Here is a 288358-nt window from a genome sequence, read left to right as displayed (position 1 = left end):
TCACCCCTATAATAACAAGAGCTCGGTGGCGAAACCCACCCCCTGTTTTAAAGGGGGCGCTCATAGCAGCCATCCATACATCCGATTTCGCGGGCCCACCCCGCCGTTGCACGCTTCCATTCTGCTCCTATTTTTTGCTTTGGAAATTTTGCCGCCGCCTGTGCGCACGTAGGCAGACACACAGGTGGCGGCAGCAGCGGCAGTCGAACTCGTCCACCGCTGCGGAGGCTTCTTCTCGGCCACCGAGGCACACTACGCGCGCCTTTGGCTGCCCGCTCACGCAGCGAAAGTGATGGTGTGCGGCGCTGCCGATGGTTGCCAGACCCCGCGCTTGCCGCGTGCTGGCAGCATCTCGCTCAGCCAGCGCGTTCCCAAAACACGCGCTCCGCTAACCCGCCTAAGCGAACAGATACATTTCTTTTAGCGAGTTGACGCCGCTTTCCCGTACTGTGTATGTTTTTTAGCCTCTTTCGTAGAATGATTTCGGTGATAGTGCAGCCTAATAACTTGACGGTGCGACGCCTGTTGCATTTCGGACCTTCTCCAGTGAAGCAGCTCGCCGGGCGATATTCGCGAGGTGGTCGGGCGATTGCCAGCTTGTGCCATCGTTTTCCCACACCTAGTAGCGCCGGTACGGGGGCTAGAACCTGCCATCCGTGGTTGCCCACGCACCCCACTGGTCGCCCTGTGAGATTCCCGATATACATTTATACGTATACATATGATATACCTAATAACTAACCAGAGAACATTGGCCGACGGCCGCATTCGAACAGAGCACTCCTAGTACAGCATCACAATGCTCTAACTATTAGGCAACGGGCATATGCATCAAGGCGCAATAAAACATCCGTATGATTTCCCACATGCAAGCCAGCGCATTGACATCCTCGGCGGGGCTCATTGAAAGATCAATTGATTGAACACTCCAAGCGGTTTTTTGCCGTCATCAGTAATGAGACATAAACTTACTGATTCCTCTACTTTTGCTACTTTTTCTGATGAACATTGCTTAAATTAACTATACGATTTCCCTTCACATCAAAATTTGAACGCCTGGCGTTTTCGTGTTCCCATGGCGGAGACTGGTGCACAGAAGAAGCTGTATCCTATCTCAGGTTAGACAGCTTTGCTTGATGGAACAAGCTGTAACCAGGTTATGCAGGATAGGCATACCCGGCCAGCTTATGTCATAGTTTTCCCACACCTAGTAGCGCTGGTAAGGGGGCTAGAACCTGCCATCCGTGGTTGCTTAGTGGCTTTGGGGTTGCGCTGCTAAACAAAAGGCCGCGCGATCAAAATCCGACCACTGCGGCCGCATTTCGGCTAGGGCGAAACGCACAAGCGCCCCTCGAGTGCCTCCACCGTGTACTTGGTGCACGCTAAAGAATCCTAGGTGGTCAAAATTAATGCGGAATCGCCCACTACCGCGTGCCTCATAATCACGTCGGGGTTTTGTCAAGTAACACTTATTATTAGAATATTGCCGGCCGGTGCGGGGTTTCTCCCGCGAAACACCGTGTCCCTCACATCTCGCAAACATGGCCCCGCGTGTTGTCACTTGTCAGCAATCCCGCTCGAGGAGCTCCCGAGAAACGCCAATCGCACAGAAGCAAGGCGGGCCCGTATGCACGCCAAGACCAGTACGTTGGTCTAGATACCGAAACAATGTGCTGCTGCATATGTGGCGCACACTGCAGCTCAACGACGGATATTCCCAGGGGAACAGCAGGCCGAAGCTAGGCTACAACGTCGACAAAACCCTGCAGTTGAAATGTGCGAAGCAGACACACACATGGGGCCCGGCGTGAGCATGCCTCAGTATGGGAACGCGAAGCCGACAACAGGCGACAATGCCGACAAGACCATGTAAATAAAACCGATACTGCTCGCGTTCATCGAGTTATTTCTTTGTTCCATGTGTCTACACACGTTACACCACCTATGTTTACTTAGGTTATATTCCCTGCAATTCATATATTTCCATTACAGCTCCAAGGCTTAAACTGCGGATAACATTCTAACATGTTGTTATCGTATTCACTGCTGCGCCCTTCTGGCGAAACTGTGATTTTTTAAAATAAATTAATCAATAAAATTGTTCAGTGGTAGGATTCGGACAGAGAACCTCTCTAGCACACAAGCCCGATTTTGAAAAAAATACACCATTGATGCTTCCCCCCCCCCCCCCCCCTTCAATGGCGTGCCGCATAAAGACTTTGTAGTATTGGTATCTAAAGACCAGGAAATATTTCGAAATTAATTAAGTCAGCATCATTCATTAAAATGTGGGCCAATCCCGAAAATAGTGCCGTTTAAATGTAAGCCGATGCCGAACATGGTGAAGCGAAAATATTTTTATTCCTACGCTTCTCTTACTTCTGTCACACGAGGAATTAATGACGGGATTGAGTGAGGTGACACCGCCTGTCTGACGCCGAACTCGCTCAGGAAAACGTTGTCCACAAGGCATATGCAGCAATGTTAACAAAGGGCATCTAATAAATGCGTGCAGCCCGGTTAGGTGCAGGCAATGCAGTAGTGAAATATCGAACTTGCAGTCTCTTACCAACGGGTAAAGTCATCTGTCACATTCGCCTTTAGCTTCACCTCCCTGAACATCTGCAGCCTAATATCCTTAGTACCTGTGCACAGTCACTAAAGATGGCGAATGTCCACCGGGAACGCAAGTGCCGGGAACTTAAAACGCGTACGTTGTAGTGTTTCACTTGCAGATCCCCAGGTGCAGCGGGTGTAAGGAGCAGAGCGAACAGCCTCTGCCATTCGCACGACAAAGAAAGATGCATGATGAAGAGCCTGAACGTATGCTCTAGAAATAGCACGCATACGTAAGTAAACCGATGAATGAGGGCAGGACGACGAGCTACGTGCGGTGCCGCCACGGCAACTATACCACTCGAAATTAGTTCAGCCACTGTCAAACCGTGTGCGACATAGAAAGGCACCCAACGTTTCACACCTTCTCTGGAGCACGTCATCACGCCGTTGTCGTCACGTCATAATCACCGTTCCGTTACCGTAATCATGATGTCGTCACTTCGCCATTATCATGCCGCCATTGTCATGCTATCGTCATCATAGAGTGGTCGTCACGTATTCGTAGTGATATACCGTCGTCAAGATGTGGTCGTAGTCGCTCCGTCGTAGTTATTTCAGCTTTACCCTCCGGTTGTTGTCACGCCGTCATCGCCATACAATCGTCATCTCATTGCCGTCATGCCGTCGTCTTCACACTGTCGTCATCATACCTTCATCATTCCTTCTTCGTCGTTTCATCGTCGTTATGCCGTCATGATTGTTAATCGGTCGTCATTTTGTCGTAGTCATTGCAGCATCGCCATACCATCGCCGTTATTGCGCCGTCATGCATTCAGGGTTGTATCGTGGTCTTGAAGCAGCCGTGTTCTTTCCATCATCATAATTTCAGTTTCGTGATCGGATTGTCATCATACCCTTGTCGTTAAGGAATCGTCACCATTCAGACGTCGCCACCGCATTTTCGTCAAGCCGTCGTTGTCATACCGTTGCCGTTGTTTCATCGTCGTCATTCATTTGTCATCCCATCGTCTTCTTGCGTCGTCATACAGTTTTCGTCCTGATGTTGTGTTCACTCAATCATAGTAATTCTGTCGTAGTTATCCCTGCGTCGTCATGCCGTCGTCGTCGTGCCATCGTCGTCATATAGTTGTCGTCGAAGGTCGTCATGGTGGTTTCATCGTCGTGGTTACATCGCCGCATTATATTTCCGTCACTCCTTTTTGTCATGCATACTTATGCATGTCCACATATTGAAGTGCCACAACATTGTTTGAGCTAGGCGTTTACAGTATACTTGCATACGGTCGTTAAACAAGAGTTGTTCGCAAAGACTAATGAAAACTTCGCTTAAACTGATTCCCGCAGCCGTGGGATTTGCAACATTTATTTATTTATTTATTTATTTATTTATTTACAATACATCAAGGATCATGTAGACAAGGTTTCACATGAGAGGTGGGTGAAAACGCAGCTATGGGGCCGTATAACGTGAAACTATTCCAATATGTTTTTATTCCAATCACCTGACGTCAAATTTGTGCAACCGCTGACGCAAGCATCGGGCGGGCACCCGCAGGGTTGTCTGGACAGACCAATCAAACGCTCTCCTCGTTCATAGGAGGTCACTTTTGTTTGCTTGAAAAAACGAATAACATTGCCTACACTGAGCCGCTTGTCTTATCTAATTGGCTGACAAGAGGCGAGAAGCACGCTCAAGTGGAGAGTGATTCGATGGGGATGGGCCACTGCAGTGAAAATCGATAACCAGAAGAAGAGGGTGGTGCCGGCGTCTTTCACTGGTCGGATTTCCCTTGGTTAGCTTGCGGTGGGTCGTCGAAAATCGCGGCGGTATGCAAAGGAAGCTTAAGAATGATGCGAAAACGGATCCTCAACAAAGAAGAGTTGGCAAAACGAGAGCGTAAACGTGCCGAAAGTGCTCGAAAATGTTACACTGCCACGCAATAAGTTTTATTATATGCAAATAAACCCATGCTCTCCTGCAGGTGCGAGCAGCCAGCACCTGAGCTATCGGCGGCAGCCATCTGTTATTCCTTTCGGAATAGGGCAGCCTGCGGCTATTCAGAAGAAATTTCAGTTTTATTCGGCATATTAATGCATCTTTAACGCGTTCACGTCACTTTGACGCGTGAGTTTTTGTGGTTTTCTGACGCTGCGTGACAGGTAGGTGAAGTGGGTGCCACCCGAAAACTTTTGACCAATAGCCGAGGGCTAATGGTGAAAAAGCGTCGAATCAGAAATAATTATTTTTCTTTTGTTCGGTGAAATCATGCATAATCAGTGTGTACACGTCATATCAGATGGGGAGCTATCGCTCTTTTCGTGACGTCGCGTGACAGACAGGTGAAGAGGGGGTGGTCCAAAAAAGTTTTTGACGAATCGCGGAGGGCTGATTGCAGAATTGGAATAGAAAAGTTTGGAATAGTTTTACGTCATAGCGCCCAGGATGGCGTTAAGAAAAAGGTATGCAGATCCCACTCACTGTGAAAATCGATGTTATCCTAAGCATTGTGCATGTAGCTGGTTATCTAGCACCATTTGGGGATCCGTCCTAGTACCGGTGATTGCGGCGTGTTCTTTCCCATTTTACGAACGAAGCACCACGAACGCCTTTTTCCACGTTCGCACTTAGTACAGGAAAAGCCAGTAGATCTAGCGCAATGCCTGAAAGGCAGGGCCAGCCTCGGGTGTGCATCCTCCAGAAAACTAGACCCAGTGACAGCTTAAGAATTCGGCACACGCTCCACCCACAAAACACCCGCCCTCCGCGTCTGCGCTCTCTGAAGCAGCGCCCCCGACGAAGACAGCGCTTGTCTCAACTCCGCCTCTGAAAGACAGCCATGTCAACTGGAATCCGCACATAGCTGATTTCCTTTTGCTCTGCCAATGTAAACGCTAGGCTAATAAAGAAATAAAGGCAGGTTGTTTCTACCTGAAAGACGACTTTTGGCTGAATACTGATATCAGGATCTTCCGTTACATTCGCCAAGATGCTCATTATGTGGTTGTGATGCCACGAGGGTGAGTTTAATTTTCCTTGCAAGTAAACCTCAGGTTCTTGTGGTTTGACTCGCTGCTACAAAAGGAAAGTTAAAATTTGGTATTAGTCAGGATCATGTGTGACAGGGGCCTCAAACTGCAGGGCATCATAACACAGAGTTGAAAGGTGGTTACCATGATGACTTGTTTGTTGCTCTTCAGTGTGGGGTTGGCAGCTGGACGACGAACAGCAGCCACTACTAGCGGAAATAAAACAACGTAGTGATTTTGGCCTCTCTAAGAATTAAAACTTTATGCGTAACCCAACAAGGGTAGATTCGAGCTTGAATTAAATGTTCTTAGTGTTACTGAGATAAAAAGAAATATTCTCGTTTGAAGCAAACTGGTGATCCTGCTAGCGCGCTGTCACTCACACTGGCCTAGCTTGTTTAATTGAGAGCAGCATTCGCGGTTAGTTGGTAATCCATTACTCAAATGATATTGCGCAAAAAAAAAGCGACACGGACGTAAGAAAGGACGACACACCAAGCGCATGCGCTTGGTGTGTCGTTCTTTCTTACTTTTGTGTCGTTTTTTGATGCGCAATATGATTTGAGCAATTGTTTAATTGAACTCCATAACTGTTCGCGTTTAGAAGTGATATAAAAGAAGAAACGGAGATGTATACCTTAAATTGGTGATGTAAAGTGCGCATTACCTTGCTGCTTTTACTTTGTTGTACAGGGATGATAACTTTTGCATGACCAGTGCAAGATTCGCAGAGAATGCCGTAATCATTAATTAGGTTCCGCAATTTTCACAGAGCAAGTATAATGCCAGCGATACATGCACAAAACACCCCAACCACGACCTCGAGCTTAGCAGCTCAGTGCCAAAGCCACTAAGCAATCACGAATGACAGGTTTTAGCCCTCCTACCGGGGCTACTAGGTGTGGGAAAAGGATGGCACGAGCTGGCCGAGTATGCATAGTCTGCATAGGCTGTGTTGTAAGTTGTTCCATCAAGCAAAACTATCTAACCTGAGGTTTTAGAATACAGCTTCTTCTGTGGTCCAGTCTCTGCCATTGGAACACGAAACGACTAGACATATATTCGCAACTTGGCGTTGAAGTTCTGACGCAAAGGAAAATCGTACAGTACATCTGAGGAAGGTTCCTCAGAAAAGGCAGTGTAAACAAAGCAATCAGTATGTTTATGTGTCATTTTGGACGAGTGCAAAAACTCGCTTGGAGCATTCAATTAATTGATACTGCTGCAATAAACCGCGCCAACAAACGCAATGCACTTGCTCGCATGTGGGATATTCGTAAGGATGTTTTATTCAGCCTACTGAGGCACGCGCCCGCGTCGAGTAGTTGGAGCATTGGGGGGCTGTATTTGAATCCTGCCATCGGCCAATTTTATTTGTTTATGTATTATATCTATATCATATGTATACGTATAAATATACATCGGGAACGCCACAGGGCGACCAGCGTGGTCCCTGGGGCACATATCTACCCACTTTCTTATGCTGCACTATTTCCGGGATCGGCTAGAACGCATAGCCGATATGTAAAAGGGATGGAAATGCGCTAAGAAAGGATTTGTGTTTAACCCTTTCAGTCAGGGTCTAAACATTTTTGGACGCGACTTATTTTTGCCATTACTCTGCAGTGGCTACAAGGAATAGACCACGAACCTTGAAGTAAATTGCACATTCTGCTTTCCGAAAGTGGACCTGTTTCACTTCTGTTGTAATCGCACCGATGGCACGAGTTGTTGGGAACTCGGCGCTGACGCCCGTTGTTGCACCTGGGTCGCAAGCCCCAAGGGTAGCGTTGGCCTGGCGGCCTGGGGTACAACTGGAAGCATCCGAAGGTCCCGGCAAAGCATGAGTCGACTGGTAACAACAAAACAACTTGTTTATTCTAACATCGCAAAGAGTTGGCGGTCAGGTTGACCGAAGTAGAGAGACGGGAGTGCACTTTACTCAACAGAAGAAATCGGAGCCCCCTTTTGGCGTCCGGGAGCAGCTGCTTTTATACTCTCGCAGTTGAGGGCAAGAAGGAACCCCTCTATAGACGAGCACGTGACGGTGCCGCTCGGGAACAATGGGATAAGGTGGCGCAGCGTCGTGTCGGCGCCACTCGGACCCCCCCTTTCTTCACAGTTGTTGGGAGCTCCTCTCCACGGCTGCCGCGCTTCGACAAGCGTGGGCACAATGGGAAGAGAAGGAGGAGCAGCCGTCGTGTCGGCGCCGCTCGGACCCCCTTGCTTCACAGTTGTTGGGAGCTCCTCTCCCCGGCTGCCGCGCTTCGACAAGCGTGGGCACAATGGGAAGAGAAGGAGGAGCAGCCGTCGTGTCGGCGCCGCTCGGACCCCCTTGCTTCACAGTTGTTGGGAGCTCCTCTCCCCGGCTGCCGCGCTTCGACAAGCGTGGGCACCAATATGCACATACACTCACACACGCACATGAAGACACGTGGCATCGGAACATGCCTGGACGCGCTTGGCAGGGAGGCGTAGCGGCGGCGCCGAACGGGCCAAAATGTCTGCCGCTTTGAACGAAGCCCTGGCGTCTGTTGTATCCTCGCCGGCTAAACCGCGCGTCGTAGGCGGAACGTAACAGACCGCCCCGCCGGGGGAAGGAGATCCCGATGGACAGGGGACTGCATCCGCTGTCCGGAGGGATGTCGCTCGATGATGCTCATAACCGAAGTCGGGCGTCCCTCGACGTTTCTTGAGCGCAGCGCACAGAGAAGGCCTCGTTCTCTCGTTCAGGTTCGCACGGGACACTGCAAAGTGACTTTGGGAGAGTTCACATTTTTGTTCTCGTTCCCGGCAAGCGTTAGAACTACGCTGAAACTCAACCGCTCAGTCAGCAAGCACGGCACAACCCTCACTAAGCCCTGCCAGGCTCTTTCCCCTTTTATACCCCTGCCTAGTTCCTTACAGTAGTCTAGCATCACTCAGAACGCGTCCACAAATTGGAAAATTGCACTAGAAAGCATATCATCACTTTGAAACACTAAACAAAAGCAATATGTTAAAAAATCCTGCCTCAGGAAGAAAAACATCAGTAACAAACAATTTTGAGGCTGATTCCTACGTTAGGGGCTTCGACTTAAGCCATCGGCGTTACCGTTGAGACTCCCCTTTTTGTAACGCACCTCAAAGGAATATTGTTGCAAAGCCAGGCTCCAGCGCAGGAGGCGGCCATTTTTGGGAGAGATGGTCTGCAGCCATTGGAGAGGGCAGTGATCCGTCTCAATGATAAACCTCGAGCCGGCTAGATAGCATGACAATTTCTGAACGGCCCACACGAGACATGCACACTCTTTCTCGGTGGCGCTATACGCCTGCTCACGACTGGTCAGCTTACGACTAGCATACAGGACGGGGTGTTCTACTTCTCCATTTTCCCGTTGGCACAGTACAACGCCCATGCCTCGCTCACTAGCATCGCACTGAACAATGAACCCTTTTGTATAGTCTGGCGATCGTAGCACAGGCTGGCTTGTTAGGGCGCTCTTTAGGGCGCTAAAAGCTCTTTCCTTTGTCTCGTCCCAGACGACTGTTTGCGGCTCTGTCTTTCTTAGAGCATCCGTCAGGGGAGCCGCGATATCAGAGTACCTGGGGATGTACCTCTGATAGTAGCCGGCGACACCTAAGAACGACCGAATATCGGTCTTCGTGCGCGGTTGCGGGAAGTCTCGCACAGCGGCCACCTTTATTTCAGAGGGGCGGCGACGACCCTGACCAATCACGTGACCGAGGTAGACAACCTCGGCCTGTGCTAACTGGCACTTGGGAGCCTTGACTGTCAAGCCCGCTTCGCGCAGGCGGGTTAGCACTGCCCGCAAGTGTGCCATATGCTCAGACCAGGATGCGGAGAATATCGCTACGTCGTCTAGATACGGTAAAGCGAATTCTTGCTGTCCCCGCAACACTTTATCCATGAGGCTTGAAAAACAGTATGGCGCGTTCTTCAAACCAAAACTCAACACTTTAGGACGGAATGTTCCCATTGGTGAAATGAACGCCGCATACCTACTAGCCTCTTCTGTAAGTGGAACCTGCCAATAACCCCTGACAAGATCTAGGGTGGAAATAAACTGAGCGCTACTAACTTTCTCAAGGCGCTCCTCGATGTTAGGGATCGGATAAATTTGATCCTTAGTGATGGAATTAAGCCTGCGGTAGTCGACGCAAGGACGAGGTTCCTTGCCCGGTACCTCAACTAAAATCAAAGGGGAGGTATAATCACTCTCACCTGCCTCAATAACACCGAGGTGTAGCATTTTCTTTACCTCAGCCTCCATAATATCGCTCTGGCGGGGTGACACCCGGTACGCCTTGGATCGTACTGGCTCTGGGGAGGTAAGTTCTATATCATGAGTAAGGACAGAAGTCCTACCCGGCCTCTCAGAGAACAGACCTTGAAACTCTAGTAATAGCTGGTGTAGTTCGGTTTTCTGCTCACGCGACAGCGATGCTCCACTGACTAAGTCACTAATGACTTGACCGGTGTCTTCCCTGTTCGTCACTGAGCCTAGTACCGGAAGCTCGACCGGAAGCTCTTCAGGAACGTTTACCATCATGCACACCACTGCTTCCCTTTGTCTATAAGGTTTGAGCAGATTACAGTGGTAAACTTGCTGTGCTTTCCGCTTTCCTGGCAGACTTACCACGTAGTTAACGTCCGACAGTTTCTGAACAATTCGTGCTGGGCCCTCCCACTGCACGTCTAGTTTGTTGTTTAGCGATGTGCGCAATATCATGACCTCATCGCCCACCTCAAAACGACGGGCCCTGGCTGTCCGATCATAATAAACCTTGGCCCTCTGCTGGGCCTTTGCCATTGCTTCACCTGACAACTCCTGTGCCCTTCTTAAGCGTTCGAGGAGCTTAAGCACGTACTCCACCACGACTGGGTCGTCGCCCCTGCCTTCCCACGATTCTCGAAGCATGCGAAGCGGAGACCGAAGCGAGCGACCGTACACCAGCTCAGCTGGCGAAAACCCCGTAGCCGCATGCGGCGCGGTCCTTAATGCAAACATCACCCCAGGCAGACACAGCTCCCAGTCAGTTCGATGTTCAAAACACAATGCTCTCAACACGCGCTTCATGACGGAGTGGAGCTTCTCAACGGAACTCGACTGGGGGTGGTACACTGAGCTGTGTAACAGCTTTACAGCTTTACCCCACACCTTTCGAGAAAAGTTGTCGTCAAAGCGCTAGTAAACACTGTGCCCTGATCTGATTGGATTTCCGCAGGAAAACCAACTCGCGCAAATATGGACAGTAGTGCATTGACTCTCTCAACTGAGCTGAGTTCTTTAAGCGGCACTGCTTCAGGGAACTTTGTCGCTGGGCAGATCACAGTCAAAATGTGTCTGTACCCTGTGGCTGTTACCGGCAGAGGTCCCACTGTATCAATAACGAGCCGTCTAAAAGGCTTCGTAATGATAGGTACCAACTTCAACGGCGCCCTCGATTTGTCCCCTGGTTTGCCCACCCGCTGACAGGTGTCACATGACCTCACGAAGTGGTCTGCGTCCCGAAAACACCCTGGCCAATAGTACTCTTGCAAGAGACGGTCCTTAGTTTTCTTAACTCCTAGGTGTCCGGACCACGAACCCCCATGCGACAAGCGCAACAGATCCTGACGATAGCATTGAGGCACGATCAGCTGATCGAACTCCACTCCTCTGCGGTCTAGATACTTCCGGTACAGGACTCCACCTCTTTCCACAAAGCGAGCATTTTTCTTGGCGATACCTTCCTTGACATTGCAGCGCACGTTTTCTAGGCTGCCATCCTTCTTTTGCTCGGCTATCAAAGCCGACCGGCTGACTTTTAGCAACCTATTAAGTCCGTCTGACGTAGGCGCGATGAGCAAATCTGCAGATAGCTCTTCTAACTTTCCCGCATCGGGATTTTCCTCTCCAGTATCTGGTGCCTTTAACGTTACAGACTCAATTTTATTCAGTTCGGGCGTGCTCTGAATATCAGCTTGCTGCGCCTCTGACCCTTTCTCATTGTTCGATAACGTCGGCCCCGCAACTACCGCCTTTGCAGCGAGCTCCCGAACCTTCGATCTGGTTAAGGCCTGAACGCTAGCCTCACCAAACAAAAGCCCCTTCTCGCGCAGGAGGTGATCGGACCTGTTTGAAAATAGGTACGGGTACTGGGGGGGGGGGGCAGCATAGATGACACTGCCGCCTCCGTCTCAAGCGCTCCGAAAGGTCCTTCAATAAGCACTTTTGCTACCGGCAGACACACGCTATGAGCTTCCACGGCTTGCTTGATCCATGCGCACTCGCCCGTGAACATATCGGGTTTTACGTAGGAGGGGTGAACTACATCCATCGTAGCTGCGGAATCGCGAAGCACTCGGCACTCTTTCCCGTTCACGAGGAGGTCTCGCATGTAAGGCTCGAGAAGCTTCATGTTCTCGTCAGTGCTGCATATTGACAAAAACACAACTTTTGTTTTTGTTTCCGGACACTGCGCCGAAAAGTGACCCGGCTTCTGGCACGTATAACAAACGCGCGCTTGCCTCGTCTCGAACCGCTTTCTGTCCGGACACTGCGCCGAAAAGTGACCCGGCTTCTGGCACGTGTAACACACGCGCGCTTGCCTCATCTCGAACCGCTTTCTGCGTTCGGCTTCGGCTGCCGCCGTCTCTTTACGTTTGATCGGACTGCTTTCACTCGCATCCGCACTACGTGTGTTCCCCTTGGCTCTCATGGGTGTGAACTTTGGCCTCTCAAACTTGGAGCCAAATTCACCCTTTTGACCGTCCTTAGCTCCGCGAGCCCGACGCGTCACAAACTCCTCGGCTAGCTCGGCGGCTTTAGCCACTGTACTAACGTCTGGCCTATCCAAGACCCAGTACCGCACGTTCTCAGGTAACCGACTATAAAACTGTTCTAGCCCAAAACACTGCAGAACTTTATCGTGGTCACCGAACGCTTTCTCTTCTTTGAGCCACTCCTGCATGTTTGACATTAGCCTGTACGCAAACTCTGTGTATGACTCACTTCTGCCTTTCTCATCTTCCCGAAACTTCCGACGGAACGCCTCCGCTGACAGCCTGTACTTTTTTAGCAGACTCGATTTCACTTTGTCGAAATCCTCTGCCTCCTCTCTATCCAAGCGAGCGACTACGTCGGCCGCCTCGCCGGGTAACAAAGTGAGCAAGCGCTGTGGCCACGTTTCCCGAGAGAACCCCTGCTTCTCGCACGTTCGCTCAAAGTTAACCAGGAACAAACCAATGTCCTCTCCAAGCTTAAACGGCCGCATTAGGTCAGTCATTTTGAACAATACGCGTTCTCCTGCACCGTGTGCCTGACTTCCATTACGAGCGCGTTCCATCTCTATCTCGAGACGCTTCATTTCCAAAGCGTGTTGACGGTCACGCTCTTCTTTTTTCTCTTGTTGCTCTCGCTCTTTCTGTTCTTTACGTTCACGCTCTTCTTTTTCTTACTGTTCTTTAATTTCGCGCTCCTGTCTTTTTGCCGTCTCCCTTTCCTCAATGGTCTCAAGGCATTCCGACAGCTCGTCATCCTCAGCTTCTAACTCAAGAATAGCCCTTAGCAGTTCTGGTTTTCTGAGTTTGTCCGAGACCTCCAGACCCAACTCTCTTGCAAGCTCCAGCAATTTCGGTTTGCGCAACGACTTCAAATCCATGGCTGCTCTGAATGCTGCTTTCTCTACTGCCTAATATTGTCTTGCCGCAAACTAACCCGGCAGCAACGACAACCACAATTACCAGCTCCGTTTCTGACACTAACAAAAGCCTGGCAAAGCTCAGAAGAAGAAAGTCCCGCACTCACCAAACCTCGCAGCCAAGAATTCAGCGCAGTCGTTCCGCTGCAGGCAACCAGTCATCACACAGGGCTCGTTGCACTGCTCCCGGATGGTCGTTGAGCTGCTCAGCATACAGTCAACTGCATCTCTTCGCTGCTGGCCTTCGTTGTCGCGATCTCACCGCTGGCAGACAGTTGTTGTAATCGCACCGATGGCACGAGTTGTTGGGAACTCGGCGCTGACGCCCGTTGTTGCACCTGGGTCGCAAGCCCCAAGGGTAGCGTTGGCCTGGCGGCCTGGGGTACAACTGGAAGCATCCGAAGGTCCCGGCAAAGCATGAGTCGACTGGTAACAACAAAACAACTTGTTTATTCTAACATCGCAAAGAGTTGGCGGTCAGGTTGACCGAAGTAGAGAGACGGGAGTGCGCTTTACTCAACAGAAGAAATCGGAGCCCCCTTTTGGCGTCCGGGAGCAGCTGCTTTTATACTCTCGCAGTTGAGGGCAAGAAGGAACCCCTCTATAGACGAGCACGTGACGGTGCCGCTCGGAAACAATGGGATAAGGTGGCGCAGCGTCGTGTCGGCGCCACTCGGACCCCCCCTTGCTTCACAGTTGTTGGGAGCTCCTCTCCCCGGCTGCCGCGCTTCGACAAGCGTGGGCACAATGGGAAGAGAAGGAGGAGCAGCCGTCGTGTCGGCGCCGCTCGGACCCCCTTGCTTCACAGTTGTTGGGAGCTCCTCTCCCCGGCTGCCGCGCTTCGACAAGCGTGGGCACACTGGGAAGAGAAGGCGGAGCAGCCGTCGTGTCGGCGCCGCTCGGACCCCCTTGCTTCACAGTTGTTGGGAGCTCCTCTCCCCGGCTGCCGCGCTTCGACAAGCGTGGGCACCAATATGCACATACACTCACACACGCACATGAAGACACGTGGCATCGGAACATGCCTGGACGCGCTTGGCAGGGAGGCGTAGCGGCGGCGCCGAACGGGCCAAAATGTCTGCCGCTTTGAACGAAGCCCTGGCGTCTGTTGTATCCTCGCCGGCTTTACCGCGCGTCGTAGGCGAAACGTAACACTTCTCAGTGAAATGTATCGTTTCAGACTACCATTTTGGTGAATGCACTGCCGTGTGTGACGGGACATATGAAGTGGGGCGTTTCGGTAGCAATTGCGAAATATTCTTTTTTCCTGGTTGCATAGCTTGCACCCAATGTTGGTATTAGTACATGGTACTTAGGAGATAATGTCGCTTTCGGATGATGCTGGCTACTCCTTTTCACATAAAAATTAAAAAAATTTATTAACTTAACGCATTAAAACTAACAGTCAACTCGAAATTGTAAAACACGAAGTCCAGTCACATAAGCACACTAACTCCACCCTAAAACCGAAAGCCAATAGCAAATCATAAGAACACAAAGTCCAGACACACAAGTACACTAATGCCTCACTAATGCTGAAAGTCGACTGGGAAACACCGCAACACAAATCTAGTCACATAAATGCACTAAAGTAAACACAGAATCCGGCTGCATTACTGCAGTAAAATCAGGGCACTTCAGAAATCACGGTTTAGATTCAAATGAAGGCACACACATCCAGGCATTGCATTAGCAAGAGTCAGGTTAAAAAAATCCCATAGGATGACCTTATCCCACTTAAACGCTCTACTCAATAGTTTCTGAGAATATTGCTGGCTTCTGGAAATCTTTGAAAGTCCAGTAACGCTCGTCTTTACAATGAGTATGCTGGGCATGGACCTAAGATTTCGAGGCTGAAGGGCACCTGCTGTCTAAAGTCACTAAATCACGTGCTAAGCGTTGTCTGTGTGTGTCGTGTGCTGGGCATTCTACCACAAGATGCTGTACATCCTCATCCGCGCGGCCAAAAGTGCATTCCGGACTAGCAGCTCTTGAAATTTTATGTAGAAAGGGCTTTGTGTACCGAGGCGAAGACAGTGAATGAGCGTTTGAAAAGCTCTGGTTGTATCTCATGTAGACGGGATTTTAAATTGAAACGATGGGTCAATTCGCTGATTCGCTGATGATATTGCCTTGCTTAGTAACTCAGGGGACCAACTGCAATGCATGGTCACTGACCTGGAGAGGCAAAGCCGAAGGGTGGGTCTAAAAATTAATCTGCAGAAAACTAAAGTAATGTTTAACAGTCTCGGAAGAGAACAGCAGTTTAGGATAGGTAGTGAGGCACTGGAAGTGGTAAAGGAATACATCTACTTAGAACAGGTAGTGACTGCGGATCCGGATCATGAGACGGAAATAATCAGAGGAATAAGAATGGGCTGGGGTGCGTTTGGCAGGCATTCTCAGATCATGAACAGCAGATTGCCATTATCCCTCAAGAGAAAGGTTTATAAGAGCTGTGTCTTACCAGTACTCACGTACGGGGCAGAAACCTGGAGGCTTACGAAAAGGGTTCTACTTAAATTGAGGACGACGCAACGAGCTATGGAAAGAAGAATGATAGGTGTAACGTTAAGGGATAAGAAAAGGACAGATTGGGTGAGGGAACAAACGCGAGTTAATGATATCTTAGTTCAAATCAAGAAAAAGAAATGGGCGTGGGCAGGACACGTAATGAGGAGGGAAGATAACCGATGGTCATTAAGAGTTACCGAATGGATTCCAAGGGAAGGAAAGCGTAGCAGAGGGCGGCAGAAAGTTAGGTGGGCGGATGAGATTAAGAAGTTTGCAGGGAGAACATGGCCACAATTATTACATGACCGGGGTAGTTGGAGAAGTGTGGGAGAGGCCTTTGCCCTGCAGTGGGCGTAACCAGGCTGATGATGGTGATGATGGTGATGATGATGATGATGATGATGGGTCAATGCGAAATAAACCTTTCGAGTTCTGATCAAACCATGTCGCTTTGCAGCCACGGGCTGAGATCGGTCTTAGTATGCGGCGCAATTCGCCTTGTGTTAGAGGGAGACCATGTGCGGAGTTTTTAAGATGCGCTTGTCCAGCTGCCTTGTCTGCTGTAACTTTTCCAGGGATATTGCTGTGGCGAGGTATCCATTGGAACATTAGTGTGCAATTTCCTTCGGTTGCTTTTGTGAGTTCCTTTGTGTCTCGAAAAGTAACGCTATGCTTTGCGAATTGATTGTCACCATGACGTAAAGATAAAGTTACCTGCCAGTCACATAGGCTGACCCATTGTTCGCCTTTCTGCAGTCAATTTGCGTCTATTAACAAAGAAAATATTGCAAAAAGTTCTGCTGTTACTGAAGACGTCATGTGATAAAATTTAAACGTCTGTATTTGGTTCCAGTCTGGAATGACAAACGCAGACGAAGAAGAAATTGTTTGGCAAGAACCGTCTGGTTCTTATAGCTAGGGTATAGCTAGGGTATAGCTAGGGTATAGCTAGGGTATATAGCTAGGGTATCGAAGGTATATGTGATACGACGCTCGTTGCTGCGCTGCTAACATAAACATATCTCGATTGTGAAGAATTGCTTCAACCGAAAGTTCGATGTTTGGAGAGACTAGTCGCCATGGAGGGTAGGAGATATCTGAGAACCAAACATCGTGAGGCACTCGCAAATACTTGTGCACCTGGATTACCGTATTGATATTCGGCCTGTCTTTCTAAATAAGTGCAACTGCTAGTGGGTGCCTTTTGTGCTGCACTGAAATGCGAAAGTAGTGTCGACAGGTTTCAACCGTCCTAAAAGTAAGAAATTTAAGGCGACGCGCGCCAGAAATTTCCAAGGACCTTGTACCCAATAATTAACCTGTGCATGTAATTCGAGCGGATGTTTCAATATTTTAACGAATAAACGGGGTATGACTGACTGTACAGTAAATGAATATCTAATTACTATGTAATCATGATGGGCCGCTGTGAAATGCACAAAGTCATTCTCATCCCACCTTGACTTGCTTTCTATGGAGTCTCGAGCACCATGGCATAACATTATGTAAACTTCACCCACTTATAAACGGTATATGGTAATTCGTTACTGATGGGGCTTTTGCAGACAAAGGTATCTGTTCGCTTAGACGGGGTTGCGGAGCGCGTGTTTTGGGAACGCGCTGGCTCAGCGAGAGGCTGCCAGCACGCGGCAAGCGCGGGGTCTGGCAACCATCGGCAGCGCCGCACACCATCAGTTTCGTTGCGTGAGCGGGCGGCCAAAGGCGCGCGTAGTGCGCCTCGGTGGCCGAGAAGAAGCCTCCGCAGCGGTGGACGAGTTCGGCTGCCGCTGCTGCCGCCGTCTGTGCTTCAGCCTACGTACGCACAGGCGGCGGCAAAATTTCCAAAGCAAAAAATAGGAGCAGAATGGAAGCGCGTTACGGTGGGGTGGACCTAACGACCGCGAAAACGAGTGAAGGCTCAGGCGCCATCATCCGGTCATCGAAAATAGTCTCGCTTTGCTAAGACGAAGACAACCAAGAAGCGAGTTGTTAGAGCATTGCCATTTGGGAGGTGGACGGTCGAGGAAAATAAGTGCAATAAATTGTATTAAGTTTTTGACGAAGAATAAACGCGTGAATAACATTTAGAAATGTGATAAATTACGTAGTACTAGATGAAAGTGTACTCCGGATGAGTAAGTCGCGACTGCGTCTCCTTTGTTTTGTTGACGAATTCTTTTCCGCATTGTATAGTTATACGTGCTGCGGAATTCGAAATACATGGACAGACTAGTGTACCGCTTTCTTACTCCCTCTCTCTTGTTGCCGACAATGAACAGCCGAGATTTAGCTGGAATATATATACATGTGCTCGTTTTAATCACATGACTAGTCTTATTGCCGTTGCATTCACAAATGGCAGCAGTTTTTGTCACATGAAAGCGCTGTGGGACAATTAAATAAAGTTTAGTTATTTATCGCTCTTTGTCAGTCACTCCAGATTAACCTGGTGTCAAAGGGATTGTTGGACAGCAGACGAAGGGCTCGTTGTCTTGCGATGGTAGCGCGGCAATCTTTATGGGAAGTTGGCAGCACACGTGGAGAAGCGAGATAAAAAATAAATAGAAGCCCAAGGAAACTAGCCACTTCTCGCAGCTGACGGTTGAGGCGGAAGGAATCTCTCGCCTGCATTAATAAACTTTCCTGTGAGAACGCGGCGGTCGTGTTCAGCGGCAGCGAAGGCAAGGAATTGGAAGGATCGAGCCATGGCGGCCGAGCAACGACTTCTTCACATCAGCTTGGTCGTCATCTCGTTGCTTGCGTCGATGCTACGCAATAGTATTGACGGCTTGACAGACGCTACTTCGAAACATGCATCAACTTTGTCGCCGGTGCTAAATGTGAGGCTTTGTGTTCGAGGTGTTGTCGATATCGTCTCGCCAAAATGTTTGCTACTTTGTCCCCCTCTACTCAATCCGCCCTGGTTTCTCTATTTGCCGGCCAAATGTGATGGCCAAGAGATGTAGCTAAGGTGGCCGCTCAATCATAAGTAGTAGATGAAAAAAAAGGTTTTGTGAATTCCGCCTCTGCTTTCGCTTGTGGCATCGAGGCCGTGAAGCGTGCGGCTCCACGCGCCACCCGACCTTGCACTCGCCACCAGAATTAAGGGCAATTGCTTGCGCTACTCACTGCTTGGCTGTGTGGTGTGGAATGCGTGTTTGTGCACGCTATACGAAACATCGCGTTGGCTAATAATTCGGAAGTGCTGGCGAGCTTTAGGTCATCCATAAAGGTGTTGCCGTTTACGTAATTGAGGTTATGGAGGCGTGATATGATTTCTGTAAAGTACACGTGGAGGTCATCGCTCGTGCAAGGCCCGAAAGCGTGGCGGAAAGTTCGCATAGCGCTCTCGTATAAACCAACTGCACTCTCAACAAGCTTTTCGAGCTAGGAGGCGCTGCCACGACGGCCTGGGTATTCGATGGGGTTCAGACGCGGCAACCGAATTTCTGACTGCAGAGACCAACCATAATAAGAGAGAATGACGTAACTTTAATGGTTTCGTGTTTGGCCGCAGTAAAAGCGAATAGGGTGTCGGGAAGAAAATGATCGCAATTGGTTTGGGAAGAGTCAACGTACGACGCGAAAGTGCCTGTTAGGGCTGCGACTGGCCAGTTGGATTGGCCCGGTTCACATGACCATTACCTTGCTGGCAATTCACGGTCATGGTTGCTAATAGTATCCCAGAGAACCGTAGAGCAGCATCAAAGTTACGGGCACTTGGGTGCACCATGTCGAGACGAGGGTTCATGGAGCAAATGCTCCACGGCCTGGTGTACGGAATTGTTTAGAACTGCCTCCGACTGCCTCCATTTATTAAAATGGCCCACGGAAACTAGAAAGTACTTGTTGGCAGAGCTCGTTCCTTTTCTTTTCTTTTTGGAAAAGACTCAAGCGGACGATGCGCCCAACTTGGAAAGTGGCACCTTGATAACTAGCATAGGACAAACGTCGTTGATGTACAATCTGGTCCTCTTGCATAATAGCGACCCCGACGCTGTCCTGACTAACTTCGGCAAAATGAGCTGTCTTCTCTGACTCAAAACCGGCATTAAAGAGCGCACAGTCACCTCTCCGACGCGCATGTCATGAACAGCTGACATACGAAATCGTGAAACTTCACCATCACGTCTAACAAAAAGGTTACGAGGTTGTCTTTCAACGGGTATCTGGCCATTGTGGAATCAGTGGCAATGATTACGCCGATAACGCTGTTCGCAGATCACATCAAGAAGAGCACAGCGTTCCAATCCCCCTTTCGAGGACAGAGGCCGCAAGGAAGCTTAGACTCCTGGCACGCAGTCTCTCCCTGACCGAGTGGAACTCGCCTAACTTAAGACTTACACGATTACATCGATTAAACCCCCCACTGCAACTCCGACCTCCATTCGGACTTCCTCGACGTGAAAGCTACGCTTCTCTGTCGCCTTTGGTTAGAAGTTGCCTCCACAAAGGCATACTCCACATTAATTGGTATGACCGACAGTGCAGCGAACGAGGTCTGCGGCACCGAAGAAAATATCGACCACCTGCTGTGCCACTGTCCACGATATGCCCCAGAACGACAAGAACTTGCTAACGCTCACCAAAAACAGGACAATCGGCCGCTTTCCGTGCAGGTGCGGCTGGAACACCGCCCCCATCGCTCGTCGGCCCATAAAGCGGTGAAGGCACTTTTGTGCTTCTTGAGTACGACGGGCTTGCGTAAACGTCTGTGACTATTAGTGCACTTACTATTAGACCACACACCTCAGCAAACTCACCGCTAATTTCCTTCTTTCCTTCCTTCCTCTCTCTACCTGTCATCTTTGTTTTCCACTTCCCCTTACCCCGGTGTAGGGTAGCCAACCGGACGTTATTCTGGTTAACCTCCCTGCCTTCTGCTTTTCTCTTTCCTCCTCCTCGGCACAAGGAAAGCAGAGCCATCAAAATGGTCCAGTGCCGGGTCGTGGCGGTAGCATCGCTCCTTTTAGGTCGACAAAGTTAAAGCTTCGAGTTGTCGAATAATTCAGTCCCGGCGTGGCTATCTGTCATAGACACTTGGTCAGCTTTGATGGTAGAGAAACCGGCTCGCAACCGCGTTGGTTCTGTGTTCTATCCCCGGACAAGGATGAATTTTTCTTGGACTGCGAAAGTTTATTTCTCATAAAGTCGCATGTGCTTGCTTTGTATCTTCGAAGTACTGCTGTGTGGATGATCATTTTTATCATTCGTGAAACTTCCTCAATCTTGCAGATTTCAGCAGAACTGATTTCCCATACGTATAGAGCGTGCGCATATTTAAACAGAAGGTATAGAAAAGGCATGTATCGATACAATATTTTAAGAGCTCTAACGTGACTGTGCTGTGGGAAACAGTCCTCTATACTGACTGCGTCGCACAGCAGTCACGTTGGAGCTGCTCATATATTGACATCCTTACATACAATCTGTCTAGAAACTTGCCTGATGTTTTCTTGCAATTCCTGTACTGTTTAAGCCCCGCAAATCGTTCGATTATACTAGAGTTGGTCGTATCTCACCAGAGAAGAAATTTCCCCGTGAGTGACGGCAGTGCATGGAATCAACGAGTCGTTGATAGAGAGGTCTGCGTTATGGTTGATAATTCACTATGCTGCCGTAGTAGGGTAGCGTAAAAGCTATAGTATGGTGATAAAGCAAGACTAGCTCCGTAAAAAATTAAGCGCGTACTAAGGCACTAGCACGTTAATATATTCTGGAATGTGGCTTTTATCTATCATAAAAGCTAATGATCCCTAAACGCAACGTGTGTTTTCTTTATGGCTCAACCCGCTTCTTTTCGTAAGATCCCTTGCAGCACTCGATGAAAGCCTGCCAGGGCGTCAGGCATCGCAGAAAATACCTTCGTTACGCTCGCAGCCTGCCCTTAGCACCCTTATATATGAACGCAATGACAAGTTTCAACGGTTGCGAACAGCCTTGTGCGTTTAAGAATACCTTTCTTAACTAAGGCTGCAACTTGGACTTATTGGTATGACATAGTGAAGGACTTCAGCGTACAGCACTTCCGACGCAGGATATAAGAGCGACACACAACGCACACATACATGGCGAGATGTCTGTGTTCTGTGTCGCTCTATGAACCGCTGTCGGGTGCTGTAGGCCTAAGGCCTGCGGTGCCTTTCTTAAAGGGCGCACAAAAGCACTCGACATACAGGGTGATTGAAGAGTGCAACAACAGGGGCCGTATAACGTAAAACTATTCCAATATGTTTCTATTCCAATCTCCTGACGTCAAATTTGCGTAACCGCCGACGCAAGTATCGGGCGGTCACCCGCAGGGTTATCTGAACAAACCAATAAAATGGTCCCCTCGTTCATAGGAGGTCACTTTTGTATGCTTGAAAAACGAATAACAGTACCTGCACTGAGCGGCTTGCCTTATCTAATTGTCTCACAAGAGGCGAGGAGCATGCTCAAGTGAAGAGGGATTCGATGGGGCCGAGCCACTTCACTGAATATCGATAACCAGATAAAAAGGGTGGTACCGGCGTCTACGATTGGTCCGCTTTCTCTTGCTTAGCTTGCGGTGGCTCGTCGACAATCGCGGCGGCATGCAACGGAAGCTTAAGAATGACGCTAAAACGGATCCTCAACAAGGAAGAGTTGGCAGAATGAGGTCGTAAACGTGCTGAAAGTTCTCGAAAACGTTACACGGCCACACAAAAAGCTTTATTATACGCACCGTGCACGCTAACGGACGCGCCACTGGTGGCGGCCTTGCGCAGAACACGCGGGATAGGAGCCTGGCGCGCGCCGTAGTTTGTTGTTTCGTTGATCGTGCTTCTCTGTCTTATTCACGTTTTCAGAGCAAGATAGGCAACACCATTCGCACGCGTGGGGTGGCCACAGCTTCAGGGAATGTCGAAGAATTGTTGCAGGATGGGGGGCTCAAATACCGGTGAAAACGTGCCGGCGACACGGTTCTAATCATTCCCGGCAAAGCCTCATAAGCGGGAGCAACGGTAGCAAAAATGGATCGTCGCTTCGAAGGGAAATTTCTTGTTCTCATCCTTTCCTTTGTCTCGTCGGTGTTTTTTGCCACTCCATCATAGTTAGACGCGTGAGCAACGAAGTTCGTCTGCAGTGCAGCATGAGGTTTAAAGGCATTTCGCTAAAGTTCGGAATGCTGTTTGCCGCTTATATTGTTTTCCGCTTCTTTAACGCGTTGCGCTAGCTAGGCAGCACGACTGCACGAGCGCATTGCGTTGTATGTTAAGGCTACTGAAGTTTGCAAGAACTGAAATTGTTGGTTTGATGTGGCGCGGTGAAGCCTCGCACCAGCTGTCGCGCACTTCATGTTTTGTCATCTATTTTATGCGTGGCTTTGCACATGTTTAACTGTTGCTAGTTGCTCCATGCATACCTCTTGTCGATTCTTTTGAGCTGCGAAGTTTTCACCCTGCCTTGTTGTAAACGAAAATATACTGCATACGATTTTCTGGGTGCCGGGTCACACCGGAATAGAGGGTAACCAGAGGGCCGACAGTCTAGCTCGCGAGCTCACATACCGAGTGGGACAGTCAATGGACCCGGATACCACTATGACGGTGGAACCAACGTACGCGGAAATACTAAACCATCACCGAGGCAAAATGATAATATATCCACCACCCCACCCATCTTTAACACAACACGAAGCAGTCGGCTGGCGAATGCTGCAGACAGGAACATTCTCCAATCTACACATCCTACATAATATGTTTCCCAGTCAATACAGGGACACATGCCCATGGTGTGCGGCCATCCCAACACTATATCGCATCATATGGGAGTGCAGAAATAACTTCTCTTTCCACAAAGAAAAAACACCAAGTGTGGAACAGTGGGAGGGCCTGCTCACCAGCGGCGTGCTGACAGTCCAAAAAGGATTGATGCAACACTCTCTCAAAGTGGCCAGGCTCAGCAGTGCTCTGGAAAAGGGGCGCCGACCACTCAAGACTACGGAGACTTCAGTAAAATATGAAGACCTCTGTTAGCCGCTGAAAACTGTAAAGAGAGCATTAAAGTTTTTCCTTCCTTCCTTCCTTCCTTGTAAAGGGTATAAATCACGCTTTGTCGTATCGGAATGATACCAAGGAAGTGCTTCTTTAACAGCTTTATTCTTTTCGCCCGAGGGCATCCTAGATATTGTGGTTTTTTGGGAAATGTGTTTAGAAAATAGGTAGTTCAGGGCGAGAATTGCTAATAGCTGCTGCATATGGCATTTTTGTTCCATTTCTCGCTGAAAAGTTCGCGTCCCGTTTGGGAAGTCATCACACCTCGATGCTGCCTGAGCAAACTTAACACGCCGGGCGGTTTGTTTGTTTCACAACGTAGTCCCTTCTTGCATGTGAGTTTTGTACTCAACTGAATTCTTTCTTATACTTGCGCTGCAGACGACTGAACCGGGCCTTGCCGCCAGCGCTCATCTACTTTGAGTGGCGCTGCTCTTCCTTTAAATATATCATGTGGCACCTCTCTCTAGTAATATAAAAAAGTACTGAAAAGTTAGTCAGTCTTTAGCTTTGTACGTTTCGAAGCAGCTCCCTTGGGGAATTTAAAGTTGCACAAACTGCAGCGGGAACGGTAGTTCATCCGCGTATGCAGCAGAATTGCATCGGCGGTACAGCACTAACACGCGCTTTTATTAACCCGTGTGTTTGATGACTTCGTTGGCTAGTGTACGCGTTTCCATCAATAAATATTGGCAATTACTCTTCTTGAGGCGACTTCGACTGCACTTATTCGGCGATGTCACATGTATTCATCGGCAGAAAAATCACAACGGCATATGCAGAGATTGCACCATGCGGATTTGTTTGATATAAGTCTGCACTAAGGACGGGTGGTTATTATTCAGGTACAGAAGCAGCATTGCGGCAAGGGTAGAATAAAAAAAAACCACCGAGAGATCGCATCACTCAACAAAATTTAACGGCTAGTGAACATGAGCTCCACGTCATGTAAATGGGTTTCATGGCGTTTGTCTGCGGGACACACCTAGCACGTATGTGGACCATGTTCTCCCAAACACCGGTAACATCGTGTTCATACCCGCTCGCACAGAGGTCAGCATCTTTCCTACAGCTGCCACCGCAGAAGAAGCAGCCTGTTGGATCTGGAGGACAATCCCAATTTATGTCCCCCAGATATTTGGACCTTGCCGTTGGATGCGGGAGTTGGCCGAGGTTGAGCAGGACTTTGAGATGAAAACTGGAGGTTTATTTACATTATTTACAGTGAGAGTACAAAGAAATTAACAGTCATAAAGTCATTACAGGCCGGCAGCAACTCGGACGCTGCGGCCCGTGGCCAGAAGCTCGAAAGAGATGAATGAAGGAATGTCCCCTTGCTGCTCCCGGTCTCTGGCTTTTAAGCGCTTCGGTGTCTCGAAGTCAAGTCACGTTCGGCCAATCGACGAGCCCACTCAGGTAACGCCATTTTCGGCCAATCGGCGAGCCCGCTCAGGTGTTGTCATTTTCGGACAATGGTTGGCGCCCGTGCGATCGTGTCACACCCGGCGCCGAGGGTCACTCCTTGGGCCCCAATTGTCCGAGGGCTTACTTCTCTCTGCGGTATTGCCTTCCCGGCTTGCAAGCGCCATCACAATAAGCGGATGGGGGCGACGTTTCAGTGCTACAGAGCAGCTTTGCTCGAGACCTACGTTATCTGGAACCGTGCCAGGCTTCCGCTACACTTTCGGGAAGAGTCAAGCAGTGAATAGCTCCACCTGCGGCGCACGACGTGGACGCCAACAAGTTTGCACGCGTCGCGCCTCGGGAACGGGGCAGATGTGCTTCTGCACTCATTAATTAGCTGTGGCGCGATTCGATGTGGTCTGGGGAACTCGAAGTAGGCTCAGGAAACGGTCCCTTATCTAACAGCTCCTCGTCGCCCCAGAAGTTCGGAATGACCGGTGAAATCAATTCGCTGGCCATGAGGAACGCTGAAAGAACCTGCAGGGTACTGGTGTCGAGCCTCGTTTGACGAACTTCGGGATTCTGGGCCCTGGAGAACGTACGTCAAACAAACAAAACAACACAGCGCTGCACCACGTGTTAGCGCAGGCTCTTCACCCTTGACTCGCCAGGCTATTACTGAGTCAAAATGAACTCTGATCTTTTATTTCCCCAATTTTGACAAAGCAGTTCCAGCCACCATTCCAAACCGCTATGCATTTCTCGCCGAATGCCGACAAGGCCAGAGTGACATTGTTGTTGCAAAACAAAGGCCGTTGTCGTTGCAAACAACAAATGAAAATAGCCGAACATAACTAAAGTGGCCTAACTACACAAACAGCCTGTTCTCACCCTAGCTCAGTGGCGTACTTATCTCACGTACTGTTGCCACTGAACAGTCTGGCCATCTTCACAAGTACGTAATCACAAGCGCGCTAGCTTTGTGGTCCCTATTCCGAACCCGTACTTGCGTGGCAGGCAAACCTTTCATCACGCTTACTTACGTGTCTTTCTCCAGTCCATACAGGACACGTACCTTAAACGAACTACACTTGCGTAACTTACGCACTCCGCAGAACCCTTTAAGAAATGTTTCTCCTAAGAACTCGTTCCACGCATGCTTATTAGAGAAGTCAGAATACGGCTGCCCTCAACACACACGAGCAACCCAGTCATAAACCTTCTGTTTCCTTTCGTACGCACAGGACACGCGCTAATGGAACTAAGAGTTCTTCTCAGTGCAAATTATGCACTTACTGAAAACCTACGTGCTTAACCTTAGAAAATAAAAAACACATTATGGAGCGGGAGTGCACTCGGCCGCTAGCCCAGCAGGGTAAGTCGCCGAGTGGACTTGAGCTCAAAAATAGTTCACCAAATTTCCGTGGTCAAGATGGCTCTATTAAATAGTTCATTTAGTATTTGGCAGTGGAATTGTAGGGGGTTCAATCATAAGAAGGCGTCTCTGCAGCAGTTTGTTAGAACGCATGGTGTCAAGCCTCAAGTTATCATGTTACAGGAAACACTGACGTCTAACGTGACCTTAACGAATTTCAAAGCGGAAGTTAAGGATAATGAACAGGGCAGAGGACTCGCTACTCTCATTAATAGGAGGTTGGCATACATTAGACATGATCTTCACATGGCAGATTGCAAGATTGAATATATTATGGTGGAAGTAATCTTAGGTCGGCAAAGGTCATGTCAGAGGAGCGTTTACCTGCTTAACCTGTACAGTAGCCCCCGGGACACGAAGCAGAGTTTCAAATCTCTCTTGACCAAGGCAACCAATCTGGCTAAGGATGCACCGTTGCTTATTGGAGGGGACTTCAATGCACCATATCATGTGTGGAAGTATGTTTATAGCACTATTAAGGGGGAGAGACTATGGCAGCAGGCACTAGACTTGAATTTAACTCTGATTACAGACCCCTCGTATCCCACCAGATGTGGCACGTCGACATGTAGAGATTCGACACCTGATCTCACTTTTGTTCGGGGGGTGGTGGATTCGTCCTGGTCCAATTCTAATAAAGATTTTGGTAGCGATCATTACATACTTATGATTACTTTGGCAGTGGCTAATAAAAAGGAGCGCACATTCAGGATGGTTGACTGGGATGCATTTAGGAAAAGAAGAGCGCAGAGAATCGATGATGAAGGAAATGAGTTGACCTTGGAACAGTGGACTAGTCAGCTTAAAAGTGACGTTGAGGCGTCCACTAAAGAGGTTCAGACCGATCTTGACACGGAACACATGGATAGTCGCCTGGCACATTTGTTGGAAGCAAAGCAGTCGATGTTAGCGAGATGGAAGGGTCAGAGATTAAATAGAAGGCTTAGAAAGCGTATAGCAGTGGTTAATCAGGAAATTGAAGACCATTGTCGGGTACTGTGCAAGCAGCAATGGGATGAAGTGTGCAATTCTATTGATGGTCGCATTAAGAGGGGAGGCGCATGGAGTTTGCTCAGACATTTACTAGATGAGATAAACACTAAGTCCAATCAGAGGACTGTGATAGGTAAGCTGGTCCATCAGGCGTGTCGGGACTCCACGGAGCAGGAGTTGCTAAAGGATTTGGCTCAGAGATACCTTCCTTTGGAGACCTGGCACGATACACCTGATGTGGTTTTGGAATATAGTGGAGACTAAAATGCAGCTATGGACGCGGAATTTACTGAAAGTGATATCAGGATGGCGCTGCAGAATCTTAATGGTCGATCGGCATCAGGGCCGGATGGCATTACGAATAAATTGCTACGGAATTTAGACGATGGGTCAATTGAGTTCCTTACGCGGCAGATCAATTGCCTATGGAAGGAAGGCTCTTTCCCGGAAGAGTGGAAACTGGCAACTACTGTTCTGATACCCAAACCGGGCAAGGCCATAGGGCTTGAAAATCTCAGACCCATTTCCCTGACGTCGTGTTTGGGAAAAGTCGCTGAGCATGCCATTTTAAATAGGCTAACGCGTTATGTTGAGGGCAATGGGGTCTTTCCGCATTCGATGATAGGATTTCGGCCCGGCCTCTCGACTCAGGATGCTATGATCAGGATTAAGCATCAGATCCTTGACCGGCGAACAAGGGATACTAAGGCACTAATTGGACTTGATGTGGAAAAAGCTTTCGATAAAATCCGACATTCTTTCATTCTACGGGTGCTATCGGACTTGAATATGGGGCAGCGGCTTTTCAATTTTGTCAAGGCTTTCCTTACGGATAGAAAGACATGTCTCAGGTTAGGGGAGATAAAATCGGAAGTCGTTAAATTGGGTTGCTGTGGTACTCCGCAGGGATCCGTACTCTCGCCTATGTTATTCAATCTGGCGATGTCGAAGTTGGCTAATAGACTGGACACTGTCCAGGATATTGGCTATTCTATCTACGCGGATGACATTACTATATGGAGTGTCGGTGGTAGTGATGGAGAGCTAGAGGCTAGGCTGCAGCAGGTGGTAACGCTTACGGAGGAGTACCTGGGTCTCATGGGGCTCAAGTGCTCCACTAAAGAGTCGGAGTTGTTGATCTTCAAATCTAAGAAGCTAGGTCGTAGGCCGAGGGGTTGGGTACCGGAAGTTGAGCCTTGCATTAGAATTCATACTAGGGAAGGGTCGGTGATACCCAAAGTTGAAGCAATCAGGGTCCTGGGTTTTGTACTTGAAGCGAACGGATCGAACATTAGAACCATTCAGCGTATTACCAAGAAAACGGAGGAGGCCATAAGACTTATAAGACGGATCTCTAATAGGCATAGGGGTTTAGGAGAAGAAGGTGCGATGCGCTTAGTTCACGCATTTATTATGTGTCATTTCTCGTATGTGGCAGCTATGCTAAATTGGAATAGGGGGGAGAAAAATAAATTGGAAGCATTAATCAGAAAAGCCATCAAGGCTGCGCTTGGTCTGCCTATGACTACGTCAAACGATATGTTGTTACGACTGGGTTTGCATAATACTTTAGATGAAATTGCTGAGGCTCAACGTACCGCACAGAGGGAGCGGTTGCTAGGTACACCAGCGGGTAGGTATATATTACAGCCAATTGAAGAATCGATGGCTGTGTCGCACGATAGGGCGCCCCTACACGAGTTGAACGTGAACCTTAGGGCAAATATCATGGTTCGTCCATTTCCGCGGAATGTGCACCCCGTGCACAATGTAGGGAGGCGGGTCGCGAGAGCTAGGGCTTTGTTGCGAGAGGCAAAGGATCAGGAGGAGGAGCCTGCGTTTGTTGACGCCGCATGGATTAATGGTAAAAATGCTTATTCGGTGGTGGTAGTAGATGGCAAAGGGAGCGTTAGAAATGCTGCTTCCATTTATACCAAAGACCCGGGGGTTGCTGAACAGGTGGCTATTGCTCTAGCACTACTTGATTCTAGAAGAGTTTTGGTGTTTAGCGACTCGCGATCTGCGATTACAGCCTTCTCGAGAGGACTTGTTGCGGAACCGGCTAACAGACTGCTGCAGGGTAGGGATATCACTTCGCATACCGTTACTTGGTTCCCGGCGCACATGGGGACAGTGGAGGGAGCCCCGCGTAACCTCAACGAGGTGGTGCACAGGGAGGCACGAGGATTAGTGTGCCTTGTACTCCCTGAAGGGGCTGGATCTCCCGCTCCTGAGTACAGGGACCAACTGTTAACCTACAACGAAATCACCAAGCACTATTACTTAGGGCGCAGGGCATTCCCGTTGCCACATCCTAAATTAAGTAGGCCGCAGGCGGTTACATTAAGGCTTCTGCAGACACGGACATACCCTAACCCGGTCATCATGAATAAAATTAATCCGGACTGCGGGGTTTCAGTCTATTGTAGTAAGTGTGGGGGTTTGCTCGATTTACAACACATGCTGTGGCGCTGCTTGGCGTTGGCCGGTGATGGTTCTCGAGGTGAACAGTGGTGGCAGCGAATGCTGCACAGTGAAGTGCTGGCGGACCAACTCAGGGCTGTCCAGAAGGCCCGTGTGATGGCAGAGGGGCTCGGCCTCTCTGTACCGACGTGGGAGCGGCCCGCATCAGTCCCAGACTGATCCCTCAGGACCTAAATAAAGTTCTTCATACCATAAAAAAGAAGGTTAACTAATACACACGCGCGTTACGATAGGCCTCTCCACGATAACCTTGTCACTCAGGTTACACACACACACACACACACACACACACACACACACACACACACACACACACACACACACACACACACACGCGCACACACACACACACACACACACACACACACACACACACACACACACACACACACACACACACACACACACACACACACACACACACACACACACACACACACACACACACACACACACACACACACACAAAAAAAAAAAAAGAAAGAAGCCTATATACTCATTAATGAACACCGCGCGAAACTACATGTTTACATAAAACGCATCTTTCCAATCTCGGAGCTTCTCGAACAAAAACACAAAGCTCGTACCTTATATATTGAAAGAAACTCAATCTCAAATCGCGAAAATTTTCAAATGCTAAAAAACAAAAACACGTTTCACTTCTGGGGAAGCTCTCTTGGCCTCCCGCTCCGAGAATTTTCGACTGACTCATAATTTTGAGCCGTACTCGCGGTGGTCGTGGTTCGAAAGCCACTCTGGTTAACGAGGATCAACAAAAGGGCTGACACACAATCAGCTCCTTCAAGACGTCATAGTCTCTTGCCAATTTGCGTCCTGGCGCCACGCTTTCCTCACGAACTCGACTGACCGCGTCGCGACTCCTCATCACCTCGTCTCGTCCTGCCACCTTGCGCTCCTTCGCACTACACGATGAACTTCGAAAAGAACGATGGACCGACAAGGAACATAACTGGCGCGTGCCCTGTGTCCGCGTCCGTGCAGAACATGCTTCTAGGTCACTTTTTGACCGGCCGCCCAAACGTGCTTGATGCGCACATGTCAACGACGATCGCACCCTTCTTTTCTTCGCGCCCGTCGCCGTTTTTGACTTCGCTACATTAGCCACCGCATTCCGATCTTTACGGCGCTTCTTTCTGCGGCGCTTTCTCTTGGAATTCCCTTTTATGCCGTCCTCTGGCGCCTCGTGCTGGCCGGTACACATCTCGTCGGCCCGGATGGGTCTCTTACCCGCACAATCTGAGCGATTTTCATTTAAATCTACTCTCTCTTTGGCTACCTAGACTGGCGGAGAGCTGCACCGATCCCTGAACAATGCAGTTGTCTTCTCTTGAGCTACGTAGCTCGCAATCCTGAGAGCTGCCCTCAACTGCATCGTCCAGCTGGCACTACACTTCGGCACGCAGATCCGACTCGACAGTTATCTCGACATGGGTGCTCGCGTCTGTCGGGTCAGCGGTACTCTGTGCTTCGTTAACTAACTCGTTAACATTACCTGCGACGCACACGCGTGGTGACTGTGCCAATTCATTCACAGCTGGCCTAGCTGTCTCTACAGTGTTTTGTTGGCACAACACCTCGTCGCTCTCACTGCGGCCTTTAACGGCCTCTGTTGCCACTAAGGCATCGTTAGCAGCTAGCCTTTTACCTTCACCTATGAATGTGCAGCCAATCTCACAGGCACTACTCTTCTCGTCGGCTTTTGGCGAAAATCCGCTAGATACATCCTCATTCTTGTGCTCTGTACTGCCTACAGAATTTTTAGACAGCCGTTGTCTCTGTGCCTTTAACTGCTCACAATATTGTATCTGTTTTATCAATGCTGCCTTCTCTCTCTCGTACTTTTGCTCACGCTCACGCTTACGTTCTTGATACTCACGTTCACGTTCATTCTCACGTTCTTGACGCTCACGCTGACGTTCTTGACGCGCACACCTAAGAGTAAGTTCTTGAAGCTCAGGCTTCCGTTCATTCTCGCGTTCTTGACGCTTACGCTCACCCTTACGTTCACGACGCTCGCACTCACGTTCACGACGCTCACGCTCCCGTGGTTCTTGTATCACCTCCCAAGCAATCTCAATGCTTTTATCATCATTGCCACTATCTTGAATCGCATTTATGACAGCTGGCTTTTTCATCTGTTCGTCCGCCTCAACTCCCAAATCGTCGCATACCAATAACAAGTCTAACCTCGTCAACCTTCTAAGATACATGGTAGCTGCCCCGACTGGTGGTTAAAACTGTTTTCCTTAATTAATTTGTGCAAACACACAATATGCAACAGATTCCCGATTCCTAGAACTATCAAAATAAACACAACATTTGAAGACTGACGAATCAAAAGGAAAAAAAAACCTTACGATCACTTACGGTTGCAGCACTCTGCCATCTGGTTCATTGGTCCACTGTTCCCGGTTCCTCAGGACTCTCTGGGTCGAAGGCTCGCTCTTCTTCGCTGTTCCCAGTTTCTTAGGACTTCTTTCGACGAAGGCTCTCTCTTCTTCGCTGTTCCAAGTTCCTCGGGACTCCTTTTGAACGAAGGCTCTTTTTCGCTGTTCCGGGTTCCTCAGGATTTCTCTCGACGAAGGTTCATCCGTAGCGCTGCCACCAGTTGCATTTGGAGACGATCCCACCGCTGCCACCAGTTGTTGGATCTGGAGGACAATCCCAATAGCTGTCCCCCAGATATTTGGACCTTGCCGTTGGGTGCGGGAGTGGGCCGTGGTTGAGGAGGACTTTGAGACGAAAACTGGAGGTTTATTTACATTATTTACAATGAGAGTACGAAGAAATTAACAGTCATAAAGTCATTACGGGCCGGCAGCAACTCGGACGCTGCGGCCCGTGGCCAGAAGCTCGAAATAGATGAATGAAGGAATGCTCTCTTGCTGCTCCCGGTCTCTGGCTTTTAAGCCCTTCGGTGTCTCGAAGTCACGTCACGTTCGGCCAATCGGCGAGCGCGCTCAGGTGACGCCATTTTCGGCCAATCGGTGAGCCCGATCAGGTGTTGTCATTTTCGGCCAATGGTTGGCGCCCGTGCGATCGTGTCACACCCGGCGCCGAGGGTCACTCCTTGGGCCCCAATTGTCCGAGGGCTTACTTCCCTCTGCGGTATTGCCTTCCCGGCTTGCAAGCGCCATCACAATAAGCGGATGGGGGCGACGTTTCAGTGCTACAGAGCAGCTTTGCTCGAGACCTACGTTATCTGGAACCGTGCCAGGCTCCCGCTACACTTTCGGGAAGAGTCAAGCAGTGAATAGCTCCACCTGCGGCGCACGAGGTGGGGGACGCCAACAAGTTTGCACGAGCGGCGCCTCGGGAACGGGGTAGATGTGCTTCTGCGCTCCTTAATTAGCTGTGGCGCGATTCGATGTGGTCTGGTGAATTCGAAGGAGGCTCAGGAAAAGGTCCCGTATCTAACAAGCCTGGCACCCGAACAAAGGAGAAATCGCAGCCGCGAACTTCAGCCATCCTTGCTGCGAAGGGTTGTCGTCTGCTACTGCTCCCTCGTGTACTGTTAAAAGCGTCCGCTACGTGTCTCTCAGTGGCACCTCTATCGGCGGTGCACGAGGCGTATACACAAATAAACCCAGGCTCTCCGGCAGGTGCGAGTCGCCAGTGCCAGAGCGATCAGCGGCAGCCATCTTTTATTCCTTTCGGAACGGGGTAGCCTGCGGCTATTCGTAAGAAAATTCAGTTTTGTTCGGTATATTAATGCATCTTTAACGCGTACGCGTCACTTTGACACGGTAAGTTTTTGCGGTTTTGTGACGTAGCGTGAGAGGCAGGTGAAGTGGGTGCAGCTCGAGAACTTTTGACCAATAGCCGAGGGCTAATGGCAAAAAGGCGTCGAATCAGAAATAACTATTTCTGTTTCGTTCGGTCCAATCATGCACAATCAGTGTGTACACGTCATATCAGATGGGGAGCTATCGCGGTTTTCGTGACGTCGCGTGACAGACAGGTGAAGGGGGGGGGTGGTCCAAAAATGTTTTTTACCGATCGCGGTGGGCTGATTGCAGAATTGGAATAGAAAAGTTTGGAATAGTTTAACGGCATAGCGCCCCAGGTGTAGAATAAATAGGAAAAAATAAAAACAACCAATGAGGATGATCTCCTTAGTGTGTACGTTATCGTAGGGGCGGGCAACAAGCCAATATACACGTGCAACTGTAAGAAGCGAAGGAGAGCATACGAAATATTGGGTACTGCCTAAAAACACGAGAAAGAGAGGGAGGGAAATAGTATGCGTGCGTGTATGTGTGAGCTTGTTCATTATGGACTTAAACATAAAATAAATCGTAACAACGACAGAGACGTGCTTGTTTTCGCGGCGCGTTCGGCTATTAACTGAAATGTAGGAGGTGCGATACCTACCAGAGGCGATGCCCGTCGCTGTTTCGAACCCTTTTTGCCACCTCGGATAATCCTACCTTAGTGATGTCGCTGATCTGACTAGTTGGTGATTCATCATAGTGAGTGAACAGCGTAACAAGCCAACAGAGACGGATACTCTTCCGCCAGCAAGCCACCCATAGCCTTCGCTAAATTTCCGTTTCTCCAATTTTTATTTATTTATTTATTTATTTTGCGACGGCACCATAGAATGGAGAAAGGTAGGACGATTGTGCGTGTTTCTTTTTTCGCTTTAATTTTTCTGCTCCCTTGCGGTCGCTTGCAATCGCGAATCTTCAATTGGAAGTGAGCGATTGTCTTCGCGTTTATTTCGCCGATGTCTGCATCAATGGGTCATTGCCGCTTTTTCGCTGTTCACTTATTCACTATGGTGGCGTTTCCTAAGCCGCTGATAATTACCAGAGGAACTCCTCATGATATATGGTGAAGTACTAGGTTTGGTAATATATAGATGAATGATAAATCGAATAATCGATTAAATCTTTCCTGCAAAACGATCAGTCGTCATCGAAGTCCACCTTTCACTTAATCGATTTAGTCGATTAGGCCTGTTCGATTAATCGTTTTTAAGACTCCGGCAGGAGTGGTGCAAAAATTTTGAAATCATACTGGAATCGCGGTGCACCAGCAGTGACGGTGCGGCTGTGGTAGAGCGACTGACGACTGTGTTTCCGAGTTCGGAGTGATGCCGAGGCGGGTGCTTTGCCTCTCTTACCCTCTCTCTCCCTCCACCCAGCGCACTCGCCACCTCACCGCCCGAAGCCGGAGGCTTGAAATGCCCTGGCAATCCAAGGCATACTATAGCAACCCAGTCGTTGATCGTTCGTGCCAGTACGAGTCCACTAAAGAGGTGGCAAAGCATACGGCCCAGTTTGGAGCATGCATTTCACATAACGATGGAGTTCATGTCGATTACGGCAAATCCAAAGCGTCCGAGCATCTATTCTCGCATGCTGGTTGTGTGGCCATTTAAAGAAGGTGTCGCTTTTGCAAAAATATCCCAGTCAGTTGACATTTCCTCACTCGGCAGGAAAGAGCACATGGTTGAAAGTCTTAAAACAGTAGTTTCATGCTCCGCGTGTACAGTGCGTTTTCTTGCACACTTCAGTTGGACTACACCTTTCACTTTTGCCATTTTGCTTATTTCTTGTTTAACTGTACTCTACCGGGATTCACTAGTGCCATGTATATGATTTAATTCTGCACGCAGTGCCGTTTCATAACATATATTGTTTAGCTTTGGAAGTGCACTTGTGCCAACTCCATTTAGTGCTTAACAAGTTAAACATTACCCGCCGTGGTGGCTTATAGCGGCTATAGTGGTCTCCTGCTAAGCACGAGGTCGCGGGTGCAAAGCCTGGCCGCGGCGGCTGCATTTCCGACCTTAGCATTTCAATGGGGGTGAAATGGAAGAACCCTCGTGTCCCCTGCAGTGGGGGCACGTTAGAAGTTGCCTGGTGGTCCAACTTCTTCCGGAGTCCCCCACTATGGCGTGCCTCATAATAAAATCGTGGGTTTCGCGCATAAAACTCCATAGTTGAAATCAAGTTAAATTTTATCGTTTATAAAACGCTTATACACTCCTATTTCAAACGTGGTCCCACCTCTCAAACAATAAATAAGGTCCTACAAAAATAAATAACTCTGTTTCAACCTTGTTAAATGTGCCAGGCAAAAATTTCGATTGATCGATGAAGAACACTGCCTCGAAAGCAATTAATCCATTAAAGGCTAAACTGATGAATGAATAATTGTTACCCCGCTAAAAAGATTGATCGGCCAAAGCTATGAAGTACCAAGGACAATTGTGGGAAGATATCCAAGTTATCATAGCCTAGTCGTCTTCTGTACGACGGCATCACATCGTCAGTATTAGGGAAGCCTTCACGGCCCGTATGGAGAGCGGGGACAACGCGATATGGAGTCTCCTGAAGCACCTGCAAAACGCATTAAAATGTCTGGAAATATTATCGTTGCCTTTCTATGTCTCTTGCTCTCGGTCTCTTTGAATGGTTACTGTAGGTTACTGGTAGCCCGGGTCTTGGCTATCTGCTTAGAACGCGAAACACATTTTCCCCGAATTTCTTCCGCGTTCTCCTGCCCCTTCGCCACCTCCCTGGCGGACATGGAATCAAATAATTTGTGGAAGCTGCTTCAATGATAACACATTGAAGCTACCACGTGCATACTTAAGTGCATAGGCAAAATTTTGACTTCACCCGCCGTGGTTGCTCAGTGGCTATGGTGTTGGGCTGCTGAGCACGAGGTCGCGGGATCGAATCCCTGCCACGGCGGCCGCATTTTGATGGGGGCGAAATGCGAAAACACCTGTGTACTTAGATTTAGGTGCACGTTAAAGAAGCCCAGGTGGTCGAAATTTCCGGAGTCCTCCACAACGGCGTGCCTCATAATCAGAAAGTGGTTTTGGCATGTAAAACCCCATAAAAAAAATTTGACTTCGGCCGTTTCCATATTTTACATACAGAGACATGGTGCTCGTAGTTTAACACATGGACTTGAAAAACCTACTTTCCAGTAATTAATTATTTCGTGTCTCCGTACATTGTTGAACCTCATATAACTGCATGAATCTCTATATAACGTATAAAAGTATAGTCGAAAGAGCTGCAACTATGAATGGCTGCAACTCAAGCAACCGCGTCCTCAAATGCAAATTCAGTTGTCGAAACGCACTTGGCACTTGATATACTAACATCCGCTAACACTTTCCTAGTGGACGCCGAAGGCAACGGAAGAGGGTTAGCCGCTGCGTGCTAGTTAGGCGGCTAAGAAATCTAGGAGCGTTGGCTGTTTACAAAGGCCTGAGAGCAACTTCTCTACTCAATAAACTCCTCTACTCTGGACAAGGTGCCATCCTCCCTTGGAGTCATTGTACAGTTCGTAAGGCTGACAGGGATTCTTGTCGGTTTCTTAAGAAATAAAAATGCACACAACGCAGAGTTCTTGTGCGGGGTCGCGGTGATCACTCGGCATCGGTGCTCCTGCTGACACCGCGTTTACATTTCATTGACTAGTTAGGTGTTCAAGTTAATCATACCTTTCATGCTCTTACGCTTGTATGATGCTCTTCATGGAGAGATATACCGTGTGCCAACCGATTGCAACCGTGTGGCAACCTATTGCCTAGCGGAAAGCGGCTAAAAGCAGCAATCTTTCGTCAACTAAAACTCACCCAGCAAGAAATCACATGTAACACTGATCACTAACAAATTAGACGCGGTGCGTGAACGCGTTTCAATATACTTGGGAAATGTACTCATCACTGCAGCTCTTCATTTCAGTGACGCACGGTATAGCCGGCGCGGATGCAACGGACGCCGGGGCTTCAATCAAAGCGGCGGACATTTTGGCCCGTTCAGCGCTGCCGCAACGTCTCCCCGCCAAGCGCGTCCAGGCATGTTTCAATGCCACGTGTATTCGTGTGTTTGCGTGTGTGTGTATGTGCATGTTGGTGCCCACGCTTGTCAAAGCACGGCAGCCGTGGAGAGGAGCTCCCCAAGTGTGAAGCGAGGAGGTCTGAGCGGCGCCGGCCCGGCGGATGCGTCACTACACTCGTCTCAACGTGTCTCTCAGCGTGTCCGTGCCCCGCCGTCACGTGCGCCTCTGACGAGGCGTTCCTTCTTGCCCTCGACTCCGAGAGTATAAAAGCAGCTTCCCCCGGACGCCAAGAGAGAGGCTCCGATTTCTTCTGTCGAGTAACGTGCTCTCCCGTCTCTCCACTTCGGTCGACCTGACCGGCCGCTCTTTTGCGATGCTAGAATAAACAAGTTGTTCTGTTAGCAGTCGACTCATGCTTTGCCAGGACCTTCGGATGCTTCCAGTTGTGCCTCAGGCCGCCAGGCCAACGCTACCCTTGGGGCTTGCGACCCAGATGTAACAACCGGTGCCAGCGCTGGGATTGCAACAACTGTTTGCCAGCGATGAGATCGCGACAACGGAGGCCAGCAGCGAAGATATGCGTTTGACTGTATGCTGAGCAGCACAGTGCAACGAGCCCTGTGTGATGACTGGTTGCCTGCAGCGGAACGACTGCGCTGAATTCTTGGCTGCGAGGTTTGGTGAATGCGGGACTTTCTTCTTCTGAGTTTTGCCAGGCTTTTGTTAGTGTCAGAAACAGAGCTGGTAATTGTGGTTGTCGTTGCTGCCGGGTTAGTTTGCGGCAAGACAATAGTAGGCAGTAGAGAAAGCAGCATTCAGAGCAGCCATGGATTTGAAGTCGTTGCGCAAACCAAAATTGCTGGAGCTTGCAAGAGAGTTTGGTCTGGATGTATCAGACAAACTGAGAAAACCAGAACTGCTGAGGGCTATTCTTGAGTTACAAGCTGAGGATGACGAGCTGTCGGAATGCCTTGAGACCATTGAGGACAGGGCAAAAAGACAGGAGCGCGACCTTAAAGAGCAAAAAGAGAAACAGGAGCGCGAACTTAAAGAACAGGAGCGCGACCGTCAACACGCTTTGGAAATGAAGCGTCTCGAGGTAGAGATGGAACGCGCTCGTAATGGAAGTCAGGCACACGGTGCAGGAGAACGAGTATCGTTCAAAATGACTGACCTGATGCGGCCGTTTAAGCTTGGAGAGGACATTGGTTTGTTCCTGGTTAACTTTGAGCGAACGTGCGAGAAGCAGGGGTTCTCTCGGGTAACGTGGCCACAGCGCTTGCTCACTTTGTTACCCGGCGAGACGGCCGACGTAGTCGCTTGCTTGAAGAGAGAGGAGGCAGAGGATTTCGACAAAGTGAAATCGAGTCTGCTAAAAAAGTACAGGCTGTCAGCGGAGGCGTTCCATCGGAAGTTTCGGGAAAATGAGAAAGGCAGAAGTGAGTCATATACAGAGTTTGCCTACAGGCTAATGTCAAACATGCAGGAGTGGCTCAAAGAAGAGAAAGCGTTTGGTGACCACGAGAAAGTTCTGCAGTGTTTCGGGCTGGAAGAGTTTTATAGTCCGTTACCTGAGAACGTGCGGTACTGGGTCTTGGATAGGCCAGACGTTGGTACGGTGGCTAAAGCCGCCGAGCTAGCCGAGGAGTTTGTGACGCGTCGGGCTCGCGGAGCTAAGGACGGTCAAAAGGGTGAATTTGGCTCCAAGTTTGAGAGGCCAAAGTTCACGCCCATGAGAGCAAGGGGGAACACACGTAGTGCGGATGCGAGTGAAAGTCCGACCGAACGTAAGGAGACGGCGGCAGCCGAAGTCGAACGTAGAAAGCGGCTCGAGACGAGGCAAGTGCGCGTGTGTTATACGTGTCAGAAGCCGGGTCACTTTTCGGCGCAGTGTCCGGAAACAAAAACAAAAGTCATGTTTTTCTCATTATGCAGCACTGACGAGAACATGAAGCTTCTCGAGCCTTACATGCGAGACCTCCTCGTGAACGGGAAAGAGTGCCGAGTGCTTCGCGATTCCGCAGCTACGATGGATGTAGTTCACCCCTCTTACGTAGAACCCGATATGTTCACGGGCGAGTGCGCATGGATCAAGCAAGCCGTGGAAGCTCAGAGCGTGTGTCTGCCCGTAGCAAAAGTGCTTATTGAAGGACCTTTCGGAGCGCTTGAGACGGAGGCCGCAGTGTCATCTATGCTGCCCCCCCAGTACCCGTACCTATTTTCGAACAGGTCCGATCACCTCCTGCGCGAGAAGGGGCTTTTGTTTGGTGAGGCTAGCGTTCAGGCCTTAACCAGATCGAAAGTTCGGGAGCTCGCTGCAAAGGCGGTAGTTGCGGGGCCGACGTTGTCGAACAATGAGAAAGGGTCAGAGGCGCAGCAAGCTGATATTCAGAGCACGTCCGACCTGACTAAAATTGAGCCTGTAGCGTTGAAGGCACCAGATACTGGAGAGGAAATGCCCGACACGGGAAAGTTAGAAGAGCTATCTGCATATTTGCTCATCGCGCCTACGTCAGATGGACTGAATAGGTTGCTAAAAGTCAGCCGGTCGGCTTTGATAGCCGAGCAAAAAAAGGATGGCAGCCTAGAAAACATGCGCTGCAATGTCAAGGAAGGTATCGCCAAGAAAAATGCTCGTTTTGTGGAAAGAGGTGGGGTCCTGTACCGGAAGTATCTAGACCGCAGGGGAGTGGAGTTCGATCAACTGATCGTGCCTCAGTGCTACCGTCAGGATCTGTTGCGCTTGTTGCATGGGGGTTCGTGGTCCGGACACCTAGGAGTTAAGAAAACTAAGGACCGTCTCTTGCAAGAGTATTATTGGCCAGGGTGTTTTCGGGACGCAGACCACTTTGTGAGGACACGTGACACCTGTCAGTGGGTGGGCAAACCAGGGGACAACTCGAGGGCGCCGTTGAAGTTGGTACCTATCATTACGGAGCCTTTTAGACGGCTCGTTATTGATACAGTGGGACCTCTGCCGGTAACAACCACGGGGTACAGACACATTTTGACTGTGATCTGCCCAGCGACAAAATTCCCTGAAGCAGTGCCGCTTAAAGAACTCAGCTCAGTTGAGATAGTCAATGCACTACTGTCCATATTTGCGCGAGTTGGTTTTCCTGCGGAAATCCAGTCAGATCAGGGCACAGTGTTTACTAGCGCTTTGACGACAGCCTTTCTCGAAAGGTGCGGGATGAAGGTGTTACACAGCTCAGCGTACCACCCACAGTCGAATTCCGTTGAGAAGCTCCACTCCGTCATGAAGCGCGTGTTGAGAGCATTGTGGTTTCAACAACAAACTGATAGGGAGCTGTGTCTGCGTGGGGTGATGTTTGCATTGAGGACCGCGCCGCATGAGGCTACGGGGTTTTCGCCAGCTGAGCTGGTGTATGGTCGCTTGCTGCGATCTCCGCTTCGCATGCTTCGAGACGGATCACTGCCCTCTGGAAACCATCACTGCAGATCACTGCAGACCATCTCTTCCACAAATGGCCGCCTCCTGCGCTGGAGCCTCGCTTTGCAACAATATTCCTTTGAGGTGCGTTACAAAAAGGGGAGTCTCAACGGTAACGCCGATGGCTTGAGTCGAGGCCCCTAACGTAGGAATCAGCCTCAAAGTTATTTGTTACTGATGTTTTTCTTCCTGAGGCAGGATTTTTAACATATTGCTTTTGTTTAGTGTTTCAAAGTCATGACGTGCTTTCTAGTGCAATTTTCCAATTTGTGGACGCGTTCTGAGTGCTGCTAGACTACTGTAAGGAACTAGACAGTAGTATAAAAGGGGAAAGAACCTGGCATGGCTTAGTGAGGGTTGTGTCGTGCTTCCTGAGTGAGCGGTTGAGTTTCGGCGTAGTTCTAACGCTTGCTGGGAACGAGAGAAAAATGGCAACTCTCCTGAAGTCACTTTGCAGTGTCCTGTTTGAACCTGAACGTGAGAACGAGGCCTTCTCTGTGCGCTGCGCTCAAGAAGCGCCGAGGGACCACCGACTTCGTTTATGAGCATCATCGAGCGACATCCCTCCGGACAGCGGATGCAGTCCCCTGACCATCGGGATCTCCTTCCCCCGGCGGGGCGGTCTGTTACGTTTCGCCTACGACGCGCGGTATAGCCGGCGCGGATGCAACGGACGCCGGAGCTTCATTCAAAGCGGCGGACATTTTGGCCCGTTCAGCGCTGCCGCAACGCCTCCCCGCCAAGCGCGTCCAGGCATGTTTCAATGCCACGTGTATTCGTGTGTGCGTGTGTGTGTGTGTGCATGTTGGTGCCCACGCTTGTCAAAGCGCGGCAGCCGGGGAGAGGAGCTCCCCAAGTGTGAAGCGAGGAGGTCTGAGCGGCGCCGGCCCGGCGGATGCGTCACTACACTCGTCTCAACGTGTCTCTCAGCGTGTCCGTGCCCCGCCGTCACGTGCGCCTCTGACGAGGCGTTCCTTCTTGCCCTCGACTCCGAGAGTATATATAAAGCAGCTGCTCCCGGACCAGTGATGCCACGGCTGCTGATTTATCAGTAGATCTACTGATTGTTAAAATTTTCTGCTCATTCAATTATAAAGCGCTTGAATCTGCTGATTTTCTTGCTTTTCTACTGAAACGAAAGCGGAATCTGCAACTTTTTCAGTACAGAGAATGAATAGATGGATGGATGGATGGTTATAAAGGTTATATTAATGTGATGCTACCTAGCGAGAGAAAAAAAAACGTGGTTGGCTCCGAGGTTAACATACATTCTTGCGTTTCCAAACTCTCAAACGTGGCGCTAACTCTGTCTTTGAGCAAAGTGGGGAAAAGGCATAGAGTTTCTATGCTCTATGGGAAAAGGTGAGGCGGTCAATTTGTTAAAGTGGGTGCATACCGAACCCCACAACTGTGAAACCACCATTATCATCATCATCATCATGACCAACCTATTTTTATGTGCACTGCAGCACGGAGGCCTCTATGGAGGCCTCTCCCAGCGATCTCCAATTACCCCTGTCTGGAAGATACTATACTCTAAAGCTTTCAGGTACTAACTACCATCTGACGCCTTTGAATAGGCCATCGGAGGGCTTCACTGCTTTTAAATTCGTGCTTGACAATGGCTCTCTGGATCCCCGAGTTTTTCAAAAGTATCGCTAAGAATCTCGGGGTCAATTTTTGTACTATTTCCTGGAAGCTACAATAGTTCAAGAGAGTACTAGTATAAGCGCTGAATTCGTGGGCTCATAAACTGAGTGCAAAAATTGAAATTAAAAAATCTACTGATTTCTACTGATTTTTCGCGAAAAAATCTACTACTATTTTTTAATGTGTCGTGGCAACACTGCCCCGGACGCCAAGAGAGAGGCTCCGATTTCTTCTGTCGAGTAACGTGCTCTCCCGTCTCTCCACTTCGGTCGACCTGACCGGCCGCTCTTTTGCGATGCTAGAATAAACAAGTTGTTCTGTTAGCAGTCGACTCATGCTTTGCCAGGACCTTCGGATGCTTCCAGTTGTGCCCCAGGCCGCCAGGCCAACGCTACCCCTGGGGCTTGCGACCCATTTGCAACAGTATCCCTTGATTCTTTACGATCCATGTACACCGTCGCTTTTTCGAGCTCACCCGCTGCATGTCGCTTTGGGCTGCCGTACCACTGTTACGCATGTTGCTTTTTATTGCGAAAGCAATAGTGCTCGAGGTTTCCGGTCTTGGCCGTCGTCCCGGAGAATCCACCATTGACCTTTAGCGTGACCTATGTGTGACGTCATACCAGCTGTGGAAAAGCGGGGCCCCAAGTCGGCTCATCGCAGTCGTCCCAGCGAATCCTCCACGGTATGTCGGATGATGTGTATAAGGTTAAGCTACAACGATGTGCTGCAGCTAAGAAGCGGCGGCGTGCGGAAGAAACGGATGAAGAGCGGGAACAACGTTTAGCTAAACGGCGTGCATATTATGCAGCCAGGCGAATGCGTTCAACATCTCTTGATCTGGGTGCATCTACAAATATCATGCATGCTCTCAATGCTGACGCGAATTTGGCGACACCTGATCGTTCGACAGCAAGCCTTATGGATGCTTTAAATGGCGATGAGACTGCATCTACACGTTCGATGAGCAGTATGGAACTCTACAACCTGAACAGAAGATTGCTTTCGCAATCCACTAGGCTTAGCCAAGCTAAGCCTCTGCCAATTTTTTTGTTTGCATTTCTATACGTTCCCGCTTAGATTAATGAAAATAGCCGCGTAGAACCAACCTTGGCTTGACATCTTTGTAATATATGTATGGCTTTGTAATGGTCCATCAACATATCACGTCATGCAGTAACGGAAATATAGTTTTCAATACATGAACACATACCTTCTTGAATTTTTCCATCTGATTTTCTCCTGATACCTCTTTGAGCAGGCCTTGTTGATATTGCCGTTCTCCACAGCTGGCGCGGTCTCCAGAGATGGTACAGGTCGCAGGTTTGTGCAGGGAGAAGTAGCTGGTGTACTTTAAAACTTGTAAGTTGGACAGCCCTGTCACAAACGCGTTACTCCTTTTATTCCTCCGCTTCAGCTTGGAGGTACATAGTCCTTTGAGGGCCTTTCCGCCCCGAACGACTCTTTCATGAAATCAGCGAACCACAGAGCGTCCCTTTCATATCCCGTAAGACACGTGTCTATCTCGTTTTGTAGAAGCGTTTGTGATGTGTTCCGTGAAGCGGTGGAACGCGTCCCGTAACTTATTTATTTTATTCGTATGCAGCTATAAGATGCGCGCGCCCGATTTTTTATAAGTTGTTGATATGCGACGCGTCTGACGTGCAGAGTAAGCGGTACCGCTCAGCGTTAAAATGAGTTCCAAAAGAAAAGGCACGATGTGCTTGACTTTGTATAAACGCGACACAGCTCGAGAGTACGATGAGAGATTCTCAGAGGACTTCGGGGACAAACACGTGCCGTAAATTCTTTCTTCAACGTCAGTGGTATAGGAAAATACGCGTGCTCATTTTCTATAAGCAAACTGTTGCTAGGAGCGTTAGGAGCCTAGCAACAATTTACACATGTAAAATGAGCACACGCATCCAGCTGAGTATCGTTTTTGTTGACAATGACGATACATGTGTGTTCTAAGAGCGCAGATGTTTTTAATAAACCTCTTTGGAGTTTGCTACAAGCGTCAATGCAGGACGCAAACGCAGGGGTCCAGAGCCGCTGCGCATCACGAGATTAAATAAGAATTCAATATCTTGGATAAAGTGAATCGTAGAAGCACACTAAGCAGAACGGGTTGGTGCGATTGCATCGTTCAAGCGATTCTTCTAATTCTTGTAGGGCTCTCTCCCACTACAGTCGCACAAAAACAGAGTGAAAAAAATAGAACAAACTGTGTATGAAGCTTGTTCTCTCCCATTCGCCGTCTCTTCTTGACATTTTCTTACTGTGACGCTTAATATTTTTGCTGGTGCAGCGCACTGTTTTAGCAGTCGACAAGGCAGCCATGAGGCAGCCTGCTGTGAACTTGGAGGACCAGTGGGCACAGCTGATGCGAAGTGCCATGCCGCTTGGCCATGCCCATCGCACAAGAAGTGATGGCTCAAGGAACAGTCTCCCCAGCGTGCATATGCAGCCTATTAGTTCTGTACAAGGGCCTGGCGCGCTTCGAGATATGGGCGCTGAAATGTGAGTCGCAGCATGCGTTCACTTTGTTGCGGGTGGGATGTGGAATGGCCGAGGTGACAATTAATGATTTGGCGGTTGACTGATTTGCGCGAAGATATGGATACGCGTTGTATCGGATATGTTGGGACGTCACTGGCGGTCGGGAAAGAATGCAGAGCAAATAAAAAATAGAATGAGTTTGCATCAGCACAGACCCAACCAAAAGTGCGACACGTACAGCAGGACAGAGCGCGAGAAAACGGGATATCACATTGAAGCACTGACCTTTGTTTGCTTGGCTAACATAACGGGAATGCTGATGAAAAAAAAAAGAAACAAAGAACTACCTGAACCGAGTTATGCAACCTGTTTGAGAATGATACATGCAAGATGGCGTCAGATGTATCTCCCTGGGGCCCGGTGAGTCGAAAGACCTATAACTGTTGCAGGGTGTCACCTGGCGCGCCGTCCGTGTCACTTACGTCACGTGCTCTTCGCGCCGCTCGCTCTCAGGGCTCCCTCAGCTGGCGGCTCGCTGTGACATCTGCTAATAGCTGACTACTTGTAAGTGCGCGAGCCCCATCTTAAGACCCGCACGAGTATGGGCAGGGATTCGGAAATTGCCCTGTGGAGTTGCAACAGCGTGCACGTATACAATTTGCGGTAAGCACGCAGTGTTGGAACTCCTCCTAACGGCCTGTGTTGTAAAGTGCGAACATACAGTAATAGTACAGAAATGGTTATTTCACTATACGCCACGCGCAAAAAGTCGACAACGCCGCCCGTCGCCGAGGCTGCGAAACGCAGGCGGGCTCGGGCGAGCACTGTTCCCGTCAGCGCTTATGCGCGTGCTGTCATGTTTGCATTCTTGATCGTAATTTAACGCTTCTGTCAGCATTCAGCGATGTCTTGAAGCAACTGTTGCGTAGTTGGGCGCTTTAACACGTACGAATACTCTTAAGGCGTGCGCTTAGTTTCCCGTGCCGCTTCGCGAGCAAGAGCGACGGCGGCGGTGGATCGCGGCTGTTCGACGGAGAAGCTAAGCAATCGCTTTGTGTACTGCAGTTCTAGAGCGATCACTGTGTTTTTATTTTTCCTTGATGTCGCTGGGCCTTTAGTGATCGCTTCTACGTTTGAACTTTGATTGGATTACTATGTTATGGTGTTTTACGTGCCGAAACCATGATCTGATTATAAGGCACGCCATAGTGGGGGACGCCGGAAATTTGGACCACCTGGGGTTCTTTAACGTGCACCTAAATCGAAGTACGTCGATGTTCTCGCATTTCGCCCCCATCGAAATGCGGCCGCCGTGGCCGGGATTCGATCCCGCGACGTTTTGTGCTTAGCAGCTGGACACCTTAGGCACTAAGCAACCACGGTGGGTCGTTCAAACTTGGCCGCCTCGTCTACAGTCCAGAAGATACGATAAACATTAGGTTGTTGTTACTGACGAGACGCGTTGGCCCGCTTTAAAAAAGAAAAGAAAGATGCGAAAAGCTGCCAGAGAATGCGGAGCGAAGGTGCGAAACGCTCCGTCTGTTTAGACGATTTGAACAAAGTGCTCCGTGTTAAAAAGCAGGTGACGGCACCTTCAGAAAAATGTCACGCGATCACCCATGCGTTGCACGGAATCGGTTGTTGCTCTAGCTATCGATGGCACTGAAATGCGACCTGCGGCGTATAACGTTCGGTGTACGCTCGCCTCAGCTATCTGCATGTTGACTGTACAAACTGGCCGCTGTGAGCATGTTAAAGGCTTTCGAATGGGCATTCAACCTCGTTTTGAGTGCCTCTTAAAATCACTACGCGGTAATAGGAAACGCCTGAACTTCGAAGCCCGGATGTCTGCAACTAATGCATATTAATTTTACCCCAGCTGTGTGACGCGTTATGGTCAATTCTGAAATCTTCATCTTCCTTTTCTTGGTTTTGGTTTTTCTTGCTAGTGGTGATAGTGAGTGCATGCTATCCCCTTTTGCATGAAATGGGCCAATATATGTTCATGTTGCTTCACTTTAGTTGTCTGCTTTGAAAGTGATTTCAATGTAGAACGTGATTTACAAGAATTACTTATTGCCATGCTTTGTAATTGCTTTCAAAGTGTTAATATTGAGTCAACGTACTCCTTTAACTAATTGAAAAGCGCTGCATTGACTATTCAGACTCGAGGCACTACAAAAGGCGATACAACATGTGATTTAATTCTACATTTGGGTGAGAGGGTGATACTAGTAAAAATGATGGTGACACTAAAAAAAATAACATACGGTATAAAAGCAATATGGCTTTGACTGACCAGGGAGGCAAATATTCAGCTATAGCGTATTCCGATATCCCACTCGCGTGCTCCCGTAAACCCATCGAAATGCTCTGCTTCTTTGACGATGGGACATGTCAAATGCATGCTTGCAGACAGTGGTAAGACGCAAGCATAAAAACAATCAACCATTAATAATTGCCGGAGTCCTATATGTGCTATTTTTCGCAAGCTCATCGTGCTGGTTTTCAAGCTTTACCGTCGCTGGCTTCTCACGTGGCCGCACCTCTACGAATCATTCACAGGCGCGATGGTGCTTCCTCAACCTACAATTAAAGAAGAAACATTGCATATAAACTAAGCAAGTGTATGCATAGAGAAAGTTGGTTCTCGGGCCAACAAATGAAACCATTAGCGGCCGGAACGCTATAATGAAAACGGCATACTGGCGATGAGCTCCATTTCGTAGGCAAGCTTGTTGATGCTCATCTGCAGCAGACACTTTGCGCGTAAGGAGACAATGTCGTCCCAGACAGCCGTGAAGTCGGACCCATGTCCACTATTGTACAGTGCGATTTCCTCGCGCACACTGGCAATATCTGGGAGGCACACAAGCGGCAAATCGCACGCACACACTTCAGTCATGCCTGCAGTGGTAGCAGAGGTCTCCGGCACAAGGCCCGCCTGCGGTTCGAACGGCCGCCGCTACGCGGCTTTCAAGGCACATTCACACCGAAAGCGGAGCGTCTACGCGGACAAGCGGATTTTCAAAGCGGCGAGGTGGCGAGCGCCCGCGCCGGTTGAGACTAAAACCCCTTCATTGACGTTTCCGCCGACCAGTTAAGTACCGCCAATCTGCCCTCCTCCTCCACGCTCCTCTCCCAGTCACCCCCTTAGCTTCCGTCGTCAAGCGGAACTTACGTAGCTGCAGCTTCCTGTTCCGAGTGGAAGTGACGCTATGTTTTTTAGCGTTGTTTACTTTCGCGTCGATGGAGAGGCTTTAATTGCACCAGCTGCGGTTGAAACTGTGAATGCGATTCCATCCAAGAACCACCGCCTATTGTAACCAGCGATGTGGTCGTGTTCGCTGCTTCGCGTCAACCTGCGACGGGTTGTGGCACGAGCGACAACGTACAGTGGAATGTAGTGTATGGGCGCTTGGAGACCACTGCCGTTTTTCGTGCATTTGGAAAACAGCGACCGCGAACTACTACTTCGGCGGAATACAACAGCTTGTCCCCTTTGCATTCTTCTCATGGTGACTGCCACAGCTCTGCTAAGCACGCGCGGGCGTCTCACCATCGTCTAACAGCAGTCAAAGCGGAAATTCCCGCAGCGCAACTCCAGGAAGCGGAAACGCCGGAACCGGAAATTTTTAAACCGGAAATGCCAGAACCGGAATTGGTGTGAGGTAAAAAGGCGGCGCACAACAAAGGTTGTCGCTACTTAAGGAAGCGGCGGTGGCGCGTGGATGGAGGGGCATTAGTTGAGACCAGCCGGATTGTCGGGCTTCCCGCGCCGCCGGGAAGGCGGGGCATCTCGCAATTTCTTTAGCATGGATGGATGGATGGAAAGTAGGAGCGTCCGCTTTGAAACGGGGTGACGGCAGTTGCCACCATGCTCAGCTTTTTTATTTTGCCTTTTATTTTTATTTACCTGTGCTGTGTGTTATTAAAATTCTCGATTTTCTTTAAATACGTCTTCCTACCCTTTTAACATTATGTCACCTCTCTGCTTTTGGGGACAATTTGGGGACAAAGCAATTTCAGGGACGTGCCGCCATCTCGCGGCACATTGGGTTTGTACGTGCGCTTTCGAAATTTGTTCGTCTTGGGTTGGCACGCTCCCGTCCGCTATCTACTTTTGCAAAATGATGAGCTCAGACGAAGAAGACGACATCGTTGACATTTTACTCGCCGCTTGTCTAGTCGCTTTTGAAGATTTGTTACAGCGCAACGCAAGACAAGGTCAAAAGAAGGTATAAAGCGACGACACGGCGCCGTGTCATCGTTTTATACCTTTCTTTGTCCTTGTCTTGTGTTGCGCTGTAACAAACCTTACTATGAATCCCAACCAACTGGCCCAACTTGCCGTTTTGACGCTTTTCAAGAACAGAAGCGGAAAGCTCAGAGAAAGACATTTGTTTACATTCGTTCACCAGCGCTTCTGCCATGTCGGGTTCTGATTGGCAGCGGCCAAAGCGGCCAACATGTCCGCGCGGAAAAAATCGGTCCGTGCGCGATCCAGCCAAGCGGCCGCGTATTTTCCGCAAAGCGGAAATTCCGCGGCCGCTTTGCCGGATCCGCTTGTCCACTTGTCCGCTCCGCCTTCGGTGTGAACGTGCCTTCAGTGGCGCCCCTATGCACCGTTTTTTTTTTCATGGGTGCCTCCATGGGATGGATGGATGGATGGATGGATGGATGGATGGATGTTATGAGCGTCCCCTTTTGAACGGGGCGGTGGGTTGCGCCACCAAGCTCTTGCTATTATACTGCCTAATGTCCTACCTAAGTTAAACAATAAAAAATAAAAATAATAAACACTGAACTCCCACACCCACATTTTCTGATCCCCTATTGCTAACTGTGCTTTCGTACGCCTCCGTTTTTTGTTGTTTCCCTGCTTTTCGTCCACCAATCCTCCAATTGCCTCTTACTAATGCCTATTGCCGGACATGTTCACTTTTCCACTGCTCCCGCTGAACCCAAGGGCTTCGGAGGCCAGTGGTGCCTAAATGGACCGCTGGGTAGACGTCTTCACATCCTAATAAAACATGCTCCATAGTTTCTCTTGCTTTACCGCAGCAAGCACCTGCTTCTTCTTCCTTCTTATATCTCGCTTTATAGGTGCGCGTTCTAAGGCATCCCGATCTCGCTTCGAAAAGTAATGAGCTTCCCTTTGAGTTATCGTAAATTGTTTCTTTCCTGATTTCGTTTTTTCCTCTTAAGTAGTTACTAATGGCAGGTTTTTTTTCCATTGCCGCCAACCATGAGATTATTTCAGCCTCTCTGACGTTCCGCTTGACCGTCTTTGTTGCTGTGTTGCCCACCCTAAAGGCCACATACTTGCTCGTAAGCTTCCTAGTTCTTTTCCTCCACTGTGAATCAATGTTTTTCCCGTACAAATACTTGGGAAACACTCTGCCAGCCTATTTACTTTCTTCCATATTCCTCAGCCGTTCTTCATACTCAATTTTACTGCGAGCTTCCCTCACTTCAAAACTGGTCCAGCCCATATCACCCTGCACAGCTTCATTTGTAGTCTTCCCGTGAGCGCCCAATGCGAGGCTACCCGTTGACCTTTGGTTCCCATCGAGCCCTGATTGTACCCCTGATTTAAGGCAAACAACCGCATTCCCAAAAGTAAGCCCTGGAACCATTAGATCTTTCCACATACCTCGGAGGACCTCGCAGCTATTGTATCCCCATAGCACTCTGTGCTTCCATTATGGCTGCATTTCTCTTCCCCTTCACTGTTATTGTTTTTTCCTGTGTTTCCGTATATCTATTGCCCTCGTTTATCCATATACCAAGGTATTCATATCCTGTTACCCGAGGTATTTCCTGGCCTTGTATCTCCACTGTCTGTTCACTGTTTTCTTTGAATACCATAACACCTGATTTTCTAACACTAAATTTAAAACCTAAATTGCTGCCTTCCTGACCACAGATATTAGCCAGACGTTGAAAATCACTTTGCTTGTTAGCTAGCAACACAATGTCATCCGCATAAAATAAACCTGGGAGCTGCTGCTCTACAACTGTACCCGCCTGTTTGTATGAGTGATTAAACCCGATATTCCTTCCTTCTAGTGCCTTCTCCATCCTCACCATGTACATCATAAACAGCAGCGGGAGTAAAGGGCACCCCTGTCTCAGTCCCTTGTTGATATGAACTTTCTTCTCGCTTCTCATACCTTCCCATTCAACGCAAACGGTATTTTCTAGGTAAATCTCTCTCAAAAGCTGTAGACAATCGTCACCTAAGCCTTCCCCTTTCAGAATATCCCACAAAATGTTGCGGTCTACGTTGTCACAGGCTCCTGTAATGTCTAAAAAGGCCACATATAACGGTCTGCTTTCTACTTTTGATATTTCAATACCCTGAGTAAGAACGAATAAGTTATCATCTAAACGCCTACCTATACTGAAGCCATTCTGAAGTTCTCCTAAAATGCCATTATTCTCTGCCCAAGCTTGAAGCTTTAATTTCATTGCCTGCATTGCTAGCCTGTATATTACCAATGTAATGGTCAACGGTCTATACGAGTGAATTCTATCTTTCTCCCCCTTGCCTTTATAAATTAAATTCATTCTAATTTGTCGCCAACTGTCTGGTATTCGTCCATCTTTTAAAATTTGTTCCACTGCTTTCACCAGAGCTTCCTCACTTTTTGGTCCTAGTTCATTAATCAGCCTAACGGGAACCTCGCCTAGCCCTGTGGCTGTGCGCTTCGGAATTTTCTCTTCCCCTTCCTTCCAATTGAAAATTTTCAGCGCGAGCTCCTTTTCCACTTGGGTCTCTTTCATGCTCTTTTTTTCTTCAAATAAAACCTCGTCATTGCCTTGGAAAGATTCGGCTGTTACTTTTTGAATGTAATTTATTTCCGCTTCTCCTTCCAGTCTGTTTTCATCTTCGTCTAGGATACGTTGTTGTATTGTTTTCGACTTCCTGCCTAATAATTTTATGTGATTCCAAAATTTTCAAGGTGCGGCCTTCTTTTTGTCACGTATTTCTGACAACCAATGTTCACTTTCACCTTTTAATTTTGCTTGCACCAGTATTTGAACCATAAACTATTTCTCCAGGTATAATTCCTATTTACTGGTTACTTCATCCTGCGGCAACTGCGCCTTCTTTGCCTGCCTGTGCTCTCGAGAGGCTTTCTGTCGTTCTGCGATCTCTTCTCTTATCTCCCTGTTTCACCAGCTTTTCGGTTTCTTTGTTCCTTTCCAACGAACATGTGTCTCTTTCCGTATTTTTGTCGTTATTACACTTAGAAGCTCACCATATTCCCACTCTTTACTTGGCCATTTGCCAATTTTTTCCTCGACTCTAGTGACTATATTTGCTATTTGTTCAGCCTTGAAATTTCGACTGGCCATTTTGCGTTCCTTGCTCTCTTTCCCAACTACGCATCCCTTTTTCAAAATGATGCGTTTACGGTCACTCCCTATGCTGCTATGCCATTCTTCATCAATGACCATTGCTCTCAACTCATCATGAATTCCTTCTGTCATCAGACAGTAATCAATGGTCGATTGCGGGTTTCCCACTTCCCACGTGATCTGCCCTTCACACTTAGGTCCTCTATTCACGATAACAAGGTTATGTTGCTCACAAAGGTCTAGCATTGACTTCCCGTTGTTGTCGGTATAGCCATCTAAATCTTGTATGTGGGCATTCATGTCACCTAATAGGACAATTTCAGCACCATTCCCGAAACCCGTAATATCAGCGCTTACGCATTCCACTAACTCTTCATTCTTCTCTGTGCAATAATTTCCGGTCCACAAATACGTAACGCCCCGCCAAGTTTTTTCCCACTCGTTGTACCTGATAACCAAAGATGCTCTTGACATTTTGAATTTACTCTTTTCCATTTGGTTCCCTGATGGATGAGCATTCCGACTCCGCCTCCCTTTCTTTCTGACTTAGTTCTGTTGCACCCTTCCCAAACATAATTCTCAATAACTGGCGGCTCTTCTGAGTCTCTAAGGTGCGCTTCTGTAACCGCATACACCCTTATTTGTTCTCTATTTATCTGCTCCTCACTCTGCCCACTTTTCCTTTCTTCTGCCGCCCTGCATGTTTATGTAGCCTATTGCATGGCGAGCTCTCTTTCTTGCTTTCCTCCTTTTCTTGCTATCGACGGCGGTGCTCTTCTGAGGTTCCCCTAGGGGACCTTCTTCATTACTATCTACTCTGACCATCTGAGCGCCCGCGGGCCCCCTAAAAAAGCAACAGCGCGACCACCAATTCGCCAGCCCATTTCTTGTGCCAGCCTGTAATTGAAGTAGATCCCGTGTCGTTTAAAACCACCACACCTTCTCACTTCCCTGTTTACTTCGACCACCTCGAAGCCTTTCTCTCGGCTCATTTTCCATATTGCCTCATTAGCAGCCATTACGGCTCTTTGTACGTGACTGTCACATACAGGCACCTCCGGCACCGTGCACACCACGGTCTGCACTTGAGGGGATAGCTCGCGCAAGTCGTTTACCCCCTTCGCCAAGCGCTGGGCTAGTCCTGTCCCTTTCCTGTTCAGGACGTCATTTAGCCCACCTGCTACTATGACAAGGTTGCGCACGTGGGCATTTTCCGCGAGGTTTTCTTATGCTGGCTCCATGAAAGACCCAGTGTCTACCCTGGAAATGTCCCTACCGCACTCTTTTATCGTCTTTCACCCTCTCCACAATTGCTTTTGAGCAACTAGCCATGTTTGAGCCGCCGGCGATAATCACCCTTTCACTCTCTCCTACCTCTCCTTGCTTCCCTTTGTGCTTTTCCTTGTGATTCGAACTCGACAAGGGGCATTGTCCCCTGGGCTCCTGCTTCTTCCGCGCGGCGGCCTCGAGGTGGCTGCCGCTCTTAGCTAACCCTTCATCACGCTGCACGAATGCCACGTACTCTGGTGACACTTCCTCGCCTGTCGCGTCGGAGGTGTGTGTTCCATTGTCACGCACATTCTCGTTCACAATGGCCGCCCTGTTCAGCTTTTCCTCGGCTGCTTCAAGTCTCTTTTCAACTACCTTCCGTGCATCAAGTTCCCTGTTTAGCTCCTTTTGAGGTCTTGCACCTGTTCGACAAGCTCTTCCTCGAAAGCCTCCATTTTCTGCAGCCTAATATCGACATTACATTGTGTGCCGGTTGGTTCGATGCCCTCTCCATTCTCATCCGTATCCTCATCTGTCTTGAGGGACCCCTCGTGCACTGCCTGCTTTCCCGGCTTTCTCGCCATGTACTATACCATAGTACTATAATAAGTACTAGTACTAGTACTAGTAGTATAATAAGTACTATTATAGTACTATAATACTATAATAATGATACTGCTGATCCAAATACTACAATACTATGCAGAGCACGTGCCTTTTAACAAGAACCGATACGCACAGGATCTAAATCCTCAAGATGTCGCAAAGCAACTCTCAGCACTGTTTCAAAAGCAATCAATGCCGCGGAGACCGAAGGTATGACACGCTCTCGCACGCGCTCAACCACGTTATCATTTTCCTACCAAATACACGCACAGTAAAACCACCTAATAGCTATTAATCTTGCCACCTCCAACCTACCATTTAAAGACTACAAACACTCAACGTCCAAACCGGCTGCACGTGTCGAAGCACGTGGCGCGAAAGGACGCTCTAACAATCCTGCAAAACGAAATGTGTACTAAACACCCGCGCGCCCGAAGTACAAGAGACAAAAAAGAAGAAAGAAAAAGAAAACCACCCAATTACTATTTAAATGCAAAAACCATATTGCTACGCAGTGGCGCCATCTATGGGCAGTCGGCATGCTGGCTTGGGCGAGCGCTCCGTTTTGCATGGCAGGTATACGCTCGGCTGTAGTTTCTGGCGTTTGTATTCGCGCTCGTGCGGTATATTTATATTTATGTGGTGCCTTCTACGTGGAAAACGGTTTTGTGAGACGCACTGAAGTGATTCAAGTCGGCATGGCTGGACTTTCTGCCGGCGTTGAGGCGGACGGAGCACGCTGCGCGATGCGTGCGCGCGTGTTTGAGCCTATACAATCATGCTCGGAGATGAATTGTGTACTTCAGAGAATTACATTCACTAATGTTATCTTATGTGAGTATTCTTTAGTTCTAAACTGCTGCTTAGGAGCAATGAAACATACGAGACGATCATAGCGTGGGTACCGTTCTGCTACGATCGGAGCTGAGCTGTTGTACTTTGACAAGCGTTCGAACTGTTAGCTGCTAATTTATTTATTTATTTGTTTAAAATACTTTCAGGGCCCAAAGGCACTACAGAAAGGAGTGGGGGAGAAAATGGCAAGACGTGCAGCAAACAAAAAAAATTATTACAAGGCGTCTTGAAAAGCGATCTTGAACTTGTGGTCATGAGATATGCTGGCGATTGTGGAGGGAAGGTGGTTCCATGTGACACTTATTCTAGGAACAAAAGAGTCATTACACAATTTTGTGCGACAAGAAGGTAGACCCACCTTGAAGCGATGATCGGTCCTTGAAGATATATAATGAGGAGGATGAAACAGAACGTCCTTCAGCTCGTTATTATAATAATAGATTTTATGAAAAAGGTTAAGGCGAGATGACTTTCGATGCAACGAAAGGTCAGGCAAGTTTAGGGTTTTCTTCATAGATGTGACACTGGAATGACGTGAATAATTCGACAAGATGAAACGTGGTCCGCGATTCTGAATGGCTTCAAGAGTTTGAGTGAGTGTAGTCTGAGTAGGATCCCATATGGCACATGTGTACTCTAATTTAGAACGTATCAAGTTTTTGTAAAGTGTTAACTTCAGGCACTATGGGGCATCAAAAAAGTTTCGACGTAGATAAACAAGCATGCGATTGCCATTGTTCGTTACATATTCGACATGCGTATTCCACGAAAGCTTGGAAGAAATTTGAACACCAAGGTATTTATAGCTGTCAACAGACGGTAATGGAATATTATTGAGGCACTAAGTACGCGGACAATGATTAGTGCTGTGGCGAGAAACTTGCATACTTCTACATTTAGTTGTATTAAATGTCATGAGCCATTGACTGCACCATTCAAATACGCTATCTATATCACGTTGCAGATTGAGATAATCGTCATGGTTAGTAATTTTCTGGTAAACCACGCAGTCATCTGCAAACAGTCGGACAGTTGAGGAAGAAAGGCAATTAGGAAGATCATCAATATAAACCAAGAAGAGCAGAGGGCCCAGAACGGACCCTTGAGGGACACCAAATGTTACGGCAGAATTAGGCGAAGAGAAGTCGTTAGCCGTCACATACTGACTACTGTTAGAGAGAAATTCCTTAATCCATGCATGTACATTGGGGTCTATGTTAAGTTGATTAAGCTTGAAGATAAGTAGATTGTGTGAGACGGAGTCAAATGCTTTAGCAAAATCTAAATATATGCAATTAGTAGCAAAGTAATGATCAGTGTTAATAAACAAGTCGTTAGCAAAACATATCAATTGCGTTTCGCAGGAAACTGCTTTACGAAATACATGCTGATAAATGCTTAAGAAGGAATTGGACTCAAGGAATTCCATGAGGTGAGAGTATATTATATGCTCTAGTATTTTTACTGGAATGGATGGTAATGATATGGGGCGGTAATTATTCGGGGGATGTACATAACCAGGTTTATGCACAGGGACCACCTTCCCTATCTTCCAATCAGAGGGCAGTGTAGACATCTGTATTGACTGTTGAAAAAGCTTTGACAATATCAGTGAAGAATAAACTTGTGTACACTTCAGCATTTTTGATGAGATACAATCTGGACCGGCCGACAAAGACACTTTTAAGTTGAGAATCAGCCTTTCGACACCAACTGCATCAATAGCGATAGAATCCATTTGTAAGAAGTTGGATTTTGGTATATGCGGAAATACTGTGAATATGCTCTTATGAAAATGAGTAACAAAGAGATTATTCAGAACATTGCAGCATTCGTTTTGAACTACTGGAACATTAGATTGGATTAACTGAATGTGCGTCCTTATAGTACAATTAATAATGCTCCTAAATTTACGGGGATTAGAACGAAGTAGCAAAGGAAGAGTTTTATAAAAGCATTTCTTCTTGGCATTTGAAAGCGCAGTACAGAATTCTCTGTTAAATTTTTGATAGCAAGACCAGTGGTATATTTTGGCTGTGAATATTGCGCGTCGAAATATCCGCTTCTTTTCGTTGCGCATGCGCTTTAACGTGTTATTAAACCATGGAGATCGAGTACTTGATGAAACTTTCCTTTTAGGTACAAAACGATCAATAAGAGATAATAGTTTCTTTTTATAAAGCAACCACTTGTGCTCAACCGATCGCTGCTCAAAACCGGCGAAAAACCGATCAGCAAAAACCTGAAATTCCCTATTCATACTAGTTACGTCTGCTTTACCGTAGTATTGGATGACCATAGTTTTTTTCTTGTTGGAAGCCTTTGCCCGTAGAGCGAAGTGAATTATAGAGTGATAGCTAATTCCCAGTGAATGAGATAAGCGAGAAGCTAGGTCTGGTGCAGTGGTGAGTATTAAGTCTAGAATATTAGCGGAAGTGGGAGTTATGCGAGTGGGAAGGTGAACAAGCTGAGTTAAGTTGAAGTCCTGAAAAAAAGTAAACATTCTTTGCTTTCAGCTGAATTGTGTTTTAAGGAAACCGAGTCTCGTTCCCACCTGATGTCAGGAAAATTGAAGTCGCCAAGCAAGAAGAGGGGCGATTTTGGGTATCTGACGAACAGCCGATTGACAACATCGTGCAGTTCATTACAGAAGGACAACGATGCAGTTGGTGGCTGATAACAGACACAAAAAATTATTTCGCGAGAATGAATGAGCACGCGCACACACACAAGCTCAAGCGAGGATACAATTGGAATTACATCGGAAGCAAGACTATCGGCAACTGCCAGCAGAACACCACCACCAGACCGGTAATCACGATCAGATCGGTAAAATTTGTAGCACTTTTCACAGTCCAAAATTTCTTCATTTTTAACTTTTGCAGAAAGCCAAGTCTCCGTCAGACCAAAAATATCAGCACAGCAGGAATCAATAGCGGAAGACAATTCGACGCGTTTATTCGGAATACTCCGTATATTGAAAAGAAAAATCGAGGCGTCTTTTGCGCAGGATCTGGGCGGGCATAGCTATGATACACTGGAAGTGCCAGCACGTACAGTTACAGTGCCAACGCTATCATACGCATCTACTGATCGTGCTGACGCGATTTCGCGTACGCTGTCACTTACTGAGCAGTAAACATACGTTTTCTTATCCATGCTCAGTTTATTCATGCGAAGAGAGTACGGATTCCCGACTACCATTGCAAATTCGGTTAGTTTCTTCCTTGAGTTTCGCGTATCTCTCCAATAAGCTTCTCTGGCTGATATACACCAGTCCCCTTGAGCTTATATTACTGCGCCCAGACTGCATCCCTGACTTTAGACTACGAAAACTTGATTATAATTGGTCGAGCCTTTTTATCGGTGTAGGATCCTAACCTGTGCGCTCGAGAAACTGCCGAGTCGGAAATTCGTATTTTAAGGCGACGAGACAAAACATCTTGAACAAGGTCTTCTGACTGAGCCCATGTCTCAGTCGGGCAGTGCGGTATTCCGAAGAACAATAGGTTGTCTCGTCTCGACCTGTCTTCAAGATCGTCCAGTCGAGAATTGAGTGCTTGGCCTTCCATTCTGAGAGCTTCGGTGATTAGACGTGGTGCATCATTAAGAGCTGCAGAACCGTCGAATGATTCGACGAAGGATTCAACCGCGGATAATGTTACTGTTAGGTTAGCGACGGTCTGTACTAAGGACTCCTGCTTTGTCTTTATGTTGTCGAGAACTTCTGTGAGTTCAACGTGACGGTGGTCAATGTTTTCAGGAAGTTTAGTGATAGCATCAAGTATTTATTTGTTAGTAGGACCAGTGTTTAGTTGAAAGTCACCGCAACACAGTAAGAGCTTTGTTACAAATACGCATTCGCACAAGCACTGAAAGAGCACACTTGGGCAGGGTAGGAGCAGCACGCAGACGTTGCTAGTCCGCTTACAATAGAGAGAGGGGGGTTTACTAACCTGCACGAAAAGCAAGATCGGGTTTTTAGCGATTGCATGGCTGCAGCTCCACCATGCCCACTGAAGGGGCGTAGGATTTCCAGTGCGTTTATATCCTCCTGCGTCGCTGCAGTCGCCCACAGTGTTGTCGACCTGCTGACCATGGAAGGGTTGTCCCCGTTAAAGCAGGGCTGATGACATGAGTACGCATTATTGAAGATCGGGGCCGTCAGCAACACTGGTGATTGACAGCCGGTAATCGCTGGATCCGTAGGGTGTAGCCATGTGCCAGACCGAGCGATAAACTGCACAAAAAGCAAGATCGGGTTTTTGAGCGACTGCATGGCTGCAGCTCCACCGTGCCCACTCTTTATAGATTACCCATAGCAGATTACATTGCGTGACTACTTGGTTCGGTGGATGAGGTTCCACCCATGAATAAAATAGTTTTGGTTAGTAACAACAGCATACCTTAGAGTGTGAATTAAGCTTGTCCAACACAGGGACCGTTTGCGAACTGCGCGAGCGTCTTGGATTGCAGATATTTTTGTTCTGCATAGCGCATGGTTCAAGCATGTGGCGTGACTATGCGAGGTCGTATTGCCGCGTTAGCCTGTTTTCTCTTTCCTTTTCGAGAAAGAGGATAATAACCGATTTCTTTTTTTCGGTTGTGTTCGTTCCGTTCTCTATGACGCGCTCACACATATTACGGAAATTTTGTCCTCAAAAATAGCCATCACATTCTTTTTTATGCGATCCCTATCATATATATGGCTTTACTAAGTAAAACTCTAGCTTGGGCTAGTTGGTTCATGCTTGAAGTAGTATGGCTTTACAGGGCACAAAGATAATATCGAAGCAGATAGCTTATATATGTATCATGCTTGGTCACCAACAGCACTATATCGCTGTGTTGGGCAGCGCCATCGGCCTCATGCAGAAGGCAAGCGTAGACATATAGTGATTTCAAGCCTACTAGAGTTGAAATGCGTGAGAACGATGCCGGTATATCACCATTATTTGAGAGCACCTGCCGCTTAGATGTTTCGTGGTTGCCTTAGGTTAGCCTTACACGAGCATGCGCTCTTATGTTTTATGTTTTAGTCCCTACGCCAAGCAATCAGATAGTGAGCAGATTTACCATTTCATGCTGGTAATACTGAGACAACGGTTCTCTTCGTTGAATTAAAACCGATAGACGCAAAATAGTTCATAACACCCACACACACCGCATCTGATAATGCGCGTCACATGTTTGGGCCCCCAAGAGATATTTCCGCGTACTGTAGTTAACGATGCTCCAAAAGGCTTCCTTGACGACCTTATATGAACGGACATTGCGTAAATTTCATAACATGCGATCTAAAACATCACGAAACCGTTACGCAGCATGCGACAGCAGTAATTTCAAGCAGCGCTGCGCCGGATCGCACAAGCCAGAGAGGAGGACTGGCTCGGCGCGTTCCCCTTTCGCCCTCGCCTGATGAAAATGTATACAGGCGCTGAGCACGGCGCATTGAGAGTGTTTAGGCTTTTGAGCGTGAGGTAAACACAATATTTATTGAGAAATATGATTGCCTGATATTTGAAGCAGACCAAAAGAGTTTCTTGTTGCTCATGTTGGTGCTTAGGCTTGAATTGAAGTAGACCCTCTAAGGACTTCTAGCACTGCAATGTGATCGCGATTTCATTGCCGCATCGCGACAAGCCGTGTACCATTGTTCATGTCAACTGCAGTAAAAGTCATAATTTCAATGCCAAAGGAATTACAATAAGAACAATAACAACTGTGTAAAAGTGCACTGGGACATAAATGGAGGTATGCAGAACAAAGGAACAAAAAAATTACCGACGATTACGTTACTTCCTAATGCGAAATTTGAGCGCAGCAAATAAGCTGTTTCACCTTTTCGATAGATTGAGGCAAAGAAATCGAGCAACACATGTATCCGCTATCACAGAATTTTTTTTTTATTTTTCACACGTATTCCTTTAACAAAGACTCCACTAACAGTTCTTGACAGTCATGAAGGAAGCTTTGTGGTCGGAGAAATAGACTGATATATGTTCGACTTGGTACACCAATGCTTGATTCTCAAAGACGAGATCTATACAAGTGCCTCGCGAGGTTGTCACAGCCGTGGGACGCGTTACGAGCGAGAGGAACGGGATGTTCTCCCGCATAAGTGTTAGGAAATTGCTGTTTGTCTTTATGTCAAGCCGCCACCGATCTGGCTCTCTGATTGCCACCGCACAGGGCGAACGGCAGCGGCAATTTCGGCTCGGGCGGTGCACATATACAGATCCGCCGCCACCGATCTGGCTCTCTGATTGCCACCGCACAGGGGTTGCATTGGAGGAGGAGCGAAGAAAGGAATTAAGTTCGAGCCGGCGCTTTGACATCCGGAGACTCGCAGGAAGAGGGGGAGGGGGGCGGCGTGTACACCCAGCGGCAAACGATGGGGGCAGAAGCGCGCGCAGCAAGCGGACAACACGATAAAGGGAGGAGGGAAGAGATAGCAGCGACTGACTGATGCCGCTGACGCCGATAGTGAGTCAACCCCAGCTGCGGAGTTGGTTTCAGGGACAACGAATAACCGGCGCGTCGGCAACTGAAGAGCACCCTATCCGCCACATAAGAACAGGGGGGGGGGACCCTTTCCTCCTCTTTCTGCATGGCGGCGACGGTGTTCTATGCAGTCACGTTATCTTGACTCTCTAGCGGCGTCAGCGGCATCCAGCGGTATCAGTCGGTCGCTGCTAGCGCTGGGGGGATGAAAGGGGTGCGGAGCTGGTTACGAGGCCGACGACGACGCGAAACCCAGGAACGGACGCCAAAGAGCTGCGCTCTAAAATACGACCTGGGTATTGTAGCAGTTGTATAAAATAATTTATCATTAGCTCTCTTGAACTTTGTAAACCTCCAACGATGCAAGTTGTCCTCAAAGGAAGTAATTAATGCATCCTACACAGCTCACCAGGTTAGTATACGAGCACTTGTCAACAATGTGTACGCAGAGCACGTTAGCGCTGTAATACCATTGCGCATACAGTGTGACGGCGAGGATGAGCCGCTCTTACGATGAACTTTTTGTTTTTGTGGATATTGATTATAAGCATGCACTTTTATACATGCGGATATAACACATCAGAGATTAACGCTGGTCAATGTGAAGAAAATTAAATCTTTGCTGCATGGCTGCTTGTAGATTACCTCACACAGTCATCTTATTGGCCCCGGCGATTTGCGCCACGTTTTTCAAAGTTGCTTATGCGTGAATAAACGAAGGTGCACGGATAAGCAACAGCTAAGAGGACAATCGCGGGCCCTATAAAAGCATGAATTTACCATCCGCAATTAAATGCATACAGAAATGCAAAGCAGATGAGAACCGAAGGCGTCTCTGAAGAAAGTGTGGATTGTTCCGAATGATTCTGCTTCTGGTGAGTCGCGGTCGCTGGTGAGTCGCGGCTTTTGCACACAGGCTCACTAGTTCCTGCGAGAATTAACGCACGGAGTTTGATAACTCCTGCTTCAGCAAAGTGCAATAGTGCATAGCACCGCACTATCAGCATACGTTCAAACGGGAAGTCGAAAACTCGAACGCGTTCCTTCGCTTCCATGCTCGCATGAATTTGTGAGTGACATACTTTAAACGTAAAATTGGGACCTAAATTGGGACCTACTTTAAACGTAAAATTGGGCTACAAAGTCATCACAGGTCGCGTTCTCATGCAATTAGTACCCGGGACGTTGGTGCTCTCATCAGTGATTTTCTGTTCGCCTTTGAGTTTATGCTGGTGGTACAATGCTTTAAAGGGGTGCAAACACGGTGAGATTTTCCAAACAAAACGGTTCGTCTGAGTCAGCAAAACATATTCGTAGTCGCCTAAACGCGGGACAGGCTCATGTACTCTCTGGAAATAATTGAACAAAAGTATTAGCTGCGTCCATGCGTTTGAAATGCTAGTTGTGCCTCGCGCGGCAATCGCGACTCCGCTGCATCCGAACCATTCGCAGTAATCGCCACTTACGTTTCTCTTTCAAACTACAGACTTCAATAAGTCTTGCAGAAACAGATTTGTGCACGTTACATAAAAAAAAGTAACAGATTGCAATTACTTCATTCAATGGTGCATATGATTGCAGTTACAGTTATTGCCCGACGAATGTAATTGACGAGTTACTCAAGAATAGTCGATTACTTCTACGTTACATTACTCCGAACATTTATTAACACTGCACTGATACAGTTAATAGAACGAGCTGACGTGGTACTATCGTTGTGTCCTCTGCAGCGCGTAAGAAATTGCTCATCTTCACAATAATCGCTTTTCAAAATGCTCGTCAGTCATTCGTTTTCTTGTGAAGACATCAGCAGCGACACAGAAAACTCGGTCGACCGAGTTTTCCGTTTGCGCGCTCATGGATCCATGAGCGCGCAAGAGGGAAGTGCGGGCTTGTTCGAATATCTCAGTTTGTGTGTAGCTGAATGCCGCGATGCTCCCCTTTGGAACCTCTATGAAACGAACGCCCTCGCCCAGGAGAGGGACGCCCCACGCCGGCGCCGACACTGTGAGTCTGAAGCAACGTTACTAGACTAGGTCTGAAGCGGGCGGCACGCGCAAAACACAGACGCCAACGGTCATGGGCCCGGACTCGGGCGAGCTCGCTCGAATTTGTGCTCTCGTTGTACTTCTCGGCGCCTTTAATTAGCGTTTACTAGAATACACTCAACGTTAATGTTAGGAAAGTCATTGTTGTTTTGGCTGCGTGACGATTTTCTTTGGCACAGAAGCCAGTCCTAAGAGCAGTCAACTGTATAGATGATCTGAAAGTGACTACATGGGGGCACGTGTGTAAGACCGCGGAAATAGGTGTTCGAACGGCAGTCCACGCCTACAAATCTGTGTCCGCCGTGGTACACGAGACATTCATTTGAGGGATCGCCAGTCGTTTTTGCGCAGGCGCGAGTAAGAGCGGGAGCGAGAAAGAAAATCTGGCGGCTTTTGCTCCTTGAATACATGACTCTGCCTAGGCACTACGGAGGAGGTTTCTTAGCGCGTGTTGCATGCGTTTGTCCTCTAGACATGTCGGCATTGCGGAGTGCTTTACGCTCCGCCTCTGGATGCTCGCGCGGTGAAACAGTGGGCACGGACGCCCCATTTGGTGATCGCTGTGTCTGAAGAGGCAAGGTTCTGACTGGTGTTGTATAAATCGCGGGTTGCTTTTTTCGTCACGATAGATTGGATTTTTTACAAGCACTGGTCCAGGAGGGCACATGTAACCGACAAACGCAGGCTGCAGGAGAGCACCTGAGATAAAAGCAAAGCAGGCGGCGCAGGAGATCCTGCGCCGCCTGCTTTGCTTTTATCTCAGGTGCTCTCCTGCAGCCTGCGTTTGTCGGTTACATGTGCCCTCCTGGACCAGTGCTTGTAAAAAATCCAATCTATCGTCGCGACGAAAAAAGCAACCCGCGATTTATACTAGGGCACCCCAAAGCCTAGCGGGGGGATCAAAGCTGGAAGCAGGGCGGCACATGGGCTGGGGTCGTGGAGGCCGAAGCGTGTCAGGGAGGTGTTCGCATAAAAAATTGCCTGTTCGCGAGAACGGACAGCCGATATTATCCACGCCTGGCACGCGCAGGCCTCGGCAAGCCCCAACCCACCGACCAGTCCTGGTTCTAGCTTTGGTGTCCCCGTTGCCGCTTTGGTTTTCTGGAGGCGCCGCCAATAATGCGAAAAAACGACACTTTGTTGCAATTAGTGAAAAACACGATTGAATAAATATAATTACGTACAGTCGCCAACTTGTGACGCTAAGTTCAACACAACCCCATCCCACGACTTCTGCAACACCTGTCAGAACTTTGCCTCTGAAGGTACGTCGGACAGAATTTGTCGCGCTTGCGGCGCTGGTACTGGGTCAGTCATCGTCACCGGTGGTCTTTCAACCACTTGAGTTCAACCGCTGTTGCTAAGGCGCTCTGCCTTCTAGATTTTCATTGTATGCGGCCCGAGCTCCACTACGGTCGTTACTGCTCCCACAAAACATCTATGATGTTATTTACAAGGAACATCGCCGTAACGCGCGAGAAAGCTACGATCCGCCACAACTTAGCCCGCTGCTTCACCAACTTTACCGCGCCGGCAGCCAGCTCCCGAGCGTAAACAAACTCGACTCCACTCCGCAATACCGGCACGCCTAGGGGCACATGCCCATCGCGCGCTAAGAAACTTCCTTCGCAGTACCTAGACAGGGTCATATTTTCAAGGAGCAAAAGCCCCCAGATTTTCTCTCTCGTGCCCGCTCTTACTCGCGCCTGCGCACCAACGACTGGCGATACCTATAATGAACGTCTCGTCCGTGGTACCATGTAAACGCGGCTGTAAACTCGGTCGTCCTAATACTTTACAAGCCGTACATATGACTGCGGCTTACCAATAACTATTTGGCTCTTTCTGCACTTTCTGTTGTCGGCCGGATAGTGCAACAGAAAATGTTCGTTCAGTCTGTTGGCTCACATTCGCCGATGGTTTATGTACAACTTCTAAAGATTGTAATGCCCAGAACAGTGACGTAGCTAGGTCGTCTGGCCCATAGGTCTTCTGTCACCCCTCCCCCCCCTCCCACAACCGGGTGTAGTCAAGAAGGCGAGGATATCGAACATTTCCGGGTAGGCTATTTTCAATTGCTAGTAGGTACAGCAGGGCGTGGCACTTGCGGAGACGACGGACGTTTGCGCGCATGCGTGAGTAAGAGCGGGTGCCAGGGGAGCATAAGATCGGCTGTCTGCTCTCGCGGACAGCCAATTTTTTATGCGAACACCCCCTGGCACGCTTCGCCCTCCGCGTACCCAACCCACGGGCCGCCCTGCTTCCAGCTTTCATCCCCCCCCCCCGTGACCGCTTGAGTGCCCCGGAGATCCTGCGCCGCCTGCTTTAATATAACCTCAGGTGCTCTCCTGAGGCCTCGGTTTGCCGGTTACATGTGCCCACCGTAGTGCCTAGGCAGAGTCACATATTCAAGGAGCAAGGACCCCCATATTTTCTCTCTCGCACCCGCTCTTACTCGCGCCTGCGCAGAAGCGTCGAGCGCTGTCAAAACCGCGTTGCCCAGCTGTACCTACTAGCAGTTGTAAAAACGCTTCCGGGTACTAAGGGGGGGGGTGATGTTTCAGCATCAGCACAGCCACCTTGGACCCCCCCCCCCCCCTTTGCTTTCGTTTCCAGAGATCGCTAATGTAGCAGGTGTACAGGTGTGTCAGTAACGCCGATCTTCCCACCCTAAAACGCCACCTGCTTGCGTGCTGCGAGTGCGCCAATGCTATGACAGTTACGGCTCTCTTCATTCTGATCCATAGAGCTTTTCTTGATTTGCTGCTTTTGGCAACGTTATCATCTGAGCTGCGGTACCGCCACAAGGTTCGAAACGGAATGGAGCACGCTCCGCGTGGTTTACTGGCGTCACCATGCAAAAAGCGAGAAGGCCGTGGTGAAGCCCGTGCCAACGAAAGCTTGCGTTACTGCTGGTCTGCACTCACAGCTGAGAGGATAGAGAGATCGATGTCACTGGTGCACTATTTCATATTTCTTTTGGTGCTGCCATACTAAGCCGCCCTCAGTGCCAAAGTATTGCAGGCTCTAGGACCCAAGACGATTTTGTTTGGAGAAGTTTTTGTTGAGCTAATAACGGTGACTTCGGGTCCTTAATTTCCGATCTGCAATGTTTTCTCTATGATTCCCAATCAAGCAGTTATTTAATATATCCTTCTTAATTATCTGCCATATTTTGCACGATACCTAGTTCCTAGTGGTCACAAAGATACATACCCTGATGGAATATCGGGATATCCTCACAAAATTCACCTTTCTGTAAAACTCCGTACATCTGAAAGAGCACACTGTATTTGTGACATGAAGTCACGCAACAACAACAACAAGGGGCGGAGGTAAGGGAGGAGCAAAAGAAGGAAGGAAAGGTAGGAAGGTCAACTAGACACACGTCCGGCTTGCTACCCTACACAGGGGAAGGGGTTTAGGGGAAGAAAGGAAAGGAGAGGGAGTGAAGAAGGCACTAGCAGTGTGAATACGTGCGGATGTCCATAACTTCACGCATATAATCGGTCACTGAGGCCAGTCGCTTTTATGAAACGCAGCAGTGCCCGCGTCGCTTTGTAAGCCTGCGACGCGTGGGGTGGTGGTCCGAGAATGTTAGTCTCAGAAAATGGTCTGCTATCTAATCGGTTTAACAACCTCCGAAGAACTCATAGAGATTACAAAAACGCAACACGTGCTTGATCGCCTCTTTGCATTTGCAAGGGTCACAAATCGGTGCGTCGGTCATTCAAGTAAGGAATGAGTAGGCTTTCGTAAAAGCCATCCCTAACCAGAGGCGCCACACTAAAGTTGCATCACGGCGGAAGAAGTTCAATGGAATCTGCAGCTTCAATGTAGGATCGAGCCGGTGGAGACGGCAGTTGGAGAAAATCGGGGTGTTCCACAAAGTTTCAGTCTTGGTTTGAGCAAGTAAACGACCCCTCGAAGCGTCTGTCGTAGATAAGGGTATAGGGAGTGTCAGGGTTTCTTTCTGGACTGACCGGGAGGCATATAATCGGCAAGGTCATTTCCGGCGATACCACAGTGCTCCGGAAGCCATTGGAAGATAATGTCAAGTCCGTTTATGAGGTCTCGGTGGAGAACCTCTCTGTTCTCAAATACCAGTTGTTCACGGGTCCTGCGTCGTAAGGCTGTCTACAGACTCTGAAGGGCTGCGTTGGAGTAAAAAAAAAAAACGGCCCACTTTCGAGGTTTGGCTTGTGCGATGTAATTAACAGCGGCACGTAGAGCGGCAAGTTCTGTGGCCGTAAAGGTCGTTATATGGGACACATTGAAAGTAATTGTGGTCCGCCGTGGTTGCTCAGTGGCTATGGTGTTGGGCTGCTGAGCACGAGGTCGCGAGATCGAATCCCGGCCACGGCGACAGCATTTCGGTGAGGGCGAAATGCGAAAACACCCGTAGTACTTCGATTCAGGTGCACGTTAAAGAACCCCAGGTGGTCAAAATTTCCGGAGTCCTCCACTACGGCGTGCCTCCTAATCAGAAAGTGGTTTTGGCACGTTAAACCCCATAATTAAAAATTAAGTAATTGTAACCTGTAAGGCCGGGATGATAACAGCGCCTGTGGAGCTGGTGGCTGAGACAGATCCATCGGTGTAAATGTGCGTTCTTTGCTCATATGCTTCGTTCACTAATTGCAGTGTGAACTGATGTAGAGCCACTTTTCAATGACGGGTCTTCTTCGTAATTTCCGGAATCGCGAGGCGTACTTGTGGCTGTCGTAGGCACCGGAGGGGTTACAGTGGTCATGCTGCTGGTGTAAAGCCGTCGGAAGGCATCATTGATGTGTCGCAACAAGTTTGGAAAATGTGGCTTGAGGTCTCTGTGCTGGCAAAGCAGCGATGTAGTGAGTGGCTACGCGACACAGATGTCGAATGTGTGCTTTAAGGTTGTCAATCGTTACATATGTTGGAACCAAGTAGTCCCTAGCAATCATGATTGTTGCGTGAGTCGAGGTGCGTAGTGATAATCCAAGACATGTTCGTAGAGCCTTGCCTTGTAACCTTTCGAGGGTACGAATGTTTGCTTTACATGCGTTCACCAAAACAGACAAGATGTACCGTAAGAAAACCAAAAACAACGTGTATGGTACGGTCCATACAGCTGTAGCATGGACCGTACCGGCGTGCCCCAAGTTTTTCCGCACTGGAACCTCATTATATGTGCAATCGAAATTAATCGCCGCTTCAGGTAGATGCAGTAGGGGCTCCATGAGAGGTCCCTGTCAATATTCACACCTTATAAGCGGTGAGACTTCTGGCATTTGCTAGCCTAGCCATTGAGAGAAACAGGGTACGGTGCCATTGGTTTGCGCGTAAACGCAATTCGCGCGCATTTTTTGATGGACACACTAAGGCCTTGTTTGCGGCGATACGAACAAGTTCGGGTGGCTGCCCGCTGAATTCTTCCGCACACTTCAAGACGAGTCACCGCAGAAGACTAAAGACAAATATCATCAGCGTACATGGATAGGTTAATTGTCTTCGGTAATATTTCAGCAAGGCCATCCAGAGTTAGGTTAAAGAAAATAGGGCTCAATACCCTGCCCTGTAGGACGCCACCGGGACAACAACAACAAAATGAGAAAGAGACGGTTAGCAGTGACTAGGAGACAGCGCTTTTATTGAACACTGCGATACTGATACGAAACTAATACTGTAAGCATTTATGCGGAATTCCGTCACATTAAGTTCATCACATCACTCGTCATCACATTAAGTTCGCGATTTTCTTACCATGCGTTCATGAACTAATTTTAGGCTGGGCTTTATTCTCTTGCCGTCAACGTGTAGTCCATATGACCGAGACAGTTTATTGCAGCGGGGGTGCCGATGAGCCACGACTGCGTTTTCTCGCTGGTGCCAATTCTGTACTGCCTCCCGGCCACGAGCAAATCATAACTCTCTCTTCTACGGACATCACCAAGGCGACGTGTTCATCCCTCCTTACGGCCGCTGTCTTGCCGTGGGATTGTCTTCGCTTCTTGCCTGGTGCGGCTCAAAGAAAGCGCTGCATTAATCATCGCTTTGAACAGGACCACTGAGCCAATCCTCCTACCTCAAGGCTCTGCAGTGACCTGTTATGTGGACACCCAACCAGTCTCCCGGCTTCCTCTTGCCGCCTCGTAAGCTCTTCCTCAACAGGGCAAATCTGCTTCATCTGCCCTTGCTTCTGTGATAAGTGCTGTTACGACTTTGAGGTGGTCCCGTAGCGCTCGTCACCCGTTTCGTGACAGAGCGTTGGTAGCGAAGACTCCGAGCCAGGCGTCGATGAGAATAACGAAAGGGATTTTATACATTATATACAGGTCATTGTACAGGACAAGATCGGATCGGCACTGGGGCCGAGAGCTCACAGCAAACGCGACTGTTCTCGCACGGCGACATCCGGCGAAAACGCGTGACACATCTCACTCCAGTCGAGAGCGGCACTCTGCTCCCGGTGGGTCGGCGGATCCGGTTTTCCAGGCGGCGCGCCGCGGCTTATAAGCCCCCAGAAACCATTGTCACTCAAACGGCCCAATACAAAGTGAGCACTCGACGGTCGTCGGAGAGGTCCAACCAGCGACCACGCTGGCCACCCCGTTCAAAGTTGGCGGGCGCGGTGACCTCCAGGCAAGGGGAGGTACGGCGCCGGGCTGTCTGGCACTTGGCGACACGTTTGAACATGTTGCCCGCCGATGCTTCTCCGGAGGACACCACTGCCTGACGGCTCAGCATCTTGACTTGTCAAGGGAGAATTAGGGCGCTGTGCCTTTCGGCGCAGCCCCGGGTTTGTCCAAAGGGCGCTCGCAGGATAAATTCTGCATCTTGCAGATTCGGAATCCGGGCTTGTGGTAATGGCACAACAGCATCCCCGCCCTCAGATAAGGCGCCGGGAAGACGAGCTGCCTCCACGTGGCTCGGATGCCAGGCGCGTACGTTCGTCAGGCTCGTCCAAGTTTACGTCCAGTGTCGGGACGCCAGGTCACTTCACGTGCCCAGGTCCCACTCGCCAGGACAGGAGCTCGGCTCACCGCGTTGTCGCCAAGGCACCTCAACCAGCTCCGCTCGGGTCGTTCCTAAGCCCTTGCTTCTCGCCACTGGTCCCGATTGGTCGTTCTGCAGCTTGCAAAACCGACCGGCAAAAGGCAACACCCAACACGAACAAGTGCCCTCTGTCTCCCGTCAAACACCAGACAAGGCTATAATCCAAATCAACCTAACTGAATTGCTATCCCCCCCTTTTTGCTCCCGCTGCAACAAGAGGCAGGTGTACGATCTAGTATACAAGGCTCAAACAACCATTTTTGAAATGAACAACACACCAAAATATCAGGAAAATTTAATAATCAGTAATAATATTCACAAATGGAATTGTCCCCTTGAAATCACTTGGACCGAAAACATACTACTGAGGAAGCAAATGAGGTCATTCATTTTTCCCGGCGATATTTTCGCGGAATCCGAAGCTGCTTATATTTGCGACCCTGCTTATCCGTGTAGCGGCGGTACAATAAGCCAGATTCCTTGCCAAATGAAACCTTCTTTTTTTTTCACTCCCCATTTGACGCTCTTCCTCAGATCGGCTAGTGAACAGTCTTCCTGTTGCCCGCGAATCAGAGTTTCTCTTTCAACTGCCGCCTGCTCCTGCCAGCTGGCGGAAACCGGAGCGAGTGTGGAGCCGGCGTCGCCTAGTTTAACGTAATGCCTTTCGGCATATGCAATGCTCCCACCACATTTGAAAGAATGATCGACACTGTTCTTCGCAGCCTCAAGTGTTATGTTACCTATGTTACCTCGACGACATCGTCGCGTTTTCTTCGACTTTCACTGACCATTTGCAAATCTTAGATGAAGTGCTTACATGCCTTTCTAATGCCGGACTTCAACTAAACACATGGAAGTGCCGTTTAGCTAGCACAATGATTAAAGTCCTGGGTCATCTCGTTAGCAAAGACGGCATCCAGCCCGATCCGGACAAAACTTCCGCAGTGCTCAACTTTCCACACCCACTTCGTGCAAAAGAACTGCGCAGATTCCTCGGACTCGCCTCATACTTTGGACATTTTATCCGGAACTTCGCCAGCATTACCTCGCCCCTCCACAAGCTCCTTGCTCGTTTCAGTTCCTTCGATTGTAACGATTAATGTGAAGCCGCGTTCCAAGAACTCAAGCGCGCACTAAGATCCCCACGCGTTCTTTGTCATTTTGATGACAAGGCGCCCACATTACTGCATACTGGCGCTAATGGTCAAGGAATTCGTGCCGTACTGCTGCAGCGCGACCACGAATTTTACGAAAAGTTTGTTGCATATGCAAGCCGCCTTCTGACTTCCGCGGAAAAGAAGTACTCGATAACCGAACAAGAGTGGCTGTTGTATGGTCCATTTAGAAATTTCGTCCATGCCTCCACGGTCGACATTGCACGATTGTGAACGACCACCATTCCCTATGTTGGTTGTCGAGAATCAAAAACTTGTCTGTACGCCTTGGCCGCTGGATACTGCGATTACAAGCATATGATTTCCATGTCATATATAAGTCCGGAAGGAAGCACCAAGATGCCGATGCTCTTTCACGATGCCCATTACCACGATCATCGGAGCACATCACATCACCTTTTCAAATTGGCTGCACGGAGGACGCATCGTCTGTTACACCGATTTCCTCCTTGACTCCATCAAACAGCCCTTCAGTGATTTCTTATTGCCGATTATCGCCGTTTCTTATTGCCATGGTACCATCAATCGCCTTAGCGGCGTTTAATCTCCACCCAATGCCAGGCTACGGAAACAGCTCAAACTGTTCAAGTTCGAAGACGACGTGCTCTACGTTACATTTTTCACCCGGAAGGCCGTCGATGGGTTCCCGTACTACCGCGCTCTCTTCGCGCTGCAATTCTGCAGGCCTCACACGATGACCCTACGTCAGGCCACTTGGGTTACCACGAAGCACATGAGCGAATACACAGCCGATTCTTTTGGCCAGGTATTTCCACGAGCATAGCTAGGTATGTTGCCTCGCGCACACTTTGACAACACCGTAAACGACCTACTACTGCTCCAGTCGGGACGCTACAACCACTTCCTTGTCCAGCATAACCCTTCTCTGTCGTCGGCATTGACTTTTTCGGGCCACTTCCAACCACACCAGACGGCAACAGATGGATCGTCACTGCTGTTGACTACTTGACCCGGTACGCTGAAACAGCCTCAGTACGTTCAGGAGCTGCCTCAGAAGTAGCGGCCTTCTTCTTGCAGGCTATCTACTTACGCCACGGCGCGCCTCACGTTCTTTCGAGCGACCGAGGCAAGGCATTTCTTTCAAGCACTCTTAATCAAGTTCTGCAAGCGTCCAACACCGTGCACAAGACAACGTCTAGCTACCACCCTCAAACCAATGACCTAACAGAGCGATTTCGTCGCACGCTGTGCGACATGCTATCCATGTATATTCAACCTGACCATCGTAACTGGGATATGATTCTCCCATTTGTAACATTTGCATACAATACGTCCGTTCAACGGACCTCCGGATACTCTCCATTTTCTTAGTATACGGCCTCCACCCGACCTCATCACTCGACGTTTCTTTCTTCTCTGACCCCGTCAACGCTTCACCATTCATTTGCGACCACTTTGTGTCTCGTCTTGCCCAATGTCGCCGTGACCCCCGTATGAACACTGAAGCAAGCCAAGACGATCACAAACATCGGTACGATGCCTCTTACCACGTCGTTTTCTACCGCCTTCGTGACGATGTGCTCCTATGGACACCTGCACGAACACCCGGTTTATATGAGACGCTTTAGTCTCGATATATTGACCCTTACAAAGTAATAGAGCAGACCTCGCGGGTGAACTATCACGTTACACCTGTTGATACCCCAACTGACCGACGCTGCCGCGGAACAGAGATCGTTCACGTTTCGCGCCTGAAGCCCTTTCATCTCCGTTCCACTGTCTAATGTGCGGCCAGCCTGGCCGCTTCCGTCCACGGGGGAAATTACTGTAAGCATTTATGCGGACTTCATCTTCATCTGTAGAAAGTCATCATCAATCATCTGCTTGTGTCAGTTTTTGCGGCGGCGCCATTTTTCCTTCTTGGAATGAAGTGTCGTCTCGACCGTGGTATTTCGATACAAACGATACAAAACTGATAACTGGAACACTGTTTACATATGGAAGACTCACAAACCATGGTGCGGCATGAGCGCACCGCACGAGCGCGCCGCACATGAAACGTTCCGCTAAGGCGAGTAGTTTAGCGACCACTTGGCGAATGAAATTGTTAAGCCCCCACATTCGTGCAATTATCACGTCGGATGTTGATAAAGCTGCAGCCGACAATTCTGCGGCACCACACATATGGTACATGAGCTCATGTTGCTGGTTACCGGAGCCGCCTCTACCATTTACGCCCAGTCAAGCCGGTGGAAAGAGGGGGGGGCGGGTCTTCAGAACTATGACACCCTCCCTCACCTGGCACCCCCCCCCCCCCGCTCCCGTTGCTACGTCACTGGCCCAGAATATACTGTTTTGCTACTCGCACCTTTCAATTCTAGGTTTTCATACTTGCTCTGGCAAACTGTGTTGCTTTTAACAAAAAATATTTCGTAGAATCCGCCTTTTGCTATGCCGAACTGCGCATGCGCAGCGCTCTAGCGGCTGAGGATTGAAGCAACTTGGCAGGCGCACGGCCGGACTCGACTCTCCTCCGAGTGAGTGGAGTACGGCCGTGGTAGGCGCTGCGCGTGTCAGTGGAAAAGGGCGCCAGCCGTTTCTCTTAGACTCTTACAGACCGGCACATAGCCGTGTCTCACCGTTCTACACCGTTTACCCCGACGTATATTGCGACCACGCCTGCCCGTCCAGCGGGCAGATACCTTCACTCTAGCACGCATGTATGCTCCGGGAGTGCGAGTCGACATACCCCAAATTCGGCAAAGAAGAGTGGGACTCGCGTTTGCTTGGTCCCGCTCTAGGCAAGCAAATCCTGGCTGTCCGGCGTGCCCGTGACCCGGCCGATGGGCTAGACCTGCAAGTCCCGACGTGGGACTCGCCGGGTGCGGGACGAGTTCACGTCCCTCGCCGGACCTCCAATAAAGTTCTTTCACTGACTTGTCAGCCTTGCCATTCTCGCTGCCGCGCGGACGGAACGCTTTTCGAACATTATTGCCATCAAAATTTGGCGCGATGCGAATGTCGTGTGTCGTTTACGGCCGCACCTCCCGTGACCGTCCCAGCAGGGCAATGCGGATTTTCCGATTTCCGTCGGCAAAACGCGATCAACAGCGCCGTGAAGCCTAGATTAGGGCTGCACTTTGTGACAGGTATGCATTGGCATATGCAGTTTACCTCTCTGTGTTTGTCATTACTAACTCATACGAATAATCTCGACGAAGACGCAAATGTATATTTGAGCTAGCGAAACAAACGATTTCTGAGCTCGCGCGACCTGGTTGAGTGAAACGCGAAGTGTTTTTTTTTTTCTTTTTCTATCGTCTCTGTGCGACCGTCGCAAGAAGGCCGCCATTTCGCAACTTCACACCGTGCACACTTGCAGCTTTATAAACGCTCAGCGAATGCTTGTGATGTCGTGAGTTATCTGTGGGAGCCAAGCTCACCTGCACTGCCGGGCTGACGTGGGAAAAAGCGTGCACTATGTAAATGGCAGTAACTGATAGTGCTAGTCAGCAATTGTTGCTTGTTGTCGTTTCGTCATTCTTGTCGGCACCAAGTAATATTTACTTGCAGAAGGCTTTCATGTTCGTTTAGCGAATCGGGATGTAGTACTGTATGTACTAAAGGCTCATTTTCCTGTGCAGCATTTCTGGAGTAGTGTGGCGCGCCGTATTGTGTAACTGACACATTTCAGGGGCACCTTCGCAGCCGGCAAGACATCTGGACTTCATACTGACACGTGTACTTGATTATGTTTTTTTTTAGTGACGGCTTTTCACCGTCAAACAAATGTTATCGCTCAGCGCGGGATGCGCGCGCGCATGTATCGGAAAATTCTCGAATGTTATCGATCGTTCTATCAGCTGTCTGTTGTCGCGGAACCTTGTGTTATTTGATTGCATATATGCGCAACGCCAATGGTGTAGAAATTTCTGGAAAACACGCGGGTACCAGCGATTACTCTGGAACGATCGATAACTCGTGCATAAAAGCTGGCGCGCTTGATCGACCCGCTGATGAGATTTCGACGATCGCCGACTTTGTTCGCTGCTATCGTTGCGCTTTAAGTGTAGCCTGTTTTTGTGGGCACACGTTCGGCCAATGAAAGTTATACTCCTGTCACACGAGAAGATTTAATGTCATTCGAATCGAATGGAATTCGCATATAATCCCACTAATCGGGATTTACACGGGAAAATTTAGTGTAATTCAAATGGAATGACAAATGCCATCGTATGAGCTAGGGGAACACAATCGCATTCGATTTCGAACCGAATGTATACTCTTGACCCCAGATAGACAACAGCGACACGCAACGCGAAAGAATAATGCGTGCATCAGCAAAGACAGAAGATATTTTTAGACTTATAAAGAGGAATAATTATTTTTTCCGCGATGATATTTTCACAACGGGCTGTGCTCAAGCGCATTACTCGTTGCATCAGGAGTCTGTTGCGGCGGTCGGCCATATTGGATGTGTTGATCGCAGTGCTTTAAGTTGTGAATAATTGGAGTCAAAATGTTTTCGTCCGTTTTAAAGTACTCGTAAATGTTCTTAAACGCGTTTAATAGTCACAAACTTTCTTTGAATTTCACAAATTTGTTCCAGATTGTCATTGCTATCATTTGCGAATGCCATTATATTTTACTGTGTAGCACCGCAAGAGACCGAATGGCATTCGATGCATCGAATGCCATTCGATTCGAATGACATTAAATCTTCTCGTGTGACAGGGGTATTAGTTTCATCATTCACAGTATTGCTACTGTGTTCATTGCCGTCACTACCACGTGACAATACCGACGCTGTTTGTGTACAAGCACCAGTTCAAAAACGGACGCGGTCTACCGCTACGTTCGTACCGCGGCGCGTTCTAAGAGGAAGACAGGCGCCTCACAAACAGGAGGTACCACCGATTTTGGTGATTCTGACCATTTTTGGCGCTTTTGTAGATGTATACCCACTTTATGTGGGTAAATAACGTATGCAACTTGGCATTCTGTTGGCCTCCCCATTGCATGTGTATGTATTTACGCCTAGCACTATGGCACACCATAAAACAAGACATGCACTGGTGAAACGTGATATTCGCCCTGAGAACTAATTAAACCTCATGCCCTATTCGAGTCATGTGTTTTTGTGCGTACTCAAACTGTTTTATTACTTATTCACTTTACGCCACAGGTGCAGCGGTTTAAGGCCAAGAAGGAGCTTTTAAAGCGTTGCCGAAGCTCCTCTTCCAGCCGTACGCCACGCTGAAGAAACCTCCGGGTACAAAGCATTCATCAGCGGGGTCGATATGGCTATAGCTGACGATGACAAAATATGACTGTGCGCATGCGTTGTTTCGGTATTGTCTCACACGCTGCTTGTTTGGTCGCGAGTGTCGCGTAGGGCGGCTGTCGCGGTGCGCAGCGGCGCCTGCCAAGTTGTTTCTCGTGGCCAGCGCACGATAGCACTGCATCGCGAAAGGCGGATTCCCAGGAAGTCAGGCACCCTTTATAATTTTGGCTCGGCTTTCTTCCACGCAAAAAGTTATTCACTAGAAGCTCTTTAATAAATCTAGCTAAAAACTACATTGGTTTCTTTGCTAGTTTAGGGCTACTTCTTTTGTGAGACAGCGGCTGTTTGCGGAAGCCTGCGCACTGCGGCGTGGCATTGGTATTGTAGTGAAGAGCTCAGTCATGTGACGCCGAAACACCACCAGATAGTGTCGGGTTCCGCTCATCACGAACAGCGGAACCGACCGATTGCACCCGTAGTATCGTGGAATTCCTGTTACTGATGCGGGTGCCGTTCTAATCGTGCGGGTGCCCTCGCATCAGTGGTGACGTCAGCTGGCGCGCGTTCTCGCTCGCAACAAGCGCGTCAAGGGATTCCAGCTGACAGTATTTCTGGCGCTGTGTCTCCGTGGCTGTGCCAAGCTCACTTGTCAACTTCGCACAACGCCAACAACGCTTTTGCTCGTCCGCTTTGACGGGGGAATGTAGTGTGCAAGACGCGAAATCTCGAGATGATGTATCAGCAGAAGAGATCGCTCCAGAAGATCGCCTCGGAATAAAACTTACCTTTGGCCTGCAAGGTATGCCACCGCGGCTCATGAAGAACATTGCGAACTAAGGCTGGATTTCGCGGCAACGCCCATGCACCGGGAGTCACATAACGCAAGCAGCCCGAACCGAGCACAAACTTTGAAGGGCGTGTTTATGGCGAACGGGCTCGTCGCGGCATCTCGCGGAGGCGGCAGAATGTACGGAGCGCATGAATGTAAATTTCGAAACTTTATGGGTATAAAGTTCTCATGAGCTTTTAATGTGAAAGGTGCATTGTCATTTGCAAAGTTCTCGTTTAGATTGAATTGCAGAACTTTGTGGGTTCAATGTAGTTTTAAACATTTGATGCCAAAGGTGCATTTACTTTTCTAACGTCGTGCATCAGAACATACGAGACAAGCCAAATCAACACACTATCAGATAAGTTGACAAAGCACGCAGTGAAGTGCGATGAGACGAAGCGTTGTGGTGGTTCATTTGTGCCGTCTTGTCGCAAAAGAAATATCAATTTTTTTTTTCCCTTACGCCAAAGCATCAGTGTCAAGACAGTAAAGCCAGCAAAGATAACTACGTTCTTATTTATTGTTTCTATTTCGACTTTTATTCGTGAGGACACATTGAGCCTCTTCAATTCCTTTTTTCTCATTACCCTACCCGTGGGCTGCCAGAGCCAGCCAGAGCGTATGCGTTTTTTCTGCCACCGCGTGGCGCACTTCGGTGCGAGTTCGGTTTTCTCTGGCCGAGTGGATTTTCGCCTGGCAGAGTTTTGGACGCTTTCTGGCTAGCAGACGAGAGAAAAAAAAACAACGGTCGCTCGCCGGCATCACAGTGGGGCTCGACGGATCGCATCGCATTCGCTTGAGGGCAGCCTCTCTGGAAAGTCTTGTCTCGCCCGTGTACGATACAGAGCAGTATGCGTATGGTTTTCGGTAGACCAAGCGTCTCACATTTTCTTCAATATTCCTTCGGTAGCCACACTAGGTGCCCAAAGTAGGCATTCGATTGTGGCCAACCTGCTTTCCTTTGCGTTTTTTTTTTCAATTCCGTGTTCCCGCCCCACAAAAGACAAAAAGACATTGTCGCGGCGCAGCAAATTGCCGCATGGTGAACGTTCGACTTTGCTACTTTTTTGCGGAAAGTGATGGGCCACGGGACGCTTCTGTTACGGGATACTCTTACTATACTATTGCGATAGCAGTTATATGGAACTCCAGGTGCATTCCTGCTGTCGCCGTCGCCCTCACGTTCCGTATAAAGCCCAAGGGCGATCATCACTTAGTCGGAACAGTGTTCCGACTAAGTGCCATAAATGCATATGTTACAAATGACAATCCATTGGCGCAGACAGTTGAAGCTTGTTACGCAGCAGTTATAGAAATGCAATTGTTTAAAATTTTGACCATTCAGTTACGCATGTGCATTACCGTGAAGTTCCACAGGATGGTGAAGGTGCAATGTCCGGAATTCCGGAGTATGACAATGCTACAAGGCACGATAGTATGTTTTTAACGTAACAAAAGGACACGCACATGCTTGTTATTATGTTGTCCAAGGAATAAAATCTGATAATAAAAGTGATCACTTAACAAATAAGCAACCTATTAGTATGTTTTAGGTAGCAAAAATAGACACTATAGTATCTGAAGAGCACTCCTGAAAAAACACCAGAACTGAAACCAAATCTTGAGTTTTGTGTTTCGGCCATCTGGTGGAAGACTGTCGAACTGATTCCTACGTAGCGTTAGAAAGAGAGGTATGACTCATCACGGCATCGAACGTGGAACGATAGGTGCGAGTGATTAAACGACTCAGCCACGGCTTCCAACGCTTTAGCGAGTGATACGCTCGGGTTTTTATAGATGCCACGTGAACTCGCACGACTGCTTCCAAAATCAATTTTGGAAACAGTGTTACGCCATGTGTAGAGAGTCGAGATAGGCATCAATCGAAAGCCGAGTCTCTGGACAACATACGCTGCAGCGGCTTTCACGATAGACGCCGTAATTTTATCACAGGTGCTCTTTTCGTCTCGAACACAAATTGTTGTCGTTTGCATAGGCTTCCATTGCTGAATCTTTAACCACTCTGGGAACAAAATTCTTGCTTGCCACAGCGGGATCACTGCATTTGGCTCGTGTCGATTGTCTTCTAGAACATGTCTGTCAGTTGCCTTTTTCAATAATCGATCTGCAGTTTTTGTTATTCGCGAAAAACCCGCTCGTTCCATTGAATACGTGCTAGCTTCGTGCCGGGGCCGCTTGGAGCGCTAGTTGGCACGCGTCCAGAAAAGCTGGATATGATGTGGCTTCAGTCCCGCCCTAAAATCTTAGGTACGATCGTCCGCTTTTCGAGGCACATCAAATGCGAACTGCTACAGAGGCCCAGACACATTCGAAATTATGCAGTAAACACCTTTACAGCCGGCTTCTTCACAAGACGTTGTTGGAATGACAACTTATGGCGTTTTTCACTGGTCGATCTGGAGCGGCCGCCGAAATCCTCGAGCGAGCGCTCGGGTTTCACAAATCCGAATCGGCCAGTGGAGCGCAAGAACGCTCCGCGGCGGATCACACAGGAAGTCTGCGTACACGTCGCACGAACCGGTTCCGAAAACCATGCCCTGCTTCCGTTCTGTACGTTTCCACGGCAACCAAACTCGCCGTTCCCCGTGTGTAATTTGACCGTGGCAGTTGCATAGTCCGTCATTTTCATGTCGCGCCTGCAAGGATTGTGCATGCACAACGTGCATATAAGGCTTCGTAAAGCACCTGCGTCACTTCGTAATCGCTGTCGTCCGGGCTCTCATCGCTCGCGAGCGCTACAGCAGCACCGAACGCAGCCATTTTGCGAAGCAACACAATGTTGTGCGTACGAAGCGGGTACCGATTTCGCTTGAAGACGGAAGTGACGCGAGCTATTTCCGCCCGAATCCGCGCCTCGGCGGCGGAGCAAGTGAGAGCGATCCGGCGCGGAGCGAGTTGATCCGAAACGACCAGTGGAACGCGCGAACCCGCTCCAGATCGACCAGTGAAATTCGGATTCGTTGCCGCGGAGCAAGAAATACTGCTCCGAATCGACCAGTGAAAAACGCCATTAGTCTGCGAGTGCTATACGTGTATACCTGCTGGCATTTTTTTACAGCTTTCTGGCAGAAAGGACCATAGAATATCAATACGTCCACGGTGAGTGACTAACTAAAATAACCGCAATTTTGTGGCACACACGGGATAAGTTCTATGCATTGCATGTTCACTTATGTCCCGATTTTCTTAATTTCAACGTTAATGTGCGAAAAATACTTTGTTCCGAAACAAAGTGAGAACACAGGTGAGCCTCAAAAATACCGCACAACTCGCAAACTGCGATCTGAATAAAGTACAACAATGTTGACAGCCAAATGATAGTTCGGGAAGCTGGGCGGTCCGGCATTTCAATCATCGCCCCAAAACAGCGCTGGCAGTACAGCGCTCCGAATTTTTTTTCGCTGTTAGCAACATTTGCCGAGATGCTGGCTGCGTGACGCGGCACACTGTTGCTGTTACGACAAAGTCCGAATTCGCGGGTCGAGAGAGTTCCAAGTTTTCCTTGCGCGCAAGGAACTATGCTTCGTAATTTTCCATAGTATGTCGTGTCCGATCGTCCCACGACCTGCACACACACCTCCCAACCACCATTGTCTCAGTTACGGAAATCCACGGGCCTTATTTAAAGCATCTATAGCAAGAGCAATAATGACTGTTGGCGCCATCTCTGACTCGCGGTACTGAACCGATCAATAAGCGATGTGCAAGCATCGCGTTTCATTAGGTGCTGTATAACTTGGGACAACTTTAGTATAAATTACCGAGTCGTTTTACATGCCCTCCGAGACTGCACGTCTGCATCATCGCCGCTCGCCCGCCCGCAAACGAGCGGAACGTAGTCCGCGGGAGCAGCAACTTTGAATGCGGGAAAAAAAACTAATCCCTTCAGCATAATCGAACTCGGTAAGCTCATACAAACGGGTGTTTCGGAGTTGGCTGTTGACTATCCGCTTCTTTGACGCTCCAAGGCAGTGGTAAGAGCGCGATCGGGGACTGCAGGCAATGGTGCATGCCGCGATTTGGAAATTGAGCATTACTGGAATTGACCACGACGCTCCTAATTTTGTACCCTCATTGTCTCCATAGGAAAGCCTGAGCGATCAAATGTCGTGTTGCACACTATTTAAGGTGATGTAATGTTGAACCGTTAAGCACTCCTGTATATAGATGTTTGCTTCTCATTCAGACAGTTTACAAGGCTCTAAAAATTCCATGTACTTGTATCAAGAGGAACATTAACAATCCTTATAAACAAGTGCTGACCCATGTCAGCAATGTGCGAGGACAGTGCCAAAAACATTACCTTTCTTTGCGATATCAAACGTCAGTAATTGTCCGAAGAGTTCCTTGGCTTACCAACAACAACAATAAAAAAAAAACTACAGTAAGAACTTGCAGAATTGAAGCTACTGAACACTTAAGGCGCGCATGTAAATATACGAAAGGAGTAAACCCTAGCCCCACTTTGGCATCAGCCTCCATGGACTTCCGCACGGACCCTTCAATATACAACGCTGTACATACCCGCAAATTGGGGCACGCTTATTTCCGAACTGGTGCTAGGCTCAGGAGCGACGATTACGCCGTAAGCGCTCACCGGTATTGATGCCGCAATCAATAAAGAAAACGTTGACGTCTCGGATAAGATAATTTTGTTAATCATATAATAGGAGATATTGCCATGTGCCTGATGCCTACTACTGTAAATATTATTCTGCAGAAAAAAAAGAACTATTGCAGGTAACCACCAGACTGCAACAAAACAGAATACACCACCGCTATCCGAGATTACATGAGACGATGCGGCGACTGCGCATACCACAAAAACAGGAACGCAGCCCCCAATTAAATATGACACTGAATATAACGGTGCCTTACCAGTTATATTTTGCAGATACTGAACAGCGATTGGATAACGAACTTGTCACTTAAATAATGTTCAATTATATAACGCTCCCTACTACATTCAATGTTTCCGGTTGTCATAAACCCCCTACCCAAACACTCGTGTTCTCGCCGATCGTCCGCCAGCTTCCACTTCCGCTATCCGAGTATCAGCTGGTATTTGTTGTTGGACCGGATTTTTTTCTTCCCAGATTTCACGAAGATCTCTATAGCGTGGAAATAAAGACAGGACATTATACATAGCCGGGAATTAATCATTTATTCGCGCAGAGGAAGCGATAAATTCGTCAGAACTAAAATAAACTGAAATAAAATGCTTACAGCATGCTCTAAATATCGGTCTTGACAACGTCACGCGAATCACGTTTCCGCGTAGCCGTGGCTACCCTGCGCAGAGACCGTCGGAGGAATCCTGTCGGGCGTTTCTTCTCAGGTCCCTTGAGTGGAGACGGTAATCCCTCTTCATGGCTCTGAGAAGACGAGGGCAGAATTCGCATGGCATTAGTTCTCAGAAATGCGGTTTGATAAGTCGTAAAAAAAGAAGGGGTTACTTAAAGCGACCGAAACGGCGACATAGCAATTTGCGGCGGTGCTCGAGGTTACGAACATGCCGAAGGCATGAGTACCGGGGCCGTTCCCTACGATTGCTTCCTTTAGCAGACAGTTATTTCACCTGCATCCATACGATGGTGGACACTCTTCACTCGCGATCAATTTTGTTGACGAGTGGCCACCGAATCACTTTGAAGACCGGAAATGAGGTCTCGTGGGCGTGCTGGAGACCTGCAGTGAATGTGTGATGTCGCTGCGCATCATCATACCTTGCTGGTAAAGCAGCGCACTGACACGGACACAGTGAAGACACACAAGACGACACTCGCAACTATTTTATTTCAGAACACATACTTCATACGTATATACCTGCGCACCCTCAGGCGGCAAAGAAAATCAAAGGCAAGATTAAAGGCATCTTTAACAAAATCATTTGTCCGCGCATACTCGGGCGTCAAAGATAAGGCACCTATCTATGATGGTGTGCGATCCTATCGTATTTGCTGCACCCTTAAATCAGCCTAAAGTTGATTCGTTATGTGCACAATGGCTATCAGAAAGAGCGTAACAGAAATTGTGTCAATACCATACGCACACCGAATGGCGCATAACTTAAAAAACGTAGGTGGCAGATATGGTCTACGAGTAGTTTTTTCAGCGCCTAACAAACTCGGAAAAATATGTGCCGGACTGGATCGTAGAGTTTTAACAAAAACATAAGTAAATGGTTTTAAGGGCACGGTCAAGCATAAGGAAAAATTTGTCGAGTGCAGGTCGTCCGTGGTCTACTGTTTGCCCATATTGTGTGGAAAAGTATACATCGGCCAAACGGGTCGGTGTGTAAACAAGCCTTTTGGAGCAGAAAAAAAACATCACTGGCAGGAAACACTTATTCCCACATTAAAGGGCACTGCTCAGAACATGGGTGCTGGCCGCTTTACAATGACACTACAGTTTTATCGCACCATAAGGATCAGCTGACCAGGGAAATAATCGAAGTCTTTCACATTCACAAGAGTGGAGAGGGTTGTATCAGTCAGCCATCTCTACAGCTAAGCCATGGTGAGGTTGCCTTTTTGGAAGTAAATTAAAGGCAAAGTATTGTGTAAAAAAAAGTTTGTTACGGTTGCAGCAAATGAGATAGGATCGCACACCACGACAGATAGGTGCCATATCTTTGACGCCCGAGTATGCGCGGACAAGTGATTTTGTTAAAAATGCCTTTAAGCTTGCCTTGGTTTTCTTTGACGCCTGAGAGTGCGCAGGTATATACATATGAAGAATGTGTTCTGAAATAAAATAGTTGCGAGGGCAGCGAGTGTCGTCTTGTGTGTGTTTTCTGTGTCCGTGCGCTGCTTCACCAGCAAGGTATGATGATCAATCACGAACTAGCCTAACTTTCCACATCACTGCTCATGCCGCATGTCTCAAAATATTTTCTTTCCCTCAGCGACTGCAGATACATGCGATAATGCATGTTCCGACTCTGTACATTGGGTTTCTACCAGAATGCACACAGAAAGAAGCTGTTCAGTTTAATAAAAGAAAGATCAAAAGGCGGCACTTCGAGACAAGGTCTCGGAACCGCGTCCGCGGCGGGTGCCCAGACCAACTAAAAAGACGCCGGACTCAAATCTTGTTGATTTGAAATAAAAAGGTTACGCTCTCTCTCTCTCTCTCTCTCTCTCTCTCTCTCAAAAGGCGGCAGAGCGGGTACGGAGATCAAAAAAAGCATGCAACTACTAAATGCCATCAGAAATTGTACTCAGCCGCCAACAACGTAAAAGACATTACACTCTGCCGTCTATAATAGAGGAGTAATTGCATTAGAAACCCGTACAAAATAACTTCGCATATTAAATGCAAATGAATGCGCATTGCACGTTACCGAAATTGGCATGGCACACTACATGCGCTGCTTGAGACTTTTCTTGCCACGGGTGGTGCGTTTTGTTATTGCACCCACTGTGTATCACGCATATTATATAATAAGCGTAATATTGATGGCCCCTACAAATAAGAGAAGGCCCCAACCTCTGATTAGCGCCAACTTCCACTGCGCACTGAAATTACATTAGACGGAATTGCTCAACTCTTGTCATTACGTCCAACGCGTCAAAAGCAGACTGAGCCCAGGAAGTCTACATCTGGAGTGCCTTAAATCGACGACGGTACTACAGTGGGTAATCCGCGAAATCTATAAATGCTGTGCCGTTTACTGAGACAAACGTACGGTTCGAAAGGCAATTTTTACACTGCTCGGAGCTTTAGAAGCACAATGCTGTCATTTACACAGACGCAGGTCGGCGCTTAAAAGGTGTATACAATTGTCCGCTGTGAAGTGAATGAAATCTAATTGAAGTACCAATGAGGCTATTCAACTCAGAAAGGACGGTTCTGTAAATACAAATGCGTACGAAAAGGAGGCTGTCAACAGAGAGGGAAGTGCCCCAAATGAGATGCCGTAAGTAGGACTGCATGATCAGCTTTTTATTTCTCCGCACTTTTGGGTAGAAAAGATACCTATGCGTAATTCTACGACATTCGGCCAACACGGGCTGCGAGCGCTAACCACGTGCACGCACGAACACCCTGAACAGGTCACCTTGTTCAGATTGGCGTATTCGCATAGAATGGTACAAGATACCACAGAAAAAGGTACGTAGCAAGTGCAGCACTCGTCCTGCCGACTTGCATTGTGGAGGAGGGCAAGTCCTTGAGACACTTTATTAATGATGTGTTCGAACTCTTCGTCGTGTGAGGACACGACGAAGAGTTCAACTAGGTTCACCCAACACTGACGGAATCGCCATGAAAGCTAAGAAACACTGCAATTTCGAGAATGTGCACGAAGATATGAAGTACACTAGTTCGCGTTTTCGACGTTGCGGAGTTTTTAGACCATCTAAATTAAGGCGGTACGACAAATTACGAGAGATAGAATATGTGGAAAGGCCGGCAGGTTAACCAGAGGTATTTTGGTTGGTTACCCGGCACAGTTGGGAAGGGTCAGATGAAGATGAAAGAAATATGCGAGCTCAACAGCGCTCAACCATACCACCGAACAAGGGCTGGAGGAGTTGGCGACACCCGCGAGGAAGGAGGCGAACTCGCCACTGCCGTCGTCTTTCGAAGGATCCTTGTGTTTCTGATGAAAAACCTTCCCCAGGAGTCGTTGCCAGCCTTGCTTTTTCTTGAAACCTGTTGCCGAAACATGACCCCGGTGCGGTGAACCAGCGTCCCACTGCTCGGACAGTGTGAAGCGTTCGTTGGGATCGCATTTCTGCTGGTTCGAGGGCTGCGACGAGTTCTGGCAAGAGAGAAAGTTGACGTTAGCTGAAGACACGAAATATTAGGAGGAATTGAATAGGAAAGTAAAAACTACAGGGGCTCACCGTGTCACTAAAAGACACAGCCAACTTAATTAGGGCTCCGTAGTGCTGTTTCAGCGTTACAACATCATTGCGAGTACATTTCAAGAACCCTGGAAGTCCCAGAGAAGTGAGTACAAGTAATATTAGAGTAAGAATGACTTCTCATCTGCACTAGGTATGAAAGAGCACCGTATGAGACTGACTCGCCGTGTGTAGGCATGAGCATTTTTGCAACTAGCCTGGGTATACCATCAGAAATATATTGAAAGGAGCGGCATCAACTAAAGCAAGGTAACTACCAATAAACCCTGGTATTCTGGAATATATTAGGAAGCTGTCGCAGCATCTAACCGACCGAACGAGCACAGCGCGCGATGAAAGACGAGCATACCGAAAAGAGTGCGAGGAGGAAAGCGCAGGAGGAGGATGCAGCGGAAGCACAAGGAAGAAAACGGAGGAGGATAATATGGTGATAGCGTGAGAAAAGCGTATTGGCGCGCAGGCGGGTTTTGCGGCGACGATGGCTATGAGATGGCGCCAGAGTAGCCTGCGTCGTCTGCAGAGAAACAAAGCGTTGCATGAGCGGCGGATCCTGTGAATCGCACCCACGCGTCCTGATTAGCGAGGCAGTCACACCACACCTCGCTCCGTGGGCAACGTGCCGCATGGGACCTTGTCAGTGCCAGCCATTATCCTGCGAAATGAACACGTATACAGCGGCGCTCAAATCTCGCGTTATTAAGTTTCGTAATCATCAGTGAACTTTTTTGTGTATGCGTAGGCCTATGCGACCATCGACTGTCAGTTGCTGGTCAGGACGTCCTGAAAAGGTGCGACGATACACAAGGGCCACCAAGGACGCATAATTCTGCCCAAGTATTCGCCGCATCACCGCTTCGTCCGGAAAGGCCCACCTTTCCCGCCAGCGCACCGCACCGGCCTAGATAACAGCAAACGCTGAAGGCTCCCAGGCTTTTTCATCGACGTAGGTTGCACATACAAGGGGACTGCGTGCATTCGTAGTTAACTATTAGTCATGAAGTGCTGTGAAAATAAGTACCCGTAACATGGAGAGAGAGAGACCGCGATAAAAACGTATTCTCTAATTAGGAGCGACCTTTATTACGGTTGCTGTTCACAAATCGGCCCTGCAAAACCCTGTTCACCCTTTCCATTGTTACAGTACTTTTGAAGCTAAACTGTTGATAGTGAAGCTTCATTTAATTTTGTGCTGCGTGATGCCTTGCCGAGAATACAGCAACTTCGGCGACTGGGTTTCCGCAAGCTGGCATGTTCAAATGGGCATGGGAGCATTATTGAATCATATCGCCGTATGTAGGTGATGGGTGAACAGGTGGCCGAATACACGAGTAGAACTATACGCAACAGGTGAAGTCGGCAAAGAAAGCACCTTGGTGCAGAGAAAAGTAGAAGTGAATGAAATGGGACCACAACGTGCATTGAGTGAAGGACGGTGAGCTACACAGAAGTAATTCCATTTCAAGAAACATGAAATATCGTTCGCCAATTCACCGATTTGAACAGACGCGTGGGATCCTCCATATTTGTTATAATTTCTAAAAGCATCTTTCTTTTCGACCAGCGAGCGTCATTGAGCATGTCTGCAATGTCGAAGAGGGAAATTAACGGGAAAGGAAAGAAAAAAGTCCAGGCGCAAGAGGTATTGCGTAATTCACTGACCAAAAGTAGGGATAATTGCGTAGTGAAGGAGCCGACTAAAGTTACCGGCCTGCAGGTGCATTCCGCTGTGAGCTTTTAGTGCAGATAAATTTGATGCAAAGACTCGCCTCATTGGCGGCTGTAGCACGAGAACAAGTTGGTGGCAGGGGTTTCCTCAGGGAGTAGAGCGAAGGTGGGGGCGTGGCAAGTCCAGTCCCAGAGAGCTCCAGGTGAGAATGGAAGGAGCCGGACGACAGAGACCGACTGGGAAGTGAATACTTGGCCTGAATTTCGTCCCAGGGCACAGACTCCTTGGTTACCCAGTAAGGCTGCTCGCGCTGTGAAGGTGCAGGAAAAAAAAAAGCGTTCACTGTGCTCGCGACTGGGAATAATGAAAATAAGCCGTCACATTGTAGTTGCCACGTGTTATCGTAGATGCAGAGGGTATTTCAGAAAATACAATTGAAGTTACAAAAGTTATGAAATAGGCCATTTACTCCGATATTGTGAACTTTTATCAGTAGGTTTCTTTTTTCGGCGATATTTAAAAAAAAATCTAGACTACAATCATAGTACCTGTACACTTTTAGTGAGCCTAACCATATAGCAATTACGTTCAGTAACAGGAAGCGAGTGCATTCAACGTGTCCGACAAGGAAGACCGCGGCTGCACAGATAGCTCGCTCATGTTTCCGTGGCGCGTCAAGACGAAAACTGACATGGACGACTACCAAGAGCAGGCCAGTTGCACTTTTAAGCCTAACTTGCCTAATTAGCGCCTCGAAAATCACCAGCTTTAGCTTTTTGCAAGGCTGGATACGAGTACGAACACTTTGTATCTCGAGAATTGAAGGGAGTCTTCAAATCAATCGCTGAATGCTTTAAGTTGAAAAGATCGTACGTAAGAAATAAACTATACAAACTCGATCAATATTAAAATGTATGTTGCGGTGGCAAAAGGAAGTAAAAGTTGTCCGAAACACTTTGTAAATTTTAGACTAACGTGCTGCTAGATTAAGTACCCTGAAGAAAGCGAACGCATTCAGAGAGTAGACAGCACATGGGCGAAGTTTTTAAATCAAGCACAATGCGTCTATGCTACTTTAAGTACCGAAGCCACAAAGTACCTAAATATTGAGCACGCTTTTGAGAATACAGCAGAGCGTGAAACTCTTCCTTGGTATAGCGCTAGTGGCAATAGAGTAGGCTGATCAAGATTGACAAAGGCTTGTTTACCTCCCTCCGAACTCCTGCTCTCGTTCTCCCGGAAGTGCAGAGCTACAGAGCGGAATCGCTGACAGATCAGTCGCTTTTGTAGACAGCAGATTGCTGCAAGCTAACTGAAGGAAGAGCTCATGGCAATGAGCTGACAGCAACGGACCAATTCCACTATCGAATCTCAACAAAATACAAGCGCGAAGGGAATAAGTCTGCATAAACAATACCTAGAAACTCGAGTAAATGTAGGAAAGCCAAGAATACTACGAACAAGAAAAAAAAAATGATTGCGCAGCGCAAAAATGCAGTAGGCAGTCGAGTGCTATACAATGCAAGTGCGAGTGTTCGGCCCAATGTGGTATACAAGTACCCGACGGCTGGTTACACGGACGAGCCAGAAATAAACAAATACGTTGTCTGCAGACATTTGCTCACAAGGGCACATCACACATTAAGAGCAGCACCGGTGCTCGTGAACAGCATCATCGTCGATTATTGTTTTCGAAACATCCTCAAGAATCACTTATTCGTGAGGAACGGTCACACTTATCATAAAGCGCCCTTGTGGTTACGTGGATGCAAAGACAAAGAAAGAAATCAAAGGTAATTAGTATTACGCTGAGCGAGAACTTACCACACCAGCTGATGGAATCGATACTCGAAGTACCTCATGAAAGCTGCACGGAGCCACTATCGACGACCGTTATATGAAACAATAGACGAAAAGATGTGCCAGAACATTTTCACCAACGCACCGATTCCATGAGTCATCATTAAGATACCCGGCAGACATTCTGCACTTTGAATGAGACTTCCCGGATATATACCGCCTGTAAAGCAATCGTATTTGAACCAGGTTGATGGTGGAATGGAAGCCATCACACACAGCTGTACACCAGCAAAAGTTTATACCGTTCGGGTTGCATTTTGCCCCCAAACAACAATCATGACCTGTCTTCCCCACATTTCCTTTCTTTAGCGCTGCGAGCCCGGTACTGCCTAGTCACAAATGGCTTGCGCGTTATCGGCTTTACACAGCATTCTCTACAGGAAGGTAGCGAGCGCCGAGTTTTCAAGAGAGGAAACGCAAGCAAGGCAGATGACTATTATCGTCGTGGGACAAGACAAGCCCCAAAAGGGGTAAACTTTTTTTAGAGAGCAAACTATATATAGCGACGCCCAATGATTATAAATGAAGTTCGCATCTTCGATATTCATCCTCAATGGTGATCGACTATCGAGTACACGATACTTATGCGCACGTACCCTCATCTGCTGCACATACTCCCAAAGACGCAACTTCTCGGTGGTGGCGATCGTCTTTCCCCTGCGTTCTGCGAGCTTGTCGATCTGGTCGAAGGAGAACTCGAGGAGCTCCTCCATGTCGACTTCCTCGTCTGCAGACAAGTGAACAGATGGACTGAGTGAAAACAATTATTGTATTTACATACACCTTGCAGGCCGCAACAGAAGCATTGTGCAAGGGGCGGGGGTGGGTCAAATACAAGTCTATAAAAATTAAGTTAACAGCAAAAATAGATAACCGCAAGTACAGTAACATAACGGAAAATTATAGCTTCCGTCAATCCTGTCCAGAATACTGACGCAAAGAAGCGGCATTATCACAACGGCTGCCGTGTTACAGGTGCAATCATGCGAATTGCGATTGTACCCGATTGATGATTGTACCAGCCTGTCCCGTCTTTGCCCCGTGCATTGGGGGCACGTTAAGGATCTCCTCCCCTGATAGTCAAAATTGATCCGGAGTCCCACCACTAAAGCGTGCCTCATAATTAGGTCATGGTTTTGGCACAGAATACCTCAGAATTCAATGGAACCAGCATATACCGGGTGTCGCAGATAACTTGGACCAAGATTTTTTAAAAACCAAAAGCGCTAAAGAAATCGTACCAACTGCATATTAGCAGCAGTCGTGTGTACTGAGCAGTATTGTTTTAGTCACAGAACGTTGTTTTTAATTATCTGGTCTACTGTCATTATTGCTGGAATCTAACATGTCAATTCTAAAATTGTAGAGCGCATCAGATAACCGCAGATGCATGCATGGCCTGCTTGCTAAAACTTGTCCGGTTGTCTTTGCCAATAAAAACGAAATCCCACAAAATATGAAAAAATTCGGCTCCGATCCACGCTGCAGTGAAAGTGGTTGGCAAGCGAAGCTGTGGTAGGTGGTAGTTTTAGAATTGCGGCCCCAAGAAGACAGCGAGCCCCAGCTTAACATGCGCAGAACGCAAGGCAGCCTTGGGACATTGCGTTCGCGTCAACCCAAAGAACATAAAACTCTCGAGGGTCCCCAATCCGCCTTCGGGGGCTCGAGTGGGCGACGAGCAGACGTGTGATAGCCAAGAAAAGCAAACGAGCCTGTTACGGTCGGCCAGCGGGGGTGGTGACCTACTGCCCTCTCCGGCCCCGCCGCGACGAAGAGTTTCGTGAAGACAACAATACGCCCTCTTCGGACAGCTCTACGACGACAGTAAGGCTAGACACGTTTGGCAGACCGAGTATTGTTAGCTGGTTCACTGTCGCCTTCACGGACCAATTGGAGGAGGAAGACTCCCGGAAAAGGGTGTCCTACGGCGCTCCCCCTTGGACTCCGGTCGTTTGGACATACGCGCCAGCTTGAGTCAAGCGTGATAACCCCTGTCCACGAGGCCCCACTCCGTTCGGTGTTTTTAGTGAAGCAAGTGCGGAAGTGAGCCCTCACACTCAAAGGCGGATCTTTCGGTGACTGAACGCTCCGATTCGACGAAGGTTGGACGGCACAGAGGAAAGAGGGTTTAAGCAGCCGTTTTCGGCTCTTCGGTGTGCTTCGTTTTCAGTCATGCTAGACTGATGAAATGTAACGCTCTCCAACCTTTATGTAGATATTGTAAATGAATCCCGCGCCCCTAGTTCTCGATAATAACATGTTCTCTTCAACAACGTCCTTAGCGGGGGTGAGTCGGACGACTGCATGACTGCATTATATGCCCGACCCGAACTCTTAGAAGCCGCAGCTACAGAAACCTTGTATGGCTCAGTCAAGTTGGTTGCAGAGAAAACTGGCCATGTTCAGGGTGAAATTCGGGCATTTGAGGAAAAAGACTCAGGCCAACGCAAGACGCTAGCTGCACTCTGGTCAGCATCCTCTGACTGCCCCCCACCCCCACACCTTCCCGTATTGGCTTAAAAGCAGAAACAAGTCGCACTGCTCTTCTGTCGTGCTAATTGTGCGTGGCTTTTGCGAAGCGCTATATCAGAACACAAAAAAAGCAGTTGCTAGGCGGGTTTTTACATAAGAAATTGTTGTGATGTCATTCCCTGCTTCGTAGGCTAGAGTTGTTGCTTTCCGGCAATGCTAGCTTATGCACCCATAATATTGACACGTGTACTTATCTTTATCGGGCGACCACGTTTCGCCGCCTAACAAATGTTATCTAACAGCCTTGACAATATGACGTGACAATATTTACCGGGAAACGCTTGCGGCGAACGACAGCGCGCCTTTGGAGGAAGTTTCGTTTTCTTTTACAGCGAAGCTGTATACCTCTACTGTCGAAGGAAATTTTCATGTTGGCGTGGTAAGGAAAAAACTCCCCATACGTGGCCCGATCCCGAAGAAAGGGCAATGCCGGGTCGACCCGCGGCGGAGGTGCAGTTCGCCATTAAGGGGCCCCCCATACAGAGCTTCGGTGGGCATCCTTCACAGAGTGGAAGGGCACAGAGTTTTTTTTTTAAATGCGAAAGCATTATATGGGACCTGTGAAGCGGAAAATCTGGCGAGCGTGCGGCGTTAACATCCGATGGTACCGATTGATTGAAAACTTTATTGTTCCACCGAGCTGGGGTGCCCGCCTCAACCTACACGTAGGTAGGAGGGGAGGACGAAGCAGTCCCCGCGCATTGAGGACGGCGAGTCTGCACGTCCTCAACGGCCAGGCGGATTGCTCGACGCTGGTCGTCTTCAGCCTCGCTCTGGAGCAAGGCCTCCCAGGCTTTTCCTACTTTCAATGTTTTCCTTGGGCCCCCTGGGGAGCCAGCACACTCCCATATTATATGGTCTAGCGTACCTTTTTGCTTAAAAATTTTGCAGAGGGCGTCGTTATAGTCCCTCGTCTGTGTTAAGCAGATCCAATGTGGTGACCCACGTGACGAAGAGACGACGGCACATCCCTGGCGATGGATCTGCTACTGCTAGAACTGCGAAATCCACGGCGAATTAGAGGGAAATAAAGTTAAAGTTAAAGTAAGTTGACTGAAGGTGGAGTAACATGAATTAAGGTGAAATAAAGTGGATTAATGTTGTGCAAATTAGAGCAAGATGAATTAATGTGGATCAAAATAGAGGTGTGAAGGACACGTGACAATGACGTCACGTATCATGGACGTAACGAAGTAGACAGGTAACGATGCTTTCGCATTCAAATCATGCAATACGCAATGACAATTTTTTCTTTCCCTCAGGCCAGCGCCACCGCTAACGCGGAAGAATGGATGGAAGTTTGAAGTGTCCACTTTATAACAGGGCGGTGGGTTGCGCCACCAAGTTCTTGCTGCTATACTACCCAATGACCCAACTAGGTAAAAAAAAACCACGATGAATTCCCATAACCAAGTTTTTTGACCCCCCATTGTGAACTTTGTCTTTGCGCGTCTCCGTTTTTGTTGTTTCCGTTACTTTTCTTCCGCCAATTTACCAATCGCCTCTTACGAATCTCTATTGCGGACATGTTTACTTTCCCCCTGCTCTGGCTTAACACAATACCTTCAAGGAGTCCAGTGGTGCCTAAATCGACCGCTTGGCAAATATCGTCACATTCCAATAAAACATGTGCCATCGTTTCCCTAGCTTTACCGCAGCAAGCACATGCTTCCTTCTTATGTCTCGCTTTATAGGTCCGCGTTCTACGGCATCTTAATATCGCTTCGAAAACTAATGAGCTTCCCATTGAGTTATAAATGGTTTCTTTCCCGATTTAGTCATTTCTTAAGTAGTTACTCATGGCAGGTCGTTTTTCAACCGCGGCCACCCATGAGATTATTTAAGCCTCTCCGACTTCCCGCTTAACGTTCTTTGTTGCCGTGTTACTCGCCCTACAGGCCGCACACTTGCTGGCAAGCTTCCTATTTATTTTCCTCCACTGTGAATCAATGGGTTTCCTGTACAAATACCTGAACACTCCCAGCCCATTTACTTTCTTCCATATTTCTCAGTCGTTCATTATCAATTTTACTGTGCGCTTCCCTCCCTTCAAAACTTCTCCGGCCCATATCACCCTGCACAGCTTCATTTGTAGTCTTCCCGTGAGCGCCCACTGCGAGGCGTCCCACTTAACTTTGGTTGCGATCGAGTCCAGATTGTACGCCTCATTTCAAACAAACAACCGCATTACCAAAAGCAAGTCCTGGAACCAGTACACCTTTCTGCTTACCCCGGAGCACCTCGTACCTAGGATATCCCCATGGTGCTCTGCGCTTCCATTATGGCAGCATTTCTCTTCCCCTTTACTGTTCTATACCTTTGTTTCCATATGTTTATTGCCTTCGTTTGTCCATATGCCAATATACTTATATTCTTTTACCCGAGGTATTCCCTGGCCCTGTAATGCCACTGTCTGTTTACCGTTTTCATTGAACACCATAACACCCGATTTTGTAACCCTAAATTTCAAACCGAAATTCTCGCCTTCCTGTCCACAGATCAGCGAGACGCTGCAAACGACTTTGCTTGTTAGCTAGCAACACAATGTCGTAAGCATAAAATAAACCTGGATGCTGCTGCTCTACTAATGTACCCGCCTGTTTTTCTATAAAAAATGAAACCCGATATTACTTCCCTCTCGCGACCTCTCCATCCTCACCATGTGCATCATTAACAGCAGTGAGGATAACGGGCACCCCTGCCTCAGTCCGCGGAGGCGACGTCATCCAGCGCTACTCCACTTGTACTCTTGCACTTTTAAAAAATCTTGGTCCAAGTTATCTGTGACTCCCGGTATACACCTTGTGCTGAGGCTTTCCGCAGTTGAAAGTATATAGCACCCGAACAGCTTAGCGAACGAGGGGTGGGGGAGAAACAAAATGGAAGGGATGAGTTAATTAGACGTCTTACACCTCCGATCGCGTTTCAAAAGGCTACAGGGGCGGATCTGAAAAAGTTGAAGTACGCGGGTTTCGCATGAGACGGCATGCTCGCGATCAAGACGCAGAAGCGCGAACAAGCCGAACTCCAAAATGCCCGGTGCGCAACATCCACCGGAATGAGAAAGCATGCGTGTCGTGGGTTATAAATGAGTCACTTTTTGTTTCGCTTGTGGCCAGCGTCGACGACACTTGGGTAATAAACGAAAGGGTCGCAGCATCCTCTGGACGGTCGAAGGTGCCAACGGCGCAGCGCCGATGCCACGTGAGGCAGTTCGAAATTCTCCGCTGGCGTGGTCGTCTGCTGAAGTTCCTGCCAGAGCCCTGCACGGCACCAGGCTTGCCATAAACGTGGCAGCTTCATGTGGCCCGGTATCAGCGCACTCCTTCGTGAAGTACCTTCTCCGAGCTTAGAAAGGCAAGTACGAGACATTTAGCGAGTCCAACACTGCGCGTTTACGCGGAACGTGTCGAACACGACATGAAATTAACGCACACGCAGTAATTGTACGATCAAACACGACACTCTCAGTCTAAAGGCGAACAGTAAAAGGTCGTCGTTAAACGCTAAAGTGATATGCGCCAGCCATACAGATGTCAAGTCCTATAGCTTATACGTCAGAGTTTTGCACACATTGAACAAAACTCATCGTCGCAAAAGCACAGACGCAAATATCTACGGGATCCCAAATGCGTACTTCACCTTGTCAAGTTAAGAAAATTGGTAAGGTGCACAACAAAGTTAAACGGAATTGCACTTGAAAGACAAAAAGTCGTCAGCCATTCCACACTAAAGACGGATTCCCAACGAAACTGTTTAACGCGCGACACAAGTGACCCAGAACATGGAACAACGGTGCGAACATATTTATTGTCCTAATCTGTGGTTATCGTGGCTGTACAAGTATGCACACACATTCGCGTAACACTTATTAAATGTGACCGCCACGGAAGACACTGAATGGCTCATACCTCCTTAGGGAAACGCTCATACCACCGTAAACGTGGCCTCGCCATTACGACGACAAAATAGAAGCGAAATTTCACGCTGGAATTATGAGCGGCAACAGAGCCACCTCTGGCAGACGTGGCGCTAGCGCGGTAGGTGCCGATAATTTTTGCGAGTCCTTTTTTGAAGAAGTTGTACGAAACATTTTTTCTAAGTCATCGGTTCCTACCCTTGTGCTTGGGATTTCTTTGGGTCCCACGTGTGAGAAGTGTAGTTCAAGGGCGCGTTACAGGTCCCTGAGCGCCACAGGGGCATATGTCATTGTGCTTAGACCCCTTCTGCACTATCGGGGTCGTACCACATGGTTTGTTTTTGTCAATTCGGACACATGTTTCTCCAGAACGTAGCAATATACAACTGCGCTGTAAAAGGCATCGTGAGCACCAGGAAGGACAGCGCTAAATATGCACGCGACGCACGTGCTCTTTAACGCTTCCTCATTTCTTTGGCCGTGAGACACTTGAGATATCCACCAACAAGACACAACTACCATGCCCGGGGATAATAACATATTGCCACATCCTATATGGTCGCCGCGGGTATGTGCCAGGCGATGAGAACGACGCTGAAGTAGCGCACGAGTGGAAAAACAGACGACAACGACGTCGCGTTGACTGCTCTCAAAAGTGCTTTTACACGTCCTCTACGCCGGCCTTCCCGTCTCCTACTAGGCTGCGACAATATACCTTCCTTCGAAATAAATCCACCGCGTGCAAGGCAGTAGATGGAAGTTAATACTAAATGTGAGCACAATTGAGCTTAATTGGCACCTTGAACATTAACTATCGCAAGATAAAGACACAACGGGGAGAAATGGTGTATACCGGATGTCCTGTGGGCCGACCCTGGTGATAGTCTCAACACAGCCAAGGACCATAATTAGACGACTACCACGAGAAAAACTCCACCCATTGTTCCGCGCCTATCCCGAAGTGAACGCAGCGTTTACACCGACGGGTCCAGAAAATGCCTACGGATACCTGTAGCTGACAGCCTGAACAAATGGTGAAAAGGGTCATGGTCGAATGCTACCGTGGAACGGCTTCGTCCTCGGATTCCCAAAGTGTTGCGCGCTGGCTAAATATGCCTCCGCATAATTAGCACCATAGGAGGCGGAGTGCGGCTGAACGATGCGATGTCATGCGCGGGATATTGCGACCGATTGGACGACTGCGATTGTCCGGGATACATGCCACCAGATTTTCTCGTCTAGTCACCTAGCAAACTCGACGGTATTAAAAGCGGACACCTTTCTTGCAGCGAGGAGGGCAACCGTGGCCTGATGTGAACTCTGACGTTTAGTATTCTCGTAGAAGTGGGCTTGCTAATCCGGAGCCAGTGTAAGTCAACCATTTTTCCTGCAATCCTACGCTGCACGTACTCGTCGATGGGCTCGGTGGATGCCTGGCCGAAACGAGACCTCGAGCCGCAACAGAGTCAAGCGCGTCGGATTTTACATACGACGCGAGTGTTCCAGCGTAATCGCTGGTGCCCGCGCGCGTTCCAGTAAGTACTACACAATGCGTGGCGCTCATACAATCTGATGACAAAGTTCGGTGAGAACATAAAATCGACTACAACATTCGAGTAAGTTGCAATCGTGCGGGCGGGTCTCCCGCTGAGCGGTAACTTTAATTTGTTAGCCGGGGAAATGCAATCCACGAGGAAAGGATAGATAAGTACAAGTGGCAATATGCGTAATATGTCACGCTGTTTGTATCCTGAAGATTTGCGTAGTCCTGGTTTCGAAAACGTGGTACATTAACATATGTAGAATAAGATTTCATCTGCGATGCGCAGCTCAGTTTAAATGCGAAGCATCGTTCTAGTCCAGGCACTTTATGACGGGCGAGCCTAGTGATGTTTTGGTGAGCCGATCCCGGTGATAGTGCAGTCTGAAATTATGAGCCACAGTAGCGACTAGGTATGTGCCACTGGGCTTGAGTTTGCTTGCAATGTTCTGTTGGGATTGCAAACATTCCGTATTATAAACATAAATACAGCCTATTATCTTTGCATAACAATTGCCTACAGAACAGTTACATTAGGCATATACAACACTTCTCCACAAATAATGAATGCTTCGAATTATGTAAATGGCAACCACAGTTCAGCCTACCGTTTGATTTTCTGCGTACCATTAAAACATGCTCATGCACGAAAAAAAATGAATGAAAAAGGGGAATTAGCACACGCGAGGTATTGTAAATGAGGCAGAGGCGACGATTGCGAATACGAGAAGCTGCGTGGCTTCGCTAGTCGTGGCAGTGCGCGATGGGGATTCTCACAATACAAAGGCACGGCGCTAGCACTCGTGAAGCGAACAGCGTAGCAGACGGCAGTAAACCGGGTAAAACCTTTGGTCGATGATGTGTATATACACACCACGACGGGACCAGAAAAACGAGGCATGTTACTGTGCCGAGATCGCGGTGCACCAGTCATGGACTATAGTGAGAAATAACAGTGTTCATTAAGTAGAAACGCATTACAATGCCCATTACTATTTCTCTGGATTGATAAGTTGACAAATATCAAACGAAGGCATGCGTACAAAGGGATGCTCCGGCCCGTCCAAAGAAGCGGCGAAACGTTGATAATCCGCGAGAAGCGATAGCCGAAAACGTGAAAGCAACCGGAGAATCCGCGAAACGTGACTGTGCTTGAGCGCTGTACGAGACGGCGCAACGGCAACAGAAAGCCATGCGTTCATCTGTTCATAAATGCAGTGCTATACACGGGACATCACCTGCCTGGGAATCTTGGTGGCTACGGGTTTCAGCTGCTGGGAACGAAGTCGTGGATTCGATTACGAGCCGCATTCTGATGGGGCGGAGTGAAGGAAGGCTCTTGCCAAGGGGGCACGTTAATAAAAGTCTTGGAGGGAAAATAAAATGCAATCCCGTTCTTGCGAACATCCACAAGTAACGCAGCGCCATGTCTCGAAGACGGTAATTGCACTTGTCAGAAGCAGATAAGAATGCAGTTGCGTACGCGCTCGTAGATATCGAGTTCGTCCCCAGACGTGCTGTTGGGAAGCTTATGTCACGCGCCCACGTTGGCGCATTATTGCTTTACACTGTACTAGTCGACGCAGAGCAGCAACACTTATCCTACGACCTTCACTCTGTTGGCATGTAAGCATGAAATGATACCTGTTAACAGGTACTAACAGGCAACAGTAACGACTACGACACAATCTGGTAAATACGTGTATATTACCGGAACATGCGCAGGCATTTTGTTGACTTCACAGGAAGATGGTACGAACACACTAAAAGCCAGCAGAATTCTTTTCGCGATTCTAACTTGCTTTGCCAACTTCGCCTTAGCCTTTGCGCCCGAAAACTGCACAGTTTGTTACGAGAGACGCCGCTGTGCAAGATACCGAATTAATATTGGCACCTAGCGGATCTTTACTGAACACCTAAACCTTAGTTCGAGTGCTCTTCCCTACATGCGGCTGCCGAAGTTACGAAGCCCCAGCATATCCACTTTGCACGCTATTTACCTATCTTCAGGACAACATTCATTTGGGCTAGATGGTGCATACTTGAATTACGAAGGAACAGCGCCAACGAAGACGATCACAAGTGGGGAGAACGACACAGGACAAGCGCCATGTGTCAGACAAGCGCACAGGACAAGGACAAGACACAGGACAGGACACAGGACAAGACACAGGACAAGCGCCACATGGCGCTTGTCCTGTGTCGTTCTCCCTACTTGTGATCGTCTTCGTTGGCGCTGTTCCTTCGTAATTACCTATCTTCTTCCCTCATTTTAAGCTCGTCGTGAGGGTGTAATATTAAGCCCGAAAGGGTAAGAAAAGTCACAGTAAACTCGTTTACCCGCCCAGGTAATCAATAGACAACTTCTACAATTTGCTTGCCTTCCAGAATTTCGATTTCGGTAGCAAGGACAAGACGGCACGCTATCACGGAAAGCCCCTTGTTACGCTTACCCCATAGCACCTCCAGGACGTTCTCGTCGACGCTGTAACACGACAAAGACCGAACCGAATCGGCGCGGGCAGGGGCGTTCCTGTCCTTTGGCTCCGATGAGGCGTGCACCGATGATTCCATACCTATGCGCGTGACCGCCTTTAGTCAATTGCCTTAGTCAAACTGCGTGGGAACGCGAGAGCGCGTGAATTTAAATACATTTTGCGCAGCTGCAGTACTGCAGCGCGTGCGCATTACATGACTCGCGAAAGTTGGTTCAAAGCGCATCTCTTACGTCACCGGTGCGCTTCTGCCTAGTCAGCTGTACGCTTTTCATGCTTCTTTTTCTCTATTACATGCAAACAAAGAGAGTGCAATGGTAAGTTGAGTGGTTGCAAGTACTGATGATAACCACTCTGCTTATGAAGAGCGTGAAAGCTTAAACGGTGCACAATGACGGATATCATTTTACTTTATGTTTTGTTGTACGAAGCAACGAAGGCTGTGTGCTACCTCAATTCCGAGAGCAAGGTGTGAATATGTTCGTGGCGGTAACGATTTAGGAGCAGCTTCAAGGATGCATTATGGCGATAGTATACCGGAAGACAAAAGCTGGATGGTTATTGCGCTTTCTCAGCAAGGGTACACGTGACACGCCATCGCTGGTCTCGTTATGCGGCTGTTGAAGGCAGTCAAGTGCATATATCTAGCGTTCTGAGGCAAACGTCGTGGGCACGATGCCCTACGCGGTGTTACAGCCAACGCGCGACGACGAGGACCTTCCCATAAAACTAGGGTTTCGAACCGAACCCGAACTGAATCGACAACCGGGGCTTAACCGTTCTGTTCAGCCGAACGTTAATCAAACCGAACCGTTATGATTTCCGCGATCTTAGATCCGAACACAAAACGGAACTTTTTGGAGGAACCATTCCGTATCAGTTCGACCACATATTAAGCCGAGGGTTTGTTTTTTTGCTAAAATTCTAGGACCATGCAGAACGATGAGCAAAGCGAGAACTAGGTGAAAGCAAGAGCTATCGTTTCGACAAGTGGACTTGTTGAAACGTTGACTCCTGCTTTCACCTTGTTCTCGTTTTGCTCATCGTCTTGAATTTCCATCTCCCGCCTTTCAGCAATTCAGACTTCAAATACCGTCACTGCAAATGCCGTCACTGCAACGCGGATACTTACGGCACCCATCATTCTAAACTTGCTCTGTACCTTTGGCGGCAGAGTATATGGAGCTTCGCCGCGACTCTCAGACGCGCGAGCGGAAGGAGAGGCCGAGGAGGAGAGGTACCAAGCACTGCCGAGTGGCTTTCGTTCGCCTTTTCTTTTATTTATTTTAATGTCATTTATTTTTACTCAGTATGCATCGGCTCGAACTTCATCTTTATTCGCTTTCGTTTTTCAATGTGATGCTTAGGTGGGATATCATATTATCAACCATTTGAGTCGTTTTCATCTTTACGTGTTAACGAGTATTTTTGTCCATCATTTGTCACTCATAGTGCCTTAGTCCCTATATATATATATATATATATATATATATATATATATATATATATATATATATATATATATATATAGGTCGCGGGATCGAATCCCGGCCACGGCCGCCGCATTTCGATGGGGGCGAAATGCGAAAACACCCGTGTACTTAGATTTAGGTGCACGTTAAAGAACCCCAGGTGTTCGAAATTGCCGGAGTCCTCCACTACGACGTGCCTCATAATCAGAAAATGTTTTTGGCACGTAAAACCCCATAATTTAATTTTTTTTAAGGCTTTCTACCCTTCGCCGTCTCGGCAGAATAAAGTGGTGCACGAGTTTGTGGGCTCGTATTAACTTCGAAACTCCGCAAAGAAAAGGGGGAAGGTGCTCATTAATGGATATAACTTATATGTGTAACTTTCGTCCTTGCATACGCTTTGGTTACAAATTAATTACAGGTTCCACTGTGATGGTTGCGGTTGACAGCCAACGGTACCAGATTGTCATAAAGTCGTAGGACCAGTCTCACTGCATATAGAGATGCAAGCGTCATGACGAAACGACGAGAATAGAAGCTCCGCGTTGATAGCGCAATAAAACTGTTGCTGGAGTGTCAGAATATGTTCACGAAGCGTTGGATAGCATTCAAGAGCGCGTGCTCCAAATAGCTGAGCGAGATGCGGCCTCCACGCGGATACGCGAGCTGGTCTGCGAACAATGCGCGGTACCGCGCACCATTAATTTTGTTGCGTGAGCAAGTGGCCAAAGGCGAGAGCAGATGCGTCGATGAGCGAGAAGAAGACTCCGCTGCGGTGGGTGTGTTGGTTGACACCTACTGCTGCTGCTGCGCGCCCGCACCGACTAAGTTGTTCACGGGCGGCAGCAAAATCTCCAAAGCCAAAAAATAGTCAGAGCATAATAAATCGTTATCCATTCCACTCTGTCAAGGTCAATGACCATCGAAGCTGTTTAGCACACGACACAGAGGCGACATAGAATTTTGAACAACTGTACAATCTCGTTTGCCGTGATTTTTCTCTACATTCGCGTGCACAACGTCACCGCAGCCCCAAGGAGGCGGAGGAAACTAGACACACGGGACGTTTCGAAGGGACCGCCACCACAGCACAGCGGAAGGACAGGGAAGTAGATACGCAAGCGCTTGGAACGACGACGAAGAGAGGGCGGTGCGAACGTACAGATGGCTGATGCGGGTCAAAGTTTAGTATCTGTTCTTATCAGCTTAATATCTCATAGTGGTTTTATTTGGACCCAAGATGCTAAGGTCATTTTTGCAAGTTGGCGGAGTTCTTGAATCCTGCTTCACCTCCGCCGCGGGTCGGCTCGTTATTGCACCCTCTCCGGGATCGGCCGATGGTTTTTGCACCCGCAGAAAAAAAAAAAAAAAAATGCACGCTACCGTAGCCATAAGCATGCTTCACTGTAAGAATTTGGCGGACTGTGGGAATCGAGGTAAGCTAAGCTTTGTATGCTGTTTGCTTTGATTAACGTGGCACAAATGTTAAACGTTACTTGAATTATCGGGCTGTACGTAAATAAATTAATTTTATAATTGTATGTACACATTTTATATATACATTCGCAAACTGCAACACGTTTCGCTGCGTAGCGAACAGGCTCCGGCTCCGCGCGACGCTTCTGTCGGGCCTGGGTGTCCTCGACACTGAATGCACATTATGTAGCCATTTTTCTGGCGCGTTTTTACGTGCTCCTTCTGCACATGTGGCCAGCACGCTGCTCAGAAGCCAGCTCCAAGCGCTGTTCAGGCTGTGGACGATTGTAATGTTCACACTATGACGCCGCAGCAAGCGACCTCCACAGTCCGGCATCTGCATTTTTGTCGCATAGGTAAGCAAGCACGTGCCATACGCGAAAGCTACGAAAAACTACCGCGGCGGCACCGGCCTGGGTGGATGGATGGCTGTTATCAACGTCCCCTTTGGAACTGGGGGGTGGGTTGCGCCACCGCGCTCTTGTTAATATATTGCCTAATGCCCTACCTATATTAAATAGCAAATATATGAAAGAAAAAGATTCACGATGAATTCCCATAACCAAAGTTTCTGAACCCCTATTGTGAACTTTGTTATTGTACGCTTCCGTTGTTTGTAGTCTCCCCACTTTTCTTCCACCAATCTTGCAATCGCATCTTACTAATGTCAATTGCGGACATGTTTACTTTCCCCCTGCTCTCGCTGAACCCAGTGACTTCAAGGAGACCAGTGGTGCCTAAATCGACCACTGGGCAGATATCTTCGCATTCTAATAAACAAAGCTCCATCGTTTCCCCAGCTTTACCGAAGGAAGCAGATGCTTCTTCTTCCTTCTAATATCTCGCTTTATAAGTGCGTGTTCTGAGGCATCCTTATCTTGCTTCGAAGAGTAACCAGTCGGTCGCCCCGCCAGCTTTATCTGGTGGTGATTAAAGAAACCCATCGACGTGTGCGAGAAAGACCGCAGCAGCAGCGCCCATAAAGACGGGAAAAGAGGCAAAGAAAGCTTCGCTGTAAAACAACACGCACCACTTGACCAATGGCCAGCATCTTCTCCTGTGCGACTAGTTACAGCGCAAGAACTATTTTTATGAACGCGGATTATGGATCCCTGTTCTTGGGGCTGCCGAATGTCGAAGAGTGGAGCAAAGTATTTTAGCGAGATGCTAATAACGTGGAACCTTCGCAAAGCTATGCAGTTCACAGAGACGGGCGCAGTCGCAGCTGTGGCGCGCCGTGGGAACATCTTCGAGTTTAGTATCTCAACGACGGTAGCCGAAGCCCATGTGCTGTGCTAAAGACACCTCAAGTGCCTGGGTTGAGGGCCAATTTACGCTCGAGCGCCCGCGTGCGATCGCGCGAAAAAGTGTGCATGTTTCACAATGGGGCACAAATGCCGGTTTACACTGGACCCGTACATGCAGTGTAAACCGAAATCTGTGCACCAGTATGCGACATCTGCAGTTTTTCGCATGACCGCACGCCTGCGGGGGATGCGAGCGGTATACGACGTGCGACTCCACTACAAGTCAGCCTCAAGCGGCGTAATCATTATCCTCGGCTGTGTCCGGCTTTTGGACGATGTCTAAAATTAACGATAAGAAGTCACAAAGCCTTACGAAACAGCTTCCGTTCGTGGCAGAAACTGACGAGTTATCGTTCATGTAAGCTGGCCGAAGGCCTGTATACTCAAGAAGCAACTCGTATGCTAGCGCGGGTCCTAAAAACAAATGCCTATTAATTGCGACAGCGAACATATCTTTAGCGGAGGCTGCCAGTCAGCGATGTACATATATTACAAAAGAAAATCTTTGAGGCTTCGGCCTCGGGCGGAATGTAATGTTGGTCCAGACTTCATTCTATCTCTCCAAATCTTGCTTGTCCAGTCAGTTTTTGTCACCTCTGAAACTTGATACCTGTAAGGCTGGGTGATACGATATATATAGCTTTGGGATAAGTTAGAAAGGTTGGAAGCAAGTGACTACCCCCACTACATTTTACTCCCTGCCTTTCTTATCTAAGATCTCATTATATATATATATATATATATATATATATATATATATATATATATATATATATATATATATATATATATATATATATATATATATAGTAGGTAAAGAGGAATTCCTCAGTCTACCTTTCAAACGTAAAGAACTTGAGCGGTGCTACAAGGTAAACAGAAGAAGTATTTAATTTCAACAGTTTCGATCGGTGGACCGATCTTCATCAGGGTGTACAAAAAAATGGCAGTTCGGCCCTGATAGTGAAGACACCAGACCGGATGCCCGGTCGTTCTCAGATACATCAAACCGAGAGGGACAGTTGTGACAGTGATTGACTTTCTGTCGGCAACCCGCCGTGGTTGCTCAGTGGCTATGGTGTTGGGCTGCTGAGCACGAGGTCGCGGGATCGAATCCCGGCCACGGCGGCCGCATTTCGATGGTGTTTGAATCCCACCGATGGCAACGGTCGTTGTGGTCGCACCACTGGTACGACCTGTTGGGAACTCGGCGCTGACGCCCGTGGTTGTACCTGGGTCGCAAGCCCCAAGGGTAGCGTTGGCCTGGCGGCCTGGGGTACAACTGGAAGCATCCGAAGGTCCCGGCAAAGCATGAGTCGACTGGTAACAACAAAACAACTTGTTTATTTTAACATCGCAAAGAGTTGGCGGTCAGGTCGACCGAAGTAGAGAGACGGGAGAGCACTTTACTCAACAGAAGAAATCGGAGCCCTCCTTTTGGCGTCCGGGGGCAGCTGTTTTTATACTCTCGCAGATGAGGGCAAGAAGGAACCCCTCAATAGACGAGCACGTGATTGTACAATGGGATAAGGTGACGCATACTGTCGTAGCGCCGCCGGTCGGGCACAAAGACTGGGAGGAGAAGGTGACTCCTACTGTCGTATCGCCTCCGGTCGGGCACAATGGCTGGGAGGAGAAGGTAACTCCTACTGTCGTATCGCCTCCGGACGGGCACAATGACTGGGAGGAGAAGGTGACCCCTGCTGTCGTATCGCCGCCGGTCGGGCACAATGGCACATACACTCACACACGCACATGAAGACACGTGGCATCGGAACATGCCTGGACGCGCTTTGCGGGGAGCGTAGCGGCGACGCCGAACGGGCCAAAATGTCTGCCGCTTTGTTGCAGTCGCGCCGGCTAAACCGCGCGTCGTAGGCGAAACGTAACAGACCGCCCCGCCGGGGGAAGGAGATCCCGATGGACAGGGGACTGCATCCGCTGTCCGGAGGGATGTCGCTCGATGATGCTCATAACCGAAGTCGGGCGTCCCTCGACGTTTCTTGAGCGCAGCGCACAGAGAAGGCCTCGTTCTCTCGTTCAGGTTCGCACAGGACACTGCAAAGTGACTTCGGGAGGGTTCACATTCTTGTTCTCGTTCCCGGCAAGCGTTAGAACTACGCTGAAACTCAACCGCTCAGTCAGCAAGCACGGCACAACCCTCACTAAGCCCTGCCAGGCTCTTTCCCCTTTTATACCACTGCCTAGTTCCTTACAGTAGTCTAGCATCACTCAGAACGCGTCCACAAATTGGAAAATTGCACTAGAAAGCATATCATCACTTTGAAACACTAAACAAAAGCAATATGTTAAAAAAAATCCTGCCTCAGGAAGAAAAACATCAGTAACAAACAATTTTGAGGCTGATTCCTACGTTAGGGGCTTCAACTTAAGCCATCGGCGTTACCGTTGAGACTCCCCTTTTTGTAACGCACCTCAAAGGAATATTGTTGCAAAGCGAGGCTCCAGCGCAGGAGGCGGCCATTTTTGGGAGAGATGGTCTGCAGCCATTGGAGAGGGCAGTGATCCGTCTCAATGATAAACCTCGAGCCGGCTAGATAGCATGACAATTTCTTAACGGCCCACACGAGACATGCACACTCTTTCTCGGTGGCGCTGTACGCCTGCTCACGACTGGTCAGCTTACGACTAGCATACAGGACGGGGTGTTCTACTTCTCCATTTTCCCGTTGGCACAGTACAACGCCCATGCCTCGCTCACTAGCATCGCACTGAACAACGAACCCTTTTGTATAGTCTGGCGATCGTAGCACAGGCTGGCTTGTTAGGGCACTCTTTAGGGCGCTAAAAGCTCTTTCCTTTGTCTTGTCCCAGACGACTGTTTGGGGCTCTGTTTTTCTTAGAGCATCCGTCAGGGGAGCGGCGATATCAGAGTACCTGGGGATGTACCTCTGATAGTAGCCGGCGACACCTAAGAACGACCGAATATCGGTCTTCGTGCGCGGTTGCGGGAAGTCTCGCACAGCGGCCACTTTTATTTCAGAGGGGCGGCGACGACCCTGACCAATCACGTGACCGAGGTAGACAACCTCGGCTTGTGCTAACTGGCACTTAGGAGCCTTTACTGTCAAGCCCGCTTCGCGCAGGCGGGTTAGCACTGCCCGCAAGTGTGCCATATGCTCAGACCAGCATGCGGAGAATATCGCTACGTCGTCTAGATACGGTAAAGCGAATTCTTGCTGTCCCCGCAACACTTTATCCATGAGGCTTGAAAAACAGTATGGCGCGTTCTTCAAACCAAAACTCAACACTTTAGGACGGAATGTTCCCATTGGTGAAATGAACGCCGCATACCTACTAGCCTCTTCTGTAAGTGGAACCTGCCAATAACCCCTGACAAGATCTAGGGTGGAAATAAACTGAGCGCTACTAACTTTCTCAAGGCGCTCCTCGATGTTAGGGATCGGATAAATTTGATCCTTAGTGATGGAATTAAGCCTGCGGTAGTCGATGCAAGGACGAGGTTCCTTGCCCGGTACCTCAACTAAAATCAAAGGGGAGGTATAATCACTCTCACCTGCCTCAATAACACCGAGCTGTAGCATTTTCTTTACCTCAGCCTCCATAATATCGCTCTGGCGGGGTGACACCCGATACGCCTTGGATCGTACTGGCTCTGGGGAGGTAAGTTCTATATCATGAGTAAGGACAGAAGTCCTACCAGGCCTCTCAGAGAACAGACCTTGAAACTCTTGTAATAGCTGGTGTAGTTCGGTTTTCTGCTCAGGCGACAGCGGTGCTTTACTGATAAGGTCACTAATGACTTGATCGGTGTCTTTCCTGTTCGTCACTGAGCCTAGTCCCGGAAGCTCGACCGGAAGCTCTTCAGGAACGTTTACCATCATGCACACCACTGCTTCCCTTTGTCTATAAGGTTTGAGCAGATTACAGTGGTAAACTTGCTGTGCTTTCCGCTTTCCTGGCAGACTTACCACGTAGTTAACGTCCGACAGTTTCTGAACAATTCGTGCTGGGCCCTCCCACTGCACGTCTAGTTTGTTGTTTAGCGATGTGCGCAATATCATGACCTCATCGCCCACCTCAAAACGACCGGCCCTGGCGGTCCGATCATAATAAACCTTGGCCCTCTGCTGGGCCTTTGCCATTGCTTCACCTGACAACTCCTGTGCCCTTCTTAAGCGTTCGAGGAGCTTAAGCACGTACTCCACCACGACTGGGTCGTCGCCCCTGCCTTCCCACGATTCTCGAAGCTTGCGAAGCGGAGACCGAAGCGAGCGACCGTACACCAGCTCAGCTGGCGAAAACCCCGTAGCTGCATGCGGCGCGGTCCTTAATGCAAACATCACCCCAGGCAGACACAGCTCCCAGTCAGTTTGGTGTTCAAAACACAATGCTCTCAACACGCGCTTCATGACGGAGTGGAGCTTCTCAACGGAATTCGACTGTGGGTGGTACACTGAGCTGTGTAACAGCTTTACCCCACACCTTTCGAGAAAAGTTGTCGTCAAAGCGCTAGTAAACACTGTGCCCTGATCTGATTGGATTTCCGCAGGAAAACCAACTCGCGCAAATATGGACAGTAGTGCATTGACTATCTCAACTGAGCTGAGTTCTTTAAGCGGCACTGCTTCAGGGAACTTTGTCGCTGGGTAGATCACAGTCAAAATGTGTTTGTACCCCGTGGCTGTTACCGGCAGAGGTCCCACTGTATCAATAACGAGCCGTCTAAAAGGCTCCGTAATGATAGGTACCACTCTCAACGGCGCCCTCGATTTGTCCCCTGGTTTGCCCACCCGCTGACAGGTGTCACATGACCTCACGAAGTGGTCTGCGTCCCGAAAACACCCTGGCCAATAGTACTCTTGCAAGAGACGGTCCTTAGTTTTCTTAACTCCTAGGTGTCCGGACCACGAACCCCCGTGTGACAAGCGCAACAGATCCTGACGATAGTATTGAGGCACGATCAGCTGATCGAACTCCACTCCTCTGCGGTCTAGATACTTCCGGTACAGGACTCCACCTCTTTCCACAAAACGCGCAGTTTTCCTGGCGATACCTTCCTTGACATTGCAGCGTATGTTTTCTAGGCTGCCATCCTTTTTTTGCTCGGCTATTAAAGCCGACCGGCTGACTTTTAGCAACCTATTAAGTCCGTCTGACGTAGGCGCGATGAGCAAATCTCCAGATAGCTCTTCTAACTTTCCCGCATCGGCAATTTCCTCTCCGGTATCTGGTGCCTTTAACGTTACAGACTCAATTTTATTCAGTTCAGGCGTGCTCTGAATATCGGCTTGCTGCGCCTCTGACCCTTTCTCATTGTTTGATAACGTCGGCCCCGCAACTACCGCCTTTGCAGCGAGCTCCCGAACCTTCGACCTGGTTAAGGCCTGAACGCTAGCCTCACCAAACAAAAGCCCCTTCTCGCGCAGGAGGTGATCGGACCTGTTTGAAAATAGGTACGGGTACTGGGGGGCAGCATAGATGACACGGCCGCCTCCGTCTCAAGCGCTCCGAAAGGTCCTTCAATAAGCACCTTTGCTACTGGCAGACACACGCTATGAGCTTCCACGGCTTGCTTGATCCATGCGCACTCGCCCGTGAACATATGGGGTTCTACGTAAGACGGGTGAACTACATCCATCGTAGCTGCGGAATCGCGAAGCACTCGGCACTCTTTCCCGTTCACGAGGAGGTCTCGCATGTAAGGCTCGAGAAGCTTCATGTTCTCGTCAGTGCTGCATAATGAAAAAAACACAACTTTTGGTGTTGTTTCCGGACACTGCGCCGAAAAGTGACCCGGCTTCTGGCACGTATAACAAACGCGCGCTTGCCTCATCTCGAACCGCTTTCTGCGTTCGGCTTCGGCTGCCGCCGTCTCTTTACGTTTGGTCGGACTGCTTTCACTCGCATCCTCACTACGCGTGTTCCCCTTTGCTCTCATGGGTGTGAACTTCGGCCTCTCAAACTTCGAGCCAAATTCACCCTTTTGACCGTCCTTAGCTCCGCGAGCCCGACGCGTTACAAACTCCTCGGCTAGCTCAGAGGCTTTAGCCACCGTACAAACGTCTGGCCTATCCAAGACCCAGTACCGCACGTTCTCAGGTAACCGACTATAAAACTGTTCCAGCCCGAAGCACTGCAGAACTTTATCGTGGTCACCAAACGCTTTCTCTTCTTTGAGCCACTCCTGCATGTTTGACATAAGCCTGTACGCAAACTCTGTGTATGACTCACTTCTGCCTTTCTCATTTTCCCGAAACTTCCGACGGAACGCCTCCGCAGACAGCCGGTACTTTTTTAGCAGACTCGATTTCACTTTGTCGAAATCCTCTGCCTCCTCTCTATCCAAGCGAGCGACTACGTCGGCCGCCTCGCCGGGTAACAAACTGAGCAAGCGCTGTGGCCACGTTTCCCGAGAGAACCCCTGCTTCTCGCACGTTCGCTCAAAGTTAACCAGGAACAAACCAATGTCCTCTCCAAGCTTAAACGGCCGCATCAGGTCAGTCATTTTGAACAATACGCGTTCTCCTGCACCGTGTGCCTGACTTCCATTACGAGCGCGTTCCATCTCTACCTCGAGACGCTTCATTTCCAAAGCGTGTTCGCGCTCTTCTTTTTCTTTCTGCTCTTTAAGTTCGCGCTCCTGTTTCTCTTTTTGCTCTTTAAGTTCGCGCTCCTGTCTTTTTGACCTCTCCTCAATAGTCTCAAGGCATTCCGACAGCTCGTCATCCTCAGCCTCTAACTCAAGAATAGCCTTTAGCAGTTCTGGTTTTCTGAGTTTGTCCGAGACATCCAGACCCAACTCTCTTGCAAGCTCCAACAATTTCGGTTTGCGCAACGACTTCAAATCCATGGCTGCTCTGAATGCTGCTTTCTCTACTGCCTAATATTGTCTTGCCGCAAACTAACCCGGCAGCAACGACAACCACAATTACCAGCTCTGTTTCTGACACTAACAAAAGCCTGGCAGAGCTCAGAAGAAGAAAGTCCCGCAGTCACCAAACCTCGCAGGCAGGAATTCAGCGCAGTCGTTCCGCTGCAGGCAACCAGTCATCACACAGGGCTCGTTGCACTGCTCCCGGAGCGTCGTTGAGCTGCTCAGCATACAGTCAACTGCATATCTTCGCTGCTGGCCTCCGTTGTCGCGATCTCACCGCTGGCAGACAGTTGTTTGAATCCCACCGATGGCAACGGTTGTTGTGGTCGCACCACTGGTACGACCTGTTGGGAACTCGGCGCTGACGCCCGTGGTTGTACCTGGGTCGCAAGCCCCAAGGGAAGCGTTGGCCTGGCGGCCTGGGGTACAACTGGAAGCATCCGAAGGTCCCGGCAAAGCATGAGTCGACTGGTAACAACAAAACAACTTGTTTATTTTAACATCGCAAAGAGTTGGCGGTCAGGTCGACCGAAGTAGAGAGACGGGAGAGCACTTTACTCAACAGAAGAAATCGGAGCCCTCCTTTTGGCGTCCGGGGGCAGCTGTTTTTATACTCTCGCAGATGAGGGCAAGAAGGAACCCCTCAATAAACGAGCACGTGATTGTACAATGGGATAAGGTGACGCATACTGTCGTAGCGCCGCCGGTCGGGCACAAAGACTGGGAGGAGAAGGTGACTCCTACTGTCGTATCGCCTCCGGTCGGGCACAATGGCTGGGAGGAGAAGGTAACTCCTACTGTCGTATCGCCTCCGGACGGGCACAATGACTGGGAGGAGAAGGTAACTCCTACTGTCGTATCGCCTCCGGACGGGCACAATGACTGGGAGGAGAAGGTGACCCCTGCTGTCGTATCGCCGCCGGTCGGGCACAATGGCACATACACTCACACACGCACATGAAGACACGTGGCATCGGAACATGCCTGGACGCGCTTTGCGGGGAGCGTAGCGGCGACGCCGAACGGGCCAAAATGTCTGCCGCTTTGTTGCAGTCGCGCCGGCTAAACCGCGCGTCGTAGGCGAAACGTAACAATGGGGGCGAAATGCGAAAACACCCGTGTGCTTAGATTTAGGTGCACGTTAAAGAACCCCAGGTGGTCAAAATTTCCGGTGTCCTCCACTACGGCGTGCCTCATAATCAGAAAGTGGTTTTGGCACGTAAAACCTCAAGTATTATTATTTCTGTCGGCGCTTTGGCAGATTTACAGCTGCCTTTGGCAACTATGCAGGGCAGAAGGAAGGCGGAGTCCCATATATGTAGAGCAAGGAGGTCAGTGAGAGAAAAAAAAATAAAAGAAAAGAAAGCACACAGGAGGAGGTAGACATAAGTCGGAGAGTGAAGGGGGCGGGAAGTAGCGGCAGCTATAGGTTCCCGGTGACACGAGACAAGGAGGGAGAAAACGGTCGCTGCAAGCACCAGTACGCATGCTGCCGTTGTAGCGGGAGAGAGGGCAAGCTCAATCGGGCGGCGGGGGGCACAATAGAGAAGGGCCCCAGAAGGAAGAAAGAAGAGCGGCAACTTGTAGAAAGAAACACCGTGTTACAGTACTCATATACAAGTCACGGCCCGTTCCGGCAACTCTGTGGTCCAGCTACGGTGCGAAAAAAATACGGTCCAAATAAAACCACTATGAGATATTATGCTGATAAGAACAGATACTAAACTTTGACCCGCGTCAACCATCTGTACGTTCGCACCGCCCTCTCTTCGTCGTCGTTCCAAGCGCTTGCGTATCTACTTCCCTGTCCTTCCGCTGTGCTGTGGTGGCGGTCCCTTCGAAACGTCCCGTGTGTCTAGTTTCCTCCGGCTCCTTGGGGCTGCGGTGACGTTGTGCACGCGAATGTAGAGAAAAATCACGGCAAACGAGATTGTACACTTGTTCAAAATTCTATGTCGCCTCTGTGTCGTGTGCTAAACAGCTTCGATGGTCATTGACCTTGACAGAGTGGAATGGATTACGATTTATTATGCTCTGACTATTTTTTGGCTTCGGAGATTTTGCTGCCGCCCGTGAACAACTTAGTCGGTGCGGGCGCGCAGCAGCAGCAGTAGGTGTCAACCAACACACCCACCGCTGCGGAGTCTTCTTCTCACTCATCGACGCATCTGCTCTCGCCTTTGGCCACTTGCTCACGCAACAAAATTAATGGTGTGCGGTACCGCGCATTGTTCGCAGACTCCCTCGCGTATCCGCGTGGTGGCCGCATCACGATCAGCTATTTGGAGCACGCCCTCTTGAATGCTATCCAACGCTTCGTGAACATATTCTGACACTCCAGCAACAGTTTTATCAACGCGGAGCTTCTATTCTCGTCGTTTCATCATGACGCTTGCATCTCCATATGCAGTGAGACTGGTCCTACGACTTTATGACAATCTGATACCGTTGGCTGTCAACCGCAACCATCACAGAGGAACGTGTAATTAATTTGTAACCAAAGCGTATGCAAGGACGAAAGTTACACATATAAATGATATCCATTAATGAGCACCTTCCCCATTTTCTTTGCGGAGTTTCGAAGTTAATACGAGCCCACAAACTCGTGCACCACTTTATTCTGCCGAGACGGCGAAGGGTAGAAAGCCTTAAAAAAATTAAATTATGGGGTTTTACGTGCCAAAAACATGTTTATGAGGCACGCCGTAGTGGAGGACTCCGGAAATTTCGAACACCTGGGGTTCTTTAACGTGCACCTAAATCTAAGTACACGGGTGTTTTCGCATTTCGCCCCCATCGAAATGCGGCCGCCGTGGCCGGGATTCGATCCCGCGACCTCGTGCTCAGCAGCCCAACACCATAGCCACTGAGCAACCACGGCGGGTGGTAGAAACCCTACTCACAATAGTCAGAATCATTTACACTTGGTATATTGAACAGCTTGTGCTCGCGCAAAATATATTTGCAGCGCCTAACAAAAGCATGAACTGACAAAGCTACGCACACTGAGTGGTACAACAATGTACAACGCGTGTTGCGTTTTTACCACGATATACGACAGCACACAGCCTACGCAATCTACAGCTTCATAAACGCGGTGACGATGGCACAAGGAGGAAAAAAGAACCTGAACGAACACCGAGAATAGCACCAGTGCATAAGCTTATACCCATGCCTGAGCTCCACACCCCGTGAACAAAGAAAAAAATCCCGCAGAAACTCTTCTGGGCGTTGTCTAATTATGTGTAAGCGTTGTGCCACTTGCCCATCTCCACGAAGCCTGGTATCATTATCAATGTTATGAAACTTCATCCGGCCAGTACAAACGACAGCGCTGCAGCGACACGAACTGGTGTGGATAGCGGCGCAAGGAGCATTGATGACGCAAGCAGACTACTGCAGGTGGCGGTGCCAGGCGTGCTGATAGCGTTCCGATCATTACAGGCCGTTATCGCTCTTTAGCGCCTTATCCATCCGCGTCCAAACATTATGAACCGTGAGCAAAGCTACTCAGGTTGTGGCTTCGTAGCCACCGCCGCGCGGACCGTACTGGCTTGAAAGCGATCTGCAATGCCGAAGAAGAGTGCGAACAACTGTTAGCTTCGCGCGCTGTGTTCTTGCCGCTTAACGTTGAAGAGAGACGCTCGGGCGCGTATCATGAAAGCGATTACGAAAGTGTCCGACTGCGGCGTGTGCTGAGAGCTCCGTGAGCGCTCTGTTCTCGCTGCTTCGTTGGCGTCGAAGCGAGAGTCAGCACGAAGGTGAATTCGCCTGTTGCTGCGGGCGCTATCTTGAAAGCGGTCGCTCTGCCGGGCTGACGGACGGACGGCTTTCTCGTTGGGTAAGCATAAAAATGCCTACGCATTTAAATAGCTGCTTTCGTGCACCGTTTGCATCTTCAGTACCCTTAAGATGAATCCCTAACATAAAAGAAAACAGAAACATAGTTCTTTACTGACACGGGTAGCCCCAAAACTTAGCCAAAACCTGTGAAATCTCTTGCTAAGGCCTGTCCGCGGCAAGTCGAAGGCCAACTGTCATGTCTGTCAAAGCGGCGAGTGCGCCGACACGCGTAAAAGAAGAAAAACAGAGTAAAGGGCGCGAAATATACCACGTGACTGCGCTGAACCAATGTGGAGGCACAGATCTTCTCTCCTGCCTCCTATCATGCTCCTCGCCGAAGCAGCGGCGACAAGATGAAAGTATGTCGCACCCTTTAGTTTTATTCAGGGGTCTTACGCATCCCGGCCGGCACCGCCGCGGTAGCGTTTCGCAGTTTGTGTCTAGGGCCCGTGCTACGCTTGCCTTCCTATGCGACGAAAATGCAGGTGCTGGGCTGTGGAGGTCACGTGCTGGGCTGTGATAGTGTAAACATTACAATCGTCCATAGCCTGAAGAGAGCACTAGGAGCTGGCGTCTCAACAGCGGGCTGGTCACGTGTGCAGAAAGATCTCGTAAACGCGCCCGCAAAATGGCTCCAAAGCACGCGTTCAATGTCGAGGACACTGAAGCCCGAAAGAAGCATCGCGCGGAGCAGGGTCGTCTTCGGTACGCAGCGAAACATGGTGCAGATCGCAAAGATATGTAGTTCGTTTCCGACAGTGCATGGAATCCGCCGATTTTTTAGTTCTCGCAATATTTTTTTGGCTTTGGAAGTTTTGCTGCCGCCCGTCTGAAGTTGGCTAACGCGGGCGAGCAGCAGCACCAGCGGGCGGCCGCAAAGACACCCACCGCTGCGGGATCTGCTCTCGTCTCGTGTGTCTAGTTTCCTCCGGCTGCTCGGGGTGGCAGTGACATCGTCCACGCGAATGTAGAGAAAAATCACAGTAAGCGAGTTCGTGCCTTTGTTCGAAATTCTGTGCCGCCTCTGTGTCGTGTGCTAAACAGCTTCGCTGGTCATTGCCCTTTCCAGAGTGGAATGGTTTACGACTTTGAAGCCCTGACTTTTTTGGGGGGATTGGAAATTTTGCTGCCGCCCGTGAGCAATTTAGTTGGTGTGGGCGCGCAGCAACAGCAGTGGTGGTTGTCAACAAACACACCCACCGCTGCGGAGTCTTCTTGCTCTTCGACGCATCTGTCCTCGCCTTTGGCCACTTGCTCACGCAAAAAAAAAATTGATGGTGTGCGGCACCGCCCATTGTTCGCAGACCTCGCGCGGGCAGCGTGGTGGCCGCATCTCGCTCAGCTATTTGGAGCAAGCGCTCTGCTACGCTGTCGAACAATTCGTGAACAGATTCTGACACTCGCGCAACAGTTTGAGAGAGGCGATGAAGTCATTTTTATATGTGCTGCGGAGATGGGAGCGCCTTACGTATAAGGAAACAAACGCTTGTCTGGCTTTAGGGAAATATCGAAATGTCAACGAATTAGACCAGTGACGATAACGAGACAGATGTGGGGCAGCCGCCACAACGACAGTCAAATTCCTGCGATCAACGTTAAATGCAGTCACTTTAGCGCGGATACGTACGGCACCCAGCATTCTAAACCTGCTCTGGACCTTTCCTGGCAGAGTATTTTGAGCTCCGGCAAAGCTATCACACGCGATAGCGAAAGCAGAGGGCAAGGAGAAGAGCCACCAACGGCTCTCGAGGGCTTTCATTAGCTTTAGTTTTTATTTATTTCTATTTCATTTCATTTATGTTTACTTTGTACTGAGTATGCATGCGTTTTCGAAGTTTGACATTATTCGCTATTTCTTTTTCTTACGATTGGAACTATATGGACACTGGAGGTGCATTTCAGCCGTCGCCGTGAGGTTCCGTATAAAGTCCCAGTGCGATAAAAACGTCGCCGCGCGCAGTTCGCTGCATGTGCGAGTGAAAGTTTGCAAGGGTGAGCCGGCGAGCGGAGTTCAGTCTCGGGTGCGCGAGCGAGGAACGCGGGCCAGAAGCGTGCCCTCTCCTGTCACCCGCGAGGCAGGCGTGTCCGGCCGGCGAGCAAGCACGTACGCAGGTTTCTTTTCGGAGGGGGGGGGGGGGCAACCCAAGGTAAATTTTCAGGGCAAATAAGGCAAGGGGGGGAGGAGGGGTACGTTTACTAGTGTAAATGTGAATGCTGCCCACCGTTCGCCATAAAAACGCGCAATCCCGCAAAAGAGAAATAAAAGAAGGTGTATCTCACAGGTATACGCCTGTGAGATATAATTCTCCTTTCCTTGACGAACAAGGAACCACATGAAATGGACTCGCGCAGGAAAGAAGCGCAGGAAGAACACTACCGAGAACAAGTCCAAGCAGGTCCTAGAAAAACGGCTCATGCAAACGCCAACTGCATGTCACTGCTATAACCAAATATGGTATACCCAAGATTGGCTACCCACACAACGTTAATCCTTGCCGTCCGGAAACTCTGAAGTGAGAAAGAAATAGAAGATAGGACAGACGAAAAGACGAGATAGAAAGATAGATTAAAGAGGAGGACAAGAAAAGGCGACTGCCGGTTTCCTCCAGGTGTTCAGCCTGGGGCTGCCGTCTATATGAAGCAGAGGCCGAAGAGGTGTGGTGCTTCCGCCCGGTGGCCTGAAAGGTTAAAACAGCCGAAATCAGCTCAACCCCAGGATCCTCTTTCCCCAGACACGGATAAGCCGCGCACGGCTACACGCGGGAAGGTCCCACCCTCATGTGCTCGGGCACATGGTGTCGCAACACACTAAACGCCTGCTGACGGAAGCGACACTTAGGACTGCTTACGTGAGGGAATGTGAAAGCATTGTAGTCGCTTTGGAGAAATGTTTTCGCTTAAGTATGCATCCGTATGTCGTCGTGTACGTTGTAAACTTGCACGGCATTCCCTTTTGTTGTTCCCTTGCTTTGTCTTCGGCGGCGTGCTTCCGTGAGCGACCACGTTTCACAGATGCCACTGAGGTAGATGCTTCGGAGTGCATCGCAGTAGACGCAGCACCGACGAAATCCGAAGAGCATGCGAAACATGGGAGGCAGTGACGTGATGTACGCAATCACGCACACGCACTAGACAACTTTAGTCAACTATAACCGCAGAGATGATGCCCTTTGTGTTTGCTACGTGAAATATCCGGCAATAAAGAAAAAAAAAGCCACCGTGGCGTCGGGGAAGCGTACTCGTCTCGTGCCCGTGAGGCTCGGGTTCGATTCCCAGCCAGACAGAAATGTACAAAATCTTTGTAATTCTATTAATTGACTTTGCTCGGATTGCCGTGAGATCTGTCAGGCTGCGAGCATTTGACGTATTTTTACTTTTCGCGCCGTCGGCCATTTTTGGCACCATCCTTTGGTCGCGCCGGCGACCAGAATGCCAGATTGTCGCATGATGGGGCGTATAATGCTGTCGCATTAAAACGAGTCAACACTAGCCCCACTTTTGCAACAGCCTCCACGCACTTCCTCGCAGACCAATATACAAAACTCGCAGACTGTACAAAACTGCCAATTTATTTCGTGGCAGCTTGCGACACGCCTATCTCTTAACTGCTGCGAGGCTCAGAACCGATGATCACGCCTTAAGCGCCCACCTGCATGGATCACTCAACCAAATAAAACAAAAGCGTTGACGCCAATTAAGTTAGTTTTTGTGAAATTTCTAAAGGCGATTATTATCATGTACCGGATGCCTACTACTGCAAATCATGTTCTGCCCCCCCCCCCTCCCCAAACAGCAAGGGAAACTCTGTTCCCTTCGCCTCTGAAGGATGGCCAGCGAAAAGCTGTGTATGGGCCCCTTAATGCCGAACTGCACCTCCCCCGCGGGTCGCGACCCATCACTGCACTATCTCCGGGATCGGCCCACGTATAGGGAGCGCTTAACGCCTGCTTCACCTCTACCGCGCGCCATCCCGGTATTGCACTATATCCGGGATCGGCCCACGTATGTAAAATGATCTGTATACGCGCAGACGCGATCCGGGAGATTATCCATATACAGCTTTGCTGTAAAAAACTATAGCCGGGAATTACCAGCCTGTAATAAAAAAGAATACACCATCTGGTAGTTCAATGCACCATCTGAGCTTCCATAAGACGATCCCGAGAACGAGCGCATACCACTGTTTATAAAACAGCGCCGTAGCACAAAAACTGGAACACAGTCCGCATTAAAAATTGACGCGGAAAATCCGTAAGCTAAGGCACCGTTATAGCCTGCAGATCACAAACAGCAGTTCCGCACAAACCCATCACCTAAACAAAGTTGAATGACATAACGCTCGATATCACATTCAAAGTTGCCAGTTTTCATAAACCCCTACCCAAACATTATGCCGATTATGCGCTTGCATCCAGCACTATGTCATAGGGCGGACTTTTATTGCGAAAGCAATACAGCTCGAGGTTTCCGCTCTTGGCCGTCGTCCCGGAGAATCCACCATTGACCTTTAGCGTGACCTATGTGTGACATCATGCCAGCTGTGGCTCGTCGCAGTCGTACCAGCCAATCCTCCACGGTATGTCGGATGATGTGTATAAGGTGAAGCTGTAACGATGTGCTGCAGCTGAGAAGCCGCGGCGTGTGGAAGGAACGGATGAAGTGCGGGAACAACGTTTAAATAAACGGCGTGCATATTATTCAGCCAGGCGAATGCGTTCAACATCTCTTGATATGGGTACATCTACAAGTATCATGCATGCTCTCAATGCTGACGCGACTTTGGCGGCACCTGATCGTTCGACAGCAAGCCTTATGGACGCTTTAAATGGCGACGAGACTGCATCTACACGTTCGATGAGCAGTATGGAACTCTACAACCTGAACAGAAGATTGCTTTTGCAATCCACTAGGCTTAGCCAAGCTAAGCCTCTGCCAATTTTTTTCTTCCCAGATCTGACGAAGGTCTCTAGCATGGAAATAAAGACAGGGCATTATACATAGTGGGGGAATTAATCATTTATTCGCGCAGAGCAGGCGATAAATTCGTCGAAACTAAAATAAATTAAAATATTTACAGCATGCCCTAAACATCGGTCTTGACAACATCATGCGAATCGCGTTTCCGCGTAGCCGTGGCTACCCTGCGCAGAGACTGTCGGAGGAATCCCGTCGGGCGTTTCTTCTCAGGGCCCTTGAGTGGAGCCCGTGATCCCTCTTCATGACTCCGAGAAGAAAAGGACAATTAGTACGGCATTAATCAGGAAACTGCACGCCTTAGAAGTCGTAACAAACATAAAAAACGATTATTTAAAGCGACCGAACCAGCGACAGCGCGGCTTGCCTATGAAGCTGGAGGCTACGAACGCGCCAAAGGCATGATTACTGGGGCCATTCGCACCATTGCGTTGTTTGGCAGGCAGTTAAGGCGAAAGCCTTTCTAGGCTCATGGTGAAGCTTATGTCATCACGCGATATGAAGCCAGATTAAAGAATGAAAAATGATTGATAGGGACAGTGAATGATAACGTTATAACAGATCGGTAAAGGCTAACGATAGCTAGTAATGACTTATAATTACTACTAATTACTTGTAATGACTCCGATATGACCACTATGTCTAATCACGGCTTGTAATGACCAGAATTGATTAGATATGACTAGAAACGCTTAGTAGTGAGCAGTAATGAGTAAAAGAAAGGTAAGAAACAAAGCGGTAGAGTTGAATGATAATAGGAGGAAGAGTCGGCTTTCGCTGTTCACCTCTTACGAGAGATGTTAAGAGACCCTGTAATTTTTTTCACCTGCATCCCTATGATGGTGGGCACTCATCACTCGCGATCAATTTAGTTGACGAGTGACCACCGAATCACTTCGAAGACGGGAAAGGAGGTCTCGTTGGCGTGTTAAAGACCTGCAGTGTAGGTGCGATGTCGCTGCTCACGCCGCTTGTCTCAAAATATTTGTTTGCCTCGGTGACTGCAGATACTGGTACAGGAGACACCGAATGTTCCTACTCTATTATGCATGGTAGAAACCCAACGCACAGAGAAAGAATCTGTTCATTTTATAGCTTAAAAAAAAGAAAGATCGAAAAGCAGTAGAGTGAACACGGAGACGGAAAAAGCCTGCAACTACAAAACGCTTTCACAAATTCTACCCAGCCGCCTACAACGTACAAGACATTACAATAAGCCATCTGTAATACAGGGTGTTTCAGTGAACGCTTTTAAAAAGTTTTAGAGGTTCCCTGTGGCAGATAGCCCAATTGTAGTTTATGCGCCGGTCTGCTCAAAGCGACGGACACGACTTGCACAAAAAATTGAAATGCAAAATTATTATAAAGAACTCTCTATTTAAAAATTGTGGGGTTTTACGTGCCAAAACCACTTTCTGATTATGAGGCACGCCGTAGTGGAGGACTCCGGAAATTATGACCACCTGGGGTTCTTTAACGTGCACCTAAATCTAAGCACACGGGTGTTTTCGCATTTCGCCCCCATCGAAATCCGGCCGCCGTGGCCGGGATTCGATCCCGCGACCTCGTGCTCAGCAGCCTAACAACATAGCCACTGAGCAACCACGGCGGGTTGCCGACAGAAAGTCAATCACTGTCACAACTGTCGCTCTCGGTTTGATGTATCTGAGAACGACCGGGCATCCGGTCTGGTGTCTTCACTAGCAGGGCCGAACTGCCATTTTTTTGTACACCCTGATGAAGATCGGTCCACCGATCGAAACTGTTGAAATTAAATACTTCTTCTGTTTACCTTGTAGAACCGCTTAAGTTCTTTACGTTTGAAAGGTGGACTGAAGAATTCCTCTTTACCTACTATATATATATATATATATATATATATATATATATATATATATATATATATATATAAATGAGATCTTAGATAAGACAGGCAGGGAGTAAAGTGTAGTGGGGGTAGTCACGTGCTTCCAACCTTTCTAACTTATACCAAGGCTATATATATCGTATCACCCTGCCTTACAGGTATCAACTTTCAGAGGTGACAAATACTGACTGGACAAGCAAGATTTGGAGAGATAGAATGAAGTCTGGACCAACATTACATTCCGCCCGAGGCCGAAACCTCAAAGATTTTCTTTTGTAATATATGTACATCGCTGACTGGCAGCCTCCGCTAAAGATATGTTCGCTGTCGCAATTAATAGGCATTTGTTTTTAGGACCCGCGCTAGCATACGAGTTGCTTCTTGAGTATACAGGCCTTCGGCCAGCTTACATGAACGATAACTCGTCAGTTTCTGCCACGAACGGAAGCTGTTTCGTAAGGCTTTGTGACTTCTTATCGTTAATTTTAGACATCGTCCAAAAGCCGGACACAGCCGAGGATAATGATTACGCCGCTTGAGGCTGACTTGTAGAGGAGTCGCACGTCGTAATCCGCTCGCATCCCCCGCAGGCGGGCGGTCATACGAAAAACTGCAGATGTCGCATACTGGTGCACAGATTTCGGTTTACACTGCATGTACGGGTCCAGTGTAAACCAGCATTTGGGCCCCATTGTGAAACATGCACACTTTTTCGCGCGATCGCACGCGTGCGGCTCGAGCGTAAATTGGCCCTTAACCCAGGCACTCGAGGCGCCTTTAGCACAGCACATGGGCTTCGGCTACCGTCGTTGAGATACTAAACTCGACGATGTTCCCACGGCGCGCCACAGCTGCGACTGCGCCCGTCTCTGTGAACTGCATAGCTTTGCGAAGGTTCCACGTTATTAGCATCTCGCTAAAATAGTTTGCTCCACTCTTCGACATTCGGCAGCCCTAAGAACAGGGATCCAAAATCCGCGTTCATAAAAATAGTTCTTGCGCTGTAACTACTCGCATAGGAGAAGATGCTAGCCAATGGTCAAGTGGTGCGTGTTGTTTTACAGCGAAGCTTTCTTTGCCTCTTTTCCCGACTTTATGGGCGCTGCTGCTGCGGTCGTTCTCGCACACGTCGATGGGTTTCTTTAATCACCACCAGATGAAGCTGGCGGGGCGACCGACTGGTTACTCTTCGAAGCAAGATAAGGATGCCTCAGAACACGCACTTATAAAGCGAGATACTAGAAGGGAGAAGAAGCATGTGCTTCCTGCGGTAAAGCTGGGGAAACGATGGAGCTTGGTTTATTAGAATGCGAAGATATCTGCCTAGCGGTCGATTTAGGCACCACTGGTCTCCTTGAAGTCACTGGGTTCAGCGAGAGCAGGGGGAAAGTAAACATGTCCGCAATTGACATTAGTAAGATGCGATTGCAAGATTGGTGGAAGAAAAGTGGGGAGACTACAAACAACGGAAGCGTACAATAACAAAGTTCACAATAGGGGTTCAGAAACTTTGGTTATGGGAATTCATCGTGAATCTTTTTCTTTCATATATTTGCTATTTAATATAGGTAGGGCATTAGGCAATATATTAACAAGAGCGCGGTGGCGCAACCCACCGCCCAGTTCCAAAGGGGACGTTGATAACAGCCATCCATCCACCCAGGCCGGTGCCGCCGCGGTAGTTTTTCGTAGCTTTCATGTATGGCACGTGCTTGCTTTCCTATGCGACAAAAATGCAGATGCTGGACTGTGGAGGTCGCTTGCTGCGGCGTGATAGTGTGAACATTACAATCGTCCATAGCCTGAACAGCGCTTGGAGCTGGCTTCTGAGCAGCGTGCTGGCCACGTGTGCAGAAGGAGCACGTAAAAACGCGCCAGCAAAATGGCTCCATAATGTGCATTCAGTGTCGAGGACACCCAGGCCCGACAGAAGCGTCGCGCGGAGCAGGAGCCTGTTCGCTACGCAGCGAAACGTGTTGCAGTTTGCGAATGTATGTATAAAATGTGTACGTACAATTATAAAATTAATTTATTTACGTACAGCCCCATAATTCAAGTAACGTTTAACATTTCTGCCACGTTAATCAAAGCAAACAGCATACAAAGCTTAGCTTACCTCGATTCCCACAGTCCGCCAAATTCTTACAGTGAAGCATGCTTATGGCTACGGTAGCGTGCATTTGTTTTTTTTTTTTTCTGCGGGTGCAAAAACCATCGGCCGATCCCGGAGAGGGTGCAATAACGAGCCGACCCGCGGCGGAGGTGAAGCCGTATTCAAGAACTCCGCCAACTTGCAAAAATGAACGTAACATCTTGGGTTCAAATAAAACCACTATGAGACATTAAGCTGATAAGAATAGATACTAAACTTTGACCCGCATCAGCCATCTGTACGTTCGCACCGCCCTCTCTTCGTCGTCGTTCCAAGCGCTTGCGTATCTACTTCCCGGTCCTTCCGCTGTGCTGTGGTGGCGGTCCCTTCGAAACGTCCCGTGTGTCTAGTTTCCTCCGGCTCCTTCGGGCTGCGGTGACGTTGTGCACGCGAATGTAGAGAAAAATCACGGCAAACGAGATTGTACACTTGTTCAAAATTCTATGTCGCCTCTGTGTCGTGTGCTAAACAGCTTCGATGGTCATTGACCTTGACAGAGTGGAATGGATTACGATTTATTATGCTCTGACTATTTTTTGGCTTCGGAGATTTTGCTGCCGCCCGTGAACAACTTAGTCGGTGCGGGCGCGCAGCAGCTACAGTAGGTGTCAACCAACACACCCACCGCTGCGGAGTCTTCTTCTCACTCATCGACGCATCTGCTCTCGCCTTTGGCCACTTGCTCACGCAACAAAATTAATGGTGTGCGGTACCGCGCATTGTTCGCAGACCCCCTCGCGTATCCGCGTGGTGGCCGCATCACGATCAGCTATTTGGAGCACGCGCTCTTGAATGCTATCCAACGCTTCGTGAACATATTCTGACACTCCAGCAACAGTTTTATCAACGCGGAGCTTCTATTCTCGTCGTTTCATCATGACGCTTGCATCTCCATATGCAGTGAGACTGGTCCTACGACTTTATGACAATCTGATACCGTTGGCTGTCAACCGCAACCATCACAGTGGAACGTGTAATTAATTTGTAACCAAAGCGTATGCAAGGACGAAAGTTACACATATAAATGATATCCACTAATGAGCACCTTCCCCCTTTTCTTTGCGGAGTTTCGAAGTTAATACGAACCCACAAACTCGTGCACCACTTTATTCTGCCGAGACGGCGAAGGGTAGAAAGCCTTAAAAAAATTAAATTATGGGGTTTTACGTGCCAAAACCACTTTCTGATTATGAGGCACGCCGTAGTGGAGGACTCCGGAAATTTCGAACACCTGGGGTTCTTTAACGTGCACCTAAATCTAAGTACACGGGTGTTTTCGCATTTCGCCCCCATCGAAATGCGGCCGCCGTGGCCGGGATTCGATCCCGCGACCTCGTGCTCAGCAGCCCAACACCATAGCCACTGAGCAACCACGGCGGGTGGTATAAACCCTACTCACAATAGTCAGAATCATTTACACTTGGTATATTGAACAGCTTGTGCTCGCGCAAAATATATTTGCAGCGCCTAACAAAAGCATGAACTGACAAAGCTACGCACACTGAGTGGTACAACAATGTACAACGCGTGTTGCGTTTTTACCACGATATACGACAGCACACAGCCTACGCAATCTACAGCTTCATAAACGCGGTGACGATGGCACAAGGAGGAAAAAAGAACCTGAACGAACACCGAGAATAGCACCAGTGCATAAGCTTATACCCATACCTGAGCTCCACACCCCGTGAACAAAGAAAAAAATCCCGCAGAAACTCTTCTGGGCGTTGTCTAATTATGTGTAAGCGTTGTGCCACTTGCCCATCTCCACGAAGCCTGGTATCATTATCAATGTTATGAAACTTCATCCGGCCAGTACAAACGACAGCGCTGCAGCGACACGAACTGGTGTGGATAGCGGCGCAAGGAGCATTGATGACGCAAGCAGACTACTGCAGGTGGCGGTGCCAGGCGTGCTGATAGCGTTCCGATCATTACAGGCCGTTATCGCTCTTTAGCGCTGTTACGTTTCACCTACGACGCGCGGTTTAGCCGGCGCGATTGCAACAAAGCGGCAGACATTTTGGCCCGTTCGGCGTCGCCGCTACGCTCCCCGCCAAGCGTTTCCAGGCATGTTCCGATGCCACGTGTCTTCATGTGCGCGTGTGAGTGTATGTGCCATTGTGCCCGACCAGAGGCGCTACGAGAGCAGAAGTTACCTTCTCCTCCCAGTCATTGTGCCCGACCAGAGGCGCTACGAGAGCAGAAGTCACCTTCTCCTTCCAGTCATTGTGCCCGACCAGAGGCGCTACGAGAGCAGAAGTTACCTTCTCCTCCCAGTCTTTGTGCCCGACCAGCGGCGCTACGACAGTATGCGTCACCTTAACCCATTGTACAATCACGTGCTCGTCTATTGAGGGGTTCCTTCTTGCCCTCAACTGCGAGAGTATAAAAACAGCGGCCCCCGGACGCAAAAAGGAGGGCTCCGATTTCTTCTGTTGAGTAAAGTGCTCTCCCGTCTCTCTACTTCGGTCAACCTGACCGCCAACTCTTTGCGATGTTAAAATAAACAAGTTGTTTTGTTGTTACCAGTCGACTCATGCTTTGCCGGGACCTTCGGATGCTTCCAGTTGTACCCCAGGCCGCCAGGCCAACGCTACCCTTGGGGCTTGCGACCCAGGTGCAACAACGGGCGTCAGCGCCGAGTTCCCAACCGATCGCACCAGTGGTGCGACCACAACAACCGTTGCCATCGGTGCGATCCAAACAACTGTCTGCCAGCGGTGAGATCGCGACAACGGAGGCCAGCGGCAAAGAGATGCAGTTGACTGTATGCTGAGCAGCTCAACGACGATCCGGGAGCAGTGCAACGAGCCCTGTGTGATGACTGGTTGCCTGCAGCGGAACGACTGCGCGGAACTCTTGGCTGCGAGGTTTGGTGAGTGCGGGACTTTCTTCTTCTGAGCTTTGCCAGGCTTTTGTTAGTGTCAGAAACAGAGCTGGTAATTGTGATTGTCGTTGCTGCCGGGTTAGTTTGCGGCAAGACAATAGTAAGCAGTAGAGAAAGCAGCATTCAGGGCAGCCATGGATTTGAAGTCGTTGCGCAAACCGAAATTGTTGGAGCTTGCAAGAGAGTTGGGTCTGGATGTCTCGGACAAACTCAGAAAACCAGAACTGCTAAAGGCTATTCTTGAGTTAGAGGCTGAGGATGACGAGCTGTCGGAATGCCTTGAGACCATTGAAGAGAGGGAGACTGCAAAAAGACAGGAGCGCGAACTTAAAGAACAAAAAGAAAAAGAAGAGCGCGAACGTAAAGAACAGAAAGAGCGAGAGCAACAAGAGCGCGACCGTCAACACGCTTTGGAAATGAAGCGTCTTGATGCAGAGATGGAACGCGCTCGTAATGGAAGTCAGGCACACGGTGCAGGAGAACGCGTATTGTTCAAAATGACTGACCTGATGCGGCCGTTTAAGCTTGGAGAGGACATTGGTTTGTTCCTGGTTAACTTTGAGCGAACGTGCGAGAAGCAGGGGTTCTCTCGGGAAACGTGGCCACAGCGCTTGCACACTTTGTTACCCGGCGAGGCGGCCGACGTAGTCGCTCGCTTGGATAGAGAGGAGGCAGAGGATTTCGACACAGTGAAATCGAGTCTTCTAAAAAAGTACCGGCTGTCAGCGGAGGCGTTCCGTCGGAAGTTTCGGGAAAGTGAGAAAGGCAAGAATGAGTCATATACAGAGTTTGCCTACAAGCTAATGTCAAACATGCAGGAGTGGCTCAAAGAAGAGAAAGCGTTTGGTGACCACGATAAAGTTCTACAGTGTTTCGGGCTAGAACAGTTTTATAGTCGGTTACCGGAGAACGTGCGGTACTGGGTCTTGGATAGGCCAGACGTTTGTACGGTGGCTAAAGCCGCTGAGCTAGCCGAGGAGTTTGTGACGCGTCGCGCTCGCGGAGCTAAGGACGGTCAAAAGGGTGAATTTGGCTCGAAGTTTGAGAGGCCGAAGTTCACACCCATGAAAGCAAAGGGGAACACACGTAGTGCGGATGCGAGTGAAAGCAGTGCGACCGAACCTAAGGAGACGGCGGCAGCCGAAGCCGAACGCAGAAAGCGGTTCGAGACGAGGCAAGCGCGCGTTTGTTATAAGTGCCAGAAGCCGGGTCACTTTTCGGCGCATTGTCCAGAAACAAAAACGAAAGTCGTGTTTTTGTCATTATGCAGCACTGACGAGAACATGAAGCTTCTCGAGCCTTACATGCGAGACCTCCTCGTGAACGGGAAAGAGTGCCGGGTGCTTCGCGATTCCGCAGCTACGATGGATGTAGTTCACCCCTCTTACGTAGAACCCCATATGTTCACGGGCGAGTGCGCATGGATCAAGCAAGCCGTGGAAGCTCATAGCGTGTGTCTGCCAGTAGCAAAGGTGCTTATTGAAGGACCTTTCGGAGCGCTTGAGACGGAGGCGGCAGTGTCATCTATGCTGCCCCCCCAGTACCCGTACCTATTTTCGAACAGGTCCGATCACCTCCTGCGCGAGAGGGGGCTTTTGTTTGGTGAAGCTAGTGTTCAGGCCTTAACCAGATCGAAGGTTCGGGAGCTCGCTGCAAAGGCGGTAGTTGCGGGGCCGACGTTATCGAACAATGAAAAAGGGTCAGAGGTGCAGCAAGCTGACGAACTGAATAAACTTGAGTCTGTAACGTTGAAGGCGCCAGATACTGGAGAGGAAATGCCCGACACGGGAAAGTTAGAAGAGCTATCTACTGATTTGCTCCTCGCGCCTACGTCAGACGGACTTGATAGGTTGCTAAAAGTCAGCCGGTCGGCTTTGATAGCCGAGCAAAAGAAGGATGGTAGCCTAGAAAACATACGCTGCAATGTCAAGGAAGGTATCGCCAGGAAAAATGCGCGTTTTGTGGAAAGAGGTGGAGTCCTGTACCGGAAGTATCTAGACCGCAGAGGAGTGGAGTTCGATCAGCTGATCGTTCCTCAATGCTATCGTCAGGATCTGTTGCGCTTGACGCACGGGGGTTCGTGGTCCGGACACCTAGGAGTTAAGAAAACTAAGGACCGTCTCTTGCAAGAGTACTATTGGCCAGGGTGTTTTCGGGACGCAGACCATTTCGTGAGGACATGTGACACCTGTCAGCGGGTGGGCAAACCAGGGGACAAATCAAGGGCGCCGTTGAAATTGGTACCTATCATTACGGAGCCTTTTAGACGGCTCGTTATTGATACAGTGGGACCTCTGCCGGTAACAGCCACGGGGTACAGACACATTTTGACTGTGATCTGCCCAGCGACAAAGTTCCCTGAAGCAGTGCCGCTTAAAGAACTCAGCTCAGTTGAGATAGTCAATGCACTACTGTCCATATTTGCGCGAGTTGGTTTTCCTGCGGAAATCCAATCAGATCAGGGCACAGTGTTTACTAGCGCTTTGACGACAACTTTTCTCGAAAGGTGTGGGGTAAAGCTGCTACACAGCTCAGTGTACCACCCACAGTCGAATTCCGTTGAGAAGCTCCACTCCGTCATGAAGCGCGTGTTGAGAGCCTTGTGTTTTGAACATCGAACTGACTGGGAGCTGTGTCTGCCTGGGGTGATGTTTGCATTAAGGACCGCGCCGCATGCGGCTACGGGGTTTTCGCCAGCTGAGCTGGTGTACGGTCGCTCGCTTCGGTCTCCGCTTCGCATGCTTCGAGAATCGTGGGAAGGCAGGGGCGACGACCCAGTCGTGGTGGAGTACGTGCTTAAGCTCCTCGAACGCTTAAGAAGGGCACAGGAGTTGTCAGGTGAAGCAATGGCAAAGGCCCAGCAGAGGGCCAAGGTTTATTATGATAGGACAGCCAGGGCCCGTCGTTTTGAGGTGGGCGATGAGGTCATGATATTGCGCACATCGCTAAACAACAAACTAGACGTGCAGTGGGAGGGCCCAGCACGAATTGTTCAGAAACTGTCGGACGTTAACTACGTGGTGAGCCTGCCAGGAAAGCGGAAAGCACAGCAAGTTTACCACTGTAATCTGCTCAAACCTTATAGACAAAGGGAAGCAGTGGTGTGCATGATGGTAAACGTTCCTGAAGAGCTTCCGGTCGAGCTTCCGGGACTAGGCTCAGTGACGAACAGGGAAGACACCGGTCAAGTCATTAGTGACCTTATCAGTAAAGCACCGCTGTCGCCTGAGCAGAAAACCGAACTACACCAGCTCTTACAAGAGTTTCAAGGTCTGTTCTCTGAGAGGCCTGGTAGGACTTCTGTACTTACTCATGATATAGAACTTACCTCCCCAGAGCCAGTACGATCCAAGGCGTATCGGGTGTCACCCCGCCAGAACGATATTATGGAGGCTGAGGTAAAGAAAATGCTACAGCTCGGTGTTATTGAGGCAGGTGAGAGTGATTATACCTCCCCTTTGATTTTAGTTGAGGTACCGGGCAAGGAACCTCGTCCTTGCGTCGACTACCGCAGGCTTAATTCCATCACTAAGGATCAAATTTATCCGATCCCTAACATCGAGGAGCGCCTTGAGAAAGTTAGTAGCGCTCAGTTTATTTCCACCCTAGATCTTGTCAGGGGTTATTGGCAGGTTCCACTTACAGAAGAGGCTAGTAGGTATGCGGCGTTCATTTCACCAATGGGAACATTCCGTCGTAAAGTGTTGAGTTTTGGTTTGAAGAACGCGCCATACTGTTTTTCAAGCCTCATGGATAAAGTGTTGCGGGGACAGCAAGAATTCGCTTTACCGTATCTAGACGACGTAGCGATATTCTCCGCATCCTGGTCTGAGCATATGGCACACTTGCGGGCAGTGCTAACCCGCCTGCGCGAAGCGGGCTTGACAGTCAAGGCTCCTAAGTGCCAGTTAGCACAGGCCGAGGTTGTCTACCTCGGTCACGTGATTGGTCAGGGTCGTCGCCGCCCCTCTGAAATAAAAGTGGCCGCTGTGCGAGACTTTCCGCAACCGCGCACGAAGACCGATATTCGGTCGTTCTTAGGTGTCGCCGGCTACTATCAGAGGTACATCCCCAGGTACTCTGATATCGCGGCTCCCCTGACGGATGCTTTAAGAAAAACAGAGCCTCAAACAGTCGTCTGGGACGAGACAAAGGAAAGAGCTTTTAGCGCCCTAAAGAGTGCCCTAACAAGCCAGCCTGTGCTACGATCGCCAGACTATACAAAAGGGTTCGTCGTTCAGTGCGATGCTAGTGAGCGAGGCATGGGCGTTGTACTGTGCCAACGGGAAAATGGAGAAGTAGAACACCCCGTCCTGTATGCTAGTCGTAAGCTGACCAGTCGTGAGCAGGCGTATAGCGCCACCGAGAAAGAGTGTGCATGTCTCGTGTGGGCCGTTCAGAAATTGTCATGCTATCTAGCCGGCTCGAGGTTTATCATTGAGACGGATCACTGCCCTCTCCAATGGCTGCAGACCATCTCTCCCAAAAATGGCCGCCTCCTGCGCTGGAGCCTGGCTTTGCAACAATATTCCTTTGAGGTGCGTTACAAAAAGGGGAGTCTCAACGGTAACGCCGATGGCTTAAGTCGAAGCCCCTAACGTAGGAATCAGCCTCAAAATTGTTTGTTACTGATGTTTTTCTTCCTGAGGCAGGATTTTTTTTAACATATTGCTTTTGTTTAGTGTTTCAAAGTGATGATATGCTTTCTAGTGCAATTTTCCAATTTGTGGACGCGTTCTGAGTGATGCTAGACTACTGTAAGGAACTAGGCAGTGGTATAAAAAGGGAAAGAGCCTGGCAGGGCTTAGTGAGGGTTGTGCCTTGCTTGCTGACTGAGCGGTTGAGTTTCAGCGTAGTTCTAACGCTTGCCGGGAACGAGAACAAGAATGTGAACTCTCCCGAAGTCACTTTGCAGTGTCCTGAGCGAACCTGAACGAGAGAACGAGGCCTTCTCTGTGCGCTGCGCTCAAGAAACGTCGAGGGACGCCCGACTTCGGTTATGAGCATCATCGAGCGACATCCCTTCGGACAGCGGATGCAGTCCCCTGTCCATCGGGATCTCCTTCCCCCGGCGGGGCGGTCTGTTACGTTTCGCCTACGACGCGCGGTTTAGCCGGCGCGATTGCAACAAATCGGCAGACATTTTGGCCCATTCGGCGTCGCCGCTACGCTCCCCGCCAAGCGTTTCCAGGCATGTTCCGATGCCACGTGTCTTCATGTGCGTGTGTGAGTGTATGTGCCATTGTGCCCGACCAGAGGCGCTACGAGAGCAGAAGTTACCTTCTCCTCCCAGTCATTGTGCCCGACCAGAGGCGCTACGAGAGCAGAAGTCACCTTCTCCTTCCAGTCATTGTGCCCGACCAGAGGCGCTACGAGAGCAGAAGTTACCTTCTCCTCCCAGTCTTTGTGCCCGACCAGCGGCGCTACGACAGTATGCGTCACCTTAACCCATTGTACAATCACGTGCTCGTCTATTGAGGGGTTCCTTCTTGCCCTCAACTGCGAGAGTATAAAAACAGCTGCCCCCGGACGCAAAAAGGAGGGCTCCGATTTCTTCTGTTGAGTAAAGTGCTCTCCCGTCTCTCTACTTCGGTCAACCTGACCGCCAACTCTTTGCGATGTTAAAATAAACAAGTTGTTTTGTTGTTACCAGTCGACTCATGCTTTGCCGGGACCTTCGGATGCTTCCAGTTGTACCCCAGGCCGCCAGGCCAACGCTACCCTTGGGGCTTGCGACCCAGGTGCAACAACGGGCGTCAGCGCCGAGTTCCCAACCGATCGCACCAGTGGTGCGACCACAACAACCGTTGCCATCGGTGCGATCCAAACAGCGCCTTATCCATCCGCGTCCAACCATTATGAACCGTGAGCAAAGCTACTCAGGTTGTGGCTTCGTAGCCACCGCCGCGCGGACCGTACTGGCTTGAAAGCGATCTGCGATGCCGAAGAAGAGTGCCAACAACTGTTAGCTTCGCGCGCTGTGTTCTTGCCGCTTAACGTCGAAGAGAGACGCACGGGCCCGTATCATGAAAGCGATCTACGAAAGTGTCCGACTGCGGCGTGTGCTGAGAGCTCCGTGAGCGCTCTGTTCTCGCTGCTTCGTTGGCGTCGAAGCGAGAGTCAGCACGAAGGTGAATTCGCCCGTTGCTGCGGGCGCCATCTTGAAAGCGGTCGCTCTACCGGGCTGACGGACGGACGGCTTTCTCGTTGGGTAAGCATAAAAATGCCTACGCATTTAAATAGCTGCTTTCGTGCACCGTTTGCATCTTCAGTACCCTTAAAATCAATCCCTAACATAAAAGAAAACAGAAACATAGTTCTTTACTGACACGGGTAGCCCCAAAACTTAGCCAAAACCTGTGAAATCTCTTGCTAAGGCCTGTCCGCGGCAAGTCGAAGGCCAACTGTCATGTCTGTCAAAGCGGCGAGTGCGCCGACACGCGTAAAAGAAGAAAAACAGAGTAAAGGGCGCGAAATATACCACGTGACTGCGCTGAACCAATGTGGAGGCACAGATCTTCTCTCCTGCCTCCTATCATGCTCCTCGCCGAAGCAGCGGCGACAAGATGAAAGTATGTCGCACCGTTTAGTTTTATTCAGGGGTCTTACGCATCCCGGCCGGCACCGCCGCGGTAGCGTTTCGCAGTTTGTGTCTAGGGCCCGTGCTACGCTTGCCTTCCTATGCGACGAAAATGCAGGTGCTGGGCTGTGGAGGTCACGTGCTGGGCTGTGATAGTGTAAACATTACAATCGTCCATAGCCTGAAGAGAGCACTAGGAGCTGGCGTCTCAACAGCGGGCTGGTCACGTGTGCAGAAAGATCTCGTAAACGCGCCCGCAAAATGGCTCCAAAGCACGCGTTCAATGTCGAGGACACTCAAGCCCGAAAGAAGCATCGCGCGGAGCAGGGTCGTCTTCGGTACGCAGCGAAACATGGTGCAGATCGCAAAGATATGTAGTTCGTTTCCGACAGTGCATGGAATCCGCCGATTTTTTAGTTCTCGCAATATTTTTTTGGCTTTGGAAGTTTTGCTGCCGCCCGTCTGAAGTTAGCTGACGCGGGCGAGCAGCAGCACCAGCGGGCGGCCGCAAAGACACCCACCGCTGCGGGATCTGCTCTCGTCTCGTGTGTCTAGTTTCCTCCGGCTGCTCGGGGTGGCAGTGACATCGTCCACGCGAATGTAGAGAAAAATCACGGTAAGCGAGTTCGTGCCTTTGTTCGAAATTCTGTGCCGCCGCTGTGTCGTGTGCTAAGCAGCTTCGCTGGTCATTGCCCTTTCCAGAGTGGAATGGTTTACGACTTTGAAGCCCTGACTTTTTTGGGGGGATTGGAAATTTTGCTGCCGCCCGTGAGCAATTTAGTTGGTGTGGGCGCGCAGCAACAGCAGTGGTGGTTGTCAACAAACACACCCACCGCTGCGGAGTCTTCTTGCTCTTCGACGCATCTGTCCTCGCCTTTGGCCACTTGCTCACGCAAAAAAAAAATTGATGGTGTGCGGCACCGCCCATTGTTCGCAGACCTCGCGCGGGCTGCGTGGTGGCCGCATCTCGCTCAGCTATTTGGAGCAAGCGCTCTGCTACGCTGTCGAACAATACGTGAACAGATTCTGACACTCGCGCAACAGTTTGAGTGAGGCGATGAAGTCATTTCTATATGTGCTGCGGAGATGGGAGCGCCTTACGTATAAGGAAACAAACGCTTGTCTGGCTTTAGGGAAATATCGAAATGTCAACGAATTAGACCAGTGACGATAACGAGACAGATGTGGGGCTGCCGCCACAACGAAAGTCAAATTCCTGCGATCAACGTTAAATGCAGTCACTTTAGCGCGGATACGTACGGCACCCAGCATTCTAAACCTGCTCTGGACCTTTCCCGGCAGAGTATTTTGAGCTCCGGCAAAGCTATCACACGCGATAGCGAAAGCAGAGGGCAAAGAGAAGAGCCACCAACGGCTCTCGAGGGCTTTCATTAGCTTTAGTTTTTATTTATTTCTATTTCATTTCATTTATGTTTACTTTGTACTGAGTATGCATGCGTTTTCGAAGTTTGACATTATTCGCTATTTCTTTTTCTTACGATTGGAACTATATGGACACTGGAGGTGCATTCAGCCGTCACCGTGAGGTTCCGTATAAAGTCGCAGTGCGATAAAAACGTCGCCGCGCGCAGTTCGCTGCATGTGCGAGTGAAAGTTTGCAAGGGTGAGCCGGCGAGCGGGGTTCAGTCTCGGGTGCGCGAGCGAGGAACGCGGGCCAGAAGCGTGCCCTCTGCTGTCACCCGCGAGGCAGGCGTGTCCGGCCGGCTAGCAAGCACGTACGCAGGATTCTTTTCCGGGGAGGGGGGGCAACCCAAGGTAACTTTCAGGGCAAATAAGGCAAGGGGGGGAGGGGGGTACGTTTACTAGTGTAAATGTGAATGCTGCCCACCGTCCGCCATAAAAACGCGCAATCCCGCAAAAGAGAAATAAAAGAAGGTGTATCTCACAGGTACACGCCTGTGAGATAGAATTCTCCTTTGCTTGACGAACAAGGAACCACATCAAATGGACTCCCGCAGGAAAGAAGCGCAGGAAGAACACTACCGAGAACAAGTCCAGGCAGGTCCTAGAAAAACGGCTCATGCAAACGCCAACTGCATGTCACTGCTATAACCAAATATGGTATACCCAAGATTGGCTACCCACACAACGTTAATCCTTGCCGCCCGGAAACTCTGAAGTGAGCAAGAAATAGAAGATAGGACAGACCAAAAGGCGAGATAGAAAGATAGATTAAAGAGGAGGACAAGAAAATGCGACTGCCGGTTTCCTCCAGGTGTTCAGCCTGGGGCTGCCATCTATATGAAGCAGAGGCCGAAGAGGTGTGGTGCTTCCGCCCGGTGGCCTGAAAGGTTAAAACAGCCGAAATCAGCTCAACCCCAGGATCCTCTTTCCCCAGACACGGATAAGCTGCGCACGGCTACACGCGGGAAGGTCCAACCCTCATGTGCTCGGGCACATGGTGTCGCAACACATTAAACGCCTGCTGACGGAAGCGACACTTAGGACTGCTTACGTGAGGGAATGCGAAATCATTGTAGTCGCTTTGGAGAAATGTTTTCGCTTAAGTATGCATCCGTATGTCGTCGTGTACGTTGTAAACTTGCACGGCATTCCCTTTTGTTGTTCCCTTGCTTTGTCTTCGGCGGCGTGCTTCCGTGAGCGACCACGTTCCACAGATGCCACTGAGGTAGATGCTTCGGAGTGCATCGCAGTAGACGCAGCACCGATGAAATCCGAAGAGCGTGCGAAACATGGGAGGCAGTGACGTGATGTACGCAATCACGCACGCACTAGACAACTTTAGTCAACTATAACCGCAGATATGATGCCCTTTGTGTTTGCTACGTGAAACATCCGGCAATAAAGAAAAAAAGCCGCCGTGGCGTCGGGGAAGCATACTCGTCTCGTGCCCGTGAGGCTCGGGTTCGATTCCCAGCCAGACAGAAATGTACAAAATCTTTGTAATTCTATTAAACGACTTTGCTCGGATTGCCGTGAGATCTGTCAGGCTGCGAGCATTTGACGTATTTTTACTTTTCGCGCCGTCGGCCATTTTTGGCACCATCCTTCGGTCGCGCCGGCGACAACAATGCCAGATTGTCGCATGATGGGGCGTATAATGCTGTCGCATTAAAACGAGTCAACACCAGCCCCACTTTTGCATCAGCCTCCACGCACCTCCTCGCAGACCAATATACAATGCTGTACAAAACTGCCAATTTGTTTTGTCGCAGCTTGCGACACGCCTATCTCTTAACTGCTGAGAGGCTCAGAACCGATGATTACGCCTGAAGCGCCCACCTGCATGGATCACTCAACCAAATAAAACGAAAGCGTTGACGCCAAATAAAAGTTTGTTTTTGTGAAATTTCTAAAGGCGATTATTAGCATGTACCGGATGCCTACTACTGCAAATCATGTTCTGCCCCCCTCCCCTCCCCAAACAGCAAGGGAAACTGTTCCCTTCGCCTTTGAAGGATGGCCAGCGAAAAGCTGTGTAAATGGGCCCCTTAATGCCGAACTGCACCTCCCCCGCGGGTCGCGACCCATCACTGCACTATCTCCGGGATCGGCCCACGTATAGGGAGCGCTTAACGCCTGCTTCACATCTACCGCGCGCCATCCCGGTATTGCACTATATCCGGGATCGGCCCACGTATGTAAAATGGTCTGTATACGCGCAGACGCGATCCGGGAGATCATTATCCATATACAGCTTTGCTGTGAAAAAACTATAGCCGGGAATTACCAGCCTGTAATAAAAAAAGAATACACCATCTGGTAGTTCTTCAATGCACCATCTGAGCTTCCATAAGACGATGCCGCGAACGAGCGCATACCACTGTTTATAAAACAGCGCTGTAGCACAAAAACTGGAACACATTCCGCATTAAAAATTGACGCGGAAAATCCGTAAGCTAAGGCACCGTTATAGCCTGCAGATCACAAACAGCAGTTCCGCAGAAACCCATCACCTAAACAAAGGTTAATGGTATAACGCTCGATATCACATTCAAAGTTGCCAGTTTTCATAAACCCCTACCCAAACATTATGCCGATTATGCGCTTGCATCCAGCACTATGCCATAGGGCGGACTTGTATTGCGAAAGCAATACTGCTCGAGGTTTCCGCTCTTGGCCGTCGTCCCGGAGAATCCACCATTGACCTTTAGCGTGACCTATGTGTGACATCATGCCAGCTGTGGAAAAGAGGCCCCCACAACTCGGCTCGTCGCAGTCGTACCAGCGAAATCTCCACGGTATGTTGGATGATGTGTATAAGGTGAAGCTGTAACGATGTGCTGCAGCTAAAAAGCCGCGGCGTGTGGAAGAAACGGATGAAGTGCGGGAACAACGTTTAGCTAAACTGCGTGCATATTATGCAGCCAGGCGAATGCGTTCAACATCTCTTGATCTGGGTGCATCTACAAGTATCATGCATGCTCTCAATGCAGACGCGACTTTGGCGACAACTGATGGTTCAACAGCAAGCCTTATGGATGCTTTAGATGGCAAAGAGACTGCATCTACACGTTCGATGAGCAGTAAGGAACTCTACAACCTGAACAGAAGATAGCTTTCGCAATACACTAGGCTTAGCCAAGCTAAGCCTCTGCCAATTTTTTTCTTCCCAGATCTGACGAAGGTCTCTAGCATGGAAATAAAGACAGGGCATTATACATAGTGGGGGAATTAATTTATTCGCGCAGAGCAGGCGATAAATTCGTCGAAACTAAAATAAATTAAAATATTTACAGCATGCCCTAAACATCGGTCTTTACAACGTCATGCGAATCGCGTTTCCGCGTAGCCGTGGCGACCCTGCGCAGAGACTGTCGGAGGAATCCAGTCTGGCGTTTCTTCTCAGGGCCCTTGAGTGGAGCCCGTGATCCCTCTTCATGACTCTGAGAAGAAAAGGACAATTAGTACGGCATTAATCAGGAAACTGCACGCCTTAGAAGTCGTAACAAAAATTAAAAAACGATTATTTAAAGCGACCGAACCAGCGACAGCGCGGCAAGCCTATGATGCTGGAGGCTACGAACGCGCCAAAGGCATGATTACTGGGGCCATTCGCACCATTGCGTGGTTTGGCAGGCAGTTAAGGCGAAAGCCTTTCTAGGCTCATGGTGAAGCTTATGTCATCACGCGATATGAAGCCAGATTATAGAATGAAAAATGATTGATAGGGACAGTTAATGATAAAGTTATAACAGATTGGTAAAGGCTAATGACAGCTAGTAATGACCCATAATTACTACTAATTACTTGTAATGACTCCGATATGACCACTATGTCTAATCACGGCTTGTAATGACCAGAATTGATCAGAAATGACTAGAAACTCTTAGTAGTGAGCAGTAAGGAGTAAAAGAAAGAAAGATAAGAAACAAAGCGGAAGAGTTGAATGATAATAGGAGGAAGAGTCGGCTTTCGCTGTTCACCTCTTAGGAGAGATGTTAAGAGACCCTGTAATTTTTTTCACCTGCAACCCTATGATGGTGGGCACTCATCACTCGCGATCAATTTAGTTGACGAGTGACCACCGAATCACTTCGAAGACGGGAAAGGAGGTCTCGTTGGCGTGTTAAAGACCTGCAGTGTAGGTGTGATGTCGCTGCTCACGCCGCACGTCTCAATATATTTGTTTGCCTCGGTGACTGCAGATACTGGTACAGGAGACACCGAATGTTCCTACTCTATTATGCATGGTAGAAACCCAACGCACAGAGAAAGAAGCTGTTCCTTTTACAGCTTAAAAAAAAAAGAGAGATCGAAAGGCAGCAGCGCGAGCACGGAGACGGAAAAAAGCCTGCAACTACAAAACGCCTTCACGAATTCTACCCTGCCGCCTACAACGTACAAGACATTAAGCCATCTATAATACAGGGTGTTTCAGTGAAAGCCTTTAAAAAGTTTTAGAAGTTCCCTGTGGCAGATAGCTCAATTCTAGTGTTTGAGCCGGTCTGCTCAAAGAGACGGACACGACTTGCACAAAAAATTCAAATGCAAAACTATAAATAAAAAGAATTCACTAATTAAAAATTGTGGGGTTTTACGTGCCAAAAATACTTTCTGATGATGAGGCACGCCGCAGTGGAGGACTCCGGAAATTTCTACCACCTGGGGTTCTTCAACGTGCCCCTAAATCTTAATACCACAGGTGTTTACATTTCGCCCCCCATCGAAATGCGGCCGCCGTGGCCGGAATTCGATCCCGCGACCTCTTGCTCAGCAGCCCAACACCATAGCCACTGAGTAGCCACGGCGGGTAATTCACTAATTAACTTAGCTAATTATGTTATGACCCATATTGCACTAGCAGTGGACTTCGCAAGGCGGACCCATTTGGAGCGAATTCTGAGGAAGACACTAGTCTCGAGGTAAATTGCCGAACTTTACGGAGAAATGCATTGGCGTTCCAGTTACTTGTGTGCTTCACTGCATGGAACGACGTTTCTTTAACAAATTAACTGGAACGCCAATGCATTTATCCGCAAAGTTCGGAAATTTATATCTCGAAACTGGTGTCATCTTCAAAATTCGCTCCATGTGGATCCGCCTTGCGAACTCCACGGCTAGAATTTGCAAACTGCAATAGGGGCCATAATGTACCTAGTTGACAACTTGGTGAATTTTCATTAATTAGTCGATTTTGGGACTCAAGTTCCTGTGCAAGTATTGTCCGCCGCTTCGAGTAAACCAGCTCATGAACTAGAGAAGGTATATTTGCCATAGGCAACTTTTAAATATTCTTTAGTGTTTGCTGAAAACACCCTGTACACAAGAGATTACACTAAGCCGTCCATAATATACAAGTAATCCCATTAGAATAACAACTTGGCATACTAAATGCAAATGAATGCATGTTGCACATCAAAATTGGCAAGGCACCTTCGCAATGCTTATATGACACCTTGCATTACATAGAATGAAGCAGCCAATGAAGCAGCAACATCCTTAAGTTTCACTGGCAGGTACACTATACATGCGCTGGTTCAGGGTTTTGTTGCCAGGGGTGGTGTGCTTTGTTATTGCACCCACCATGTCTTAATCACGCATATGAATTATAAACGCAACATTGACGTCCCCTACAAATAGGAGAAGTCCCCAACCTCTGATTAGCGGCAACTTCCGCATCCTACTGGAATTACCCTGGGCAGAATTGCGCAACTCTTGTCATTGCATCCCAGCGCGTCAAAAGCAGATGGAGTTAAAGACTTCTACATCTGGAGTGCCTTAAATCGACGACACTACTTCGGTGGGTAATCACAGAAATCCATTAATGCCGTGCCCTTTAATGCGACAACTTCACGGTCTGAAAGTATTAATTGCAGAGCTCGGGAGGTTTAGAGGCAGAATGCTTTTATTGTCTGATCTCACTTATACGAGAAGGAAAGGCAGTTGAGGTCTCATCCGGTTGCAGTGCCACAAACACAGTTCGGCGCTTAAAAGGTGTATAGAATTGTCCGCGGTGAAGTGAACGAAATGTTATTGAAGTACCGATGAGGCTGTTCAACTCAGAAAAGACTGTTCTGTACATATACAATGCGTACGAAAAGGAGGCTGCTAACAGAGAGGCACGTGCCTAACATAAGATGCCATAAGTAGGACTGCACTATCAGCTTTTCATTTATCCGCACTTTTGGGTAGAAATGACACCCATGCGTACCTCTGACATTCGCCTAACGCGGGCTGCGACCGTTAGCCACGTGCACGCACAAACAACCTCAAAGGGACACCATGTTCAGATAGGCGCATTTGCTCATAGCGGCACAGGGAACCAGAGTAAAATGCGCGTAGCAAGTGGAAAGCTCGTTCTTTACCAATGAATTCCTGTTCGTTCACAAGGTCACTCGGAACAGTTCATCCAGCAATACCCAACACTGACGGAATCGCCTGCCAGTGCAAATGCGAGCTACGAAACACTTTCGACAATGTGCATGCAGCTATGAAGCACACTAGTGCGCGTATTCGGCGTCCTCGTGGATACTTTACACCCCATAAAGCAATGGGGAACGATAAATTACGAGAGACAATCTATAGAAAGTCCGAGATGTTAATCAGAGGGATTTGTGGTTGGCTACCTGGCACGGTAGGAAAGGGTAGCAGGGACAGAAATAGAGAAAAAATATGCGAGATCGACAGCGCTCAACCATACTACCGAACAAGGGCTGGAGGAGTTGGCGACACCCGCGAGGAAGGAGGCGAACTCGCCACTGCTGTCGTCTTTCGAAGGGTCCTTGCGTTTCTGATGAAAAACCTTCCCCAGGACTCGCTGCCAGCCTTGCTTTTTCTTGAAACGTGTTGCCGAAACAACATGACCCCGGTGCGGTGAACCAGAGTCCCACTGCTCGGAAAGTGTGAAGCGCTCGTTCGGCTCGCATTTGTGCTGGTGCGGGGGTTGCGACGAGTTCTGCCAAGAAAAAGTTGCCGTTAGCTGAAGACACGAAATATTGGGAGGAATCACACAGGAAAGTAAGTAGAGGGGCTCGCCGTGTCACTAAATGACACAGCTAACTTAATTATGGCTCTAGTGCACGTTGCAGTGTCATAGCATCATTGTGAGCACATTTCGATAACCTTGTAAGTCCCAGAAAAGTAATAGTAAATAATAACTTGTCATCTGGAATAGGTATGAAAGCACCGGGTAAGACGGACTCGCCGTGAGTGCGCATGGGCATTTGTGCAACTAGCATGTGTATACTATCCGAAATATAATGAAAGGAGCGGCATTAACTAAAGCAAGGTAACTAGCATTAAACGCTGGTATTGTGGAACATATTAGGAAGCGTTTGCAGCATCGCGCACGGCGATGTGAAAGAAATTCAAAATTTTAGAGCGCAGCTCTTAGGCGTCCGTTCCTGCGGCGAGCGTCGGCGTTGTACCTCCTAACCGAGCGAACGAGCACAGAGCGAGATGGAAGACGGATGTCGAAAAGAGCGCGAGGAGGAAAGCGCAGGAGGAGGGTGCAGCGGAAGCATGAAGCGGAAAGGATGGCGAAAGCATAAGAAAATCGGTAGTGGAGCGCATGGCGGGCTATGCGGCGACGATGAATACAAGATGGCGCCAGAGTAGCGCGAGTCGTCTGCATGGATCCGTACACAGGAACGCAGAGGCGAACATGGAGGTGGATAAGGCACGTAATGCTAAGAGGAAATTAAAGGAGGATATAGACAGCACTGCACAACCCGCGAACAGCCTCGAACAAGGAGTCGAAGCAAAAGCCTAGCGAAAAGCATAGAAGAAACATTCAACACAATACAGTGTGTAATGCAAGGAACACTCAAAGCCTCCCCCCCCCCCCCGCCCCTCGTGACATGCTTAAAACCGAAATCAGCACGCTACCCACCTGAGGCAGCAACATAGAGACTCCGCAATCCTCGCTCCCACCACTGAACATGGCTACGAGTCACGCAGGACTACCTCACGACGGGCACGGCATCCCCACAGATGCGCCCGACGCCAGGGTATTCCGCAGGGGAATGGCGGAAGGAGTTCGGATATTACAGGTGGAACTGCAGGTCGTTTGCCGAAAAGAGGGAAGCGCTGCAGTTCGCAATGGCAGACCTCGACCCCAAGGTAGATGTTATCGCGCTGCAGGGAACAGAATCCGCAATCGAAATAATGGGATAGACCTGCTTTAATGAGCTCGACAAACAAGAAACCGACTGCCAGAACAGCCATTTCTGTGCATCGAAGTATCACCGCAATGCAAATCGACTTGGAAATTGAAAATCTGCACTACACCTTCGTGCAGCTAATGCCCAAAAACAGGAAGCATAAATGGCTCTGTATACTAAACATATATAGCCCGCCAAAGTGCAATACTATCACCTTCCCCACAATCATGAGAGAAGTGAGGAAAGAGGCGGCACAAGTCCAGCTCGCCGTCCTGGGAGACTAATGCAAGCCATACCATGTGGGGCTACCCGCGAAATGTTAAGAAGGGAATGTCGATAGCAAATGGGGCCAACAACCACGACTTGACCCTGCTCACAGATCCCACGCAGCCGACACGTATTGAGAACAGCGTGCCACAAAACAGCATTCCCGATCTGACCTTCGTCCGGCAAGTGGAGGGAGCGACGTGTTCAATACAGGCCTGAATTTGGGCAATGATCAATATGTCCTGAACATTAGAATATCTGCAGTGGGGTATAATAAAAAGAAGAAACTGCTCGTCGAACATACCAAGTGGGACCAATTTAGATTCAAACGCAACCGTCAGGCAGCAACGAAGATTAAAGAGCTAAACGAGTGGACGGCGCAGCTCCTCCAGGATGCGCAGGAAGCCTCTAAGAAGAAGCACTAAGCTGATCAGCCTCTGAGAAAGGCAGCAGAATCCATGCAGAATGGATGAAGCACAAACGTAACCGCACACTTAAACTAGCACTGGCGCAGGCTGAGGCGGAAGTACTGGAGTATTCACGCGAGCTAAATGCGGCTCAATAGATGCAGCTGTGCAACTGGCTGAATGGCGAGCTTGGCTAGAAGAACCCCTGGTTCTTGTTTAGACATTTGCTCGATCCAGATAGCAGCAGAGGGGCAACGGCAAAAAGGTCAATCGGCTCCTTCGGGCGCATCTGGCCTCAGAGCAAGAGATCATACAGGAGCTCAACAGCCGCTATTTTAATACAGAAAGAAATGAGCTGGCGTACGCAGAGTACACCGGCGAAACGAATGACAGCATAGATGCCGACGTAACCGAGGCTGAGGTGAGATCTGGGCTCGGCGGTCTAAAAACCACCTCGGAGGCGGAGCCGGACGGCATGACAAATAAAATCCTGCGGAACCTCGATGAGCGGACAATCAGGAGCGTAACCGGCCTCTTCAATCAAGTGTGGCGCACCGGGGAACTGCCATAGCCATGGAAGGCGGCTGCCGTAGTCTTTATTCCAAAACCTAGAAAAATGCTGCAACTGGAGAATCTCGATCCGCCCTGTCTCACGTCATGTCTGGGCCAAGCACTAGAGCACGTGGTTTTAACACGCCTCGCTGAGCATCTAGAGGAGCACCAATTATTCCCACCCACCCTCTTTGGTTTTCGGCCAGCTGTGTGCACGCAAGACATGTGGATGCTCAAAAGGGACGTCGTGGATGCCGGAATGCCGGGGGCACTGCGCGCGATCCTAGGGCTCGATGTGCACAAAGCGTTGGATAACGTCAGACACGAGGCCATACTCGGAAACCTATCGGACATGAATGTTGGGGCACGGGCGCATAAATACATTGTAGTTGTAAAGCGAAACTTTTTTAAAGTGAAGCTGCGTTCGTGCCGGCTGATGCCTTGCCGAGAATACCGAAACTTCGACCACTGCAAGTATACATGGATGTTGGCATGTGCAAATGGGCGTGGGAGCATTCTTGGAAAATCTCGCAGAATGTACGTGACACCGGGAAAACAGGTGCCCAAATACACAAGAAGAACAAGACGCAAGAAGTGAAGTCGGCAACGAAAGCATCGTAGTGCAGAGAAAAGGAAAGGTTAAGCGAACGAAATGAGACCACAACGTGCATTGAGTAACGAACTGTGAACTGCATAGAAGTAATCGTATTTCAGTGAACATACAATATCCGTTCGCAAATTCATCGATTCGAACAGACTCGCGAATCCTGCATATTTTTTTATAATTTCTATAAACAACTTTTTTTCGACCAGGGAGCCTCATTGAGCGTATTTGCAACGTCAAAGGAAGAGCTACATCGATGGGAAATGAAAAAGAAAAGTTGAGGCGCGAGAGGTACTGCTTAATTCAGACACCAAAATCCGCGATAATTGCGTAGTGAAGGAGTCGACTTAAGTTAGCGGCCTCCAGGTGCATACCGTGGTGGGCTCTTAGTTCGGATACATTTGATGCAAAGACTCGCCTCATTGGTGGCTGTCCCACGAGAAGTCGCTGGTAGTGGTTTCCTCTGCGAGTACAGCAACGGTGGGGGCGTGGCAAGGCCAACCCCCGAGAGCTCCAGGTGACAGTGCAAGGAGCCGGACGACAGAGACCGACTGCGGAGTGAATACTTGGCTTCTACTTCGACCCAGGGCACAACCTCCTTGGTTACCCAGTAGGGCTGTTCGCGCTGTGAAGGTGCAGGAACATTAAAGCGGCCACTCTGCTTGCGACTGAGCTACGAGAACAAGCCGACACATCGTAGTTGCGACGTATCATCTTAGATACCGAGGGTGTTTTCATAAGATACGTATGAAGTTACAAAAAGAAAATAAAACATATTTTTTTCCGATATTTAAAACGTTTCAGTTCTTTTTTCTTATATTTCAAAATTTATACTCGTACACCTATAGTTCCTGTACATTTCTAGCGTGCCGACCATTACAGAAATGAAGTTCAACAACAGGCAGCAAGTACTTTCTAAATGTTTAGTTTCAGCAGTACTGGAAACGATCACGAAAACTTGGGAAAAAGTCCTTCAGTTCTCGCGATACAATCGATCGCTGGAGCTTAGTTCTTTGGTATGGTGTTGGTAATGGAGAACGCTGAGCTAGTTTGGCAGAGGGTGGTTTACCTCTTTCAGAATTTCTATCCCCCTCGTCTTATAAGATGGGTGGAGCTACAGAAAGGAATCGCTGACATAGCAGTCGCTTTTGTAGGCAAATAATTAAAAGCTAACTGAAGGAAGAGCTCATGGCAATGAGCTTGCAGCAACACACTAATTCCACCATCAAAGTGAAACGAGAAAAAAAAAAGGCAGCGAAGGGAACGCGTCTGCATCAACAAGGTGTAGAATCGCGAGTACATGACTGAAAGCCATGGGTACTACGAACACTAACAAAAAAAAAAAAAAAAAACTTGTGCAACGTGCAAATGCAGCAGGTAGTCGAGCGCTATACAATGAAAGGGCGAGTGTTCGGCCCTAATGTGGTATACAAGTACCCAAATGCTGGTTAGACGGACACGCCAGGAATAAATTACGTTGTCTGGAGACATGTGCTAGCAGGGGCGCATCACTTAGGTTTGAGAACTCGTCTATTTCCCGCGGTGCTCGCGAAGAGCATCACCGTCGAAAATGTTTTCGAAACAGACTCAAGAATGAAATTTATTCATGAGGAATGGTCATACTTATCACAAAGCGCCCATTTGCGACTACGTGGATGCAAAAAAAGAAAAATCGAAAATTGTGTGACATTCGGCGAGAACTTTCCATAGCAGCTGTTCAAACTGATACTCGAAGTAGCTCATGCAATGCGCATAGAGCCACTATCGACCACCTTGATATCAAATAGAATGCGCGAAAAGGTGTACTAAATCATTTTCACAAACGTACTGCTTGCATGGGCCAGCGTTAACATACCTGGCAGACATTTTTTCCTTTCAATGAGACTTCACGGATAAATGTGTACCATCCGTAAAGCACTCGGAATTGAACCAGGCTGAAGGTGGAACTGCAACCATTGCACACAGTGGTCTACGCTATAGATGGCGATGACCAGCGATTATAAATGTGGTTGTGAATGTAATTATAAATGGTGATGGACGCTCGAGTACACGCTACTGATGCGCACGTACCTTCATCTGCTGCACATATTCCCAGAGATGCAGCTTCTCAGGACTTGCAATTGTCTTTCCCCTACGTTCTGCGAGCTTGTCGATGTGGTCGAAGGAAAACTCGAGAAGCTCCTCCATATCGACCTTCTCGTCTGCAGACAAGCAATGAACACAGTTGGAGTACGATGGATGCAAAACTTTAATGAAGGTCCTGTTTCTTTATTTTATTTACATATACCTTATATGCCTAAGAGCCATTGTGTAATGGGGGCCAAATACAAAAGTCTATACAAAGTATGTTAACAATCGAAGAATATGACGGCAAGTACAGCAAATCCTGTCCAGAACGCTATAGAGTAAAGAAGGGGCAATATGACAACGGCTGCCTTGTTACAGGTATAATCAGGCGATTTATGATAGTACCCGAATTACGATTGTACCAGCGTGTCCAACCCGTGTCCCATTCATTAGGGGCGCGTTATAGATCCCCTTGTGGTCAAAATAATTCGGGAGTCTCCTACTACGGCGTGCCTCAATCAAAACGTGCTTTCGGCACGTAAATTTAGAACAGAATTGTACCATCGTATACCGGGCGTCCCAGCTATCTTGGACCAAGCTTTTTAAATAAACGAACAGCGCCAGAGAAGTTGTACCAACTGCATAACAGCGGTAGCTGCGAGTACTTAGCAGTACTTTTTTCGTCACTAAATATAGTTTTTATTTGGCCAACTTTAATTATTGCTTGAATCTCTAACATCTGAATTATAACGTTGTAGATCGCCTCAAATAACCTCGGATACAAGCATTTCTTTCGTACTAAAATTAGCCTGGTTGTCTTTGCCGATAAAAATAAAATTGCGCGAAATACGAAAAAAATTGGGCTCCAATCCACGCCGTGAAAGTGGTTGGCCAGCGAAGCTGTGGTACCACCCGATTCGATAGACCAATGCGACGTAGCCTTGAACTGGGTCCTGCCGAGCCTGAGCACGACGCCGTTGTGCATATTGATGTCGCTGTTCCTTTCGTCGCTCATGGTACTCGCGCCGCTCTTCAGGCGTCGTAACTGTGCGTGGCTTTTCCCATAGCGCTGTGTCACAACACAAATGAAAGTAGTTGCTCGGTGGGCTCTTTCGCATATGAAAGTGTAGTGACGTCGCTCCCTGCTTCGTATGCTACAGTTACCTCTTGCCGGCAACGGCAGCTTATGCAGCCGTAATCATTACGGGGAAAGGCTTGCGGCGAACGGTATGCGCGAAGGCGAGCTTTCTAGATAATTTTTTTTTGAATGCTACAGCATATGTCCCATGAAGCAGAAAATGCGGCGAGCGCCCGGCGTTAACATCCGATGATCCCGAAACCCACTTGACCAAGTGATGACGTCACGTTCCCAGCACTGGACCTGCTGCGGTTCGCATTGCGAAATCCCACGGTGAAATAGAGTGAAGTGAATTATAGTTAGAACAAGTTAGAGTAAGGCGACTTAGGTGGAGTAAAGCGAATGAAGGTGAAGTAAAGTTGTCTGAAGGCGCTAAAACTCGTAGCAAAGTTGAGTAAAGAGGAGTTTTGAAGAACACGTGAAATGTATAACCTCACGCATCATGGACGTAACCGATTAATTAGAGAGATCATTTATTGAATTATTCAATTTATCCTACAGGCTCGGAGGAGCATTGGGTAGGGGGGGGAGGAAATGACAATAATTAAGGCAAAAAGAAAACAAATGAATTTATACATTGCGATTTGTCACGATGCTTTCGCGTTCAAATCATGCAAGCATATTTAAGTGACTAGCTTCTAAAAGCGGAGCTGTTTAAGCTCGAGTTCCAACCGTGCCCGGCGACCGCTCAAAACTCGGCGCAGCCATGCAAAGGGGAATGAAGAGAGTCTAGGTGAGACAGAAAGGCATCAGCTAGGAGCGCGCGACGAGACGTTAATTTGAGGGACCACCAGCCGTTTGTGCGCAGGCGCGAGCAAGAGCGGGCGTGAGAAAATCTCAGGGCTTTTGCTCCTTGAATATATGAGACAATTTTTTGTTCTTCCCCCTCAGGCTGGCGCCGCCACTGGCTAGGAGAACACCGCGCGCGCCAACCGCTGTGATTGGTCGAGTTTTTGGACACGAAGAAATCCCGGGATCCAAGCTCCGCTGTAAAAAAAAAAAGAAAAAAAAAAAGATATCACGCGATGGGGCGCTTGCGCAACTGCCATTTGCTGCGATCAAGTGTGTAATGGGTGAATAAGCACGGCCACAGCCAGACTGCGGTCACGGGGAATGGACAGGGTTGACAGGGCTACGCTGGTTGTGGGCCTCGGGGCCCCCCCGCTCTAGTCACCTAACAGAGGAAACCCATGCCTCTGGCCGAGCGCTGACGATGCGATAAAGCGTCCAAGACTGCGAAAGAGAAGGAAACTGCTTTTTATTCTAGCGCAACGAAGGAAGAGCGGGGCTCGTGATATCTATGGAAGGCGACTACTGCTACCGTAATGTGCGCCTTAGGTAAAAATGACCTGATAAGTTCTTACGTCGGGTGAACTCATCCAAACGCGAGAGCGTAAGTTTGCACAGTCAAACTGCGGTGGTGCTTGTTCCTCAATTGCACGCAGTACAACAGCAGTTGCGCAAGCACCACATCACGTGGTGTTGATATATTTAGGAGGTTTGGCGAAAACCAGGGAACTTTCAGCACGAACAAGATATATACTTCAATACCAGGTTATTTAAGGCGCTCTGCAAATTTATAAGTGGCCAAATGAAGACAACATATTAGTGATAAAACAATGGTTGTAAAGTACACACGACTACCGCTAATATGCACTTGGTACGATATCCCAGAGTGCCATTTTAATTTTTTTAAAAATCTTATTCTAATATAGCTGGGACACTCGGTATACACCTTGTGCTGAAGCTTTCCGCAGTTGACAGTCGCACCAAAACAGGGTGTGGCGAACGGGTGGGGGGAGGGAGGGGGGCGAAATAGAAAGGATGCGTAATTAGACGTCTGTAACACCTCCGATCGCATTTCACAAGGCGACAGGGGCAGATACGAAAAAGTCCAAGTACCCGTACTTCGCATGAGTCGGCATGCCGGCGATAGGGATGCAGAAGCGCTAACTGCCGGAGCTCCACAATGACCGGTGCGCAACAATCACAGGAATGAGAAAGCATGCGTGTCGTGGGTTATAAATGAGTCACTTTATTTCGCTTGTGGCCAGCGTCGGCGACTCAGGGGTAATGAACGAAAGGGCGGCAGCGTCATCTGGCCTGTGCAAGGTGCACGATGCCACGTGGTGCGGTTTGAACTTAGGGATTCTCTGTTAGCGTGGTCGGCTGCTAATGTTCCTGCCAGAGCCATGCACGACGTGAAGCTTGGCATAAACGTGGCAGCTTCGTATGAACCGCTATGAGCGCTCTCCTTTACGAAGTACCTTCTCCGAACCTGGAAAGGCAAGAGGCACATGTCGGGTTCCACGGTGCGTGTGTATACGCAACCAGTCGAACGCGCCGATTGACGCTTGGCATTTCATGCAAATATGTAGCACCAGTTTCCCCATTGCGGAGTGCAGGGCGCAGTTGCGCTTAAAATGACCATGAAATTTAACACGCACGCACTAACTGCACGATCAAACCACGAGCCTCTCAGTCCTAAGGCGGACAGTAAAAGGTCTTCGTTGATGCCGAAGCCATATACGCCAGCCATACGGGTGTCAAGCCCTATATCTTGTACGTCGATCACAGTTTTGCCATAGTGAACAAAACTCATCGTTGTGACAGGACATACGCAAATATCTACGGGATCCCAAACACGTATTTCACCTGGTCTTGTTCAAACGAAAATTATCAAGGTGCACAATAAAATTAAATGGAATTACACTTGAAAGACAAAAGAAAAGACATCGTGAGCGCCAGGAAGGGCAGTGATAAATAGACGTGACGTACTTCCTCCTCACCCTTTCCTCGTTTCTTTAGCCGCGAGACACTTTAGGGATCCACCGACAGGAGACGGTTGCCATGCCCGTGGATTATACGCTTCTACGCGTTGTGAAATGAAACCACGTGCAGGGCAGTAGAGGCAAGATAATTCTAAATGCGAGCCCAATAAAGCTTACTCGGCGCCTTAAACCTTAACCATCGCAAGATAAGGACAACTCAGCGAATTGGTGCACGCCGGATGTCATGTCAACGCTTCATAATGGTGAGATTGGCGATAATAATGTCACTTTCGAGAGACTGAATCGCGAAAGTAACTATTGGGCGAACGTGTTCCCATCAAAGAACAAGCAAAAGTGAAGCACGACGATAGCGGCGAGGACAGTTGGCGATCGTCGAAAATGTGATCGGGGCGGGGGTCGAGCGCGTCGGCGTTTACATATGACACGTCGAACGTTCCAACAAAATCGCTGGTGACAACGTACCTACCAGAAAGCATACTACACAATTCGTGCCGCGCATACAATCTGTATTACTCAAAGTTTGACTAGAACGTAAAACTAACGATAAGATGCGAGCAAGTTCAAAAAATTAAATTGTGGGGTTTTACGTGCCAAGACCACTTTCTGATTATGAGGCACGCCGTAGTGGAGGACTCCTGAAATTTTGACTATTTTGATTTAATATAGGTAGGGCATTAGGCAATATATTAACAAGAGCGCGGTGGCGCAACCCACCGCCCAGTTCCAAAGGGGACGTTGATAACAGCCATCCATCCACCCAGGCCGGTGCCGCCGCGGTAGTTTTTCGTAGCTTTCGCGTATGGCACGTGCTTGCTTTACTATGCGACAAAAATGTAGATGCTGGACTGTGGAGGTCGCTTGCAGCGGCGTGATAGTGTGAACATTACAATCGTCCATAGCCTGAACAGCGCTTGGAGCTGGCTTCTGAGCAGCGTGCTGGCCACGTGTGCAGAAGGAGCACGAAAAAACGCGCCAGCGAAATGGCTCCATAATGTGCATTCAGTGTCGAGGACACCCAGGCCCGACAGAAGCGTCGCGCGGAGCAGGAGCCTGTTCGCTACGCAGCGAAACATGTTGCAGTTTGCGAATGTATGTATGAAATGTGCACGTACAATTATAAAATTAATTTATTTACGTACAGCCCCATAATTCAAGTAACGTTTAACATTTCTGCCACGTTAATCAAAGCAAACAGCATACAAAGCTTAGCTTACCTCGATTCCCCCAGTCCGTCATATTCTTACAGTGAAGCATGCTTATGGCTACGGTAGCGTGCATTTTTTTTTTTTTTTCTGAGGGTGCAAAAACCATTGGCCGATCCCGGAGAGGGTGCAATAACGAGCCGACCCGCGGCGGAGGTGAAGCAGGATTCAAGAACTCCGCCAACTTGCAAAAGTGAACTTAACATCTTGGGTCCAAATAAAACCACTATGAGATATTAAGGTGATAAGAACAGATACTAAACTTTGACCCGCATCAGCCATCTGTACGTTCGCACCGCCCTCTCTTCGTCGTCGTTCCAAGCGCTTGCGTATCTACTTCCCTGTCCTTCCGCTGTGCTGTGGTGGCGGTCCCTTCGAAACGTCCCGTGTGTCTAGTTTCCTCCGGCTCCTTGGGGCTGCGGTGACGTTGTGCACGCGAATGTAGAGAAAAATCACGGCAAACGAGATTGTACACTTGTTCAAAATTCTATGTCGCCTCTGTGTCGTGTGCTAAATAGCTTCGATGGTCATTGACCTTGACAGAGTGGAATGGATTACGATTTATTATGCTCTGACTATTTTTTGGCTTTGGAGATTTTGCTGCCGCCCGTGAACAACTTAGTCGGTGCGGGCGCGCAGCAGCAGCAGTAGGTGTCAACCAACACACCCACCGCTGCGGAGTCTTCTTCTCACTCATCGACGCATCTGCTCTCGCCTTTGGCCACTTGCTCACGCAACAAAATTAATGGTGTGCGGCACCGCGCATTGTTCGCAGACCACCTCGCGTATCCGCGTGGTGGCCGCATCACGATCAGCTATTTGGAGCACGCGCTCTTGAATGCTATCCAACGCTTCGTGAACATATTCTGACACTCCAGCAACAGTTTTATTGCGCTATCAACGCGGAGCTTCTATTCTCGTCGTTTCATCATGACGCTTGCATCTCCATATGCAGTGAGACTGGTCCTACGACTTTATGACAATCTGATACCGTTGGCTGTCAACCGCAACTATCACAGTGGAACGTGTAATTAATTTGTAACCAAAGCGTATGCAAGGACGAAAGTTACACATATAAATGATATCCATTAATGAGCACCTTCCCCCTTTTCTTTGCGGAGTTTCGGAGTTAATACGAGCCCACAAACTCGTGCACCACTTTATTCTGCCGAGACGGCGAAGGGTAGAAAGCCTTAAAAAAATTAAATTATGGGGTTGTACGTGCCAAAAACACTTTCTGATTATGAGGCACGCCGTAGTGGAGGACTCCGGAAATTTCGAACACCTGGGGTTCTTTAACGTGCACCTAAATCTAAGTACGCGGGTGTTTTCGCATTTCGCCCCCATCGAAATGCGGCCGCCGTGGCCGGGATTCGATCCCGCGACCTCGTGCTCAGCAGCCCAATACGATAGCCACTGAGCAACCACGGCGGGTGGTAGAAACCCTACTCACAATAGTCAGAATCATTTACACTTGGTATATTGAACAGCTTGTGCTCGCGCAAAATATATTTGCAGCGCCTAACAAAAGCATGAACTGACAAAGCTACGCACACTGAGTGGTACAACAATGTACAACGCGTGTTGCGTTTTTAGCACGATATACGACAGCACACAGCCTACGCAATCTACAGCTTCATAAACGCGGTGACGATGGCACAAGGAGGAAAAAAGAACCTGAACGAACACCGAGAATAGCACCAGTGCATAAGCTTATACCCATACCTGAGCTCCACACCCCGTGAACAAAGAAAAAAATCCCGCAGAAACTCTTCTGGGAGTTGTCTAAGTATGTGTAAGCGTTGTGCCACTTGCTCATCTCCACGAAGCTTGGTATCATTATCAATGTTATGAAACTTCATCCGGCCAGTACAAACGACAGCGCTGCGGCGACACGAACTGGTGTGGATAGCGGCGCAAGGAGCATTGATGACGCAAGCAGACTACTGGAGGTGGCGGTGCCAGGCGTGCTGATAGCGTTCCGGTCATTACAGGCCGTTATCGCTCTTTAGCGCCTTATCCATCCGCGTCCAACCATTATGAACCGTGTGCAAAGCTACTCAGGTTGTGGCTTCGTAGCCACCGCCGCGCGGACCGTACTGGCTTGAAAGCGATCTGCAATGCCGAAGAAGAGTGCGAACAACTGTTAGCTTCGCGCGCTGTGTTCTTGCCGCTTAACGTTGAAGAGAGACGCTCGGGCGCGTATCATGAAAGCGATCTACGAAAGTGTCCGACTGCGGCGTGTGCTGAGAGCTCCGTGAGCGCTCTGTTCTCGCTGCTTCTTTGGCGTCGAAGCGAGAGTCAGCACGAAGGTGAATTCGCCCGTTGCTGCGGGCGCTATCTTGAAAGCGGTCGCTCTACCGGGCTGACGGACGGACGGCTTTCTCGTTGGGTAAGCATAAAAATGCTCACGCATTTAAATAGCTGCTTTCGTACACCGTTTGCATCTTCAGTACCCTTAAAATCAATCCCTAACATAAAAGAAAACAGAAACATAGTTCTTTACTGACACGGGTAGCCCCAAAACTTAGCCAAAACCTGTGAAATCTCTTGCTAAGGCCTGTCCGCGGCAAGTCGAAGGCCAACTGTCATGTCTGTCAAAGCGGCGAGTGCGCCGACACGCGTAAAAGAAGAAAAACAGAGTAAAGGGCGCGAAATATACCACGTGACTGCGCTGAACCAATGTGGAGGCACAAATCTCTCCTGCCTCCTATCATGCTCCTCGCCGAAGCAGCGGCGACAAGATGAAAGTATGTCGCCCCCTTTAGTTTTATTCAGGGGTCTTGCGCATCCCGGCCGGCACCGCCGCGGTAGCGTTTCGCAGTTTGTGTCTAGGGCCCGTGCTGCGCTTGCCTTCCTATGCGACGAAAATGCAGGTGCTGGGCTGTGGAGGTCACGTGCTGGGCTGTGATAGTGTAAACATTACAATCGTCCATAGCCTGAAGAGAGCACTAGGAGCTGGCGTCTCAACAGCGGGCTGGTCACGTGTGCAGAAAGAGCTCGTAAACGCGCCCGCAAAATGGCTCCAAAGCACGCGTTCAATGTCGAGGACACTCAAGCCCGAAAGAAGCATCGCGCGGAGCAGGGGCGTCTTCGGTACGCAGAGAAACGTGCTGCAGATCGCAAATATATGTAGTTCGTTTCCGACAGTGCATGGAATCCGCCGATTTTTTTAGTTCTCGCAATATTTTTTTGGCTTTGGAAGTTTTGCTGCCGCCCGTCTGAAGTTAGCTGACGCGGGCGAGCAGCAGCACCAGCGGGCGGCCGCAAAGACACCCACCGCTGCGGGATCTGCTCTCGTCTCGTGTGTCTAGTTTCCTCCGGCTGCTCGGGGTGGCAGTGACATCGTCCACGCGAATGTAGAGAAAAATCACGGTAAGCGAGTTCGTGCCTTTGTTCGAAATTCTGTGCCGCCTCTGTGTCGTTTGCTGAAGAGCTTCGCTGGTTATTGCCCTTTCCAGAGTGGAATGGTTTACGACTTTTATGCCCAGACTTTTTCGGGGGGATGGGAAATTTTGCTGCCGCCCGTGAGCAACTTAGTTGGTGTGGGCGCGCAGCAACAGCAGTGGTTGTGAACAAACACACCCACCGCTGCGGAGTCTTCTTGCTCTTCGACGCATCTGTCCTCGCCTTTGGCCACTTGCTCACGCAGAAAAAATTGATGGTGTGCGGCACCGCCCATTGTTCGCAGACCTCGCGCGGGCAGCGTGGTGGCCGCATCTCGCTCAGCTATTTGGAGCAAGCGCTCTGCTACGCTGTCGAACAATTCGTGAACAGATTCTGACACTCGCGCAACAGTTTGAGAGAGGCGATGAAGTCATTTTTATATGTGCTGCGGAGATGGGAGCGCCTTACGTGTAAGGAAACAAACGCTTGTCTGGCTTTAGGCAAATATCGAAATGCCAACGAATTAGACCAGTGACTATGACGAGACAGATGTGGGGCTGCCGCCACAACGACAGTCATAAATTCCTGCGATCAACGTTAAACGTAGTCACTTTAGCGCGGATACGTACGGCACGCAGCATTCTAAACCTGCTCTGGACCTTTCCCGGCAGAGTATTTTGAGCTCCGGCAAAGCTATCACACGCGATAGCGAAAGCAGAGGGCAAGAAGAAGAGCCACCAACGGCTCTCGAGGGCTTTCATTAGCTTTCGTTTTTATTTATTTTTATTTCATTTCTGCTTACTTTGTACTGAGTATGCATGAGTTTTAGAAGTTTGACATTATTCGCTATTTCTTTTTCTTACGATTGGAATTATATGGACACTGGAGGTGCATTTCAGCCGTCGCCGTGAGGTTCCGTATAAAGTCCCAGTGCGATAAATACATCGCCGCGCGCAGTACGCTGCATGTGCGTGTGAAAGTTTTCGAGGGTGAGCCGGCGAGCGGGGTTCAGTCTCGGGTGCGCGAGCGAGGAACGCGGGCCAAAAGCGTGCCCTCTCCCGTCACCCGCGAGGCAGGCGTGTCCGGCCGGCAAGCAAGCACGTACGCAGGATTTTTTTTTTTCGGAGGGGGGGGGGGCAACCCAAGGTAACATTTCAGGGCAAATAAGGTATAGGGGGTAGGGGAACGTTTACTAGTGTAAATGTGAATGCTGCCCACCGTTCGCCATAAAAACGCGCAATCCCGCAAAAGAGAAATAAAAGAAGGTGTATCTCACAGGTATACGCCTGTGAGATAGAATTCTCCTTTCCTTGACAAACAAGCAACCACATCAAATGGACTGGCGCAGGAAAGAAGCGCAGGAAGAACACTACCGAGAACATGTCCAAGCAGGTCCTAGAAAAACGGCTCATGCAAACGCCAACTGCATGTCACTGCTATAACCAAATATGGTATACCCAAGATTGGCTACCCACACAACGTTAATCCTTGCCGCCCGGAAACTCTGAAGTGAGAAAGAAATAGAAGATAGGACAGACGAAAAGACGAGATAGAAAGATAGATTAAAGAGGAGGGCAAGAAAAGGCGACTGCCGGTTTCCTCCAGGTGTTCATCCTGGGGCTGCCGTCTATATGAAGCAGAGGCCGAAGAGGTGTGTTGCTTCCGCCCGGTGGCCTGAAAGGTTAAAACAGCCGAAATCAGCTCAACCCCAGGATCCTCTTTCCCCAGACACGGATAAGCCGCGCACGGCTACACGCGGGAAGGTCCAACCCTCATGTGCTCGGGCACATGGTGTCGCAACACACTAAACGCCTGCTGACGGAAGCGACACTTAGGACTGCTTACGTGAGGGAATGCGAAAGCATTGCAGTCGCTTTTGAGAAATGTTTTCGCTTAAGTATGCATACGTATGTCGTCGTGTACGTTGTAAACTGGCACGGCATTCCCAATTGTTGTTCCGCTGCTTTGTCTTCGGCGGCGTGCTTCCGTGAGCGACCACGTTTCACAGATGCCACTGAGGTAGATGCTTCGGAGTGCATCGCAGTAGACGCAGCACCGACGAAATCCGAAGAGCATGCGAAACATGGGAGGCAGTGACGTGATGTACGCAATCACGCACACGCACTAGACAACTTTAGTCAACTATAACCGCAGAGATGATGCCCTTTGTGTTTGCTACGTGAAATATCCGGCAATAAAGAAAAAAAAAAGCCACCGTGGCGATGAGGAAGCGTACTCGTCTCGTGCCCGTGAGGCTCGGTTTCGATTCCCAGCCAGACAGAAATGTACAAATTCTATTAATTGACTTTGCTCGGATTACGTTAAATCTGTCAGGCTGCGAGCATTTGACGTATTGTTACTTTTCGCGCCGTCGGCGATTTTTGGCACCATCCTTCGGTCGCGCCGGCGACAACAATGCCAGATTGTCGCATGATGGGGCGTATAATGCTGTCGCATTAAAACGAGTCAACACTAGCCCCACTTTTGCATCAGCCTCCACGCACCTCCTCGCAGACCAATATACAATGCTGTACAAAACTGCCAATTTATTTCGTGGCAGCTTGCGACACGCCTATCTTTTATCTGCTGGGAGGCTCAGCACCGATGATTACGTTAAGCGCCCACCTGCATGGATCACTCAACCAAATAAAGCATAAGCGTTGACGCCAATTGAAAGTTAGTTTTTGTGAAACTTCTAAAGGCGATTATTATGTACCGGATGCCTACTACTGCAAATCATGTTCTGCCCCCCCCCCCCTCCCCAAACAGCAAGGGAAACTCTGTGCCCTTCGCCTCTGAAGAATGGCCAGCGAAAAGCTGTGTAAATGGGCCCCTTAATGCCGAACTGCACCTCCCCCGCGGGTCGCGACCCATCACTGCACTATCTCCGGGATCGGCCCACGTATAGGGAGCGCTTAACGCCTGCTTCAGCTCTACCGCGCGCCATCCCGGTATTGCACTATATCCGGGATCGGCCCACGTATGTAAAATGGTCTGTATACGCGCAGACGCGATCCTGGAGATCATTACCCATATACAGCTTTGCTGTAAAAAACTATAGTCGGGAATTACCAGCCTGTAATAAAAAACGAATACACCATCTGGTAGTTCTTCAAGGCACCATCTGAGCTTCCATAAGACGATACCGCGAACGAGCGCATACCGCTGTTTATAAAACAGCGCCTTAGCACAAAAACTGGAACACAGTCCGCATTAAAAATTGACGCGGAAAAATCCGTAAGCTAAGTCACCGTTATAGCCTGCAGATCACAAACAGCATACCGCACAAACCCATCACCTAAACAAAGTTGAATGGTATAACGCTCGATATCACATTCAAAGTTGCCAGTTTTCATAAACCCCTACCCAAACATTATGCCGATTATGCGCTTGCATCCAGCACTATGTCACAGGGCGGACTTTTATTCCGAAAGCAATACTGCTCGAGGTTTCCGCTCTTGGCCGTCGTCCCGGAGAATCCACCATTGACCTTTAGCCTGACCTGTGTGCGACATCATGCCAGCTGTGGAAAAGAGGCACCCCCCCAACTCGGCTCGTCGCAGTCGTACCAGCGAATCCTCCACGGTATGTCGGATGATGTGTATAAGGTGAAGCTGTAACGATGTGCTGCAGCTAAGAAGCCGCGGCGTGTATAAGAAACGGATGAAGTGCGGGAACAACGTTTAGCTAAACGGCGTGCATATTATGCAGCCAGGCGAATGCGTTCAACATCTCTTGATCTGGGTGCATCTACAGGTATCATGCATGCTCTCAATGCTGACTCGACTTTGGCGACACCTGATCGTTCGACAGCAAGCCTTATGGATGCTTTAAATGGCGACGAGACTGCATCTACACGTTCGATGAGCAGTATGGAACTCTACAACCTGAACGGAAGATAGCTTTCGCAATACACTAGGCTTAGCTAAGCTAAGCCTCTGCCAATTTTTTTTCTTCCCAGATCTGACGTAGGTCTCTAGCATGGAAATAAAGACAGGGCATTATACATAGTGGGGGAATTAATCATTTATTCGCGCAGAGCAGGCGATAAATTCGTCGAAACTAAAATAAATTAAAATAGTTACAGCATGCCCTAAACATCGGTCTTGACAACGTCATGCGTATCTCGTTTCCGCGTAGCCGTGGCTACCCTGCGCAGAGACTGTCGGAGGAATCCCGTCGGGCGTTTCTTCTCAGGGCCCTTGAGTGGAGCCTGTGATACCTCTTCATGATTCTGAGAAGAAAAGCCAATTAGTACGGCATTAATCAGGAAACTGCACGCCTTAGAAGTCGTAACAAAAATTAAAAAACGATTATTTAAAGCGACCGAACCAGCGACGGCGCGGCTTGCCTATGAAGCTGGAGGCTACGAACGCGCCAAAGGCATGATTACTGGGGCCATTCGCACCATTGTGTCGTTTGGCAGGCAGTTAAGGCGAAAGCCTTTCTAGGCTCATGGTGAAGCTTATGTCATCACGCGATATGAAGCCAGATTAAAGAATGAAAAATGATTGATAGGGACAGTGAATGATAACGTTATAACAGATTGGTAAAGGCTAATGATAGCGTGTGATGACTCATAAGTACTTGTAATGACTCCGATATGACCACTGTCTAATCACGGCTTGTAATGACCAGAATTGATTAGAAATGACTAGAAACGCTTAGTAGTGAGCAGTAATGACTAAAAAGATAAGAAACAAAGCGGAAGAGTTTAATGATAATAGGAGGAAGAGTCTGCTTTCGCTGTTCACCTCTTACGAGAGATGTTAAGAGACCCTGTAATTTTTCACCTGCATCCCTATGATGGTGGGCACTCATCACTCGCGATCAATTTAGTTGACGAGTGACCACCGAATGACTTCGAAGACGGGAAAGGAGGTTTCGTTGGCGTGTTAAAAGACCTGCAGTGTAGGCGTGATGTCGCTGCTCACGCCGCACGTCTCAAAATATTTGCCTCGGTGACTGCAGATACTGGTACATGAGACACCGAATGTTCTTACTCTCTTTGCGCGTTGGGTTTCTACCATGCATAATAGAAAGAAGCTGTTCATTTTATAGCTTAAATAAGAAAGATCGAAAGGCAGCAGAGTGAACACGGAGGCGGAAAAAAGCCTGCAACTACAAAACGCTTTCACAAATTCTACCCAGCCGCCTACAACGTACGAGACATTACAATAAACCATCTATAATACAGAGTGTTTCAGTGAACGCTTTTAAAAAGTTTGAGGTTCCCTGTGGCAGATAGCTGAATTCTAGTTTTTGAGCCGGTCTGCTCAAAGCGACGGACACGAATTGAAAGAAATTGAAATGCAAAAGTATAATTAAAAAGAATTCACTAATTAAAAATTGTGGGGTTTTACGTGCCGAAAAACACTTTCTGATGATCAGGCACGCCGCAGTGGAGGACTCCGGAAATTTCTACCACCTGGGGTACTTTAACGTGCGCCTAAATGCAAGTACCACAGGTGTTTTCACATTTCGCCCCCATCGAAATGCGGCCGCCGTGGCCGGGATTCGATGCCGCGACCTCCTGCTCAGCAGCCCAACACCATAGCCACTGAGCAGCCACGGCGGGTAATTCACTAATTAACTTAGCTAATTATGCTATGACCCATATTGCACTTTAAAAATTCTAGCAGTGGACTGCGCAAGGCGGATCCATTTGGAGCGAATTCTGAGGACGACACCAGTCTCGAGATATAAATTCCCGAACTTTGCGGAGAAATGCATTGGCGTTCCAGTTACTTGTGTGCTTCAGTGCATGAAACGACGTTTCTTTAACAAATTACCTGGAACGTCAATGCATTTATGCGCAAAGTTCGGGAATTTATATCTCGAAACTGGTGTCACCTTCAAAATTCGCTCCATGTGGATACGCCTTGCGAACTCCACGGCTAGAATTTGTGAACTGCAATATGGGCCATAACGTAACTAGTTAAGAACTTAGTGAATTTTCATTAATTAGTCGATTTTGGGACTCAATTTCCTGTGCAAGTATTGTCCGCCGCTTCGAGTAAATGAGCTCATGAACTATAAATGCGATATTTGCGATAGGCAACTTTTAAAGATTCTTTAGTGTTTGCTGAAACACCCTCTACAAAAGTGATTACACTAAGCCGTCCATAATATACGTACAAGTAATCACATTAGAATAACAACTTCGCATACTAAATGCAAATGAAGGCATGTTGCACATCAAAATTGGCAAGGCACCTTCGCAATGCTTATACGACACCCTGCATTACACAGAATGAAGCAGCCAATGAAGCAGCAACATCCTTAAGTTGCACTGGCATGCACACTATACATGCGCTGGTTGACGGTTTTCTTGCCAGGGGTGGTGTGCTTTGTTATTGCACCCACCATGTCCTCATCACGCATATGAATTATAAACGCAAGATTGACGTCCCCCACAAATAGGAGAAGTCCCCAACCTCTGATTAGCGGCAACTTCCGCATCCTACTGGAATTACCTTAGGCAGAATTGCTCAACTCTTATCATTACATCCCAGCGCGTCAAAAGCAGATGGAGTTAAAGACTTCTACATCTGGAGTGCCTTAAATCGACGACACTACTATGGTGGGTAATCGGAGAAATCCATTAATGCCGTGCCCTTTAAGGCGACAACTGCACGGTTCGAAAGTATTAATTCTTGCAGAGCTCGGGAGGTTTAGAGGCAGAATGCTTGTATTGTCTGATCTCACTTATACGAGAAGGAAAGGCAGTTGACGTCTCATCCGGTCGCAGTGCCACAAACACAGTTCGGCGCTTAGAAGGTGTATAGAATTGTCCGCTGTGAAGTGAATGAAATGTTATTTAAGTACCGATGAGGCTATTCAACTCAGAAATGACGGTTCTGTAAATACACAATGCGTACGAAAAGGGGGCTGTCAACAGAGAGGCAAGTGCCCCACATAAGATGCCATAAGTAGGACTGCACGATCAGCTTTTTATTTATCCGCACTTTTGGGTAGAAAAGAAACCCATGCGTACCTCTGCGACATTCGCCTAACGCGGGCTGCGACCGTTAGCCACGTGCACGCACAAACACCCTCAAAAAGACACCATGTTCAGATAGGCGCATTTGCTCATAGCGGCACAGGGAACCAGAGTAAAATGCGCGTAGCAAGTGGAACGCTCGTTCGTTACCAATGAATTCCTGTTGGTTCACAAGGTCACTCGGAACAGTTCAACCAGCAATAACCAACACTGACGAAATCGCCTGCCAGTGCAAATGAGAGCTACGAAACACTGCAATTTCGACAATGTGCATGAAGCCATGAAGCACACTAGTGCGCGTTTTCGGCGTTCTCGTGGATACCTTACACCACATAAAGCAATGGGGTACGATAAATTACGAGAGATAGAATCTATAGAAAGTCCGAGATGTTAACCAGAGGGATTTGTGGTTGGCTACGTGGCACGGTAGGAAAGGGTAGCAGGGACAGAAATAGGGAAAAAATGCGAGATCGACAGCGCTCAACCATACCACCGAACAAGGGCTGGAGGAGTTGGCGACACCCGCGAGGAAGGAGGCAAACTCGCCACTGCTGTCGTCTTTCGAAGGGTCCTTGCGTGTCTGATGAAAAACCTTCCCCAGGAGTCGCTGCCAGCCTTGCTTTTTCTTGAAACGTGTTGCCGAAACAACATGACCCCGGTGCGGTGAACCAGAGTCCCACTGCTCGGAAAGTGTGAAGCGCTCGTTCGGCTCGCATTTGTGCTGGTGCGGGGGCTGCGACGAGTTCTGCCAAGAAAAAGTTGCCGTTAGCTGAAGACACGAAATATTGGGAGGAATCGCACAGGAAAGTAAAAAGTAGAGGGGCTCGCCGTGTCACTAAATGACACAGCTAACTTAATTATGGCTCTAGTGCACGTTGCAGCGTCATAGCATCATTGTGAGCACATTTCGTTAACCTTGTAAGTCCCAGAAAAGTGAGTAGAAGTAATAGTAAAGAATGACTTGTCATCTGGAATAGGTATGAAAGAGCACGGGGTAAGACCGACTCGCCGTGTGTGCGCATGGGCATTTTTGTAACTAGCATGTGTATACTATCCGAAATATAATGAAAGGAGCGGCACTAACTAAAGCAAGGTAAAGACCAATAAACGCTGGTATTCTGGAACATATTAGGAAGCGTTTGCAGCATCGCTCACGACGATGTGAAAGAGATTCAAAATTTTAGAGCGCAGCTCTTAGGCGCCCGTTCCTGCGGCGAGCGTCGGCGTTGTACCTCCTGACCGAGCGAACGAGCACAGCGCGAGATGGAAGACGGAATATGAAAAGAGCGCGAGGAGGAAAGCGCAGGAGGAGGGTGCAGCGGAAGTATGAAACGGAAAGGATGGCGAACGCATGAGAAGAAAATCTGTAGTGGAGCGCATGGCGGGCTATGCGGCGACGATGACTACAAGATGGCGCCAGAGCAGCACGCGTCTGCATGGATCCGTACACAGGAATGCAGAGGCGAGCATGGAGGTGGATAAGGCACGCAATGCTAAGAGGAAATTAAAGGAAGATATAGACTGCACAACCCGCGCACAGCCTCGAACAAAGAGTCGAAGCAGTAGAACAAACAATGACAAGTCTAGCGAAAAGCTTAGAAGAAACATTCAACACAATACAGTGTGTAATGCAAGCAACACTCAAAGCCTCTTCCCCCCCCCCCCCCTCATGACTTGCTTAAAACCGAAGTCAGCACGCCATCCACCTGAGGCAGCAACATAGACTCCGCAATCCTCGCTCCTACCACTGAACATGGCTACGAGTCACGCAGAAAGACTTCACGACGGGCACAGCATCCCCACAGATGCGCCCGACGCCAGGGCCATGGTATTCCGCAGGGGAATGGCGGAACAAGGCCGGATATTACTGGTGCAACTGCAGGTAGTTTGCCAAAAAGAGGGAAGCGCTGCAGTTAGCAATGGCAGACCTCGACCCCAAGGTAAATGTTATCGCGCTACAGGAAACAGAATCCGCAATCGAAATAATGGGATATTCCTACTTTAATGAGCTCTCGACAAACAAGAAACCGACTGCCAGAACAGCCATTTCTGTGCATCGAAACATCACCGCAATGCAAATCGCAAATCTGCACTACACCTTTGTGCAGGTAATGCCCAAAAACAGGAAGCATAAATGGCTCTGTATACTAAACATAAACAGCCCGCCAAAGTGCAATACTATCACCTTCCCCACAATCATGAGAAAAGTGAGGAAAGAGGCGGCACAAGCCCAGCCCGTCGTCTTGGGAGACTAATGCAAGCCATACCATGTGGGGCTACCCGCGAAATACTAAGAAGGGAATGTCGATAGCAAATGGGGCTAACAACCGCGACTTGACCCTGCTCACAGGTCCCACGCAGCCGACATGTATTGAGAACAGCGTGCCACAAAGCAGCATTCCCGATCTGACCTTCGTCCGGCAAGTGGAGGGAGCGACGTGTTCAATACAGGCCTCAATTTGGACAGTGATCATGATGTCCTGAACATTAGAATATCTGCAGTGGGGTATAATAAAAAGAAGAAAGTGCTCGTCAAACATACCAAGTGGGACCAATTTAGATTCAAGCACAACCGTCAGGCAGCAAGGAAGAAGAAAGACCTAAACGAGTGGACGGCGCAGCTGCTCCAGGATGCGCAAGAAGCCACGATCGAGGCGCCCACCGAGGAAGATGGCCCGACTCTAAGCTGATCAGCCTCTGGGAAAAGCAGCAGACTATGCAGAATGGATGAAGCACCAAACGCAACCGCACACTTAAACTAGCACTGGCCCAGGCTGAGGCGGAAGTACTGGAGTATTCGCGCGAGTTAAATTCGGCTCAATAGATGCAGCTGTGCAACTGGCTGAAAGGCGAGCTCGGCTCGAAGAACCCCTGGTTCTTGTTTAGACATTTGCTCGATCCAGATAGCAGCAACGGCAAAAAGGTCAATCGGCTCCTTCGGGCGCATCCGGCCTCAGAGCAAGAGATCATACAGGAGCTCAACAGCCGCTATTTTAATGCAGAAAGAAAGGAGCTGGCGTACGCAGAGTACACCGGCGAAATGAATGACAGCATAGATGCCGACATAACCGAGGCGAGAGCTGGTCTCGCCGGTTTAAAAACCACCTCGTAGGCGGAGCCGGACGGCATGACAAATAAAATCCTGCGCAACCTCGATGAGCGCACAATTAGGAGCGTAACCGGCCTCTTCAATCGAGTGTGGCGCACCGGGGAACTGCCATAGCCATGGAAAGTGGCTGACGTAGTCTTTATTCCAAAACCTGGAAAAATGCAACTGGAGAATCTCGATCCGCCCTGTCTCACGTCATGCCTGGGCCAAGCACTAGAGCACGTGGTTTTAACACGCCTCGCCGAGCATCTAGAGGAACACCAATTATTCCCACCCACCCTCTTTGGGTTTCGACCAGCTCTGTCCACGCAAGACATGTGGATGCTCAAAAAGGACGTTGTGGATGCCGGAATGCCGGGGGTACTGCGCGCGATCCTAGGGCTCGATGTGCACAAAGCGTTGGATAACTTCAGAAACGAGGCCATACTCAGAAACCTATCGGACATGAATGTTGGGGCACGGGCGCATAAGTAAATTGTAGTTGTAAAGCTAAACTTTTTTAAAGTGAAGCTGCGTTTGTGCCGGCTGATGCCTTGCCGAGAATACAGAAACTTCGAACACTGCAAGTATATATGGATGTTGGCATGTGCAAATGGGCGTGGGAGCATTCTTGGAAAATCCCGCAGAATGTACGCGACACTGGGAAAACAGGTGCCCGAATGCACAAGAACAAGACGCAAGAAGTGAAGTCGGCAACAAAAGCACCGTAGTGCAGAGAAAAGGAGAGGTTAAGCGAACGAAATGAGACCACAGCGCGCATTGAGTAACGAACGGTGAACTGCATAGAAGTAATCGTATTTCAGTAAACATACAATATCTGTTCGCAAATTGATCGATTCGAACAGACTCGCGAATCCTGCATATTTTTCATAATTTCTATAAACAACTTTTTTTCGACCAGGGAGCCTCATTGAGCGTATTTGCAATGTCGAGGGAAGAGCTACATCGATGGGAAATGAAAAAGAAAAGTTGAGGCGCGAGAGGTACTGCTTAATTCAGACACCAAAATCCGCGATAATTGCGTAGTGAAGGAGTCGACTTAAGTTAGCGGCCTCGAGGTGCATACCGTGGTGGGCTCTTAGTTCGGATACATTTGATGCAAAGACTCGCCTCATTGGTGGCTGTCCCACGAGAAGTCGCTGGTAGTGGTTTCCTCTGCGAGTACAGCAACGGTGGGGGCGTGGCAAGGCCAACCCCCGAGAGCTCCAGGTGACAGTGCAAGGAGTCGGACGACAGAGACCGACTGCGGAGTGAATACTTGGCTTCTACTTCGTCCCAGGGCACAGCCTCCTTGGTTACCCAGTAGGGCATTTCGCGCTGTGAAGGTGCAGGAACATTAAAGCGGCCACTCTGCTTGCGACTTTGAGCTACGAGAACAAGCCGACATCGTAGTTGCCACGTATCATCTTAGATACCGAGGGTGTTTTCATAAGATACGTATGAAATTACAAAAAGAAAATAAAACCTATTTTTTCCGTTATATAAAACTTCTATCAGTTTTCTTATATTTCACAATTTATACTCGTACACCCATAGTTCCTGTACATTTCTAGCGCCCCAACCATTACAGAAATGAAGTTCAACAACAGGCAGCAAGTACTTTCTAAATGTTTAGTTTTAGCAGTACTGGAAACGATCACGAAAACTTTTGAAAAAGTCCTTCAGTTCTCGCGATACAATCGATCGCTGGAGCTTAGTTCTTTGGTATAGTGTTGGTAATGGAGAACGCTGAGCTAGTTTGGCAGAGGGTTGTTTACCTCTTTCAGAACCTTTATCCCCCTCGTCTTACAAGATGGGTGGAGCTACAGAAAGGAATCGCTGACATATCAGTCGCTTTTGTAGGCAAATAATTAAAAGCTACCTGAAGGAAGAGCTCATGGCAATCAGCTTGCAGCAACACGCTAATTCCACCATCAAAGTGCAACGAAAAAAAAAAGGCAGCGAAGGGAACGCGTCTGCATCAACAAGGTGTAGAATCGCGAGTACATGACTGAAAGCCAAGGGCACTACGAACACTCAGAAAAAAAAAAAACTTGTGCAACGTGCAAATGCAGCAGGTAGTCGAGTGCTATACAATGAAAGGGCGAGTGTTCGGCCCTAATGTGGTATACAAGTATCCAAATGCTGGTTAGACGGACGCGCCAGAAATAAAGAAAATTACGTTGTCTGCAGACATGTGCTTGCAGGGGCACATCACTTAGTTTTGAGAACTCGTCTATTTCCTGCGGTGCTCGCAAAGAGCATCACCGTCGAAAATGTTTGCGAAACAGACTCAAGAATGAAATTTATTCATGAGGAACGGTCATACTTATCATAAAGCGCCCATTTGCGACTACGTGGATGCAAAAAAGAAAGAAAAATCGAAAATGGTGTTACATTCGGCGAGAACTTTCCATAGCAGCTGTTCAAACTGATACTCGAAGTAGCTCATGCAAGGCGCATAGAGCCACTATCGACCACCTTGATATCAAATAGAATGCGCGAAAAGGTGTACTAAATCATTTTCACAAACGTACTGCTTGCATGGGCCAGCGTTAACATACCTGGCAGACATTTTGTCCTTTCAATGAGACTTCACGGATAAATGTGTACCATCCGTAAAGCACTCGGAATTGAACCAGGCTGAAGGTGGAACTGCAACCATTGCACATAGTGGTCTACGCTATAGATGGCGATGACCAGCTATTATAAATGTGGTTGGGAATGTAAATACAAATGGTGATGGATGCTCGAGTACACGCTGCTGATGCGCACGTACCTTCATCTGCTGCACATATTCCCAGAGATGCAACTTCTCAGGACTTGCAATTGTCTTGCCCCTACGTTCTGCGAGCTTGTCGATGTGGTCGAAGGAAAACTCGAGAAGCTCCTCCATGTCGACCTTCTCGTCTGCAGACAAGCAATAAACACAGTTGGAGTACGATGAATGCAAGACTTTAATGAAGGTCCTGTTTTTGTTATTTTATTTACATATACCTTATATGCCTGAGAGCCACTGTGAAACGGGGGCCAAATACAAAAGTCTATACAAAGTATGTTAGCCATCGAAGAATATGACGGCAAGTACAGCAAACCCTGTCCAGAACGCTATAGAGTAAAGAAGGGGCAATATGACAACGGCTGCCTTGTTACAGGTATAATCAGGCGATTTATGATAGTACCCGAATTAAGATTGTACCAGCGTGTCCAACCCGTGTCCCATTCATTAGGGGCGCGTTAAAGATCCCCTTGTAGTCAAAATTCGGGAGTCTCCTACTACGGCGTGCCTCAATCAAAACGTGCTTTCGGCACGTAAATTTAGAACAGAATTGTACCAGCGTATACCGGGCGTCCCAGCTAACTTGGACCAAGCTTTTTAAATAAACGAACAGCGCCAGAGAAGTTGTACCAACTGCATAATAGCGGTAGCTGCGTGTACTTAGCAGTATTTTTTTTTCATCACTAAATATTGTTTTTATTTGGCCAACTTTAATTATTGCTTGAATCTCTAACATCTCAATTATAACGTTGTAGATCGCCTCAAATAACCTCGGATACAAGCATTGCTTTCGTACTAAATTTGCCTGGTTGTCCTTGCCGATAAAAAACGAAATTGCGCGAAATACGAAAAAAAATTGGGCTCCAATCCACGCCGTGAAAGTGGTTGGCCAGGGAAGCTGTGGCACCACCTGATTCGATAGACCAATGCGACAGCCTTGAACTGGGTCCTGACGAGCCTGAGCAGGACGCCGTTGTGCATATTGATGTTGCTGGTCCTTTCGTCGCTCATGGTACTCGCGCTGCTCTTCAGGCGTCGTAACTATGCGTGGCTTTTCCATAGCGCTATATCACAACACAAATGAAATTATTTGCTCGGTGGGCTCTTTCACATATGAAAGTGTAGTGACGTCGCTTCCTGCTTCGTATGCTACAGTTACCTCTTGCCGGCAACGGCAGCTTATGCACCCGTAATCATTACGGGGAAAAGCTTGCGGCGAACGGTATGCGCGAAGGCGAGTTTTCTGGATAATTTTTTTTTGAATGCGACAGCATATGTCCCATGAAGCAGAAAATGCGGCGAGCGCCCGGCGTTAACATCCGATGATCCCGAAACCCACTTGACCAAGTGATGACGTAACGTTCTCAGAGCTGGACCTGCTGCGGTTCGCACTGCGAAATCCCACGGTGAAATAGAGGGAAGTGAATTATAGTTAGAACAAGTGAGAGTATGGCGACTTAGGTGGAGTAAAGCGAACGAAGGTGAAGTAAAGTGGTCTGAAGGCGCTAAAACTCGTAGCAAAGTTGAGTAAAGAAGAGTTTTGAACACGTGATATGGTTACGTCCATGATGCGTGACGTCATACAATTAATTAGAGAGGTCATTCATTGAATTATTCAATTTACCCTAAGGTTCGGAGGAGCATTAGGTAGGGGGGGGAGGAAATGACAATAATTAAGGCAAAAAGGGAAACAAATCAATTTATACATTGCGATCTGTCACGATGCTTTCGCGTTCAAATCATGCAAGAATATTTAAGTGACTAGCTTCTAAAAGCGGAGCTGTTTAAGCTCGAGTTCCAACCGTGCCCGGCGACCGCTCAAAACTCGGCGCAGCTATGCAAAGGGAAAAGAAGAGAGTCTAGGCGAGACAGAAAGGCATCAGCTAGGAGCGCTCGACGAGACTAATTTGAGGGACCACCAGCCGTTTGTGCGCAGGCGCAAGCAAGAGCGGGCGTGAGAAAATCTCAGGGCTTTTGCTCCTTGAATATACGAGCCTGCCTTGAATATATGAGACTGAATTTTTTCTTTCTTCCCCCTCAGGCCGGCGCCGCCACTGGCGCGGAGAACACTGCGCGCGCCTCCCGCTGTGATTGGTCGAGTTTTTGGAGACGAAGAAATCCCGGGAACCAAGCTCCGCTGTAAAAAAAAAAAAAAAATCACGCGATGGGGCGCTTGCGCAACTGCCATTTGCTGCGCTCAAGTGTGTAATGGGTGAATAAGGACGGCCACAGCCAGACTGCGGTCACGGGGAATGGACAAGGTTGACAGGGCTACGCTGGTTGTGGGCCTCGGGCTCTTGTCGCCTAAAGAGGAAACGCATGCCACTGGCCAAGCGCTGACGATGCGATAAAGCGTCCAAGACTGCGAAAGAGAAGGAAATGGCTTTTTATTCTCGCGCGACGAAGGAAGAGCGGGGCTCGTGATAACTATGGAAGGCGACTACTGCTACAGTGATATGCGCCTTGGGTAAAAATGACCTGATAAGTTACGTCGGGTGAACTCATCCAAACGCGAGAGCGTAAGTTTGCGCAGTCGAACTGCGGTCGTGCTTGTTCCTCATTTGCACGCAGCACAACAGCAGTTGCGCAAGCACCACATCACGTGGTGTTGATATATTTAGGAGGTTTGGCGAAAACCAGGGAACTTTCAGCACGAACAAGATACTTCAATCCCAGGTTATGTAAGACGCTCTGCAAATTTATAATTGGCCAGATCAAGACAACAAAGAATTAGTGATAAAACAATGGTTGTAAAGTACACACGACTACCGCTAATATGCACTTGGTACGATATCCCAGAGTTCCCTTTTTATTTATTTTTTTAATCAGTCTAATTTAGCTGGGACACTCGGATACACCTTGTGCTGAAGCTTTGCGCAGTTGACAGTCGCACCAGAACAGAGTCTGGCGAACGGGTGGGGGGAGGGGGGCAAAATGGAAAGGATGCGTAATTAGACGTCTGTAACACCTCCGATCGCATTTCACAAGGCGACAGGGGCAGATACGAAAAAGTCCAAGTACCCGGACATCGCATGAGTCGGCATGCCGGCGATAGCGATGCAGAAGCGCTAACTCAGGGGGTAATGACCGAAAGGGTCGCAGCGTCATCTAGCCGGCGCAAGGTGCACGATGCCACATGGTGCGGTTTGAAATTAGGGATTCTCTGTTAGCGCGGTCGGCTGCTAATGTTCCTGCCAGAGCCATGCACGGCATCAAGCTTGGCATAAACGTGGCAGCTTCGTATGAACCGCTATCAGCGTTCTCCTTCCCGAAGTACCTTCTCCGAACTTGGAAAGGCAAGAGGCACATGGCAGGTTCCACGGTGCGTGTGTATACGGAACGAGTCGAACGCACCCATTGACGCTTGGCATTTCATGCAAATGTGTAGCACCAGTTTCGCCATTGCGGAGTGCAGGGCGCAGTTGCGCTTAAAATGACCATGAAATTTAACACGCACGCAGCAACTGCACGCTCAAACCACGAGCCGCTCAGTCCTAAGGCGGACAGTAGAAGGTCTTCGTTGACGCTGAAGCCATATACGCCAGCCATACGGGTGTCAAGCCCTATATCTTGTACGTCGATCACAAAGTTTTGCCATATTGAACAAAACTCATCGTTGTGACAGGACATACGCAAATATCTACGGGATCCCAAATACGTATTTCTCCTGGTCTTGTTCAAACGAAAATTATCAAGGTGCACAATAAAGTTAAATGGAATTACACTTGAAAGACAAAAGAAAAGGCATCGTGAGCGCCAGGAAGGACAGTGCTAAATAGACGTGACGTACTTCCTCCTCACCCTTTCCTCGTTTCTTTAGCCGCGAGACACTTTAGGTATCCATCGACAGGAGACGGTTGCCATGCCCGTGGATTATACCCTTCTACGCGTTGTGAAATGAAACCACGTGCAGGGCAGTAGATGCAAGATAATTGCAAATGCGAGCCCAATAAAGCTTACTCGGCGCCTTAAACCTTAACCATCGCAAGATAAGGACAACTGAGCGAATTGGTGTACGCCGGATGTCATGTCAACGCTTCATAATGGTGAGATTGGCGATAATAATGTCACTTTGTAGAGACTGAATCGCGAAAGTAACTATTGGGCGAACGTGTTCCCATCAAAGAACAAGCAAAAGTGAAGCACGACGATAGCGGCGAGGACAGTTGGCGATCGTCGAAAATGTGATCTGGGGGGGGGGGGGGGGGGGTGTCGAGCGCGTCGGTGTTTACACATGACACGTCGAACGTTCCAACAAAATCGCTGGTGACAACGTACCTACTAGAAAGCATACTACACAGTTCGTGCCCCGCATACAATCTGATTACTCAAAGTATGGCTAGAACATAAAACTAACGATAACATGCAAGTAAGTTCAAAAAATGAAATTGTGGGATTTTATGTCCCAAAACCACTTTCTGATTATGAGGCACGCCGTAGTGGAGGACTCCGGAAATTTTGACCACCTGGGGTTCTTTAACGTGCACCTAAATCTAAGCACACGGGTGTTTTCGCCGCCATCGAAATCCGGCCGCCGTGGCCGGGATTCGATCCCGCGACCTCGTGCTCAGCAGCCCAACACCATAGCCACTGAGCAACCACGGCGGGTTGCCGACAGAAAGTCAGTCACTGTCACAACTGTCCCTCTCGGTTTGATGTATCTGAGAACGACCGGGCATCCGGTCTGGTGTCTTCACTATCAGGGCCGAACTGCCATTTTTTTGTACACCCTGATGAAGATCGGTCCAGCGATCGAAACTGTTGAAATTAAATACTTCTTCTGTTTACCTTGTAGCACCGCTCAAGTTCTTTACGTTTGAAAGGTAGACTGAAGAATACCTCTTTACCTACTATATATATATATATATATATATATATATATATATATATATATATATATATATATATATATATATAGAAATGAGATCTTAGATAAGAAAGGCAGGGAGTAAAATGTAGTGGGGGTAGTCACGTGCTTCCAACCTTTCTAACTTATCCCAAAGCTATATATATCGTATCACCCAGCCTTACAGGTATCAACTTTCAGAGGTGACAAAAACTGACTGGAAAAGCAAGATTTGGAGAGTTAGAATGAAGTCTGGACCAACATTACATTCCGCCCGAGGCGGAAGCCTCAAAGATTTTCTTTTGTAATATATGTACATCGCTGACTGGCAGCCTCCGCTAAAGATATGTTCGCTGTCGCAATTAATAGGCATTTGTTTTTAGGACCCGCGCTAGCATACGAGTTGCTTCTTGAGTATACAGGCCTTCGGCCAGCTTACATGAACGATAACTCGTCAGTTTCTGCCACGAACGGAAGCGGTTACGTAAGGCTTTGTGACTTCTTATCGTTAATTTTAGACATCGTCCAAAAGCCGGACACACAGCCGAGGATAATGATTACGCCGCTTGAGGCTGACTTGTAGTGGAGTCGCACGTCGTATACCACTCGCATCCCCCGCAGGCGTGCGGTCATGCGAAAAACTGCAGATGTCGCACACTGGTGCACAGATTTCGGTTTACACTGCATGTACGGGTCCAGTGGAAACCAGCATTTGTGCCCCATTGTGAAACATGCACACTTTTTCGCGCGATCGCACGCGGGCTCTCGAGCGTAAATTGGCCCTTAACCCAGGCACTTGAGGTGTCTTTAGCACAGCACATGGGCTTCGGCTACCGTCGTTGAGATACTAAACTCGACGATGTTCCCACGGCGCGCCACGGCTGCGACTGCGCCTGTCTCTGTGAACTGCATAGCTTTGCAAAGGTTCCAGGTTATTAGCATCTCGCTAAAATAGTTTGCTCCACTCTTCGACATTCGGCAGCCCTAAGAACAGGGATCCAAAATCCGCGTTCATAAAAATAGTTCTTGCGCTGTAACTACTCGCATAGGAGAAGATGCAAGCCAATGGTCAAGTGGTGCGTGTTGTTTCACAGCGAAGCTTTCTTTGCCTCTTTTCCCGACTTTATGGGCGCTGCTGCTGCGGTCTTTCTCGCACACGTCGATGGGTTTCTTTAATCACCACCAGATGGAGCTGGCGGGGCGACCGACTGGTTACTCTTCGAAGCAAGATAAGGATGCCTCAGAACACGCACTTATAAAGCGAGATATTAGAAGGAAGAAGAAGCATGTGCTTCCTGCGGTAAAGCTGGGGAAACGATGGAGCTTGGTTTATTAGAATGCGAAGATATCTGCCGAGCGGTCGATTTAAGCACCACTGGTCTCCTTGAAGTCACTGGGTTCAGCGAGAGCAGGGGGAAAGTAAACATGTCCGCAATTGACATTAGTAAGACGCGATTGCAAGATTGGTGGAAGAAAAGTGGGGAGACTACAAACAACGGAGGCGTACAATAACAAAGTTCACAATAGGGGTTCAGAAACTTTGGTTATGGGAATTCATCGTGAATCTTTTTCTTTTCTTTATTTCCTATTTAATATAGGTAGGGCATTAGGCAATATATTAACAAGAGCGCGGTGGCGCAACCCACCGCCCAGTTCCAAAGGGGACGTTGATAACAGCCATCCATCCACCCAGGCCGGTGCCGCCGCGGTAGTTTTTCGTAGCTTTCGCGTATGGCACGTGCTTGCTTTCCTATGCGACAAAAATGCAGATGCTGGACTGTGGAGGTCGCTTGCTGCGGCGTGATAGTGTGAACATTACAATCGTCCATTGCCTGAACAGCGCTTGGAGCTGGCTTCTGAGCAGCGTGCTGGCCACGTGTGCAGAAGGAGCACGTAAAAACGCGCCAGGAAAATGGCTCCATAATGTGCATTCAGTGTCGAGGACACCCTGGCCCGACAGAAGCGTCGCGCGGAGCAGGAGCCTGTTCGCTACGCAGCGAAACGTCTTGCAGTTTGCGAATGTATGTATAAAATGTGTACATACAATTATAAAATTAATTTATTTACGTACAGCCCCATAATTCAAGTAACGTTTAACATTTCTGCCACGTTAATCAAAGCAAAAAGCATACAAAGCTTAGCTTACCTCGATTCCCACAGTCCGCCAAATTCTTACAGTCAAGCATGCTTATGGCTACGGTAGCGGGCATTTTTTTCTTTTTCTGCGGGTGCAAAAACCATCGGCCGATCCCGGAGAGGGTGCAATAACGAGCCGACCCGCGGCGGAGTTGAAGCAGGATTCAAGAACTCCGCCAACTTGCAAAAATGAACTTAACATCTTGGGTCCAAATAAAACCACTGTGAGATATTAAGCTGATAAGAACAGATACTAAACTTTGACCCGCATCAACCATCTGTACGTTCGCACCGCCCTCTCTTCGTCGTCGTTCCAAGCGCTTGCGTATCTACTTCCCTGTCCTTCCGCTGTGCTGTGGTGGCGGTCCCTTCGAAACGTCCCGTGTGTCTAGTTTCCTCCGGCTTGTTGTAATCGTACCGCTGGTACGAGTTGTTGGGAACTCGGCGCTGACGCCCGTGGTTGCACCCGGGTCGCAAGCCCCAAGGGTAGCGTTGGCCTGGCGGCCTGGGGTACAACTGGAAGCATCCGAAGGTCCCGGCAAAGCATGAGTCGACTGGTAACAACAAAACAACTTGTTTATTCTAACATCGCAAAGAGTTGGCGGTCAGGTTGACCGAAGTAGAGAGACGGGAGTGCACTTTACTCAACAGAAGAAATCGGAGCCCCCTTTTGGCATCCGGGGGCAGCTGCTTTTATACTCTCGCAGTTGAGGGCAAGAAGGAACCCCTCTATAGACGAGCACGTGACTGTGCCGCTCGGGCGCAATGGGATAAGGTGGCGCAGCCGTCGTGCCGGCGCCGTTCGGGCACAATGGGGAGGAGAAGGTGGCTCATACTGTCGTGTCGCCGCCGGTCGGGCACAATGGGGAGGAGAAGGTGGCTCACACGTCGTGTCGGCGCCTGTCAGCCCCCCCTCGCTTCACAGTTGTTGGGAGCTCCTCTCCCCGGCTGCCGCGCTTCGACAAGCGTGGGCACCAATATGCACATACACTCACACACGCACATGAAGACACGTGGCATCGGAACATGCCTGGACGCGCTTGGCGGGGAGGCGTAGCGGCGGCGCCGAACGGGCCAAAATGTCTGCCGCTTTATTGCAGCCGCGCCGGCTAAACCGCGCGTCGTAGGCGAAACGTAACAGACCTCCCCGCCGGGTGAAGGAGATCCCGATGGTCAGGGGACTGCATCCGCTGTCCGGAGGGATGTCGCTCGATGATGCTCATAACCGAAGTCGGGCGTCCCTCGACGTTTCTTGAGCGCAGCGCACAGAGAAGGCCTCGTTCTCTCGTTCAGGTTCGCACAGGACACTGCAAAGTGACTTCGGGAGAGTTCACATTTTTGTTCTCCTTCCCGGCAAGCGTTAGAACTACGCTGAAACTCAACCGCTCAGTCAGCAAGCACGGCACAACCCTCACTAAGCCCTGCCAGGCTCTTTCCCCTTCTATACCACTGCCTAGTTCCTTACAGTAGTCTAGCAGCACTTAGAACGCGTCCACAAATTGGAAAATTGCACTAGAAAGCATGTCATCACTTTGAAACACTAAACAAAAGCAATATGTTAAAAATCCTGCCTCAGGAAGAAAAACATCAGTAACAAACAATTTTGAGGCTGATTCCTACGTTAGGGGCTTCGACGTAAGCCATCGGCGTTACCGTTGAGACCCCCTTTTTGTAGCGCACCTCAAAGGAATATTGTTGCAAAGCGAGGCTCCAGCGCAGGAGGCGGCCATTTTTGGGAGAGATGGTCTGCAGCCATTGGAGAGGGCAGTGATCCGTCTCAATGATAAACCTTGAGCTGGCTAGATAGCATGACAATTTCTGAACGGCCCACACGAGACACGCACACTCTTTCTCGGTGGCGCTATACGCCTGCTTACGACTGGTCAGCTTACGACTAGCATACAGGACGGGGTGTTCTACTTCTCCATTTTCCCGTTGGCACAGTACAACGCCCATGCCTCGCTCACTAGCATCGCACTGAACAACGAACCCTTTTGTATAGTCTGGCGATCGTAGCACAGGCTGGCTTGTTAGGGCACTCTTTAGGGCGCTAAAAGCTCTTTCCTTTGTCTCGTCCCAGACGACTGTTTGCGGCTCTGTCTTTCTTAGAGCATCCGTCAGGGGAGCCGCGATATCAGAGTACCTGGGGATGTACCTCTGATAGTAGCCGGCGACACCTAAGAACGACCGAATATCGGTCTTCGTGCGCGGTTGCGGGAAGTCTCGCACAGCGGCCACCTTTATTTCAGAGGGGCGGCGACGACCTTGACCAATCACGTGACCGAGGTAGACAACCTCGGCCTGTGCTAACTGGCACTTAGGAGCCTTGACTGTCAAGCCCGCTTCGCGCAGGCGGGTTAGCACTGCCCGCAAGTGTGCCATATGCTCAGACCAGGATGCGGAGAATATCGCTACGTCGTCTAGATACGGTAAAGCGAATTCTTGCTGTCCCCGCAACACTTTATCCATAAGGCTTGAAAAACAGTATGGCGCGTTCTTCAAACCAAAACTCAACACTTTAGGACGGAATGTTCCTATTGGTGAAATGAACGCCGCATACCTACTAGCCTCTTCTGTAAGTGGAACCTGCCAATAACCCCTGACAAGATCTAGGGTGGAAATAAACTGAGCGCTACTAACTTTCTCAAGGCGCTCCTCGATGTTAGGGATCGGATAAATTTGATCCTTAGTGATGGAATTAAGCCTGCGGTAGTCGACGCAAGGACGACGTTCCTTGCCCGGTACCTCAACTAACATCAAAGGGGAGGTATAATCACTCTCACCTGCCTCAATAACACCGAGCTGTAGCATTTTCTTTACCTCAGCCTCCATAATATCGTTCTGGCGGGGTGACACCCGATACGCCTTGGATCGTACTGGCTCTGGGGAGGTAAGTTCTATATCATGAGTAAGTACAGAAGTCCTACCAGGCCTCTCAGAGAACAGACCTTGAAACTCTTGTAAGAGCTGGTGTAGTTCGGTTTTCTGCTCAGGCGACAGCGATGCTTTACTGATTAAGTCACCAATGACTTGATCGGTGTCTTGCCTGTTCGTCACTGAGCCTAGTCCCGGAAGCTCGACCGGAAGCTCTTCAGGAACGTTTACCATCATGCACACCACTGCTTCCCTTTGTCTATAAGGTTTGAGCAGATTACAGTGGTAAACTTGCTGTGCTTTCCGCTTTCCTGGCAGACTCACCACGTAGTTAACGTCCGACAGTTTCTGAACAATTCGTGCTGGGCCCTCCCACTGCACGTCTAGTTTGTTGTTTAGCGATGTGCGCAATAACATGACCTCATCGCCCACCTCAAAACGACGGGCCCTGGCTGTCCGATCATAATAAACCTTGGCCCTCTGCTGGGCCTTTGCCATTGCTTCACCTGACAACTCCTGTGCCCTTCTTAAGCGTTCGAGGAGCTTAAGCACGTACTCCACCACGACTGGGTCGTCGCCCCTGCCTTCCCATGATTCTCGAAGCATGCGAAGCGGAGATCGCAGCGAGCGACCGTACACCAGTTCAGCTGGCGAAAACCCCGTAGCCGCATGCGGCGCGGTCCGTAATGCAAACATCACCCCAGGCAGACACAGCTCCCAGTCAGTTTGATGTTCAAAACACAATGCTCTCAACACGCGCTTCATGACGGAGTGGAGCTTCTCAACGGAATTCGACTGTGGGTGGTACACTGAGCTGTGTAACAGCTTTACCCCACACCTTTCGAGAAAAGTTGTCGTCAAAGCGCTAGTAAACACTGTGCCCTGATCTGATTGGATTTCCGCAGTAAAACCAACTCGCCCAAATATGGACAGTAGTGCATTGACTATCTCAACTGAGCGGAGTTCTTTAAGCGGCACTGCTTCAGGGAACTTTGTCGCTGGGCAGATCACAGTCAAAATGTGTCTGTACCCCGTGGCTGTTACCGGCAGAGGTCCCACTGTATCAATAACGAGCCGTCTAAAAGGCTCCGTAATGATAGGTACCAATCTCAACGGCGCCCTCGATTTGTCCCCTGGTTTGCCCACCCGCTGACAGGTGTCACATGACCTTACGAAATGGTCTGCGTCCCGAAAACACCCTGGCCAATAGTACTCTTGCAAGAGACGGTCCTTAGTTTTCTTAACTCCTAGGTGTCCGGACCACGAACCCCCGTGCGACAAGCGCAACAGATCCTGACGATAGCATTGAGGCACGATCAGCTGATCGAACTCCACTCCTCGGCGGTCTAGATACTTCCGGTACAGGACTCCACCTCTTTCCACAAAACGCGCATTTTTCCTGGCGATACCTTCCTTGACATTGCAGCGCACGTTTTCTAGGCTGCCATCCTTTTTTTGCTCGGCTATCAAAGCCGACCGGCTGACTTTTAGCAACCTATTAAGCCCGTCTGACGTAGGCGCGATGAGCAAATCTGCAGATAGCTCTTCTAACTTTCCCGCATCGGGAATTTCCTCTCCAGTATCTGGTGCCTTTAACGTTACAGACTCAAGTTTATTCAGTTCGGGCGTGCTCCGAATATCAGCTTGCTGCGCCTCTGACCCTTTCTCATTGTTCGATAACGTCGGCCCCGCAACTACCGCCTTTGCAGCGAGCTCCCGAACCTTTGATCTGGTTAAGGCCTGAACGCTAGCCTCACCAAACAAAAGCCCCTTCTCGCGCAGGAGGAGATCGGACCTGTTCGAAAATAGGTACGGGTACTGGGGGGGCAGCATAGATGACACTGCCGCCTCCGTCTCAAGCGCTCCGAAAGGTCCTTCAATAAGCACTTTTGCTACCGGCAGACACACGCTATGAGCTTCCACGGCTTGCTTGATCCATGCGCACTCGCCCGTGAACATATGGGGTTCTACGTAAGACGGGTGAACTACATCCATTGTAGCTGCGGAATCGCGAAGCACTCGGCACTCTTTCCCGTTCACGAGGAGGTCTCGCATGTAAGGCTCGAGAAGCTTCATGTTCTCGTCAGTGCTGCATAATGACAAAAACACAACTTTTGTTTTTGTTTCCGGACACTGCGCCGAAAAGTGACCCGGCTTCTGGCACGTATAACACACGCGCGCTTGCCTCATCTCGAACCGCTTCCTGCGTTCGGCTTCGGCTGCCGCCGTCTCTTTACGTTTGGTCGGACTGCTTTCACTCGCATCCTCACTACGCGTGTCCCCCTTTAATCTCATGGGCGTGAACCTCGGCCTCTCAAACTTCGAGCCAAATTCACCCTTTTGACCGTCCTTAGCTCCGCGAGCCCGACGCGTCACAAACTCCTCGGCTAGCTCAGCGGCTTTAGCCACCGTACAAACGTCTGGCCTATCCAAGACCCAGTACCGCACGTTCTCAGGTAACCGACTATAAAACTGTTCTAGCCCGAAACACTGCAGAACTTTATCGTGGTCACCAAACGCCTTCTCTTCTTTGAGCCACTCCTGCATGTTTGACATAAGCCTGTACGCAAACTCTGTGTATGACTCACTTCTGCCTTTCTCATTTTCCCGAAACTTCCGACGGAAAGCCTCTGCTGACAGCCTGTACTTTTTTAGCAGACTCGATTTCACTTTGTCGAAATCCTCTGCCTCCTCTCTATCCAAGCGAGCGACTACGTCGGCCGCCTCGCCGGGTAACAAAGTGAGCAAGCGCTGTGGCCACGTTTCCCGAGAGAACCCCTGCTTCTCGCACGTTCGCTCAAAGTTAACCAGGAACAAACCAATGTCCTCTCCAAGCTTAAACGGCCGCATGAGGTCAGTCATTTTGAACAATACGCGTTCTCCTGCACCGTGTGCCTGACTTCCATTACGAGCGCGTTCGATCTCTATCTCGAGACGCTTCATTTCCAAAGCGTGTTCGCGCTCTTCTTTTTCTTTCTGCTCTTTAAGTTCGCGCTCCTGTCTCTCTTTTGCTCTCTAAGTTCGCGCTCCTGTCTCTCTTTTTGCTCTTTAAGTTCGCGCTCATGTCTTTTTGACCTCTCCTCAATAGTCTCAAGGCATTCCGACAGCTCGTCATCCTCAGCCTCTAACTCAAGAATAGCCTTTAGCAGTTCTGGTTTTCTGAGTTTGTCTGAGACATCCAGACCCAACTCTCTTGCAAGCTCCAGCAATTTCGGTTTGCGCAACGACTTCAAATCCATGGCTGCTCTGAATGCTGCTTTCTCTACTGCCTACTATTGTCTTGCCGCAAACTAACCCGGCAGCAACGACAACCACAATTACCAGCTCTGTTTCTGACACTAACAAAAGCCTGGCAAAGCTCAGAAGAAGAAAGTCCCGCACTCACCAAACCTCGCAGCCAAGAATTCAGCGCAGTCGTTCCGCTGCAGGCAACCAGTCATCACACAGGGCTCGTTGCACTGCTCCCGGATGGTCGTTGAGCTGCTCAGCATACAGTCAACTGCATATCTTCGCTGCTGGCCTCCGTTGTCGCGATCTCACCGCTGGCAGACAGTTGTTGTAATCGTACCGCTGGTACGAGTTGTTGGGAACTCGGCGCTGACGCCCGTGGTTGCACCTGGGTCGCAAGCCCCAAGGGTAGCGTTGGCCTGGCGGCCTGGGGTACAACTGGAAGCATCCGAAGGTCCCGGCAAAGCATGAGTCGACTGGTAACAACAAAACAACTTGTTTATTCTAACATCGCAAAGAGTTGGCGGTCAGGTTGACCGAAGTAGAGAGACGGGAGTGCACTTTACTCAACAGAAGAAATCGGAGCCCTCTTTTGGCATCCGGGGGCAGCTGCTTTTATACTCTCGCAGTTGAGGGCAAGAAGGAACCCCTCTATAGACGAGCACGTGACTGTGCCGCTCGGGCACAATGGGATAAGGTGGCTCATACTGTCGTGTCGGCGCCGGTCGGGCACAATGGGGAGGAGAAGGTAGCTCACACGTCGTGTCGGCGCCTGTCAGCCCCTCCTCGCTTCACAGTTGTTGGGAGCTCCTCTCCCCGGCTGCCGCGCTTCGACAAGCGTCGGCACCAATATGCACATACACTCACACACGCACATGAAGACACGTGGCATCGGAACATGGCTGGACGCGCTTGGCGGGGAGGCGTAGCGGCGGCGCCGAACGGGCCAAAATGTCTGCCGCTTTGTTGCAGCCGCGCCGGCTAAACCGCGCGTCGTAGGCGAAACGTAACAGGCTTCTTGGGGCTGCGGTAAAGTTGTACACGCGAATGTAGAGAAAAATCACGGCAAACGGGATTGTACACTTGTTCAAAATTCTATGTCGCCTCTGTGTCATGTGCAAAACAGCTTCGATGGTCATTGACCTTGACAGAGTGGAATGGATTACGATTTATTATGCTTTGACTATTTTTTGGCTTTGGAGATTTTGCTGCCGCCCGTGAACAACTTAGTCAGTGCGGGCGCGCAGCAGCAGCAGTAGGTGTCAACCAGCACATCCACCGCTGCGGAGTCTTCTTCTCACTCATCTACGCATCTGCTCTCGCCTTTGGCCACTTGCTCACGCAACAAAATTAATGGTGTGCGGTACCGCGCATATTCGCAGACCACCTCGCGTATCCGCGTGGTGGCCGCATCACGCTCAGCTATTTGGAGCACGCGCTCTTGAATGCTATCCAACGCTTCGTGAACATATTCTGACACTCCAGCAACTGTTTTATTGCGCTATCAACGCGGAGCTTCTATTCTCGTCGTTTCGTCATGACGCTTGCATCTCTATATGCAGTGAGACTGGTCCTACGACTTTATGACAATCTGGTACCGTTGGCTGTCAACCGCAACCATCACAGTGGAACCTGTAATTAATTTGTAACCAAAGCGTATGCACGGACGAAAGTTACACATATAAATTATATCCATTAATGAGCACCTTCCCCCTTTTCTTTGCGGAGTTTCGAAGTTAATACGAGCCCACAAACTCGTGCACCACTTTATTCTGCCGAGACGGCGAAGGGTAGAAAGCCTTAAAAAAATTAAATTATGGGGTTTTACGTGCCAAAAACACTTTCTGATAATGAGGCACGTCGTAGTGGAGGACTCCGGAAATTTCGAACACCTGGGGTTCTTTAACGTGCACCTAAATCTAAGTACACGGGTGTTTTCGCATTTCGCCCTCATCGAAATGCGGCCGCCGTGGCCGGGATTCGATCCCGCGACCTCGTGCTCAGCAGCCCAACACCATAGCCCCTGAGCAACCACGGCGGGTGGTAGAAACCCTACTCACAATAGTCAGAATCATTTACACTTGGTATTGAAGAGCTTGTGCTCGCGCAAAATATATTTGCAGCACCTAACAAAAGCATGAACTGACAAACTACGCACACTGAGTGGTACAACAATGTACAACGCGTGTTGCGTTTTTAGCACGATATACGACAGCACACAGCCTACGCAATCTACAGCTTCATAAACTCGGTGACGATCGCACAAGGAGGAAAAAAGAACCTGAACGAACACCGAGAATAGCACCAGTGCATAAGTTTATACCCATGCCTGAGCTCCACACCTCGCGAACAAAGAAAAAAATCTCGCAGAAACTCTTCTGGGAGTTGTCTAAGTATGTGTAAGCGTTGTGCCACTTGCTCATCTCCACGAAGCCTGGTATCATTATCAATGTTATGAAACTTCATCCGGCCAGTACAAACGACAGCGCTGCGGCGACACGAACTGGTGTGGATAGCGGCGCAAGGAGCATTGATGACGCAAGCAGACAACTGCAGGTGGCGGTGCCAGGCGTGCTGATAGCGTTCCGATCATTACAGGCCGTTATCGCTCTTTAGCGCCTTATCCATCCGCGTCCAACCATTATGAACCGTGAGCAAAGCTACTCAGGTTGTGGCTTCGTAGCCACCGCCGCGCGGACCGTACTGGCTTGAAAGCGATCTGCAATGCCGAAGAAGAGTGCGAACAACTGTTAGCTTCGCGCGCTGTGTTCTTGCCGCTTAACGTTGAAGAGAGACGCTCGGGCGCGTATCATGAAAGCGATCTACGAAAGTGTCCGACTGCGGCGTGTGCTGAGAGCTCCGTGAGCGCTCTGTTCTCGCTGCTTCGTTGGCGTCGAAGCGAGAGTCAGCACGAAAGTGAATTCGCCCGTTGCTGCGGGCGCTATCTTGAAAGCGGTCGCTCTACGGGTCGCTTTCTCGTTGGGTAAGCATAAAAATGCTTACGCATTCAAATAGCTGCTTTCGTACACCGTTTGCATCTTCAGTACCCTTAAGATGAATCCCTAACATAAAAGAAAACAGAAACATAGTTCTTTACTGACACGGGTAGCCCCAAAACTTAGCCAAAAACCTGTGAAATCTCTTGCTAAGGCCTGTCCGCGGCAAGTCGAAGGCCAACTGTCATGTCTGTCAAGGCGGCGACTGCGCCGACACGCGTAAAAGAAGAAAACAGAGTAAAGGGCGCGAAATATACCACGTGACTGCGCTGAACCAATGTGGAGGCACAAATCTTCTCTCCTGCCTCCTATCATGCTCCTCGCCGAAGCAGCGGCGACAAGATGAAAGTATGTCGCACCCTTTAGTTTTATTCAGGGGTCTTACGCATCCCGGCCGGCACCGCCGCGGTAGCGTTTCGCAGTTTGTGTCTAGGGCCCGTGCTGCGCTTGCCTTCCTATGCGACAAAAATGCAGGTGCTGGGCTGTGGAGGTCACGTGCTGGGCTGTGATAGTGTAAACATTACAATCGTCTATAGCCTGAAGAGAGCACTAGGAGCTGGCGTCTCAACAGCGGGCTGGTCACGTGTGCAGAAAGAGCTCGTAAACGCGCCCGCAAAATGGCTCCAAAGCACACGTTCAATGTCGAGGACACTCAAGCCCGAAAGAAGCATCGCGCGGAGCAGGGGCGTCTTCGGTACGCAGCGAAACGTGCTGCAGATCGCAAATATATGTAGTTCGTTTCCGACAGTGCATGGAATCCGCCGATTTTTTAGTTCTCGCAATATTTTTTTGGCTTTGGAAGTTTTGCTGCCGCCCGTCTGAAGTTGGCTAACGCGGGCGAGCAGCAGCACCAGCGGGCGGCCGCAAAGACACCCACCGCTGCGGGATCTGCTCTCGTCTCGTGTGTCTAGTTTCCTCCGGCTGCTCGGGGTGGCAGTGACATCGTCCACGCGAATGTGGAGAAAAATCACAGTAAGCGAGTTCGTGCCTTTGTTCGAAATTCTGTGCCGCCTCTGTGTCGTGTGCTAAACAGCTTCGCTGGTCATTGCCCTTTCCAGAATGGTATGGTTTGCGACTTTTATGCCCAGACTTTTTTGGGGGGATGGGAAATTTTGCTGCCGCCCGTGAGCAACTTAGTTGGTGTGGGCGCGCAGCAACAGCAGTGGTTGTCAACAAACACACCCACCGCTGCGGAGTCTTCTTGCTCTTCGACGCATCTGTCCTCGCCTTTGGCCACTTGCTCACGCAAAAAAAAAATTGATGGTGTGCGGCACCGCCCATTGTTCGCAGACCTCGCGCGGGCTGCGTGGTGGCCGCATCTCGCTCAGCTATTTGGAGCAAGCGCTCTGCTACGCTGTCGAACAATTCGCGAACAGATTCTGACACTCGCGCAACAGTTTGAGAGAGGCGATGAAGTCATTTTTATATGTGCTGCGGAGATGGGAGCGCCTTACGTATAAGGAAACAAATGCTTGTCTGGCTTTAGGCAAATATCGAAATGCCAACGAATTAGACCAGTGACTATGACGAGACAGATGTGGGGCTGCCGCCACAACGACAGTCATAAATTCCTGCGATCAACGTTAAACGTAGTCACTTTAGCGCGGATACGTACGGCACGCAGCATTCTAAACCTGCTCTGGACCTTTCCCGGCAGAGTATTTTGAGCTCCGGCAAAGCTATCACACGCGATAGCGAAAGCAGAGGGCAAGAAGAAGAGCCACCAACGGCTCTCGAGGGCTTTCATTAGCTTTCGTTTTTATTTATTTTTATTTCATTTCTGCTTACTTTGTACTGAATATGCATGCGTTTTAGAAGTTTGACATTATTCGCTATTTCTTTTTCTTACGATTGGAATTATATGGACACTGGAGGTGCATTTCAGCCGTCGCCGTGAGGTTCCGTACGATAGTCCCAGTGCGATAAAAACATCGCCGCGCGCAGTACGCTGCATGTGCGTGTGATAGTTTTCGAGGGTGAGCCGGCGAGCGGGGTTCAGTCTCGGGTGCGCGAGCGAGGAACGCGGGCCAGAAGCGTGCCCTCTCCTGTCACCCGCGAGGCAGGCGTGTCCGGCCGGCTAGCAAGCACGTACGCAGGATTTTTTTTTTTCGGAGGGGGGGGGGGGGCAACCCAAGGTAACTTTTCAGGGCAAATAACGTATAGGGGGGAGGGGGGTACGTTTACTAGTGTAAATGTGAATGCTGCCCACCGTTCGCCATAAAAACGCGCAATCCCGCAAAAGAGAAATAAAAGAAGGTGTATCTCACAGGTGAGATAGAATTCTCCTTTCCTTGACAAACAAGCAACCACATCAAATGGACTGGCGCAGGAAAGAAGCGCAGGAAGAACACTACCGAGAACAAGTCCAAGCAGGTCCTAGAAAAACGGCTCATGCAAACGCCAACTGCATGTCACTGCTATAACCAAATATGGTATACCCAAGATTGGCTACCCACACAACGTTAATCCTTGCCGCCCGGAAACTCTGAAGTGAGAAAGAAATAGAAGATAGGACAGACGAAAAGACGAGATAGAAAGATAGATTAAAGAGGAGGGCAAGAAAAGGCGACTGCCGGTTTCCTCCAGGTGTAGGAGGTAGATGCGCCACTGAGGTAGATGCTTCGGAGTGCATCGCAGTAGACGCAGCACCGACGAAATCCGAAGAGCATGCGAAACATGGGAGGCAGTGACGTGATTTACGCAAACACGCACGCACTAGACAACGTTAGTCAACTATAACCGCAGAGATGATGCCCTTTGTGTTTGCTACGTGAAATATCCGGCAATAAAGAAAATAAAGCCACCGTGGCGTCGGGGAAGCGTACTCGTCTCGTGCCCGTGAGGTTCGGGTTCAATTCCCAGCCAGACAGAAATGTACAAAATCTTTGTAATTCTATTAATTGACTTTGCACGGATTGACGTGAAATCTGTCAGGCTGCGAGCATTTGACGTATTTTTACTTTTCGCGCCGTCGGCCATTTTTTGCCACCATCCTTCGGTCACGCCGGCGACAACAATGACAGATTGTCGCATGATGGGGCGTATAATGCTGTCGCATTAAAACGAGTCAACACTAGCCCCACTTTTGCATCAGCCTCCACGGACCTCCTCGCAGACCAATATACAATGCTATACAAAACTGCCGATTTATTTCGTGGCAGCTTGCGATACGCCTATCTTTTAACTGCTGCGAGGCTCAGAGCCGATGATTACGCCTTAAGCGCCCACCTGCATGGATCACTCAACCAAATAAAGCATAAGCGTTGACGCCAATAGAAAGTTAGTTTTTGTGAAACTTCTAAAGGCGATTATTATGTACCGGATGCCTACTACTGCAAATCATGTTCTGCCCCCCTCCCCTCCCCAAACAGCAAAGGAAACTCTGTGCCCTTCGCCTCTGAAGGATGGCCAGCGAAAAGCTGTGTATATGTGCCCCTTAATGCTGAACTGCACCTCCCCCGCGGGTCGCGACCCATCACTGCACTATATCCGGGATCGGCCCACGTATGTAAAATGGTCTGTATACGCGCAGACGCGATCCGAGAGATCATGATCCATATACAGCTATGCTGTAAAAAACTATAGCCGGGAATTACTAGCCTGTAATAAAAAAAGAATACACCATCTGGTAGTTCTTCAATGGACCATCTGAGCTTCCATAAGACGATCGCGCGAACGAGCGCATACCACTGTTTATAAAACAGCGCCTTGGCACAAAAACTGGAACACAGTCCGCATTAAAAATTGACGCGGAAAATCCGTAAGCTAAGGCACCGTTATAGCCTGCAGATCACAAACAGCAGTACCTCACAAACCCATCACCTAAACAAAGATGAATGGTATAACGCTCGATATCACATTCAATGTTGCCAGTTTTCATAAACCCCTACCCAAACATTATGCCTATTATGCGCTTGCACCCTGCAGCACTATGTCATAGGGCGGACTTTTATTGCGAAAGCAATACTGCTCGAGGTTTCCGCTCTTGGCCGTCGTCCCGGAGAATCCACCATTGACCTTTAGCGTGACCTATGCGTGACATCATGCCAGCTGTGGAAAAGAGGACCCCCCCCCCCCCAACTCGGCTCGTCGCAGTCGTACCAGCGAATCCTCTAAGGTATGTCGGATGATGTGTATAAGGTGAAGCTGTAACGGTGTGCTGCAGCTAAGAAGCCGCGGCGTGTGGAAGAAACGGATGAAGTGCGGGAACAACGTTTACCTAAACGGAGTGCATATTATTCAGCCAGGCGAATGCGTTCAACATCTCTTGATCTGGGTGCATCTACGAGTATCATGCATGCTCTCAATGCTGACGCGACTTTGGCGACACCTGATCGTTCGACAGCAAGCCTTATGGATGCTTTAAATGGCGACGAGACTGCATCTACACGTTCGATGAGCAGTATGGAACTCTACAACCTGAACAGAAGATTGCTTTCGCAATCCACTAGGCAGCCAAGCTAAGCCTCTGCCAATTTTTTCTTCCCAGATCTGACGAAGGTCTCTAGCATGGAAATAAAGACAGGGCATTATGCATAGTGGGGGAATTTATCATTTATTCGCGCAGAGCAGGCGATAAATTCGTCGAAACTAAAATAAATTAAAATAAAATAGTTACAGAATGCCCTAAACATCGGTCTTGACAAAGTCATGCGAATCGCGTTTCCGCGTAGCCGTGGCTACCCTGCGCAGGGACTGTTGGAGAAATCCCGTCGGGCGTTTCTTCTCAGGGCCCTTGAGTGGAGCCTGTGATCCCTCTTCATGACTCTGAGAAGAGAAGGACAATTAGTACGGCATTAACTGCACGCCTTAGAAGGCTGCCAACAGAGAGGCAAGTGCCCCACATAAGATGCCATAAGTAGGACTGCACGATCAGCTTTTTATTTATCCGCACTTTTGGGTAGAAAAGAAACCCATGCGTACCTCTGACATTCGCCTAACGCGGGCTGCGACCGTTAGCCGCGTGCACGCACAAACACCCTCAAAGGGACACCATGTTCAGATAGGCGCATTTGCTCATAGCGGCAGAGGGAACCAGAGTAAAATGCGCGTAGCAAGTGGAACGCTCGTTCTTTACCAATGAATTCCTCTTGGTTCACAAGGTCACTCGGAACAGTTCACAGGAACCAGCAATACACAAAACTGCCGGAATCACCTGCCAGTGCAAATGAGAGCTACGAAACACTGCAATTTCGACAATGTGCATGAAGCTATGAAGCACACTAGTGCGCGTTTTCGGCGTTCTCGTGGATACTTTACACCACATAAAGCAATGGGGTACGATAAATTACGAGAGATAGAATCTATAGAAAGTCCGAGATGTTAACCAGAGGGATTTGTGGTTGGCTACCTGGCACGGTAGGAAAGGGTAGCAGGGACAGAAATAGAGAAAAAATATGCGAGATTGACAGCGCTCAACCATACCACCGAACAAGGGCTGGAGGAGTTGGCGACACCCGCGAGGAAGGAGGCGAACTCGCCACTGCTGTCGTCTTTCGAAGGGTCCTTGCGTTTCTGATGAAAAACCTTCCCCAGGACTCGCTGCCAGCCTTGCTTTTTCTTGAAACGTGTTGCCGAAACAACATGACCCCGGTGCGGTGAACCAGAGTCCCACTGCTCGGAAAGTGTGAAGCGCTCGTTCGGCTCGCATTTGTGCTGGTCCGGGGGTTGCGACGAGTTCTGCCTAGAAAAAGTTGCCGTTAGCTGAAGACATGAAATATTGGGAGGAATCACACAGGAAAGTAAGTAGAGGGGCTCGCCGTGTCACTAAATGACACAGCTAACTTAATTATGGCTCTAGTGCACGTTGCAGCGTCATAGCATCATTGTGAGCACATTTCGATAACCTTGTAAGTCCTAGAAAAGTGAGCAGAAGTAATAGTAAAGAAGGACTTGTCATCTGGAATAGGTATGAAAGCACCGGGTAAGACGGACTCGCCGTGAGTGCGCATGGGCATTTGTGCAACTAGCATGTGTATACTATCCGAAATATAAGGAAAGGAGCGGCATTAACTAAAGCAAGGTAACTACCATTAAACGCTGGTATTGTGGAACATATTAGGAAGCGTTTGCAGCATCGCTCACGGCGATGTGAAAGAGATTCAAAATTTTAGAGCGCAGCTCTTAGGCGCCCGTTCCTGCGGCGAGCGTCGGCGTTGTACCTCCTAACCTAGCGAACGAGCACAGCGAGAGATGGAAGACGGATGTCGAAAAGAGCGCGAGGAGGAAAGCGCAGGAGGAGGGTGCAGCGGAAAGGATGGCGAAAGCATGAGAAGAAAATCGGTAGTGGAGCGCATGGCGGGCTATGCGGCGACGATGACTACAAGATGGCGTCAGAGTAGCGCGCGTCGTCTGCATGGATCCGTACACAGGAACGCAGAGGCGAACATGGAGGTGGATAAGGCACGTAATGCTAAGAGGAAATTAAAGGAAGATATAGGCAGATTTGCAGCGGTGGCGTAGAGGTAGAACACCCGCCTTGCGTGCAAGAGGTCCGTGGTTCGAATCCCGGTGCCGGCAATTTTCCACCGGATTTAAAAAAAAAGAAGTCCGCGTGTTGATAAAATTGCATAAACAGGCCTGGAGTGTGGCCTAATCCCGGTGACCAGAACCGGTAACGCACTCCCTCACCAGAGCAGGATTGGCCACCCTGGTGCAGTACTTGGCCACAACCTCCTATATGAACAACACAATCAAACCCCGGCCCTCAGTCCCCAGCAGTTGTGAAGCAACTGACCACGGCGGCGGTCAGGCCAGCAACGCAGCAGAGGGTGCTAAGGATCACTGGCTCCGGACAGGCCGCCATTGGAATATGAACCTGGCAACGTTTAACGCTAGAACGTTATCTAGTGAGGCGAGTCTAGCAGTGCTATTGGAGGAATTAGAGGGCAGTAAATGGGATATAATAGGGCTCAGTGAAGTTAGGAGGCCAAAAGAGGCATATACAGTGCTAAAAAGCGGGCACGTCCTGTGCTACCGGGGCTTAGCGGAGAGAAGAGAACTAGGCGTCGGATTCCTGATTAATAAGAACATAGCTGGTAACATACAAGAATTCTATAGCATTAACGAGAGGGTGGCAAGTCTTGTTGTGAAACTTAATAAGAGGTACAAAATGAAGATTGTACAGGTCTACGCCCCTACATCCAGTCATGATGACCAGGAAGTCGAAATATTCTATGAAGGCGTGGAATCGGCGATGGGTAGAGTGAAAAGTAAATACACTATACTAATAGGGGACTTTAATGCCAAGGTAGCCAAGAAGCAGGCTGGAGACAAGGCCGTGGGGGAATATGGCATAGGCACTAGGAATATCAGGGGAGAGTTATTAGTAGAGTTTGCGGAACAGAATAATATGAGGATAATGGATACCTTCTACCGCAAGCGGGATAGCCGAAAGTGGACGTGGAGGAGCCCGAACGGCGAGACTAAAAATGAAATAGATTTCATACTCTGCGCTAACCCTGGCATCATACAAGATGTGGACGTGCGCGGCAACGTGCGCTGCAGTGACCACAGGATGGTAAGAACTCGAATTAGCCTAGACCTGAGAAGGGAACGGAAGAGACTGGTACATAAGAAGCCGATCAATGAGTTAGCGGTAAGAGGGAAAATAGAGGAAGTCCAGATCAAGCTACAGAAATGGTATTCGGCCTTAACTCAGGAAGAGGACCTTAGTGTTGAAGCAATGAATGACAATCTTGTGGGCATCATTAAGGAGTGTGCAATGGAAGTCGGTGGTAACTCCGTTACGCAGGATACCAGTAAACTATCGCAGGAGACGAAAGATCTGATCAAGAAACGCCAATGTATGAAAGCATCTAACCCTACAGCTAGAACAGAACTGGCAGAACTTTCGAAGTTAATCAACAAGCGTAAGACAGCTGACATAAGGAAGTATAATATGGATAGAATTGAACATGCTCTCAGGAGCGGAGGAAGCCTAAAAACAGTGAAGAAGAAACTAGGAATTGGCAAGAATCAGATGTATGCGTTAAGAGACAAAGGCGGCAATATCATTACTAATATGGATGAGATAGTGCAAATGGCTGAGGAGTTCTATAGAGATTTATACAGTACCAGTGGCACCCACGACGATAATGGAAGAGAAAATAGTCTAGAGGAATTCGAAATCCCACAGGTAACGCCGGAAGAAGTAAAGAAAGCCTTGGGAGATATGTAAAGGGGGAAGGCAGCTGGGGAGGATCAGGTAACAGCAGATTTGTTGAAGGATGGTGGGCAGATTGTTCTAGAGAAACTGGCCACCCTGTATACGCAATGCCTCATGACCTCGAGCGTACCGGAATCTTGGAAGAACGCCAACATAATCCTAATCCATAAGAAAGGGGATGCCAAAGACTTGAAAAATTATAGACCGATCAGCTTACTGTCCGTTGCCTACAAACTATTTACTAAGGTAATCGCAAATAGAATCAGCAACACCTTGGACTTCTGTCAACCAAAGGATCAGGCAGGATTCCGTAAAGGCTACTCGACAATACACCATATTCACACTATCAATCAAGTGATAGAGAAATGTGCGGAATATAACCAGCCCTTATATATAGCTTTCATTGATTACGAGAAAGCATTTGATTCTGTCGAAACCTCAGCAGTCATGGAAGCATTACGGAATCAGGGTGTAGACGAGCCCTATGTAAAAATACTGAAAGATATCTATAGCGGCTCCACAGCCACCATAGTCCTGCATAAAGAAAGCAACAAAATCCTATTAAAGAAAGGCGTCAGGCAGGGAGATACGATCTCTCCAATGCTATTCGCAGCGTGTTTACAGGAGGTATTCGGAGACCTGGATTGGGAAGAAATGGGGATAAAAGTTAATGGAGAATACCTTAGTAACTTGCGATTCGGTGATGATATTGCCTTGCTTAGTAACTCAGGGGATCAACTGCAATGCATGCTCACCGACCTGGAGGGGCAAAGCAGAAGAGTGGGTCTAAAAATTAATCTGCAGAAAACTAAAGTAATGTTTAACAGTCTCGGAAGAGAACAGCAATTTACAATAGGCAGCGAGGCACTGGAAGTCGTAAGGGAATACATCTACTTAGGGCAGGTAGTGACGGCGGATCCGGATCATGAGACGGAAATAATCAGAAGAATAAGAATGGGCTGGGCTGCGTTTGGCAGGCATTCTCAGATCATGAACAGCAGGTTGCCATTATCCCTCAAGAGAAAAGTATATAACAGCTGTGTCTTACCGGTACTCACCTACGGGGCAGAAACCTGGAGGCTTACGAAAAGGGTTCTACTCAAATTGAGGACGACGCAACGAGGTATGGAAAGACGAATGATAGGTGTAACGTTAAGGGATAAGAAAAGAGCAGATTGGGTGAGGGAACAAACGCGAGTTAATGACATCTTAGTTGAAATCAAGAAAAAGAAATGGCCATGGGCAGGACATGTAATGAGGAGGGAAGATAACCGTTGGTCATTAAGGGTTACGGACTGGATTCCAAGGGAAGGGAAGCGTAGCAGGGGGCGGCAGAAAGTTAGGTGGGCGGATGAGATTAAGAAGTTTGCAGGGACGGCATGGCCACAATTATTACATGACCGGGGCTGTTGGAGAAATATGGGAGAGGCCTTTGCCCTGCAGTGGGCGTAACCAGGCTGATGATGATAGACAGCACTGCACAACCCGCGAACAGCCTCGAACAAAGAGTCGAAGCAAAAGCCTAGCGAAAAGCATAGAAGAAACATTCAACACAATACAGTGTGTAATGCAAGGAACACTCAAAGCCTCCCCCCTCCCCCCCCCGTGACATGCTTAAAACCGAAATCAGCATGCTACCCACCTGAGGCAGCAACATAGAGACTCCGCAATCCTCGCTCCCACCACTGAACATGGCTACGAGTCACGCAGGACGACCTCACGACAGGCACGGCATCCCCACAGATGCGCCCGACGCCAGGGCCATTGTATTCCGCAGGGGAATGGCGGAAGGAGTTCGGATATTACAGGTGGAACTGCAGGTCGTTTGCCAAAAAGAGGGAAGCGCTACAGTTCGCAATGGTAGACCTCGACCCCAAGGTAGATGTTATCGCGCTACAGGGAACAGAATCCGCAATCGAAATAATGGGATATACCTGCTTTAATGAGCTCTCAAGAAACCGACTGCCAGAACAGCCATTTCTGTGCATCGAAGTATCACCGCAATGCAAATAGACTTGGACATCGAAAATCTGCACTACACCTTCGTGCAGCTAATGCCCAAAAACAGGAAGCATAAATGGCTCTGTATACTAAACATATATAGCCCGCCAAAGTGCAATACTATCACCTTCCCCACAATCATGAGAAAAGTGAGGAAAGAGGCGGCACAAGTCCAGCTCGTCGTCCTGGGAGACGAATGCAAGCCATACCATGTGGGGCTACCCGCGAAATATTAAGAAGGGAATGTCGATAGCAAATGGGGCCAACAACCGCGACTTGACCCTGCTCACAGATCCCACGCAGCCGACACGTATTGAGAACAGCGTGCCACAAAACAGCATTCCCGATCTGACCTTCGTCCGGCAAGTGGAGGGAGCGACGTGTTCAATACAGGCCTGAATTTGGGCAATGATCATTATGTCCTGAACATTAGAATATCTGCAGTGGGGTATAATAAAAAGAAGAAACTGCTCGTCAAACATAAGAAGTGGGACCAATTTAGATTCAAACGCAACCGTCAGGCAGCAACGAAGATTAAAGACCTAAACGAGTGGACGGCGCAGCTCCTCCAGGATGCGCAAGAAGCCAGGATCGAGGCGCCCACTGAGGAAGATGGCCCGACTCTAAGCTGATCAGCCTCTGGGAAAGGCAATAGACTATGCAGAATGGATGAAGCACGAACGTAACCGCACACTTAAACTAGCACTGGCCCAGGCTGAGGCGCAAGTACTGGAGTATTCACGCGAGCTAAATTCGGCTCAATAGATGCAGCTGTGCAACTGGCTGAATAGCGAGCTTGGCTAGAAGAACCCCTGGTTCTTGTTTAGACATTTGCTCGATCCAGATAGCAGCAGAGGGGCAACGGCAAAAGGTCAATCGGCTCCTTCGGGCGCATCCGGCCTCAGAGCAAGAGATCATACAGGAGCTCAAGAGCCGCTATTTTAATACAAAAAGAAATGAGCAGGCGTACGCAGAGTACACCGGCGAAACGAATGACAGCATAGATGCCGACGTAACCGAGGCTGAGGTGAGATCTGGGCTCGGCGGGCTAGAAACCACCTCGGAGGCGGAGCCGGACGGCATGACAAAATCCTGCGCAACCTCGATGAGCGTACAATTAGGAGCGTAACCGGCCTCTTCATGGCCATGGAAGGTGGCTGACGCAGTGTTTATTCCAAAACCTGGAAAAATGCTGCAACTGGAGAATCCTGATCCGCCCTGTCTCACGTCATGTCTGGACCAAGCACTAGAGCACGTGGTTTTAACACGCCTCGCCGAGCGTCTAGAGGAACACCAATTATTCCCAGCCACCCTCTTTGGTTTTCGGCCAGCTGTGTCCACGCAAGACATGTGGATGCTCAAAAGGGACGTCGTGGATGCCAGAATGCCGGGGGCACTGCGCGCGATCCTAGGGCTCGATGTGCACAAAGCGTTGGATAACGTCAGACACGAGGCCATACTCAGAAACCTATCGGACATGAATGTTGGGGCACGGGCGCATAAGTACATTGTAGTTTTAAAGCTAAACTTTTTTAAAGTGAAGCTGCGTTTGTGCCGGCTGATGCCTTGCCGAGAATACAGAAACTTCGACCACTGCAAGTATACATGGATGTTGGCATGTGCAAATGGGCGTGGGAGCATTCTTGGAAAATCCCGCAGAATGTACGTGACACCGGGAAAACAGGTGCCCGAATACACAAGAAGAACAAGACGCAAGAAGTGAAGTCGGCAACAAAAGCATCGTAGTGCAGAGAAAAGGAAAGGTTAAGCGAACGAAATGAGACCACAACGCGCATTGAGTAACGAACGGTGAACTGCATAGAAGTAATCGTATTTCAGTAAACATACAATATCTGTTCGCAAATTGATCGATTCGAACAGACTCACGAATCCTGCATATATTTTTTTATAATTTCTACAAACAACTTTTTTCGACCAGGGAGCCTCAGTGAGCGTATTTGCAATGTCGAAGGAGGAGCGACATCGATGGGAAATGAAAAAGAAAAGTCGAGGCGCGAGAGCTACTGCACAATTCAGACACCAAAAGCCGCGACAATTGCGTAGTAAAGGATTCGATTTAAGTTAGCGGCCTGCAGGTGCATACCGTGGTGGGCTCTTAGTTCGGATACATTTGATGCAAAGACTCGCCTCATTGGTGGCGTTCCCACGAGAAGTCGCTGGTAGTGGTTTCCTCTGCGAGTACAGCAACGGTGGGGGCGTGGCAAGGCCAACCCCCGAGAGCTCCAGGTGACAGTGCAAGGAGCCGGACGACAGAGACCGACTGCGGAGTGAATACTTGGCTTCTACTTCGTCCCAGGGCACAACCTCCTTGGTTACCCAGTAGGGCTGTTCGCGCTGTGAAGGTGCAGGAACATTAAAGCGGCCACTCTGCTTGCGACTGAGCTACGAGAAGAAGCCGACACATCGTAGTTGCTACGTATCATCTTAGATACCGAGGGTGTTTTCATAAGATACGTATGAAGTTACAAAAAGAAAATAAAACATATTTTTTTCCGATATTTAAAACGTTTATCAGTTTTTTTTTCTTATATTTCAAAATTTATACTCGTACACCCATAGTTCCTGTACATTACTAGCGCCCCAACCATTACAGAAATGAAGTTCAACAACAGGCAGCAAGTACTTTCTAAATGTTTAGTTTTAGCAGTACTGGAAACGATCACGAAAACTTCGGAACAAGTCCTTCAGTGCTCGCGATACAATCGATCGCTGGAGCTTAGTTCTTTGGTATAGTGTTGGTAATGGAGAACGCTGAGCTAGTTTGGCAGAGGGTGGTTTACCTCTTTCAGAACCTCTATCCCCCTCGTCTTATAAGATGGGTGGAGCTACAGAAAGGAATCGCTGACATATCAGGCGCTTTTGTAGGCAAATAATTAAAAGCTAACTGAAGGAAGAGCTCATGGCAATGAGCTTGCAGCAACACACTAATTCCACCATAAAAGTGAAACGAAAAAAAAAAAGGCAGCGAAGGGAACGCGTCTGCATCAACACGGTGTAGAATCGCGAGTACATGACTGAAAGCCATGGGTACTACGAACACTAACAAAAAAAAAAAGAAACTTGTGCAACGTGCAAATGCAGCAGGTAGTCAAGTGCTATACAATGAAAGGGCGAGTGTTCGGCCCTAATGGGGTATACAAGTACCCAAATGCTGGTTAGACGGACGCGCCAGAAATAAATTACGTTGTCTGCAGACATGTGCTAGCAGGGGCACATCACTTAGGTTTGAGAACTCTTCTATTTCCCGCGGTGCTCGCGAAGAGCATCACCGTCGAAAATGTTTTCGAAACAGACTCAAGGATGAAATTTATTCATGAGGAATGGTCATACTTATCATAAAGCGCCCATTTGCGACTACGTGGATGCAAAAAAGAAAGAAAAATCGAAAATGGTGTTACATTCGGCGAGAACTTTCCATAGCAGCTGTTCAAACTGATACTCGAAGTAGCTCATGCAAGGCGCATAGAGCCACTATCGACCACCTTGATATCAAATAGAACGCGCGAAAAGGTATACTAAATCATGTTCACAAACGTACTGCTTGCATGGGCCAGCGTTAACATACCTGGCAGACATTTTGTCCTTTCAATGAGACTTCACGGATAAATGTGTACCATCCGTAAAGCACTCGGAATTGAACCAGGTTGAAGGTGGAACTGCAACCATTGCACATAGTGGTCTACGCTATAGATGGCGATGACCAGCGATTATAAATGTGGTTGTGAATGTAATTATAAATGGTGATGGCCGCTCGAGTACACGCTGCTGATGCGCACGTACCTTCATCTGCTGCACATATTCCCAGAGATGCCACTTCTCAGGACTTGCAATTGTCTTTCCCCAGCGTTCTGCGAGCTTGTCGATGTGGTCGAAGGAAAACTCGAGAAGCTCCTCCATGTCGACCTTTTTGTCTGCAGACGAGCAATGAACACAGTTGGAGTACGATGGATGGATGGATGCAAAACTTTAATGAAGGTCCTGTTTTTTTATTTTATTTACATATACCTTATATGCCTAAGAGCCATTGTGTAAAGGGGGCCAAATACAAAAGTCTATACAAAGTATGTTAACAATCGAAGAATATGACGGCAAGTACAGCAAACCCTGTCCAGAACGCTATGGAGTGAAGGGGCAATATGACAACGGCTGCCTTGTTACAGGTATAATCAGGCGATTTATGATAGTACCCGAATTAAGATTGTACCAGCGTGTCCAACCCGTGTCCCATTCATTAGGGGCGCGTTAAAGATCCCCTTGTGGTCAAAATAATTCGGGAGTCTCCTACTACGGCGTGCCTCAATCAAAACGTGCTTTCGGCACGTAAATTTAGAACAGAATTGTACCAGCGTATACCGGGCGTCCCAGCTAACTTGGACCAAGCTTTTTAAATAAACGAACAGCGCCAGAGAAGTTGTACCAACTGCATAATAGCGGTAGCTGCGTGTACTTAGCAGTATTTTTTTTTCATCACTAAATATTGTTTTTATTTGGCCAACTTTAATTATTGCTTGAATCTAACATCTCAATTATAACGTTGTAGATCGCCTCAAATAACCTCGGATACAAGCATTGCTTTCGTACTAAATTTGCCTGGTTGTCCTTGCCGATAAAAAACGAAATTGCGCGAAATACGAAAAAAAATTGGGCTCCAATCCACGCCGTGAAAGTGGTTGGCCAGGGAAGCTGTGGCACCACCTGATTCGATAGACCAATGCGACAGCCTTGAACTGGGTCCTGACGAGCCTGAGCAGGACGCCGTTGTGCATATTGATGTTGCTGGTCCTTTCGTCGCTCATGGTACTCGCGCTGCTCTTCAGGCGTCGTAACTGTGCGTGGCTTTTCCATAGCGCTATATCACAACACAAATGAAATTAGTTGCTCGGTGGGCTCTTTCGCATATGAAAGTGCAGTGACTTCGCTCCCTGCTTCGTATGCTACAGTTACCTCTTGCCGGCAACGGCAGCTTATGCACCCGTAATCATTACGGGGAAAGGCTTGCGGCGAACGCTATGCGCGAAGGCGAGCTTTCTGGATATTTTTTTTTTGAATGCGACAGCATATGTCCCATGAAGCAGAAAATGCGGCGAGCGCCCGGCGTTAACATCCGATGATTCCGAAACCCACTTGACCAAGTGATGACGTCACGTTGCCAGATCTGGACCTGCTGCGGTTCGCACTGCGAAAACCCACGGTGAAATAGTGTGAAGTGAATTATAGTTAGAACAAGTTAGAGTAAGGCGACTTAGGTGGAGTAAAGCGAATGAAGGTGAAGTAAAGTGGTCTGAAGGCGCTAAAACTCGTAGCAAAGTTGAGTAAAGAGTTTTGAAGAACACGTGAAATGTATGGCGTCACGCATGATGGACGTAACTAATTAATTAGAGAGATCATTCATTGAATTATTCAATTTACCCTACAGGCTCGGAGGAGCATTGGGTTGGGGGGGGGGGAAGTGACAATAATTAAGGCAAAAAGGGAAACAAATGAATGTATACATTGCGATTTGTCACGATGCTTTCGCGTTCAAATCATGCAAGGATATTTAAGTGACTAGCTTCTAGAAGCGGAGCTGTTTAAGCTGGAGTTCCAACCGTGCCCGGCGACCGCTCAAAACTCGGCGCAGCTATGCAAAGGGAAATGAAGAGTCTAGGCGAGACAGAAAGCCATCAGCTAGGAGCGCGCGACGAGACGTTAATTTGAGGGACCACCAGCCGTTTGTGCGCAGGCGCGAGCAAGAGCGGGCGTGAGAAAATCTCAGGGCTTTTGCTCCTTGAATATATGAGACAATTTTTTGTTCTTCCCCCTCAGGCTGGCGCCGCCACTGGCTAGGAGAACACCGCGCGCGCCAACCGCTGTGATTGGTCGAGTTTTTGGACACGAAGAAATCCCGGGATCCAAGCTCCGCTGTAAAAAAAAAAAGAAAAAAAAAAAAGAAATCACGCGATGGGGCGCTTGCGCAACTGCCATTTGCTGCGCTCAAGTGTGTAATGGGTGAATAAGCACGGCCACAGCCAGACTGCGGTCACGGGGAATGGACAGGGTTGACAGGGCTACGCTGGTTGTGGGCCTCGGGGCCTCCGGCTTTTGTCGCCTAACGGGAAACGCATGCCACTGGCCGAGCGCTGACGATGCGATAAAGCGTCCAAGACTGCGAAAGAGAAGGAAACGGCTTTTTATTCTCGCGCAACGAAGGAAGAGCGGAGCTCGTGATAACTACGGAAGGCGACTACTGCTACAGTAATGTGCGCGTTGGGTAAAAATGACTTGATAAGTTCCTATATACGTCGGGTGAACTCATCTAAACGCGAGAGCGTAAGTTTGCACAGTCGAACTGCGGTCGTGCTTGTTCGTGAATTGCACGCAGGAGAACAGCAGTCGCGCACGCGCCACATCACGTGGTGTGGATATATTTAGGAGGTTTGGCGAAAACCATGGCACTTTCAGCACGAACAAGATACTTCAACCCCAGGTTATTTAAGACGCTCTGCAAATTTATAAGTGGCCAAATGAAGACAACATATCAGTGATAAAACAATGGTTGTAAAGTACACACGACTACCGCTAATATGCACTTGGTACGATATCCCAGAGTTCCTTTTTATTTATTTTTTTAATCTTATGCTTATATAGCTGGGACACTCGGTGTACACCTTGTGCTGAAGCTTTGCGCAGTTGAGAGTCGCACCAGAACAGAGTCTGGAGAACGGGTGGGGGGAGGGGGGGCGAAATAGAAAGGATGAGTAATTAGACGTCTGTAACACCTCCGATCGCATTTCACAAGGCGACAGGGGCAGATACGAAAAAGTCCAAGTACCCGTACTTCGCATGAGTCGGCATGCCGGCGATAGCGATGCAGAAGCGCTAACTCAGGGGGTAATGACCGAAAGGGTCGCAGCGTCATCTGGCCGGTGCAAGGTGCACGAAGCCACGTGGTGCGGTTTGAAATTAGGGATTCTCTGTTAGCGCGGTCGGCTGCTGATGTTCCTGCCAGAGCCATCCCCGACGTGAAGCTTGGCATAAACGTGGCAGCTTCGTATGAACCGCTATCAGCGTTCTCCTTCCCGAAGTACCTTCTCCGAACTTGGAAAGGCAAGAGGCACATGGCAGGTTCCACGGTGCGTGTGTATACGGAACGAGTCGAACGCACCCATTGACGCTTGGCATTTCATGCAAATGTGTAGCACCAGTTTCGCCATTGCGGAGTGCAGGGCGCAGTTGCGCTTAAAATGACCATGAAATTTAACACGCACGCAGCAACTGCACGCTCAAACCACGAGCCGCTCAGTCCTAAGGCGGACAGTAGAAGGTCTTCGTTGACGCTGAAGCCATATACGCCAGCCATACGGGTGTCAAGCCCTATATCTTGTACGTCGATCACAAAGTTTTGCCATATTGAACAAAACTCATCGTTGTGACAGGACATACGCAAATATCTACGGGATCCCAAATACGTATTTCTCCTGGTCTTGTTCAAACGAAAATTATCAAGGTGCACAATAAAGTTAAATGGAATTACACTTGAAAGACAAAAGAAAGGCATCGTGAGCGCCAGGAAGGACAGTGCTAAATAGACGTGACGTACTTCCTCCTCACCCTTTCCTCGTTTCTTTAGCCGCGAGACACTTTAGGGATCCACCAACAGGAGACGGTTGCCATGCCCGTGGATTATACCCTTCCACGCGTTGTGAAATGAAACCACGTGCAGGGCAGTAGATGCAAGATAATTGCAAATGCGAGCCCAATAAAGCTTACTCGGCGCCTTAAACCTTAACCATCGCAAGATAAGGACAACTGAGCGAATTGGTGTACACCGGATGTCATGTCAACGCTTCATAATGGTGAGATTGGCGATAATAATAATGTCACTTTGGAGGGACTGAATCGCGAAAGTAACCATTGCGCGAACGTGTTGCCATCAAAGAACAAGCAAAAGTGAAGCACGACGATAGCGGCGAGGACAGTTGGCGATCGTCGAAAAAGTGATAGGGGGGGGGGGGGGGGGTCGAGCGCGTCGGCGTTTACATATGACACGTCGAACGTTCTTACAAAATCGCTGGTGACAACGTACCTACTAGAAAGCACACTACACAATTCGTGCCGCGCATACAATCTGTATTACTCAAAGTTTGGCTAGAACAAAACTAACGATAACATGCGAGCAAGTTCAAAAAATTAAATTGTGGGGTTTTACGTGCCAAGACCACTTTCTCATTATGAGGCACGCCGTAGTGCAGGACTCCTGAAATTTTGACTACCTGGAGTTCTTTAACGTGCAGCTAATTCTTAGTACACGGGTGTTTTCGCATTTCGCTCCCACCTAGGATTCGATCCCGCGACCTCGTGCTCAGCAGCCGAACACCATAGCCACTGAGCAACCACGGCGGGTTGCCGACAGAAAGTCAATCACTGTCACAACTGTCCCTCTCGGTTTGATGTATCTGAGAACGACCGGGCACCCGGTCTGGTGTCTTCACTACCAGGGCCGAACTGCCATCTTTTTGTACACCCTGATGAAGATCGGTCCACCGATCGAAACTGTTGAAATTAAATACTTCTTCTGTTTACCTTGTAGCACCGTTCAAGTTCTTTACGTTTGAAAGGTAGACTGAAGAATTCCTCTTTACCTACTATATATATATATATATATATATATATATATATATATATATATATATATATATATATATATATATATATATATATATATTAATGAGATCTTAGATAAGAAAGGCAGGGAGTAAAATGTAGTGGGGGTAGTCACGTGCTTCCAACCTTTCTAACTTATCCCAAAGCTATATATATCGTATCACCCAGCCTTACAGATATCAACTTTCAGAGGTGACAAAAACTGACTGGACAAGCAAGATTTGGAGAGATAGAATGAAGTCTGGACCAACATTACATTCCGCCCGAGGCCGAAGCCTCAAAGATTTTCTTTTGTAATATATGTACATCGCTGACTGGCAGCCTCCGCTAAAGATATGTTCGCTGTCGCAATTAATAGGCATTTGTTTTTAGGACCCGCGCTAGCATACGAGTTGCTTCTTGAGTATACAGGCCATCGGCCAGCTTACATGAACGATAACTCGTCAGTTTCTGCCACGAACGGAAGCGGTTACGTAAGGCTTTGTGACTTCTTATCGTTAATTTTAGACATCGTCCAAAAGCCGGACACACAGCCGAGGATAATGATTACGCCGCTTGAGGCTGACTTGTAGTGGAGTCGCACGTCGTATACCGCTCGCATCCCCCGCAGGCGTGCGGTCATACGAAAAACTGCAGATGTCGCATACTGGTGCACAGATTTCGGTTTACACTGCATGTACGGGTCCAGTGTAAACCAGCATTTGTGCCCCATTGTGAAACATGCACACTTTTTCGCGCGATCGCACGCGTGCGGCTCGAGCGTAAATTGGGCCTTAACCCAGGCACTCGAGGCGTCTTTAGCACAGCACATGGGCTTCGGCTACCGTCGTTGAGATACTAAACTCGACGATGTTCCCACGGCGCGCCACAGCTGCGACTGCGCCCGTCTCTGTGAACTGCATAGCTTTGCGAAGGTTCCACGTTATTAGCATCTCGCTAAAATAGTTTGCTCCACTCTTCGACATTCGGCAGCCCTAAGAACAGGGATCCAAAATCCGCGTTCATAAAAATAGTTCTTGCGCTGTAACTACTCGCATAGGAGAAGATGCTAGCCAATGGTCAAGTGGTGCGTGTTGTTTTACAGCGAAGCTTTCTTTGCCTCTTTTCTCGACTTTATGGGCGCTGCTGCTGCGGTCTTTCTCGCACACGTCGATGGGTTTCTTTAATCACCACCAGATGGAGCTGGCGGGGCGACCGACTGGTTACTCTTCGAAACAAGATAAGGATGCCTCAGAACACGCACTTATAAAGCGAGATATTAGCAGGAAGAAGAAGCATGTGCTTCCTGCGGTAATGCTGGGGAAACGATGGAGCTTGGTTTATTAGAATGCGAAGATATCTGCCCAGCGGTCGATTTAGGCACCACTGGTCTCCTTGAAGTCACTGGGTTCAGCGAGAGCAGGGGGAAAGTAAACATGTCCGCAGTTGACATTAATAAGATGCGATTGCAAGATTGGTGGAAGAAAAGTGGGGAGACTACAAACAACGGAGGCGTACAATAACAAAGTTCACAATAGGGGTTCAGAAACTTTGGTTATGGGAATTCATCGTGAATCTTTTTCTTTTCTTTTTTTCCTATTTAATATAGGTAGGGCATTAGGCAATACATTAACAAGAGCGCGGTGGCGCAACCCACCGCCCAGTTCCAAAGGGGACGTTGATAACAGCCATCCATCCACCCAGGCCGGTACCGCCGCGGTAGTTTTTCGTAGCTTTCGCGTATGGCACGTGCTTGCTTTCCTATGCGACAAAAATGCAGATGCTGGACTGTGGAGGTCGCTTGCTGCGGCGTGATAGTGTGAACATTACAATCATCCATAGCCTGAACAGCGCTTGGAGCTGGCTTCTGAGCAGCGTGCTGGCCACGTGTGCAGAAGGAGCACGAAAAAACGCGCCAGCGAAATGGCTCCATAATGTGCATTCAGTGTCGAGGACACCCAGGCCCGACAGAAGCGTCGCGCGGAGCAGGAGCCTGTTCGCTACGCAGCGAAACGTGTTGCAGTTTGCGAATGCATGTATAAAATGTGTACATACAATTATAAAATTAATTTATTTACGTACAGCCCCATAATTCAAGTAACGTTTAACATTTCTGCCACGTTAATCAAAACAAACAGCATACAAAGCTTAGCTTACCTCGATTCCCACAGTCCACCAAATTCTTACAGTGAAACATCCTCATGGCTACGGTAGCGTGCATTTTTTTTTCTGAGGGTGCAAAAACCATCGGCCGATCCCGGAGAGGGTGCAATAACGAGCCGACCCGCGGCGGAGGTGAAGCAGGATTCAAGAACTCCGCCAACTTGCAAAAATGAACTGAACGTCTTGAGTCCAAATAAAACCACTATGAGATATTAAGCTGATAAGAACAGATACTAAACTTTGTTGCGTTTCGCCTGCGACACGTGGTTTTGCCGGCGCGACTGCGGCGGGGCGGCAGACATTTTGGCCCGATCGTCGTCGCCGCAACACTCATCGCCAGGTGTTTCCAGGCGCGTCTGCGGCGATGCGACCGCCTAGGGATCTCGTTCCAGTCATTGTGCCCGAAACAGGCGATGCCAAAGCAGGGATCTCATTCCAGTTATTGGGCCCGAAACAGGCGATGCCAAAGCAGGGATCTCGTTCCAGTCATTGTGTCCGACCGGCAGCGCCACGACAGGGTGCTACGAGATCGTGCGCAGCGCCACGACCAGGTGCTACGAGATCGTGCGCAGCGCCACGACCAGGTGCTACGAGATCGTGCGCAGCGCCACGACCAGGTGCTACGAGATCGTGCGCAGCGCCACGACCGGGTGCTACGAGATCGTGCGCAGCGCCACGACAGGGTGCTACGAGATCGTGCGCAGCGCTACGACAGTGTGCGTCACCATTAGCCCATTGTACATTCACGTGCTCGTCTTTTGAGGGGTTCCTTCTTGCCCTCAACTGCGAGAGTATAAAAACAGCTGCCCCCGGACGCCAAAAGGAGGGCTCCGATTTCTTCAGTTGAGTGAAGTGCTCTCCCGTCTCTCTACTTCGGTCAAACCTGACCACCAACTCTTTGCGATGTTAAAATAAACAAGTTGTTTCGTTGTTACCAGTCGACTCATGCTTTGCCGGGACCTTCGGATGCTTCCAGTTGTACCCCAGGCCGCCAGGCCAACGCTACCCTTGGGGCTTGCGACCCAGGTACAACCACGGGCGTCAGCGCCGAGTTCCCAACAGATCGTACCAGCGGTGCGATCCCAAACATCTGGTGGCAGCGGTGGGATCGCCTACGACTTCAAACAACTGTCTGCCAGCGGCGAGATCGCGACAACGGAGGCCAGCAGCAAAGAGATGCAGTTGACAGTATGCTGAGCAGCTCAACGACGATCCGGGAACAGTGCAACGAGCCCTGTGTGACGACTGGTTGCCTGCAGCGGAACGACTGCGCGGAATTCCTGCCTGCGAGGTTTGGTGAGTGCGGGACTTTCTTCTTCTGAGCTTTGCCAGGCTTTTGTTAGTGTCAGAAACAGAGCTGGTAATTGTGGTTGTCGTTGCTGCCGGGTTAGTTTGCGGCAAGACAATAGTAAGCAGTAGAGAAAGCAGCATTCAGAGCAGCCATGGATTTGAAGTCGTTGCGCAAACCGAAATTGTTGGAGCTTGCAAGAGAGTTGGGTCTGGATGTCTCAGACAAACTAAGAAAACCGGAACTGATAAAGGCTATTCTTGAGTTAGAGGCTGAGGATGACGAGCTGTCGGAATGCCTTGAGACTATTGAGGAGAGGTCAAAAAGACAGGAGCGCGAACTTAAAGAGCAAAAAGAGAAACAGGAGCGCGAACTTAAAGAACAGAAAGAAAAAGAAGAGCGTGAACGTAAAGAACAGAAAGAAAAAGAAGAGCGTGAACGTAAAGAACAGAAAGAGCGAGAGCAACAAGAGCGTGACCGTCAACACGCTTTGGAAATGAAGCGTCTTGAGGTAGAAATGGAACGCGCTCGTAATGGAAGTCAGGCACACGGTGCAGGAGAACGAGTATTGTTCAAAATGACTGACCTGATGCGGCCGTTTAAGCTTGGAGAGGACATTGGTTTGTTCCTGGTTAACTTTGAGCGAACGTGCGAGAAGCAGGGGTTCTCTCGGGAAACGTGGCCACAGCGCTTGCTCACTTTGTTACCCGGCGAGGCGGCCGACGTAGTCGCTCGCTTGGATAGAGAGGAAGCAGAGGATTTCGACAAAGTAAAATCGAGTCTGCTAAAAAAGTACCGGCTGTCTGCGGAGGCGTTCCGTCGGAAGTTTCGGGAAAATGAGAAAGGCAGAAGTGAGTCATATACAGAGTTTGCGTATAGGCTTATGTCGAACATGCAGGAGTGGCTCAAAGAAGAGAAAGCGTTTGGTGACCACGATAAAGTTCTGCAGTGCTTCGGGCTAGAACAGTTTTATAGTCGGTTACCGGAGAACGTGCGATACTGGGTCTTGGATAGGCCAGACGTTTGTACGGTGGCTAAAGCCGCTGAGCTAGCCGAGGAGTTTGTGACGCGTCGAGCTCGCGGAGCTAAGGACGGTCAAAAGGGTGAATTTGGCTCCAAGTCTGAGAGGCCAAGGTTCACGCCCATGAGATTTAAGGGGGACACGCGTAGTGAGGATGCGAGTGAAAGCAATCCGACCAAACGTAAAGAGACGGCAGCCGAAGCCGAACGCAGAAAGCGGTTCGAGATGAGGCGAGCGGGCGTTTGTTATACGTGCCAGAAGCCGGGTCACTTTTCGGCGCAGTGTCCGGAAACAACACCAAAAGTTGTGTTTTTTTCAATAGGCAGCACTGACGAGAACATGAAGCTTCTCGAGCCTTACATGCGAGTCCTCCTCGTGAACGGGAAAGAGTGCCGAGTGCTTCGCGATTCCGCAGCTACGATGGATGTAGTTCACCCGTCTTACGTAGAACCCCATATGTTCACGGGCGAGTGCGCATGGATCAAGCAAGCCGTGGAAGCTCATAGCGTGTGTCTGCCGGTAGCAAAAGTGCTTATTGAAGGACCTTTCGGAGCGCTTGAGACGGAGGCCGCAGTGTCATCTATGCTGCCACCCCAGTACCCGTACCTATTTTCAAACAGGTCCGATCACCTCCTGCGCGAGAAGGGGCTTTTGTTTGGTGAAGCTAGTGTTCAGGCCATAACCAGATCGAAGGTTCGGGAGCTCGCTGCAAAGGCGGTAGTTGCGGGGCCGACGTTATCAAACAACGAAAAAGGGTCAGAGGCGCAGCAAGCTGATATTCAGAGCACGCCCGAACTGAATAAAATTGAGTCTGTAGCGTTGAAGGCGCCAGATACTGGAGAGGAAAATCCCGATTCGGGAAAGTTAGAAGAGCTATCTACTGATTTGCTCATCGCGCCTACGTCAGACGGACTTGATAGGTTGCTAAAAGTCCGCCGGTCGGCTTTGATAGCCGAGCAAAAAAAGGATGGCAGCCTGGAAAACGTGCGCTGCAATGTCAAAGAAGGTATCGCCAGGAAAACTGCGCGTTTTGTGGAAAGAGGGGGAGTCCTGTACCGGAAGTATCTAGACCGCAGAGGAGTGGAGTTCGATCAGCTGGTCGTGCCTCAATGCTATCGTCAGGATCTGTTGCGCTTGTCACACGGGGGTTCGTGGTCCGGACACCTAGGAGTTAAGAAAACTAAGGACCGTCTCTTGCAAGAGTACTATTGGCCAGGGTGTTTTCGGGACGCAGACCATTTCGTGAGGACATGTGACACTTGTCAGCGGGTGGGCAAACCAGGGGACAAATCGAGGGCGCCGTTGAAATTGGTACCTATCATTACGGAGCCTTTTAGACGGCTCGTTATTGATACTGTGGGACCTCTGCCGGTAACAGCCACGGGGTACAGACACATTTTGACTGTGATCTGCCCAGCGACAAAATTCCCTGAAGCAGTGCCGCTTAAAGAACTCAGCTCAGTTGAGATAGTTAATGCACTACTGTCCATATTTGCGCGAGTTGGTTTTCCTGCAGAAATTCAATCAGATCAGGGCACAGTGTTTACTAGCGCTTTGACGACAACTTTTCTCGAAAGGTGTGGGGTAAAGCTGTTACACAGCTCAGTGTACCACCCACAGTCGAATTCCGTTGAGAAGCTCCACTCCGTCATGAAGCGCGTGTTGAGAGCGTTGTGTTTTGAACATCGAACTGACTGGGAGCTGTGTCTGCCTGGGGTGATGTTTGCTTTAAGGACCGCGCCGCATGCGGCTACGGGGTTTTCGCCAGCTGAACTGGTGTACGGTCGCTCGCTTCGATCTCCGCTTCGCATGCTTCGAGAATCATGGGAAGGTAGGGGCGACGACCCAGTCGTGGTGGAGTACGTGCTTAAGCTCCTCGAACGCTTCAGAAGGGCACAGGAGTTGTCAGGTGAAGCAATGACAAAGGCCCAGCAGAGGGCCAAGGTTTATTATGATCGGACAGCCAGGGCCCGTCGTTTTGAGGTTGGCGATGAGGTCATGATATTGCGCACATCGCTAAACAACAAACTAGACGTGCAGTGGGAGGGCCCAGCGCGAATTGTTCAGAAACTGTCGGACGTTAACTACGTGGTAAGTCTGCCAGGAAAGCGGAAAGCACAGCAAGTTTACCACTGTAATCTGCTCAAACCTTATAGACAAAGGGAAGCAGTGGTGTGCATGATGGTAAACGTTCCTGAAGAGCTTCCAGTCGAGCTTCCGGGACTAGGCTCAGTGACGAACAGGGAAGACACCGGTCAAGTCATTAGTGACCTTATCAGTAAAGCACCGCTGTCGCCTGAGCAGAAAACCGAACTACACCAGCTATTACGAGAGTTTCAAGGTCTGTTCTCTGAGAGGCCTGGTAGGACTTCTGTACTTACTCATGATATTGAACTTACCTCCCCAGAGCCAGTACGATCCAAGGCGTATCGGGTGTCACCCCGCCAGAGCGATATTATGGAGGCTGAGGTAAAGAAAATGCTACAGCTCGGTGTTATTGAGGCAGGTGAGAGTGATTATACCTCCCCTTTGATTTTAGTTGAGGTACCGGGCAAGGAACCTCGTCCTTGCGTCGACTACCGCAGGCTTAATTCCATCACTAAGGATCAAATTTATCCGATCCCTAACATCGAGGAGCGCCTTGAGAAAGTTAGTAGCGCTCAGTTTATTTCCACCCTAGATCTTGTCAGGGGTTATTGGCAGGTTCCACTTACAGAAGAGGCTAGTAGGTATGCGGCGTTCATTTCACCAATGGGAACATTCCGTCCTAAAGTGTTGAGTTTTGGTTTGAGGAACGCGCCATACTGTTTTTCAAGTCTCATGGATAAAGTGTTGCGGGGACAGCAAGAATTCGCTTTACCGTATCTAGACGACGTAGCGATATTCTCCGCATCCTGGTCTGAGCATATGACACACTTGCGGGCAGTGCTAACCCGCCTGCGCGAAGCGGGCTTGACAGTCAAGGCTCCTAAGTGCCAGTTAGCACAGGCCGAGGTTGTCTACCTCGGTCACGTGATTGGTCAGGGTCGTCGCCGCCCCTCTGAAATAAAAGTGGCCGCTGTGCGAGACTTTCCGCAACCGCGCACAAAGACCGATATTCGGTCGTTCTTGGGTGTCGCCGGCTACTATCAGAGGTACATCCCTAGGTACTCTGATATTGCGGCTCCCCTGACGGATGCTCTAAGAAAGACAGAGCCTCAAACAGTCGTCTGGGACGAGACAAAGGAAAGAGCTTTTAGCGCCCTAAAGAGTGCCCTAACAAGCCAGCCTGTGCTACGATCGCCAGACTATACAAAAGGGTTCATTGTTCAGTGCGATGCTAGTGAGCGAGGCATGGGCGTTGTACTGTGCCAACGGGAAAATGGAGAAGTAGAACACCCCGTCCTGTATGCTAGTCGTAAGCTGACCAGTCGTGAGCAGGCGTATAGCGCCACCGAGAAAGAGTGTGCGTGTCTCGTGTGGGCCGTTCAGAAATTGTCATGCTATCTAGCCGGCTCGAGGTTTATCATTGAGACGGATCACTGCCCTCTCCAATGGCTGCAGACCATCTCTCCCAAAAATGGCCGCCTCCTGCGCTGGAGCCTCGCTTTACAACAATATTCCTTTGAGGTGCGTTACAAAAAGGGGAGTCTCAACGGTAACGCCGATGGCTTAAGTCGAAGCCCCTAACGTAGGAATCAGCCTCAAAATTGTTTGTTACTGATGTTTTTCTTCCTGAGGCAGGATTTTTTTTTAACATATTGCTTTTGTTTAGTGTTTCAAAGTGATGATATGCTTTCTAGTGCAATTTTTCAATTTGTGGACGCGTTCTGAGTGATGCTAGACTACTGTAAGGAACTAGGCAGTGGTATAAAAAGGGGAAAGAGCCTGGCAGGGCTTAGTGAGGGTTGTGCCGTGCTTGCGGACTGAGCGGTTGAGTTTCAGCGTAGTTCTAACGCTTGCCGGGAACGAGAACAAAAATGTGAACTCTCCCGAAGTCACTTTGCAGTGTCCCGTGCGAACCTGAACGAGAGAACGAGGCCTTCTCTGTGCGCTGCGCTCAAGAAACGTCGAGGGACGCCCGACTTCGGTTATGAGCATCATCGAGCGACATCCCTCCGGACAGCGGATGCAGTCCCCTGTCCATCGGGATCTCCTTCCCCCGGCGGGGCGGTCTGTTGCGTTTCGCCTGCGACACGTGGTTTTGCCGGCGCGACTGCGGCGGGGCGGCAGACATTTTGGCCCGATCGTCGTCGCCGCAACACTCATCGCCAGGTGTTTCCAGGCGCGTCTGCGGCGATGCGACCGCCTAGGGATCTCGTTCCAGTCATTGTGCCCGAAACAGGCGATGCCAAAGCAGGGATCTCATTCCAGTTATTGGGCCCGAAACAGGCGATGCCAAAGCAGGGATCTCGTTCCAGTCATTGTGTCCGACCGGCAGCGCCACGACAGGGTGCTACGAGATCGTGCGCAGCGCCACGACCAGGTGCTACGAGATCGTGCGCAGCGCCACGACCAGGTGCTACGAGATCGTGCGCAGCGCCACGACCAGGTGCTACGAGATCGTGCGCAGCGCCACGACCGGGTGCTACGAGATCGTGCGCAGCGCCACGACAGGGTGCTACGAGATCGTGCGCAGCGCTACGACAGTGTGCGTCACCATTAGCCCATTGTACATTCACGTGCTCGTCTTTTGAGGGGTTCCTTCTTGCCCTCAACTGCGAGAGTATAAAAACAGCTGCCCCCGGACGCCAAAAGGAGGGCTCCGATTTCTTCAGTTGAGTGAAGTGCTCTCCCGTCTCTCTACTTCGGTCAAACCTGACCACCAACTCTTTGCGATGTTAAAATAAACAAGTTGTTTCGTTGTTACCAGTCGACTCATGCTTTGCCGGGACCTTCGGATGCTTCCAGTTGTACCCCAGGCCGCCAGGCCAACGCTACCCTTGGGGCTTGCGACCCAGGTACAACCACGGGCGTCAGCGCCGAGTTCCCATCCGATCGCTCCAGTGTCGCGATCCAAACAACTTGGACCCGCATCAGCCATCTGTACGTTCGCACCGCCCTCTCTTCGTCGTCGTTCCAAGCGCTTGCGTATCTACTTCCCTGTCCTTCCGCTGTCCTGTGGTGGCGGTCCCTTCGAAACGTCCCGTGTGTCTAGTTTCCTCCGGCTCCTTGGGGCTGCGGTGACGTTGTGCACGCGAATGTAGAGAAAAATCACGGCAAACGAGATTGTACACTTGTTCAAAATTCTATGTCGCCTCTGTGTCGTGTGCTAAACAGCTTCGATGGCCATTGACCTTGACAGAGTGGAATGGATTACGATTTATTATGCTGTGACTATTTTTTGGCTTTGGAGATTTTGCTGCCGCCCGTGAACAACTTAGTTGGTGCGGGCGCGCAGCAGCAGCAGTAGGTGTCAACCAACACACCCACCGCTGCGGAGTCTTCTTCTCACTCATCGACGCATCTGCTCTCGCCTTTGGCCACTTGCTCACGCAACAAAATTAATGGTGTGCGGTACCGCGCATTGTTCGCAGACCACCTCGCGTATCCGCGTGGTGGCCGCATCACGCTCAGCTATTTGGAGCACGCGCTCTTGAATGCTATCCAACGCTTCGTGAACATATTCTGACACTCCAGCAACTGTTTTATTGCGCTATCAACGCGGAGCTTCTATTCTCGTCGTTTCGTCATGACGCTTGCATCTCTATATGCAGTGAGACTGGTCCTACGACTTTATGACAATCTGGTACCGTTGGCTGTCAACCGCAACCATCACAGTGGAACCTGTAATTAATTTGTAACCAAAGCGTATGCAAGGACGAAAGTTACACATATAAATTATATCCATTAATGAGCACCTTCCCCCTTTTCTTTGCGGAGTTTCGAAGTTAATACGTGCCCACAAACTCGTGCACCACTTTATTCTGCCGAGACGGCGAAGGGTAGAAAGCCTTAAAAAAATTAAATTATGGGGTTTTACGTGCCAAAAACACTTTCTGATTATGAGGCACGCCGTAGTGGAGGACTCCGGAAATTTCGAACCCATGGGGTTCTTTAACGTGCACCTAAATCTAAGTACACGGGTGTTTTCGCATTTCGCCCCCACCGATATGCGGCCGCCGTGGCCGGGATTCGATCCCGCGACCTCGTGCTCAGCAGCCCAACACCATAGCCACTGAGCAACCACGGCGGGTGGTAGAAACCCTACTCACAATAGTCAGAATCATTTACACTTGGTATTGAACAGCTTGTGCTCGCGCAAAATATATTTGCAGCGCCTAACAAAAGCATGAACTGACAAAGCTACGCACACTGAGTGGTACAACAATGTACAACGCGTGTTGCGTTTTTAGCACGATATACGACAGCACACAGCCTACGCAATGTACAGCTTCATAAACTCGGTGACGATGGCACAAGGAGGAAGAAAGAACCTGAACGAACACCGAGAATAGCACCAGTGCATAAGCTTATACCCATGCCTGAGCTCCACACCCCGTGAACAAAGAAAAAAATCTCGCAGAAACTCTTCTGGGAGTTGTCTAATTATGTGTAAGCGTTGTGCCACTTGCTCATCTCCACGAAGCCTGGTATCATTATCAATGTTATGAAACTTCATCCGGCCAGTACAAACGACAGCGCTGCGGCGACACGAACTGGTGTGGATAGCGGCGCAAGGAGCATTGATGACGCAAGCAGACTACTGCAGGTGGCGGTGCCAGGCGTGCTGATAGCGTTCCGATCATTACAGGCCGTTATCGCTCTTTAGCTTCTTATCCATCCGCGTCCAACCATTATGAACCGTGAGCAAAGCTACTCAGGTTGTGGCTTCGTAGCCACCGCCGCGCGGACCGTACTGGCTTGAAAGCGATCTGCAATGCCGAAGAAGAGTGCGAACAACTGTTAGCTTCGCGCGATGTGTTCTTGCCGCTTAACGTTGAAGAGAGGCGCTCGGGCCCGTATCATGAAAGCGATCTACGAAAGTGTCCGACTGCGGCGTGTGCTGAGAGCTCCGTGAGCGCTCTGTTCTCGCTGCTTCGTTGGCGTCGAAGCGAGAGTCAGCAGGAAGGTGAATTCGCCCGTTGCTGCGGGCGCTATCTTGAAAGCGGTCGCTCTACCGGGCTGACGCACGGACGGCTTTCTCGTTGGGTAAGCATAAAAATGCTCACGCATTTAAATAGCTGCTTTCGTACACCGTTTGCATCTTCAGTACCCTTAAAATCAATCCCTAACATAAAAGAAAACAGAAACATAGTTCTTTACTGACACGGGTAGCCCCAAAACTTAGCCAAAACCTGTGAAATCTCTTGCTAAGGCCTGTCCGCGGCAAGTCGAAGGCCAACTGTCATGTCTGTCAAAGCGGCGAGTGCGCCGACACGCGTAAAAGAAGAAAAACAGAGTAAAGGGCGCGAAATATACCACGTGACTGCGCTGAACCAATGTGGAGGCACAAATCTTCTCTCCTGCCTCCTATCATTCTCCTCGCCGAAGCAGCGGCGACAAGATGAAAGTATGTCGCACCCTTTAGTTTTATTCAGGGGTCTTACGCATCCCGGCCGGCACCGCCGCGGTAGCGTTTCGTAGTTTGTGTCTAGGGCCCGTGCTGCGCTTGCCTTCCTATGCGACGAAAATGCAGGTGCTGGGCTGTGGAGGTCATGTGCTGGGCTGTGATAGTGTAAACATTACAATCGTCCATAGCCTGAAGAGAGCACTAGGAGCTGGCGTCTCAATAGCGGGCTGGTCACGTGTGCAGAAAGAGCTCGTAAACGCGCCCGCAAAATGGCTCCAAAGCACACGTTCAATGTCGAGGACACTCAAGCCCGAAAGAAGCATCGCGCGGAGCAGGGGCGTCTTCGGTACGCAGCGAAACGTAGTGCAGATCGCAAATATATGTAGTTCGTTTCCGACAGTGCATGGAATCCGCCGATCTTTTAGTTCTCGCAATATTTTTTTGGCTTTGGAAGTTTTGCTGCCGCCCGTCTGAAGTTAGCTGACGCGGGCGAGCAGCAGCACCAGCGGGCGGCCGCAAAGACACCCACCGCTTCGGGATGTTTCTCGTCTCGTGTATCTAGTTTCCTCCGGCTGCTCGGGGTGGCAGTGACATCGTCCACGCGAATGTAGACAAAAATCACAGTAAGCGAGTTCGTGCCTTTGTTCGAAATTCTGTGCCGCCTCTGTGTCGTGTGCTAAACAGCTTCTCTGGTCATTGCCCTTTCCAGAATGGTATGGTTTGCGACTTTTATGCCCAGACTTTTTTGGGGGGATGGGAAATTTTGCTGCCGCCCGTGAGCAACTTAATTGGTGTGGGCGCGCAGCAACAGCAGTGGTTGTCAACAAACACACCCACCGCTGCGGAGTCTTCTTGCTCTTCGACGCATCTGTCCTCGCCTTTGGCCACTTGCTCACGCAGAAAAAAATTGATGGTGTGCGGCACCGCCAATTGTTCGCAGACATCGCGCGGGCTGCGTGGTGGCCGCATCTCGCTCAGCTATTTGGAGCAAGCGCTCTGCTACGCTGTCGAACAATTCGTGAACAGATTCTGACACTCGCGCAACAGTTTGAGAGAGGCGATCAAGTCATTTTTATATGTGCTGCGGAGATGGGAGCGCCATACGTATAAGGAAACAAATGCTTGTCTGGCTTTAGGCAAATATCGAAATGTCAACGAATTAGACCAGTGACTATGACGAGACAGATGTGGGGCTGCCGCCACAACGACAGTCATAAATTCCTGCGATGAACGTTAAATGCAGTCACTTTAGCGCGGATACGTACGGCACCCTGCATTCTAAACCTGCTCTGGACCTTTCCCGGCAGAGTATTTTGAGCTCCGGCAAAGCTATCACACGCGATAGCGAAAGCAGAGGGCAAGAAGAAGAGCCACCAACGGCTCTCGAGGGCTTTCATTAGCTTTCGTTTTTATTTATTTTTATTTCATTTCTGCTTACTTTGTACTGAGTATGCATGCGTCTTCGAAGTTTGACATTATTCGCTATTTCTTTTTCTTATGATTGGAATTATATCGACACTTGAGGTGCATTTCAGCCGTCGCCGTGAGGTTCCGTATAAAGTCCCAGTGCGATAAAAACATCGCCGCGCGCAGTACGCTGCATGTGCGTGTGATAGTTTTCGAGGGTGAGCCGGCGAGCGGGGTTCAGTCTCGGGTGCGCGAGCGAGGAACGCGGGCCAGAAGCGTGCCCTCTCCTGTCACCCGCGAGGCAGGCGTGTCCGGCCGGCGAGCAAGCACGTACGCAGGATTTTTTTTTTTTTTCGGAGGGGGGAGGGGCCAACCCAAGGTAACATTTCAGGGCAAATAAGGCAAGGGGGGGAGGGGGGTACGTTTACTAGTGTAAATGTGAATGCTGCCCACCGTTCGCCATAAAAACGCGCAATCCCGCAAAAGAGAAATAAAAGAAGGTGTCTCTCACAGGTATACTCTTTCCTTGACAAACAAGCAACCACATCAAATGGACTAGCGCAGGAAAGAAGCGCAGGAAGAACACTACCGAGAACAAGTCCAAGCAGGTCCTAGAAAAACGGCTCATGCAAACGCCAACTGCATGTCACTGCTATAACCAAATATGGTATACCCAAGATTGGCTACCCACACAACGTTAATCCTTGCCGTCCGGAAACTCTGAAGTGAGAAAGAAATAGAAGATAGGACAGACGAAAAGACGAGATAGAAAGATAGATTAAAGAGGAGGACAAGAAAAGGCGACTGCCGGTTTCCTCCAGGTGTTCAGCCTGGGGCTGCCGTCTATATGAAGCAGAGGCGGAAGAGGTGTGGTGCTTCCGCCCGGTGGCCTGAAAGGTTAAAACAGCCGAAATCAGCTCAACCCCAGGATCCTCTTTCCCCAGACACGGATAAGCTGCGCACGGCTACACGCGGGAAGGTCCAACCCTCATGTGCTCGGGCACATGGTGTCGCAACACACTAAACGCCTGCTGACGGAAGCGACACTTAGGACGTGAGGGAATGCGAAAGCATTGTAGTCGCTTTGGAGAAATGTTTTCGCTTAAGTATGCATCCGTATGTCGTCCATGTACGTTGTAAACTTGCAAGGCATTACCTTTTGTTGTTCCCTTGCTTTGTCTTCGGCGGCGTGCTTCCGTGAGCGACCACGTTCCACAGATGCCACTGAGGTAGATGCTTCGGAGTGCATCGCAGTAGACGCAGCACCGATGAAATCCGAAGAGCGTGCGAAACATGGGAGGCAGTGACGTGATGTACGCAATCACGCACGCACTAGACAACTTTAGTCAACTATAACCGCAGAGATGATGCCCTTTGTGTTTGCTACGTGAAATATCCGGCACAAAAGAAAAAAATAAGCCACCGTGGCGTCGGGGAAGCGTACTCGTCTCGTGCCCGTGAGGCTCGGGTTCGAATCCCAGCCAGACAGAAATGTACAAAATCTTTGTAATTCTATTAAACGACTTTGCTCGGATTGACGTGAAATCTGTCAGGCTGCGAGCATTTGACGTATTTTTACTTTTCGCGCCGTCGGCCATTTTTGGCACCATCCTTCGATCGCGCCGGCGACAACAATGCCAGATTGTCGCATGATGGGGCGTATAATGCTGTCGCATTAAAACGAGTCAACACTAGCCCCACTTTTGCATCAGCCTCCACGCACTTCCTCGCAGACCAATATACAATGCTGTACAAAACTGCCAATTTATTTCGTGGCAGCTTGCGACACGCCTATCTTTTAACTGCTGCGAGGCTCAGAACCGATGATTACGCCTTAAGCGCCCACCTGCATGGATCACTCAACCAAATAAAACAAAAGCGTGGACGCCAATTAAAAGTTAGTTTTTTGTGAAACTTCTAAAGGCGATTATTATGTACCGGGTGCCTACTACTGCAAATCATGTTCTGCCCCCCCCCCCCCTCCCCAAACAGTAAAGGAAACTCGGTGCCGTTCGCCTCTGAAGGATGGCCAGCGAAAAGCTGTGTAAATGGGCCCCTTAATGCCGAACTGCACCTCCCCCGCGGGTCGCGACCCATCACTGCACTATCTCCGGGATCGGCCCACGTATAGGCAGCGCTTAACGCCTGCTTCACCTCTACCGCGGGCCATCCCGGTATTGCACTATATCCGGGATCGGCCCACGTATGTAAAATGGTCTGTACACGCGCAGACGCGATCCGAGAGATCATTTTCCATATACAGCTTTGCTGTAAAAAAACTATAGCCGGGAATTACCAGCCTGTAATAAAAAAAAAGAATACACCATCTGGTAGTTCTTCAATGCACCATCTGAGCTTCCATAAGACGATCCCGCGAAGGAGCGCATACCACTGTTTATAAAACAGCGCCTTAGCACAAAAACTGGAACGCAGTCCGCATTAAAAATTGACGGGGAAAATCCGTAAGCTAAGGCACCGTTATAGCCTGCAGATCACAAACAGCAGTTCCGCACAAACCCATCACCTCAACAAAGTTGAATGGTATAACGCTCGATATCACATTCAAAGTTGCCAGTTTTCATAAACCCCTACCCAAACATTATGCCGATTATGCGCTTGCATCCAGCACTATGTCATAGGGCGGACTTTTATTGCGAAAGCAATACTGCTCGAGGTTTCCGCTCTTGGCCGTCGTCCCGGAGAATCCACCATTGACCTTTAGCGTGACCTATGTGTGACATCATGCCAGCTGTGGAAAAGAGGCCCCCCCAACTCGGCTCGTCGCCGTCGTACCAGCGAATCCTCCACGGTATGTCGGATGATGTGTATAAGGTGAAGCTGTAACGATGTGCTGCAGCTAAGAAGCCGCGGCGTGTGGAAGAAACGGATTAAGTGCGGGAACAACGTTTAGCTAAACGGCGTGCATATTATGCAGCCAGGCGAATGCGTTCAACATCTCTTGATCTGGGTGTATGAACAGTGTCGTGCATGCTCTCAATGCTGACGCGACTTTGGCGACACCTGATCGTTCGACAGCAAGCCTTATGGATGCTTTAAATGGCGACGAGACTGCATCTACACGTTCGATGAGCAGTATGGAACTCTACAACCTGAACAGAAAATTGCTTTCGCAATCCACTAGGCTTAGCCAAGGTACGCCTCTGCCAATTTTTTCTTCCCAGATCTGATGAAGGTCTCTAGCATGGAAATAAAGACAGGGCATTATACGTAGTGTGGGAATTATTTATTCGCGCAGAGCAGGCGATAAATTCGTCGAAACTAAAATAAATTAAAATAAAATATTTACAGCATGTCCTAAACATCGGTCTTGACAAAGTCATGCGAATCGCGTTTCCGCGTAGCCGTGGCTACCCTGCGCAGAGACTGTCGGAGGAATCCCGTCGGGCGTTTCTTCTCAGGGCCCTTGAGTGGAGCCTGTGATCGCTCTTCATGATCCTGAGAAGAAAAGGACAATTAGTACGGCATTAATCAGGAAACAGCACGCCTTAGAAGTCGTAACAAAATTAAAGAACGATTATTTAAAGCGACCGAACCAGCGACAGCGCGGCTTGCCTATGATGCTGGAGGCTACGAACGCGCCAAAGGCATGATTACTGGGGCCATTAGCACCATTGCGTTGTTTGGCAGGGCGTTAAGGCGAAAGCCTTTCTAGGCTCATGGTGAAGCTTATGTCAACACGCGATATGAAGCCAGATTAAAGAATGAAAAATGATGAATGATTGGTAAAGGCTAATGATAGCTAGTAATGACTCATAATTACTACTAATTACTTGTAATGACTCCGATATGAACACTGTCTAATCTCGGCTTGTAATGACCAGAATTGATTAGAAATGACTAGAAACGCTTAGTAGTGAGCAGTAATGAGTAAAAGAAAGGTAAGAAACAAAGCGGAAGAGTTGAATGATAATAGGAGGAAGAGTCGGCTTTCGCTGTTCACCTCTTACGAGAGATGTTAAGAGACCCTGTAATTTTTTTCACCTGCAACCCTATGATCGTGGGCACTCATCACTCGCGATCAATTTAGTTGACGAGTGACCACCGAATCACTTCGAAGACGGGAAAGGAGGTCTCGTTGGCGTGTTAAATACCTGCAGTGTAGGTGTGATGTCGCTGCTCACGCCGCAAAATATTTGTGTGCCTCTGTGACTGCAGATACTGGTACATGAGACACCGAATGTTCCTACTCTAATATGCATGGCAGAAACCCAACGCACAAAGAAAGAAGCTGTTCATTTTATAGCTTAAAAAAAGAAAGATCGAAAGGGAGCAGAGCGAGCACGGAGACAGAAAAAAGCCTGAAACTACAAAACGCCTTCACGAATTCTACCCAGCCGTCTACAACGTAGAAGACAGTACAATAAGCCATCTATAATACAGGGCGTTTCAGTGAACGCTTTTAAAAAGTTTTAGAGGTTCCCTGTGGCAGATAGCTCAATTTTAGTGTTTGAGCCGGTCTGCTAAAAGCGACGGACACGACTTGCACAAAAATTGAAATGCAAAATTATAATTAAAAAGAACTCACTAATTAAAAATTGTGGGGTTTTACGTGCCAAAAACACTTTCTGATAATGAGGCACGCCGCAGTGGAGGACTCCGGAAATTTCTACCACCTGGGGTTCTTTAACGTGCCCCTAAATCCCAATACCACAGGTGTTTTTACATTTCGCCCCCATCGAAATGCGGCCGCCGTGGCCGGGATTCGATCCCGCGACCTCCTGCTCAGCAGCCCAACACCATAGCCACTGAGCAGCCAGGGCGGGTAATTCACTAATTAACTTAGCTAATTATGTTATGACCCATATTGCACTTTAAAAATTCTAGCAGTCGACTTCGCAAGGCGGACCCATTTGGAGCGAATTCTGAGGACGACACCAGTCTCGAGATATAAATTCCCGAACTTTACGGAGAAATGCATTGGCGTTCCAGTTACTTGTGTGCTTCAGTGCATGAAACGACGTTTCTTTAACAAATTAACTGGAACGCCAATGCATTTATCCGCAAAGTTCGGGAATTTATATCTCGAAACTGGTGTCATCTTCAAAATTCGCTCCATGTGGATCCGCCTTGCGAACTCCACGGCTAGAATTTGTAAACTGCAATAGGGGCCATAATGTACCTAGTTGGAAACTTAGTGAATTTTCATTAATTAGTCGATTTTGGGACTCAATTTCCTGTGCAAGTATTGTCCGCCGCTTCGAGTAAACCAGCTCATTAACTAGAAATGAGATATTTGCCATAGGCAACTTTTAAAGATTCTTTAGTGTTTGCTGAAAACACCCTGTACACAAGAGATTACACTAAGCCGTCCATAATATACAAGTAATCGCATTAGAATAACAACTTCGCATACTAAATGCAAATGAATGCATGTTGCACATCAAAATTGGCAAGGCACCTTCGCAATGCTTATATGACACCTTGCATTACATAGAATGAAGCAGCCAATGAAGCAGCAACATCCTTAAGTTTCACTGGCAGGTACACTATACATGCGCTGGTTCAGGGTTTTGTTGCCAGGGGTGGTGTGCTTTGTTATTGCACCCACCATGTCTTCATCACGCATATGAATCATAAACGCAAGATTGACGTCCCCTACAAATAGGAGAAGTCCCCAACCTCTGATTAGCGGCAACTTCCGCATCCTACTGGAATTACCTTAGGCAGAATTGCGCAACTCTTGTCATTACATTCCAGCGCGTCAAAAGCAGATGGAGTTAGACTTCTACATCTGGAGTGCCTTAAATCGACGACACTACTGCGGTGGGTAATCAGAGAAATCCATTAATGCCGTGCCCTTTATACCCTCAAGGTACGGTTGTACATTGCAGAGGGGAGGGGCAAAGTTTTAGGCGCAACTGCACGGTTCGAAAGTATTAATTCTTGCAGAGCTCGGGAGGTTTAGAGGCAGAATGGTTTTATTGTCTGATCTTACTTATACGAGAAGGAAAGGCAGTTGACGTCTCATCCGGTTGCAGTGCCACAAACAGTTCGGCGCTTAGAAGGTGTATAGAATTGTCCGCTGTGAAGTGAAATGTAATTGAAGTACCAATGAGGCTATTCAACTCAGAAATGACGGTTCTGTAAATACGCAATGCGTATGAAAAGGAGGCTGTCAACAGAGAGGCAAGTGCCCGACATTAGATGCCATAAGCAGAACTGCACGATCAGCTTTTTATTTATCCGCACTTTTGGGTAGAAAAGAAACCCATGCGTACCTCTGCGACATTCGCCTAACGCGGGCTGCGACCGTTAGCCACGTGCACGCACAAACACCCTCAAAGGGACACCATTTTCAGACAGGCGCATTTGCACATAGCGGCACAGGAAACCAGAGTAAAATGCGCGTAGCAAGTGGAACGCTCGTTCTTTACCAATTAATTCCTGTAGGTTCACAAGGTCACTCGGAACAGTTCAACCAGCAATACCCAACACTGACGGAATCGCCTGCCAGTGCAAATGAGAGCTACGAAACACTGCAATTTCGACAATGTACATGAAGCTATAAAGCACACGAGTGCGCGTTTTCGGTGTTCTCGTGGATACTTTACACCACATAAAGCAACGGGGTACGATAAATTACGAGAGACAGAATCTATAGCAAGTCCGACATGTTAACCAGAGGGATTTCTGGTTGGCTACGTGGCACGGTAGGAAAGGGTAGCAGGGACAGAAATAGGGAAAAAATATGCGAGATCGACAGCGCTCAACCGTACCACCGAACAAAGGCTGGAGGAGTTGGCGACACCAGCGAGGAAGGAGGCGAACTCGCCACTGCTGTCGTCTTTCGAAGGGTCCTTGCGTTTCTGATGAAAAACCTTCCCCAGGAGTCGCTGCCAGCCTTGCTTTTTCTTGAAACGTGTTCCCGAAACAACATGACCCCGGTGCGGTGAACCAGAGTCCCACTGCTCGGAAAGTGTGAAGCGCTCGTTCGGCTCGCATTTGTGCTGGTGCGGGGGCTGCGACGAGTTCTGAAAAGAAAAAGTTGCCGTTACCTGAAGACACGAAATATTCGGAGGAATCGCACAGGAAATTAAAAAGTAGAGGGGCTCGCCGTGTCACTAAATGACACAGCTAACTTAACTATGGCTCTGTAGTGCACGTTGCAGCGTCATAGCATCATTGTGAGCACATTTCGTTAACCTTGTAAGTCCTAGAAAAGTGAGTAGAAGTAATAGTAAAGAATGACTTGTCATCTGGAATAGGTATGAAAGAGCACGGGGTAAGACCGACTCGCCGTGTGTGCGCATGGGCATTTTTGTAACTAGCATGTGTATACTATCCGAAATATAATGAAAGGAGCGGCACTAACTAAAGCAAGGTAAGGACCAATAAACGCTGGTATTCTGGAACATATTAGGAAGCGTTTACAGCATCGGTCACGACGATGTGAGAGAGATTCAAAATTTTAGAGCGCAGCTCTTAGGCGCCCGTTCCTGCGGCGAGCGTCGGCGTTGTACCTCCTGACCGAGCGAACGAGCACAGCGCGAGATGGAAGACGGAATATGAAAAGAGCGCGAGGAGGAAAGCGCAGCAGGAGGGTGCAGCGGAAGTATGAAACGGAAAGGATGGCGAACGCATGAGAAGAAAATCTGTAGTGGAGCGCATGGCGGGCTATGCGGCGACGATGACTACAAGATGGCGCCAGAGCAGCACGCGTCTGCATGGATCCGTACACAGGAATGCAGAGGCGAGCATGGAGGTGGATAAGGCACGCAATGCTAAGAGGAAATTAAAGGAAGATATAGACTGCACTGCACAACCCGCGAACAGCCTCGAACAAAAAGTCGAAGCAGTAGAACAAACAATGACAAGTCTAGCGAAAAGCTTAGAAGAAACATTCAACACAATACAGTGTGTAATGCAAGCAACACTCAAAGCCTCTCCCCCCCCCCCCCATGACTTGCTTAAAACCGAAATCAGCAAGCCATCCACCTGAGGCAGCAACATAGAGACTCCGCAATCCTCGCTCCTACCACTGAACATGGCTACGAGTCACGCAGAAAGACTTCACGACGGGCACAGTATCCCCACAGATGCGCCCGACGCCAGGGCCATGGTATTCCGCAGGGGAATGGCGGAACAAGGCCGGATATTACTGGTGCAACTGCAGGTAGTTTGCCAAAAAGAGGGAAGCGCTGCAGTTCGCAATGGCAGACCTCGACCCCAAGGTAAATGTTATCGCGCTACAGGAAACAGAATCCGCAATCGAAATAATGCGATATTCCTACTTTAATGAGCTCTCGACAAACAAGAAACCGACTGCCAGAACAGCCATTTCTGTGCATCGAAACATCACCGCAATGCAAATCGACTTGCAAATCGAAAATCTGCACTACACCTTTGTGCAGCTAATGCCCAAAAACAGGAAGCATAAATGGCTCTGTATACTAAACATAAACAGCCCGCCAAAGTGCAATACTATCACCTTCCCCACAATCGTGAGAAAAGTGAGGAAAGAGGCGGCACAAGCCCAGCCCGTCGTCTTGGGAGACTAATGCAAGCCATACCATGTGGGGCTACCCGCGAAATACTAAGAAGGGAATGTCGATAGCAAATGGGGCTAACAACCGCGACTTGACCCTGCTCACAGGTCCCACGCAGCCGACACGTATTGAGAACAGCGTGCCACAAAACAGCATTCCCGATCTGACCTTCGTCCGGCAAGTGGAGGGAGCGACGTGTTCAATACAGGCCTCAATTTGGACAGTGATCATTATGTCCTGAACATTAGAATATCTGCAGTGGGGTATAATAAAAAGAAGAAAGTGCTCGTCAAACTTACCAAGTGGGACCAATTTAGATTCAAGCACAACCGTCAGGCAGCAAGGAAGAAGAAAGACCTAAACGAGTGGACGGCGCAGCTGCTCCAGGATGCGCAAGAAGCCACGATCGAGGCGCCCACCGAGGAAGATGGCCCGACTCAAAGCTGATCAGCCTCTGGGAAAAGCAGCAGACTATGCAGAATGGATGAAGCACCAAACGCAACCGCACACTTAAACTAGCACTGGCCCAGGCTGAGGCGGAAGTACTGGAGTATTCGCGCGAGTTAAATTAGACTCAATAGATGCAGCTGTGCAACTGGCTGAAAGGCGAGCTCGGCTCGAAGAACCCTTGGTTCTTGTTTAGACATTTGCTCGATCCAGATAGCAGCAGAGGGGCAACGGCAAAAAGGTCAATCGGCTCCTTCGGGCGCATCCGGCCTCAGAGCAAGAGATCATACAGGAGCTCAACAGCCGCTATTTTAATGCAGAAAGAAATGAGCTGGCGTACGCAGAGTACACCGGCGAAATGAATGACAACATAGATGCCGACATAACCGAGGCGAGAGCTGGTCTCGCCGGTTTAAAAACCACCTCGGAGGCGGAGCCGGACGGCATGACAAATAAAATCCTGCGCAACCTCGATGAGCGGACAATTAGGAGCGTAACCGGCCTCTTCAATCGAGTGTGGCGCACCGGGGAACTGCCATAGCCATGGAAGGCGGCTGCCGTAGTCTTTATTCCAAAACCTAGAAAAATGCTGCAACTGGAGAATCTCGATCCGCCCTGTCTCACGTCATGTCTGGGCCAAGCACTGGAGCACGTGGTTTTAACACGCCTCGCCGAGCACCTAGAGGAACACCAATTATTCCCACCCACCCTCTTTGGTTTTCGGCCAGCTGTGTCCACGCAAGACATGTGGATGCTCAAAAGGGACGTCGTGGATGCCAGAATGCCGGGGGTACTGCGCGCGATCCTAGGGCTCGATGTGCACAAAGCGTTGGATAACGTCAGACACGAGGCCATACTCAGAAACCTATCGGACATGAATGTTGGGGCACGGGCGCATAAATACATTGTAGTTTTAAAGCTAAACTTTTTTAAAGTGAAGCTGCGTTTGTGCCGGCTGATGCCTTGCCGAGAATACAGAAACTTCGAACACTGCAAGTATATATGGATGTTGGCATGTGCAAATGGGCGTGGGAGCATTCTTGGAAAATCCCGCAGAATGTACGCGACACCGGGAAAACAGGTGCCCGAATGCACAAGAACAAGACGCAAGAAGTGAAGTCGGCAACAAAAGCACCGTAGTGCAGAGAAAAGGAAAGGTTAAGCGAACGAAATGAGCCCACAACGCGCATTGAGTAACGAACGGTGAACTGCATAGAAGTAATCGTATTTCAGTAAACATACAATATCTGTTCGCAAATTGATCGATTCGAACAGACTCGCGAATCCTGCATATTTTTCATAATTTCTATAAACAACTTTTTTTCGACCAGGGAGCCTCATTGAGCGTATTTGCAATGTCGAGGGAAGAGCGACATCGATGGGAAATGAAAAAGAAAAGTTTAGGCGCGAGAGGTACTGCTTAATTCAGACACCAAAAGCCGCGATAATTGCGTAGTGAAGGAGTCGACTTAAGTTAGCGGCCTGCAGGTGCATACCGTGGTGGGCTCTTAGTTCGGATACATTTGATGCAAAGACTCGCCTCATTGGTGGCTGTCCCACGAGAAGTCGCTGGTAGTGGTTTCCTCTGCAAGTACAGCAACGGTGGGGGCGTGGCAAGGCCAACCCCCGAGAGCTCCAGGTGACAGTGCAAGGAGTCGGACGACAGAGACCGACTGCGGAGTGAATACTTGGCTTCTACTTCGCCCCAGGGCACAGCCTCCTTGGTTACCCAGTAGGGCTGTTCGCGCTGTGAAGGTGCAGGAACATTAAAGCGGCCACTCTGCTTGCGACTTAGAGCTACGAGAACAAGCCGACATCGTAGTTGCCACGTATCATCTTAGATACGGAGGGTGTTTTCATAAGATACGTATGAAATTACAAAAAGAAAATAAAACCTATTTTTTCCGATATATAAAACTTCTATCAGTTTTCTTATATTTCACAATTTATACTCGTACACCCATAGTTCCTGTACATTTCTAGCGCCCCAACCATTACAGAAATGAGGTTCAACAACAGGCAGCAAGTACTTTCTAAATGTTTAGTTTTAGCAGTACTGAAAACGATCACGAAAACTTGGGAAAAAGTCCTTCAGTTCTCGCGATACAATCGATCGCTGGAGTTTAGTTCTTTGGTATAGTTTGGCAGAGGGTTGTTTACCTCTTTCAGAACCTCTATCCCCTCGTCTTACAAGATGGGTGGAGCTACAGAAAGGAATCACCGACATATCAGTCGGTTTTGTAGGCAAATAATAAAAGCTAACTGAAGCAAGAGCTCACGGCAATGAGCTTGCAGCAACACACTAATTCCATCATCAAAGTGAAACGAAAAAAAAAAAAAGGCAGCGAAGGGAACGCGTCTGCATCAACAAGGTGTAGAATCGCGAGTACATGCCTGAAAGCCAAGGGCACTACGAACACTCAGAAAAAAAAAACTTGTGCAACGTGCAAATGCAGCAGGTAGTCGAGTGCTATACAATGAAAGGGCGAGTGTTCGGCCCTAATGTGGTATACAAGTACCCAAATGCTGGTTAGACGGACGCGCCAGAAAAAAAAAAAGTTACGTTGTCTGCAGACATGTGCTTGCAGGGACACATCACTTAGTTTTGAGAACTCGTCTATTTCCTGCGGTGCTCGCAAAGAGCATCACCGTCGAAAATGTTTGCGAAACAGACTCAAGAATGAAATTTATTCATGAGGAACGGCCATACTTATCATAAAGCGCCCATTTGCGACTACGTGGATGCAAAAAAGAAAGAAAAATCGAAAATGGTGTTACATTCGGCGAGAACTTTCCATAGCAGCTGTTCAAACTGATACTCGAAGTAGCTCATGCAAGGCGCATAGAGCCACTATCGACCACCTTGATATCAAATAGAACGCGCGAAAAGGTATACTAAATCATTTTCACAAACCTACTGCTTGCATGGGCCAGCGTTAACATACCTGGCAGACATTTTTTCCTTTCAATGAGACTTCACGGATAAATGTGTACCATCCGTAAAGCACTCGGAATTGAACCAGGCTTAAGGTGGAACGACAACCATTGCACATAGCGGTCTACGCTATAGATGGCGATGACCAGCGATTATAAATGTGGTTGTGAATGTAATTACAAATGGTGATGGACGCTCGAGTACACGCTACTGATGCGCACGTACCTTCATCTGCTGCACATATTCCCAGAGATGCCACTTCTCAGGGCTTGCGATTGTCTTTCCCCTACGTTCTGCGAGCTTGTCGATGTGGTCGAAGGAAAACTCGAGAAGCTCCTCCATGTCGACCTTCTCGTCTGCAGACAAGCAATGAACACAGTTTGAGTACGATGGATGCAAAACTTTAATGCAGGTCCTGTTTCTTCCTTTTATTTACACATACCTTATATGCCTAAGAGCCATTGTGTAATGGGGGCCAAATACAAAAGTCTATACAAAGTATGTTAACAATCGAAGAATATGACGGCAAGTACAGCAAACCCTGTCCAGAACGCTATAGAGTAAACAAGGGGCAATATGACAACGGCTGCCTTGTTACAGGTATAATCAGGCTATTTATGATAGTACCCGAATTACGATTGTACCAGCGTGTCCAACCCATGTCCCATTCATTAGGGGCGCGTTAAAGATCCCCTTGTGGTCAAAATAACTCGGGAGTCTCCTACTACGGCGTGCCTCAATCAAAACGTGCTTTCGGCACGTAAATTTAGAACAGAATTGTACCAGCGTATACCGGGCGTCCCAGCTAACTTGGACCAAGCTTTTTAAATAAACGAACAGCGCCAGAGAAGTTGTACCAACTTCATAACAGCGGTAGCTGCGAGTACTTAGCAGTATTTTTTTTCGTCACTAAATATTGTTTTTATTTGGCCAACTTTAATTATTGCTTGAATCTCTAACATCTCAATTATAACGTTGTAGATCGCCTCAAATAACCTTGGATACAAGCACGTAGCCTTGAACTGGGTCCTGCCGAGCCTGAGCACGACGCCGTTGTGCATATTGATGTCGCTGTTCCTTTCGTCGCTCATGGTACTCGCGCCGCTCTTCAGGCGTCGTAACTGTGCGTGGCTTTTCCCATAGCGCTGTATCACAACACAAATGAAATTAGTTGCTCGGTGGGCTCTTTCACATATGAAAGTGTAGTGACGTCGCTCCCTGCTTCGTATGCTACAGTTACCTCTTGCCGGCAACGGCAGCTTATGCAGCCGTAATCATTACGGGGAAAGGCTTGCGGCGAACGGTATGCGCGAAGGCGAGCTTTCTAGATAATTTTTTTTTGAATGCTAGAGCATATGTCCCATGAAGCAGAAAATGCGGCGAGCGCCCGGCATTAACATCCGATGATCCCGAAACCCACTTGCAAACGTGATGACGTCACGTTCCCAGCGCTGGACCTGCTGCGGTTCGCACTGCGAAATCCCACGGTGAAATAGAGAAGTGAATTATAGTTAGAACAAGTTAGAGTGAGGCGACTTAGGTGGAGTAAAGCGAATGAAGGTGAAGTAAAGTGGTCTGAAGGCGCTAAAACTCGTAGCAAAGTTGAGTAAAGAAGAGTTTTGAAGAACACGTGAAATGTATAACCTCACGCATCATGGACGTAACCGATTAATTAGAGAGATCATTTATTGAATTATTCAATTTATCCTACAGGCTCGGAGGAGCATTGGGTAGGGGGGGAGGAAATGACAATAATTAAGGCAAAAAGAAAACAAATGAATTTATACATTGCGATTTGTCACGATGCTTTCGCGTTCAAATCATGCAAGCATATTTAAGTGACTAGCTTCTAAAAGCGGAGCTGTTTAAGCTCGAGTTCCAACCGTGCCCGGCGACCGCTCAAAACTCGGCGCAGCTATGCAAAGGGAAATGAAGAGAGTCTAGGCGAGACAGAAAGCCATCAGCTAGGAGCGCGCGACGAGACGTTAATTTAAGGGACCACCAGCCGTTTGTGCGCAGGCGCAAGCAAGAGCGGGCGTGAGAAATGCTCAGGGCTTTTGCTCCTTGAATATACGAGTCTGCCTTGAATATACGAGACAATTTTTTTCTTCCCCCCTCAGGCCGGCGCCGCCACTGGCGCGGAGAACACTGCGCGCGCCTCCCGCTGTGATTGGTCGAGTTTTTGGAGACGAAATCCCGGGATCCAAGCTCCGCTGTAAAAAAAAAAAAAAAAAAAAATCACGCGATGGGGCGCTTGCGCAACTGCCATTTGCTGCGCTCAAGTGTGTAATGGGTGAATAAGCACGGCCACAGCTAGACTGCGGTCACGGGGAATGGACAGGGTTGACAGGGCTACGCTGGTTGTGGGCCTCGGGGCCCCCCCGCTCTAGTCACCTAACAGAGGAAACTCATGCCTCTGGCCGAGCGCTGACGATGCGATAAAGCGTCCAAGACTGCGAAAGAGAAGGAAACTGCTTTTTATTCTAGCGCAACGAAGGAAGAGCGGGGCTCGTGATATCTATGGAAGGCGACTACTGCTACAGTAATGTGCGCCTTGGGTAAAAATGACCTGATAAGTTCTTACGTCGGGTGAACTCATCCAAACGCGAGAGCGTAAGTTTGCACAGTCAAACTGCGGTGGTGCTTGTTCCTCAATTGCACGCAGTACAACAGCAGTTGCGCAAGCACCACATCACGTGGTGTTGATATATTTAGGAGGTTTGGCGAAAACCAGGGAACTTTCAGCACGAACAAGATATATACTTCAATCCCAGGTTATTTAAGGCGCTCTGCAAATTTATAAGTGGCCAAATGAAGACAACATATTAGTGATAAAACAATGGTTGTAAAGTACACACGACTACCGCTAACATGCACTTGGTACGATATCCCAGAGTGCCATTTTAATTTTTTTGAAAAATCTTATTCTAATATAGCTGGGACACTCGGTATACACCTTGTGCTGAAGCTTTCCGCAGTTGACAGTCGCACCAAAACAGGGTGTGGCGAACGGGTGGGGGGAGGGAGGGGGGCGAAATAGAAAGGATGCGTAATTAGACGTCTGTAACACCTCCGATCGCATTTCACAAGGCGACAGGGGCAGATACGAAAAAGTCCAAGTAGACGGACTTCGCATGAGTCGGCATGCCGGCGATAGGGATGCAGTAGCGCTAACTGCCGGAGCTCCACAATGACCGATGCGCAACAATCACAGGAATGAGAAAGCATGCGTGTCGTGGGTTATAAATGAGTCACTTTATTTAGCTTGTGGCCAGCGTCGGCGACTCAGGGGTAATGAACGAAAGGGCGGCAGCGTCATCTGGCCTGTGCAAGGTGCACGATGCCACGTGGTGCGGTTTGAAATTAGGGATTCTCTGTTAGCGTGGTCGGCTGCTAATGTTCCTGCCAGAGCCATCCACGGCGTGAAGCTTGGCATAAACGTGGCAGCTTCGTATGAACCGCTATCAGCGCTCTCCTTCACGAAGTACCTTCTCCGAACCTGGAAAGGCAAGAGGCACATGGCAGGTTCCACGGTGCGTGTGTATACGGAACGAATCGAACGCGCCGATTGACGCTTGGCATTTCATGCAAATATGTAGCACCAGTTTCTCCATTGCGGAGTGCAGGGCGCAGTTGCGCTTAAAATGACCATGAAATTTTACACGCACGCACTAACTGCACGATCAAACCACGAGCCTCTCAGTCCTAAGGCGGACAGTAAAAGGTCTTCGTTGATGCCGAAGCCATATACGCCAGCCATACGGGTGTCAAGCCCTATATCTTGTACGTCGATCACAGTTTTGCCATAGTGAACAAAACTCATCGTTGTGACAGGACGTACGCAAATATCTACGGGATCCCAAACACGTATTTCACCTGGTCTTGTTCAAACGAAAATTATCAAGGTGCACAATAAAATTAAATGGAATTACACTTGAAAGACAAAAGAAAAGACATCGTGAGCGCCAGGAAGGGCAGTGATAAATAGACGTGACGTACTTCCTCCTCACCCTTTCCTCGTTTCTTTAGCCGCGAGACACTTTAGGTATCCACAGACAGGAGACGGTTGCCATGCCCGTGGATTATACGCTTCTACGCGTTGTGAAATGAAACCACGTGCAGGGCAGTAGATGCAAGATAAGTCTAAATGCGAGGCCAATAAAGCTTACTCGGCGCCTTAAACCTTAACCATCGCAAGATAAGGACAACTGAGCGAATTGGTGTACGCCGGATGTCATGTCAACGCTTCATAATGGTGAGATTTGCGATAATAATGTCACTTTGTAGAGACTGAATCGCGAAAGTAACTATTGCGCGAACGTGTTCCCATCAAAGAACAAGCAAAAGTGAAGCACGACGATAGCGGCGAGGACAGTTGGCGATCGTCGAAAATGTGATCTGGGAGGGGGGGGGGGGGGGGGGGTCGAGCGCGTCGGCGTTTACACATGACACGTCGAACTTTCCAACAAAATCGCTGGTGACAACGCACCTACCAGAAAGCATACTACACAATTCGTGCCGCGCATACAATCTGTATTACTGAAAGTTTGACTAGAACGTAAAACTAACGATAAGATGCGAGCAAGTTCAAAAAATTAAATTGTGGGGTTTTACGTGCCAAGACCACTTTCTGATTATGAGGCACGCCGTAGTGGAGGACTCCTGAAATTTTGACTATTTTGATTTAATATAGGTAGGGCATTAGGCAATACATTAACAAGAGCGCGGTGGCGCAACCCACCGCCCAGTTCCCAAGGGGACGCTGATAACAGCCATCCATCCACCCAGGCCGGTGCCGCCGCGGTAGTTTTTCGTAGCTTTCGCGTATGGCACGTGCTTGCTTACCTATGCGACAAAAATGCAGATGCCGGACTGTGGAGGTCGCTTGCTGCGGCGTGATAGTGTGAACATTACAATCGTCCATAGCCTGAACAGCGCTTGGAGCTGGCTTCTGAGCAGCGTGCTGGCCACGTGTGCAGAAGGAGCAAGTAAAAACGCGCCAGCAAAGTGGCTCCATAATGTGCATTCAGTGTCGAGGACACCCAGGCACGACAGAAGCGTCGCGCGGAGCAGGAGCCTGTTCGCTACGCAGCGAAATGTGTTGCAGTTTGCGAATGTATGTATAAAATGTGTACATACAATTATAAAATTAATTTATTTACGTACAGCCCCATAATTCAAGTAACGTTTAACATTTCTGCCACGTTAATCAAAGCAAACAGCATACAAAGCTTAGCTTACCTCGATTCCCACAGTCCGCCAAATCCTTACAGTGAAGCATGTTTATGGCTACGGTAGCGTGCATTTTTTTTTTTTTTTTTCTGCGGGTGCAAAAACCATCGGCCGATCCCGGAGAGGGTGCAATAACGAGCCGACCCGCGGCGGAGGTGAAGCAGGATTCAAGAACTCCGCCAACTTGCAAAAATGAACTTAACATCTTGGGACCAAATAAAACCACTATGAGATATTAAGCTGATAAGAACAGATACTAAACTTTGATCCGCATCAACCATCTGTACGTTCGCACCGCCCTCTCTTCGTCGTCGTTCCAAGCGCTTGCGTATCTACTTCCCTGTCCTTCGGCTGTCCTGTGGTGGCGGTCCCTTCGAAACGTCCCGTGTGTCTAGTTTCCTCCGGCTCCTTGGGGCTGCGGTGACGTTGTGCACGCGAATGTAGAGAAAAATCACGGCAAGCGCGATTGTACACTTGTTCAAAATTCTATGGCGCCTCTGTGTCGTGTGCTAAACAGCTTCGATGGTCATTGACCTTGACACAGTGGAATGGATTACGATTTATTATGCTCTGACTATTTTTTGGCTTTGCAGATTTTGCTGCCGCCCGTGAACAACTTAGTTGGTGCGGGCGCGCAGCAGCAGCAGTAGGTGTCAACCAACACACCCACCGCTGCGGAGTCTTCTTCTCACTCATCGACGCATCTGCTCGCGCCTTTGGCCACTTGCTCACGCAACAAAATTAATGGTGTGCGGTACCGCGCATTGTTCGCAGACCACCTCGCGTATCCGCGTGGTGGCCGCATCTCGCTCAGCTATTTGGAGCACGCGCTCTTGAGTGCTATCCAACGCTTCGTGAACATATTCTGACACTACAGCAACAGTTTTATTCCGCTATTAACGCGGAGCTTCTATTCTCGTCGTTTCGTCATGACGCTTGCATCTCTATATGCAGTGACACAGGTCCTACGACTTTATGACAATCTGGTACCGTTGGCTGTCAACCGCAACCATCACAGTGGAACCTGTAATTAATTTGTAACCAAAGCGTATCCAAGGACGAAAGTTACACATATAAATGATATCCATTAATGAGCACCTTCTTCCTTTTCTTTGCGGAGTTTCGAAGTTAATACGAGCCCACAAACTCGTGCACCACTTTATTCTGCCGAGACGGCGAAGGGTAGAAAGCCTTAAAAAAATTAAATTATGGGGTTTTACGTGCCAAAACCACTTTCTGATTATGAGGCACGCCGTATTGGAGGACTCCGGAAATTTCGAACACCTGGGGTTCATTAACGTGCACCTAAATCTAAGTACACTGGTGTTTTCGCATTTCGCCCCCATCGAAATCCGGCCGCCGTGGCCGGGATTCGATCCCGCGACCTCGTGCTCAGCAGCCTAACACCATAGCCACTGAGCAACCACGGCGGGTGGTAGAAACCCTACTCACAATAGTCAGAATCATTTACACTTGGTATATTGAACAGCTGGTGCTCGCGCAAAATATATTTGCAGCGCCTAACAAAAGCATGAACTGACAAAGCTACTCACACTGAGTGGTACAACAATGTACAACGCGTGTTGCGTTTTTAGCACGATATACGACAGCACACAGCCTACGCAATCTACAGCTTCATAAACTCGGTGACGATGGCACAAGGAGGAAAAAAGAACCTGAACGAACACCGAGAATAGCACCAGTGCATAAGCTTATACCCATGCCTGAGCTCCACACCCCGCGAACGAAGAAAAAAATCTCGCAGAAACTCTTCTGGGAGTTGTCTAAGTATGTGTAAGCGTTGTGCCACTTACTTGCTCATCTCCACGAAGCCTGGTATCATTATCAATGTTATGAAACTTCATCCGGCCAGTACAAACGACAGCGCTGCGGCGATACGAACTGGTGTGGATAGCGGCGCAAGGAGCATTGATGACGCAAGCAGACAACTGCAGGTGGCGGTGCCAGGCGTGTTGATAGCGTTCCGATCATTACAGGCCGTTATCGCTCTTTAGCGCCTTATCCATCCGCGTCCAACCATTATGAACCGTGAGCAAAGCTACTCAGGTTGTGGCTTCGTAGCCACCGCCGCGCGGACCGTACTGGCTTGAAAGCGATCTGCAATGCCGAAGAAGAGTGCGAACAACTGTTAGCTTCGCGCGCTGTGTTCTTGCCGCTTAACGTTGAAGAGAGACGCTCGGGCTCGTATCATGAAAGCGATCTGCGAAAGTGTCCGACTGCGGCGTGTGCTGAGAGCTCCGTGAGCGCTCTGTTCTCGCTGCTTCGTTGGCGTCGAAGCGGGAGTCAGCAGGAAGGTGAATTCGCCCGTTGCTGCGGGCGCTATCTCGGGCTGACGGACGGATGACTTTCTCGTTGGGTAAGCATAAAAATGCTTACGCATTTAAATAGCTGCTTTCGTACACCGTTTGCATCTTCAGTACCCTTAAAATCAATCCCTAACATAAAAGAAAACAGAAACATAGTACTTTACTGACACGGGTAGCCCCAAAACTTAGCCAAAACCTGTGAAATCTCTTGCTAAGGCCTGTCCGCGGCAAGTCGAAGGCCAACTGTCATGTCTGTCAAAGCGGCGAGTACGCCGACACGCGTAAAAGAAGAAAAACAGAGTAAAGGGCGCGAAATATACCACGTGACTGCGCTGAACCAATGTGGAGGCACAAATCTTCTCTCCTGCCTCCTACCATGCTCCTCGCCGAAGCAGCGGCGACAAGATGAAAGTATGTCGCACCCTTTAGTTTTATTCAGGGGTCTTACGCATCCCGGCCGGCACCGCCGCGGTAGCGTTTCGCAGTTTGTGTCTAGGGCCCGTGCTGCGCTTGCCTTCCTATGCGACGAAAATGCAGGTGCTGGGCTGTGGAGGTCACGTGCTGGGCTGTGATAGTGTAAACATTACAATCGCCCATAGCCTGAAGAGAGCACTTGGAGCTGGCGTCTCAACAGCGTGCTGGTCACGTGTGCAGAAAGAGCTCGTAAACGCGCCCGCAAAATGGCTCCAAAGCACGCGTTCAATGTCGAGGACACTCAAGCCCGAAAGAAGCATCGCGCGGAGCAGGGGCGTCTTCGGTACGCACGAAACGTGGTGCAGATCGCAAATATATGTAGTTCGTTTCCGACAGTGCATGGAATCCGCCGATTTTTTAGTTCTCGCAATATTTTTTTGGCTTTCGAAGTTTTGCTGCCGCCCGTCTGAAGTTTGCTGACGCGGGCGAGCAGCAGCACCAGCGGGCGGCCGCAAAGACACCCACCGCTTCGGGATGTTTCTCGTCTCGTGTATCTAGTTTCCTCCGGCTGCTCGGGGTGGCAGTGACATCGTCCCCGCGAATGTAGAGAAAAATCACAGTAAGCGAGTTCGTGCCTTTGTTCGAAATTCTGTGCCGCCTCTGTGTCGTTTGCTAAAGAGCTTCGCTGGTCATTGCCCTTTCCAGAGTGGAATGGTTTACGACTTTGAAGCCCTGACTTTTTTGGGGGGATTGGAAATTTTGCTGCAGCCCGTGAGCAATTTAGTTGGTGTGGGCGCGCAGCAACAGCAGTGCTGGTTGTCAACAAACACACCCACCGCTGCGGAGTCTTCTTGCTCTTCGACGCATCTGTCCTCGCCTTTGGCCACTTGCTCACGCAGAAAAAATTGATGGTGTGCGGCACCGCCCATTGTTCGCAGACCTCGCGCGGGCTGCGTGGTGGCCGCATCTCGCTCAGCTATTTGGAGCAAGCGCTCTGCTACGCTGTCGAACAGTTCGTGAACAGATTCTGACACTCGCGCAACAGTTTGAGAGAGGCGATGAAGTCATTTTTATATGTGCTGCGGAGATGGGAGCGCCTTACGTATAAGGAAACAAACGCTTGTCTGGCTTTAGGGAAATATCGAAATGTCAACGAATTAGACCAGTGACGATAACGAGACAGATGTGGGGCTGCCGCCACAACGACAGTCAAATTCCTGCGATCAAGGTTAAATGCAGTCACTTTAGCGCGGATACGTATGGCACCCAGCATTCTAAACCTGCTCTGGACCTTTCCCGGCAGAGTATTTTGAGCTCCGGCAAAGCTATCACACGCGATAGCGAAAGCAGAGGGCAAGGAGAAGAGCCACCAACGGCTCTCGAGGGCTTTCATTAGCTTTCGTTTTTATTTATTTCTATTTCATTTCATTTATGCTTACTTTGTACTGAGTATGCATGCGTTTTCGAAGTTTGGCATTATTCGCTATTTCTTTTTCTTACGATTGGAACTATATGGACACTGGAGGTGCATTTCAGCCGTCGCCGTGAGATTCCGTATAAAGTCCCAGTGCGATAAAAACGTCGCCGCGCGCAGTTCGCTGCATGTGCGAGTGAAAGTTTGCAAGGGTGAGCCGGCGAGCGGGGTTCAGTCTCGGGTGCGCGAGCGAGGAACGCGGGCCAGAAGCGTGCCCTCTCCTGTCACCCGCGAGGCAGGCGTGTCCGGCCGGCTAGCAAGCACGTACGCAGGATTTTTTTCGGGGAGGGGGGGCAACCCAAGGTAACTTTCAGGGCAAATAAGGCAAGGGGGGGAGGGGGGTACGTTTACTAGTGTAAATGTGAATGCTGCCCAACGTTCGCCATAAAAACGCGCAATCCCGCAAAAGAGAAATAAAAGAAGGTGTATCTCACAGGTATACGCCTGTGAGATAGAATTCTTCTTTCCTTGACAAACAAGCAACCACATGAAATGGACTCGCGCAGGAAAGAAGCGCAGGAAGAACACTACCGAGAACAAGTCCAAGCAGGTCCTAGAAAAACGGCTCATGCAAACGCCAACTGCATGTCACTGCTATAACCAAATATGGTATACCCAAGATTGGCTACCCACACAACGTTAATCCTTGCCGTCCGGAAACTCTGAAGTGAGAAAGAAATAGAAGTTAGGACAGACGAAAAGACGAGATAGAAAGATAGATTAAAGAGGAGGACAAGAAAAGGCGACTGCCGGTTTCCTCCAGGTGTTCAGCCTGGGGCTGCCGTCTATATGAAGCAGAGGCGGAAGAGGTGTGGTGCTTCCGCCCGGTGGCCTGAAAGGTTAAAACAGCCGAAATCAGCTCAACCCCAGGATCCTCTTTCCCCAGACACGGATAAGCCGCGCACGGCTACACGCGGGAAGGTCCAACCCTCATGTGCTCGGGCACATGGTGTCGCAACACACTAAACGCCTGCTGACGGAAGCGACACTTAGGACGTGAGGGAATGCGAAAGCATTGTAGTCGCTTTGGAGAAATGTTTTCGCTTAAGTATGCATCCGTATGTCGTCGTGTACGTTGTAAACTTGCACGGCATTACCTTTTGTTGTTCCCTTGCTTTGTCTTCGGCGGCGTGCTTCCGTGAGCGACCACGTTCCACAGATGCCACTGAGGTAGATGCTTCGGAGTGCATCGCAGTAGACGCAGCACCGATGAAATCCGAAGAGCGTGCGAAACATGGGAGGCAGTGACGTGATGTACGCACGCACTAGACAACTTTAGTCAACTATAACCCCAGAGATAATGCCCTTTGTGTTTGCTACGTGAAATATCCGGCAATAAAGAAAAAAAAAGCCACCGTGGCGTCGGGGAAGCGTACTCGTCTCGTGCCCGTGAGGCTCGGGTTCGATTCCCAGCCAGACAGAAATGTACAAAATCTTTGTAATTCTATTAAACGACTTTGCTCGGATTGACGTGAAATCTGTCAGGCTGCGAGCATTTGACGTATTTTTACTTTTCGCGCCGTCGGCCATTTTTGGCACCATCCTTCGATCGCGCCGGCGACAACAATGCCAGATTGTCGCATGATGGGGCGTATAATGCTGTCGCATTAAAACGAGTCAACACTAGCCCCACTTTTGCATCAGCCTCCACGCACTTCCTCGCAGACCAATATACAATGCTGTACAAAACTGCCAATTTATTTTGTGGCAGCTTGCGACACGCCTATCTTTTAACTGCTGCGAGGCTCAGAACCGATGATTACGCCTTAAGCGCCCACCTGCATGGATCACTCAACCAAATAAAACAAAAGCGTGGACGCCAATTAAAAGTTAGTTTTTGTGAAACTTCTAAAGGCGATTATTATCATGCACCGGATGCCTACTACTGCAAATCATGTTCTGCCCCCCTCCCCTCCCCAAACAGCAAAGGAAACTCGGTGCCGTTCGCCTCTGAAGAATGGCCAGCGAAAAGCTGTGTAAATGGGCCCCTTAATGCCGAACTGCACCTCCCCCGCGGGTCGCGACCCATCACTGCACTATCTCCGGGATCGGCCCACGTATAGGGAGCGGTGAACGCCTGCTTCACCTCTACCGCGCGTCATCCCGGTATTGCACTATATCCGGGATCGGCCCACGTATGTAAAATGGTCTGTACACGCGCAGGCGCGATCCGAGAGATCATTTTCCATATACAGCTTTGCTGTAAAAAAACTATAGCCGGGAATTACCAGCCTGTAATAAAAAAAGAATACACCATCTGGTAGTTCTTCAATGCACCATCTGAGCTTCCATAAGACGATCCCGCGAACGAGCGCATACCACTGTTTATAAAACAGCGCCTTAGCACAAAAACTGGAACACAGTCCGCATTAAAAATTGACGCGGAAAATCCGGAAGCTAAGGCACGTTATAGCCTGCAGATCACAAACAGCAGTTCCGCACAAACCCATCACCTCAACAAAGTTGAATGGTATAACGTTCGATATCACATTCAAAGTTTCCAGTTTTCATAAACCCCTACCCAAACATTATGCCGATTATGCGCTTGCATCCAGCACTATGTCATAGGGCGGACTTTTATTGCGAAAGCAATACTGCTCGAGGTTTCCGCTCTTGGCCGTCGTCCCGGAGAATCCACCATTGACCTTTAGCGTGACCTATGTGTGACATCATGCCAGCTGTGGAAAAGAGGCCCCCCCAACTCGGCTCGTCGCCGTCGTACCAGCGAATCCTCCACGGTATGTCGGATGATGTGTATAAGGTGAAGCTGTAACGATGTGCTGCAGCTAAGAAGCCGCGGCGTGTGGAAGAAACGGATTAAGTGCGGGAACAACGTTTACCTAAACGGCGTGCTGCAGCCAGGCGAATGCGTTCAACATCTCTTGATCTGGGTGTATCAACAGTGTCATGCATGCTCTCAATGCTGACGCGACTTTGGCGACACCTGATCATTCGACAGCAAGCCTTATGGATGCTTTAATTGGCGACGAGACTGCATCTACACGTTCGATGAGCAGTATGGAACTCTACAACCTGAACAGAAGATTGCTTTCGCAATCCGCTGGACTTAGCCAAGCTAAGCCTCTGCCAATTTTTTTTCTTCCCAGATCTGACGAAGGTCTCTAGCATGGAAATAAAGACAGGGCATTATACGTAGTGGGGGAATTATTTATTCGCGCAGAGCAGGCGATAAATTCGTCGAAACTAAAATAAATTAAAATAAAATATTTACAGCATGCCCTAAACATCGGTCTTGACAAAGTCATGCGAATCGCGTTTCCGCGTAGCCGTGGCTACCCTGCGCAGAGACTGTCGGAGGAATCCGGTCGGGCGTTTCTTCTCAGGGCCCTTGAGTGGAGCCTGTGATCGCTCTTCATGATCCTGAGAAGAAAAGGACAATTAGTACGGCATTAATCAGGAAACAGCACGCCTTAGAAGTCGTAAGGAAATTAAAGAACTATTATTTAAAGCGACCGAACCAGCGACAGCGCGGCTTTCCTATGAAGCTGGAGGCTACGAACGCGCCAAAGGCCTGGTTACTGGGGCCATTCGCACCATTGCGTGGTTTGGCAGGCAGTTAAGGCGAAAGCCTTTCTAGGCTCATGGTGAAGCTTATGTCATCACGCGATATGAAGCCAGATTAAAGAATTGAAAATGATTGATAGGGACAGTGAATGATAACGTTATAGCAGATTGGTAAAGGCTAACGATAGCTAGTAATGACTTATAATTACTACTAATTACTTGTAATGACTCCGATATGACCACTGTCTAATCACGGCTTGTAATGACCAGAATTGATTAGAAATGACTAGAAACGCTTAGTAGTGAGCAGTAATGAGTAAAAGAAAGGTAAGAAAGCGGAAGAGTTGAATGATAAAAGGAGGAAGAGTCGGCTTTCGCTGTACACCTCTTACGAGAGATGTTAAGAGACCCTGTAATTTTTTTCACCTGCAACCCTATGATGGTGGGCACTCATCACTCGCGATCAATTTAGTTGACGAGTGACCACCGAATCACTTCGAAGACTGGAAAGGAGGTCTCGTTGGCGTGTTAAATACCTGCAGTGCAGGTGTGATGTCGCTGCTCACGCCGCAAAATATTTGTGTGCCTCTGACTGCAGATACTGGTACATGAGACACCGAATGTTCCTTCTCTAATATGCATGGCAGAAACCCAACGCACAAAGAAAGAAGCTGTTCATTTTATAGATTAAAGAAAAGAAAGATCGAAAGGGAGCAGAGCGAGCACGGAGACAGAAAAAAGCCTGAAACTACAAAACGCCTTCACGAATTCTACCCAGCCGTCTACAACGTACAAGACATTACAATAAGCCATCTATAATACAGGGCGTTTCAGTGAACGCTTTTAAAAAGTTTTAGAGGTTCCCTGTGGCAGATAGCTCAATTTTAGTGTTTGAGCCGGTCTGCTCAAAGCGACGGACACGACTTGCACAAAAATTTAAATGCAAAATTATAATTAAAAAGAACTCACTAATTAAAAATTGTGGGGTTTTACGTGCCAAAAACACTTTCTGATGATGAGGCACGCCGCAGTGGAGGACTCCGGAAATTTCTACCACCTGGGGTTCTTTAACGTGCCCCTAAATCCCAATACCACAGGTGTTTTTACATTTCGCCCCCATCGAAATGCGGCCGCCGTGGCCGGGATTCGATCCCGCGACCTCCTGCTCAGCAGCCCAACACCATAGCCACTGAGCAGCCAGGGCGGGTAATTCACTAATTAACTTAGCTAATTATGTTATGACCCATATTGCACTTTAAAAATTCTAGCAGTGGACTTCGCAAGGCGGACCCATTTGGAGCGAATTCTGAGGACGACACCAGTCTCGAGATATAAATTCCCGAACTTTACGGAGAAATGCATTGGCGTTCCAGTTACTTGTGTGCTTCAGTGCATGAAACGACGTTTCTTTAACAAATTAACTGGAACGCCAATGCATTTATCCGCAAAGTTCGGGAATTTATATCTCGAAACTGGTGTCATCTTCAAAATTCGCTCCATGTGGATCCGCCTTGCGAACTCCACGGCTAGAATTTGTAAACTGCAATAGGGGCCATAATGTACCTAGTTGCAAACTTAGTGAATTTTCATTAATTAGTCGATTTTGGGACTCAATTTCCTGTGCAAGTATTGTCCGCCGCTTCGAGTAAACCAGCTCATTAACTAGAAATGCGATATTTGCCATAGGCAACTTTTAAAGATTCTTTAGTGTTTGCTGCAAACACCCTGAACACAAGAGATTACACTAAGCCGTCCATAATATACAAGTAATCGCATTAGAATAACAACTTCGCATCATGTTGCACATCAAAATTGGCAAGGCACCTTCGCAATGCTTATATGACACCTTGCATTACATAGAATGAAGCAGCCAATGAAGCAGCAACATCCTTAAGTTTCACTGGCAGGTACACTATACATGCGCTGGTTCAGGGTTTTGTTGCCAGGGGTGGTGTGCTTTGTTATTGCACCCACCATGTCTTCATCACGCATATGAATTATAAACGCAACATTGACGTCCCCTACAAATAGGAGAAGTCCCCAACCTCTGATTAGCGGCAACTTCCGCATCCTACTGGAATTACCTTAGGCAGAATTGCGCAACTCTTGTCATTACATTCCAGCGCGTCAAAAGCAGATGGAGTTAGACTTCTACATCTGGAGTGCCTTAAATCGACGACACTACTGCGGTGGGTAATCAGAGAAATCCATTAATGCCGTGCCCTTTATTTATCATACCCTCAAGGTACGGTTGTACATTGCAGAGGGGAGGGGCAAAGTTTAAGGCGGCAACTGCACGGTTCGAAAGTAATTCTTGCAGAGCTCGGGAGGTTTAGAGGTAGAATGGTTTTATTGTCTGATCTTACTTATACGAGAAGGAAAGGCAGTTGACGTCTCATCTGGTTGCAGTGCCACAAACACAGTTCGGCGCTTAAAAGGTGTATAGAATTGTCCGCTGTGAAGTGAACGAAATGTTATTGAAGTACCGATGAGGCTGTTCAACTCAGAAATGACTGTTCTGTACGTATACAATGCGTACGAAAAGGAGGCTGCCAACAGAGAGGCAAGTGCCCAACATAAGATGCCATAAGTAGGACTGCACGATCAGCTTTTTATTTATCCGCACTTGTGGGTAGAAAAGAAACCCATGCGTACCTCTGCGACATTCGCCTAACGCGGGCTGCGACCGTTAACCACGTGCACGCACAAACACCCTCAAAGGGACACCATTTTCAGACAGGCGCATTTGCACATAGCGGCACAGGAAACCAGAGTAAAATGCGCGTAGCAAGTGGAACGCTCGTTCTTTACCAATAAATTCCTGTGGGTTCACAAGGTCACGCGGAACAGTTCAACCAGCAATACCCAACACTGACGGAATCGCCTGCCAGTGCAAATGAGAGCTACAAAACACTGCAATTTCGACAATGTGCATGAAGCTATAAAGCACACGAGTGCGCGCTTGCGGTGTTCTCGTAGATACTTTACACCACATAAAGCAACGGGGTACGATAAATTACGAGAGACAGAATCTATAGCAAGTCCGACATGTTAACCAGAGGGATTTCTGGTTGGCTACGTGGCACGGTAGGAAAGGGTAGCAGGGACAGAAATAGGGAAAAAATATGCGAGATCGACAGCGCTCAACCGTACCACCGAACAAGGGCTGGAGGAGTTGGCGACACCAGCGAGGAAGGAGGCGAACTCGCCACTGCTGTCGTCTTTCGAAGGATCCTTGCGTTTCTGATGAAAAACCTTCCCCAGGAGTCGCTGCCAGCCTTGCTTTTTCTTGAAACGTGTTGCCGAAACAACATGACCCCGGTGCGGTGAACCAGAGTCCCACTGCTCGGAAAGTGTGAAGCGCTCGTTCGGCTCGCATTTGTGCTGGTGCGGGGGCTGCGACGAGTTCTGCCAAGAAAAAGTTGCCGTTAGCTGAAGAAACGAAATATTGGGAGGAATCGCACAGGAAATTAAAAAGTAGAGGGGTTCGCCGTGTCACTAAATGACACAGCTAACTTAACTATGGCTCTGTAGTGCACGTTGCAGCGTCATAGCATCATTGTGAGCACATTTCGTTAACCTTGTAAGTCCCAGAAAAGTGAGTAGAAGTAATAGTAAAGAATGACTTGTCATCTGGAATAGGTATGAAAGAGCACGGGGTAAGACCGACTCGCCGTGTGTGCGCATGGGCATTTTTGTAACTAGCATGTGTATACTATCCGAAATATAATTAAAGGAGCGGCACTAACTAAAGCAAGGTAACGACCAATAAACACTGGTATTCTGGAACATATTAGGAAGCGTTTACAGCATCGCTCACGACGATGTGAAAGAGATTCAAAATTTTAGAGCGCAGCTCTTAGGCGCCCGTTCCTGCGGCGAGCGTCGGCGTTGTACCTCCTGACCGAGCGAACGAGCACAGCGCGAGATGGAAGACGGAATATGAAAAGAGCGCGAGGAGGGTGCAGCGGAAGTATGAAACGGAAAGGATGGCGAACGCATGAGAACAAAATCTGTAGTGGAGCGCATGGCGGGCTATGCGGCGACGATGACTACAAGATGGCGCCAGAGCAGCACGCGTCTGCATGGATCCGTACACAGGAATGCAGAGGCGAGCATGGAGGTGGATAAGGCACGCAATGCTAAGAGGAAATTAAAGGAAGATATAGACTGCACTGCACAACCCGCGAACAGCCTCGAAGAAAGAGTCGAAGCAGTAGAACAAACAATGACAAGTCTAGCGAAAAGCTTAGAAGAAACATTCAACACAATACAGTGTGTAAGGCAAGCAACACTCAAAGCCTCCCCCCCCCCCCCCATGACTTGCTTAAAACCGAAATCAGCACGCCATCCACCTGAGGCAGCAACATAGAGACTCCGCAATCCTCGCTCCTACCACTGAACATGGCTACGAGTCACGCAGAAAGACTTCACGACGGGCACAGTATCCCCACAGATGCGCCCGACGCCAGGGCCATGGTATTCCGCAGGGGAATGGCGGAACAAGGCCGGATATTACTGGTGCAACTGCAGGTAGTTTGCCAAAAAGAGGGAAGCGCTGCAGTTCGCAATGGCAGACCTCGACCCCAAGGTAAATGTTATCGCGCTACAGGAAACAGAATCCGCAATCGAAATAATGGGATATTCCTACTTTAATGAGCTCTCTACAAACAAGAAACCGACTGCCAGAACAGCCATTTCTGTGCATCGAAACATCACCGCAATGCAAATAGACTTGCAAATCGAAAATCTGCACTACACCTTTGTGCAGCTAATGCCCAAAAACAGGAAGCATAAATGGCTGTGTATACTAAACATATATAGCCCGCCAAAGTGCAATACTATCACTTTCCCCACAATCATGAGAAAAGTGAGGAAAGAGGCGGCACAAGTCCAGCTCGTCGTCCTGGGAGACATTAATGCAAGCCATACCATGTGGGGCTACCCGCGAAATACTAAGAAGGGAATGTCGATAGCAAATGGGGCCAACAACCACGACTTGACCCTGCTCAAATCCCACGCAGCCGACACTTATTGAGAACAGCGTGCCACAAAACAGCATTCCCGATCTGACCTTCGTCCGGCAAGTGGAGGGAGCGACGTGTTCAATAGAGGCCTGAATTTGGGCAGTGATCATTATGTCCTGAACATTAGAATATCTGCAGTGGGGTATAATAAGAAGAAGAAACTGCTCGTCAAACATACCAAGTGGGACCAATTTAGATTCAAGCACAACCGTCAGGCAGCAACGAAGAAGAAAGACCTAAACGAGTGGACGGCGCAGCTGCTCCAGGATGCGCAAGAAGCCACGATCGAGGCGCCCACCGAGGAAGATGGCCCGACTCTAAGCTGATCAGCCTCTGGGAAAAGCAGCAGACTATGCAGAATGGATGAAGCACCAAACGCGACCGCACACTTAAACTAGCACTGGCCCAGGCTGAGGCGGAAGTACTGGAGTATTCGCGCGAGTTAAATTCGGCTCAATAGATGCAGCTGTGCAACTGGCTGAAAGGCGAGCTCGGCTCGAAGAACCCCTGGTTCTTGTTTAGACATTTGCTCGATCCAGATAGCAGCAGAGGGGCAACGGCAAAAAGGTCAATCGGCTCCTTCGGGCGCATCCGGCCTCAGAGCAAGAGATCATACAGGAGCTCAACAGCCGCTATTTTATTGCAGAAAGAAATGAGCTGGCGTACGCAGAGTACACCGGCGAAATGAATGACAGCATAGATGCCGACATAACCGAGGCGAGAGCTGGTCTCGCCGGTTTAAAAACCACCTCGGAGGCGGAGCCGGACGGCATGACAAATAAAATCCTGCGCAACCTCGATGAGCGGACAATTAGGAGCGTAACCGGCCCCTTCAATCGAGTGTGGCGCACCGGGGAACTGCCATAGCCATGGAAAGTGGCTGCCGTAGTCTTTATTCCAAAACCTGGAAAAATGCAACTGGAGAATCTCGATCCGCCCTGTCTCACGTCATGCCTGGGCCAAGCACTAGAGCACGTGGTTTTAACACGCCTCGCCGAGCATCTAGAGGAACACCAATTATTCCCACCTACCCTCTGGATTTCGACCAGCTGTGTCCACGCAAGACATGTGGATGCTCAAAAAGGACGTTGTGGATGCCGGAATGCCGGGGGTACTGCGCGCGATCCTAGGGCTCGATGTGCACAAAGCGTTGGATAACTTCAGAAACGAGGCCATACTCAGAAACCTATCGGACATGAATGTTGGGGCACGGGCGCATAAGTAAATTGTAGTTGTTAAGCTAAACTTTTTTTAAAGTGAAGCTGCGTTTGTGCCGGCTGATGCCTTGCCGAGAATACAGAAACTTCGAACACTGGAAGTATATATGGATGTTGGCATGTGCAAATGGGCGTGGGAGCATTCTTGGAAAATCCCGCAGAATGTACGCGACACCGGGAAAACAGGTGCCCGAATGCACAAGAACAAGACGCAAGAAGTGAAGTCGGCAACAAAAGCACCGTAGTGCAGAGAAAAGGAAAGGTTAAGCGAACGAAATGAGACCACAACGCGCATTGAGTAACGAACGGTGAACTGCATAGAAGTAATCGTATTTCAGTAAACATACAATATCTGTTCGCAAAGTGATCGATTCGAACAGACTCGCGAATCCTGCATATTTTTCATAATTTCTATAAACAACTTTTTGTCGACCAGGGAGCCTCATTGAGCGTATTTGCAATGTCGAGGGAAGAGCGACATCGATGGGAAATGAAAAAGAAAAGTTGAGGCGCGAGAGGTACTGCTTAATTCAGACACCAAAATCCGCGATAATTGCGTAGTGAAGGAGTCGACTTAAGTTAGCGGCCTGCAGGTGCATACCGTGGTCGGCACTTAGTTCGGATACAATTATGCAAAGACTCGCCTCATTGGTGGCTGTCCCACGAGAAGTCGCTGGTAGTGGTTTCCTCTGCGAGTACAGCAACGGTGGGGGCGTGGCAAGGCCAACCCCCGAGAGCTCCAGGTTACAGTGCAAGGAGTCGGACGACAGAGACCGACTGCGGAGTGAATACTTGGCTTCTACTTCGTCCCAGGGCACAGCCTCCTTGGTTACCCAGTAGGGCTGTTCGCGCTGTGAAGGTGCAGGAACATTAAAGCGGCCACTCTGCTTGCGACTGAGCTACGAGAACAAGCCGACACATCGTAGTTGCGACGTATCATCTTAGATACCGAGGGTGTTTTCATAAGATACGTATGAAGTTACAAAAAAAAAAAATAAAACATTTTTTTCCGATATTTAAAACGTCTATCAGTTTTTTTTTTCTTATATTTCAAAATTTATACTCGTACACCCATAGTTCCTGTACATTTCTAGCGCCCCAACCATTACAGAAATGAAGTTCAACAACAGGCAGCAAGTACTTTCTAAATGTTTAGTTTTAGCAGTACTGGAAACGATCACGAAAACTTGGGAAAAAGTCCTTCAGTTCTCGCGATACAATCGATCGCTGGAGCTTAGTTCTTTGGTATAGTGTTGGTAATGGAGAACGCTGAACTAGTTTGGCAGAGGGTTGTTTACCTCTTTCAGAACCTTTATCCCCCTCGTCTTACAAGATGGGTGGAGCTACAGAAAGGAATCGCTGACAGATCAGTCGCTTTTGTAGGCAAATAATAATTAAAAGCTACCTGAAGGAAGAGCTGATGGCAATCAGCTTGCAGCAACACACTAATTCCACCATCAAAGTGCAACGAAAAAAAAAAAGGCAGCGAAGGGAAAGCGTATGCATCAACAAGGTGTAGAATCGCGAGTACATGACTGAAAGCCAAGGGCACTACGAACACTCAGAAAAAAAAAAAAAAAAACTTGTGCAACGTGCAAATGCAGCAGGTAGTCGAGTGCTATACAATGAAAGGGCGAGTGTTCGGCCCTAATGTGCTTTACAAGTACCCAAATGCTGGTTAGACGGACGCGCCAGAAATAAAAAAAATTACGTTGTCTGCAGACATGTGCCTGCAGGGGCACATCACTTAGTTTTGAGAACCCGTCTATTTCCTGCGGTGCTCGCAAAGAGCATCACCGTCGAAAATGTTTTCGAAACAGACTCAAGAATGAAATTTATTCATGAGGAACGGTCATACTTATCATAAAGCGCCCATTTGCGACTACGTGGATGCAAAAAAGAAAGAAAAATCGAAAATAGTGTTACATTCGGCGAGAACTTTCCATAGCAGCTGTTCAAACTGATACTCGAAGTAGCTCATGCAAGGCGCTTAGAGCCACTATCGACCACCTTGATATCAAATAGAATGCGCGAAAAGGTGTACTAAATCATTTTCACAAACTTACTGCTTGCATGGGCCAGCGTTAACATACCTGGCAGACATTTTGTCCTTTCAATGAGACTTCACGGATAAATGTGTACCATCCGTAAAGCACTCGGAATTGAACCAGGCTGAAGGTGGAACTGGAATTGAACCAGGCTGAAGGTGGAACTGCAACCATTGCACATAGTGGTCTACGCTATAGATGGAGATGACCAGTGATTATAAATGTGGTTGTGAATGTAATTATAAATGGTGATTGACGCTCGAGTACACGCTGCTGATGCGCACGTACCTTCATCTGCTGTACATATTCCCAGAGATGCCACTTCTCAGGACTTTCAATTGTCTTTCCCCTACTTTCTGCGAGCTTGTCGATGTGGTCGAAGGAAAACTCGAGAAGTTCCTCCATGTCGACCTTCTCGTCTGCAGACAAGAACACAATTGGAGTACGATGGATGGATGCAAAACTTTAATGAAGGTCCTGATTTTTTTTATTTTATTTACATACACCTTATATGCCTAAGAGCCATTGTGTAAGGGGGGCCAAATACAAAAGTCTATACAAAGTAGGTTAACAATCGAAGAATATGATGGCAAGTACAGCAAACCCTGTCCAGAACGCTATAGAGCAAAGGGGCAATATGACAACGGCTACCTTGTTACAGGTATAATCAGGCGATTTATGATCGTACCCGAATTACGATTGTACCACCGTGTCGAACCCTTGTCCCATTCATTGGGGGCACGTTAAAGATCCCCTGATGGTGAAAATAATTCGGGAGTCCCCTACTACGGCGTGCCCCAATCAAACAGTGGTTTCGGCATGTAAAATTAGAACAGCATTTTACCAGCGTATACCGGGCGTCCCAGCTAACTTGGACCAAGCTTTTTAAGTACACGAAGAGCGCCAGAAAAGTTGTACCAACTGCATAATAGCGGTAGCTGCGTGTACTTAGCAGTATTTTTTTTTCATTACTAAATATTGTTTTTATTTGGCCAACTTTCATTATTGCTTGAATCTCTAACATCTCAATTATAACGTTGTAGATCGCCTCAAATAACCTCGGATACAAGCATTTCTTTCGTACTAAAATTAGCCTAGTTGTCTTTGCCGATAAAAAACGAAATTGCGCAAAATACGAAAAAAATTGGGCTCCAATCCACGCCGTGAAAGTGGTTGGCCAGCGAAGCTGTGGTACCACCCGATTCGATAGACCAATGCGACGTAGCCTTGAACTGGGTCCTGCCGAGCCTGAGCACGACGCCGTTGTGCATATTGATGTTGCTGGTCCTTTCGTCGCTCATGGTACTCGCGCTGCTCTTCAGGCGTCGTAACTGTGCGTGGCTTTTCCATAGCGCTATATCACAACACAAATGAAATTAGTTGCTCGGTGGGCTCTTTCGCATATGAAAGTGTAGTGTCGTCGCTCCCTGCTTCGTATGCTACAGTTACCTCTTGACGGCAACAGCATCTTATGCACCCGTAATCATTACGGGGAAAAGCTTGCGGCGAACGGTATGCGCGAAGGCGAGCTTTCTGGATATTTTTTTTTGAATGCGACAGCATATGTCCCATGAAGCAGAAAATGCGGCGAGCGCCCGGCGTTAACGTCCGATGATCCCGAAACCCACTTGACCAAGTGATGACGTCACGTTCCCAGCGCTGGACCTGCTGCGGTTCGGACTGCGAAATCCCACTGTGAAATAGAGTGAAGTGAATTAAAGTTAGAAGAAGTTAGAGTAAGGCGACTAAGGTGGAGTAAAGCGAATGAAGGTGAAGTAAAGTGGCCTGAGGGCGCTAAAACTCGTAGCAAAGTTGAGTAAAGAAGAGTTTTGAAGAACACGTGAAATGTATGACGTTACGCATCATGGACGTAACCAATAAGATAATTTATTGAATTATTCCATTTACCCTACAGGCTCGGAGGAGCATTGGGTAGGGGGGGAAATGACAATTAAGGCAAAAAGGGCAACAAATGAATTTATACATTGCGATTTGTCACGATGCTTTCGCGTTCAAATCATGCAAGGATATTTAAGCGACTAGCTTCTAAAAGCGGAGCTGTTTAGAGCTGGAGTTCCAACCGTGCCCGGCGACCGCTCAAAACTCGGCGCAGCTATGCAAAGCGAAATGAAGAGAGTCTAGGCGAGACAGAAAGGCATCAGCTAGGAGCGCGCGACGAGACGTTAATTTGAGGGACCACCAGCCGTTTGTGCGCAGGCGCAAGCAAGAGCGGGCGTGAGAAAATCTCAGGGCTTTTGCTCCTTGAATATACGAGTCTGCCTTGAATATACAAGGCTGAATTTTTTTTTCTTCCCCCCTCAGGCCGGCGCCGCCACTGGCGCGGAGAACACTGCGCGCGCGCCTCCCGCTGTGATTGGTCGAGTTTTTGGAGACGAAGAAATCCCGGGATCCCAAGCTCCGCTGGAAAAAAAAAAAAAACGCGATGGGGCTTTTGCGCAACTGCCATTTGCTGCGCTCAAGTGTGTAATGGGTGAATAAGCACGGCCACAGCCAGACGGCGGTCACGGGGAATGGACAGGGTTGACAGGGCTACGCTGTTTGTGGGCCTCGGGGCCTCCGGCTCTTGTTGCCTAACAGAGGAAACGCATGCCACTGGCCGAGCGCTGACGATGCGATAAAGCGTCCAAGACTGCGAAAGAGAAGGAAACGGCTTTTTATTCTCGCGCAACGAAGGAAGAGCGGGGCTCGTGATAACTATGGAAGGCGACTACTGCTACAGTAATGTGCGCCTTGGGTAAAAATGACCTGATAAGTTCCTACGTCGGGTGAACTCATCCAAACGCGAGAGCGTAAGTTTGCACAGGCAAACTGCGGTCGTGCTTGTTCGTGAATTGAACGCAGCAGAACAGCAGTTGCGCAAGCACCACATCACGTGGTGTTGATATATTTCGCAGGTTTGGCGAAAACCAGGGAACACAGCACGAACAAGATACTTCAATCCCAGGTTATTTAAGGCGCTCTGCAAACTTATAAGTGGCCAAATGAAGACAACATATTAGTGATAAAACAATGGTTGTAAAGTACACACGACTACCGCTAATATGCACTTGGTACGACATCCCAGAGTTTTTTATTAATTGTTTTAATCTTATTCTAATATAGCTGGGACACTCGGTATATACCTTGTGCTGAAGCTTTGCGCAGTTGACAGTCGCACCAGAACAGAGTCTGGCGAACGGGTGGGGGGCGAAATAGAAAGGATGCGTAATTGGACGTCTAACAGCTCCAATCGCATTTCACAAGGCGACAGGGGCAGATACGAAATAGTCCAAGTACCCGGACTTCGCATGAGTCGGCATGCCGGCGATAGCGATGCAGAAGCGCTAACTCAGGGGGTAATGACCGAAAGGGTCGCAGCGTCATCTGGCCGGTGCAAGGTGCACGATGCCACGTGGTGCGGTTTGAAATTAGGGATTCTCTGTTAGCGTGGTCGGCTGCTAATGTTCCTGCCAGAGCCATGCACGACGTGAAGCTTAGCATAAACGTGGCAGCTTCGTATGAACCGCTATCAGCGCTCTCCTTTACGAAGTACCTTCTCCGAACTTGGAAAGGCAAGAGGCACATGGCGGGTTCCACGGTGCGTGTGTATACGCAACGAGTCGAAAGCACCGATCGACGCTTGGCATTTCATGCAAATATCTAGCACTAGTTTCTCCATTGCGGAGTGCAGGGCGCAGTTGCGCTTAAAATGACCATGAAATTTAACACGCACGCAGTAACTGCGCGATCAAACCACGAGACACTCAGTCCTAAGGCGGACAGTAAAAGGTCTTCGTTGACGCCGAAGCCATATACGCCAGCCATACGGGTGTCAGGCCCTATATCTTGTACGTCGATCACAGTTTTGCCATATTGAACAAAACTCATCGTTGTGACAGGACATAAGCAAATATTTACGGGATCCCAAATACGTATTTCACCTGGTCTTGTTCAAACGAAAATTATCAAGGTGCACAATAAAGTTAAATGGAATTACACTTGAAAGAAAAGAAAAGGCATCGTGAGCGCCAGGAAGGGCAGTGATAAATAGACGTGACGTACTTCCTCCTCACCCTTACCTCGTTTCTTTAGCCGCGAGACACTTTAGGTATCTACCGACAGGAGACGGTTGCCATGCCCGTGGATTATACCCTTCTACGCGTTGTGAAATGAAACCACGTGCAGGGCAGTAGATGCAAGATAATTGCAAATGCGAGCCCAATAAAGCTTACTCGGCGCCTTAAACCTTAACCATCGCAAGATATATGGACAACTGAGCGAATTGGTGTACACCGGATGTCATGTCAACGCTTCATAATGGTGAGATTGGCGATAATGTTACTTTGTAGAGACTGAATCGCGAAAGTAACTATTGGGCGAACGTGTTGCCATCAAAGAACAAGCAAAAGTGAAGCACGACGAAAGCGGCGAGGACAGTTGGCGATCGTCGAAAATGTGATCTGGGGGGGGGGGGGGAGGTGTCGGGCGCGTCGGCGTTTACATATGACACGTCGAACGTTCCAACAAAATCGCTGGTGACAACGTACCTATCAGAAAGCATACTACACAATTCGTGCCGCGCATACAATCTGTATTACAGAAAGTTTGACTAGAACGTAAAACTAACGATAAGATGCGAGCAAGTTCAAAAAATTAAATTGTGGGGTTTTACGTGCCAAGACCACTTTCTGATTATGAGTCACGCCGTAGTGGAGGACTCCTGAAATTTTGACTACCTGGAGTTCTTTAACGTGCACCTAAGTCTAAGTACAAAGGTGTTGTCGCATTTCGCTCCCACCTAAATGAGGCCGCCGTGGCCGGGATTAGATCCCGCGACCTCGTGCTCAGCAGCCCAACACCATAGCCACTGAGCACCTAGCCACGGCGGGGTGCGATTAAGTTCCAATGATGCGGGCGCATCTCGCGCTGAGCGGTAACAATAATTTGTTGGCGGGAGAAATGCAATCACCGAGAAAAGGATAAACAAGTACACGTGCTAATATGCGTAATACGCAATAATATGCTACGCCGTTCGCATCGCGAAGATCGTTCGCACTGCCAGGGTTATCTGCGGAGTCCGGTTTGCTAAAACGCGGCGCATTAGCAAATGTAGAACAAAGAATAAAAAGAAATGTAGAATAGTCTGAAATTATGTGCCACAGGGACAACTAAGTATGTGCCACTGGGTTGCAGTTTGCAATTTTATCGAGTAATTGCAAATATTCCGTATTATAAACACAAACAGTACAGCCTATTATCTATACATAACCATTCGCTACAAAACAGTTATATTATTCAGACAACAGTTCTCCACAAATCATGAATGCATCGCAATACGTAAACGTCAATCACAAGAACAAGAAAAGGAATTTATTAGCACACGCGAGATATTGTGAAGAGGCGACGATTGCAAAAGCTGCGTGGCCTCGCTATTCGTGGCGGTGCGCGATGGCCCCTCGCGGAATACAAAAGCACGGCGCTATCACTCGTGAAGCAAACAGCGCAGCAGATGACAGCCAACCGGGTAAAATGTGTGGCCGATTGCCAGGAGGGCCGCCGATCTTGCTGCTAAATGCCGTGCCGTTGATGCTCGCGCGATAGAAAGTACAGGAGTGTACCCTTTCATGACTGGAGTGAGTGTGTGCACCACAACGGGACTACAAAAAACGAGGCGACAACACATAGCGCTAGGAATTTTTGTTGTTAGGCATCGCTGGGCATGTCTCAGTTTACTGTGCCGCGATTGCGGTGCGCCAGGCATAGACTATAGTGAGAAATGATTTTGTCGATTAAGTAGAAACACATTACAATTCCCATTACCATTTCTCTGCGATGCTAAGCTGACAAAGTGCAAATGAAGGCATGCGTCCAAAGAAGCGGCGAAACGCCGATAACTCGCGAGGAGCGAGGACGTGAAAGCAACCGGAGAAATCCGCGAACCCTGGCGATGCTTGAGCGCTGTACGAGACGGCGCAACGTCGACAGAAAGCCACGCGTTTATCTGTTCATAAATGCAGTGCTATACACGGGACTTCACCCGCCTCGGAAGGTCGGTGGCTATGGGCTTCGGTTGCTGGGTACGGGGTCGTGGATTCGATGACTAGATTTCCGATGGAGCGGAGTGAAAGAACGCTCGTGCCGAGGGCGCACCTTAAAAAGCAAGAGCTGAAAGTTTAGGAGGGGAGGAAATGCAATGCTGAGCTTGCGAGCGCGCGCGGGGAAGCGTGTGCAGTGTCCCGACGAGAGTAATTTTCTTTGACGGAGTGCGCAAAGAATGCACTTCCGTAGGCGGTCGTAGATACCATAAATTTCGTCCCCATGCGTGCTGTTGTGATGCTTACGTTGGGGGAATCAGTGTTTTGCACTGTACCATTCGACGTACAGCAGAACACTGTATTCTTAGACTTCACTTGACGCACATTGTAATTTTGAAATTAGAGCAGTTACGAAGCGCTCTTACAGGCAGAGTACCGATTTCGACGCAATTCGGTAATTATTTGTATGTCACTGGAACATGCGAAAGCATTTTGTTCGCTTGACGGGAAGATGGCACAAAAACTAAAAGCCAGCAGGATTCTTTCCGTGCCTCCCACTTGCTTTGCTATCTTCGCCTTGTACTTTGCACACGAAAGCTGCGCACTATGAGAGACGCCGTTGTATAAGGCTCCGAATTAATATTGGTACCTACCGGGCCTTTACTGAACGCTTAAACCTTAATTTGCGAGCGCTCTTCCCTACATGCGGCCGCCGAAGTTAGCAAGCCCCAGCATTTGCCCTTCGGCGGCCGTTTAGCTCTCTTTACCTCTCATTTTAAGCTCGTCGTGAGGGGGCAATATTAGGCCCGAAAGGGTAAGTCACAGTTAACTCGTTTACCCGCCCGGGTAATCAATAGACAACCCCTACAATTTGCTTGCCTTCCGCAATTTCGACCTCGGTAGCAAAGACAAGACGGCACGCTATTGCGGAAAGCCTGTTGTTACGCTTACCCCACAGCACCTCGAGGACGTTCTCGTCGACGCTGTAACACGGCAGCGATCGCACAGAACCGGCGCGGGCAGCTGCATTCCTGCCCTTTGGCTCCGATGAGTCGCGCATCGTCGATTCCATGGTCTGTGCGCGTTACCGCCGTTCTTCAATGCACTGGTACTGCTGGCATTACACTAATCCCACAGCGCGGGACTGGCGGGACCACGCGAGCGCGTGGATTTATATAGCTTTTGCTCAGGTGCCGTACTGCAGCGCATGCGCATTACATGACTCGCGAAAGTTGATTCTCAGCGCATGTCTTGCGTCACCGGTGGGCTTCTGCGTCGTCAGCGATACGCTTTTCATGCTTCTTTTCATCTGTTACGTGCAAACATAGAGAGTGTAAGTAATAATAATAATATTTGGGGTTTTACGTGCCAAAACCACTTTCTGATTATGAGGCACGCCGTAGTGGGGGACTCCGGAAATTTTGACCACCTGGGGTTCTTTAGCGTGTACCTAAATCTAAGCACACGGGTGTTTTCGCATTTCGCCCCCATCGAAATGCGGCCGCCGTGGCCGGGATTCGATCCCGCGACCTCGCGCTCAGCAGCCCAACACCATAGCCACTGAGCAACCACGGCGGGTTAGAGAGTGTAAGGGTAAGTTGAGTGGTTCAGTACCGATGGTTACCGCCGTGCTTATGAAGAGTGTGAAACGGTAAATGTTGTATAATGACGCATATCATTGTACTTTACGTTTTGTTGTACAAAGCAACGAAGTCTGTCTGCTACCTCAATTCCGAAAGCAAGGTGTGAATAGGTTCGTGGCGGCAACGATTTAGGAGCAGCTGCAAGGATGCATTATGGCGATAGCACCGGAAGACGAAAGCTGGATGATTATTGTGCTCTCCCAGCAAGGGCACTCGCGACACGCTATCGCTGGTCTCACGGAATGCAACTCATGAGCCGTTGGCGTTGAAAAGGGCACAGGCAATCGTGTCTCTGCAATAAAAGATGACAATCCAGTGTACGGTGCACTGTATCTGCCTTTTGAACGTCGCTGTTAGAAATTACATAAAACTTCAGCGTACTACAAGTTACAGCTTGAGTGATATTGTGAACAAACGTTTGCAGAAGAAGTCGGAAGCAATATTTTTTTTACGGCGGAGCTGTTTTACGCTAGGTTCTCGCGGTTTGTGCGCGTAGGCAAAAAAGATGGCAGCCACCCCAGAGCTATAGCATAAAGCAAAAGCGTATCACCGGGCAAGCCGCAGCTGCGTTTAATCGCGAGAAGTGTCAAAACGTACTGTGATGAAAAAAAGATGTAGAAGTAAAACCGGAGTACCCACTGTTTACTATGAATTTCAGTTCGATATCGCGGGCTCTGTAGACAAACCACGTAATCTTATCTCAGTTCCTTTCCACCCGTGCAAGAGGTAGGCCGCATGCGGTGAGGACTGGGGAAGAACAGCGCGCATACGAAGAACACCGTCGTGAACGGAAGCGGTAATGTGCGCGGCGACGACGGGCGCCACGTGATACGGACGAAGATCGTGCCGCAGACGTCAAGCGTATGCAGCTTTTGTTGCATCACCCCTGCCGATTCCACTCCCATAGTAATTGCGGGTGATGTCAACATAAACGTATCTCGGCCAGACGGAAAGAGGTTCGTGGCGTTTCTTTTGGTTCGACGTTCAATGTTATAGAGACATCGGTGTGCCCACGACGCGTCATCTTTCGTGTATGGACCCCACGTTGGTCAAAAACCTTCGCAGTGTCGCCACAGAGCCACTGGCCGTATATCATAGCGATAATAAAGCTATAGCCACCTTGGTGGTCAAATAATAAATCCAAAAAGCAAAGAAAAAGAAGGTTAAAATAAAAAAAAGTATTGAGTATGCACTTTATTAAAATAGCAACAAAAGTCGTGAAAAAACAAAATTCGTTGCGTTATGTGTCTTTTATTTTCACTCAATATATTTATTATAGACATATTTATCACCGTATATATACAGCTCTGCTGGGGATCCAACTTCACAGAGTGGAATGGCGGAATTTTTTTTCACTTGTATGGGCATTAACTGACGTATCTAATGCGGTCCTGTGCAAAGGGTATACGGGACCAGAGAGCGCATTAAGTTTTGACTGGCTGCCCGGATGACCTCGTATTGCGCTCGCGACGATGTCCGGATGTTCTCGTCTGAGTGCCCGGATAACAGCTCTAGCTCGGCGACTATACAACAGATAGAACCAGCGATGACATTCGAAAAACTACCGATACGTAACGACGCGCCTTGCTCTAGGCGATAACTATGAGCATTTGTCAGCCGGTGAAAGACTGACACCGGGAACTGTGAATAAGTACGCATGTTCGCGTGGACAGCCAACAGCCAACTCCAATACACCTGTTGGTATGAGCTAACGAAGGCAGTCATAAGATGCCGCGGGTGCGTGGCGTAAGTAATGGCGACAAAAAATGTCACGCGCTATTCAGGTACTACAATGCTCCTAATCTTGTACACCCATGGTCGCATCGCGAAGCGTGAGCGCTAAACCTGCCGACGGTGGAATTTATCTAATGTTGAACCGTTAAGCGCTGCTGTAGATGTTATTCCAATAGCAATATACGGACATTTCAGGCGAAGTTTCGCCTTCGCCGTGATATTTTATTTATTACACCTCAAGGGTCCGACAAAAGACATTACATGAGGGGTGGGTACGGGGGACATAACTTATTTAGCGTAAAAACAGATAATTACAGGTCAAATCAATACAACTGAGTTAGTGAATACAAGGCGCGATAAATAATATAACGATGTGTAGCAGTATACACGATAACCCTATATGTTAACGTGAATGTGTGTGATTTCTTCGACGGCAGATTTGAATTCTGCATGGTTGGTGATCGTAACGATATGTCCGGCAAGGCGGTTCCAGTCACGCGCAGTACGAATAAAAAATGAATGGCGAAATGTTGAGGTGTGATCACGTAGAGGAACGTCGCCGTTGGGATGGGTGTTGCGTGGCATGCGATGGGCGGGAACGACGAGTTTATTTTTAGACGCCAAACAGTGAAAGAACTTGTGATAAAAATTTAGTCGAGAATTTCTGCGGCGATGAGTCAGGGCGGGTAGAAAAAGTGATTTTAGTGTTGTGATGCTAAAGTTGGTAAAAATAATCACTCAAGATGAATCCAGCCATTTGGTGTCGGACTGCTTCGAGTCTTTTAATTAGATTTACTTGGAAAGGGTCATATATTGTACTGACATAATCTAGCTTTGAACGGACTAGTGTGTCGTATGCCAAGAGCTTAACAGAGGAAGGTGCAAGGGAGAGGTTGCAACGGATGTAGCCCAAGACATGGTTTGCAGAATCAGTAACTTGATTAACACGATTGGTCCAAGTTAGATCATGAGAGATGCGTACACCGAGGTATTTGAACGAGTCGCCGGGAATTATGGGACAATTGTTAATGGTGCAGTGAGGATTTGGAAAGTTGCGAGGACGGTGAAATGAAAGCACTGCAGCTTTATTAACGTTGAGAAGCATTAACCAACTTTTCCACCTCTCTTCAATGTGATGAAGATCGTTATGGAAGGTAGAAATATCGGTCGAGTCTGTTATGGGGCGGTATAGAATACAATCATCGGCGAGAGGCGCACTTTCCATGACACTTGAAGGGGTAAGTCGTTAATATATATTAAAAACAGAAGTGGCCCGAGGATCGTGTCCTGCGGGACACCGGTCCTCGGGCCACTTCTGAATAATGTCTTCTGAGTATTCTGAATAAATATTGGGACAAAGTTCAAATGAAAATGAGCGTTGCCATTTGTTGGGCGTGTTGGTAAATTGAAAGCATATTTAGCGCCAGCAAACAAGGACGGGAGGGAGACGATAGCGCATTGTGTTGTCGTCTCCCTTCCGTCCTTGTTTGCTGGCGCTAAATATGCTTGCGGAAATGAGCGGCCCACGTGCCTACATGCTGCGACGGCAAGCATGCGATTGTAGCTAGGCCAACAAAGATGGTGTCTTAATGTGTGCCGTTCTACTGCGCACCCAACCTTGGCGGTCACGTTATCGAGAGCACGCTGGGCAGGGAGTGCGTATCTCCTCATCTAACCCGGTCGCGGCTGCGCATGGCTGTCCGCACGGCCGTGCCCATACGCGTCCTGCGCGCCTTATGCTGGAGATGCTTAACGGCGGGTGGCATGGGCTACGGCACGAGCCGAGATGGCCGTTGGTTCCATAGGCGATGTCTTTCCGAGCGCCCAGACTTTTGGGTCACGTTTGGCGAGGTGACTCAGTTAAAATGGTGAAGCCATCACCAGTGTCCCGCTTTTGGACAGGCAAGCTCACTCCCCACGAAACTACGTTCCTACAGGGACTGCGCGCAGTCATCGAGTAAAATCCGTTCACGTTTGCTTGTGTGCGCGTGGCACCATGCGTGTTGACTTAAGAAGCGAATGTTTACGGAAATTCTTGCGGTGTATAAAACAGTGAGCCTTTCTTGGCGCAGTTGTGTAATACTTTGCTGGCGCTATCAATGCGCCACATATCGGGCGAAAGTGTTACTTTATTTCAATTTCATATAGACTACCCCCCCCCCCCCCAGCGCAAAATAATAAAGAAAGAACAGAAACACGAAGCTTTTTTTTTTTCAAGAAATAACCCATCAGCCTATCAACGTCCGACCTCAGCCCTTGTTCCATGTCGGTTTGGACCTTCTCGGACCCTTTCCTACATCTGCTTCAGGAAACAAATGGTTTGCCGTCAGTACCGATTAGGCGACGCGCTATGCAACGATACGAGCGCTGGCGACCAGCTGTGCTACAGGCCGGGCGGACTTCCTCCTCCGTGACGTAATTTTAGTTCACGGTGCCCTACGACAATTGCTGCCCGACCGAGGCCGTACCTTCCTGTCAAAAGTCGTTGACGATGTCCTGCGCTGCTGCTCCACACAGTACAAGATCGCCAAGTCATACCATCCGACGAAAAGGCTCCCCGAGCACTTGAATCCGACCTTAATAGATGCTTTCCAAGTACATGTCGGTTGACACCGTGATCAAAACCCTGCAGTGTCATATGTGACATTCGCATATAATTTCTCCCGCCACGACATTGCTGGATACTCTCTCTTTTACCTTTTGCTCGTACGTGAACCAGCTTTACCGTTGAACACATTTCTTCCTTCCCCTGCCACTTCGACTAGTGAATGTGAACGCAACGCCATTGGCCGGGCTGATTACGCGCGGCACATAGCCCGTAGTAGGCTTCTGCTCCCAATACAATCAGAAGCGCCTTTACGGTCAGCGACGCCACAACGAACGTCTTGCTCCCAGTGCGCTCTCGCGCTACTTTGGTCCCCCTTCCGACGAGCGGGCCTTTCTGAAAAACTCCTTCCTCGCTACTCGGGCCCACACCGCGCCCTTCGACGTGTGACTGACGTTACCCACGTGATTGTGCCCGCCAATCCTGCTACATGTTCCCTTCCGTTGTCCTGCGACGTCGTCCTTATTTCGAAACTCAAGCATTGCCACCCTTCCTCTGTTGTGGGTCCTTATAGTGGGGCTGGATCGGCGCTGCTGCCGCCGGGCGTCATCCTACGCGCTACTCGAAGACGATGATGTCGATAACTGAGCGTTAAATTTGTGCGTGTTTAGTGAGTAACACAACCGATGGCATGTGCTATTAACAGCAAGGATGAAGGTGAGTAGTGGCAGAACGTACAATGTTGAATGTACATTATGAGCAGAATGTACAATGTATGTTGTTAAATTGAACCAGTGAGGCTATTGAGCATAGAAGTAGACAGCCCTGGACGTGCAAGCCTGTATGAAAAGCAGCAAGCAAGCACACAGAAAAGCCACGCACCGAAATAAGACGCCGCATATAAATGGGTTGTTCAATAGAGACAGGCTAGTGCTCTGAAATATTAATTTCTTAATATTATTAATCAGCATGTTTATTGCTGGCTATATGCTCCGCGTTAAATGAAATGCTCACGTCCCACCATTTCTACCAAGCCAAAATAACAGGAGTGAAGCCATCTTTGGCACTTACTTAAATATCGCCTCCAATGTGTGAACTACCCCCGGTTCCATGTCTTGTTCCATGTCAAAGCAATATCCCCCCTTTTTTTTTCTACCGTTCTTCAAAGCATCGCAACAATACCCTTACCCGTTTTACAGTCCAGATCTGGCACACTCGGGCTTCATTATGTACCTCACGGTAAAAAGGGACATGGCTCTGACATAGAGAAAAACATTGGTTAAAACGTTGAAGGCGATTTCGAAGCAAGTGTCAAAAGATGGCTTCACACATGCTTGGTAGAAACGGCGGTTACATGTGCATTTAGCTTTCTGGGGAACATACAGAAATGAATAAAAGTGCCGATGAATAATTTTTAGAAATTAAGATTTCAGAGCACCAGTCTCAATCTTTATTGCACAACCCTCGTATATGAGGTACGGAATCCCCGAACATTTTTTTCTCTATGATTTTCCATAGATATGAAACCCATTATTTCTGCGACATTCGTCAAACGCCGTCTGCGAGCGTTCAACACGTGCACACGCTGGTACCTTGAAAAAGGCGCTATGTTCAGCAACGCTTCTTGCTGGGAGAGTTGGTATGTACGTAGCTCGTTTTCGAATACATTTTCTTTTTTCCCGTTGGCGGCTCCTCAGCAACTTCCTGAATTTGTCGGGGAAATCAGAAATATTTCCTCCTCCAGCTTGACTACGTTTCAGGAGCTAGCTGCTTCGTCCTCTTTCTTTACAGTCTGTTCATCGTCGTAACTCAGCGCCTGACTCTCCTCCTGAATTTCTGTCGTGGAAATCGAAAAGATTTCTTCTTCCGGCTTAACTACTTCTCCGGAGCTAGCTGTTTCATACTCCTTTTGTGAACTTTGTCCATCATCGTGACTTTCCTGCGGAGCTAGTTCGCGTGCTTTGTACCTCGCCCAAGCCATGACCTGGGCTTCAGCAAATGTGCATCCACTTTTATTCAGTAGCGGCTCTGAGCTGTTGGAAAAAAGGTAGGGGCATCCTTCCGGTAGCCCATTGGAGACTGCTGCTACTGCCTCGATGTCTCCGAAAGGTCCCTCAGTCTGTACCTTTGCCATAGGTAGGCACACTGAGTGTTCGCTGACGGTCTGTCTTATCCACGCGCATTCGGGGACGTAGTCTTCACTTCTCACTAATTTCCTATGGACGAGATCTATGAGTACCCTACACTCTTTGCCATTTACCATTTACCATTAGATCCGTCATGTGCGGCTTTAGAAGATCGATGCTAGTTGGATGATTGCTTATGCAAGTAAAAACTGGCCTTTTATTTGGCCAGTTTCGGGCGAAGTGACCCGTTTCCTTACAGTAATTATAACATACCAGCTGAACTCTCAATTCGAACTCCTCCGAACGACCTCTGGGTTCCTTTCTGCCTCTTTCAGACGATTTCGCTATGCCTTCGGTGCGCGCCGAACTGCGACTAGTGTCGTCTCGTTCTTTTGTTGTGCTTTCCTGCCCTCGAGGCTAAGGTTTTGGCCGTTGGGACGGCTTTTGATAGTACTGTGTGCTACTGCTCTGTGCCCTGAAGCCACGGCTTGACACATACTCATCCGCCAGCTGTGCTGCACTCTCTACAGAAACACCTTCCTGCCTCTTTTTAGCCCAGAGGCGCACGTTATCCGTTCGGTCTAGTAAAATTGCTCTAAGCAGAATAAATCTGACACCTTACTGACGTTATTCGCCCCTGCTCCTTTCACCCACTCTGAAAAATTATTTTTCAGGCTACACGCAAAGTCAACAAAGCATTCCTTAGGCTCCTTTCTTCCTGTCGAAATCTCCTGCAAAATTCCTGTGTACGCACCTGCCTCGGCTTCGCTCAGTCGGGCCACGACTTGCGAGGCTTTTCCCGGCAGCAACGCAAGCAACCGCTCCGGCCAGTTGTCTTGGTGAAATGATTGCTGCTCGCAAATCCGTTCAAAATTAATAAGGCAGAGACCTATATCATCGCCTGTTTTATACGGCTGAAGGAACCTCGTCATTTTCACGCTTTCCGTGTGTAGTGGCGCCACATCCGCACTGAGCGCTGATCTCGCTCCCTCTTGTTTTATTTTCGCGAGCGCAATTTCTGCCTGCCCTCTTTGCCTGCCTCTCCTTCTCTTCTTTCTCGCACTCTTTCTCTTCCGCTCTTTCTTACCTCTCACTCTCCTTCTCTCCCTCCCTTTCTTTCCTCTAGCAACTTCTCTTTTCCCGGTGGCGATCAAACACACTGTCCTTATCGTCCGGCAAATCGTTGTCGCTCAAGCACTCACCCAACGTCGAGTTTGCCAAGGTCATGTCTCCTGCAGCCACGTTCCCAAGTACACCAATCCCAGATCGTGGATTGCTGCTCTTCCTTCCAGTTTCCTCGAGTCGTTCAAGACTCCACGCCGTTACTGTGACGGTTGTGCCTCCCTGAGCCACTAAGAGGAAGTCTGATGATCCCGGATCCACAGAAGTCGCTCTTCCGTCCGCAGTTACCTCGAACTTGCGAAGGCTCCCAGCTCCGTCGATCCCAGATCGTGAGGACTGAGTCCTTGATCTCACCGCTGCCAACCTGTTTGTTGCGGCTCGAGGTGGCGTTTCGGTCAGAAATCCACCAAATCCGTCGACGAACACATCGAGTAGTAGGACGGAGGAAAAATGGTTTCTTTACATTATGTACACTGACTCCAGGTACGGAAGCCTGTAGGAGCATATTAAACGTCTGAGTTCACATCAGGACACATGAGCTTGTCATCTTCAGGTAGAGGGGGTTTTCTTGGCCAGTCAACGGTCGGCGTCCAAGCTGCGTTGACTTCTGCAGAGGCGGGTGATGAATGGGGTAGGTTGTCTCTCGTAAACGTCTAAGAAATCCTCTTCGCCGTATTGAGATATAACAGAAGGCTTATGCGAGCATATACCTTTTCAGTTGCTCATCAGAGCGTCCGCAAAAGAAGGCATTTGCAGCGCCTGAACGGCCACCATATTCCACGATGTGGCTTCGAAAACTCCTCGCACACTTAATTGTGAACGCTTTATTGCGAGAAAAGTTATATGGACATTCCAGACGCATTTCTGTCGTTGCCGTGAGGTTCCGTATAAAGTCCAAGGGTAATCAAATTGTCGCCGCGCGCCGTATGCTGTATGTGCGAGTGAAAGAGTGCAAGGCTAAGCCTGTGATATCGGGTCACCCTCGCGCACGCAAAGGATGAAAGCGGGAAGCAAGCGCTCTGTCTTCCCTCGCGCGCAAGGCTCCGGTGGGAGGGTAGGGAGGGGGGCGCGTTCTACTCTGGGCGGCCAGAGCTGCCGCGGCCACCCGAGTGGTGGTGGTGAAAAACTTAATGACAGGAGAGAGTTGGGGACGGCCTTAGGGGCCGGCCACTCACAATCTCTAGGAGGGGCTCCTAGTCCGAGACCCCTGTGGCTTCTGCTGTAGCACGTGCTCGGGTCACTAGGGAACGTTGATTCTCCAGGGTCGAGCAGCCGAGCAGGGCAGCCTCCCAGCTTTCTCGGGTAGGGGGGAATGGGAAGGGGTGTGGCGGGACCGCCGGGTTTGAGGGGCAGGCCCACACCATGTGGAAGGAGTCCGCGAACGGATGGTCACAGTGTGTGCAGGCCCCTGGAGAATGCAGGGTTAAAGTGTTTGAGTATTGCTGGGCACAATACCGTGTTGGTGTAGAGACGGAGGAACCAGCGCTCGTCCGTCTTGTTCAGTCCCGATGCCGGGGGTGGGAATCTGAGCCTGTACAATTTGTACAGGGCCGTGATTTCTTTGAAGGATTTAGCCGCATTGGGTGCTGGAACATCAGGCGATGGAGTATAAAGTGTATCCCGGTAATTTCGTGCACGGGCTGAGGCATCAGCAGCCTCGTTTCCACCTAGCCCTGTATGGCCAGGGGTCCAGATGATTGTACGCGGGTTCGGGCGATCTAGATAGAAGCATCGTTTAAGAATTTGACTGCGCGTTCAGTGATACAACCCCGGATGAAATTTTGGCACGCAGCCCGCGAGTCGGTAATGATGATCCGAGATGTGGGGTCCGCTGTGGCGAGTGCTATGGTGACTTCCTCCGCGTGTATGATGTCGGGTGCTAGAAAAGTCAGCCCTTGAATAGGTACGTTTAGGTGAACAACAGTGGCCGTGTACCACCCGCCGTCATGCGGGCCAGATGCGTCCATGTATAAGACCTCCGTGCGTGAGCTATAGCGTTGCTGTAGGGCGTTAGCCCGCGCTATACGCCTACCATCGTCATGTTTTGGGGCAGAGGCGGAATGATCAGGGCACCACGCCAGTCCTTAGGGATCGTCGTCCGCTCTTCTACCGTGTAGGTGTAGGAGATGTGTAAACTGTGTAGGAGGTCTCTCCCAGCCTGCGACGTACCAATTTGCAGGTACTGGTTGTTGAGATGAGCCTCTTTAAGTTCCCCGTATGTGTTTGTCATGCTCAGGTCTGCGAGACGTTGGTTAGATGTCGAGATGGGGAGGTCAAGGGCACGTTTGTAGATTTTTCGGAGTATGCAGTCGAGTGTATTCTCGTCACATTTACGCAGACGAAGGTAGGGGGGTCGAATACAGAATCCGGCTGGTCACGAAAGCGTTAGTGAGGCGCAGGGCATCCCTGCTCCGGATGCCTCCCCGTTCATTCGAAACCCGGCGGACCATACAGCCTACCCGATCCTCTACTGTGCGCAGTTTACGCAGGGTGGTGTCAATCTTGCGGTGTGTGTGGATGACGAGCCCAGGGACTCTGATTTCATCACGTTCCGGGATAGGCCCGGCACGCAGGGAAAGTTCAATTTGTGCGGTGTCCTTTGGTTTGGGGCGAAGATGCACGTATTCTGATTTGGCAGGTGAGCATTCGAGGCCTGCAGCTACGGGCGTAGTCGTCTACTAACGGCACTGCTTGTTGCAGACATGTCTCAATGCTGCCAAGGGATCCCTGAGTTGCCCATAACATGATGTCGTCAGCGTACATAGCGTGCTGCACGCCTGGGACGTCATTGAGCAATGGGGGGAGGTGAGCCATGGCAAGGTTGAACAGGAGAGGAGAGAGGACCGCTCCTTGTGGTGTTCCCCGCGTGCCGAGGGGGTACGGGCCATGCTCCTTGTCTTGAATACGGAGGTATGTCTGCCGTTCCATGAGGAATTGGCGAACATACCTGAAAGCATTATGCCCACAGTTTGTCTATCAGTGGAGGGTAAGAGTGATGTCATGAATGACGTTATGGAAAGCTCCCTTGAGGTCTTGGCAAGGACTACCTTGTCATCACCGGGGTGTTCAAATGGCTTGATAACGTCTCGGTTTAGTTGCAGGAGAATATCCTGTGCAGAGCGATGTGGGCCAAAACCATACATGGTGTCCACAAAGGTGCGTTGGGCTTTCAGATATTCAGAGAGCCTATCTCGAACCATGCATTCCATAAGCTTCCCCCCACAGGAGGTTAAGGAAATGGGTCTGAGATTTTCGATGTTAATGGATTTGCCTGTTTTGGGTATGAAAGTAATCAAGGCCGTTTTCCAATCAATCGGTAGGGGCTCACGCCTCTCCCAGATCTGATTGAAATAGTCGAGGAGGTTTTGTAAGGGGCCTGCGACGGGAACAGAGTCCTCCGTACGCTGTGTTTTCGCGGCTTAGTTCGCGTTGATGCGAGTCGCAGCAGGAAGGTCAATTCGATCGCTGCTGCTGCCGCGATTCCTCACTTCGGTGTTTTCACAGCGAGTTTCCGCGGTCATCGAGTGAGATGTGTTCATGTTTGCTTGTGCGCGCGTGACACCATGCTTGTTAAGTTAGTAAGATTTTGATGAGGGCTAGTTGGTTCACATTCAGAATTGAGGTTAAAACAGCGCGAATACTACTCGCGAATAATGACATGAGGAAACACATACCCCAGACAAGCGCTGACTGCCAACTGGAAGTTTACTTGAAATTCTCCAGCCGTTTTAGACCTTTTTCAGCATAGGCATGCGTACACCAGTCGCAAACATATCTGCTAATCAGCAACGTCATAATCTTTCATGCAAAAAAGCTATTTAATTCTCTTTGCAGCAAGGCAGCAGAGGCAGCGCTTACACATTTATCTCCTTCCTTTCTAATGTAATAAGCCTCTATTATTTCCTTTTCCCTCTTACCTTTTCCTTTCCTTATTATTTTTTTTCAAATATTGGAGTGCAGGGACACTTGTTACAATGTCCTGCTAAACGACTCCCATAGCCATTCTTTAAGTTACTGCTGTGCTGACCAGCTCTTTCATTGAAACACTGTCCCCTTTGACCTTTATAAGTTTTTACACAGCTCAGCGGTATATGATAGATAACGTTGCGCCTGCAGTCAGTGAAACAAGATTTATGATTTGTGGTGCACAGGAGGGTTTCGCGCGTTTTCATACGATTACATATCCAGGAAAGCTTGCAGAAAGAAAAAAAGAATAAATTCCGAACCATCACAGAAAGAAAAGAATAAAAACAAGAGACCAGCGCATGTGGTGCTATACTTGCACAAGTTGTCACACAATCTAAAGAAAGTTTCCAATAAACATAGTGTTAATTTTCTTTTCAGTGCCCTGTGCAAGCTTTCGTCGATATGTAATCGTATGAAAACGCACGAAAGGCCCATATGCACCACAAAATATAAATCTCGTTTCACTGACTGCAGGCGCAACGTTATCTATCATATACCGCTGAGCTGTGTAAAAACTTATAAAGGTCAAAGGGGACAGTGTTTCAATGAAAGAGCTGGTCAGCACAGCAGTAACTTAAAGAATGGCTATGGGAGTCATTTAGCAGGACATTGTAACAAGTGTCCCTGCACTCCAATATTTGAAAAAAAATATATAATAAGGAAAGTAAAAGGTAAGAGGGAAAAGGAAATAATAGAGGCTTATTACATTAGAAAGGAAGGAGATAAATGTGTAAGCGCTGCCTCTGCTGCCTTGCTGGAAAAAGTGAAAGCTTTTTTGTATGAAATATTAAGATGTCGCTGATTTGCAGATGTGTTTGCGAGTGGTGTACGCATGCCTGTGCTGAAAAATGTATGCTCCTCCCCCCCCCCCCCCCCATGGCTGGAGAAATTCAAGTAAATTTCCAGTTGACTGTCAGCGCTTGTCTTGGGTACTTGTTTCCTCGTGTTCTTGTTTTATTCGCGCTGTTAAACCTCAGTTGTTAATTTAGATGGTATGCCTCCGTTTACAAGCTTATACGGCCGATAAAGGTACTATCCTTACTTCGTATAGCTGTCCGCTAATTTGCTATCGGAATCGGTGCTTCGTCTTTCGGACGAAACTGCGGTTTGTTTTTGTTCCCTCATGTTGTTTCCACTTCAGTAGTATTTCAGATGTCGACAGGACACGTGCATGGGGCGTATTGTTCAGCGCTGAATTGACGCGTGAACGAGGCTTGCCTATAATCCCCGCGGCCATTCAAGCGCACAGGGTAGGCATTCGAGGGTTCTCGAAAACTCCCGTAATACGTACGGAAAGAGACCGCGATACTGCTGCAACGTATGCGCTAAAATAGGAGCGAGCCAAGTACCAGTGAAGCTATTGAGCATAGAAATGACGGCTCTGGACGTGCATGCGTGCATGAAGAACAGGTAGCAAACACGCAGAGAAGCGTCACACCGAAATTAGATGCCGCATAAAAATAGTTTGTTCAATAAAGAGAGACTAATGCTCTGAAATCTTCATATCGTAAAATTATTCCTCGGCACTATTACTTCTTGCTATATGCTCCCACAATAAGTGAAATGCACACAGCCCACCACTTCTACCAAGCCTAGATCACATGAGTGAAGCCATCTTCTGACACATACTTAAAAATCACCTCCAATGTGTGAACTACGCCTAGTTTCATGTATATCCTTTTAAGCAATCACCTTCTTTTTTCACCGTTGCTCAAAGCATCGCAACAACGCCGTAACCCGTTTTACTGTCCAGATAGGGCACACTGCGGCTTCTTTATGAGCCTCACGGTAAAAAGGGACATGGCTCTGACTTGGAACACGGTATGTTTAAAACATTGGAGCCGATCTTGAAGTAGACGTCGGAAGATGGCTTCACTCATGTTAACTAGGCTTGGTAGGAGCGGCGGTTACACGTGCATTTAACTTTCTGGGGAACGTATAAAAGGAATAAGAGTGCTGGTGAATAATTTTCAGAAATTAAGGATTCCAAGCACTGGTATTTATCGAACAACAATCGTATGTAGGGTACGGAAAAAGACCACGATATTACTGCAACGTCTTCTCTAATTACGGTTTGTTTTCACAAGATGGCCATGCAAATCTCTGTTCACCCCTTTCCTTTGGCGCTGTACTTTGAACGTTAAGTTGCATTTTCGAAAACAATGAAGCTCTCTCTGCGGCACTTTACTGGGGCGCTAGCTGCTGTTTTGCCAAGGATACAACCAGCTGGGCCACTGGATAATGTGCTCTATGTGTGTACGCAAATGTATAACTTGGTACACTGGGCATATGCAACTGGCCCTGCGTAGCTAGGTACATGCGAACATTCTCGTGCTATCCACAAGCATAGCTATGAAACCCTGAATCAACAGGTGCCCGAATATACAGGGTGATCCAAATAAATTTTACGTTTTTCTTAAAGGTAGGCGCTGGGTGGTACAGTGGAGCGAGCAAAAGTTCGGAGATCACGGCATCAGCAAAAAATTGAGATATATTCAAGCGCAACTCCGCGGCCTGAAATCGGTTTATTACATTGTATTGGTCAAACACGTGCACGTGGGCATGCACTCTTGATTTGAGCCGGAATGCTTAGTCTGCGAAAAAGAAAAGAAAATCGGGGCACCTTTGGTCCACACGCAAACCTTTGCTCGCGACTGTACGTGAAGCTCACCTATGCAAGTAAGCTATGCGGCCACGGGAACACAAAGTGAGATGTTAATTATCGCTATCTGTCGGCCAATTAACTAAAATTGAACAATTAACTTTGTACCAACCGCAGTAAGCGGGTATGTTTTTATTGAAATGTTTGAGGCAGTTGCACACAGTTCCAATTGGCAGAATTCTTCTCGCATGCCCGTGTTGTGAGATATCCGGCTGCAAAATTTAGTTTCCGTTAGCATGATTATGTATTGTTTGGATCGCACCGCTGGCGCGATCGGTTGGGAACTCGGCGCTGACGCCCGTGGATGTACCTGGGTCGCAAGCCCCAAGGGTAGCGTTGGCCTGGCGGCCTGGGGTGCAACTGGAAGCATCCGAAGGTCCCGGCAAAGCATGAGTCGACTGGTAACAACGAAACAACTTGTTTATTTTAACATCGCAAAGAGTTGGCGGTCAGGTTTGACCGAAGTAGAGAGACGAGAGAGCACTTCACTCAACAGAAGAAATCGGAGCCCTCCTTTTGGCGTCCGGGGGCAGCTGTTTTTATACTCTCGCAGTTGAGGGCAAGAAGGAACCCCTCAAAAGACGAGCACGTGAATGTACAATGGGCTAATGGTGACGCACACTGTCGTAGCGCTGCCGTAGCACCATGTCGAGCACGATCTCGTAGCACCCTGTTGTAGCGATGCCGTAGCACCATGTCGAGCACGATCTCGTAGCACCCTGTTGTAGCGATGCCGTAGCACCATGTCGAGCACGATCTCGTAGCACCCTGTTGTAGCGCTGCCGGTCGGGCACAATGACTGTAATGAGAGGATGATCCCTGCTTTCGCTTCGCCTGGTTCAGGCACAATGACTGGAATGCGAGGGTGATCCTTTGCGGTCGCATCGCCGCAGTCGCGCCTGGAAACACCTGGCGATGAGCGTTGCGGCGACGACGATCGGGCCAAAAATGTCTGCCGCCCCGCCGCAGTCGCGCCGGCAAAACCACGTGTCGCCGGCGAAACGCAACAGACCGCCCCGCCGGGGGAAGGAGATCCCGATGGACAGGGGACTGCATCCGCTGTCCGGAGGGATGTCGCTCGATGATGCTCATAACCGAAGTCGGGCGTCCCTCGACGTTTCTTGAGCGCAGCGCACAGAGAAGGCCTCGTTCTCTAGTTCAGGTTCGCACGGGACACTGCAAAGTGACTTCGGGAGAGTTCACATTTTTGTTCTCGTTCCCGGCAAGCGTTAGAACTACGCTGAAACTCAACCGCTCAGTCAGCAAGCACGGCACAACCCTCACTAAGCCCTGCCAGGCTCTTTCCCCTTTTTATACCACTGCCTAGTTCCTTACAGTAGTCTAGCATCACTCAGAACGCGTCCACAAATTGGAAAATTGCACTAGAAAGCATATCATCACTTTGAAACACTAAACAAAAGCAATATGTTAAAAAAAAATCCTGCCTCAGGAAGAAAAACATCAGTAACAAACAATTTTGAGGCTGATTCCTACGTTAGGGGCTTCGACTTAAGCCATCGGCGTTACCGTTGAGACTCCCCTTTTTGTAACGCACCTCAAAGGAATATTGTTGTAAAGCGAGGCTCCAGCGCAGGAGGCGGCCATTTTTGGGAGAGATGGTCTGCAGCCATTGGAGAGGGCAGTGATCCGTCTCAATGATAAACCTCGAGCCGGCTAGATAGCATGACAATTTCTGAACGGCCCACACGAGACACGCACACTCTTTCTCGGTGGCGCTATACGCCGGCTCACGACTGGTCAGCTTACGACTAGCATACAGGACGGGGTGTTCTACTTCTCCATTTTCCCGTTGGCACAGTACAACGCCCATGCCTCGCTCACTAGCATCGCACTGAACAATGAACCCTTTTGTATAGTCTGGCGATCGTAGCACAGGCTGGCTTGTTAGGGCACTCTTTAGGGCGCTAAAAGCTCTTTCCTTTGTCTCGTCCCAGACGACTGTTTGAGGCTCTTTCTTTCTTAGAGCATCCGTCAGGGGAGCCGCGATATCAGAGTACCTAGGGATGTACCTCTGATAGTAGCCGGCGACACCCAAGAACGACCGAATATCGGTCTTGGTGCGCGGTTGCGGAAAGTCTCGCACAGCGGCCACTTTTATTTCAGAGGGGCGGCGACGACCCTGACCAATCACGTGACCGAGGTAGACAACCTCGGCCTGTGCTAACTGGCACTTAGGAGCCTTTACTGTCAAGCCCGCTTCGCGCAGGCGGGTTAGCACTGCCCGCAAGTGTGCCATATGCTCAGACCAGGATGCGGAGAATATCGCTACGTCGTCTAGATACGGTAAAGCGAATTCTTGCTGTCCCCGCAACACTTTATCCATGAGACTTGAAAAACAGTATGGCGCGTTCTTCAAACCAAAACTCAACACTTTAGGACGGAATGTTCCCATTGGTGAAATGAACGCCGCATACCTACTAGCCTTTTCTGTAAGTGGAACCTGCCAATAACCCCTGACAAGATCTAGGGTGGAAATAAACTGAGCGCTACTAACTTTCTCAAGGCGCTCCTCGATGTTAGGGATCGGATAAATTTGATCCTTAGTGATGGAATTAAGCCTGCGGTAGTCGACGCAAGGACGAGGTTCCTTGCCCGGTACCTCAACTAAAATCAAAGGGGAGGTATAATCACTCTCACCTGCCTCAATAACACCGAGCTGTAGCATTTTCTTTACCTCAGCCTCCATAATATCGCTCTGGCGGGGTGACACCCGATACGCCTTGGATCGTACTGGCTCTGTGGAGGTAAGTTCTATATCATGAGTAGGTACAGAAGTCCTACCAGGCCTCTCAGAGAACAGACCTTGAAACTCTTGTAATAGCTGGTGTAGTTCGGTTTTCTGCTCGGGCGACAGCGGTGCTTTACTGATAAGGTCACTAATGACTTGACCGGTGTCTTCCCTGTTCGTCACTGAGCCTAGTCCCGGAAGCTCGACCGGAAGCTCTTCAGGAACGTTTACCATCATGCACACCACTGCTTCCCTTTGTCTATAAGGTTTGAGCAGATTACAGTGGTAAACTTGCTGTGCTTTCCGCTTTCCTGGCAGACTTACCACGTAGTTAACGTCCGACAGTTTCTGAACAATTCGTGCTGGGCCCTCCCACTGCACGTCTAGTTTGTTGTTTAGCGATGTGCGCAATATCATGACCTCATCGCCAACCTCAAAACGACGGGCCCTGGCTGTCCGATCATAATAAACCTTGGCCCTCTGCTGGGCCTTTGTCATTGCTTCACCTGACAACTCCTGTGCCCTTCTTAAGCGTTCGAGGAGCTTAAGCACGTACTCCACCACGACTGGGTCGTCGCCCCTACCTTCCCACGATTCTCGAAGCATGCGAAGCGGAGATCGAAGCGAGCGGCCGTACACCAGTTCAGCTGGCGAAAACCCCGTAGCCGCATGCGGCGCGGTCCTTAAAGCAAACATCACCCCAGGCAGACACAGTTCCCAGTCAGTTCGATGTTCAAAACACAACGCTCTCAACACGCGCTTCATGACGGAGTGGAGCTTCTCAACGGAATTCGACTGTGGGTGGTACACTGAGCTGTGTAACAGCTTTACCCCACACCTTTCGAGAAAAGTTGTCGTCAAAGCGCTAGTAAACACTGTGCCCTGATCTGATTGAATTTCTGCAGGAAAACCAACTCGCGCAAATATGGACAGTAGTGCATTGACTATCTCAACTGAGCTGAGTTCTTTAAGCGGCACTGCTTCAGGGAACTTTGTCGCTGGGCAGATCACAGTCAAAATGTGTCTGTACCCCGTGGCTGTTACCGGCAGAGGTCCCACAGTATCAATAACGAGCCGTCTAAAAGGCTCCGTAATGATAGGTACCAATTTCAACGGCGCCCTCGATTTGTCCCCTGGTTTGCCCACCCGCTGACAAGTGTCACATGTCCTCACGAAATGGTCTGCGTCCCGAAAACACCCTGGCCAATAGTACTCTTGCAAGAGACGGTCCTTAGTTTTCTTAACTCCTAGGTGTCCGGACCACGAACCCCCGTGTGACAAGCGCAACAGATCCTGACGATAGCATTGAGGCACGACCAGCTGATCGAACTCCACTCCTCTGCGGTCTAGATACTTCCGGTACAGGACTCCACCTCTTTCCACAAAACGCGCAGTTTTCCTGGCGATACCTTCTTTGACATTGCAGCGCACGTTTTCCAGGCTGCCATCCTTTTTTTGCTCGGCTATCAAAGCCGACCGGCTGACTTTTAGCAACCTATCAAGTCCGTCTGACGTAGGCGCGATGAGCAAATCAGTAGATAGCTCTTCTAACTTTCCCGAATCGGGATTTTCCTCTCCAGTATCTGGCGCCTTCAACGCTACAGACTCAATTTTATTCTGTTCGGGCGTGCTCTGAATATCAGCTTGCTGCGCCTCTGACCCTTTTTCGTTGTTTGATAACGTCGGCCCCGCAACTACCGCCTTTGCAGCGAGCTCCCGAACCTTCGATCTGGTTAAGGCCTGAACACTAGCTTCACCAAACAAAAGCCCCTTCTCGCGCAGGAGGTGATCGGACCTGTTTGAAAATAGGTACGGGTACTGGGGTGGCAGCATAGATGACACTGCCGCCTCCGTCTCAAGCGCTCCGAAAGGTCCTTCAATAAGCACTTTTGCTACCGGCAGACACACGCTATGAGCTTCCACGGCTTGCTTGATCCATGCGCACTCGCCCGTGAACATATGGGGTTCTACGTAAGACGGGTGAACTACATCCATCGTAGCTGCGGAATCGCGAAGCACTCGGCACTCTTTCCCGTTCACGAGGAGGTCTCGCATGTAAGGCTCGAGAAGCTTCATGTTCTCGTCAGTGCTGCCTATTGAAAAAAACACAACTTTTGGTGTTGTTTCCGGACACTGCGCCGAAAAGTGACCCGGCTTCTGGCACGTATAACAAACGCGCGCTTGCCTCATCTCGAACCGCTTTCTGCGTTCGGCTTCGGCTGCCGCCGTCTCCTTAGGTTCGGTCGCACTGCTTCCACTCGCATCCGCACTACGCGTGTTCCCCTTTGCTCTCATGGGTGTGAACTTCGGCCTCTCAAACTTCGAGCCAAATTCACCCTTTTGACCGTCCTTAGCTCCGCGAGCCCGACGCGTCACAAACTCCTCGGCTAGCTCAGCGGCTTTAGCCACCGTACAAACGTCTGGCCTATCCAAGACCCAGTATCGCACGTTCTCCGGTAACCGACTATAAAACTGTTCTAGCCCGAAACACTGCAGAACTTTATCGTGGTCACCGAACGCTTTCTCTTCTTTGAGCCACTCCTGCATGTTCGACATAAGCCTATACGCAAACTCTGTATATGACTCACTTTTGCCTTTCTCATTTTCCCGAAACTTCCGACGGAACGCCTCCGCAGACAGCCGGTACTTTTTTAGCAGACTCGATTTTACTTTGTCGAAATCCTCTGCTTCCTCTCTATCCAAGCGAGCGACTACGTCGGCCGCCTCGCCGGGTAACAAAGTGAGCAAGCGCTGTGGCCACGTTTCCCGAGAGAACCCCTGCTTCTCGCACGTTCGCTCAAAGTTAACCAGGAACAAACCAATGTCCTCTCCAAGCTTAAACGGCCGCATCAGGTCAGTCATTTTGAACAATACGCGTTCTCCTGCACCGTGTGCCTGACTTCCATTACGAGCGCGTTCCATCTCTACCTCAAGACGCTTCATTTCCAAAGCGTGTTGACGGTCACGCTCTTGTTTTTCTTTCTGTTCTTTAAGTTCGCGCTCTTCTTTTTCTTTCTGCTCTTTAAGTTCGCGCTCCTGTTTCTCGTTTTGCTCTTTAAGTTCGCGCTCATATTTCTCTTTTTGCTCTTTAAGTTCGCGCTCCTGTCTTTTTGACCTCTCCTCAATAGTCTCAAGGCATTCCGACAGCTCGTCATCCTCAGCCTCTAACTCAAGAATAGCCTTTAGCAGTTCTGGTTTTCTGAGTTTGTCCGAGACATCCAGACCCAACTCTCTTGCAAGCTCCAACAATTTCGGTTTGCGCAACGACTTTAAATCCATGGCTGCTCTGAATGCTGCTTTCTCTACTGCTTACTATTGTCTTGCCGCAAACTAACCCGGCAGCAACGACAACCACAATTACCAGCTCTGTTTCTGACACTAACAAAAGCCTGGCAAAGCTCAGAAGAAGAAAGTCCCGCCCTCACCAAACCTCGCAGGCAGGAATTCCGCGCAGTCGTTCCGCTGCAGGCAACCAGTCGTCACACAGGGCTCGTTGCACTGCTCCCGGATCGTCGTTGAGCTGCTCAGCATACAGTCAACTGCATCTCTTCGCTGCTGGCCTCCGTTGTCGCGATCTCACCGCTGGCAGACAGTTGTTTGGAGTCGGAGGCGATCTCACCGCTGCCAACCAGATGTTTGGATCGCACCGCTGGCGCGATCGGTTGGGAACTCGGCGCTGACGCCCGTGGATGTACCTGGGTCGCAAGCCCCAAGGGTAGCGTTGGCCTGGCGGCCTGGGGTGCAACTGGAAGCATCCGAAGGTCCCGGCAAAGCATGAGTCGACTGGTAACAACGAAACAACTTGTTTATTTTAACATCGCAAAGAGTTGGCGGTCAGGTTTGACCGAAGTAGAGAGACGGGAGAGCACTTCACTCAACAGAAGAAATCGGAGCCCTCCTTTTGGCGTCCGGGGGCAGCTGTTTTTATACTCTCGCAGTTGAGGGCAAGAAGGAACCCCTCAAAAGACGAGCACGTGAATGTACAATGGGCTAATGGTGACGCACACTGTCGTAGCGCTGCCGTAGCACCATGTCGAGCACGATCTCGTAGCACCCTATTGTAGCGATGCCGTAGCACCATGTCGAGCACGATCTCGTAGCACCCTGTTGTAGCGCTGCCGGTCGGGCACAATGACTGTAATGAGAGGATGATCCCTGCTTTCGCTTCGCCTGGTTCAGGCACAATGACTGGAATGCGAGGGTGATCCTTTGCGGTCGCATCGCCGCAGTCGCGCCTGGAAACACCTGGCGATGAGCGTTGCGGCGACGACGATCGGGCCAAAAATGTCTGCCGCCCCGCCGCAGTCGCGCCGGCAAAACCACGTGTCGCAGGCGAAACGCAACACTATGCAATCGCATACAATGCAGTGAGGATCGGCGCAAAGCCTCTACCTGATGTGACGCGACTGTTGCGTGCGGCGTTTAGTCTGAAAACGGGGCGGAGGCATAAGACAAGATGATAACTGTTCCCTTTTCAATCTGCTGCGTGGATCTAACACCGGGGTCCTAACCCCCAACAAAATGTTACGTGCGGAAAGGCATAGGCAAAAGAGACTATTTACATTGTATATATAGGAGCAGCGCAACCAGAGAGCAAATATGAAAATTCCTGTAAGCACTCGTACAGTGACTGAATATCACTTGCCGAAGCAAATAACGCTATATCATCAGCGTAAACTTATATTTTGATGACAAGGAATGGAGCTGAGTAAGATGTTAAAAACAACAGCTGGGATAGAAGTGCGCCTTGGGGAACCCCGCGCGTTTGTCTGAACTTTCCCGATGAAATTCCACCTGGTTCACAGTAAAACACCTGCCTGATCGTCGTCTTCTTATGCACTGGTGATTATGATGACAATGTCTCATTTAACGGCACAAACCCAATATGGGGGATAGACCACGAACTGGGTGGTGATATAATTTAGAAAAGTACAGGAATATAAATGAGCAATCGAAGATGAGTAAGAAAGCGATATTAATGAAATAGAGTGGCGCTAGTATAGTTATTCCAAAATCTTCTTTGTATTTTTTTCCCTTTTACATTGCGTTTCTCATTTTGAAATAAGAATTTTCTTTAGTAACCAACTGCCGCCCGATTTTGGCTTATGCCTCTTAGTTGGTAAGAGCCATGATAGAGGTTTATTATCATCATCATCATAGTGTATAATAAGTTAGTTCCACACCAACTCGCAGGGCACACAATAAAGTTCTTTCCTCCTCCTCCCCCTTGCACAGACAGGAATAGCAACATGAACTTAACATTCAAAATACCTCATGTAGAGGGTACACGTAAAAAATGAGTAAGTTACATTCTGAATAACTATATTAATAATATTATAACTGTGAATTTGTTTTATTCCTATTTGAACTTGATTATTTATTGAAGGAGAAATAAATAAATCACAGAAAATTGGAAATTAATAAGGCGATCTTTTTGTGCCAACGAAGAAATCATAAATGACTCGGCAAACGTTCCTTATTACGTCACCGACGCGCCTCTGCGTCGTCAGCTATACGCCTTTTATCAGTTACTTGCGAACGTGGAACTTGTCGGCAAAAGTTGAATGTTCATGATAACCGCCCTCCTTATGAAAAGCGTGAAACATAAAACGTGACACAATGACGTATATAGTTTTACTTTTTGTTTTGTTCTACGAAACAGTGAAATGTGTGTACTAACGCAATTATGAGAGGAAGATGAAAATACGTTCGTGTAGGCAATGAAGAACACTGCAATCTCCCCTCGTGGGTACGTGCGAGAATTTGAAAGAAGAAGAAGAACCCCGGAATTATTAGCAATTGTCTTAGCTTTACGCGAATTACCACCCTCTCTGTCATCAGCCATAATCTTAACTGATTGTCTTTCTGTCTGTTCCTCACTAACCACACCCAAATTGTCCGATTCATTAAAACTTTCTATTCTCTCCTCCCAAGACACTTACGTCTCGTTCGTTTAGTGTAGGTGCCAGGTCACAAAGGCCTAGCCTTAAACGAATATGCAGATACACTCGCAGTAGCGTCCCCACGATGGTCCTATAATCCCCATTTTACCTTCGTTAGCTTTCATCACTGCGGCGAGATTTAGAAAATATACTGGTACAAATAAGTACGCGCAGTCATCGTTGGCAACATCTGATTTCCCGCATCTCAATTTTCCTTGGAACAGCAAATGGTGCTCCTCTAGAAAAATTGAAGTAACGATCCCGAGGCTACGGTACCGAGTCCCCCCACTGAGCTCCGCAGGTCTGGTCTGGCTATATCGCCCTTGCGCCCTTTGTGCAATGAGAGTGAATCTCTGGAACATTTCTTTTTGACATGCCACCGCTTCATTATTCAATGGAAAAGATTTTTAGAACCCTTCCAAAAGCTTGGCTTGAATTTGACTCTTCCCATAACCCTTTGCTTTGGGGCTACCGTACTGGGTTACAGCCACAGGGACGTTTGTGAAGCGCCCTGCATCTTTCTGCGTGAGACAAAACGAATTTCACGTTAAAATTCTTCAAAATTCTTATAATGTTAACAAAATTAACAAAAATATCCAGGTAATCGATTATTCATACCTGCAACCAGCAGACACATTAAATCCCAATTGCAATATACTTATGTCATTTCAACCTAATTTATTCAAAAAAGAAATGCTAGCAGTTTCTTCACCGCCCGATTCATGGCCGATCCCCCATAGTGGGTTGCGCCATTTTACTAGGGAACAAGAACAAGCTCGTCTTAGGTACAGTATGCAAACGAGTTGCCCAAAAACTGTTTGGTGAAGGGCTGTTTGCAGCTTCTGTCTTGATTGGTGCATTTTCGTGCCGACTCCGGCGCCTCGCTTCTGCCACGGCTGACCGAACCGGGTCGGCTGACCGACAGGGTCATGGCGTCTTACAAGGCGCGTATATGAGCCCGACAAAAGCGCGTCGAGTCGGCTTGTCAGGCTGAAATTGGCCTGTCGAGTTCATGTAAACGCTGGCTGGTCAGGCTGAATGAGCATCGAGTCGGGCTGGGCAAGCCCGACTGCATCGGGTAGGTTGAACCAGCCGGGCCCGTTTTCAGCGCGCATGTAAACGCGGACGGGTCGGGCCAGCCAGCGCTGAGTCTTATCGCGGAACCACTGAAACGTAACGGTATACGCGCTGGCAGCGGGAATGCTATGGCAGCGGGAAAAAGAAGCACTTGTGCAATCAACCTCTTTGCAACAGTAAGACCCGTGCAGTGGAACTGTTGCAGACGGACTGCGGGAACGCGTTCATGTCTCGGCTCGACGCTGCGTGCCACCGTTGTCGAGACTCGTCAGAAGCGAGTTCATATAAACGCGGTCACGTCAGGCTCGGTCAGCCCGATTTCTGACTCGACCCGAACTACAGAGTTGTTGCGTCCGTGCTCCTTTGCTTCTGCTTCTTCGGCTCGAACCAATGAGTCATCTCGCTTAAGTCGCTGTGCTGGTGTCCCCGCGGCACGCAAGGAAAGCATAGCTGTTTTGGCTGGCTACGCGTTTCAGCTCCCGATCACCAGCTCGCTGGATCGCTTGGGGGTCTGAGGGTCCTGCTTCCTCCATGCCATTCCACGGTCGCAATCGGATGTTGTTGTATTTTTTTTCGTTTTGATGGGCGTGCTTTCATTAATGTCTCCCACCCACTCTGGGAGTCTTGTTTTCGCCGCCCATGATGCGCGCGGAGTGCAAGACCGTCTGGTGATCTTCGCGCTAGCATGACCGAAATGTCTTCTCTCATTGGTAGAAGCCCACGCTTCAACCAATGGAAGCACTTTCTGACGCACTTGCAAGGTCTGCGCCTGCGAACAACGCCAACGGCGTGAAACTGATGAGCAACGAGCTAAGAAAGGCTGAGAAAAGATGCAGTTTAGCTAGTGTAAAACCAGCTGGCTGTTGTGCATAAGGATAAGCTGTATATAAAAAATTAAAGATTATACAAAAAGACCTGATATGAAATAAAAAGAGGAAGGGATAGGGGAAAAATGCACAGATCCCGTGCACTGTGGGAATCGATGTTATGCGAATATTTTGCAGGTAGCTGGCCGTCCAGCATTGCTTGGTGTTTGGTAAAGAAGTTGCCAGGTGTACCGACGCCTTTGTGTAAATCAATTAGTTGTGAGTGTGACGCGAGCGTACGTGCGTGTGACGACAGCAAGATGACTACGATGGTGACGACGATGGCATAAGGGTAACGACGTTATTGCAACTGCCGCCGTTCGCGAATTTGTTCGTTGCGAATTTATGCAACATGTCGATAGTTGAGTTCTGCATAGATATTTAACGGACGTAAGCGAGAGACACACGGATAGTGACGTGATCGTCGACTAAGTGTTATACAATCGTACGTATACATATGTATAGTTATTCGTCTTTTTTTATTCATTTATTTGAATTCTGGGGTCTTAAGTGCCAAAACCACGATTTTATTATTAGACACGTGCAGTGGGGGACTCCAGGTTCATTTCGACCACCAGGGTATCGTTAACGTGCCCCCAGTGCGCGGAACACAGGCGCTTCTGCATTTCGCCGCCATCGAAATGCGGCCGCCGCGTCGGGGATTCGATGCCGCGACCTCGTGTTTAGCAGCGCCACACCATAGCCGCTAAGTCTGCGCGGCAGGTTTTATCGAATGTCCCCCATTCGTCATCATGTATACATGTTTCTTTGTAAATAAACGAAGCAAATTCGTTTTGACTACTGTTCCTGTATTATGTGCTAAATTCAGCAAAAAAGTTAGAAGCGCCTTGCCTAATAAACAATTGCAGCGCAGGTAAACGGGACTTGAGAATTTGCCTACAGGTTGGTGCTGAGTGATATGTTCATCACACTTGTTAAAAATATTTTATTGCGCAATAAAGAAGGCTCGGAAAAAGCAATGTTTCAGTTTAGTTTTATAACGCTAATTTCGAGTGCAACCGGCTCGCTAGCGTAGGTATTTCGAAGGGCAGCTCACACAGTGCTTCTGTACAGGTAATTCCAGTAAATAAAGGTTCATTCATTCAACACCACGAATCGTTCGCTGACAGCTTCGTTGGCAAGGCTTGCAGCAGACGGCTTGCGTATAATACGACACAGGAGTGTAGCAGTGACAAGTGAGCGCGACGAGTGTGTACGTATACCAATGTAAATATACCTGGTAGCGAAGCTTCCATAGAAGCCCATACGTTCAAAACATGGCGGTTGATAGGCGGTTCATGGAGCTTAGCGCCATCAGTGTGAGGAGGGTACACTTCCGGCGGAATAAAAAATAATGTAATGTCATATCCGTTAAAAAAGAAGTGACTTCATTTTGTTCTGAAAGGCGAGAAACTTGTTTTGGTGGCCAGCCATTACATCTGTATATTCAGATTCCCCGCCATTCGACTTGGTGGGCGTCCCAAGCTTTCAGCGCGGAAAGCGACGCAGTGAAAGGTCAATCGTACGGGTGTGCAAGTCGTACCCCTGCACAGAACATACTTTTTTTGGAGGCCGGCGATAGCTTAGTAGATTGCTCGTCCCAGCGTTGGACGCCAAGCCCCTCGGCCAGCGCAGTCGCACGAAAACAGCTGAACTAAACAACTTCCTGGCTATCGTAACTCACCACTTTTGACTGAACAGGTTAAAAGAAAGATGAAACCACCTGCGCCATCTAATTCAGAAACACGTCGACAAGCAAAACTACAGAATATGTGAGGGGAGCGTATTGTAACAGGTGAACTTTACGAGCGCGCCTTTCTGCCCACCTCAAGAGATGCAATGCATTGCAAGTGATAGCGGCGTCAACGGCCCCTTCTTATTGTGGGCGCTGAAAAAAAAAAGGTATTTATTAATAATGATAAAGTAAAATAGAGTTGCCTTTTCTGATCACACGCTTTTAACACTGAATAGGAGTTTTATTTTCCTTGAATTAATCTGTGTCTCGTTTTAATGAAAAACGCCTTTTTCTTTTCCAATGTTTGTTCCCTCCTCACATAGTCGCGCTTCAATCGCTGCTCCCATAACGACACTTGCTGATGTCGGTGACAGTTCGTTCTGAAGCACTTTTCGCCCGAAGCTTCGCGACCTATTTGGATCGACCTTGTGTATGTGTGTACTCTCACCAGTCCCGCAGTGCACTGCAATACTACGCCCGCCACTAGAATGCGCCGATAGCACAGCAAGCAACGCGCTTCCGCATTGCCGTTGAACATTATTGGTCTCTTCGATTTGGCTACAATTTCTTCCTTGATTTGGCAATGCAGCGCGCGCCACCTGCACCGCGCTCTTTGATTTGACTTCGTGCAAGAGCCAGTTCAGCACGAGCTCACGTTTAGTTCCCATGACATTAATAAATATTATTTCTCTCTCTCTCTCTCTCTCTCTCTGCCCCCTGCGCTCGCTACTTTGGAAGTACAGGCGTCATGAAAGCTTTGACGCGAAATAGCCACTTCCCGCCACTCTTGCGCTGTAGTTCCCCGGTCAAACGACAGGGAGCGTTGACCGGCGCTATCCCAGATATCCCCCCGACAGAGTTAGCATCGAGCCAGTCGGGCGTCGAGACAGCCGAGGCTGCACTGCCTGCCAGAGTACCTCGGTACCTCTCGCAAGCAGACGCGCTCCTCCCGCCCAAGGATGCCCGCTGGTTACGATCGCCAGGCGTCGGGTCGCCAGCGCCCGTCGACGCTTTGGGGAAGAGAGCGACTGAGAACACGGGCACGGGGCCACGACCACCCGGCCAATGCAACCCGAGATGAACCGAGGAACGAGCAGCGGATGGCGCGGACCCGCCACCCTTCGGAGCGACCACGTGAAGGTGGGGGCAACCGCGGCGTGGGTAGGAGCGGCTCGACCGACGAGCCACGGCGCCAGGGCTCCAACACGGCCCGAGTGCCGCGGACCGATCCCCGGCCAGAGTTACCCAACCCGCAACGCGCGAGCAAGCTGCGGTCGTTGCGCCACGTGGCCACGCTGGTTGCACACGTGGAGGACCAGCCACCCCGCATGTACGCTAGCGCAGCCCCCTGGAGGACCCAGATGCGGGTGCAGCGCACGCGCGGCCTGGTCGACACGGCCCTGCCAACGGAACCCCCGGGCAGCTACTGCGAGGTCTGCGGCGCCCTCGTGATCGTTGCCGCGAGGCACGCGGCCTCGGAGCTGCATATCTCCAGGATGGCGGAGGCCGCGGCCCGAGGGAGCTTGCCGTGACGCCGCAGAGGTGCCCGATAGGATTGCGCGCGATCCTGTCTTGATGGCTCTCGTCCGGAGACCGGCTCCTCCTTTCCCGCAACTGGAACCCAGGCAGGTCGAGGTCCAAAAGAGGCGGACGCCTTCGATTTCGATTTATCAGAAGGCATTTGGAGCTTTTTAAATAAATGTGTCAAATAAACCTTTCTAGCATATATCAACTTGAAACCAAGTGACCTTTCTTCTTACGGGAGGCACGATACACGATTGGAGACGACGCTCCTTACCCTACCTCCCGCACGGCAAACCAGGCGGATTACCGCCGGTGGAGCGACACCTCCCTCCCCTCCCATATCCCCATCTTCGAACTGGTCACAAGCGTAGACCGCCATTAGGTTGACGAGCCCCGAATCGACTGGCCCGTGTAGTATAGCAAGTCAGGGGCGCCGGAATCTGTGGTCCAGGTAAACCCTGAAAGTGAGAAGACTGCCAGCCACAACGAAGCAAGGATCTCAAGTAAACGTCTTGTTCCCCTGTTTTGTCGTTCCCTGCCTTTGTTTGCTGTGCGATCCAGGCAAACATCTCGATCGCTACGAGCCTACATCCAAGTTCCTCTGGCTTGCAATAAACGTTATTTGCCCAAGTGTGCTGTCTGCTTGCCCTTGTACTGCCGAAGTACTATCGGGCAAGGTGAGCGCACGTGAGTTGGTCGTCTAGCCTATATATAAGCTTTTTACGTGAAAAGGCGAATTAGCGAAAACCCCATCCACAACTTCCCTTAACGTCAATGCTGCCTTCGTCATTGGATATCTGGGATATAATACGATGTTGATGATGATGAGGTTCCATCCTTTGTAACGGGCGGGCACACTACTACGCCCTAGCCACATAGCCACATACCCTAGCGCAAAATGGAGAAAATAATTTTTAAAAATGTGCAATACGATTATGATACTACCTAATGCGAAATTTGAGCGCAGCCCGATACGTGTTTTGATTTCGTGATATATTGAGGTTTAGTAATTTGAGACCGAAATAACCGCACCGATTAGTAGTGGACCAGTGCCGTCAGCGCCTTCACAGAGGCAGGGACAGTATATGGAAACGCTGGCATGATGAGCGGCATCTCAGAGGCAGCTGTGGAAGAAGACCACGGCGAACGCGCGAGCAGTGTCACAAGGGCGAGGGGCAGTATGGGAACGTTGCCATGATGAGCGGCGTCGGAGCTAGCTATCGAAGAAGACGACGAACGCGCGAGCAGTGGCACAAGGGCGAGGGGCAGTATGGGAACGTTGCCATGATGAGCGGCGTCGGAGCTAGCTATCGAAGAAGACGACGAACGCGCGAGCAGTGGCACAAGGGCGAGGGGCAGTATGGGAACGTTGCCATGATGAGCGGCGTCGGAGCTAGCTATCGAAGGAGACGACGAACGCGCGAGCAGTGGCACAAGGGCGAGGGGCAGTATGGGAACGTTGCCATGATGAGCGGCGTCGGAGCTAGCTATCGAAGAAGACGAT

At 49.0% G+C, this 288358-nt stretch overlaps 4 protein-coding genes, 1 non-coding gene and 5 pseudogenes across 8 annotated transcripts; 1 reads left to right on the top strand and 9 right to left on the bottom strand.

The window, feature by feature from the left end:
- Positions 1 to 88167: 88167 nt before the first annotated feature.
- Positions 88168 to 101527, bottom strand: LOC142575098 (uncharacterized). Its single transcript, XM_075684496.1, has 4 exons — positions 101379 to 101527; positions 91531 to 91661; positions 89175 to 89384; positions 88168 to 88188 (listed from the first exon to the last, which is right to left on the bottom strand). Exons 1-4 carry the CDS (start codon positions 101497 to 101499, stop codon positions 88168 to 88170), a joined length of 483 nt encoding a protein of 160 aa, XP_075540611.1. The 5' UTR covers positions 101500 to 101527.
- Positions 101528 to 104056: 2529 nt separating this feature from the next.
- On the top strand, positions 104057 to 104236 carry LOC142567712 (U2 spliceosomal RNA; annotated as a pseudogene).
- Positions 104237 to 125426: 21190 nt separating this feature from the next.
- LOC142567914 (U2 spliceosomal RNA) lies at positions 125427 to 125606 on the bottom strand (annotated as a pseudogene).
- A 13889-nt stretch (positions 125607 to 139495) lies between these two features.
- LOC142575261 (uncharacterized) lies at positions 139496 to 258334 on the bottom strand. 4 transcript variants are annotated; one of them, XM_075684475.1, is made up of 5 exons: positions 258115 to 258334; positions 148328 to 148458; positions 146676 to 146882; positions 142966 to 143220; positions 139496 to 139708 (listed from the first exon to the last, which is right to left on the bottom strand). In XM_075684475.1, the coding sequence occupies exons 1-5, from the start codon at positions 258233 to 258235 to the stop codon at positions 139568 to 139570; spliced, it is 855 nt and encodes a 284-aa protein (XP_075540590.1). In that variant the 5' UTR covers positions 258236 to 258334; the 3' UTR covers positions 139496 to 139567. The 4 variants fall into 4 exon arrangements, with proteins under 4 accessions (XP_075540590.1, XP_075540605.1, XP_075540597.1 ...); XM_075684490.1 differs by having other exon boundaries at positions 142969 to 143220; XM_075684482.1 differs by lacking the exons at positions 139496 to 139708; positions 142966 to 143220; positions 146676 to 146882; positions 148328 to 148458 and adding exons at positions 221205 to 221431; positions 224713 to 224967; positions 228470 to 228676; positions 230090 to 230220.
- LOC142567781 (U2 spliceosomal RNA) lies at positions 153559 to 153738 on the bottom strand (annotated as a pseudogene).
- Positions 160866 to 168268, bottom strand: LOC142570041 (uncharacterized). The gene is made up of 3 exons (XM_075678639.1): positions 168066 to 168268; positions 164337 to 164591; positions 160866 to 161077 (listed from the first exon to the last, which is right to left on the bottom strand). The coding sequence occupies exons 1-3, from the start codon at positions 168264 to 168266 to the stop codon at positions 160937 to 160939; spliced, it is 597 nt and encodes a 198-aa protein (XP_075534754.1). The 5' UTR covers positions 168267 to 168268; the 3' UTR covers positions 160866 to 160936.
- On the bottom strand, positions 176794 to 176973 carry LOC142567683 (U2 spliceosomal RNA; annotated as a pseudogene).
- On the bottom strand, positions 198044 to 199882 carry LOC142573905 (uncharacterized). Its single transcript, XM_075683115.1, has 2 exons — positions 199763 to 199882; positions 198044 to 198316 (listed from the first exon to the last, which is right to left on the bottom strand). Exons 1-2 carry the CDS (start codon positions 199877 to 199879, stop codon positions 198044 to 198046), a joined length of 390 nt encoding a protein of 129 aa, XP_075539230.1. The 5' UTR covers positions 199880 to 199882.
- Positions 206846 to 207035, bottom strand: LOC142567787 (U2 spliceosomal RNA). Its single transcript, XR_012825237.1, has one exon. It is a non-coding gene; the product is annotated as a U2 spliceosomal RNA (small nuclear RNA).
- LOC142567707 (U2 spliceosomal RNA) lies at positions 235198 to 235377 on the bottom strand (annotated as a pseudogene).
- Positions 258335 to 288358: the final 30024 nt, after the last annotated feature.

This window comes from Dermacentor variabilis, chromosome 1 (assembly GCF_050947875.1).
Source record: "Dermacentor variabilis isolate Ectoservices chromosome 1, ASM5094787v1, whole genome shotgun sequence".
Taxonomy (NCBI): domain Eukaryota; kingdom Metazoa; phylum Arthropoda; class Arachnida; order Ixodida; family Ixodidae; genus Dermacentor; species Dermacentor variabilis.
Note: the sequence above shows the minus strand (reverse complement) of the source record. Positions and strands in the feature narration are given on the sequence as shown.

Excerpts from the sequence above, each read along its gene's own strand:
- LOC142575098 (XM_075684496.1), bottom strand. The coding sequence starts at position 101,499 with ATGGAATCATCGGTGCACGCCTCATCGGAGCCAAAGGACAGGAACGCC. Across the intron at positions 89,385-91,530 it reads AGTATGTGCAGCAGATGAGG|CGCGAGCAGCCTTACTGGGT; the intron begins GTACGTGCGCAT and ends GCACCTTCACAG. Across the intron at positions 88,189-89,174 it reads GTGCTACAGCCGCCAATGAG|GACGTCCTGACCAGCAACTG; the intron begins GCGAGTCTTTGC and ends GCACCTTTTCAG.
- LOC142570041 (XM_075678639.1), bottom strand. The coding sequence starts at position 168,266 with ATGCCCTACTGGGTAACCAAGGAGGCTGTGCCCTGGGACGAAGTAGAA. Across the intron at positions 164,592-168,065 it reads GTGGGACAGCCACCAATGAG|AACTCGTCGCAGCCCCCGCA; the intron begins GCGAGTCTTTGC and ends TTTTCTTGGCAG. Across the intron at positions 161,078-164,336 it reads CCTCCAGCCCTTGTTCGGTG|AATCATGAAGAGGTATCACA; the intron begins GTATGGTTGAGC and ends TTTTCTTCTCAG.
- LOC142573905 (XM_075683115.1), bottom strand. The coding sequence starts at position 199,879 with ATGGAGGAGCTTCTCGAGTTTTCCTTCGACCACATCGACAAGCTCGCA. Across the intron at positions 198,317-199,762 it reads AATATGTGCAGCAGATGAAG|CGCGAACAGCCCTACTGGGT; the intron begins GTACGTGCGCAT and ends GCACCTTCACAG.
- LOC142575261 (XM_075684475.1), bottom strand. The coding sequence starts at position 258,235 with ATGGAATCGACGATGCGCGACTCATCGGAGCCAAAGGGCAGGAATGCA. Across the intron at positions 143,221-146,675 it reads GTGGGACAGCCACCAATGAG|AACTCGTCGCAACCCCCGCA; the intron begins GCGAGTCTTTGC and ends TTTTCTTGGCAG. Across the intron at positions 139,709-142,965 it reads CCTCCAGCCCTTGTTCGGTA|AGTCATGAAGAGGGATCACG; the intron begins GTATGGTTGAGC and ends TTTTCTTCTCAG.